The sequence below is a fragment of the Falco cherrug genome, chromosome 7 (genome assembly GCF_023634085.1).
Source record: "Falco cherrug isolate bFalChe1 chromosome 7, bFalChe1.pri, whole genome shotgun sequence".
NCBI lineage: Eukaryota > Metazoa > Chordata > Aves > Falconiformes > Falconidae > Falco > Falco cherrug.
Genome location: NC_073703.1, coordinates 12698802 through 12948132, shown reverse-complemented (window position 1 = coordinate 12948132; position 249331 = coordinate 12698802). Strand labels below are relative to the sequence as shown.

Here is a 249331-nt window from a genome sequence, read left to right as displayed (position 1 = left end):
GGGCTATTCCAGCCCTGAGAATAAGGCCTTCTCATGTGAATACGTGCCCGGAATCCCAAGCTCTGCCAATTCATGCTGGCGTGACTGAAGAGATTCCTGCTTCCAGCTCTCCGCCTAGCGAGATGCTACCGGGCCGGCCGGAGGGGTGGCCACCGAGACAGTGCTCCTGTCCCGAGGAGCCGAGCCTGACGTGGTGCAGCTCCGCAAGCTGCTGTGAAGTTCAGTTTTCACTTCTCTGTGATCGGCAGTGGCTGAGGGCTCTGCTTCACAGCCCTTGACGGATTTTGACTTCAGCAGCTGAAAAGCTGACTATCCCACTACCGCTCCTAACTCCAAAAATTGTAATCAGAGCCTCCGATCTCATCACAGAGCGTTAAACTCTCTTCTTCAAAGCTGAGAGCGGTACGGATCCATCAAAATCACGGCTTACAGGGTCAGTAAAGTCAGCTAGCCGATGTGTATTTATATGCATATACACACATGCTTTTAAAGAGGCTGCTGGCAGATAACTGATCTCCCAGTGAGCGTCTGATTCCTGTATGGGTCTAAAATGAAGTTGGTTTTGTCAGCAGTTTGTCAGATCATATACTGACGGGTTTTCACACCAAGAGGAGTGTAGCAGAGCAGCATTGTGGGAAAAGTGATTTACTGCACACATGTTATAAAGGAAGTTCCTCTGAAGAATATTTATATTTATGGTTTAAATGAGATCAGCTGGGATTTTTTTTCTGAAGAATGGAATAATAAGAAAATTTTGAATGGATGCAGTTCTGTGTTGGTGTGAGCAGTGATCTTGATTTTTTTATGGGAACATATCAAAATAATAAAATATTGGTCTGATTTAGAAAAATAATTTAAGAGCTATTTTGGGAGTATAGTCTCCAAATTCCTGCCCTTTGGGTGTAAAGCAGGCAAATGCCTGGATTTGCAGAATAAAAAATGATGCAAGTAGATAACTGTTTGGAATTATTTTGACTGCAGCCAGCAAATATATCTCATCACTATGGTTGCAAAAACAAACACCCACCAAAGAACTGTATCTGACACAGAGAAAATAATTAAGGGAAATGGAACAATTTGCAGCCTGTATTACATTCTTTGCGTTGCCTCACACAAATCAGTAGTTAAAGGGGTGAACTCGACCTTGTTGTAGATATTCTGTTTGAGTTCTTGCCACTCTGACAGTAGCAAATAAGGTGAACGTTACTTAAAAATAGAAAGGAATTTGAGATGTATCTTCCTACTCAGAGCCATTCCATCCTACATTTTTTTTATGACGGATGAGAGGAGGTTAGAATCACATCTCTGGATCTGAATTCAAGCGTATAGTTTGCTTTTGAATCCAAATTGAAAATAATTTGGTTTTTTACCTCTGGTTTGGATGTAGTTAGAGATAACAGAACTTCCCAGAAGTGCCTTACTCTTAAGAGTTCTGCCAATGTAAGTTTAATGGGATCAATGCATAGTCAAGCAAGTAATGCCGTTCTATACTACTAACACAAATAATTTCCTATGAAATGTATTCGTATGTTTTTAACCCCAAATATTCTTAATGAAAAATAACAATAAAAGTAAGAAAGGAAAAAATTATATATCCAGGGTTAGATATCCATAAAAGAAATATGAAAGTCAGCACAGATTTTGGTACTAGGGGCACAGCTCGTGGTGGAACGGCCGCTGGCCTTCCCTGTTGATGTGTGGTGCAGCTGCTGAACTATCAGCACCGAGAGTCAGACTGAACATGAAACTGATGCTACTTTTCCTGAGCATGGTTAGTTGTAAATACTCATTCGGTATCATCTCTTCCAGGACCTGATGTGACCCTTCTTAGCAGGGCAATCTTGGAGAAAGGAGACGCCAGAGTAAGGAGTATTACAGCTGTCCCAAAATAAAGCACCAGCTTTCATGAATTCAAACTCTAAGATGAAGAGGTGAAGAGGACACCCTTCCCCCCAAAAACCCCAACAAACAAACAAACAAACAAAAAAGCCAGAAACACCAAAAAAACTAGCTCTGTGGATAAGAGGTTGAGGGATTGACATTCTTAATTATAGTTTTCAGCTCAAGACTGAGCTCAGTGAATTGTTGTTCACTTTGCCATGAGTGATTCTATGAAGACAAGCTATACCAGAAATTGTAATGTCCTTTATCCTCCTCCTCTCCCTCTGGAAAGATCCTGTTTCTTTTAATTCTGAAAGATGGTGCACGTCCATGGGATAGGCATGCCGTTCTCTGCTAAGAAGATGCAATGATAAAATAATACATATAAAACTTCAAAATACTGTATACATTTTTCCTTCAGAAAAATGTATGTTCCTTCCTCGCACCCGGTTGTTTATTTGGAGAAACAGAATCAGGAAGGCTGAAAGACATGTGAATCCATATCAGTGGAAGGGTTGACTGTAATAAATTCCTGGTTATATGCTTACTATGCCATCCTATCCCATCCAAAGGAAAACACTGCCTTACTTAAGAGAGCTTACACTGAAACCTGTGGAGTGGCTGGAAGAAAATGGGCATGTTATGAGCAATCCAGGCCAAATAACTCATGTAATAAAAGACCGCGGCTGTAACAAGCTGCAGGTGTTGTGAAGGACATACACAAGGCCAAGGGAGACATAGAAACTGTGTATTCACAGAGAGATAAGAGAGTTGGGCAGAAAGATGAGAAAAAACAGGATGCCTGCATAAGGAGGAGCAGCGTGTGGGCACCACACCAGGACCAATCCTAGTGCCTCGAGGTGGAAGCGTGTGAACAAGTAGTTGTAACATATCACCTTTTACATAACAAAGCCTGCGTAGTGTGTGTATTTTTAGCTGGGAGTATAAATTGCTATGAGTTTATTAATAGCATCTGTAGAGTATAAATTGCGGTGAGTCTAGTGATAAAGTGGCACTAACTTGATCACATTGGTCGTGTAAGTTGTGTCCGAGCCTTCTGCGTCAACAGAAACCAAATGATACGTGCATACCTACAAAGGTACTGTAGAATAAGTAATATGATGATGCACTTCCAAAATCTTTTTAGCATAAGCTTCTTTAAAATTAAAGGTAGAGTTCCATATTTAAATTGCAGTTCATGGATAGCCACAAACTTTACAGCAATTTTTTCATAGCTGGGAAAGGAGGGAGGATGTTGTTCTCCTTTATGTCTTTTAGTGTGTTTTGCACCACAAAATAGGTTGAAATATACCGAGATTAACAATTTTCAAATAGTTCCTGTACTTTGCCTGTGTATTTTAGAAAAGTAAATCACATCAGTGCATTTCCCTGCTGTCAGCAGTAAGAGTGACATCATGTAAAGGGAATGTACACAATGCCGAGAGTGCCCTGCTGGTTTGTATTAGCCTCCCCTGTCAGGCACATCCCGTGTAGCGCTAGTTAAGCTTTACCAGTTGGAAAGCAGACAGACAGGCTGTTTGAACTGGGAGCGAAGGAAGAGTGAGTTCGGGATCGCTGCGGAGAGAAGCCTCCCTGCACACAGCAGGGAGAGAGCAAAGCTGTCAGGAACGTCGCAAAGGTGGATGCACCATCATTCCTTTTCAGACACAAGTTAGTCGGTGCCCTTTTGGTATAAAGTTGACCCCTCCCACCCTCAAAAATAGTAAAACAATAAAGAGTGGAATGAGAGACAAAAGAGATGAAAGTTATTATAAGCAGTCTTTCTAAATTACCCACTTCATCCAGGCAAATGTCGACATGCTTCCCAGAACAGATGGAGAAACTGACTGGGAACTAAGGAGAAAGTGGGTGCTTAGGTAAGGAGAAAATAAATGCTTTTGCATGTTTGGGACAGTGGGCCACGCTGAGGCCTGGTAACAGAGAATTCTCACAAGGTTTGCTTCTGCGGAGCTTTACTAGGGGTTCTCTGCACTGCTCTTACGCTAGTGTGAGCAATAAAAATACCTATTTCTTGGTGATAGTTGGAAAAATGTTCATTTTGTGAGGATGGATTTGAAAGCCTCTGTGCTGAGAAGGGAGCGTGGGTGGCATTTCTGCCCTGGATACAAATTCAGCTTCTGGTATTGTTGGTAACATCTGCATGTGTAAGCGTGGAGTTGCTATATGTGAAATGAAAGGCAACTTCAATACGTTTTCCTTTTCCTTCCTGAAGTCCAGCGGCTATATAATTCCTTCTGAAATATATGTACATTACAATAGTAGCTAACCTACTTTTATTTCCATTTCATGAGGTACTGTTCGATTTAATGCTGGACACAGCCAACAAACGTTCTATTAAGTCCCTTATAGAATCTCTTGTCAAGTCCCTTTGAAAGATTAACCTTTAGAAAACCTAATCTTACCATAAATTTTTAATTCTTTTGGCAAAGGTTTGAGCAACACAGTGTTTGTGTGTCTATGGGTGATGAAGATAACAGCAGTTTAATGGTAACTCATTTAATGTGTGTGCTACTTATATCTCTACAGTAGGCAATTAAAATCGAGCTGATGTCCATTGAACTGGCGATAATAAAAGCAGCAGTATCATTGTAGTTAATCAATGGGTGCTTTGAAAATTGAAGTCCTGAGGAACATTAGAGAACAGGAAAAAACCACAACCTTGTATTTGAACTGTGTATTTACTGAAAGATCTCAGCCCACTAGTAGGAGGTATATTGAGCAGATGAGTTGGCAGAGACACATAGACAGCTGGTTTTGTCTGGCGTACAGGTGTTTAACTTGGCTGCTTGCATATTAGCTACCAGATGCCAGATTTTTTGAGGAGATCGCCTTGTTTAAGAAAAAGTGGTTCTTGTGCTAGGTTAACGGCTGGACTTAACCATCTTAAAGGTCTTTTCCAACCTAAACGGTTCTGTGATTCTATGGCAAGTCCAGGGAATGAGGCAGCGTGGCTATTTTCACTTCCTCCCTTCTCACCTCTGACACAGTCCGAAAAACCCATTCACCTCCTGCCGGAGTTGGATTTAGATGGGAGAGAAAACAGGCTTTGCAGTTACGGTAGCATGGGTTTGCCTTTTCTTGTAGTAGAAACAGAAGATGGAGGAAAAACGTATGTTGGTGATATTCAGTATTCAAGATATTGTATTGTTAATGTTTTGTCATTCTTCAGGGAATTCTTTTTGGTTTGTTTTCGATAGACTGACAAACATTAGCTAAGCTTTGTGTGCCTTTATTTGAAATAATGTTTTCCAGTAGTTCCAAGACAAGCTAGTACTTGATTGGAAGTATATTGGGATTCAGTGCTCCGAAATTTTTGGGGTTTGTCCAAAAGTTAGACTGCAGAAAGAGCTGTATAACATCAGCAAAGCCAGTTTGCTCTTCTCCAATTTGTAGTGAGCCATAAAGTAAATGTACTTTATGCGCTGGTAACAGATGTCATCTGAGAATCTTCAGAAATGGAGTCAGATACACGACTGATGAAATGCTGTCTACCAGAACATCAAATGTCAAATACAGACTTGGTATAAATAGGTTAAATAAATTTGCCCTTAGCATAATATTGTCATTGGTGTACTTTTCTTCTATTGCTAAGTATGACTGCAGCCAGAATGATCTGAGACTGCTGTTGAAGCCAAAGTTCTCCCGTCGTGTTTTTGTCTAGTATTCCAACCTGACTGCCCTGTCAAGAAAAATCACTTGCTTCCTTTTGCAACATCTGACTTTCCTGTATGGAATCAGACCTGTTAAGAGGCTGGGCAACCTCACTTAAATTCAAACATAAATTTCTGACCATTGTAAAAAGACAATAGTCAAATGTTAATCTGACTTCATTATCTTTAATCAAGAAATATGAATATATAGAGAATGTAATATTTTATTCTTGCTCCACAACAAAGGCTGGTTTTGATTAAGTTATAAACATTCAAAATTATATTAAAAAGCTCTTTCTAATACTGGGCTTTATAAACGCAAGTTGTACAGTCAACTTCCTGAACAGTGCATTGAAAATGTAATCCCTACCATCAGGGTGCACTTGGTCTGAAAAGCTTGTTGAAAGCATTTTTTTGTGTTACAGAAACCCATGTGAAGACTGAGCTTGTCAACTTAATTTTTTAGCAATAATTTTTGTTGGCACAAGACTGTAGCAGCAGCTATATTCACATAGCAGGTAGCTCCTAATACATAAATGTGTGTTTGTGCATATATGATTAAATAAGCAAATAAATAAATGAACATTCAGTATATACATAGAAAGTTAATTCTGCCGTAAAGTTGTCAGACATTACAATTTAAAATAAAGCTACCGATCACAGTGACAGCCACCCTTAAGTAATCTATTTCTCTGTGTATGTTTGAGGCGTTTAAAGGAAATTGTTTTCTTTTAGAAAGGACGTGGTGTCAGCTAACTGTAGAAAAACAATATGATTATATTTGAGATAATCAATTTTGTTTTGCTATTTCCAGGTCTGCTTTAATGCAGCGTGTTTTCATTATGTTTCAGAGAGATGACAAAAAAGGGGAGGGGGGAAATCAATGAAAATGCAGGCAGAGCCAAGTAAGAGGGAATAAAAAATGAATCGAGAAGCCTGTGTGTAAAGAAGCAAAGTGGGAAAATGAAAATTTTAATGGAAATAAGTATCTGTGCCAGTCTGCTTTTTAGAGACTGCTCTGTTTCAGTGGAAGTTCAGTTAGTAGAAAACCAGAATTATTAAAAATAAGAAAAGGGAGTCATTCTTTAAAAGTAATATGAATTTAAGTGATGGAAGTAACAGGTCTATGAACTATAGCAAGTTTTAAGAATACTAAATATAGTTTGAGAAGTTTGAACTGCTCTTTTAACTCTTAGGTATCTTCGTTTCTACAGTACACTTGTAAATCATGACAATTCTTCAGTTATGAAATGTGTAAGTTAGTGGATTTCTCCTAAAACTGCAATGCTGATTTTTTTGAAGTGTTCTGAATACTCATATTCCTTCCCATGTGATATGGTTGACTAAAACCTTACTACTTAATGATGTTTCTGAAGAAATGTTGTGGCATCTCTTGACCTATTATACAACAGTCCAGCAGTATTAGCACATTTAGCTATGACATATCTGAGGTATTTCAGCACCTGCCTTTAGAAAAGCTGTAAATCAGATCTGGTGTTTGGGTTGCATCTTAGACATCCACGATGCTTTGTCTGAATTAATCAATCTGTTTGTATGACATGCTTATTTACAGCCACGTTGCTGGTTTTTGTAGGTGTGGTAAGCGTGAAGCTATTGGGTAGTAGCCTACAAATCCAGACCAGCCATTGGAGTGCCATATGGAACCTGGATGGAGTGGTAAAGGCATTACACAAATGTGATGGGTATTTTTGTGTGGCTGTATTGATTTTTGTTTAGTGGGTGGCTGTTAGAAACGAAATTTGGAAAATACTGCTGGGGGTGTGGACAAATGATGTCCCAGCTGAGCAGGGCTGTTAAGACAGCAGTCCACCTCTAGCTTGGATCTGTATGGGTGCCAGCGGTCAGCAAACCAGAGGCTCAAAAGAATCAAAAGCTAATTTTCATTTGAAATGCAAATTATAAAACAACTGGCACCTTCTTTTTATTAGCTGTCACTGGAGATTTATCCCAGCGAAGCCCCTCAGAAGACTGGCATGCTGGAAAATGTACAGCTCCAGGAGAGGGTAAGGAACCAGCTTCTCACTGGTCCAGCACCTTGGAGGACTTTGCAAATCTGTCACTGGAGCCTGTACTCAGCCTGAGGTAAATCATGGAAGTCTGCTCCTGAACAGTCATTCTGCTGAGTGCCTCTAAATCAGTTTTTGCAGGCATGTCCTTTAACAAGTTGACAGTCAGTCAGCTTAACTTAAAACAGGCAGTGCAACCTTCACTGTCCTCAGTCCTGGGAGGCTGTTCTGGAAGGGATGGTGTCCGCTCCACCCTCCCTCCCTGGGGTACTGCAGCTCCCCATGGACCCCTAACTGGTGGCTGAATGCCACGAGTTACACTTCTGAACGTGTCGTTACTGCTGTTTTACTGTAGTGACTGATTTATTAGGCAAGTCTGTGGTATTATGCAAGTACATTTGCACTGTAACCAAAAATTCGTATGGCTTGAGGGAGACAGGATAGGGTAACCAACGTTAGTGTAGGGTGGATTTGGACCCTTAGGTGTTGTGTTGTCACCAAAAATATTTGGCTTCCCTTTAATATGCTACACAGTAGATTGCCTTCTTATTCTAAGCAAAAAATTGATACTGAATTAAAAGACCATGTTGTGTATTAAAGAAACTCAAAAGACTAAAAAACGGGGAACAAAAGGGCAGTCATATAGAATGTGATATCTGAAACAAGAGCCAAGTCAAAAAATTATTATCTGTTTACTGGCCAAAGAAAACAAGTCTCTGTTAAGACCTAACCTGCCTACTCCTCTCCTAAGGCTCATATACACACATGGGAGCTCTAGGGTGGAAATTTACATTTAATTCTGTTTTGTTTTACTTGGCGATTGTATTCTTGCAGCCTTATTGATTTCAGCATTCAATGTTTTAATGCTGCATCTCAATAAAAGATACCTAAGAGCACAGTCAATCAGTTCTACAAAATAATACCAGTATCACTTCCACTTTATGATACAGGGCATTTTTCCCAGTGATTGGCCCAGAAGGAAAGGTTCCTTTGCAATGTACTTGACCCAAGATCTAATTTCATGTCTCCACAATGGACACATGAAAATTGTACCAAATATCAGCCACTAACTGACTGCTGCAATTGTAATCTTAATTCTTGATTTGGAATCCATTTGTTAAGAAACTTATGCTAATACAACATTTTTGTGTAAAGTGACACATGATTTAGTTGTCTTAGAAAATAAGAATGGCCTTACAGTCCATGGGTCCATCCAATCCAATCCAAGATCCTGTCTCCAGAAGTGGAGCACGACAGGCAAATTTGTCACGATTCCTGGATTTGCAAAACTGCGATATCAAAAGCTGGCATAAAATAATTTTGCCATTCAAAGTAGTGAGTCAACGTTAGACACATATGGTACTGAGGAAGAAAGACTGACCTCACCAAGAGAGCAGGGGAGCTGACAGAAGATAAGGAGGAGTATATTTTCACCAGTAGGCAAAAATCCCAGCAATACAGGATCCCCAGTTTGTGCCTCATCAAGAAGAAGGATGGCAAGGAAGGCAGAAACAACAAGATCATGGCTAGTAGGGTAGACAGTAAATTGCATGAAGAGTTGAAGCAACTGGAGAAAATCCAGGAGTGCTGAGAACATTACAACATCAGTGTGTCGCATGTTGGCAACCGAGACCTGCTGAAAAAAAAGTATTAGGGAAGAATAAGAACAGAGCAAGAATACATGATATTTCTGCTGTGGACCCTCCTGTGATTTCAGCTATTTTTCAGTTCAGCGGATTTCTTAAACCTCTGATGGTTTGTCCGTAGAGGAACCCTAAAGTGTTTATTTTCTTTATTTTCCAGATACTTGTTCATAGTCATCACAAACTTACATGTATTTCTTGCATCCATGATATCCTTTAAAAATTAGTTCCACTATTGCCTGTTGCATGAAGAAAATCTACACTTTTGAACCTGGCTCTTTGTATCTTCATTTGTTTATGCCTGCTTCTTGTGTTGAAAGAAACAGCAAACAGTCATTCTTTAACTCCTTTCTGGTACGGATAATTTTGTAGCCTTCTCCTCTTTATCCATCCTGAAGATTCCCAGCCTGCCTAGTAATTTTCTGCATGAAAGCTCTTACAAATCTTTAATAATCCTTGTTATCTTTCGCAGAATATTTGCCAGTTCTAACGTATCTTTCTTAAGATGAGGGGACCAGAACTGCACATAGTATTTAGGGTGTGGAGAAGTCGTGTATTCATATAGTGGCAAAAAAGAGATTTCTTGCTTTGTTCTCTATTCATTCCTGATTCCTCTTTCTTAGGCTTTTCTATGCAAATTTGTTCTAAGAGATGTTATTTGAGTGTTTTGCAAAGAAAAGATGAAGAAAACTGGTGAATATTTCAGGCCTGCTTTGAAAAACTTGGAGCATAATAAGACTTAGATACTCTTTATTATCCTTGTGCTCTTTAGAAACCACATAGCTTTCTTTCTGGAGTATATAATTTACTTGGAATCGTGGGTCCAATTTTCAAACAGGCATCTGTACTTGAATATGCGTATTTCCAAGGTCTATTCATTGATACATACAAATCTTTCAACAAAATGGTCTTCACTTTCAGGTGAATTGGTTTCTCCCTTAAAGAAATGTCATACACGTCTTAAACCTCTAGCATTAAACAGAATTTTAATGTAGGCTGTAGATGTTATGCTTGGGAAATCTATATACTTAATACTGTCTAACGTGTGACATGCGGCTCTTTGAATTCCTTCACGTAATGCCAAAAAAAAAAACCCCAAAAAACAAAAGGTAAAATTTTCTTTTAACATGTTCATTACATTCCACAGGATGTTTGGGAATGGAAAACTATTATTCTAATCAATTCTATAGGTTTTCTTCCATAATCTCTTTGCTGCTACTGGGCCCTCTTGTTAAAATCATGTCTATTAACACTTCCTATGGTTTTTTATGTTCTTTTTTCTTGTCCCTGTTTCTCTCAAACCAACCTAATTTTTATCATGTTATTTGCTTAAATTAGATTGTCTTCACTGCGGTTGTTTCTTCAAAGTGTAAACATTCAAGCTAGGTTTACCCAGTTACCTTATTTAAGAGTAACAGTTTAGAGTAAAGTAAAGTTTAGAGTAAAGAGTAAAGGAGTTTCTCAGGGTCGTTTACTCAATTTCCACGGCAAATCACAGCTTTGACTAGACTTGAGCGACCGCTAGCAAGCTAATATAGAACTGGTTTGGGGTATGTCTACATTATGCTATAAATGTATACTTGGACAGATTTTCTGTAGCTCTTTGCAAGTCTGGCCTCTCTTTTATAGAGTTCATATTTTTTTCAGTTGTAAAAACAGAAGAAAATGATCCAGCATTTACCTTGCTCCTTCACATGCCAAACATCTCAAATTGAAATAATTTCTGTATTGTAGTGACTCATTCAGTCAGAGAAACTTAATGTACTTTACTCACATGAATGTTTTAATTATCATAATACTCTTGTGAGCTAGTTCAGTGTTATTAACCCCATTTTACAGCTGAAAAACAGAGACAAAAAAGACTAGAAATGCCACTTCCAAAAATAACCTTTAAAAAATTTAAGTGCAAAAGTTCAGGAGCCACTTTTTTAATTTGGACGTTAGTCATTTTGCCAGTGTCACCTACAAAATTCAGCAATTTTGGCAATGCATTTTCTGAATCTTGCTATTCCATGTTATTTGCACCTTAAAAATAGTGTTTCAAAATTAAAATAAATATATGCTTTACTTCACTAAGTCAGATCTACCAAGAATAACACAATGCTACCTTCATGGTGCTAGTAAGTGCTACGCTCCAGCCATTTGTTTAGTAGTGATGTTATTTATAGAAAGCTCCTTCATGTGATGCTGTTGCTAGTAACACAGATGTCCCTTGAATGTACTCTATTTTAACTAAAGGTGAAAGGCTAAGGAAAATATAAAAGAACCCACCTTTAATATTTGAATTCAACAATAACAAGCAGGGTGTGGCCACTGTTAAACTGTGGCTTGTCGGATGCTTGGGAGAAGGGAAGGGTGGGAAAGCTCTCTGCTTACCAGTTCCACAGTCTCGTTAGTAAAAACACATCTGACACCAGCGATTGTGGCCTGAGAGATACAGTGAGAATGGGTGGTGCTTTCGGTTATTGCAATGAATAAAGTGTCTTGCTAGTACTTGGAATGTTGCCATGGAATAAGCAGTTTTACAGGCGTTAATGTAGTTGTGAATGAAAACTCCCAAATTGTCACTTGCATGTTTAAAAAGAAAAAAAAAAAAAAAAGTTACCTTCTTTAGACTGCTTTTTTCCCCACAAGGAGACTGGGAGGCTCCTCATGTAAAGCTTATCCTTAAAAGTTTTTTCTTCATGCTCAATTTGCTGTGCTTAAACCTGGACACTCTGATATTTTCAGTATTTAAAAAGAGATACACGGGCTGCTATTACGGAGAATGCTGTCTCTCCTATTTGACCGTGGTTGATAGTAAACGAAATTTTCAGGAATGTGGGTAAATCAGAGACTGAAAAATGCACATTTTACGCATGGATAATCCTCCCTGGAATAACATTTAAGTTTTTATTGTGGTTTTTGTCCCTGTTGCAGTGTTGTTGGTTGGTTTTTTTCGGGGGGGGGGGGGGGGGGGGGGATAGTGTTTGGGCTTTTGGGGTTTTTTTGGGTTTGTTTTTGTTGTTGTTGTTGTTAGAAAGTAACTAGCTGCAGTTTCTGTGAACTGAAACTTTAAGGCTTAAATAATACTTATTTACCTGAAATCACCTTAGTAGAAACTAGAGGCATCCTAGTCCTGGAGAAAAGATCACATACACTTCCACCCAGAATAGATTTCCAGTAACCACAATCACCCAGGACTTGCTCTCCAACATATGAGGTCACCTGGAACGGGCACTTGATTTTTTGAATTCTCCTTTTATTGGGTTTTGTTCATTTAGTTTGGATTCAAGAGGAGTTGGAACCTGAGAAAAAAATATTAGTGATGTATAAAATCACAGCCAGTGTGCTTTGCTGTTCCAGAAGACTTTACCAAATAACTTCCTCTCTGTTTTATGTAGCTATGAAGAATTTTATTCTGAGAAAAGGGAATATTTTTCAGAGTGTGTAGCATGGTTGAGTGTCTGCCATAAAACAGACTGTTCACTCCTCCAAAAATGATACAAACATGTTGTAGTGAGTCTAGTATCTAGACAGATTTTGTCTGCGTTCATTCAGTACATGGAAAAAAACATTTTATCTCGTTTCTTCCCAAGCTGACACCACAAAGGCATTTAATTTATTTCTCATGACGTGTTACTGTGTTGTTCAATACTGCACGTAGTCTCCCCTGACTTTGGAACAAGCTGGTAGGATTAAGCAAAACTCTTTCATTTTCACAGTTATGAGGAAAAATGAGATTATAAAAGAGAAACTAAACTGCCAAATAATGATTGGGCTCCCTGTACAGCAACATCAATCACACCTGGAGTAAATGACTTTGTCAAGACTTGCTAGCCAGACACTCTGCAGCTATTTCTATACCTGGTTTTCTATACCTCGCACAGGTACTGCAAAGAAAAAAAAAGGCCTCCTGCAATAAATTCCCACCTAGTCTTGGGCTGTCAGCTCAAGAAAATTAGCAATGCTGTTAAAGGTACACTACTTCCCCACCCGTGTTGTCTTCTAATCAAAGAATGAAAAGATCAAACCCCTTTCTAGAGCTAAGCAGCACAAGAAATTTGCAGGGAAACAAAATATTACAACTTTTTATTCCTGCAGCTCCCAAAAGAGGGGAAAATATAATCTGCAGCCAGTTTAGAGAAGTTTATAGTGGTTCTGGACTGAACGGTAAACGCAGGGGTATAAAATTGCTCTCTTAGACAGGAGCCAGGCTCTACTTGAACGAGAAGAGACCTGTTTTCAGAGTTCAATATTGTTTGAACTATGAAGATAAGAGAGGAACAAGTTGCATTTCAAAGACATTCAAAAGGTGCTAAAAGCTTGATTTACCACTATTTTTTTGTCTCTGTGATTCTCTTCAATCTGGCACCCATATTAGCAGCTAGGAATCAAGCAAACCCTTTTGTACGCTGATGCAGCAAATGTTTGCTTATCAGTTTGTTCAAATTGCTGCATAAGCAGCACCTGAGAAGAGCAGCGGGGACACATCTGCACAAAAAAGTAAATTAATGATGGAAAAGTTCAGGAAATGCAATGATGGCAGAGAATCCTGATAAAATGAGAGGAGCAAACCTGCTGGCAGAAACAAGTCCATCATAAATGTGGGATCACTGGGGCTCCCCCTTCCAATGGAGTCTACTTTGAAGGTGTCACCAAATAATTTATTTTAAGACTATAGTTTTTATTCTTGTCAAGGACTAACCGCAAAGCGATCACAGTTCCCCTGAATTTACAGTTCCCAAGTCAAAGGTCTTTTCAAATGGATCTTGTGAGAACTGGGACTGCTGCTTGCTTGTGACTGACTCAGATGAGTGACATGGAATTACAGATCTTCCCTTCTGTCTTCTATCACATTTTGTGAACCAAGATGCCTGCAGATGCTTAGGTATCATCTGGGCCTCAAAGTTAATTTCTACAAATGAGAGTGCCAGTAAAATGTGACCACTTCGATTATCCTAGGTTGCTTAATGCAAAGGGGAGAGGAGATGGGTAATCTCTGATAACTGAAAACTAAACTCTCCTCGTCAGCCATGAGTTAGCTGTGAGTCACAGCACGCCAGGGGTGCAGCCATGGGCCTCGGGGATCTGAGTTTAGTTCCCTGCTCTACCACAGGCTTCCTTCTCTGAAGCCGGGCAAGTAATTTAATCACTTTTGGCCGTCTCCAACATGGGGCTGATAATCTCTGACCTCTTGCCTCTGTTGTCTCTCCAGATTAAAGGCTCCCAAAAGGCAGCAGTCTGTCCCTGCAGTGCCTGAGCTTGGTACAGCCTGATTAGACACGGGGCCCCTTGCACACTGTCATCTGGCAAGCACCATAACTCAGCTCATAAATAACGATGTTTTACAATAGCCCTTTTCTTTAGTTCCCAAGGAGAAGACATAGCATATTGTGTTAAAGGAACAGCTCTCATCTGGCAATATTAAAAAAGTTCTGAACTGTTGTCTAGTCACTCCAGAAGTCAGATGAAGTTGTAAAATCCCTTTCAGCAAGTTGGTGTGATTTTAACATGAGTTCAGGTCGGAGCTTGGAAATGCTGCTTCTGAAGAAAGTTCCTTTGAACAACTACAGTGTGAAATGAGCTTCTCGAAATCATCATGGGTCTTTCAGTGTTTCAGGTTTTATTCCAGTATTTATCAGTGCCATTTGGTTTGCTGGAGCCTTTCTAGCTTGAATTCATAATTTAAGAGGGGAGGAAAAATTCGGCTATTGCAAGTACCTTAATGCAAGGTGATTTATTGCATGCGGACTGCAAAATGACAGCAATGACTTTCCAGACTGTCCGAGCACAGAGAGCTGTTTCTGTCAAATACTTACAGTATGACAGGACACATGCTCAAACTGAGATCTTTGTTTAGTAAATATTGAATATTCCCTAGTCCTTTATATCCTGTCGTCATTTCCTCTATACAGCTTGCAGCTGTAGTTTCAAGCCAATGTACAAAAGTCGTTGGTTACGTAGAGTTTCCTAAGGGTGTTTAACTGTGTAACAGAGATCTTTTCTGATGGTTTTTCCTCTCAACAAAGTTCTTGGAGTTCTGTAGCCTGCATCCAAACTAGCCTACACCAACATCTTTTGTCAGTGTAGTCTGTAAGTCATAATCAGTAGATTCCATTCATTATCCATTTGTATGAATATACTGTGATCCACATACAAATTTATAAATATATAGAGATATAGAGATATATAAAACCTTGGCTGCCATGTAGTCAGTTTGTGGGTTTGGAAAACCACAGGCTCTGGGGTGGAGATAGCCATTGTATTACATTAGCTATTTTCTCGCACTTTAAGAAGCAGCAGCTCAAAACACTGTGGTCCAGACAGTAAAATACCCCACAGTAAAGCAGTTCCTCCGGGTAGACCCATGTGTCTCACCAGGCCTCTGGGAAGAGGTGAGTGGAAGAGGATGTTGGCTTGTTCATGAGTGGACACAGGGCCATGTGTGCTGGGCAGGAAATGGGAGAAATCGTGTGGTGGTGGAGCCGTGTGATAAAAAACAGAAACTGAGCAGTGTGAAAGGAGTGCAGGGTAGGAGGAATATTTACCCTGGGTCTTCACAGGACTTGCTCCACAGTAATGTCTCTGGATGTGTTGGTTTTCAGTGCAAAGACAAACCAGCAATATTGCAGGGTGTGCTTGTCAGTTTTGAGTTGCAGGGAAAGCACACAGGTTTTGGATTGAAATCTTCCTTCTTTTCTTTTTTGCTCCCAATTAATATTGAAATGGATTTTTCTTTTTTTTTTCTTCTTCTTCTTTTTTTTTTTTTTGTGTGTGACCTTTTTCTGTTATATTCTCCTCCTCCTATATGGTTCTGCTCTCTGAGTTGAATGTGCAAGTGATTAACACCAAGACAGCATTAATGAATTAAATAGCAAACATCTGTGCTAGGGCTGCTGCCCCTCTCCGTTCTGCCTTTTGAAGCTCTGCCAGGGGGCTTTGGCTGTGCAGGCCTAGACAGGAGAGGAGTTTGGATGTTAGTGTGGCTAAGTTAGGAAATGTATTGAAACTGTAAGCACCACTCAAGTACACCACTGAGCAACTCTTCCAAGGCAGCATGATTCTGCTCAGTGGCCTAGAGGTGGAAAGCAAGCCATTATTTTTACTTTTTCTGCCTTGTAGAATTTGTATGTGCTTCAAAGCCACAGGGTGAAACCTGCAAATTTTGGAAATATTTAAACTCAGCACCTCCTGTGAGTTGTTCTATAAATGATGCCAGAAAGCCCACAGAAAAAATAAAGGAAAAAACCAAACACAAACAACCAAAAACTGAGATGAGGTAGAATTCATGCTCAGTTCTCTGGAAAGATTCCCAGCCTAAGCACAGAAATCCTGAATGGATAGTGTTCAGCAGGCAGCATCCTATTTTCCACCCTTACCAACTCAGATTGTTGTGAACCTTCCAGAGATGGGTGGGTTTTTTGGCATTTAAGATGATAGAGCAGCACAAGCTTTCACAGGTATGGAAGTCAGAGTCTCTGCCTGAAATTGAAATGATTCTTTTGCAGAATAGCAGAAGAAAGATGATAAATAACATTATCACACCAAGGGAAGAAATATATTTGCAGTGTCCAGGGTATCAAACCAATGATTAGCTCATTCAGTTTCAAATTAACCTCATTAAGCTTTGTAAATGTAAAATCTCTTGTGAAAAATTACTTCAGACCTGAACCTCACTCCAGAGAAATGGCTGGAATTTGACCTCTTTCTGATAGCTTTAATTTTCCCCCCTTTTACTTTATTTCATTATGATGTCACCAATAAATAAAATAATCTGTGACATCAGCCAAAATATTTCGTAAGTCGTTATATGTCTTCCTAGGAGAGTGGGGAGGGGAGTTCTGTTTGTTTAAAAATGAAGTGAATTTAAAAAAATAAAGAACAGAACATGTATTTTACAATTAAACAACCTTAGAGGCTATGTTGAGAATTAAAAATTGTTTTATTGGTCTTTCATGCAAATTGGTTCTTGCCAATTCATTGCCACCGCTAATTATCTTGCAGAAATAAAACTGCTTCATGAAGGCTTGGATCCTGGATGACAGCCTGCAGCTTCACAGTCATATCTGCTGGTGGGAATTTTAGCACAATATTCCCCCAGGTGCTACAGTTGGGTCAGCGGCTCTCCTGGGAGCTCGAGCACAGACGTGGCCTGGTGGGAGCTGGACAGTGTTAGCACTGCTCACAGCAGACGCCGTCCAGGGTAGAGGAAAGGAATATCTATTTATTTTCTCCAGGCAGGTGATGGAGGATGAGCAGATCCATATAATGGCTTTTCTGCTCCATGGTTCCCCAAGGCTGTTGCTCAGCTGGAAGCAAGGGTACGTGAGTCAGCGTTCTGTCTCTGTCCTTAGCTGTCAGTATCCTGTACGCTATTTGGGTGACAAAACTGTAAGATTTTTGCATTCAGCTTCATGCTCTGTGGTGGTGAACATACCCCACTGCCGTTTCCAGAATAAAATGTTGTCAGCGTAGCAAGAAGAGCAGCTGTAACAGCACAGGTTTTGAGGAGTAATTTTTTTCTTTCGTTTCTAAAGACACTGTGGATTGAGCTCCTTCTGTGTTATCTGGCTCTCCCACCTGTTCCAGCTGCACTGGCAAGGTTGTATTTAGTTTGCAGGGTTCAAGGTTAGCCTGTGGTTGGCTCAGACCACAGTCAAGAAATGTACACATGTAAAATATATCACATGTGATACGAACCCACTTGGGAAATGCCATATGGTGTTCTTCCTCCTCCCCACTGATATTTTTTGCAGTGAAACCTCTAGGAGACAACAGATAAGCACCTGGACAAAACTGCAGCACAGCAGGGCTCAAGCTCAAATGAGTTTATCCCTCGTCTGAAAGCCCTGATATTAAGCCAAGCTTACGTGGGCCTGGTGTTTGCAGACTTATTGTTTCTGCCTGTCTTTGGTGAATCATGGAAAGAAACATCACCTCAGTTCTCTTAGAGATGCATCCAGGCCGCTTTAACCTGTTCTTAGTGGTTCTTGGGGTATGTCTGCGTTGCATAGTAGAGATACCTGTTCTGGCTACAGGCAAACTTTCTCCCGAGCCAGAAGCAATACAGCTGTGGCAGTGGTGCTTTGCATAAGACTGATTATCATGTGCTGAAACACCTGTGTGGCCATGTTCTGGGCAGTACAGCCCTACTGCCTTGTTCAGGCAAATGGGGATAACTCTCAAACTGTTCTCCCTTGCTGTCCTCGTGCATTCGTAGGATTTCTCTTAATTTCAGTTTCTGCATATCCTTCAGCTAATTGTTGCCTTTTCATTTCAACAGGAGACAAACTCACATCCTTCCCACCAAAGAAATCAGCCCTTACTGTTGCTAGCAGTGCTGAACTATGGTCATGCAGTGGAAGAGTTGGTGATCTCCCAGTACGTCGGTTTCCTATAAAAACTAACACCCTACAGTCAGGTACAGTGCAGTGCTCATGTTCTTGCTCTAGGGGTCCTATTCTGAAAGTCAAAAAAGCCCAGCATCACGCAGGATTGCCCTGGAAGCCCAAGCATTTACTGGGAATGGCTGCTCTCAGTCCTTTTCTCCCCAGACACCCTGCTAACCCAGAACTTTCTCCTTTCCGCCTTATCATTTTCCAGACTGTTTCTGCTCTCCACCAGTAGCATGTTACATGGGCTCTAAAAAAGGGCAAGAGATAAATGTTTCAAATCTAATAGAAGTACAAAATTCACAGGGCTATTTTTTTTGTTCTATCTTCCACTGAATTCAGCCAGAGTTGTATTGCAGTGCCCAATTTGCATAGCTGATTGGCTTATTTAAGGGACTTGCTTCCACAACTGAGTCTCCTATGCAGCATGTGACTGGCTGGCTGGCACCCCATGCATGTGCATTTTCTTTTGAAGAGCTAGGCACCCATCTGTAAATTCTAAAAGTTTAAATTTAGTTTGCTATTTTTTATTTGGTTTCTCTTGCCTGACAGTTCCCATGGTAAAACCAGTGCTTGCTTTTACCTCCTTTCCTGCTTCCTCAAGCGTAGTGGGGACACACAGGCTGTTCACTGCTGCCGGCTTTCCCCAGTCCATTTGTGTTGGACCTCTTGCCACCCTGGTCCATGTGGGTAAGTCACAGAGGTGACCCATAGTTGCCTGAGTCAAGGTTAGAATTTCTGTTTGTGGCCAGACAGTGTCTAAGGTAAAGCTCACCCAGCTTTTTGTCCTTCATTCCTCTCCCCGCTTCTTTTCTTTCTTTTCACACTTTCAGGTACGGCCCTGTGAGAAGCTGGTTTCAGTATTCATGTAGACTCAAACAGGCTGCATTTGGTCTCACTCCCACTCCGCATTTCTTTGTTCCTTTAGCTGTGATCCTACAACTGTGCGTGGGCTTCTGTTAGAACCTGAATCCCTGACACGATACAACAGCTATTCAGGTGGGAATGGGGGAGGGAAGGAAGAGAGCAGAAACTTGTTAAATGGGCTTCACCAAGTTCTTTTGGAGGATATACTTTCCTTCTCTCCATGCATGGCTTTCTCTCTTTCTTTCTCTTTCCTTACCTGAACAGTCCCACCTGTCACTTGTAGATCATGTTTCTTGTAATCAGCATTTCACATCCTGTGTGTAGGTGTATATATATCATGTTAACAGAGCAAAGCCTCTAGCCTTTGTCTTGTACGCTTTTTCACCAATACAGAGAAAAGTGCACTTGCACTACTGGAACATGCAGGGGACAGAAAATGAGCAGCATGTCAGGTTAAACCAATTACAGTTCTGAATTGTAAGGATGATGTGTTAACGGGGCTTTTCAGGCAAGTGACTGCTCATGGGGATTCTGGGTGGTATAATGATAGAATTTTCACATGACCAGAATTTCATTACATCATTTGTTAGTATATGGAATACCACAAGGGAGTTCTACTTTATTTAACATAGTAACAACGAACAGCTGGCTGCATTACAGTCCTCTCTGTCAGCAAGGATACAGTCAAAATATATTAGTCTAGTTTAAAACACTCAAATTACATTTTTGTAGGTTGGCCAGTATGCACTGTGAATGAGCAAAACAAGGAAAAGACAATTCAATAGTGGAAATAAAATGTCAAACAGAATGAGAGCCTGAGCACTATGCAAAAGAAATGTTGGCATGAAAGGTGTTAGATGGATTTAACCTATTTAAGGGGCAGAGATTACAAAAGTATCTGGTTTCCAAGACCACTTGGTTGCCGAACCGGACTTTAAGCCAGGAGTTATATATGATACAATGTTTATATCACTATTCTGATAAAATTATGATTTTACTTGCCTGAAAATTCCGGTGTTGAAAATGTCAGCTATTAGCTCCTTTTGTGCCTCTGTGAGTTTAGTAGGGACATTTGATCATTCCCAGCTACTGGCATTGCCTGATCTATTACGGCTGTTCTGCACCACCTCTCCTCCCTTCCCCTCCAGCCGTATCCGAGACCATCATTGCTGCTGCAGCGAGGGCACTAGGCATCTCTCCTAATTGTATTGTGTATAATATAGAGAAGTCTAGAACCATTTGCACTCCAGCACAGTGCGGTGTGTCACAGAAGCTGGTACGTGCAGTTGCAGCCTCTGTACCAGCTAACAGACTATGCTACATCAGCTGTTCCTTTCTCGTTCATTCCTGTGTGGCCTTCATCAAGTTTCCTAATCTTTCTGAGACTCAACTCACCAACTAGAGAATGAAGTTTAAGCATGATTTACTCATGTGTTTTGACAGATAGACACAGTACGGTGATCTATTCTACAGCAAAATATAAATACTCTGCACAAACTCCCATTCTTGTGGGATTTTTAGTGAAGTTGTCTGAAGCATATACAGAATTATACAAGTTAATAATAGGAAGAAGGGGACTTAATGTCGCTTCTTGCCAGCCTGCAGGATTGCACAGACCTTTCTAAAATGCTATGCAAATGTAGTTTTACAAGCTGAAAAGGACATTGTGTTCCCACAGTTGCTATAAAAGATCTTTCTGTGATATTAAAACATGGGATTGACAGGAAACTTTCTTTGATGATTGGTTTGATTTTTATTTTTTTTTTCTTAAGTATGCTTGTTTATACCTTGGCATTTGTATTTCTCTAATAGCCAACAGAGTTACGCTGTCATTAGCTTTTCTGGCCATTAGGCACAACTAGACATATTCAGCATGTCCAGCTTTACAGCAGCTGATTGTTTTGGGCACCAGTTGTTTGCATTGCTATTCTCAGAACATCCTCCAGCTCACCTCTTTTTCTGCTTCAGACAGGTGGCCAGAAGGAAGTAAGGGTTTCCAGATTTGGCCTTATAAAGCACTGAATGAACAACCAGTTGGGATTTTGTTACACAATGAAATGTAACTTAGTCATTCTCAAATGCCCAGATCAAAGAGGATTCAAAATTGGGAAGGGAAAAAAAAAAAACCAAGATGCAACAATAGCCTTGGGGTATCACCTTCAAAGAAGGTTTTCGACAAGATGTCCCAGCTTAAGGTTGAACAATTAGAAAAAGGACTGAACTATATTCTGCAGATTTTTTTCTTTTTTCTTCAGAAACAAGTTTTCTTATCTGTGAAAGACACTGATGGGGAAATGCTTTCCTCATCCCCAAGTGAAGCGAAACAAAATTAGTTTTTACAGTTCCTCTGAAACAAATATAAAGAGACCGACATTGTCTCACATCTTACAGTCACTGATGGGGCAAGTGAGGACTGAAGGTGGTCAAGGTGGGTGAAATCTGCCTAGAGCAGAGACTTTGCTGCCTGGGTCCATAACTGACAAAGGTACTTCTGGAAAGGGACTGCAAAACATGAAATGCAAAGGTCCTGCTGACCTTCAGCCAGAAAACCACGTTCCTGCCTTTCAAGCAAGAGACGCTGAAGCACAAAGCTGCTATTCTTAAACACAGCTCCTAGTGGAGAGGTGTTAAAATGGTTTATTTAGCTAACACTAGTATGACTAGAAGCCATACGAAGGAAGGTGCCTGCTACCTGTGGCATCCCAGCTGAGCGGGCAGACCGTATGAAATGCATGCGATGCCTGTTAAAGGAGGGAAGAAAACAGTAAGTTGACTCTGCTGGGCCTCTTGATTGGAACGAGTGAATTAGTAGAGATGCAGTATTTCATGTTAGCTCAACCATTTCAAATTAAAAAAATATTATTGCCTTCAGAATAATGGAGAAAGAGATTTACTATGTTTTTTGTGTGACAGCAATTGACATAATTAAGACTGCACTATAATAACAACTGTGATGAGCTGGGTTTAAGATCCTCAAACTCTTTGACAAATTCTCCTTTTAAGCTTTCTTTTTTCCTGCAACAAGTGATAAAAAAAAATCATATTCACAGGCCCTTATTAAACTTGTTATTAACAAAAACCACACAAACTGTAGTAAATTAAATAAAACACATGTCGTGATTCCAGGTTGGATTATTTTACAAAAATAGGTTAACACCACAGTGGGGTCGAATGGAAAAAAAAGTAGCTTGTATGTAGTAATTTCTATGCCTACTTTGTTTGGATAAAGGATAGCTTATTTTTGCCTAAACTAATGCAACCAAAATATCCCTAAATGTTCCAGCACTGAAGAGCTAACGTGTATTGCCTGATAATTCCCTTTTCAACAATTGGGCATTGCCATTATATTGAGGATTTGATGTAGCATTACACTTTAGAAAGTCAGTCACTCTTCAGTATTTGCTTAAGTGAATGTTTTGCTATATAGGGAGGAAGTTAAGCATGTGCTTAATTGATGTGTTGTTGAGTCAGTGCCTGACACAGTTTATCTGCAGTATTCCTGTAAAATCCAGTGCCAGAAGGGACATTTTGTCTGGGGCATTCTGGTGCTCACCAAGAGCTGGTACCAGGAAGGCTGTCCTGTCTGCTGGGAGGATACGCAGCAGTTAAACCTGTAGTGACAAATAGCCTACAACTAAAATATTTAATCAACCAAACTTTAGCCTTCATGTTTTCATTACGGTTACTTTCCAGACACCAAAAGTTTAATTTATTTTTTTGAAAGAGACACCACAAGTATAAACTAAAACATAACTGAATTTATTATTTGTAAATGTTACATGTTTCATTGCTGGAGAGCAATCAAAACTTTACACAGGATATTGAATTTACTGCTGTTAAGGGAAAATGATGCATCTTCCCTATGCAGAAAGCATTACGTCACGAAGGGATGGAAACAAAGAGCTCTGAGGGACTGGGATAGGCAAACTTCCCTCCTTTCGCAGGAAATGGGTGAAGCCTTGCTCGAAATTATTATTCAGACATTTTGTGCTGTGAAGGAAATATCTCCCGATAGCACAAGCTATTGGTTTCCTGTTGTGAACTAACAGGTTTGGCATAACCCAGCGTGGACAGGAAGGGCAAGTGATCAGGGGGCGTTTGAAGAGCTTGTTTCAGTGAAAAGACCAGCCCAAGTAAGCGGGAAGAAATCTGGCCTGAAAAAAAAAATATCTGAAATTAGAAGGGAGGGCCGGGAGCAGGGGGGGAAGGGGGTAAGTTGCTGATTGCTGAAGTATCTTTGTGGCAATAAATAACAACAACAAAATCCCACATCAAACTTTAGCAGGGTTAGCAGAAAGCAGAGGGGACACTGCTGAGCAGGAAGTGTCGCGGGGAAGAAAACCCTTTGCATCCTCCCTAATTAAGAGCCCGATTCGACAAATATATATCCGGCTTCTATACTGAGGAATGCAATTTTTGGAAGTTTTCACAGATGCAGAATTGTTGGGGTTTTTTTCAATCAGGACCTTAGAACAGAGGCACTTTCAAGTGCTGTTTTTCCCCCGTGGTGTATAAATAGCACTGCCAGCAGGTCCCTGGATCTGCCCTAGCACTGGGCTGTCTGACCGCTCATCTTCCATTCGAAGCAAAAGCAAGCAGGGGGAACGGCACACATGACATTTTCCTACCTCAAGCCTCCCTCCCACCCTACTGTGAGAGCAGCGAGGAGGTGGCTTCCCCTCATCTTCTCCTGAGGTCTCGGGGGATCTGTGCCAAGTTCACAGCCTTGCTAATACTGTGGACCACACTCAACGTTTGCATTGTTGCCTTAGTCATTTTGGCGTTTTGAGGGGACTGTACAAAACTGGCCGGTGCCTGACGCCTGGTTACAGCTCCAGAGGCCTTTCAGACCCTTTTTCCCAAAACATGGAACGATGGCTGCGCTGCAGGGGCCTGTGCCCACCTCTGCCACAGCCGGCACCGCTCGCTGGAGCTCGCCGTCCTGCTGCAGTGCAGTGCAGAGTGTCTTACAGGGTTTCATCTTCAGGAGAAAAAAAAGTAAACGTAAAAATCTCTCTTCAGCATTGCAAGTTTCTTTTTAAAATGGCGGCATCGGTCTCATTTTAGGCGTTCAAAATGTTTAAAGGCTATTTCTGAAATAAATGAAGCCCGCCTGGGTTTTTGCATTATGTACTTTCGGCAGCAAACATTTTCATCCTGGCAAAGGTTATTTTGATTGTATGGAAATTCAAGTTGTAGAAGACAGGCACCCAGTTCAGAAAACAAAAACATGAAAGGAGTCACTTTGTGTTTGCTGATTCTTAAAAGGCCTTCCTTAAAGTGTTTTTTATGATGCCAAGCCCACAACAGTTGGTAAAAATGTTCCTGAATTTGTCTTTGGATTTAATTTAAATCGAATTTTTAAAGCCATATACAACAACATTTCTGCTTTCTACTCTTAGAAAAACACAAACTTCAGTCACATTTGAATCATGCTTTTTCTTTTTTAAACTTCTCCTTTTAAATATTTTTGTTTCCATTTAGGACTGCCAGCATTACTATGGAAACTCCCAAAAACAAAGACTTTCCCAGCCTTGTGAGAGCACACCTGCAAGAGCAAGAATTGCCTGTCAGAAGCGACTCTCCTTCATTATTGGTGTCACCTAAGGACATTTTTTGTGGTCAGTATGATTTGTTGTCTCAAAATTTATTGAAAGTATATTCTTAGAATTGATACGATTTGGAATCTTGCCATGGACCAATAACAAATGTCTGTTGCTATCCAATAGCCCTCTATTTAATACACTATCTTAGTTTCAAGAAAAAGAATCAACTCTTTACAGACTGTAGAGTTGAGATTGGAAGCCCTGAAATAACCAGATGAAATAAGCACTCATCTCAGTGAGACACACACATGTAAAATGAAGTCCTAATAAGCGGTCTTAATATAAATCTTTCCACTGGCCTCAGAAGAACTTGGATCAGAATTACAAAGAGAACTGCAGGAATTCATCTGCTGCTTCCTATTAGAGAGGTGGAGCTTATTTACTAGTCAACAACTGGCTACTATAAAAACTGATCTGACTTTTCAACATTTCTAATTTTATACATATATATATAATTTAGTTATGGAATTAAATTTTAAACTGTTTTATCTGAAACTTTATAATTGCAACTTATTCTGTGCAGTTTTCCAATTAAAAAAAATACAACAATTTCAATAAGTACAATGGTTTAACATGTATTTCTTCCAAGCAGAAGGCAGCTAAGGTGGTAGAATTGAATTCAGATAATCTGGCAGTATATATGAATATTTCAAGACAGTGTTCTTAAATTTCTTAAAATATATTTTAAAAAAAACCAAACTGACAAGAGCTTTCCTTTCGTTTTGGTGCCTAGTCTCTGTTCTTAGGTATACGAATTGTATATTCTGCTTGCTAAATTGTTAAATTTACAGTGTATGAAGGCTTTTGATTTGCATATCTTTTTGCAGTGTAGTGGCAATTTGACAGCAAGTCTGCATCACTAATGAGCACCACTGGGAAAATAGAGATTTTTTTGTTTGTTTCTCTTTACTAAGGAGAGACTTTCCATAGATCCCAAACCCAATGAGAAACTGAATTGTTAATAATGTTAGAAATGCACCTTCATGTTATTAACAATAATGCAGGAAAATAGTCTGCTTTGTTGTTGCTGTTATTTATGCATACCAAAAAACTTAATTTAAATGCATTCAAGTCTCACCTAGATTTGCTTTTCACCACAGTTTTAATGAGCAAACTCTGTGGCAGAATTGTTTGTCAGCACAGACAAACTTCAGAAGTGCTAACTGTAGCATCCGCATGGTATGTCTAATACCAAATGATCCTGTCCAAATCAACAGGACATTTTGGGAAATTAGATGCTATTCCACATTAACAGGAATATCAGACATCACCCCTCCGGGAATATTGAAGAACAAAAGAGGAGAACAAATTCAGACCTCAATCCAAGTGTTTTCACAGAGCTGAGTCTAAATTCAGAGCCATTCATTAAGACAGCACGTAGAAACTGTATGTCACAAATTAGTGTCATGACTGTTGCACCACCTCAGACTACGATCTCACCAGAATACATATATTTAGCAGGACTGGAGCTTCCTGGTGTGCACATGAAAAAATTTCACAGAGAAGTAGCCTGGTGTTTATGAGAAGAAATCTTCCCAGAAGCGCACAGGTACCATCAGCCAGAACAATGCTCATTCTCATGTGGCCAGCTCACTCCAGCTGTTAAGAAAATCTCTGTCCTAGTGAATTTACCATCTTTAAGTGTAGTACTATCAAAGTTCTGGATATTTGCAGTCAATAAGGTTTCTATGTCACAAGAGAAATGTTTTCCCAAGATACGCTGATTCAAATGTACGTTCCCATAGGTTCCATTTTTGCTCTAGGCTAAGCAGATGATTGCTCAGTGTTGCCACAAGCTGTCTGTATTACTTACGCTGCTCAGCAGAGGTGGTCCTGTTTCAGCGTTAGGTGGGGAGGATTCCTATGCATGCATTTGTGCTCAAAATCACCGTTACAAAAGTCTTGTTGGATATGTTCACTGATAGCCTTTAGGGTGGATTGGTGTTGCAGGTGGGAGTAAAAGTTGAATTTCCCTGTGAAGGTGGGTAGGAGCCCTAGTGGCAATCAGATTCAGATAGAAAAGGGTTCTAAATGTTTTGAGTTCTTCGGTAGCAAATACTGTGGGAACTGCAGACAGATGAAATGCATGAGGGTTATCATGCAGGGTTAATTTTTTCAGGAATGAAGTGGAGAAATGAAAATAATTGTAGTGGAAGTTGTAAACTGGCATAGATTTGAGCTCAGCCATCATAAAATCATTCCTTTTCCTTTGGCTGGATGCTCTGTGCAAGCTGCAATTCCCCCTCCTAAAGTGTTCAAATGACTTCTTTTCATTTATGCATGCTTTCTGGAACTGATGAGATTAAAACAGCCTAATACCACTTCAACTCAATAGGGAATGATTGCAACTGAAAAGCATTTATTTATTTGGTGTGAATCATTCTGTGGTACATTTCAGTTCCATAGTGAAGGGGAGGTTTGTTTGTCTTTTAAAGGTTTACTTGAACAGGAGAGGAAGCAAGAAGTTAGTCCCTTGCACCTTCACTTTGCTAATGCAGCTGACACACCTCGCTTTATAATGCTGATGTATTGCAGAAGGTCATCTAGGACACTTTCAATTATTCTAGTGTTAACTGTTACCACATCAAGCCTTTGCAGTTGGTTATCTGGACGCTGGTCAGTGTAAACAATAAATAATATTGCAATATTAGTATCACAGAAAAGGTTACAAGCAAAGAATAACAGTGGGTTTTGCTGTAATGTGTCTATTGGTTCTACCTTGCTAGTAGTTTTCTAAATGAACTAGACATTAAATAGCCACAGTTTTGTCTAAAAATAAAGCAGAGGCTTTAGGGAGGAGGTTGTCTTTTTAAGAGGACTGATGAATTGTGGAGAGGGTAACTTAACAGTATAGTAAGCACCTGGATTTGACTTTTAACCGTCTTTAAAAAATGATGTCATATTAATGACAACTTTCAGAAAAAGAACTCAAAAAACTGTAGCTGTTACAAAAGTGAAAAACAAAACCCAAAGCAACATTGTCACTATTCTTTTTCACCTCTGCCTTTTAAGCTTAAACCCTGCCCCTTAACCTCATCCTAAAAGGATACATTGAGAACTAGAAGTGCATTTCCTTTACCTGCTCCTAAATCTGAATTCCCTCCCCCAGATCTGCTTGTATCAGTGTGAACTGGTGATTTTTGTATTATGACTCCAGGACCCCTTTCAATCTCCTCCAGTTCTACCTGGAAAGCGGGCCCAGGTTTGCTTCCACACCACAGGGGTCAGGCTCTGTTCCCAACGCTGGGCTGAGAAGCAAAGCTGGTCACAAAAAGCTGCAAACGCCATTGCAGTTATAGCCATGAACTGACTTAGGAGAGGCTTGTGCTCTGTTTGACAGTGCCTTCAGCCTCCTATCCCTAATGCTTGGTTCCTGGGGAAGGGGGTTTCTTCCCCAGTCAGCTGGCTAAGGGCTCTTATGCCAATGCACAGCAGCTTTGGCTTTGGTGTTTTGTTTTTTTTAACTTTGTTAACAGTTCTGGTCCGATCCCTTTGTTCTGATTTACATCCATGTCAATCATTCCAGGATGGAACTAATTGTACTGCAGCAAGAGAGAAGCAGAGTTTGTAGGAAAAAAATACGCACATGAAATTTTTGTTAGGCCGATTAATATAATCGGAAAGAACAGGCAGGCTTCCGGGCCCAAAGCCTTTTCTCCGGGTCTGAAAAGGGGTGGCAGAATTCAAAGTAGAGACAAGGTTAGGCCCCATTCCTCTTAGTTTAATCTTACTATGTTAGTCAGGCCACTTGAGAGATAAGGGTACTTAGCATGTGCGCAGCAAAGCGCCCTTCCGTATTACAGCAACCATATTCTGCTGGGAAAAGTTATGTCGCGAGGTGAGCTACACAAGCCCGTACGTCCGTTTTCAGAGAGACCTCATGCGGTCCTTAACTGCTGACGTGCCTTTAGCCATCCTGGCAGCGTACGCAGCATTTAAGCCCAGCCACATGGCACACAGGATCTGCAATGTTCGAAAGTAATCTGTGTTAGCATCGCGGTGCGACATTTGCACGTAGGGCACTGCTAAACCTGTGGCTTCGCTGGTGGTTGTCTAACAGCATGCTGAGGCGGCGGAGTTCTTTCCAGGGACCAAGAGGAACTCAGGGCCAGTGATTTTTGGGAGCCTCTTTGGGATTACTCTGAGTCTCTCCCAGCGCTGGTGGGTGGATGAGATCCCAGTCAGGCAAACGGACAGATTACCAATAAGTCTTGTTGTTTGGCTGTATGGATATATTGCTGCCGCCAGGCTCATTCGTCAGCTTGATGACCGTAATGATCTTGGCAAGGGTTGTGGCTGCTCCCATTCATTCTTTTAACAATTTCCATTACCCTGGCCAATTATTTTTGGGGTCCTGGCCTTCTCTTTCATAACTATGTGTTCTTATGTTTCAAGATCTCTGAATAGTGATTTGTACAAGTATGTCCTTTTGTGGCTGCTCCTCATCTTCTTGGAGCAGTTTTACATACAGCATATGCCTTTTGAACTAGCTTATGACACAGTGACTCAGACAAGGCTGCTCTAAATAACCTTCCCACAGACAATGAATAAAAAGGAGACAAGTATCAGCTCTCCATTTTGCTGGACAGGGCATGCACACTAAGCATACAGTCAGACGGAAAAAACCATGGGTTTAGTAGTGTTGTCAGTAGCAAATCCCAGCTGTTACCTCTGATATAACACATATAGGGACTCCCTGTACAGGATTGGTTTCAGCTGCATTTTACTCTATGGTTTTGTTTATCTTCAGTATTTTGTCAGCCCCAACAGGCTGAAACAGGCAACATCTTGTGCATTTTAAGCTGCAAGAAAAGTCAGCAAACAAATACTGAGACAGCCTATACAGGCACCCAGAAACAAAGCTAGCATTATAGGATATGCAATCACTTTTTCTGAAGCGTTGTTAAGCCTTATTCTCTCAGATCCATACACACCATCCAGCTCACATCTTAGCCCATTGAGGGGGGAAGTTCCCCAACGTGCTTGAAATACTAAAACTAGTTCCAGGAGGGAAAACCTAAGCAAACGCTATCTCCCTCCCTGAACACAACCGATCCCTCCCTAATCTAAACAGCCACTGACACTCACCACTTTCTGCCAGCAATTATCTTTTATTGATAGGAAGTAAGGCTTATGCTGCTTGTGTCGGGTTTTGTCACCTCTGTACATCGCATGCCTCAGATACTCAGCCAGTTGTCTGCTGCTGGTTCTCAGAAGGGCTCTCACACATAGAAAGGGATTCTGTATAAAAATGCTGCTGCACTAAGACTAGGTGGTGACTGGTGCCATCTGTTACACAAGGGGCCAAAGAGCAGACACAGATTTTGGCAGAACGGTTTCTGAATTACATGCCTCCTATTATCGACATATACTACTGTGTATATGTATCACAACAGAATAGATGAGACATCTCTAATTATCCTTGCTAACTCGCTGGCCCTACTTTTCTGAGTATCAAGACTCTTGATAGAAGAAGATATATTAAGACTCAAAGCTATACTTAGTGCAAATCGTTACCATCAGAAATAAAAGCATTTCAGATGCCATTTCCTTGAATATACGCTTATAAGTTTCAAATCTTTGAAAGCGTGTACCAGCTCCTCTCCTTCATCACACCACTGCACCGACTCCACAGTCTTTGGATTCAGTTCAAATCTCGTTTTCAGTATGAGGAGAACTTCTGTCAATACCTTAGGAAGTAGGTAAGGATCTGAAGCCTTTCCAGACCATAGCTATAGCCCTGGAGGTTTGCTTAAATTGTACCCGAGATGGCCATTCTTAGAAACAGGTTTTGAGACACAACCCACCTTGTCCTTTCCAGGTGGCCCTTGCAGACAGCCTGAATCCAGGCTGCCTAAAAGTGCAATGTGTCCTCACACCACCCCATGTCAGCCTCTATCAGAAAGGCCACAGGACGCCTTGTCTGCCTAGCCTCAAACATACGGTCTTATCACACGGGCAGATGGGATGCAGGGAGGCGATGGGAACAGGTAACGCTCAGAGCCTGCCAGCACTGCACGATAAGGCTCAGATGCTTGAAGCAAACTCCAAGTTTTCTCCAAATAGGCCAGTTATCTCATTGGTCCCAAATTTGATCCTGGGATCTACTGGGAGTTTAATTCAAAGCAACCATGAAGTTGTTCTTTAGGCTGTACTCATCTCACCAAGCTTCCCTATGTACTGGATCAAGGAAATTCCAAGAAATTACACATCAGGTATGCAGAATCTCATAGCAAATGCAAATCACTTTAAATGTCATATCAATACAGTGGATTGCATTCATAGCATGCTGGCGGCCTATTTAAATATTAGCATTTTCTTTTCTTAAATGCATATGTCACTTGCAATGGCTATCTAGCTTCATGAAGTTCATGCTTCAAGGCTGAAATACCTGTATATACATCACTACCCCAAAGACTAATAGTAAAAGAAAATAGGCAAATTTCCTCCCTATAGAGAAGATTCCTCTAGGCTTTAAGGACATATAACTTGCAATTAAAAGCTTTACAAAATGGCTGATATGTGGAAGTGACTAAGGCTCAATACTACCACAATGTATGTATGTCTGATCAGGTGCCTATGGCACTGCCGTGGCATTACAAACGTTTATTAGTAAATCCACCTCTGAATGCAGTTCATCTGTCTTGGGAATGACATTCATCTTTCACAGTACAACATGGTCTTCTAGACAGAAGGAGAAAGAAAAAAACATTTATCATTCCTGTGCCAGGCAGAGTTCAGCTTGAAAGAAACCGGATGAAATGTGTATCATTCATCTAAGGAACAAATCCACGCTACAGATTTGCCTGAGACACAAATGAATGCAACCCAAAAAAGCGATCCATTTCAGAATGGGAGGTTTGAATTCAGTCCAACCAAAAAATGCATGCTGCGTAGCATCCATTTATTCAGGGTAATAATGGCTTCTTTTAAAAGCACGCTGCCTTGATCATTTGTGTTAAACATAGCATGTATACCAACAAAAAGTCCCATCTTTGTGAATGCACGCTATCTGCCAGCTCCACAAAGGGAATTTTATTTTTTTTTAAATAGCTACTGTACTAGGGCTGTTGCCTGCAGAGCAGGTTTTGTATGTTCACCCTACTGTGATCACCAGGTCTGAGTGCACAGTAAATGGCATTCACAAGCCTTTCCACCTCCTGTGTAAAGCCCTGAACAGACAGTCCCAGAAGTGAAGTAAGGAACAACTTCTCTCTCCGCCCCTTTGGGCAGCTCACAGACATGCTTTTAGCAATACCTAAAATGAAGAAAAACACCTAGGTCCGCTTCACCGGGATTGATGGAAACAGAGCAGAAATGAGAAACTAATTAAGTGGTGAGCCAGCTTCACAGGCAGAGAAGAGAAACTTCCAAATTTCTTTCCTAATGACTTTTTTTAAAGCGCTTCATTTTTGCTGGTAGTCTATTTAAAAAAAAATAAAAAAATAAAAAAAACTTGGCCCGTGAGTTCTCAGTGCCTATACAGATGAAAGCTGTGAGAGGCCTTAAATGACTTCAGCAGGAAACTACTGGGAAGGGGAGTGGTCTGTTTTCTGACAGTCCCATTACACATTTCTAGGAAAAATCTTTTCAAGTTCTGTGTACGAAAATGAAACAGGATTACAGCACTGCCTCTCTCTTGGAGACAATCGCAACAACAGTTTTCCTGCTCCCATGCTGGAGTGGTGCAAAGTAATTCCCTTTTTTTTCCTCTCGTCTCTCTCAGGATCTTGGGCTCAGGAATAGCACTTTAAATCGAAGAAATTTTTTGAATCAATGCATTTAAAGCCTGCTCACACAGGACCCATGTTTATTTCAGGTAACCTTGACGAATACTTTGTTCTACAGTTGCACTCATAAATCCATCTGCCATTACCCAAACCCCTCACAAACTGTTTAGTGAGCTCAGGAGTTTTCCAGTTAGCAGCGATGACAAAGCACTAGACTACTGCAAAACCCATGACGGAGAAGCTGAGCAATAACAGACGCCAGCCAAATAGATCACTGGGGTGGAAGGTCATCCTTGAACAGTATTTCCATTTTTCCCCTCTTGGTAAATTGCTCTGGGAACAATCCTCTTTTCTAGCATAATGTAATCAAGAATTAGAAAGTCACCACCACTTACACAGAGCTACAGTTCCTGGCCTGGCTGGCTGCGTTGGGAATTTTAACTGATGTCTCCACCCAAGCAGCATGTGGAACCAATGTAATGGCTAACACAATTCAGAGCTTAAAATGGAGTGATGTTGCGGTTCCAGCTGTTTTTGTAAGTCAGTACAAAAGACTTTTGGAAGCTTTAGAGGAGAAATAGAAACGGTGAGGTGAGGAATGGCTCCTAGTCTGATGACGTACACTAAGGAATATGTGAGAGACAATGCAAAGAGCAAGACAAAAGTAAAGCATCACCAGCCAGTATTACACAGCACCATGCTCAGCACCAAGAAAGTGATGACTGGTGGGACATACTTCATGGGAAAGAGGTATTTTATTTTTCATGTCTGATTTTAGAAAAGGCACAGCCCTGTACCTATGGAAAGGTGAAGATATGTAACAACCTAGGGGTAGACAATAAAGCTTTCATTCTGATAAAGAAGAAAGATTCACCGTTAAGTAGACTTGGCCCAAGTACCCTTAACAGGTACCATCCTGACTCACAGTGCTCTACAAATCCCTTAATTATCAGAAAGCTGCATCTCCTTACGTACCAGCTTAATCCAAGTTAACTCTGGAAGCGCCTGTTTCTTTCCTGAGAACTGACCTATACTTTTTGACCAAACAAGTTTCAACTTTCTTCCCTAGTCCTAACATGCAGAGACCCCAAAACCACTGGCAAGGCGTGATGACAACAAGCATTTACATTATTACCAAATATATTTCCATGTAGGTCCCTGGTTATAAGCAGTAGTTCTGTTAGCTACTAATCGTGATGCAGTTGTTTAGCAATTTAATAAGTACTTAGTATTTAAGAAGTATTAAATGGTTATACTTTTATATATAATATGGTTATATTATGGTATAATATATAATGTTATGTATTATAACATTACATATTGTAATGGTTAACTGCCCTTCCAGCAGACTCTGTCTTCCCAACAGTACTTACTCTTTGATGGCAAGAAATACACAGTTTTGCAGAGAAGGCTGTGGGCAAGAAAGGTCAAGCCTTAGGAAGGAGGCTCCTTTGTGCATGTGTGTTTCTACCTGTACACTTCATACCTGCATTTACCACAGCTGATCTTTATCTGCATGCAAGAATCCCGACGGCTACACCATTTATTGAGATCAAGGCAAACTTCCTTGTTTTCAGAGTTCATCCATCAGGACTAACAGTACAGGTAGGATGCTAGAGACAATTTATCTAATGAAGGGAATCATGCTATAAACTCTACCCCCACTGAAAACAGCTGATTTTCTACCAGCATCAATGGGTATATGTGCAGAGGGTACTTGCTGTGTATGTGGTAGGGAAAAAAGGAAAAAAAAGGAAGTATCTGAGAAGAACTGAAGAGAGGTGAGATCACCATAAAAAGCTTCGGGGGCTTTCATCCACAAAAACAAATATAAAAGGCTGCTTATAAAAAATAAAAATCTGTGTTGCTTTGAAAAATCCCAGACACCCCAATCTCAGATAACACAGTTCTTAACAAGTATTACAGCAACCCTCCTCACAACGTGCTAAATCTGTACATCCCAGTTTCCCATCTGCAGGTAGGACTCACCCTGCAAACTAGATCTAACTAGGATCATTTTTGCTAAGTATATTCTAAAAGGCTTTAATTTCCAAATAACCTGGGTCTGGGAAAGATAATTCTGTACTCCCTGGAACGGTGATAAAATTAAACAGTTTGAAAATAACATGCTTCAGGCTTGCAAGAGTCCTCAAACACACTACTACAAATGCCAACAGCCTTTAAAATTACTAGGTTGAACTTATCATCAATTTGACTTATGCAAAGTGCTAGCTTTTCCCCTTAGAAATAAATTTAGTATCATTTCACTCTATCATTAACCAGGCTTATTCAGTTCTAAGAAAAAAATGTATATACCGTCAATATGACTGAAGCACATCAACAAGCTGAGCACTTTTCTAAAATAAAACTGTAGGATGTCAATGGAAATCAACATTAAAAAGGTATTTTAGAGTGCAATAAGCAGTGGAACAACTTACTACACAGCACCTACTGAGCAAAAGGGATACTGATTGTTTTGCAGTTCCACTTGTGAAAACCAAAACAGAGGCTTTCACTTTGTTTTTTCCCCATTGATTAAAAAAAAATACTCTATTTTTTTTGATAAAAATACATTTAAACTGTTATTTTTAGGTAGAGAAGACTATGAACAGAAGCAAAACATGAAGGAAGCTTGCACGCATTATGTAGGTTATCAATTTTTTTGGCAGCTGAAATTTTTTAAATACTCTCATTAATTTTAAACTAATATTCTTGAGGAAGAGGGGCTAGTTCAGGCAGAGAGTTGTTGAAAAAAAGAGTTGTCCATCCTAAAGTTTTTTCCTATTGATGTGCTCTTAATATTCTTTATGCTTTACCCTCTTGACAGGAGGCATCTTCCCTGGGCATTAGGGCAGGGAAGCATTCATATGAACTCCAGATCACTGCAGTAAAACGCAATCTTACAAGGGAGCACATGCAACATCTCAACAGATCACAGCCTTGAAAAGGATCCAAGACCAGTCAGCAACTGCATCTTCCCTACGTGAAATCAGTCCATCTTATAAAACCATCTCACAGGGAAGGAAACGTCCAACAGTAACATGAAATGAATGTAACAACAAAACCAGGTAAAACTATAGCTAAAGCAGTACTTTGGGGAAAAGCTTCGGAAAAGTACTTTGACTTTTTTTTTTATCATGTTTCTATCAGACAGATTTACTAGTTTTTAAAAGCCTGTTTTACTCAAGCTTCTGAGCACCGTTGTACATTTGCAAAGCATATTTATCATCCAGGGAAAGTCTTCTACAGCCCACCATTATTTTCAAAGGAAACGAGAAAAATATAGCAATGGCTTCAAAGATGTGAGTGAATTATTTCATCTCCTTACAAGTGCAGCATGTGCTCTCTCTTCTGTAACGACACAGTACAGAAAACAAGATGTAATTGATGCAATTTCTTTGCCAAATGAGTGGGAGCTTATGAAGAATTGGCACGTAATTCTGATTTGAGCTTTCTTGTCTTAAACAAAACCAAACGCAATACAGAACATTATAATGTACTAACAGGGTCCTCCAACAGATTCATCCCCACCCCCATCCCACCCCAATACAAGTGACTGCAAAGTGCTGGGCCTGTAATCCAAAGGATCCTCAGTGTCCCAAGCAGCCATATTGATGCAGCTAGGCATTTTTGACTCCTACAGTACAGACATGTAAGTGAACCAAAGAACATTTGACCTTTTGTTATCTTACGTACCAAGGCAGAAAAGCATGCCTTTTCCTCTGCTCTACCCCAATGAACAGATGTGGTTTTAATCATGTCCAAAACAAAATGCTCACAAGTTTCAAACCATGACTTGGAAATTTAGGAGTCAAACTATTTTTCAAAGAAAGTGATTTTCATCTAATAATCTTGAAACTGTCCATAAAAGGCAGATAGTGGGGAATGCACCAAGTAGGGGTTTTTTGGTTTGTTTGGTTTTTTTTTTTCATTTGGAGAGAAAATTAAGGTAATTTTGATAAACAAATAACCTGTGGTAAGACAAGAAATGTTAAAAGAACCCTCAGGGTTCAATATAGAACATGTATTAGAGATTCATCAATAAATAGATTTTACAGGGCAGTGTAAATCCAGATGCTACCTTTCTGATACTGAACTCAAAGTTGCAGATTAACCAAATACATAATGTTAGCAGAGCAGTATAGTTCGTTAAGAGAGACAGAAAATGCCATACAAAGCCCAAATGCTACTTCGATGGGAAACGGGCACCTAGAGCTGCTACAACTCCAAGCTAGCCACTAACCTACATCTATGGTATCCAGCTCACCCGCCACCCCCTCACCTGAAAAACACCTCATAAATACTTAATTTAAAAAAACTAAAAAAACAAATAAAGTACAGTTTACCTTTTCTTCTGAACAGCATTAGAGCTCTCTGACAAACTGCGTGGGAAACACAGTTCCTGGGAATATGGATTACAGGCAACTCTTCAAGACCTATTTTGAAAGGATGTGTGTGGTATTGAGGCAGCTGGAATTTGCATACAGATAAAACAGGTAGGTTTCTAATGCGATCTGGACTCCAATTAGCATGAACTATCTTTATGTGTATGACCTGTATGAGGATAACATGCACAGAGTACAAAGGGATCTCTGTTCCACACCAGGAGCAGAGGGTAGAGGGAGGAAGGTGAGATCTGTCTTCCGATGTGAAGGTAAGATGCACGATGCTGGCATCTGGCAACCATGAAAGACAAAGGAGGCAGAGCTGGGCCTCTGGCTGCCTGCCAGCCAGGGCATGTCCAGGGATAACAACAGCTTTTAACCCATATGGAAAGGTCAGGATGGTAAGAAGAGAATTATGGCCCATATTCATATTTCAACTGCAAATTTTCTAGCTTTATAGAGTTTCAATAGAACTCTACCGCAACATCCTATAATTAATTTTAAAACCACAGGCATCCAAAGTTCATCACAAATGACCAGGTCAAAACATCTAGACATACAGCTCCACTGAAAATCAATGGGAGTTAAGCCCCTAATTACTCTTACAGTTCTGACCAAGTATTTTATTTTTTTTTCTTTAAAAACTATAAATTCCACCCTCACTTTCAAACAAACCTATCCTGCTCATAGCTTTTTTCAGTGCTGTATTTCACTATAACTCTTCATGACTATTGCAACCTGCAGTGCCCTGGTGCCAGCAGCACGTATCTCTGAAGTTTCCAAGATGCACTCGTGTGTCCCTGGAGCTTGTACCGCTCACTTCAACAACTGCTCTTCAGCCTGTTCGATGCTACCGGCTCCACGAACAGGCTGTTGTGACAAACTCCTCTAATACGACAGTCACAAGTGAAGACAAGGTTACAGATTCTGAATGAGTTCATGTCTAAAGTCAGTATTAAGGAAGTTTCACACACGGTTTTGCTCACAGATTTTCTCACAATGCCTAGGACTGATCTGAGTTTCCAAAAAAGTGAGTTTTTAATTATGAGCAGAGAAACAATAGCTCACTTCAACACTAGAAAGAATAAACCCACTATTTTTCCATGCTCTGTAATACAAACATAGGTTGACCCATTAGCTTTAAAGCTTTCAGAAATATTAAAACTGAAATATACAGGTCAATTTCCTTTTTGGTTTTTAAGCCAGACCCAGAGACTGAAAAGTTTCAGACTAATGGCTACTTTAAGATGATAAAAGGCGATAAAGTTTTTGAACTATGAATCTAACGCTGCCAGAACAGATTGATTCCATAGTAAATTTTTAAACGGAAAGTAAATTTTTAAACATCAACTAAATACGAAGCGTTTAAATCAGACCAGAGCGTTAACTGCACGCTCATTCGGAAGTGCTACAGGGCCTATAATTTATCACACTGCACATATAGATCTACCTGACTTTTCTCACTTTTTTCCATAGTGTGCATGTTCAGAATGCAAACAGGGGCCAAAGTACACCTGAACAGCATGCCTACCCATTCCAGAGACTTCCTATGTTTAATGTGAACCAGACAGAATCAATACAAACTGCAAAAATTGACTAGAAAATGCCTTTTTTATTATTATTATTATTATTTACTCTGTTCATTAGAAACGTAACCCTGGAGGCCAGAACTATGATCTTGACCTTTTGGCAATTGATGACAACAGAATTATGATCAGCGGGATGCTGACTCCCAGTGTTTCCCAAGCACCTTCTGCAGGAACTGGAGGAACATCTTGTATACGTTGAGCATGAAACAGAAGGTCCCTCAGTTCATCAACACCACAGTGCCCAACAGGCACTGCTCTTTTGAGAAACATTAGTCCTAGACTCAGCAGTTTGCCTGAATTTCAACCAAATGAAGCCTCACGACTGCTAAAACCAGATGAAGGGTAACCAGACCTGGCCTGGCACTGCTGCTGACGCCCTTGCGCACTAACGCAGACCCTGTGAACTCGACTGAATGGGCAAAGCATCCCAAAGGTCGGGGAATAAAAGCTGTTTCAGACCACCCCATTAAGAGTCCACCCCGGCATCCGTACAGGCTGCCGGCGCCAATGGTATGATTTGTAAGCAACCTCAGCAATCCTAACAGCCACTGAAGTCTTAAGACCATCTTGGGATTTCCATCTCAATTCTGTTCCAGATCCTGTACTGGATTCAGGGCCGTGTTCTATGCTCTTCAGGATTCTCCATCCCAAGACTGAAGTTCAGGTTCCTGCTGCCCAGCAAAATCTGGAGAAAAACTGTTGGTTTGAAATCACGGTAGGTAAGTCAAACCTCGCCAAAACCCAACTACTCTGAGGTATCTCATACTTGCAGTCACTTCACCTCAAACTAACTTGATTTTTAAACTGAAGTTAAGCAACTTCAGTTTAGTAATCACTTTTCAAGTATTTATTTATTTTGTTGGGGGAGGAGAGAAAAATCAAGCTATTTAGCTTTCCAAGTATTTAACATAAAACCCAAAAGAGCTCCATCTGGCAACCAGCAGGATTTCTAAATAATCTAAATAGTATCTACATAAGAACCAGCCTGTCTATGGAGTAAGACAACTTCAACTTTTACAGCCACAAGAAGCCTTTATTAACATAAAAGGAAATTATAAAAAATTGTTAGAACAGGAACAAGAGTCTGGCAAGCTGACAAAAGACCCCAGGAATCTCTGCATTAATCTTGAAATGCTGCTTTTGACTTTGTTGGAATATAGCATCATTCACTGTGGTTTTAAAAAAACAAAACAAAACAAAAAAAACCCTTAGGTTCAAAGGACTCTAGTACAATAAAACCAGTTCTAGGAAAAGATTCAGATTAATGAAAGTCAATATATAATTCCTTGCTTTGCAACACAAAATAACCCCTACAATTTTAACATAGTTTGTAGAATACATTAGTACTTAATTACACAGACTACACTGAGTCATGGATGAAGCCCTTCATGTCCATAGATATTAGTCTTATTAAGAAAATGTTTTAGAATACTGCTTCTAATTATGTTAATTAAACATACCTTTGAACTACTCATATAGAAAGTTTGATAATTCATAATTCTCAAGTAAATAAATGCCTCTCAGAGTACACAGTGTTTATTTTTCCAAGTTATTCAGATGAAGGATCTGGCCTTGCGCTCCATACCTTGCCTGTGTATTTTTCGGCCCGTTTGTGAATGATCCAAAGCTGGGGGTGTTTTGCTGTCCTGTGTGAAATATTTTACTCCCCCTGATGCTCCTGTCAAGTTGCCTCTGGGATTTTCTGTCAGGCTCTTAGCAAAAAGTCAAAGAGTGAAACCAGTGGACCCAAAACTCCACCGCATCATGGTGATGCTGTGAGGACAGGGCAGCCTCAAAGCGCTGGATTTTCGCTGTCCTTGGGCTGCGGGGAGAGAATTTCTGCCTTTATCATTGCCCATCTGGCACCTTTCACAGGCAGCAAGAACAAAGAAGTAAGTCCCTACCATCTGCTTTTGCTTGTAAAGTCTACAAAGAGCCTGATAGGGAAGGGGGGGGGGGGGGGGGGGGGGGCGGAAGAAAAAAAAAGAAAAAAAAAAAAGACTTCATCTCCCACCAAGCTGTTCTGGCAGGTACACATTTTTGCCTGGACTCCTGACATGTCTCAGGGCAACCCAGAGGCTGCGGGTTCCCTACAGCAAGGCAGCTGCCCGACGCAGAGCATCCCAAACTCACCCAGCCCCACATCTCCACTCACAGGCATCCAACCGCCCGGAAAGAAAGGTTGCATTGTTTGAGATTTGCTTCATTGGATCAGCCTCTGTTTTATCTAGAATAGGAAAATTCCTGTGTGTTTAATAGGAGGTATTACCCTACAGATTTTCTCTGGTTCCACCTCCTTTCCCATCAGCCACATCCCCCTCTTGCTGCAAGGCTGCATACACCATGTGTTGGCTCGACCCCTTCTGTCTCTGACAGAAATTTGGCCAAAAAGAGCAGATTTTCTGCTACTTTGATCATTTCCTGTGGTAAAAAGTAAGGGAATTATCTGACCCATGGTCTTTTTTTCGTAGTTTTGAAAAATAACATGGATTTACATTTGCAAGTTCCCTTAAATAGCGTACTTGCTTTTCAATAGCATTTTGCTGCTAGTTTCCTGGTTGTCTTACAGAACTTATTTTATTTTTTAGAATCAGAAAACACATTGCTCCAACCTCAAATTCAGAGATAGAGCTGCTGTATGAAGTCAAAAACAAACTTTGCTATGATGAAGCTGCAACCAAAAGGTAATACCAAATTCACAGACAACACAAAAGTGACAACTTCTTTCCTGTTAAAAAATTCTTACATTTAAAAAATAAGCTTAATTCTTTTTTGGTGGAGACAGTGTTATTTTTGGCTACAAATATGCATTGCATAGCGTGTTTAGAAGTAAGTTAACCCTTTTATTAAATGCATTATTAGAGTAGGTCTATGATACATGTTATATAAGCACCCAGAAATATTGATTCCTTTCGTCAAAACCGCCAAGCTTCCATGTCAGAAAACACATCTAAGCCTATGTTGAAATAGTGGCACTACCTGTTGACCTAAATGGTGTAAGCATTTGGGCAACAAGGGCCTAAAGTATGATGCCAAGTGATAATCAGTGACCTCGACATGGCCCGTGATGACACCCTGAAAACTAGTTCGCCATGTATTTTTTCTGTCCCAGAGAGTACAAAGTAAGTGAACAACATGAATATACCTACTGAAATAATGTTTTATATCAGAGTTAATATTCTATACGAGTACACTCCAAATAAATTATCACAATATACATTTAAGTCTTTATAAGCGTGGCACTGCAGCATTTTTAGTAGTGGAGCTGCATACTTTCGGCTCAGAAAATGCTACAATGTGCATATGTTTATATAGACTTTTTCCTGTTAATCATTTACTCGGAGTGCACAAAAACAGTTGTACTTGTTAGCATGAAAAGCCTTTTTTTTCTTCCCCTAACTTTGCTGTGCTAATTACATGAATAGCACAGATTTTGACAGATACTCTCTGAAGCTGAGACCAGGGAGCACATGGGTCCCTTTGTGTGAGTTCTACCTTGGAAAGAAATGGTTGAATATTTTGAAGTGTTAAAAATGACAGTTATTTTAAAATGTTACAGTAAGTTACTCGGTGAATTTACTACTTGTGTGTGTATATATATATATATATATATATATATATATTAATCAGCCTGTTAACTAAAATCATGGCCTGGCTACATTTCATGTTTCATTTTATGAAACTGAATCTCCCCAAACCCCACACACCTCAAAATCAAAGGGAGACCTAGAGCAGTCTGTTTTCCTTCACTGAAAAGTAAAATAAAAAGGGGAAAGGAAACACATATTTATTTATATATATATATGCATGTACTTCACTTTAAAATATAATCAAAAAGGGGGAAGAATCTGCAGTATCCTTGCTAAAACAAAAATTGCACTAAACCACTTAAAACAAAATCTTACCACAACAAATCCTGGCACTATCATTATTAGTAATATATTGCCTTTCACATGCACATGTAATAAGGAGGCTGCACTCTGATCCATATAACCTCAATAATGTATAAATGAATCAAAAAGAATCTAATTAGTTCAGCAGCACCAAAAAAGTAGAAACATCAAAAGAGCCAGTGGGATGTTCTTTTTTTTTTTTTTTTTTTTTCCTCCTGTCAGACACTCCACAGAGCTGCCCTTCAGAACCCTCTGGTTTGTATCTGGAAGCAGGCCTCACAAAGGTAGGTCACAGAAACTTAAAGGAACTGGAGCTAAAGGATGCCATCCTGTACCTGTACCCTCTCGGAGCAGCGCTGCCCCACAGCCTGCCCAGCACCATCTCCGCACGTCCCACACGAAGTTCTGCACCATCTAGGATCTATGCGAAGGAAGGGTGGAGCCCGTTCCTCACCTCCTGTCTGCAGCCACAGGAGATAGCACATCCTGAAAGCATTACGTTTGCCACAATCCCCTTTTCCTCCTTCCCCTCGACGCAACTGCGGAAAAGACGGAAGGGTAGATTGGGACGGTATCTTGGCTTCCACAGAGACATGCTACAAGGCAGGGAGATACGAAGGACGGTTGGGCGGACAACCGCAAATGCCACAGAGGCACAGGACCTCCCTGTAGATGGCCTTGGCCTCCTGTCATTCCCTCCGGAGTCCTACAGCTGTTCCTGCCATCCAGATGGGAAAACGTTGTGTGCATGCCGGGCTGAGAGAGCCTCTGAGGAAATACCTGTGGAGGCATCTATGTGAAAGTTAGAACACTGTGTGTATTTATTTATTTATTTATGGAAAAAACAGTGAGAGAACTTTTATAATATGCCATATAGGTGCAGACATCCATGCCTTTGCAGCATATACTGAAAGCTTATATTGCATCAGAAACAGCGTAGCGAGAAAATCATACCCCAAAGGAATGTAGCTTGGACTGATTTTTCACAAAGAAAAGTCCTAACCATGCAATTCACCGAAGGCAGGTAAGTTTCATTTAAAAATGAACAAAACTTAATACTAGGGTCCACTCAACTTAAGTCAAGGAATTATTTTTTCTAACTTTGAAGATATGGATATATAAGCTTAGCTCGTACGTCCTTCAACATGATGTATTTGTCCACTACCCAGTAATGTTTCCCTCCCTTTTGAAATTAAAAGCACCACATGCAAGAGAAACAATAATGCTATAAAAAGGAAGACCTCTCGCTACTCCAGGACTGTTTTGTATCCGAAACCAAAAAGTTTACTTGTTCAGAGGAATAAATAGAAGAGTATTTGTACAGTAAAGGTTTAAAACATGGTAACAACATTTTTAAGGTACATTCTCCAATAGCTTTCAACATTGTTCAATTTGCAGACATAAAAAACCAAACCAACCAACAACATCCAATTATGCAATGGAACTGGGCAGATAAACAAAGCCTCCTTGCCAGAAGATTCACTCTCCTATTTACCTTTCAAGGAACATATAGAAGGCAACAGATTCCACAGGTCCACAAAGACCAGGCTGAAAAAAAAAATCAACACTGCCATCACAGGAGCTACCGCAGCATACCCCAAGGCCCACTCGCAATTCCCAAGCAATTCAACTGGAGGCGGACTGGGCCTCAAAAGTTACTAACTTTTCCTGTTATCTACATCATCAAACTTAAACTACTTTGACAGAAATCTGCACTGAGGAGCTCCAACAGAAACCTCTGAGGAATCCAAGGTCCCACTCCGACAAACCTTGACAATCCTAAGCAGACACACAAACCAGCAGGACTATCCAGCAGGGTAAAGTTTTTTGAGAAATAAATGAATATGGAAACTCACAAATGTAACACAGATGGCCCGCAACATCTGCAGGAGTTAAAATACAAACACTTCTCACAAGGTAACACCAAATACTGACAAAGACAGACAAAGCCAGCCCATGCCCTGCCGCACCAGCCGCCAGCACCAGGCAGAGCCACCCCAATCCACGCAGCACTGCCCAGCCTGCCATAAACACAACCACAGAGCATCTCTGTCAGAGGCGTCCTGAGGAGGAGGGGTAGTACTGGGAAGGGACAGGATTTATGAAAATAAAAGAACTGAATTGAAGCCTGTATGCTGCTGTCTAGAACTAGTTACATTTGTACCACCCATTCCCTGGGGGAAATGACTTACAATGCAAACAGGCCTCGTTGTTCAATTATTCAAGTATTAAGAGATTCACAGAAAGACATCTGAGAAACATAACATTTTAATAGATGAAATAAATACTCCAGTACATGCAAGATAAAAACTGACATTGGAAAAAAAAAATTAAAAATCACTTTTGTTATAGTGTAATTTTTTTGTTTGTTTGTTTAAACACTCACAGTAGCTTTTCCCCCAGTTTGGAAATTAACACATGGAAAACATAATCACAACCTCCAGTCCTTCCACTCCTACACACCAAATGCACTTCTAACCTAACACTTGATGAAAAAAAAAAAAAAAAAGTCATACAAAACAGAAACAAACAAAATAGTAGCTACATCCATCATCTATGTGTTGTTGGTTTTTTTAGTTTTTTTAAATGAGTGAGAACTGAGGTAACCTTTTTCCTGCACAACCGAACAGTAAAATTTAGAAGGGAAATTTCGGAAGACAAGACAAGACAAACTTTAAAAACCGCACCCAGCGCGATTAAAGCTTTTTTTCCCCCACTTTTTTTTTAAGATGCCCCCACCTCCCGACATATAAAAAAAAAAAACCCAAACTTTTAAACAGTTATTACCATTTGTGTGAAGACCTTGTTGAATAAAGGAAAATTTATCTGCAGATACTTGCTTGCCTTTAAAGTAAAATAAAAAGAAGCCCAAACTGGCTACTTTTATTAGTACGTATAGTTTGAATATGTTCTGCTTCTTCACCACATGAAATCAAAGGATTGGGCTCATCCAAGCAAATTCTTTGGTATACCAAAAAGGGGTGAGGAGGTGGGATATTATTTTCCTTTATCAGTGACTGGGATCTAAACAGAACATGTGGGGGTTAATTCACAGAATTGGAGTTCACTGGCGGTAAAGTCCTGGGTGAAGATCTTTCTCTTAGTGCCTGAGATAACAGGTTGCAACCATCCGAGACGGCGCAAGCTGAGTTCCTCAACCTTTCCCTGTAATCGCTCATTTTGGTGCTACTTTCGGGGTGTTGGGCTATATCCCTGAGGCATTGGGTCAGGAGCACACAAGCAGATACCACACTCATGGCTCCTCCTAGGATGGCAGTTTGCACAGCTTTGCCCTCCGGATTGATGGTGGCAGCTTTACCCAAAAACTGGGGCTCAGTGGCAAAGCCCACCAGAGCATAGACAGACTGCACCAAAGGTCCGCTGAACAAGACGCATCGGTTCCTGGTCAGCTCGCTGGGTGAAGTCTTGACCTCCTTGACACACGCCAAGAGGGCAGAGGCGCTGGTGCTCATACATTTGACACTGAGTTTGAACTGCTCCTTAGCAAATTTATCCTTGGATTTCTCACTGGCCAGCACGCAGGCGTCTGTCAGGAATTTCAAGTTCTTGGACATGTTCTGAGAAACCTCCAGCAGGAGCTGAGGGCTCATATCTGCCAAAGGGGTGGTCTTCAAGACCCCGCAGCCGTGCTCCACCTCATGCCTACATCGGGTCACCTTGTAGCGATCCACCAAGCCAGGCATGGCAGGCTGGGCCCCCGGAGTCTCCACTGCAGCCAGGTAGGCAGCGTGGGCAGAGCACTCGGTCAGGGAGACCACCAGCTCCCCCATCTCCATCAGGCTTTCCCCCACCTCCCCGAAGCGTCCCATGTTGAGCTGGCTCTGGACGTCATGGGTCAGGATGGAGAGTCCTTTGGTCCTGGCAATGATCGTGTCCCTGCACTTCTCGAAGGACTCACCGAAGACAGACAGGCTCTCGGTGTTCACCGGCCTGGTCTCGCTCGACAGCAGCAGCAGATCGGCCACCAGTTGCATCTTGATCTTGCAGTGGTCGCAGATAGAGATGAGCTTCTTCCTCTGCAGGGAGCTGCTGCTGGGGATGCCGCCGCCAGACACCTCGCTGCTGGACTTGCCAGAGCCACCGCTAGCCATAGCGCCGGGGGGGCACTCGCATGCCGCTCGCTACCCCGCTGCCACCGTCTCTGCCACCGCCGCCCGAGCAGTCCCGACTGAGCCCGGCAGGATCGCTCTGCCTGTTCCGCAACATCATTCCATCAATGGCCGGGAGGCACGGGAGGGCTCTGGGCGCCGGGGCTGCCGCTGCTGCGGGGAGCGAGCTCCGCCGGGGCGCCCGCCCCGCTCCGGCGCCAGCCCTCGCCCCTACGGCGCTGCCGCGGCGGGCCGGCGCTGGCCGGGAGCCCCCGGGCCCCGTTCCGGCATCGTGGAGCTGAAAACGTTATTTCTTTTTTTTTTTTTTTCTCCTTTTTCCTTTTTTTTTTCTTTTTCCCCCGCACGTTGGCTCCCCTCCCTTCCACCACCTTCTCCGGCTTCCCGGCGGCGGGATCCTGCGCAAAGTTCCCTTTACCGGCCGGAATACCTCAGAGCCGCCCGGCAGTCGCGCGGAGTTGGGGCGCAGCCCTCCGAGTCGCTACTGCGCCCCCGGGCTCCTCCGCTCGGCGGGCGCCGGCCGGGCGCAGCTCGCAGGGGCCGGAGGGGCGGCGGCTGCGCACCATGTGCCGCCCCCGGCCCCGCGCCGCCGGCGGCAGGAAGCGCCGCCGAGGGTGTGGCCGCCCGCCGCCCCGCGCCGCCACAGCCACAGCGAGGGGAGGGCGCACCGCGGGGAGCGCGGGGGGGACGGACGGGGAGCGGGACCGCGGAGGGGGGGGGGCAAGGAGAAAAAGAAAAAGAAAGAGGGAGGGAAAAAAAAAAATCCACCGGATCCGGGCGCTGGGGGCGGGCGGGACCCGTGCCCCTTCCTTTCGCCGCTGCCTCACTCCTTCCTGCCTCGGTCATCGGCGCGGCCGCCGCGCGCTCGCTCCCCGCCGCGCTCCATGCCGCGCGCCCCGCGGGCTCGGCGCCGCCGGCCCCTCCTCGCCCGGCTCCCGCTGTGGCCGCCGCCGCCGCCGCACCGACTTAGGCGCTGCCCGCAGACAAGGGTGGTGGCTCCGGGCTACAGCCGCGGATGCTGCGACCCGCCCGGCCTTGCGCTCCTCCTGCCATCTTTTCTGGCTGAGTCGCCAACTCCCAGGGAAAAAAAAAAAAAAAAAAAAAAAAAAAAGAAAAAAAACCAGGGGGAGAAGGAAATCTTCTTTTAAATTCCCTTTCTCAGGCTTTCAGACAAACTACTGGGAAGCGGCGGCTGCGGCGGATCTGCCAGCCAGACGCTGCACGGCTCCGAGGGAGGCTCCCCCCTCCCCGTTGCCTTTGCTGTAACCTCACTTAAGCCTATCGAAATCTTTTGTGCGGTGTCACCGCCCTGCGTTTAAATCCTGCCCTCCCCCCGCGCCCCGCGCCCCGCCCGCCGCCCCGCGCTCCTCCCAGGCGGCGGGGGGCAGCAGCGCCCTGCAGCGGCCGGCACCGCCCGCGGCCCCCAGGCGCGCTGCCGCCGGCGGGAGGCGAGCCCCGGGCTGCGGGGGGCTGGGTGAATAAATAAGCACCGGGGCGGGGGGCTGGAGGGGGAGGCCGGCGGGCAGCCGGCGAGGAGCAGCGGATGGGCTCGGGCCGGTGCGGCCGTGCCGGTTGGGCGGGAGCGCGCCGCGCAGTCGGGTACCGGAGAGCGAGGAGATGCCGGGGGAGGGGGGGGGCGCTGAGCCACCGCCCTCCGCCCCAGCCCGCCGGGACACCGGCGTCCCGCCGGCCGGGCCCGCTGCGCCGGGCAGCCCGCCAGGTGAGTTCGGCGTTGCGGTCAGACCTGCCGCCGCTCGGCGGGGCTCGGCGGGGCAGCAGCGCCCAGCGCCCTTGGCGGGCGGGCGGGTGGGCTTTGGGGGAAGGGTCCCCCCGCCGCCCCCGGGGGGCTCAGCCTGCGGGGGCTCAGCTGCAGAGCCCAGCCCCTCGCTAGTCATCGTCGGTGCCGTCGGAACGGCTGGGGGGGGTGGTGGTGGTGTTACCGCATCTTTATTGACATGGAAATATTTCCCTCCGCGCTGGGCTTGACCCATTTTTGTAAGCCAATGACGGTGCATTCGGTGTGCTTCCCTCCCGTTTCTGTCGCTGCCATGCAGACTGGTTACCGGGGTTGGGGTTTAGGAGGGGGAAGGCAGCACACCCACTGACCCCGGTGTGCTCGGAACGCCTCGGCAAAGACTCTCCTCCAGCCTGTGCCCAGCCTGCAGCACATCGGGAACTGCGCTCGACAATTCTCGTCACTAAAATGTGATGTGATGCTCAGTACATCTCAGGCATTAACGCCAATGCCATTACACAATAATAAAATTAAAATTACTAATCGGGCTGGAACAAGTTACAAGAAGATGGGTTTAATGCTGCCTGGGATGTTTCCAAAGGGAACGTATAGTTTGGTAAATAACGGCGATGAGGATGTTTATGCCCCACACATCGGATTCTCTCTTGGTATTCATTGTCTCAGTCAACATAATCCTGAATAATCAGAGTTCGTGTTGAAACCACATCTTACATTTGTTATGTATTTTGCCGCAGCTTAAGCTGCAGCCAAGTAATAACATCTTTTTGCTCCTTTCAATGAGACTTTTAAGTTAGCCGCTTCATTCTAGGCGTTTACAATGCATTTAGCAGGCTACAGAAATCCAGGAGTGCATTTAGCCCAATTCACCGTTATGCTCATGTCCTGCTATGGCAGGGCTGTAAGTGACCTTGAAATAAACGAGAATCAGACCAGCTCCTCACTGGCAGGCCAGATCCAAGTGTCCCGGCAGAAACGGCGCCCTTCTCACGGACTGCTTACATTGAAGGAGCTTCAGACGAGTTTATTTGTACACATTCTCACCCGCTAGCTAGAGGAACCCCTGGCCTCCTTGGCGGCCCTGTGGAGCATGACGTGAGCGGGATGAGCACAGATGTGGAAGTGGAGGGTTAACAGGATGTGTGCTTCTGGGGGGTGGGGGGAACCCTGGCCATAGAGCTGGGCTTGAGGAAAGGGGCAGATGCTGGTCTTTGGGTGTGTCGACAATAGGGCACTTCTCCACCCATCCCTCCTCACAGAAACTGCGTGAGGGAAATTCTGTTTACTTGAGTCAGATTATAGCAGTTTAAAGGAAGGTCATGATTTGGGCCTAAACAATTTTGGCTTACCGCCAGCAGCTCATTTTCAAAACTATAAATAGGAATGATTTCAGAGTGGGCTGAAAAATAAAAATCAATGGGCAGGAGAAGCCAGCTGAATTGTGTTTCCAAGTATTTCCAGATATGTCCTCAAATGAGGCACTGGGAGATTATGTAGCACGAGGAATGCCTCTCATAAATACTAACCTACTTTATTTTTAATGAGGATTGGCTAAATTTAATTAGGGTTTGAAAGATTTAATTTTTAAAAACGTAGGTCTCTGCCCTGGCTAGCAGCGGTGTTAAATGACCCAATAATCTTTTCCATTTTTAGATGCTGCCGCCCGCCATGATGTTCCATATGATTTGTGCCATTCCCCAAGGACAAAGTGGAGAGATCTGTGTTTTGGACGGTTCCTGCTGTGGCTCCTCCACCTACCTTCCTCCCAGCTGCCCACACCAGGAACACAGCTAGGCCCTCACCCACGGCAGTTCCTAGCTCCTGACAGGGCCACCAAAGGCATTAGTAACTGCTATAATATAAAGCAAATATTGTTTGAGCTCCTTTAATCTGTCCGTGAGACCAATCCGGTGCTCATCAGCCTCAATATTAGCAAGGGGCAAAGCCAGTAATCATTATCATGTAATAGGTGTTGCTTGTGGACCATCTCCAAGGCAGTCCTACCAGATGTCCTTTTCCTCCAGTGGTAGCCCTGGGTGTCCAGCTCTTCTGCATATGAAATGTATGATGAAGAGTGAGTGACCAGACTTTGGCTGTTTGAAAAAATAATGTTGAAAATAGCACCTCAATTGGTCATTTTCAACACGGGAAGAGGCATTTCTTGGAGCAGCTGCCTGTTAGAGTCTTCCTACAGACCGCATTGTTGCTTCATAAGTACACCTGTCATAGCTGGCTTCAGCATCACTCACAGTCTGTGCTTGCCAGGCTTATTATTTGACCATAAATACATGGTTTTATTGTAAAAGGCAGCCTCAAAGGCAGAGTCTCTTGAATCCGGCAATTTGAGTAGAACTGAGGACCAGCTAAGCTACATGCTTTAAAGTTCCAGTAGATGTATCTATGTGATTTAGGAGGAAGCTTTTACTCAGTGATGTTTGGGGTGGGTGTTTCTTTCATACATCTTTCGCACATCCTCTTTCAAGGAGAACGCGTGCATACCCATTTGTTTCATAGCCGCTGAGTCCAAAGGTGACTCACAGGACTTGGGCAGCTCTGTGAATTGGTGTAAAGACTTAGAAGACATGAAAATCAGGTGGCCGTGCTTGGCTTTGAAAAGATTCCACTGACAAAAGTCTGAATGAAATAACTCTCTGGGGTTCAAAACAGCAGGCATTGTCAGATACAAGGGATTAAAAGGCTTTTTAATGTGGCTTAGTAGTGTACAGAAGATTGGCTTACTTGTATGAGCTCTTCTTTCATCACATTGATCTTTATTTTGCATTGTGCTTAGTACAACAGAAACTGGAAGCTGAAGTCTTCTTTCCTGAATCATCTGACAGGACTTGGCCCTTTTATTGCTTAGTAAAATCTTTTTTTGTGAAGGAAGAATTGATTTTTGCCAGTGTAGCCAGTGTTGAGTAATAGCCGAAGAATACCAAGTTGTAATAATTTTATGAACACCGTATGTGGCCAGGTCGGTGAGGGGAAGTTACTATACAATGGGTTACACTACTTTATATTACTTTCCTGTATAGATGTATCGATCTAACTTAATAGGGAGCTGGCTGATGAAGGAATAAAAGGCAATTCAGTGGTTCCCCTGTGTCAGCCGTATGTGACTAAACCCCTGAGGTGGTAATTACAGGAACGATAGCTCCAGTTCCGAGGGATACAGCTGGTTTGTCCAATGAGAACTGAAAGTCAGAGGAGGATCAAGTCGGCTGACACTGATGGACGAAATAATTTAACACAGGGGTAGGCTTTGCAGAAGAGGCTGGAAGAAGCTGGGCCTTCCCCTCTGCAGCGATGGAATGGTAAGTCATACAGAAGGAAGGGTGAGTGTGTTGACTGGTTTATTGTTTTTAAGATCTATTTTGTCTTAAATAGTTTCGTGCTAAGTAAGTGTTTTGTGGTCTGTACTTCCAGTCTTTACTTCATGAGAGACTAAAACTGCGAGGTCTGAGTCTGTCTCAGGTCTGCAGAGGTAATCATGGTTGATACACTGGGGATGCAACCTGAGAACTGGTCTGTGTGTAGCAAAAAAAGACCGCTAGAGATCTGGAGGAACAGTTAACTGGTCACTTGTGACAGCAGAATGCAAACACAGTTGCAAGTTTTGGTTTTTCTTCTTTGAAAATGATTTTGTGTATAAATAAGTAGCTTTTTAGAATAATAGGTGGGCTTTCACAGATGAGCTTAAGATGAGTGTTTTGATGTGGTGGGTTATTTTTTTTAGTATGGCATAGTCAAAACCATAATATCAAAGGTAAGAAAAAAAGTTATTACATAGATACCAGTAATATAAATATCTCAGTTATGTCTAAAATACTGGTCAGCTCCTGTTGCTCAACTGAAAGATAATAACAGCAAAAGTGCGGGGTTTTTTGTTGTCCTTTTATTCACTATTTATTGTGCTGTTGTTTTCATCACTTACCGTATATAATCAATTGTTTGTTCCCTGCTGTTACCATGGTTATTTAATACATTGACATGGAAAGAAGACACATTTTTATGAAAAAAATGCAGCCACAAAACTCCTCTTGCATGGAATGGAAGGCTGTGTCATATTTTATGTTGATACGGCCAGTAGTGGCTTTCTGGTTCTTGTTCTTATCTACCATCTACATATCCAGATATCCATCCTACACCTCGTGTTTTACAAGGCTAGTGCCTAGGAGAGCATTGGGTGCAGCGTAGCTCCTCGCGCCCGTTCTCCCTCCCTGAAGCAGGCAAGAAGGGCCAGGTGCAGGTTTTTACGTCAGTTGGCTTGAAACTCAGAAGCACTTAATGAAGGAGTGGTAAATGCTAGTGATTAGAATAGTCCAGCATGAACAGGAATCCACGACCCTCCCTTCAGACTCTTAGGTCTGCAGGTTTTTTTGGAGATCAAAGGAGAACACAGTATTTTGAACAAAATGTGCAAGGGCCCACCCTTCCTGAATTGCACTTTTGGTAGTACGTTCTGTCCTGCAGCTGTAATATTCTACAGAAGGGTTTGGGTTTCCCCCCTCTCCCTCCTTTTTAAAATATATATAATGAGAGAAATTTACTAGATGCTTTCACAGGAATCTGTGATCCTACACTTTTCTCATTGTGCCTGTGTGTTCTATAAGGAGAGCGGCTGATCATTACTGGTTTAAGTCTAGCACCTTTAATTCATCAGAAGTTCATGTAATGTATTACTTACATTAGATGTGGGTGCCAAAACTGACCTGTAAACCTAAACTTAAATTGGGACTACAAAATTAATTTCACTTAGATTGTGGAAATTGGACTATAAATGGAATTCCTGTGGGAACTGCGTAAACCTTCTTTGACATTGATTTAATGTAATTCTTTTCTTAATAGGGTAACTTTCAATTGTGTAACCAGTACATAGTTTTAACCAGCACAGATCTGTAGCAAATATTGCAGTAAGATGAGTACTAACAGGAACATTCTGTGGTGTTTCTGAATTTAAGGATTAAAATGTGTAGCTTTATTGCAGCTGACTAGACAGTCAGGCGTCATACCCTCTCCCCAAATATGATCAGAGAGGTAATGACACAAAGCTAACATGTCATTTATCAAACATCTCCATTCAGTCAATCAGTTTTAATCTATAAAATGTGCATGCACAGGATAGCATAAAGTTGGGGTAAAGATTTATTCTGTGGTCAAACCTGAATTCAAGGATCTGAATTTCAGAGTTAGTACCTGAATTGGAATTTCCTGTCCAAATCACAGTAATTAACCCCTAATTTGGGAGAATTTTGAATTATAGATTTAATTTTTCAAACTGGACCCAGGAATTCAAAGTGTGACTAGCTCTGGAACAAAAATCTGCATTCTCTTAATAGATGGCAAGTGAGTGTCCTTGCTTTATGCATGAAATTCATTTGAGGACTGAAATCATTCTGAATCACTCAAATGTTCATGCTCTAGATGACAACATATTTTGCTTACTATGCTGCTAGTAACAGTATTTAGAAATAATTCTAAAATATTTAGAAATATTCTAGAAAAAAGAAAATATTTTCTTCTTGAAATTTAGAAATATTCTGGTTGTTTTTAAAGAGAACATGTTCAGGTCTGCTTTTTCAAGTTTTTCTCTGAATGTGGTGGCATTTGGAGGTCTGAACGAACACATGCACTGTCTTCGCATGAGAGCTCGCATTAGATTGTCTCTGCAGGGGAACATTTAGGGTACTTAAGATAATTTGACCTATGAAAACATTTATTTTCAATGTTTTACTGGAAGTAACTCAGAATATCCTGACATTCTGTAAAATGTACAATAGTGCTTTTAAACAGGGTAAGAATGCTCTGAATGCTAGGTCATCTCAAAACTTGCTTCAGGTTTTCTGCGATCTGTTACTCAGCAAGTCTTCCGTATTGTTTAACACAGTATTGTCCTGGTCCTTTGCTAAGCCAGTAGGTGCAAAAGCAGTTCTAATATCTATCAGGCTGCACAAAGAGCACAGCTGTACCCCAAACCTCCATCATTTTAGACATTCAAAGTAATCACTAAAAGGCTGCCTTTTGCAACACCTCATTCATCTGAGCCACTATTAGACATCCTCTTTTATTAGCAGAGTTAAATTAATTCTTCCAGACACAGCATGTGTCGATAGCAGGTAGCCCTTGCATGTTCATACTCCCTTCTCATGCTTAGGGCTGATCTTCTGATCTTGTTAGTTTAATCTCTTACTCATCTATACGTCCTTCCAAGAAGGCGCTGCCCTTTCCCTGATGAAGTCAAATTCCTTGTTCTTTCCAAGGTTTTATTCCAAGGAATGTCAATGCACAAGCTTTAAGACCCTACAGTACTGTATTTGCAAAGAAAAGCAAAATGTGACTAATGAGAATCCACTTTAAAATAGAAAACTGCACACAAAAATGCACCGCAAGCGAAGACTTGAGGGAGCTTTTGGCAGTTAAAAATATGTGCACATTGTTCTCCTAACTCATAAGAAATAATGGTATGGGAAATATATTTTGCACAAATGTAGTTCAAAAAATACAGGTTATATTAAAAAAAAAAAAAAGAGCATCCCAAACTTAATTAACAGAAATTTAGAACATCCTGAATCCTCTCACTTTACAGCTTGACCCAACCCTACTCAATAATGAAAACGATTTACATCAACAGGGGGAGGTAGATTTGCCTTTCTGTTAAGGTGTAACACTGTAATTTAAAGTACTACTAGTAAAATTTGTGTGTTGCTGAAGTAAAAATGACAGCCACAGCTTGAGACATTCCTGGCCTGACTAGATGGGACTTTAAGCTACTAGATAAAGCCTTAAACACCTTATTTGTGCAATCTACAATGAAAGTAACCATCTATTACTGGATATGTTCTGTATTGTAATCATAATAGTGTTAGCTGCTGGGACTATAAAAACTGTTAAGGAATATGAAAATGCTTAAGCTATAAAAAACATATTTGTGTGATTTTATAGGTGTTCTGAACAAAACACAGTGTGCCTCAGTAAAAATAAAATGCAGTTTAATTTGCCGCTGTCAGTGATCCATGTTTCTAGCTGCATTGCTTTTGTCTCTTGCATGGGAAAGAACAGCAGAGTACAGAGGCTGAATAGGTGTTTGTCCTGCAGCTGACTCCACAAAGCATACTTTGGGCAAGTTCTTCCTGGGCACAGAATTCTGCCTGAACAGAGATAGTTGCGAGGTCAGAGCCAAGCATGAATAAAACATCTCCCTTTCAAATTAAAGCTCTTATATGCATGACAAGGAAACGTGTAGTGTTGTTTGGTGCAGTGCTGGATATACTGAACAACTTGTTCACTTCTAAAGAGAACTGGATTACTTTTGAGATCCACATCTGAATGCAGTGCCAGATATTAAGGAAAGTCAAAGTTGGCTTGGTTTGTTTAATAGGAAAAAACAGAATTGAAGAAAATATTTCCCAGTAGAAATTCAATGAAAACATTTTATGCTGTAAGCCCAGCATTCCAAAATGGACTCTTTAGTCTTTATTTCCCAGTGAATGTACGCACGATCCAGTAATAACAAAAGTTACCAGAAACATATTTTAGTAAAGCCTCATTAATCAGGGCAAGCTGATATAGTATACCTGATGTTCATTATATTTAATAAGAAATCACTGAGCAAATGTGCTCATTAGTGACTTACTGGTCAGCTTTGTGAAAGGTACTTGATTAAAACCCCATTTCAGTTACTGTACATTTAACAAGCTCCACGAATAGCTATGGCCTAACTGCTTCCTGTTTCTCAGGCGTGCTGGCAGCATGTCTGAAATGTTATAAAACGATAACCCTCTGTATGGAGATTGCAGACCAGGCTGGTTGTTTATCAGGGTGCTGAAGTCTTGGATCCCACATCCTCCTCTGCTGTTTCTCATGCTACATGCGCACTTGGCAAGCTGCTGCTCCATGTGGCACGTCTCCCTGGCGTTCACAGGCTGCATAGCCCTTCAGCATCTTGCCACTTCCAAGGGTTATCCAAGCTGCGGAGAGCCTCCCGAACTCACCGCCCTGCCCGCTGCCTGCTTTTGGGTTTTTACATGCTGTGCCCATAGGGCAGTGGGCTCCTGGCTCACTGTAGGACAACATACAGGAACAGAACTGGGGTTGGAGTGGTCACTCTGTGGAATGAGTTTCTCTGCTCTGAACCTGCTGCCCCTTCAGTGCTTCCTCTTGGATGGAGAGGGGCCCTGCTCCATCGCCAGCCCAGCCACAGTTACTAGCTGCCACTAGCAGTTACCATCACGCCTCCTTCAATTCCCAAGTGCAAACTTCTTGGAGTACAAGTCTAAAAGGCCAAAGGGAAGACGGTGCTATTTATAATTAAAACAGCTTCCATGAGGCGAAAAATGAAGACTGCAATAAGGCTATGAAGGCATCGATCTGTATAATTCGTTTTGGATAATGGAAAAGTACAAAGAAAAAGCCATGTCTCTTGATGTTTTGTGTGGTGGTCAGATGTTCTGGAGTTTTTAGTAACAAACAGTTTTATTTTCAAAAGTCTTCTAAAAACAGTATTGCTGAGGTACTAGTTAAAAGTCAGAAGACTCGGTGCCAACGGGCCCAGTGCCTCTCACACGTTACCAAATGCACACGGTTACCATTCTGCTTTAATAAAAAAAATCAGGGAAAAGAAATCCCACGGTTTACAGTCCAGGAGCTGGTCCGTCATACTTTTTATTTAAAAAAAAAAAAAAAAAAAGCCCGACAATGTCCACCTTTCATCCAACAGCCTGGGCCAGGGCCTGCAGGGGCGGTGCCCAGCGCGGCCCCCGACCGCAGCGGGCCGGGCCGGGCCGCGGCCTCCTGAAGCGGCGCATTGTGCCGGGCCAGCGCGTCACACGCCGGGCTGCGACATCGCAGCGGCTGCCCGCCGTGCTGCCCCTGCCCCCGCCCCGGCTGCGACATCGCAGCGGCTGCCCGCCGTGCTGCCCCCGCCCCGGCTCGCTCCCGGCGCTCGGCCACGCTGCGGGCGCGGCCGCCTCCCCTCAAGCCGCAGCAGCCGGGTAATGGCCGCGCCGCTGCCCTCTCGGCCCTTCTCTCCCCCCAGCTCCTCCTCCCGCCCGGCCCCCGCCGCTGCCCCCGCCCCTTAAGGCAGCCGGGGCCGCCTTCCCGCGGCGGCGAGGGCCGGGAGAAGATGGCGGCGGCCGCGGGCTGGGCCCTGCTGGGCCTGGCGCTGTGGCTGTGCGCGGCAGCCGCGGCCGGCGAGCCGGAGGGGAAGCGGCGGGCGGGGCCGGCCAAGAAGAAGGACATTCGGGACTACAACGACGCGGACATGGCCCGGCTGCTGGAGCAGTGGGAGGTGTGGGGAGGGGCCGGGGGCCGTGGCGGGGCTGCGCCTCCCGGAGCCCGCGTAGGGGCCCGGCGGCTGCGGCCGGTGGGGCAGCGAGCTGCGCTGCCGGCCCGTGGAGGCCGCTCTGCGTGGCGTCTCCGCCGGGGGAAGGCGGGAGGAGCGGCGGCCCGGTCGCCCTTCCGCGGGCCTAGCGGGGCCGCTGGCCCAGAGCGGGCGGGAGGGAGCCCCGCACCGTGCGGCTGCGGGATTCCTGCCGCCCGGGCTCCGCGCTCCTGTGCGGGGAGGCCGCAGAGCGGGGCCGAGCGGGCGCGGGGGGGGCAGCCCTCAGGCCGCGCCGAGCCCCGGGCGCCCCGTGCCGGCGGCCCGCTCCGGCTCCGTGGCCGTTTGGGGGTGCCGAGGGGTGCACGTCCCGTGACCGAGTGTGGGTGGCAGGGGAGCCACTCGCTCCACGTTTGCGGAGTAGGCCCCGAGGGCTCTTGGTTTGCGTTTCTTCTTCGCCACTCCTCGTGGTAACAACTGATTCTGACTTCATCCCTCTCTCATCCCCCTTCACACCCACTGCCGTAATTTCCACAGCTCCCCATCGCTCTTCTCCACCTGGGTGGCATGCCACTGTTCAGCTCTTTGAGTTACCTTGGCTTTCATCCTCTTCTCATAAATGCCAGAGTGCTCAGCAGTTCCTCAGAATGTCTTGCCCCAAAACTGGAGGAATGACAGAGTGAAAACTTTTGTCTCTTGTAATGCCACTTACAGCCGTAAATCGAGGTGGAGAGGTAGGTTTTGTATGTTTCATGTAGGTAAAGTAACTGTGCAAAGTAAGGATGTCAGCCTTGGACCTGGTTGGCAGGTTAGGGACTTGTTCACCCCATGGACTGTTGCTGTGTACCTTCCTTTAGGAAGGGAGATTCTTAGAAAAGTGAGTTAAAATTTCAAACAAAATTATGTAAAAAGCTCCAAGTTCACCCTTCTGTTAGTGGTATCAGCTGAGGACCAGGTAGTCCCAGCTGCTTAAAAAATCAGGGCTTAAATGATAATATTGGCCAACTTCAACCAAATTTGGCGTTGTAGGAAAAATCTTAAAAGATGAGCATCTCTGAGTTTGCAAATCAGGTGCCTGGATAAAAAGGAGACTCCAGTTAATGCTGTCGTGACTCTCTGGCTGTGTATTCTGTTCCAGCCATGTGGCAGGCAGAGTCAGGAGGCTGGTCAGGGTTCTTCCTCTTTAGCTGGAGCAGGTCTCTGATCCAGTTTGCCATGTGCTGCGCAAATGCCTGTAGCCATGTTGTGTGCAGATGTGGCTGAGCGGCTGGGATTGCGTTGCCGCTGAGGAAATGCACATATAGCCAGAGCCCGAGGAGAATAAAGTTACTGAAGCAGGGGCTCAACAATTAACAGTTGTTTGCTTTTTGGGATGGTCAGCTGTATGCCACTCTGCGTGATGGTAGTCAGGACGCATATAAAGAACATGAAAGACTTGAGGGGGTGGTAGTTAGAGGATAGAGAAGAAAGGGCATGAGTGGATTTGATGGGGTGGGATGGCAAACAAAGGGGCCATTATGAATTTGGGGAAGAGCAGGAATTACGCTTGGGAGTAAGGGGCACAGGGCACAGATCTGTACAGAATCAAGTGTTGCTACTTTCAGCTGAGTGAGATGACTCCTAATAGCATTGGAGGATGGTGGCTGTAACACCCTGTCATGGTTTAACCCCAGCCAGCAGCTAAGTATCATGCGTATACTTGCTTGCTCACTCCCCTGCCCCCAGTGGGATGGGGAGGAGAATCAGAAACAGGTAAACCCCATGGGTTGATACAAGAACAGTTTAATAATTGAAATAAAGTAAGAATAATAATAATTGTAATGAAGAGGAGAGGGAGAGAGGAATAAAACCCAAGGGGGGGAAAAAAACCCAAGTGACACAATACAGTTGCTCACCACCCACTGCCAGTCCCTGAGCAGTGATTGACAGCTCCCCCCAGTTTGCACACTGAGCACGATGCTCTATGGCACGGAATATCCCTTTGGCTAGTTGGGGTCAGCTGTCCTGGCTCTGCTCCCTCCCAGCTCCTTGTGCACCTCCTCACTGGCACAGCATGGGAAACTGGAAAGTTCTTGACTTGAGCAGGCACTGCTTAGCAACTACTGAAACATCGGTGTGGTATCAGCGTAATTCTCCTACTAAATCCAAAACACAGTGCCGTATCAGCTACTAAGAAGATGATTCTGTCCTGGCTGAAACCAAGGGACATCCTTGGGTTCAGCCAGAAGCCTCGAGGGGCTGAGCGGCCACTTCTCTGTTCATGCTCTTGTGCTGCCCCTTGCACTGTGCTGGTGCAACCATGTGCATGCCTGCCCAGTGAAATGGGAGACTGATCTAGTGGGAAGTGAGCATGGGGAACGGGAAAAAGAGATGGAGGTTGCTTCAGCAGCTCAGCTGCACAGCTGGAGCTTGAAGGAAGCCACCTAGGGATTTCCTGCATGGAAAGGGACTTGCCAGCAATCTCGAGTCCGGAGGAGCTGGAAACAGAACTGAGAATCTGGTCTGGAGGTCTTTCTGTTGCTGAAATGTCATATTCTTTAAATAGTTCATTATTGTTATAAGCTCAGGGTTTCTTAGGCTTGACTCTGAGTTGATTGTTGAATAGACTAAGGAATTAAGTGTCCTATATTGCTAATATTTAAAAAAAAAATAATCTAGGGCATTGATGAGAAATGCATGAGAATGGGAGCAGGGGGGAGGAGGAAGAGAAGTAATATATAGTTATTACTGTGTCTGTGTAATGCTTTCCCTCAAGTCTCATGTTACTGTTTATTTTGATTAATCTGCTAGACATTTCAAAGCAAAAGCTTACACTTTTCTTCCAGCCTTTTACTTTGTAGGTAGCTTTATAAATAGAAAACTGCATGATAGTTTGTACAGGATCGAGAAAAGAAGTGTCGGTAAGGGAGCTTTTGACTGCTGCTTGTAGTATTTCTATTTAAACTGTAATAACAGCTTTATGAGCATTTAGTTGGATAGTTAAGGGGAAAATAGGTAATATAGGTTACTAGATTGTGTTGTCACTAAAGTCAAGTCAATTTCTGTGTTATGTAAAGGAGTATTTGGAAACATTCGTTTCTGCCTTTTCCTTTCAAAACTGTGAAATTGAGCTGGTTTTGTCTGAAATTAGGATTGATTTGCTTTTACTTCTGAAAAATGTTTTTCATTCAGTTATGTAAAATTTTGTATTTTCATTGCATTTTATTGATATGAGCATTTTCCAGCTTCCTCTGAGATAAGTCTTGTTCCCACTTAGTGAGGACAGTGGGACTTTCCATGTGCTCTCTCTGCTCTCAATTCACTTAATGTGGAATTTTCAAAGGCATGTGAGCTACTTGAAAGCATGCTTCAGACTTGCAAAATGGAAAGCGATACATAACTAATAAGGAAAGAAAGGGTAAAATCTAAGGCTTCTACAACTTTTATTCTGTGGTAACTAAATTTTAAACTTTTTGTCAGAAAGACAACAAATGGTACGTAATTGAGATAGGAAAAGAACATAGATCACTTATATGAAACTTTAACTATTACAGAGTATGGGATGCTCCCTGTAGTGGGATGTTGTAAGAGGATGATGTTGAGTTTGTTGAGTTGTATGTGCAGAGATGAGAAGGTAATGTGAACTTAGATCTAAGAATCAAGATCAGCTTCTGACCTTTGAGGCTTTTGAAGGAAGTAACTTTATATACTGCTGTGGTTCATCTTCCTGATGGAGTAATGCATGTTTTCACTAAATGCCTGAAGTCAAAAAACCACCTAAAATATCTGCCTTAATTCCTGCTGATTTATAAGTCCTTGTGTGGATGCCTGTGTAAGACTTCCTGGGTTTTATGTTCTTTTTTACTTTTTCATTCTGTCATAAAAATACTGTTTAAGAAATCAAGTTCTGGCTCAATGTAAGTTGTCACTATGTTCACTCCTCTCTGTTGCAAGCTGTTTTAAGGGGCAGCAGTTTGAATTCTGCCTTTCCGAATATTTAAATGTCGTGTCAACCTCAGCAGAGTCAAGAAGAGGTTTTTTCTTTTTTCCAAGAGTGACTTACTCTTGGTGATTATGTTGTCAGACTATGAGCTGCATCTGTGCATCAGAAATGTCATGAAACCTTTGATAAAAGTTTTCCTGTGGCATTAACATTGAAGCTCTGAATTCTTGTGGTTTTAGTTGTTTAAACAAGGAAAATTAATTTCTCAAGTGATCACGTGATTCCCAGAAGTGAGTTTTGACCTCTGAAAGCAATATGTAGATGAATGCTTTTTAGTTTGTGTGTATGAGGCTTTTTTAGTGCAACTTTGTCAGTTCATCTTGTATATTTAATAAATTCCTGTGAAACAGTAAATGGAAAAAAAAAAAGGTGTTTAGATAGAGCTGTATTGAATTAGTCTTGAGGCTGAAATATTTCTCAGCACATGGTAAAATGAGATTCTGCCTGTCAGTATGAAAATGTGCATTGTTTTGAGGTGAGGGTTGTGCATAGAAAGAACATTCTTGGTGAAGTGTCCTGAAACAAAACTCACTCTTTCTTCTGGTTTGAGAATCTCCATCATTTAACTAAAAAATACTTTATCAAGGCAATCCCAAACAATGGGAAATTCCCAAAAAAGTACATCTTTGTGGAACAGTTGAATTTAAAGCATCCTTTTCTGTTTCAAAACAGAAAGATGATGACATTGAAGAGGGAGATCTTCCTGAACACAAGAGGCCTCCAGCACCAATAGATTTCTCAAAAATTGATCCGGGCAAGCCTGAAAGTATCCTGAAGCTGACGAAAAAGGGGAAGACTTTGATGATGTTTGTCACTGTGTCGGGAAATCCCACAGAAAAGGAGACAGAAGAAATTACTAGCTTGTGGCAGGGCAGTCTCTTCAATGCAAACTATGATGTGCAAAGGTAAAGTGTTGTGTGAAAGGATAAAGTTCTTGCTTTTACAGAACTCTTGTTTCTTTCTTCCTGAAAATCTTTTAAACTGTCCTGTGCCCTTCCCCACCTCTGTTGCCCATCACTATTTCTTCAAATCTGTATCAGTTTATTTGCCAGTTTGATTTAAGTCAAGCTACAAAAATTCTGGTGTGGTGCACAAATCTTTTTAACACTTACACGTGATGCCTGTATAGCCTAGTGCCTAGTTTCTTTTTCTCTCATCACATGTCAGCTATTTATCGGTTTTAGCTGCAGTTGTTTGCCTTTATGTGCTTGATGGAAAGCATCACACTTAGAAGACTTGTCACCACAAAAGGCTTTTTGTTCCTCTGGCTAAAAGATTTGGTTTTTGTCTGTGAGGAAGGATCATTTTGAAACGTGAATGTTGCACTCTTGTATTGAGGCTGTGAAGGGTTGCAGTTAAGTATATAAAGCAAATTTAATGCCCTTTAGTGGGTTTTACATGGTGTCAAATTAGTTCTTAAGTTTTCTTTGTATTCTTACTCCTTCTTTGTCATTTGCAAACTTGGTATGTTTTATTCTTATCTGTGCTAGAAGATTGTTCTCTTGTCCCCATCCCCAGGCAAGAAGGCTAGCTTCTTGCCTTTAAATGTATGCATCTGTCGTGGAGATGCTCTGAATTAAGCAAAACTTAAGCAAAGCTTGAAATGCGCAGAGCTAACTGAAAAAATGTATCTTTCCTCTAGGTTTATTGTTGGCTCAAATCGTGCCATCTTTATGCTACGCGATGGCGGTTACGCCTGGGAGATCAAAGACTTTCTGATAAATCAAGAAAGGTGTGCAGATGTTACTCTGGAAGGTCAGGTTTATCCTGGAAAAGGAGCAGAAGAAAATGAGAAAGGGAAAAACAAAACAAAACCTGAAAAAGCAAAGAAGAAAAAAGATGCAGACAAGAAATCTAATGGCATCAAAGAGGACAACCGAGCAACCAAACAGAGAGAGGATCTATGATGGACGCGTTAACCAGACTGGATACTGCTCTGCTGCTGCTTGAAGGGAAACTAAATTTCTGTACAATTCCTGGGTTTATTGGAGTGGAAGGAAGGATGCAGAGATTACTGAGGTTGAAAGACTTTTATGTTGAAATTCACCAGTTTACTTATTAATGTTGGCCATTTGTTTAGTTACAGGAAGGGTAATGTTTAATGCCAGCAATTGACTACTTTAGTTTGTAACTTTTTATGCTTTTGTTGTTGTTTAAAATTAACATACAAATCTGTGTGTCTAACATCACAAACAATTTTAAGTGGAAAAGAAGAAATACAGTCTCAGAATATGCTGATGTTCATCTGTAGTAGCTGCGTCCGTCTTGGGTGTGCAGGTTGGTCATTGATTCATAGCTGCTGTTAAATAGCAGAGTACAGCGCTGGAAGGTTCTCTCGGAAGCCAGTTTGGTAGAGTCAGTTGGCAAAACTGCCTAAAATTGCAAAGAGTAGCGTTACGGTGGCCAAAGATGCCTGAAATTACAGGGTTTAGGGCATGTCTGGTTAGACTGCCAGTGTCCACAATGAACAAAACCTGTTCTGTTTGTCCCAAGAAATGCACAGGAGTGGTTAGAAGCTTGACAGAAGCTAGGCAGGTACTCAGCTAATGCGGTCCAGGTCAGCGCAGGAAGGAGATTCCGCATCCATCACAAGTGATGCTGGGATGTTTGTGGTGCTACAGCACCCATACAAGCAGTGTCGGTGTGAAAGGAACAGTCAGAATTACGGCATTCGGGTTGCTACCGCTGCCAAAGAACTGTGCCTGTGGAACCAGATGTTATGTATGCCCCATTATCTACACAGTGAGCTAGAAGAAATAGCTTTAACCCTGAAATTAATTTGTTTTACTGGTTTAAGGGTTTGTTTAAATCTTTGAAGAAGTACTAGTTACAGTACAGAGTTAAACTTTCAATTAGACATATCACTTACTAGTGTTTAATAACCGGATTTTCTTCTTTTCATGGGTACAGATTCCTGGCTGATATGGTTGAACATTTGCTTTAAATACTATGAAGTTTGATGTATGGGAGAAAATATGATTTCTCCTTGAAAGAGTTTGTGTAATTGGGAAGGTTTTATTATTATTTAGGTTGTATTCAGTCGAATGCATTGCTTAGAATGGTTTCCTTTCTGCCTTACTGTCTGTTAGGGACTAAATGCACCCAGTATGTATGGTCCACATCATTTTGCAGAGGATGAGCACGGTGTTAACTGTCTTCATTTGATACTACTAAGATGTTACTTTGACTCTTTATTTAAGGTGCTAAAATCCAAGTGTTTTGGATAGCAGGTCCTAATTGAACCATAATGGTTGATCTTGTGGAATACTTCAGTATCAAAAGTGGGAAATTGTGACTTACTGAGTACTTGTTCTAAAATAAAAGATGTCGCTAACATTACTGTTTCACAGAGTAGTAAAACCTTTAAAGTAATTACACGTTTAGTTAGGTATTTGGGAGACAAACTCATCTTTGGTTGCTGTACATAAGGACTAAATGATGTTGATGAAGGTGTCAGGTGACTGGGTTTATTTAATTGTATTTGTGTGAATTTAGGATTAAAGAAATCTTTTCAGCCACACTTCATTAAACAGGTCTGTGCCTGTTTGAGTGGAAGAATGAAAATCATGTGTTTCTTCAGGTTTAACTGTATTACTTTTACATTCTACTATTAATCTAAATGTGTAGCAGAGTTGAGAAGAGTCTGTAAACATTTGGATATTGCATTGCATTGAGAAGAGATATGCAGTCCCTTTCTTGTTTGTAATTAATTTACCATTTTGTCAAATGTTCTAGGTTTGCACTTCCCTTCTTTTAAAAAATATTGCTTCTCATCTCAAGAGACAAACAGAGGTCAGACAAAACTATTATTACAAAATAGTAATGAGGTTCATTCAGGTTTTTTTACAACTTAAATCTATGGTATGGAGATGACAATTCAGAATATGATCAGAAATGTGTGGAAATGCAGTTTCTGTAATTTTCCTGACATTGTGAAACATAAATATGATTTCTTTTTCGATCAAATTGTGTTCTTCCTGAGCTAAATAAATAAGCAATGTGAAACAGTATACAGATAATCCAAAAGAAAATCAGCCAAAGAGGAGAAACAGTACTACGCTATAGCTATCTTTTTCCCTTAATAGTTAGAAAGAGGGGGGCAGCTTTGCTGAAATTCAGCCAGCTGGTTGTCCAGGCTGTTTTGTTGGTTGTTTTGAGTCATTAAGTCGCCTATTCCAAGTGCAGGGATGTTTTGTGCCACCTAGCTTAGTTAGTGTTTGGGGTTTTTTTTTAGGTTTTTAATAGGAGTAATGACATGATGATTGCTTTTTGACCTAAAGCCTTCAAGTAGCTTTCTTTGTCTTCCGGGGTTTTTTTTTCTCCCTTTTTCATCCTTTACACTCAACCAATAATTAAATCTGCTAGTAAGTATAATGTGGCAGTCTTTCCTGAAGATGGAACTTCTTCACCAGCCGTTCTCAGGTTTTGCAATTCATAACTCTACTCCAAAAGAACCAATGTTCCTTTTTCAAACTAGTAGGTCTTTCAGACCCTAGCACTCGTCCTGGTACAGTGTAACATAAGCAGATGTTATTTGCTAATCATTCAAGAGGCCTGAACACAGTATCACATACAGACATGCATATATAAAAATATTCAAACAGTTCCTTAAGGATATTAGTGTTCTCTAAGTGCCCCAGCAGATGCTGGATTGCATGTTCGAGTCTCATCAGACTTCCAATAACAGATTTTTGGTTCTATATACACAACATTTAGTTACCACCTTTAAAACTAATTTCAACAAGTAAGGTGGTAACTTATTCTTTTTTTTATTCAGTGCTGTACAGAGGTACGTGGAAAACCATCTGCTTTCATGGCAGCTGAATGGCTGTTGCCTGTCACTGCTCAGCTTAGTGGTTTCTCTGTTCTAGTGCCATAATTTAAGTTTCTAAGTTAACCAGCTGTCCTCAGAAAAAAAGTTTGTTAATGATACTACACGAGATGTGGTTGCACTTTGTGAAAAATTTCCAATGGACAATCAACTTTTTATGTAATAAAATACTGGAACAAATATCTTGGGTTTGGTTTGGTTTTCTTTTAAAGATAATCCTAATGTATACTGCATGCCTTACCTGTTTTACTGAAAATTAAAAATTAATAAATTTTAAATTCCTACCCAGAAGAGGACAAGTGCATCTCCTTTTCTTGAGGGCTTAATTTCATCAAGCAGGTAGAAAATTTGGCATTTAAATTGCTAGGACCAAGGCCCAGAAGACCCGATAGAAGTACTATGTGCAGTAAGTGAATGAATTCTGGCAGTTGAATTTATAACAAAACATCATCATGCTACTAAAGCTTACTAATTAGGAGATCTGAGCAATGCCCATATGCATTTTAAAAAGATGAGAATTGCAGGTGCCGTCATTATGACGTTGCTAAGGTTGATCTGTGGTGGTGCAGTGATGTTCCCTGTAATCCTGTGCCTACTACCTGTCGTACCGTCTGTGGCCCAGCCTTCCTCTTTGTGCGCACCAGTGCCAGCAGGGAAGGTCACGGGTCCCTTTTGCAGCTTCTCTTAGTTGTCTTTAGCTTTGTTGCTGCCCTCATTCCTAGGTGAGGTACCCTAGGAATTGTTAAAATTCTGTCCTTTAAGTCTGTTAAGACCCACAAACTACAAGAGGATTGCTAACCTTCCCTTGACGGGGGAAAGCATTTCTCTTCTGTGAACGGTCAGGTTAGTCTTGACTTCAAAAAGCCTCCACATGCCTGTCACTGTTTCCAAACTCTTTGCAATTTTCTCGTGAAAAGGAAATGGTCAATTACAAAACCGTTTTGTTAAGATACAGAACAGCCTACTTCTCTCCGATACTTGGCCACTGTTCTTGTGGGGTTTATAGTAAGGCTTGGAAATCATTTCCAGTCTTTATCTGTGCCTCATTTCCTTTTCTATTCAAGGAGTAACAGTGTTTGCCTTTTCCAGTTGGTTGGGTTTTTTGGTTTGTTTTTTTTTTTAACTGCATTGGATGTTTATAGAAATTGAACGAGCCAGTGCCTGAATAACAGGGATGCCTCTATTCACAAATGCCTGTTTCATTGGTACTTTCATGTTGCTCATTCTTAAGGTTGCCATCCTACTAGGTCTGTTGATACACCTTTATAATTCTTATTTTGGGATAAAATGAACTATTTTTGCCTGTTGCTGTTTTCCATCTTTCATACTGTGCCATTTTAATGGGGACAAACCCCACCTAATATAGGTGAATTGCCAGGAAGGTTAGAGCTGCTTGGATTCATGAAGGAAAAACACTTCACCTGGATTTTTTGGTGGTGGTGGTGGTGCGTTTTCTCCTCCAGCAGAAGCAGCAGGTAGTGCGAGGGGGCTGGTCACACCTCCCACCTCGAGCAGAAGAGGGCTGCGCAGTGTCGTTTCTGGTTAGTATTTTAAAAGTCACTGTAATTCAGTATAACTAAGCGCTCTATGGCACACCAGCCTGCATCCAGGGGCAGCTGGTAAATGCTGTTTCTGTCCTGTGTGATGCTGTTTAATGGGCCAGTGTGGTCACTGTCAGTCCTGGTGTCAGCTGGGTGAAGTTATCGGTGGCAGTGTATCGATGGGTTTCTGTAATCTGAAAACCAGATCTGTTAACCATTATTAAATTAACAGTAATAATTGTTTTTTATTTATTATTAAATTAAATTAAATATTATTATTAAATATTTAAAGAAATATTTAAATTGGCAGTAATAGTTGTAATAAAGGATTTTTCAAGAACTTGGGGAGATATATATATATTTAATCATTATTGGTATTTTGAGAGGGAGAAATGGGGCAGATAAAGGAACTTCAGCCTCTTCCCAGTTTTACTAGCAATGGGCAGCAAATAGGTGTTCCTGCAGCACAGGGTTTTGCTCTGCAGTTTCTGCTAAGAAGAGGGTGTCCTCGTGCCAGGGGCCCTCCCGCTCGCCCACTGACCTCTTGCACCTCTCACTGCGTGACGGCAGAGTCCTCCCATCTTGTGAGGCGCTGTAATTCATCCCGTTAGGATGCCTGCTGATGCCCTGGCTCCCAAACCGCAGCACGGAGGTGGCTCTGTCGGGGTTTCTGCTGTTCAGATGGCTCAGTGCCTGCTGAGGCTGTCATAATAATCCTATTGGCAACGTCCTTGGCCTGAATACGGAATAAAATGGGAAAAGAACGTGTTACTTTTTGACACTTCTCTGAAACAGAAACTTTTTTTTTCTTATTCCAGAACTATTGTGCCTCTGCTCTGTTGCAGTTAGACCGGAGAGACCCTATTTTTTTTTTACAGAATGCTAACTAGAATGCTCTAAGTCCATGAGACTTATAACCAAAACCTTTTTTCCCCCTGTTGTAATTTAATGGTACTCCAAAAAAACCAACAACCCGTGGGCTCAGCTTTACTGCCTATAACATCTGCTTTTAGAGATAATTTTCAGTAGTGTCTGAAAATAGGCTGGACTTCTGTGTTGGTGATGTGCCTGCTAATTCTGTGGAAGCCACAGAGCAGAGCACTGAGCACTCATGAAATCATTAATATTTAAATCAGTTCAGGTGCTCTCATTGATGGCAATGTTACACATTGGCAGGCCTCCGTGTGCTTTGGAAAGCAGTGAGCAGCAAGGTGCCTGCAAGGTGCAAGGTCATCAGCAACGAGCAGTAGCTGTTGATTGAGCAGCACCATGAAGTAACCTGCGTCTTGCTGTAACTTCTGTTAAAGGCTTCTTTGTAATGAGGAGGGCTGGGATATACGTGAATAATTGTATTGCAAGGTTGTACTGGGAAAAAAAATCATGGTTGAGCAATTTCTGAGTCAATAAACAAATAAATAAGATAAAGGTGTAATATGTGTATTCATGTGATCATTGCTCGTTATTTCCCAGACCCATGGTTGCAAGCCATCCTGTGTGTTTTGGTTGTTTTGGTTTTTTTTTAACTTGTCCTCAGTGCAGTTTTATTTCATTCAACTTCTTTTGCAAAAAAAATAAGTTGAGTTTTTATACTCCCATCTAAAATGAAATCTCACGACTATCCAAAATAGTGCGTACTTAAATTACACATACTTTCATTCATCCTGCCAATTGTATCCACAGCCATACCCTACAACTTCTCAACCCTTGATAGTCAGCTGTTGTCCTTCTGAGCTGTAAAACATGCTAATAACTGTGTGAACTTTAGGTAACTGCAATTATACGAGGATGGAGTTGCCAGGGACCCTAATGGAAGCATAGGCAGGTGTTTGGGCACTTAACAGCTGATTTTGACAGAAGATTTTTGAAAAACTTAACTTTTCTTTCATTTAAATGTGGGAGCCAGGTATTTTGTTGTGATCTAATGAGCTGTGTAAACTTACCAGGGAAAGGTCACTTTCCATCTTATCGTTGCTCCTACCCAACCCCTGTCCCCACATAACATCACCATTTAAGCCATATTACTCAATTCTGAAATAACCCCAGGAAGGCCTGAAATATATTTCAGCCACGTTATTATTTCTGTCAGCAGTGATAAGCCAGGACAGCCTCACTTTCTGGGATGGGAAAATCAACTTTAGATTTGTAACAGGGGACGCTGTGCTCAGGAGATCCCCAAATGATGCAGCTGAATACTGGAGACAGACTACAGGAAAGCAGGAAAAAAAAGTCAGATCAGCTGCATTAATTTCCTGAGGTGTTGCTATCAACTGACAGACCCTGGGGCTTTAGGTGAGACATCTGTGCTTTAAGAAACATTATCCCGTACTACTCATTCAACACTAACACAATAGAAGATGAGGTTACAGTTATGCTGGGAATTTCATCGTGATCTCCCATTACACACTTTGCCAAAGGAGAAGAGATACTTACTTTGTGAGGGGCTTCCTCACCACAAGCCCCTCACCGTGTCCTGGTACTGCTCCCGACGGCTGAGATATTCCAGCTGAGATGCAAACGCAGAAATTGCAAATTATTCTATTTGCAAAGTGATGGAGCTGTCCCTTGGGTTTTGTTTTGGGGACCATACAGTGGGTGTACAGGCTGCATCCAGCTCCATGGCTGAGGGATCACCGCAGGGAGGAGCTGCCGAAGGTGTTTTGTGAAGAAGCCATGCAAGAGGAAGGAAGGGTGTAGCTGCAGTGGTGGTTTCTACACATGCCTCCCGCATCCTTTGGTCAGGAAGAAGGTGGTGTGACAAAACAGCCTCTGAGCCAGCTGCCAAAATGGCCCTTTGGGGCTGAAAAGCCCTGGACACATCACAGTGGTTTCAGCTGCTGCTGGGGGTGATGGGCAGGCTGGTCGAAGACCTGCGAGGGCAGCGTACAGAGCACTTCATTCGGGGAGCTGGACAGGCAGTGTTCCTTATTGCCCCGCGGAGCTGGGAGAATGGGAGCGCCGTGCAGCAGCGGCGGGAGCATCCCTGCACCTGGGAGCTGTGGGCAGGATCCGTGCCAGCTCAGCCGCTGCTGCCCGCGGGCGGCTAACAGGACTGGTCCTGGCCTGCTGGCATAAGGCGGCAGGTATGTAAGAGTCAAAAAACCCGCTGGGTTTTCCTTCATTTGCGGCCCATACCTTTTGTTTCCATTGTCCAAAGCAGCATCTAAAAGAAAAGAAAAACAAAAAAACCCCACCAAACCCACACACCCCCTCCCGACGGCTCTCACTGCACCCCGCCTTTAAAAGGCAGGCGGTGCAGCCAGAAGGACAATACTAAGTTTTAGAATTTTGCCCGTTAACCCGCAAACTCACGCGTTTGAAATCAGTTTTGCCGGGCAGCCGGTGCGCGGAGAGCTGCGGTGAAAGGTGCGGGAGCTCCGCGGGCCCGCGGCGCTGCGCCGGGCGGCCGCCAGGGGGCGGGCGCGGACAGGCCACGGCAGCTGCTGCGCCCCGAGCGCTGCGCCGGGCCGCGCCGGGTCACTGCGGGGCCGCGGGCGGGCGGGGTCGGAGGGACCCCAAAGCCCGTCTGGTTCCCAGCCCCCGCCACGGGCAGGGACCCCTCCCGCCAGCCCAGGCTGCTCCCAGCCCCGTCCAGCCTGGCCTTGGGCACTGCCAGGGATGGGGCATCCACAGCTGCTCTGGGCAGCCTGGGACAGCACCTCGCCACCCCCACAGTGAAGAATTTCCTCTTAATATCGAACCTAAAGCTGCCTTTTTTCAGCTTAATACCATTCCCCCCGTCCTGTCGCTACAGGCCCTACCAAAAAGCCTGTCCCCATCTTTCTCGAAGTCCCTTATGCTATGTTATGTTATAGTATACCCATTTAATAATTTACATTGTCTTTGTAATATATTATCTATATTACAGATATTAAAATGCTATATTTTTAATAACAAATGTATATAACTTCTTAATATATAATTATTTATATATTTAATATATATATAACTTTTTAATAACAAATCAATTTAATTTACTAACAAATTAATCATATTTTCCTACAGAAGATAATGTAGTTAATGTACAGTGTATTTTATATATTCATGGATAGAATCTATCTGGTCTATATTTAAATACAAACACATAACTAAAAATTAAGTGGTAATTTTAGAACTAATGTAGTTAATTGTATATAGGTTATACAGAATTTGTCGTTGAGTTAGTTCTAACAACTGTATATACATATATATATAGACACCTACACACAGACACACACATATACACACACAAATATATACGCAGACACACACAAATACACTCACGTAAATATCCACACACAGGCACCCCAACCACACACAAATTCACACATATATACACACATACACGTGCACACACACAAACACAAAGTGCACGCACTCCCCTTACACAGGCCACACACAAATGCAGATATCCATATGTAGAGCCCTCATGCACAGACATACGCACGTATATATCCACCCTCCTGCTCCTTACACACACACGCAGAGCGACGCAGTGGTAACGGCTGCCCACATGCTGCGGCACGGCGAGGTGGGGGCACCTCTTCACACCTCCCTTTGACTCCATCAAAAAATCAATAATGTAATAATGTATGGGAGTCTGTGTGTAAGGGTGTGTGTGTAAGATGTGTGTGTGTGTATACATATGAGATATGTGTATGGGTGTGCATACATGTGCCTGTGTATGTATGTGTACGTGTGTATACAGAAGAATGTATACGTCTTTATAAGGTATGTACATATATTTGTGTGTGTGTGCGTGCACATAAGATTGTGTGCACACATATGAAAGCTGTGTCTACACGTGTATGTAAGAGATGTGTCTGTGTATGCACGTGCATGTACGAGCTGTGCATACGAGAGCACGTGCGATGAATCCTGGCTGCCCACCCTGGGGGTCTCCGCAGCTCCTGCCCCATGAGCAGGCTCCCGGCTGCCCCGTGGCTTTCTGGAGGTGCCTGGGGGCTCCCTGTGCCCCCCACCCCCCCATCAATTTGCTGCGGTCAGAGGCTAAAGCCCAGCTCTGCCCCTGCTCCCACAACAGCCCCTGCAGCTCTCAACAGGGAAGGTTTTGATCTTATCGCTCTATTAAATAGATGCTTCATTTTTCCCTGATGCTGGTGTTGTGATGTCAGATTTCTGCCATGACTTTCAGCTTTTTTCTTCCTTTTCCCCATGCAGTTGATCTGCAAAAGCCCACATGTCAGTAACTTCAATCCAACACGAGTAGGCAGGGTGCATTTCTAGTTTCCTGGCCTGGAGCCATTAGGCGGTAGTTCTCTAACGTGCTAACTACTATTTTGATACTTGATTCAAAAATATGTGCTTGGATGCTGGAAACGTTGAGTGCTGCCACCAAAAAATCCCATTCCAGTTTTGGAGCCTCCAAAAAGTTTTACAGTGGAGTCTGCCCAGCTGGCACTGTCCCATGGTGGAAAATTTACAGTCTAAGTCGTACTTGACCTGACAGTGAGATTCTCACAAGCTGTAATAGTCGCCCACTACAAAAACTTTATAGGTTTTATATATTATTTCCATATGTATTTTTACTCCGTGTTCACCCTATTCAATGAAGAAAAAGTTTTGTGAGCAAGGGAACAAGATTTTTGGTTTAATCTGCTAATAGTCCCCCACCTTTGGCTGCCCCAAATACAGCCCTTGCTTGTGTCTGCCCCCTGTGACACCCCCTTTCCCGCTCCCATCTCCTTCCCTTCCCATCTCCCTGCCTCACAGCCTGCAAGGGTGACTGGGCAGGCAGTGAAATGTACTGTGGTCTGCACAGACTGGCCAGCAAACGCACACAGGGGTGGTTTGGCCCCTTGGTCTCTGCCTTTTGAAGTAAGTAGGGAGCTGTGTACCTTTCTCTCAGATGCTGTACTAAGGCTCGTGTGTGTCCCCAGCAAATGCCAGCTCATTGCTACAGACACTGAAGAGACAAGAGACAAAAAAAATAAAATAAGAAATTTGCATTGAATATTTATTTCGATAAACATTGTGTACTCCAAACAACTACATGTTATCTCAGTTGTAAGCCACAATCTGTTGGGACCAATGTCCCAAGAGCTCTTGTCATCATAAACCAGTCGATGCATTACCACGGTCTGCGGACACAGAGAGCTTTCAAGTGCAAAGCAGATTATCTGAAAAGACATATCGCCAGTCTCCTTAACAACCCCAACAACGCTAAACTCCAGTAAAAATGCTTCATATGTCTGCAATTTAGTTGTCTTAGTGCCATTGTAATAAATTAATAGAAAATATATCTTTTTTTTTTTTTCATTGGAAAGTCTATAAGAAAATGTACAAACATCTAACTCCGAAAAAGGACCAGCTGTTTCGGCGACAGGTAAAACAAGCATTCGAACAGAGGCAAAAAAATCCAAACATCCAAACAAACAAACAGACAAACAAAATGCAATCAAAAACCCCCACTCTACCGATGGCAGTTGTATAGGCAAACGTGGAAACATTTGCAGTAATAAAACCTTACGAAGAGGGTAACTGCAGCTTGTGCAGGGACTGTGCAGGATGTACAAAGAACAAGCGGTCAGGTAAGTCACTAGTCAAAATGTGCATGAGGAATTTCTAGAATGGTCAAAGATTAAAAAAGTGATCATATGGCACAAAACTGTTGCTGACTGGTGATGGTACTAGGCTTCATTCTGCCTTCAGAGCAGCACACTGACCATCCCATAAAGGTCAATGGGAGCCCTTTGCATTTCACAGGCTTGGCTGTCCCGTTACGCTGCTGCGATGCTCTGTTATCCCTCAGGCTTACAGACTGCAGTGATCCCGTACTCGGAATTCACAGCGTGAGACCGACCCTCGCTCCAAAACCAGCCCCATGTGACAAGCTTCGCATGATAGAACAACCTACTTCAACATCTTCTTCTCTTAATAAGATGAGAGGTTTTAGGAAAGAAAGAAAAAAGCGTTTCCTAGAGCCAAGTCTTATGATTTCACCCTGAGAATTCCCAAAATAGCAAAATCAGAAGCCACGCTTTCGCACAAAGGCAGCATGCTATAGAAGCTGAACAAACCACTGCAGGTGACAGGCCCAGCCGGCACGGTCCTTCCAGGCTTTTCCAGGAGGAGGGAGTGCGCTGGTGTCCCACTGTCCCACTGGAGCAGCACACTGCAGCGGGCAGCTCCTGCCCCGGCGTCATGCAAAACCACATCCCAAACCTGGTACATCCCGAGCCCAGCTTTCCTGCCCACCATTGGTTAAGTGCTCATGAAAGACCTACTCCTGCTTTGGTCCACTCTCGGAGGCAAGTGCGCCCCGCTGACACGTGCAATGGTATCAGCAGGCTTGCCTCAGGCTGACGAAGAGGTTTAGGTAACCCAGACAAATGTACTCAAGAAATACAGAATGTAGTAGTAGAATGTACTCAAGACTCTTTTTTTAGCCTATTTGCTCGACTCCAGGGATCTGGCTCTGTTTTGGCTATCAGAGAACATCAGATAAATGATGTTTAGATAATCATGGTTGAACCACAAGTGAGACTGACTGTTTCAAGGAATAGTTTCTGAAATCCCCAAACCATCAGAAGACACTGGGGGTAAAAACAACCCACCCCACTTGCCTTTCACAAGTGTTCCCCATTCATTCTGGAAATGGCACAAATGCCTAAAGAGCATTCATTGCCAGACTCTTGTTAAGAAGCGAGGGAGGGAAAGCTCGGCTCTTTTTTTTTTTTCTTTTTTTTTCTTTTTTTTTTAAATACAATACACAGGACATTCAGCAAGTTCAAAACAACTATATAACAAGACTGAAAAGAACATTTCCAGTTTCAAAACCCAGGAGAGGCTTGGGGGGAATGTAACCTACAGTACTATGTAAATTTTGCTCATGGTTGCTTTGACTTTGAGAGCAATTGATCTAAACCAGGCTTATAGACTGCAACACCTGCCCAGCCTTTGGAATGGCACACAAAATCCTTGCCCTTTTGTTCCAGCTACAAGATAGAGCTTTGGATATTCTGGAAAAAAAGCAACTTAATGACATGAACTTTAATTAAAAGAAAGTAAAATGAAGTAACCATCAGCAACTAGAATAATTTCTGTAGTAATGGGGACAGGCAGAGACAAAGTGGGGAAACAAACGCAGACATTATTGGCAAAATTTGCATTCTATGTACTTTGAAGAGCTCGTCATCCTATCATTTACCCCTTCCCCCTGCCCTTAGTGTCCTTAGCATAGCCACAGCCTCCAGAGACACCTTCAGGGCATTTCTGAGCAACAGGCAGAAATATTACTGAGCACTAGCAGTGCTTACGATGTTTTACAATAATGTTTAACTTCCCAGCTTCAAGAGAAGCCCCTGTAGGAGTCCTGGTTGATGCTAAGCTGCCTTCATCACCCAGATATTGCTTTGAAGATGGGGGAAAGGAGGTACAAGGCATCCAAGTAGTTGTATGGGGATTTCCACTATAATTCTTCAGCTACCTGGTATCACCTGTGTCACCTTCTATCCAGACGTCATGTAACTCTTCCAGGAGGACCAAGACACTCATGCCCTTAAGCCTAAGGACAGGATCAGAAAGCAGCACACAGCAGAGCAGTCTGATCCCATTCCCTCTGACCTCCCTGGAAAGGCAAGGACCGCTCACCCTATTTGAGGCTGAATAACGTAAGCCCCCGTATTCCCAGTTAAAAACTGGGAGCCTTGAACAGGATGGCTTTGACTGGCTACCATAAACCCTGCAGACTGACTCTGAACATTATTACATGGTGGGACTGTATGGGAAAGGCTGTATATGTGCTAATCAACATTGCTTTCCTTCTGGCCTACAGCTGCTTGTTGAAGGAAAACTTCTTATCTGAGCAACCACTGTTAAAACCCTTGATCCATAGGAGAAACGCAGTTTTCTCAGCAAGCAGAAAAATGTGGTTTCATCAGTCTCCACTAACACGTTTTAGCCTCTCCTTCTCTCATCTCCTCCCCAACTATGTGCCATGAGTTCGAGTGTACAACACAGATCCCAAAGAGCTTCATCAAACATCAGAGAAACACAGAATAATTTAGGTTGGAAAAAACCTTTAAGATTACCAAGTCCAACCCTAAACCTAACACTGCCAAGTCCACCACTAAACCATGTGCATAAGTGCCACATCTACACGTCTTTTAAATATCTCCAGCGGTGGGAAGCTTTAGGATAAATTCTTATTGTCCAGTTACACTTCCCAGCACCTAGCTAATCATTCAAATATCCTCTTTCTATCTCAGATTTTCAGCTAGTCTTTGAATTGGCATTCCATGTTTAAGCGAGCAGCTCATTACACTATGGAAAAAAAAAAGAAAAAGAAAAAGAAAAAAAAAGGTGTTTGGGCAACTTAGAGGCTCGTAAAAGCAATAGTCCTTGATGGCCTTCAACCCTAGAACTCCCCTTTTGAGAGGCAGCCCTGTCACAGGGGTGCTGATAAAACCAGCAGCTCGTCAAACAGGTCAAACCTTGCTTAGTGACACAAGGGTCAACACGGCATCGGTGGGCAAGTCAGCCGGCGAGGAGCTGGTGATCACAGAACATACACTGATCACAGAGGAAGGCTTTTCTGTCACATGTGGCCACTCTAGCTACTTACAGTGAGATATCTTTGTGAACAGCAACAACAACAACAAAATGCTACACCTCTGGAGCAGGCTGGCGAGGCGCCTGCGGTGAGCAGTCAGTAGTCCGTCCCACGGGGGCAGTGCTGGCAGCCAGGAGGCAAAGCAGTGTGTCCTCATAATTTCATTTTCTTCACCACAGGAATCGGCAGTGCTTGATAGATTTTAGCTGAGTCCTCATTAGTGACCAGCTTCACCCAGACAGGGCGGAAGCTGCCTTTGAAGCCCACAAAAGCCATTTTTTCTGCAAACAAGAGCAGATATATATTAGGAGTGTGTCAGGGCTGCACCAGATACCCACCCATGTGTGTGGCTACACCCAGTGCCTGGATGGATGCAGGTGGACAACAGCACAGGTGCACACAATCTTTGCCCATTATGCATTCCCCAGGTAGTAAAGAAATACTTTTCTAATGAAGCTTAACTAAAATTTCATTTACATGTTGTATGCTTCCATTAATTAATAATGTGTGATACGTATCAGAGGAGAAAGAGAGAAGGAAAACCCCTTCCTAGCAGGCAAGGTTGAAGCTATCATTGTTGGCGTGGTGCTTATGCTCAAAAGCCTTTCCTGCTTGCGAAAGGTGGGGTGATGAGGAGGCACAGGACAACGAAGACCTTTGTTAGTATACATTAGTGTATAACACACACACACAAGAGGAAAGCGTACCAAAAGCTCACAGTTAGAGCTGATCAGAGCACCATGCACACAGAGCAGTATTCTAGCGCAATAAGCGATGCTTTGAAATCACTATGCTTTGTGCCTGCAAGCTGGAATTCTGTTTCAGGAGAAAACCAGCTAAAAATAAGTTCAGACAAGTAAAAAAATCCTCTTTTGGGGCATTTAGTAGGAAAAAGTCCAATATTCCTATTGTTAAAATGCCTTTTTATTTAAAATTAAACCTGGAAAATCAAACCCCCTAAATTCTTCACTTCTAAGAACAACTGCCAGAGCACTTTTTCCATCTACAGGATTAAACTGAGCGCAGTGGATACAACCTTACCGAATAAATAAGTGACTGGTCCCAGGACGTTTGAGCACATGCTGATAGAAACAAGCAAGGCAAAGTTTAGAAGCAGAAAAAAGGTCCCTTTACTGGAACCATGGGAGGGGAATAGAAAAGCTGCTACCTTTTAACCTAAACCCGTCCTCTGCTCCAAGTTTCTCCAGTACTTTAGTCCATGGTCCTCTTGAAATGAATCTTCCTTTAGATGTCACCAGCACTATGGAGCTGGAGGAAACAGAGCCATTTACAGACAGTCAGAACACATTCCTCGCTACTGGTAACTCCTGCCTGAGCGACTCAGCCACCCACAAACAACAGTGGTTTCTCCTTTAATGGCTTTTGTTGATACCTTCCAACAGTTTAGCCATATATTCACTTTTCCAATCATGCACAACCCATGAGAAAACAGACAGGATTCACCTTTTTTTTTTTAAACGCTGTTTTCTAGGATCATTTAAATATTTCCAACCAGCAATTCCATCCTGCTTTGATCAGAAAGGAAGATGCTCTCCCTGAGATGCTCTTAGCAAGTCTCAAGTAATTTCTTGTTCTTTCTTCATTACCAGATTAAACCTGAAGAAACTGACTTCTAGACTTTTGCTGGCCTGATGCTTTCCCTTCATTTTCAGTGTGCTTTTGCTTAAGAATTTGTTTAGTATTATCATTAGTAGTAGTACTACTACTGCCATACTTGCATGTAGTGTGTTTCACTCAAATTTCTTGGGGTACTCTACAAATGCCAAGTGAAAAACAAAAGACATGAGGTAATTGCTTGGGTAACACTCGATAGCTGCCTAGGCTTATTTCTAGATGGGTAGAACAAAAACCCAAGTCAAACATCAAGAGATAATCATGCAGTGAGCCTTTGCTGGGGAGAAGTGCAGGACACTCAGTGAAGTTAAGCTCGTGACGCCCTACAAGATGCACAAACACCCCCCATGGTTATCTCAAAGCCTATGGAGGAAGAGCTACTCTCCAGTGAGTTCCGCGGAAGTTTTGCCATTCAGTTCAACAGGGCTGGGATGCCATCTTTGTTGACCTCCTAATTAAAGCTGCACGACACTAAGTGAGTAAACGCTTGCTTAGAGGAAATTATTTCATTCCACCTTGCAGGGTCTGCATGACGGAAACTTCCTTGACTCAGATGGCATTTGCAGTCTTGCAGAACGAGCGCCTTGCTGTGCCTGCTTTCCAGCATCACAGTGGACACAAGGCACTAAAATTAATTAGGCAACAGCTCCTGCAGAGCTCAAGCCCTGAGCAACTGCATGCAGCAGTTGTATCTTAACACCTCAGCTGGAACTTGAACTGTTCAGGGGAAAATAGCAACGGGTGGTGGCAGAGGAACAAGAGAAGCAGAAGAGTTAAGAGTTGTCAGGACTTTTCCTAGAATAAATCCAAGGTGTTAAAATGCTCTAGTGCTTACAAGAGTGGATTGAGCTGGCAGGCCGGTTTTGACTACTTTGCGGATGCTGAATCACCTCTTTTTTCTTCCTTCAGTTCACTAAAATCATTACTTTCTATTAAGCCTTTCCTGCTATAGAAGTTTAAAATAAATTCACCAGATGTTTTGTTTTCTCATCCCTGGGAAACTCATCAGAAAAATGGATTTATTAAAAAAAAAGGCATCTGGCCTGCAGAGTGTTGCTTAAATGAACAAAGAGGCTTGTCCTTGCTAGAAACACCTCTTTTTGCATCCTTAAATCCATAAACCTAGAAGCTGTTTTAGCAGGCTTCTTCCCCGCCGCCAGCATCGTCCCTCTGCACAGCTCGAGCTCCATATGGTGGCGGAGAGAGGTGACAAGCTGCTGGCTGTATGGTCCCACCAGCCGCACGGTGTCCCCAGCTGAATCTGAACAACAGGTTTGTCCAACAAATGGATCAAAGATCTTCCATGGCTATAGCTGAAGCCCATGCCTGATCAAATTGCAAAGGCCTGCAGGGACTGGGCTGGAAAAACTTCTGGTGAAAGAAGGATGATAATTTGGGGGTTCCATCCTTGCAAAGACACAGCTGAGTGAGACCTGAGAGGTGCTGACCATGCTGGGTTAAGTTCCACTCCTAACCCCAACCCTAACCCTAACCCTAACCTTAATCCTGTTCCAACACTAATCCTGAGAAGACAATGAGGCCCAGAAAGATTTAAATACACCTGAAGTGTAGTTGCCATTCAATCTTCTAAAGTAAGAAAGAATCCAGGAGCCACATTTAGCCAGGATTGAGATTGGATTTTTTGCAGAGGAGGATGGCCTCTCTGAAAAGCTCTCTTATTTTTGTGTGCAAGAAAAGTGAGCAACTACCATGCTTCTCTGCAGTAACTACTCAATGTGGGTTTTGCAACCTTCAGAATTATTTAAGACAGTAGAAACACATCTGCATCCACCTGCGTGACACTGCTGAAACTTCCCCTACATCTCCAGAATAAATGCCAGCACAATATCCTGTTGATCTGCCCACAGCTATTTCAGACGATTCATCAACAAAGCAATCCTATTTGCATTAAATGTTACATATCAGGTTTCAAATCGACACAGATTTAATAACAATGAAATATATGCGTTTCCCAATAGCACTCCACAGACTATACGGGCACAACCCCTTTGATTAAAGGGTTTCTGATTTTGTTCCCATTCTTATGCCAGAGGGCAAAGTCACTGTCATCCTGGATGTAGGAACATGTGTTGGCTACTTACCACCTGCTTGCAGAACTCTGCGTTTCTGGCTGCCCATACTTAAAAAATAAAAGCATCCAGCCCTTAGGTCTGGGCAGGGAACATGTGCAAAGAGGAATGTATTTTATTAGTGGAAATTTCTGCCATTTAAGAGAGTATGCAGACAATAGAAAAATGTAAACCGTGCACATCTGTACCGATAAGTGGTTTGTGAATTTAAGCCTGTGGTTCGTCTACAACCCACAACATAAATGTAGATCTGCAGTTTATTAATCAAATGTAGCTCTGCAGTTTATCTGGGGCTTGATCAGTTCCTAAATCACAGAGTCTGCATCCTGCTGCTGCCTGCACATCCCACTCCCGTTTGGACCCTTTTGAAGCTGGTGGGTACAGAAGCACTTTGTCAGCCCGGTCAGCTGACAGCCCACGTTGGGTGACAAACCCCAGGAAACAGGTGAGTGTTGTACAGCATTCTTGTATGATGCACCTGAGTAACACCAGATTATTTACTCACTGGTCTTTGATGTTGCTGATGTAATTTTCTAACTGTGCTGGGATTCCTTGTAGAATTGAGTTTTTGAATGTTACTCGATCAACGACTTTTCCATGATGTCCATCAATCACAACCAGTTGGATACCCTCATCGGTAAGGAAAAACCTGACGCCGTCAACCTGTGCGGGGGGGGAAAAGTATTCTTGATCTATCATAGTAATACAATTACAGACAGCCACCTGTAAGAAGTACTGATAGTCTTGTGTCACTGGACTGCTCTTTCTATCAAAGGGCAGAATTCCAGATCTCTGAGGCCAAGTTGTCCCACATTTTTACTAGTAAGGGGAAGCTACAGCCATTTGTTTGGGTTTTTTTTTTCCTGCAAAATAGAAAGCAGAAGTGATCTGAGTCTAACTATCCGTGGTAATTCTGTAAGCAAATTTTCCATAAAAATGAAGCAAGTACCTGAGAATTTTGTCCCATCAAGTTCACTGAGAGGACCTGCTCACCTCAATGTATGCAAAATCATCCTTTAGGTGGAAGTACTGTTTCTTATAAGTTTCTATTTTCACTTCTAGTAGGTGGTCCTTAGTCTTCTGTTTACAAAAAACAAACAAAAAAAAAAAAAGGAGAGAAAAAGAGTTATTCTACTGAGGACATCCATTACCTGAATGCTGCATTTTTCAGAAAGCATTTTAAACCTTGAAATTCAATCAACAAGAAAGCTACATAATAAGCACTGACTTGCCAAATTACATCGCTAATGAGACTGGGCACTATGGTATCCTCTCTGCTCATCCTGTCAGCATTTAAATTGTTTCACCTAATGGCAGAGCATAAGTGATTCTCACTTTGCAGAGCTGACACATAATTCTCTGAGGCTTTGCTGTGGATTCCTGCTTCAAGGGTGATGAGTGAAAAAAACCCCACAAAATAAAACACAAAACCCCAGATAAATATCGCCCTCCCTCCTCCAGAACCAGACTAGATTTGATATAGGAGACAGTATTGTGCATTATATGAATGAGAGAGACACTCAGCTATGTGGTCCCCTTTCTGACACTGCTGTTATAGCCTGGAGGAGCTGGAAGCCGGGCAAGGAACTTTGTGACTCTCCAGAACCATTCCCTGGACCAGCCTGTCTTCCAGCTCATCACTTTTCACCCTGTGCTTTTAAGCACAAGACATCACAACAGAGCCCCAAAAGACTTCAGTATCCAACTTCAACCGAAGTCTTGGGTGACTCTGTCCTTCAAGGACCTGCGCCCTCGGTGCATGCAAGAATCTGTTTGGTATTATTCCACACGCCTGAACCACTTCAGAAAACTCAGCACAGGACGTACTGAACCTGGTATAAAACCCTTCTATGCCTGTGGGCACAATATGTGCCAGAACTACAGGTTTACACTGGCAATAATTCTGTAATAAGAAATCAACTACTTTACCAGTTGTGCACTGGAAAGCTTCTTAGGCATGGGCACTTCTACTATCGGTGTCTCAATGTACTTGGGATAGGCCATGGCTTCACAGTCGCTGGCGCCAGCCGTCTTTGGGATCACAGCTTTGATTCTTATTCGTTCACAGCCCTTGACAGAGCAGAAAGCAAACTTCTCCTTTTCATTTTGAGCTTTGAGTTTCAGAAACAGCAGCCTACAGGTAGGAGAGAAAAATGAGCGGCAGCCTTGAGACTTCCACGCAAAAAATGGCTGCCTCTCAGTTTGGGTGAACTCCTTCCTAATGCTGTGCAACAATGTGCATTGAGAGCCTCAGTGCCCACGTCTGCGTTTTATAGTGCTCAGCATACCACGTGCAAATAAAAGGGGACACAGAAATGCTTTGGGGAGTCAAGAAACTTAAGACAGATAAATTAGATGACACCTGAATGCTCTTTCAGATCTATTTTATAATGATACATATATGTAGAAATACATGCTTTGTATTTTAGGTCTTTCTTTCCCATTATTAAAATTCTTTAAAATAAAATAACAGGCTTTATACTCTTAGTTCCTGTGCATCCCTGTTGTGTTGTGTTAAAATGGTTGCCGTTCAAAACAAGAAGGGTTGGGTGTGTCTCCAGTTCAGTTTCATCATCTGCACTTTGCTTTTGTCTTTTTTTTTCTAATTTGTATTCACTTGGCAAAGTGTTTCCTAGAGTAACTGCAGCACAGCAGAGGCTATGAATGACTGGCAGCTGTGGGAGTCCCAGGAAAACCTCACACTGGTCACATTCCCAGAAAGAGTTTCTGGTTTTGTTGTGATCCTCACTAATGGCATTAGCCAAATGGCTCACAATTCCAGCAGCTTTCCCAAAGCGGTGTCCAAATCGGCCAAGGCCTGCTTCCTTACCCAGTGTCCTCATCCCAGTAGTAGTATCCTTTACTAGGGTATCTGTGCTCCAGTTTCTCCATTTGAGAAGTTCTGTAGAAGGTTCCAGTTTTGTACGTTTTCTTCAAGAGACGATTGTGGATGTCTGAGAGAATGGAAAATGTCGTCCCTTTAGGATAGCAAAACCCTACTTGGATCCAGTCGTTCCTAAAAATAGCAAAGACTGACATTATAACGAGTTGATACATGACTATTATTTTCCTGGGCATGCTAGAAGCCAAACTAAATAATTCACTCTGAAATGTAACTTAATTTTTTCCTGGCTAGTTAAAATTTTAATGGTTTGGGATGAATCAATGCAACGTAATTTAGACATAACAACCATGGGTTAGTTAAGCAATGTGGGTCAGATCTGCTCCTGACTTCTACACCTGTGACTTCCATGCACCAGGAATGAATTAGCTCTAGCTTCTAAAAATGAACCGTGTTATCTTGCAGGGCTTCCCACGGGAGGAAACGGGAATCTGAGATGTCAAATGGAATGATGGTGAACTCCGTCGACTTCCTGGAACAAGCATGTTCATTCTGGAAAAGCTCACAAGGTGAAGACCTCACTCATTAAAAATGTGCAGTTAGTTACATTATTGAACTGGAATGTTGGAATTCAGTCGGATCACTCACTTGTTGAAGTTGATGAGCCATATGGCGAGCTCTTCGGGGGCTGTCTTGTCCCAGTGGATGGTGTAGCCTTTCCTCAGAGTTATGACTGGCTGATACTGCTGGTAATGAGTGCTTTTGCTCAAAGCGCCTTCCAAGTAGAGTGGGTGATTGTGGTAGTCATTTTTTATTATTTTCATTTTCAGGTTGGCTGGCTTGTAGGCTTGGATGTATATCTAGATGAGAAAAAGATCACCAAGGGTTTAATGAACTACAGTAGAACATTAAAGGCGCAGCTACTCAATAGACATGAACTGCTGCGAGGCCTGTGACCAGCGGCGACCTGTCCGCCGTACACTTATATTCAATTTCTTAGGCTTCTTTTTCAACAAGAAGAGAAGGAACTTTTTCCTGTTTTCAGCAAAAAAGAAGGATAATTTCCTCATCCACCGAGTTCAAGACCATGTGCTGGTCAAGGCTTCAAACAGGTCTGCAGGGGAGCCGAAGTATTTCACAGCTCAGCAGTGGGACAATATCTACCTCAGGCATCTGACTCCTACTGAACAAGGACCCTTTTGTATGGATTTCAGAAGCATGAAAACCAGCTCAGTGGTTAGAAATTGGCTTTAGTGGCATTACACGGGAAAAAAACCCAACAGTCACAACACCCAAGATAAAACCAGGCGCTACTCATCAGAGGAAAGTGAGGACTCTCTCAAGGAGCAGCGCTCGGAGCTTGTGTGGTAGGAAGAATGGTTTGGTGGTTGCACAACAGGATGAAGGATCGTGAGAGCTGAAGTCTAATTTTGACTGCTCAGTACGTTTCCCATAACACTGTGGGCAACACTTCCCTCCATAAATCAAGGAAAAACAACTAACCGACAGCCCATAGATTTATGAATATTAATCCGTTCATGCCCATGGAGCTCTTAGGTGACTTCAGGCAGAAGCTGTCAGACCTGTGAGCAGTCGAGGTCAAAGTATCTAAAAATGTACCACAGTTTCATCATGTTCAAAACCACCTGTGCAGACACGCAGATAAATAAACCTTGAAGCCCCTGCAGAAAGTGCACTTCTAAAGGTCAAGCTTTACAGTGCCAAGAAAATTAAAACAAAGCGATAACAATAGCACTTGGTAAGCAGCTTTACCTGTGCAAAGTGACCGCTGCAGATGGAACCTCTCCAGTCGGGCACGTCAATGCAGTCAGGGTGCTTGATTAACCAGTTATCTTCTTTTATCAGGTATGAGCCTGGATATTCTGACACAGAACCATCTACATCATGAAAAACTGATGTTTTATCACCATCCATATCCAGACCATTGAACCAGGGGCCAGGTTCTCCAAAGAAGACCCTTGAGGTAATCTAAACAAAACAGTGAAAATATTTACGTCTGCTCAAAGGAATCCATCACTTACAGCACAGAGCAAGGGATGGCTATGGTCACTAGGGTGGCTCAAAGGACACATTTTCTGACTTTATTTGGGATTGGAATGTATCTTGGGCAAGAAATAGGGTTGGGTTTGTGGCTCGATTTGTGCATAATGAAATCTATGTGTGCACTAACATCACCGTTCTTTAAATGGCCACAGACATTGGCTGCTCACCTCAAGACATTGCAAGCTATGTTACGTTCATAACATATATTTAATTATATTTTATTCAATAATTCAATAATATATATTGAATAATTTCGATGGCACTGAGGCCCCACGGCTCCAGATGAAATTTGGGGTTGCAGGTCCTCGGAGACAGCACTTACGTGGGAACAAAACTGAGCTTTTGAAACTGACCATCCAAAGGTGGAAGCACCAAAACTATTTTCAGCTGAGCCGGTCTTGTTAGCTGGCAGGAACGCCGTGCCATTTGGTACAGGCATATGAGGATGGCCTCTGCCTGCACACTGCCTCTTCGGTCAGCCTGGAGTCAGCCTAGAGCTGGGCGACACGCTTCAAAGGTGTGTTTGATTTGCCAGGCAGTGCAGACACAGACTGCCCTGCTGACTGTGGGGGAAAGGCTAAATCAACCAGAATTTCAGCCTCAGCTGTGAGAAGGTGGGTTTTTTTAACTTTCTGGAGGAAGGTTCAGGATATGGGGCAATTTCACAACAGCCACTTCGCTTACTGTCTGCTAATGTATTTTTAAGGTTCCAAAGCCACATAAAGTCACACTGATGCTGGGAATAATCAGTGACCTCCCCTGGGAAATGGCTGCTCAGGCAACTTCTGACTGATATTTTTATCCAGCTTGCCCGTCACCCGCCTGCCTGGTGCAATGTGAGAAAGTAACCAACCAACGTTTTTAGGGGAATTTTGCCTTTCCCATCCCATTTGGCACAAGGATCACGAGTCAGCACTTTTCCCGACACGTGAGCAAGTCTGCTAATTTTTTGAAAGTTAAGCAACCCAAATCGTTTCAGTCTCAACCGCTTTATTTATTTATTTGTTTGTAATGTTTGGCAGTTGGATTTAACAGCTGCTAGAGGTGAACCTCAGCAAACCAGTTAGCACATATTTGGGCAAACAAATTCAAAAATAACTCAAAAGCACAGACCCCAGGACAAGTTCAGGCCAGCACCCAGACGTCCACAGTGTAACTCAAAGTTTGGCAGATCCCTTTTGCCTGGACTCTGCTCTCATTTATGCCTGTAGAACTGGAGTCCGTGGAATTACCCTGCTGTGCGGGGCTGCAGAATTACCCTGCATCGGCTCAGTTTCACTGGCTGTTTCCCAAAATCAGTATTTTCTGCTTCTAGGTGAGTTAGACCTTCCACAACAGATTTCCTTCTGTTGTTGCTTTAATATGAAACTGCTGTTGAAAATAAAGGGGCAGATTCTTCTCCCTATTCCACAGTTCCTAAGACATACAGAAATGGGAATTATTTTCACTTGAATAACACTACTTTTTTCTTGTTTTTTTTTTTTACCTGACGCCCGCTTCTGGTTTGCTGCAAACCTGTCAGAGAATTGGATTTTCTTGTTATTTTACCTGTCCAGTTTCCCCTTTCTCAGCTGCCATTCTCTTTGTTAAACTACTGGCAAAGACATGGGGCAACCTCCTGAAGTTCCCGTGTTTTCTCTTAAAGGCTGCTTTACCCTTTTTGCCTCAAGCCCCTTTCCAAGCCGACTGGAAAAGGCCTTTTTGAGAAGGATAACTCACAGGGACATCTTCAAAATGAATGTCGGTGACATTGTTGTTGGGGCAGCTCTGCCAGGCGTTGTTGAGCCGGAAGGCCAGAGCGCTTGTGTGCCGGCCGACCAGGGCAGCGAACTTGCGGAAGGTGCAGTTCTGGACGTTGATCGGTCCATCGTAGAACTGAATCCCTCGAATGGGAAAATCCCTAAAACACATTGGGAGGAAACAGAGACTTGGTCATGACACATCAGCGTGGGGATGAGAATGTGTTCTAGACACCTACAGTCCCACAGCACTTGTTTCCCAGCTGCTTTCATTTTTCACAGGCCTTAGGATGACTCCTGAGTTCATGTTTTGGAAGAGAAGGGATTTCCCTCCTTTTTAGGTCTGTGAAGTCCTCTCAGCCTTGCAAGTTCAGCTCAAGTTCTCTTGTGTCTGAACAGATCACCTTCATTTGGTCTGTGCTCCTCCAGGGAAGGAGCTTATAGCAATGCCAAAGCATTGACCTAAAAATGAATAAATTCGTGTTTGCGATCAGAAACGAGTTTTGCAGCCGCAAAACCTGAAACTCATCAGCCATGCAGACTCCTTGGGCTGAATAACAGCAGGGCTGAAAGCAGTCCCACCACATCTTTCAAAGGAACTTGGAGAGAAACAGTGCAACAGTGCAACACTCTGCTGCAATAAAAAGAGGAGTTGAAAACAAGGAAAGGTCTTGCAATCTATAGGGTTGAAAAGAAGTGAAGAGGCAGACTAATGAACTTTTACTAACAGCCTTCTCTGATATCATCTGCAAGGTAAAGAGGACACCATTTTTCACACGGATTAAGTGAATGAAATGCTTAAACTCCTTAAGAGGCTAAGATGTTTTAAATGTCATTTATGATAAATAAATCTGATCCCTTCCTCACGTGAATGGCTTTCCTTAGACAGCACTTGCCTGCTTCTGTGCATTTGTTCTGTCTCTCTCAGTTTCTGCACACAACACCCAAGATGAGATACACCCACATATATATATGTAAAGGATGTAAGAAGAAGAGTCATAGCAGACTGGACTTTGATTATTACTATAGTTAATAATAAGCCTCCTGTATTGCTACCAACAAGCAAAGTTGAGGTGTTTAATATGGCAGAAAAAAATCAGCTGAGCTGTTTGTTCACTGTAGGGCTACTGCTAGGATAACTATGTTTTCAGGAATAATATCAAAACATTATTGCACTTGCAAACCAATCTGTAGTCCTAAGGTCTAGGAAGAGGCCACACACAAAGTTCACTGGGCGTTTCAAAACTATTTAACAAAGGCATCAAATTCCTGTAGCACAGCAGCAACAGTAAGAGAAGTTCTGAGGACATCTACAACCACATCTGGGCCAGTTCAAACCCAGCTTCAATGCTTTCAAACAAGCTTCAATGAGCTTTCCCGGCTGCTGATCTGGATGGAGCAGGTCAGCATAGCTCAGCCACTGCTGACCACATACACAGAAGTGCCCAGCTAGCACACACTTGCTGTCTGCTCAACTCCGTTTGCAAAGGGGAGGGGGAAGCAAAGAGGAGTCTGATGCTGTCTTGGCAGCCTGCAAGTATGTACCTGCCAGCAGCAGCTGCACAGTGAAGAATGTTGGGATCGGGAGACGTGAAACCAAATCCATTCAGTGTAACAGTTATTAAACTGAACAGTGCTGAAGAAACCACACTGGGCTGGAGTTTGCACTGAGTGGGAACAGTGAGTGCTTTGATGTGCTCAACTTACGGGCCGATGGGCAGGGTCCTTCCTCTGTGATCCAGACCTCCAGGTCCCCAGATCTCGTTGTCCATCGTCTCAGTGCCCAGGTTTCCACTCTCCCCAACGAACAAGCTGTTCTTGATTTCTTGCTTTGAGCCATCATCATGAGGGAATGTCCCACCACTAGGCAGGAAGGGCTGGAGGTGACGGAGCTGCTCACGCCCGTCCCCCCCAGCTCTGCCCCAGGCTGCAGCACAGCCTGCACCACACTCACCTTGCCAAGGTCAGGCCAATGCCGTTGTCAGCAAACCTGCGGAGAGGAGAGAGATGCTTCAGAAGAGGTTTGGTTTTGCTTGGTTTTATCACACCAAACTAAAATAACCAAACCAATGAGGTGGAGGTCAGCAGGGCTTAGCTACTGAACAGTGCTCCAGGGAAGCTCCGGCTTTTCCAGGCTTGCTCCCTGCCCAGCTCTGGAGGGTCTCTTGGCACCCCTGGCCGTGTGTGCAGATCACATGGAGCAGCAGACATGCACCTGATTGCTCCAAGCTGAGGCTAAGCCTATGATTACTGGGCATAGTTTACTTGTCTGGTAAAGCTTTTTCTGTGTCTAATGACAACGCTCTTTCCTTTTTGTTAGCTAAAAAGATCATGCTTATTTCTTGCTCCAACAAGCTTTTATTATTTAATAGTGCTTTGCCTGACGCACACCTCTGTGCTACTCTGGATTTTTGAATCACGTAATGCTTTATAAAATATCTTTACAATGGGAACTGTTACAAACACAGAGAAACTTGGCTTCTCTTTCACAAACAGGGAAATCCAGATCGAACTTCCTTATTTAAAGAAAAAAAAAACCAAAACAACCAAACCATACACACAACAAAAAAACAAAATGAAAAAAAAAAAACCAAAACAACCCACAAACAAATTAATATGTCTTTCCACTTCACTGAAATTCCAAGCTTTTAGATGAGGTAAATCACAACTGTCGGTCCATGACCCCTGCTTATAGGAAGGCTACAATTAAAGTGGTCGCGATGGCATGGTCACGCCGGTGCCCGCGCCGGCTCTGTCGCCGGCGGCCGGCGCGGGGGGGCTGAGCCGTGCGCGGCTCCGCCCGCAGGTGGCAGCGCTGCACCGGGGCGGCCGCTCCGTGCGGTCCTGCCGGAGCCTTGCAGCTGCTGGGATGGAAATCACTGTGGCTGTAAGGACATGACAGGCTGACGGCCGCTTCCTCGAATTGACATCCACTCATATTTTGCTGTGGGAAAGGGATAAAGCGCTTGGTCCTTTAGCAGCCTCCCACTGCAGTTGCTGTGTAAGCTGTGCAAATGTCTCAGTGACGCGAGTGTTACTGTGAAAGGCAACGCTCGCTGGCCAGGGAGCGGGCTAGGTACTTCTGGTTCAGAAGTTCAGAAGCACCACAAACCGTATTGCTCAATATTGAGTTTCTGACTGTTCTGCCACGATCTCATTCTTGCCCACCTGACCGGTGGCTAAAGCCAGCGCATACCACCAGTTCCTTTAAGAGGTCTGGGTAACTCGAAGGTAAGGCAGCTCTGGCCAGGAATTGGCCACCAAATAATGGTGTGACAGCTATTCCTACTAGGGTTATCACAATATGCCTTGTAAAGTAGCTTTTCCCTTTTTCTCCTCTTTTTTTCATTGAGATTGGTATTAAAGGGGCTGGCTCAGCAAAAAAACCTGTAGCAGATCATCTGTTCTCAAGGGCAAAACAAATATCTGCTCTGACCAGTGCAGGAAACAGCCTTCAAAGAGCACAACACGCACCGGCCCAGTCTTTCTCCCTTGCTGCGGTGATGCATAGTTTTATGTCTGCTCGGTCAGTACCCGCTTATTCAGCGTAACAGCGAACCACATAAAACTGATCTGTGACTAGGCTTAGCCAGGGAAGGTGGTGGATTTTGCTGCTTTCTTTTCAAAGCACCTCATTTTTCATTTAAGAAATTAGGTTTTCTTTTTAGTTCTTTGCATCTGTATGTCTACTTCTGTGACCATTTTTGAATGCTGGTCAGCATCACACAGAGAAACAATGTGAGGGATCTTTGGTTCAGACAAAGCAGGTTTTGTTTGTGTTAAATAATGCCTGTGTTGACTTAACGTTTCGTCTTTAGTTCAATCTTGGCCATACAAAAGGTGCAAAGCAATATAAATAGTCTGAACCACAGCTATGCTCGCCATAAACACCAGACTGAACTCCGAGAGTTGAAATAAGGCAAAACTCACTGGCAGTTGTCCAGCCACACATCTCCACCCCGCAGCCAGGCCCCGTGATCCTGATTCTTGTAGGCAATAAAGCGTTCAATTATTGCAGGTTCCCTGGGCTTCAAAGGGTCAGCATCCTTGTGTGGGCTGTATCTGTAACCAGAAGGAGAGAAGAAAGGTTGGCGAGGGAAGGTAGCCTTGCTTGGCGCACAGCTCTGCTCAGCATCTGGTTTGTGCTAACTCAGGAACAGCTTTGGGACAACAGTCCACCCAGTGTGTCTTGTCATGGAGCGATGGCCAGACCCAGCTGCCAATGGAAGGACAGCCCAGACAAGGCAGTTGTAAAGACCCGCTCCAATTTTCCTTTCACCTTTCCGTTATTGTATTGTTGATATATTGCTGAAAGCATGGAAAGTTTGTTATTGCTCCCAAAAGCCTGAGGTATTTTTTAATCCTTTACTGTTATCCTTTAGCATACTCCTGTTATTTAGATAAATATCCTTTTGTTTTCCCTTTTGAGTATTCTTATCTCCTGGCTTTGGCTATGCTGCGGCACTGAGTATCATGCCAAATTTTCCTTGCTGGAGAAAGGAATTAAAACATCTTGGAGAGGGACTGTGTGTATGTCCTTCACTATTCCCGCTACACATTACCCAGGACACACGTACAAGATTTATTAACTCTGAAGTTCCCAAGTATGATGAAATATTGGCCTGATGCAGAAAAAAAAAGCAGACACAAGTGGAAACTGCAGCAACGTGTGCCCTCAGCTGCTGCCTGTCAGCCACCACTCCGGTCACAGAACCCGAGCAAGGACCTGGCTCGCTATGGTGATGCTGAGCTTGGCTGTCATTTACCCGGTCCTGAGGCACAGCTTTCCCTTTTGCTACTGAAGGAGCATCTTCCATTATGCTACACAGGTTAGAAAACCTGACAGATGAGTATCCAACTCAGTGCCAGCAACGGATGGTCCAGAGATTAAAATTCATGCCTCACCAATGGGTAGCGAGGCCAAGCTGTCAGATCACTAACAGCTATTCAATAGCACTTTGCTTTCCTTAATAAGCCATCATATCAATCTAAAACTGAGCATCAGGCTGATAGGGTTCCAGTAAATGAATATTGCTTTGGCAGCTTCATCACTGTGAATTTGCTTTCAGACAGAGATTTAGTATCAGCCCTTGTGAATTCCCCAGGCATTGTTAAATACGGATATTTGGAGATGGATTCCAGTTTCATTCACATCCATGTATAACCGGAGGAACACTACAGGATACAGAATTTGACTCAGACATTTAATGCTGTAACTGAATGCAGAATAATCTCTCCAACTCTGCAACTGTCCAGCCTGCCCCAAAGTTTGCCCCAGCCAGTCCAACCATAAGCATTTATTTAGTCTTTCTGTCTTGATACATGAAAGGCAGAAAAAGGTATAAATAATCTGAGCTACAGCCTGTGCTGGTGGGTAATCCCTGAGCATAAACATGACTGCATTATGAATTGCTTGGCTTCCAGGGGTCATTCCTGCCCTTGTATGGCAAGGGACAAATTGCCTTTTGTAATCCCTTCCTGCGCCTGTGGCAGCAGGCAGTTTCCCAAGGCATGTGCTCAGCTACATGGAAAAGCAGTATCAGACTCCCAAGAGAATTTGGAGGTACTTGCAGAGCAGGCTTCTCTTAATAACTCATTTTTTAGAAGTTACTTTTATCATTCAATTAATCATTCAATTAATTGAGCATTAAAATAATGTAAATAATATTCACTTTTGAACATCTTTTAACATCAGCTGCTAGGCAGAGCACTGGGGTGGTGTGGATCCCAGGATAACCGATATCTGAGCTGCTGGCTGGGTTCCCCTGTGGAGGAGGACCAATCCCACCCCTGCAGTGCTTGCCCAGCATGTGACTACAGCAATCTGGGTAAGCCATGCCCCACAGATGGAAAGGAGAAAAGAAAGAAATTGTCATTCTCCCCTGCTGCACAGAGGTTTTCAGCAGATTTCTCTTCTCTGCGTGGTTTCTTCTGTCAAGAAACCCAGTCATGGGGGAATGCAGGTTGGGTGCAACAGCAGGCAATTCATCTAATAGGAGAGAAAACTATGAAACTTGAGAATATGCAAGTCATTCTCTCTCCCTGGGGTTGGTAACTAAGTTAAGAGCCAGACTCAATCTCTACCGAGATAAAAGGGTACAAGTGCGGTCCTCAGGCTATTACATTTTGCCTGCAAGAAGCACTCTGCTTACATGAGCCTCCACATGGAGTCCGCTTTGGGGAAAGAGAGGGGGTTCTCAGAAGCTATCAGACCATGGTAGGTCAGCCGATACCATGTGCTTTATAGAGAGGTTTCCAGTATTTCTCAATGACTCTGTTATGCCACACAGAGGCTGTGTGCAGCAGCAGGGATGAAGAGCGGCTTTGTGTATTTCATTGTAATTATTATTGCAGTCAGATCTGGAACTAGACAGAAATTTGAAATCAAAGTGTGAGCTCCATCACGTAAACACTCCCTGTGCAAGCAGGTCCTGAAGGATTGAAGAAAATCAAGAGCATTCCTAGGAAATACTTTGATTTCTTATTCCTGGGAAACTTTTGCAGCAAGTTCTGCCCAGCAGAGCTGTTGACCAGACAACATTTAATTTTCTTGTTTATCTAAAAAATATATATAATCAGTGCAACACCCCAAAGCAGATGTAATATCCATGACAGCCCAGCTCAGAGCTAAAGAGCAAGGACAAAACCAGAAGAATGTGGGTGCTGGGGGTCCCTTAGGCTGGGGAATGGAGAAGATGAAGTTAGAGCGGTAAATCTAAGCAAAGACCTTTCCGTATTAAGAACCACCCCAAAGATATAGCGATGCTTCTTGTCACCTTCCTTGGTGAGTTTCATAGCTTTCATTCAGTGCTACAGAGAAGTCTTTTCCAAACCAAACCACACAAGACACTTTACCTCCCAGAAATCAGTGTCAGGATAGGTCTTTTGTCCTTGGCAGAAGCTGGAGTGGTTTTAACGCCATTATCAATGATCATTCCAGCCTAAAAGGAATGAGAAATGCAATATTACAGTGTATTTATATATTCTACAGTTCTTTCCATATCCAGGCTCTGCCTTCAATGGTTCTAGGCCAAAGTCACTCGCACGATCCTAATAACTGCTTCTGTCAGTAGCACGTGAAACAGAGGGCTAGCAGGACTGTCCAGATTTACACAGACCCCCCAAAAGTGCTGCAAATTTCCAGAAACTGCACCTCTCTTGTAAATGCATGTAACCCCCCACACACACACATAAACACCCTGCTGCAGTCTAAAGCAGTCAGGAACACACAGCCCCACACCAAGGCATGCTAAGGGTAAATAAGAGAAGGCGATTAGACAGCGGCCTGTATTTATCCCTCTAGAAGCTGTTCATTTAATTGCTAGCACTGGCAGTTGAAGTCTATAATTAGACAAGCTGCCAATAGATGCTCCCGGAGGCACTATTTCAGGCGAGCAGAGGAGCAGGCTGAGCAGAGGGAAGAGCATCTCTGAATGCCCAGGAGCCAAGCGAAGCGGGTGCTGGCTGACTGGGAGCTCCCACACCAGCACGCAGGCTGCTCTGTCTGCAGACACAAACAAGTTGCAGTGACTCTCAGTGAAACAGAAAGCACAGGCAGTAATAACTTGCAGACCCAAAGGGCTGGAGTGAGAAGATGATGGTTTTTTTGAGGGCAGCAGTCCCGTTGCGTGCAGACTCACCCGGTAGTTGGAATGTGCGCGGTTGTTGGAGAATTTCCCCATCGGCATGTGCTCCGAGTAGCCAGGGGAATACATGCCCGCTGAGGGCCCTGTCGGCACGTGGTGCAGAACAAACCAAAAGCCTGTTTCCTAAGAAAGAGAATGGACACCTGAGACTTTGCTTGAACTTCTTTGTTGATCCACTTTAGCCCAAGGATTTATCAGTAAAGCCACAAGACATAAGCCAGAATATTTTGGGACAAATCATAGCCGTCAGCTTTGAGTTACATAATTATATGCAGCAAAGAACTTAACACACACATACATTCATATTCACACTCCCGCATCTTCAATGTGCTTTAAGCTAGGTTTTGACATCTACATTGAAGCTATAAGCAAGGCTTTCGAAATCCATCACACACACACATACAGTGATGTCCTCAGATCTTAAAAATCAGATCATTCTTATTTAGTTACCTAAAACTGTATCTAGGACCCCAAATCTAGGTACAAAGATTTGGAAACTTTGGAAAGACCACATCTCTTTGTTTAAGGCTTGCTTTGCTTGTTTATTTCTCTTAGTAGGAAAATAAAGGCTCCTGATGTGACCAAGAATTTCTGTGGAATTAGCATTAGTGCTGATTGAAATTTCAGAGCACCATTACTGTACTGCAACCAACAGAATCATTGCCAAGGACTTCACTGGGACTCCGCAGTCACATTTATTTAATTTATTCAGGCTGCATGCTGTGCAAAGGCTGGGAATTTTTGTTAAAGCCATCCTGCTCTAGAAACAGCAAGTGACAAGAAGTGTGGAGCAAAAGGAAAAGCATAATTTTTTATTGGCAGCACTAGCCACATTAATATATGTCTCGATCGAGCAGTTTCAAAAACGCCTGTGTAACAGAAGCAGGTTTTATTCCAGCAAGAGCCTCAGCCTTGCAGAGCTGCAGTTGTTACCAAATAAGAAACTTCTGCACTCACTTCAGATCCTGCAGCTGCACAGTTTATAAGGTTGTTGTGTGGGTTGGCTATCCAGAAGGTGGATACGGCACTGCGGGTCAGGAAAACAAAGAATAACATGAAAATGACAGTTTGAGCACACACCAGTCACCAGTCAACTCCCCCCAGTACAGGCAGGGCTGATACCTCCCCAGATAAGGGGTCCTGCCTAGGGGGCAAAGGGAACAGTGGGGGTTTTTTTGTTGTTTTTCTTCTCATACCACACGTGTCCTCTGCAGTCTGACAGACAGCACGGCCTTATCTTTCAAAACACCAAGTATTAAACGAGGAATTTCGACTGCAATTCCAAGCCTGCTATGAAGCTGTAGGATGTCAGTCATGGTTTATGATAAGGTAAATATGTTGTTGCACAAGTCACAGAAAAGAACTTTGCCCCCAGATAAGCCCTCAGGTTCATTAGAGACTCATTTAGTCAAGGCACCCAACGAAATGCTTAAGCACTTTCCAAGTGTACCCTGGTACCTGCCTTCTCCAAGAGCTGCATTGATTCAGAAACTTTATTTGCTCCCACCCTCCCATGCATTTCTTTTGGGACAAAAGAACTCCATTTGTTTAACGTGCATAAAAGACTCTTAATTGAAGGATTCTCATCAAGAAGAAAAGATCAATCCATCACTGTCCACCCTGTGACATACAGCGTTCATTAACCAACAGGCACATGAACTCTGGGAGGAAAAAATACAGCACTCACAACCAGCAGACTGGGTCCCCAAAACTGAGGGTGAGATTCACCCTCCTGAAGGGTGAACGTATAGAACACTTATGTCTGTTTAAATCTCACTGTGAAGGACTTCACGGGGGGCCTTTAGGCCAACCGGGTTTGCTGGCCTAAGATGAATTTCTGTTTGTGCCCCTTTATTATGCAAACATAGAAAAATTTTTCTATTTTGGGCATGGGACTGGCCTAGAAAGAAACAATTTGAGATTATTTATAGGCTGTGCTCCAGTGTGTGGGCAAGGGCAAGGGCGTTCTATTTCCACAGTGACCTGTCTTTCATCCCAATCCCGTTCCTCAGAGCCATATGGATTGGGCAGGTTACTGTGTCATTTGGCACAATCCAATTGTCTTAATTTCTGGCAGCAGCTGCCTGCCTGCCTCTTCCAAGCCGACAGAGCCACAGCCGGTGCTCATCCCTCATCCCGGCGCTGGGCGCCTTGGCTGCTGCCCCAGGGGTAGTGTCAGCAAACTCACGCACTTGTAGGCTGGATAAGCCCAGTGCAAACCAAGCTATTTTTCTGATCAGACCTTAAATTCTTTTATAAAGAAAGACATGGTAGATCAAAGCACCATAGGACCTTTTCATCAGACCTCCGCCTATCATTCCTAGCACTTTTTCATATAACAGTCTTCAAAATGACACAGGATATGTCCTTCTGACTATTAAATGGATTATCAGTGGAAAATGAGCACAATGGCTTATTAACTCTTATTTTATGAATGGAGACATTAAGTGTAATTTATAAACAAACACAGATGTGAAAAAGAGCATTGCATGAATTCATCTCTTTCCCCTGCCAAACTAAAAAGCTAAAAATACGTTTCTTTGGACAAAACCCTAGTTTGTTCTGAGGACAGAATGGGTGATACTGATACAGCCTCAGAGTAGTTCCAAATAAAAGAAATCCCCTGAAGAATTTTAGCTGTTAGGCATCAATCAGCCTCTGTCTGTCTCATTTTCAGGGTGGAAGTCTGGCTCAGAGACTTTCCCATTGACTTTTTGTGGGTCAGAAATTTATCTTTCTTTTTTAGTGTAGATTCTGCCCACCCCTCCAAGTACAGCAGAATAAATTCCTGGAGAAAAATCTGGACTACGGGCAGAAGTGTTCCTGTCTTCCAGCAGCTTCAACACAGCACCTATGCCCTGTGCTCTCAAGACAAACCTTCACTGTGGAAGACCTCCCATTCTGTTGCACGGGGGTCCTGTCCTCAAGATGATCCACCATCAGTTTTAAACTCTTAAATGCAAAGTTGACATCCAGCTTTTAATGGAAAACATTCTGTAAATGATGTGGTTCCACAGATCTGCTCCAGACCACTTGCTATGCTCCCTGGACTGCAGCTGGGGATCTGCTTGCCTAGCTGCTAAGAACACAGGTTTTGCTTGAAGAGTTTAGTACTCTCTCAAGAAGAGTTGGGGGGATGGGGAGAGAAAAAGAAAGCTAATCAGCCACCTGCTATGCATCAAAATGAGTAAGTTCCCTGAACAGCAGTAATTAGCAATAAAAACATATTCCTAGGTTGCGCACCTTGATTTTGGGGCAGAAAACCAGCTGGAAAATCATGGAAAGAAGGGCAAGAATGGCCTTCAGGAGCTCAGTGAGTCCACACCCTGCCTTACGACAGGGTCAACTACAACTACGGTATTTGTGACTTGCATTTCCCTAACCTGTGTTTAAAAGCTACTGCTAATGAAGAACCCATTAATTCCTCTAAGAAAATATTCTAATGTTTAACTGTGTGGCCAAGCTGGTTGTGTTTCTTTATACTTCATCTGATTTTTTTCTATAAGGCAACAAAACTGCAAAAAGAACTTGTAAAATCTCTTCTTTTTACAAAGGCTTCTATAATCCTCATCTAAACCTCAGCTGGCAGATCTGCAAGGACACTTGGAGGACAGGATCTTGAAAAAAGGGTGAAAGGCATTTGGCATTTTTCAAGTTTAATACAGTGTTTGTGGCAAACAGAAGTTTTGAGAAGTTCTCATGGAAATGTTTTAATGAGCTTATGTACAGACAGGCTACTAGAGACCCAATGGGTGTATACAGTCTTTGATCTTTTATTGTCAAGTTCCAATTCTGTACTAAACTACATTTATTATATCATTTTGGTTTTACTCCAATTTGGGCAGACTGTGCCAAATGAATGCATAAGGCCAATGCCGTACCATTAAACAGTATCCATTCTTCACAGATAATGACTTTTGAATTAATGGGAGTATTTTCAAAATCAGCTACCATTTGAGATGAGCGTGAATGTCAGAACACAGCCCATTCTGAACTCAGCAACTTTTTGTGGAGGCATTGGTATCAAGACTCCGTAAGACACAAGGCATCACTGTGTACTTTGAAAGAGAGATTTTCAACATCTGAGGTAGGAGCTATGTCGGTAGGCTTTATGCTAAAAATGAAAATTACATTGCAGGTGTGAAGGCATCTGAAAAGCACAAGTATAAAGATCCCAAGGAGACTGCTTTCCCAACCTTTGGGGCATGCAGCCCAGACCTCTACAGATGACTACATGATCATATACATGTAATGCTATCTTTTACAGCTAAATCCTGCAAAGAAAAGAAAGAAGAAAAGGAAAGCTCCCACTCACCTACAGTCCTGCCTGGGTTTCGGGATGTACCCCGGGTAAGCACCCTCTGTGATCAGCTTGCACATCCTGCTGTCTCGGTCTGAGGGGAGCAGAGTGCTGGGTTTAACAAGCAGTCCAAGGCAGTGATCAAATGTGTTACGCTCTTCTGGTCCATCCTCCGTAAAGAAGCAATGTCCCAGTGCATCGTAACCCACAGCATCCTTCACCTACATGTACAAAATGAAGGTCAGTGTTCAGGCGTCATGCATCAGCCACTGCATAATAAGAAGTATACAATGATGCATAGGAACCTCAGTACCCTCTTGAACTCGGGGTGTATAAGCAAAACCAAAAGCAAGATCATTCTTTGCTCTTAAGAGCTCATAGTCTAAGCAATAACTCCAACACTTAAATTTAATTAGAATTTGTCATCATCTAGGAAAAGCTCATTCCATTCTTGTTGGCCTGTGAAATCAAAGACTGTCTTAGCATGAGGCTGGAAAAAACACGGAGTGGGGGATGAATGGAGGATGTTAGATGTTCACATCTGGGCTCATTCATCTTCACATGGAGTTACATGAGCAGCTACATAAAATGCATCTGAAAAATGCAGCTGAGCTGAAAAAATATTTTTTCAGGCTATCAGAGAGGCGGCAAGTTGTTTTCCAGACAGGCTGGCTTGTTTTAGGTTTGACCTGATCTTTTTTCCAAGTTGCTGACAGAAGCTTTACTTGACCCTGGGACAAATCAGCTGGTGTTAATCAGTGCTGTTCTGGTTTTGGTTTGACTGTTGTTAACACTGGGACACGGTTGTGGTGGACAGAACATTACCCATCACCCCACTGACAGATCTGAGGAAACTATTTCATGAGCAGATACGTAAATTCAAAGCCTAAGGCTAGGACTGGCTGGGGAACCACAGCCCCCAGACAGACCAGGTCCAGCAAGTCAGTTGTTGGTGGATATGTCTGGGATATGGAAAATTAATTTCATCTCCATTGGCCAGGTGAAGAGCTGGCTTTCCTGGGCTCTTTCTTTGCGCTTCCCATCAGCCATCACCCATCGACCACCTTGGACTTAGGAAACCTTCCTGGCAAAGGTTAGCCTGACACCAGCGCGTTCCTACAAATGCTTCAGATGAAACAGCAATTGCCAAGGGGCAAAAGACAATATTAAACTGGATAGAAGACCTGTTCTTTATGGTGCTATTGAGACACCTGGACACTCCCGTGCCTGAATTACTTTTGTAAACAGGCCTGAGACTAGTTCTTAAAGCAAGGAGCACCGATTTCAAATAAAATCCCAGGACTAGTGTTGAAATGATTACAAATATGTTTTCACATAAGAACACTTTGCTTGCCAAACCTATTACAAGCTTACATCTGCACACACATCTATTATGCATCATCCATGCTCCAGTGTAAATACTCAAATCTCCGAACACAAGTCACCACAGTAAATTAAACAGAGCCTAAATGACCTGCAAAGGGGTGCATTCCTTTGAGCTACCTTTACTGAAATTTACTGCTACCTTCCCTGATCTAATTAGATGATAGCTTTTGCAAGGTTTAGGCTTCTTTATTTAGGTGTAAAACATATGTCATTAGACTGAACTGTCTCCTCTTGGAAGAGGGGGGCAAATGTTTATGCGATATATTTCAGGAGAGTGAACTATCCTCAGAAGTTTTCCAACATGTGGAAGAAGTCTTTTAAATACAGAGATGTCAGAACTGCACAGAAACTGCCACTGAAACCCATTAACTTTCTTTCACCCAACAGTAATACTTAGAATACACATGAGCAATGGTGCTGTGACATTTAGATGACCAAAACAGTTTCCCTAGAGAAATGCTAGCCACTTGGTAGGGCCATTCATCTTTCCAGCCCGCACAGCACTGCACCAGGACTGAGACATCAACCCCTGTAGTGACCAGACTTCAGCTGGGGCAAAGCCCGCCTCTGTGCACGGGGAGTAACATCGCAGGGGAATGTATCTCCCAGCACGGTGAGAAAGGAGTGAAGCAGAAAGAGCAGTGCGCGCTGGCAGAGGGGTTCAGAGCCAGCAAATGCCCATCGTTCTAATTCATCCCTGAAAGCCCACAGAACAACGTGGAGTTACCAGCCAGGGACCTGGTCCCTAGTGCATTTGTCACCCTTTGCCTGATTAATTACTTTCCCTGTACCGCACCTCTCGGTCAGCTCTGTCTTGGTTTCCTGCACAAGCCCAGTACTGAAATACTTGGATAGCAAACAAGATGCTTGTTCCAAAATCACTTTTCCAATGGGTTTGATTTTTTTATTTGATAAAAACCTTCTCAATAGTTCATAATCTTACTGTAACCATGACTAATCTACGGCCTTCATGGTAAAGCAGTCGCTATGTAGTATATCTGTATTAGTAAAAGCAGATACCGCTGAAGCAGTTAGATAGCACAGCCTCTTACTCCATGAAGCAGAGCTCTCCCCTGGATTCTGCCAGACTGTTTATTGACCTCCATTTAATTTCCCTCCCCAATGGCTGCTTCTATTTTAGCTTGCACACTGGGATCCAGTGGAGAGTGTGGGAATTGGAGCAAAGTTGCATCCCTGGGACTGCAGTGGCGTAACTAGGTGGTTTTATGGCCAATATATTAAAGCAAATATTGGGTAATTATTGCATTTTCAAACAATAATTATGGCGAGAAAAGAATTTCTACGTATTTGTTTCCAGAAGGACCCTCTGTGCCTTGCAGTGAATATGAATTTGCAGACAAGAGCAGAACAGCTCATCAATGGAAATGAGCTAAGGCTGCGATAGTGACTTCCAGCACACTGACAGACCCACAGAAAAAACACTTCTGTCTTCAGGAATGACTGGACATTCTTTCCTCCTAGTGTTTTCAGTATGAGTATCTCTGAAGTGAGATGAAGTGACATGAGAAAAGTGATAGCAAAGCAAGCAAGGAAGCCTGTATGGAAATTACCAGCCTGCTTTAATGACAGTTAAAAATAACTGATATCCCTCTCCCACCTGTTAAAGCATTTGCCCACGTACTCAACCACAGGCATGCAAGAAGTCCCTCTGAAATCAGTGGCTTAACGTTAAGGACATCACTAACTGCTGTGCTATGCTGAGGTTTAATAGCTCCACTAGATTTTTTGTATGACTTTCCGAAGTGTGGTTTGTAACACATCACCAAGGCAAATTCTCCCTCAGCAAAGTATGCTGTGGATCTACCTGATCTCAGAGGGAATGAATGGAGGAAGACGGAGCTCACCTCTGCATGCACAAATGGTGTTCATGCATGTGGAAACAAGTAGTGTTGCCCAAGCAAGAAGATAATAGGAAACTAGGAAACGTATAGAGTAACTATTGCAATCACTGGAAACCATGTGGGTGTCTGTGAATATATCTGGGGCAGAAGTAAGAGGAGAGGAAGGAAATGAAGAGTCAGAAAGCAGATGAGGAGATTGTGGTGAGATCACCCGAGAATCAAGGCATGGACCTGCTGGTTGCAGATGTCTATCACAGAGCAGTGACACAACATTTAAGTGATGCAACCTGCAGAGCACGTTGTCTGTGATGCAACTGAACAAACTTGGTCAGATTGCGTTGTTTCACTGGGACTTTCTTTTCAGCTGTCAGCAACAATTATACAGTTAAAATAAAACAAAGGTAAAAGTGTTATGAGTAGAGTGTAGTATTCACACATTTTGATAAGCTATAATCAACAGGGATTAAATTCGTGACTAACGTTTCAGATTATACATCTTAATTTCTAAGATTTCTCTCCGGTGCCTTATGATGGAGGCAATGCCCGGTCATTTAGGGAATTGCGGCTGTTGAGTAACAGCAAGAGACTCAAACTGCTTTCATCAGCTACATCATACTGTCTTGGCTGGAAAAGCCTGAGCACATGCATCCCTGTGCCATGGATTCCCCACAACACAGTTACCATTTGGGGAAAGCACAAAAGCCAGAACTGTTTCCAAACGCTCTATATGAACCCATCTGTCTGACTGGTAAGAAAAATGCCAGGCTCTGGGTATGTGGTTTGGCAAGTATTAATCAATAGGGAATGAAGATCTCACGTTAGATCCAGAAGCAGAGCTTTAGCTGCTCTGCAGCTCACCCACAGCTGGGCAGCCCCTGTGCAGCCGGAGGATGTGTTTGTGGCACCACTGGTCCCAGCCCACAGTGGTGTGGGCAAATGAATCCTCAGCGCTGCCCTCCCACTCCCCACACCAACCACAGCTGCGATGGGCAGCTTCGAACTGGGAAGATGCCATATGGCCCTGAATGCCTTAAATAATCTAGATAGCAGAACATCTTTTTCCTTCAGAAGCTGCGTTCACTTGGTAGGTTTTTAGGATCATGTTATAAACTTAGATGCATAGAGGTCAACCCCCAAACCTCAGATTCATAAATAGCAGATAAAAGCCGCTCTGCTTCTAGAGCTGCAATTTCAATGCCCTCTCTTCAACTTCTGTGCATTTTAATTATGCCTGTGACCTTCCCTTCCAAGGCTGCCAGTTTTGGGGGTTGTAGCCTGCAGTCTTTGCCCAAAGGAATACTGTAAGACCAAGGCCTCCATGGGCTAAAGTCAGTGAAGGAGGAAGCATTCATCAGCAAGTAAAGGGCAAAAATCATGTCTTAGCTAAGTGCTGAAAACAATTGCTATTCCCCAAAATAGAATTAGGAAAATAGAAATATAGAGGGGAAAAAGTAAAGAAATGTAGAAATACAGAAATAGAAAATAGAAATATACAGGAAAAGAAATCCTTACAGGCTCCTACAATGAGATGGTACAGTAACTTTACAACAGTGGTATGGATATGAACTCCTAACGCGCAGTGACCATCCAGGTTACAACTGCCAATGATATGTCTTCTCTTAAAACTCTGTTATACATGGTAGCAGGGCTCTTGACGGTACAAATGCTCCTCTTCAGGGCTCTGAAACACATCTTTCCTTTTGGAATATGCTGCTGTCTCACTGAACGGGTATGAGTCCTTTGCCTACAGAAATCTTGTCATTTTAAGACTTCATATGTGAGCTGATGCTTGGGGAAAAGTTTGGTCAAACCTTACGTTTATTTCACACCTTTAGCAGCTCTGCTTTTGGGATAGGTTTCTGCCCATTTCCTGAACATGAGTAAGAAGAAGCTATCAAAGGTGGGATAAGAGTGAGGAAAGCCTTTTGGTGCTGTGTGCCAGTCTCCAGGATGCTCAGTAAGGTAGCATTGTTTTCCCTCTGCATCCTTACCCCAAAGAAGAAGGTGGCACCCCTACATCTGGGGAGAATCTGAATGTGTTCTTACCATCTCTGGTGTCTTGTAACTTGTCTGGCAAGCACAGGTCATTCTATAGAATTACCCTAAAAGATTTCTTCTTTCAGAGGGCAACTCCAACAAATGAGAGTTCTGTGAGTGCTTAACGTTGTGAATGGCACTGCAATCACAAACTTTTATTACATTACAGGAAAGATGAAGCACGCTTAAACCTTCTGATTATCCTCTTTAAATAGCAAGCTCTCCGTCTATATAGACCCAACTACTCATTAGAGATGGGCTGGCCCGCAGACGTTGCTGCACACAGACAGAAGCTCTGCCCGCTCTGAGTCAGCACAGCCTGCAGTGCCACACTGGCCTCCTCCGTTTTAACGTGGGTTGAAATACACCTGGAATATATATCCACGTCAGGAAAAGCCAGACGCTAGCTCTAACAATAAAACACATCGTCCTGCAATAATTAAGCTGTATTAATGCTATGAGGAAATTTTTTGACTGGTGCCTTGATTGCTAAGGTAGACTCCAGGGAATCTTACCAGCAAACCGTTGGATCCATGGACTGTGACACAACGGGAGAAGGTATGGTGAATGGAGACATCCTTCACGTACGTTGGAGGGTTGTAGCCTCCTTTCTCATCCACATCTCCAGCCATATGGAAATGAATTGGGTAATGCCCCATTGTCTGCTGGCCCATATATTTCAGTTCTAGACCTTCAATGTGGGTAGCCTTAAAATCAAGACCAATCTGGAGAACAATAAAACATCAGTCAAGAAACACAAAAGACTGTCGAGGGTAAGAAGGAGGGGGGAATACAGGAATAGGAAGGGTTGCACTGTATCTGCTAGGGAGATTTACCACGTGGAAGGGAGTATATGGCTGCAGGGTGAGAGAAAGAGTGTCATGGTGGCTAAGGGGATTATCTTTGATGCCCCCACTGCTGCCATTGCTACATTTAACTTAATTTTAGAAGGAAAACTATTTGCATTTAATGTTTTCTGTGAGTTTCAGTCAGCTGGGCTCAAATCGAACTCCCTGGGCTGAGCACCACTAGAATCTGGGGAAAACTGGGACCAGAATGTGGGGGCAATACCTTGGGTGGGTTAAGAACCAGCCTGGCTGGCTGAGCAATGTCTGCAGGGGCGTGAGGAGCACTTCAAAGGCAAGGGGCAGGCGGCAGCAGCGGGGTGGATCTGCTGTACTGCGGGGAGAGGCTGTTTGCTCAGTGGCTGACGTGAGGGGGTTTTCCCTTGTGCATCCTGGCTCCCTTGGTATGTGAAGGTGTGGCTGGGAGGAGGAAAGTGCAAGGAGAGGGCTCCAGCCCTACCTTGATGTGTCCCCCAAAGGTGTCGAAATCAAAGAAGGAGCATAACTTGCTGCTGTACTCATAGCACTGCCCTTCCATCTCGCCCATCACCACAACGTTGCGGCTCAGCAGCCCCACTTCTGCCCGCATGTCAACGCCGTCAATGACTTCGCCAATGTGGAGGTATGCCGCTTTCCCTAAAAGAGCAAGATCCAGTTTCAGGGTTACTCTGCCAATGCTGCTGGTTTCCCCTTGTGCTTCCTGTGGTGGTGCTGGCATGATAATGGAGTAATTGAATCAGCAAAAACTGTTGGCTGACTCCTCAAAGGAGGGAAGGCTGGAGCACAGGTGTCACCCAAGGTCTTGCTGAGATATTTGCAACAGAGGAAGTGGGATTTTTGGTCTGAAGTTGCTTCATTGAGCCAGGGAGTTAAACCAACAGTCTGTTAGACAAAACATAGTTCCTGCCTTGAAAAGGGACCGTGATCTTTCAAGATCTTTTTACTTTGGATCACAGTCAGTCATGTATGAACATCCAATGTAAAGAAATCTGATGACGCAGCTACTGAACAGTCCAGATCCCCAAGGTTAGGGCAGCACTTCCTACAGTGAGGCACTGGGTGCTGCTTAGATCCCACAGCACTATTCAGGGGCGAGCATCAGCGTGATGCTGCTAACGCTGTGGCTGTTAACCTAAGCAAGGAGAGGGCTGGGCAGAAAGCCTTGCGGCAATTGTGGCTTGGGACAATTGCAACCCCTCATCCAGCTTGTGGGATGCAAACCCTCCTGCTCCCTGCCCTCCCAAACCTCTCAATGTTAGATCCACCTGCATGTCTCCAATTTACTTTCAACACTTCCCTCTGCCCTGGTGTAGTCAGAGTCGATGGGAACTTCCATCTGCCCCAGGCCACATCTCCCTTTGCCAGGCCAAAGTTACTCGTAACATCCTACTCACACACACCTGGCTCCACGGAGGGGTTAAAAGCACAAAAGGCTTTCCCATGCCTGAGCAGAAAGGGGTGAAGTTCAGGCAGTGCGGATGTCTAGAAAGCAAAATCATCTCTTTGCTGTAATCTCATTCAAACATATTCATATTCCCTCCTTCCTTCCGCAGCTTTCTGCAGAGAATGCAGTTGGGAAAAGGTTCATCTTACTGACTACATTCTGTATTATTCCAGTAAAAATAAGTAATAAACTCTTTAAGTAAACACTGAACTTCAAGGAATGCCACACTTGCCTGTATTTAATTTCAATGGAATCGTTCAAATCCATAATTAGAAACAAATGGAAAGCCTGAAAGCCTGGATATCGCTGCGAAGCACTTCATGCTTAAGCAGAGGTGCCAAGTTGAGGGGAGGATTTTGAACATTAAAACAGTCTTGTTTTTAATCAAAACATGATGCTCTGACTTTATAACAAAGATAAGCAAACACCATTCACTCCCTCTTCTCCTGCAGCTGGGAGTAGTGTAGTTTGATGGTGATACTGGGATTTGGGAAGGGTGAGTGCTCCGCCTTGCTCCGAGACAGCTGTGTTTGCGGGATGGGTTCGCACCACCACACGTGCCTTCTGCCCCAGCACCTCCGCCTTCAAAATAACATGATCATGTGAAAAAAAAAAACTCTATGAACTAGAGCAGCAATGATGGCAGAACAGGTGGACACAGCTTTTTGGCTGTGGTGGGAAGATGAGACTCCTCTGAGCTCCGCACTCAGCCCTAGGAACGGGGGGCTGCAAGGGGCCACAGGTTTGCACCTCACCCACTTTTGCAGTTGCCTGCCTAGAAAGTCCTGGTCTTCCCTGTGTTGTTGCTCTGAAGCCAGTGAACCTCATCAGATGTGTGGTCAAAACTAGACCCAGCCCCTCCAAAAAGCAGCTTCGCTTCCCTTAGTCACATACATTTATAAAGCTGCTGCGGTGAGTGTCCTCCACACGAGGGTACTCTGTGCTGGACCCTTGAGAGAGGCTGTTAAGGAGAACAGCCTGTCACACAAAACTGTTTTTAAGCTGTTATTTTTAAGTTTCCCCCAGAGCTGACCTTTCCTTGATTTACTGAAATGCAGGAAGAAGTTCAGATAACCATAAGAACATCCTATATGAAGCCACATCTCCAGGATTTGTGGCAGTGAAATTAGATAGGCAGTTTTGTTATTCATGTGCTGAGCTCTAGAATAATAAATGTCATGCTTGCACGTATTTAATTTAATTTAACACCAGTCCAGACATGCAAAACAGGGTAAGCACTGACAGAAATGTTAAATACAGACTAACCGGTTTCTAAATATAACTTCTTGGGTGCATGTTTTTCACTTTGTGCTTTTGCTGACTTGACTTGTTTGGAGATAAAAGGAGAGATGGAAAACAATTCCCTTCCAACGTAAAAGTGGATTTTGAATAATAGCTCCTTTAACAGAGTTCTGAAAAACAAACCTCTCCTAAGGCAGCTAGAAATTCAGGCTCCCCATGGCAATAGGGCTGTGCTCCTGAAACAGCTTGTGGCAGACAGACCCTGGCACGGGAGCCCTCAGGTGCTGTAAATACCTGCTGGGATCCAGCACTCTGGTACTGGCCACTTGCCATGGGGCTGGGAGCACCACGATGTGCATTTATAGACACACGGCACTTCCAGGGAGCCACTGGGGCATGTTTAGTGACAGACATGAAAAAAACCACAACAAAAGAGGCTGCTCCGTGGCGAGTTTAGGGAGTGCACACAGGGATGGGAGCATCTCACTCTGCAGAGCTACAAATTTGAAGTCAGGCTGCTGTTCACAGCCAGCACATGGAGCCTTCCCAGCGAGCAGCCACGATCCCTGAGACCCTGAGCACTGGCCATGGGCAACCCCCAGCCAGGGGTTTGCAAATTGGCACTGAAGTGGTTTGATACTGAGAAGGCGACACTGCGCTTTGAATGTGGGAGGAATGTGTCTGCTGCTTCAGCATCAAAGCTGATGTCTGCGATTGCCCAACTGCTAGCAAACCCAGGGGTCACTGATTCACCGTTTCCTCCTTTGGGCTTGGTCCTGCCGCAGCCCTCACGGACAGATGTTGTCCTGCCAGCAAGCCAGGCTTGTGCCATGGTATAATCTAAACCAAACAAAGCCTTGCAGTGACACAGATTACATCTCCCCACAACGGGCCTGTGTGACGGGCTAGGAAAAACGCCCCGAGTTTGCTGCTGTATTTGTCATACCAGTGCCTCCAGTTAGCAAAATGTAAATTCACAGGGAACAGCTGTAATGTGTGGGCTTGCCTGGTAGAAGTTTTGATTCAACAAGATATGAGCATATTTCCATGCTTATTACTTGACAGTGATTATTAAAGTTGCCAGTTGTTGGTAAGGACAAGGTAATTATTAAAAGAAAGTATGCCTTAAAATAAACATAGATGATGCACTCATCAAGGGCATGCCTATGTCAACAAAGCAATTCAAAGGAGAGTCTCTCTAAACTGTACAAAGCTCCAGAAAAACCTGCCATACTTGAACCTAGCCATAAAACCTGGGTCTTAGGCCTTATCAGACCTAGGAAGGGTGGAATTTTAAAACTATTTCAGCTGCTACAGATGTGGAAGAGTGCTCAGCTCTGGCGAGTTACACAGATGTCTCTGAAATCCCGCCCAGGTACACTCATGCATTCCTAAAAGTGTTGGCTCTAAATGACACAAAGTGCTAAATCTCGCTTTCAGAAGTGAAACAGGTACTTGAAGGTCTGGGTTTGGTGAAGGTAAAAGTGGAGCTAGGATGCTCCTGGATTTTTTTTTTTTTTTCTCTAAGGAGTCTTTTATTCTCCTTTGGGCTCTCGAAGGCTATGACCTTCTCTCTCATGGTCTTTTAAAGTTTCCTAAACAAGAGTTTTTAAAGGAAACGCTAAACACCAGCTTGTCTGTTCAACCCATGTAACCCAGTGACAGTCAATCCTTCAGGCAGTCTTTAAAATCAGTGCAACTCATTGTAGGTGCCAGCCCAGACCTCCGTCAGATTTAACATTTTTGCCAAATATTTGTCATCACTGGTGGTGATGCCCCTATTGCTTATATTTACTAACCAACAAATGTTCACACCAGCATCCTGTCAAATCCTCATTATTCTGAATTATCTCAATGGGGTTTGCTATTGCATCCCTAAGCCACAAGCCTGTAATGTAACACAGCATGGTTTGGGTGAGCTAACCAGCTTCTCGAGTCATACAGTACAACCTGATGTCTTAACGAATAAATATTCCTCAAATTCATAAGTTTTACGTGGAAAATTAAGTTGCCAGTAGAAAGACATACAGCAGAAGGGATGAAATTCTGTAAGGAGTTCAGAGCTAACTAAGCCTTCTTGGGACAGTTTCCTGCTGGGCAACTCATTCCTATTACAGCCTTTTGTTCCTTTTCTCCTTCAAGATCCTGCATGGTGTCCCACAAAAGTCAGAAATACACCCTCTATTGCAGGAGCATGAAAAGCCTTGAGTTCACGTGGACATTAGTAAGTGTATGCTCAAATTCCCTGTCGGACCAAAGCCCCTGTAGCTCTTTGGTTTCAAGGCTGAAATGAGCGGATTTTACTGCTGCCAACAGAGGTGACAGGAGGATTGATGTGGACCTAGGGCAGCGCATCTGCTCATGCTGGCTTTAACCGGGCACTGAGAGGTCTCTGCGAGGTCTGTTAGTGTTTTATCCCAACGGCAGGGTCCCACCTCATGCTCCCTTTCTGCAGCAGCTACTTGGCAATCTACTGACATACTTCTGCAAATGCCAGGTTTTCCCTCCCTGACCTTCCGGGTTTTTCCTCACCTTATCCTGACATGTAAGTTCTTGCAGCTGGGATGGGAAGATTAGGCAGGTCTGGTGGACAAACAGAGCAAACCGTTACTTAAATCAGGCTCAAGCTCAACCCTTCTGAACCTCTGCGCAAGCCTGAATCTGTTTCTGGCAATTGTGCTTCCAGGCAATGCCCAGAGGCAGAAGAGCAAGCTCCCAAAGGCTGTTAGAACGGGCCATTTCCGAACATTTCCCACCCAGTCCTCAAAGTCCGCAAGCACCAAGGTGGCTGTAAGCTGCAGGGGTGGCTTCTGTGAGAAGCTGCCAGAAGGTTCACCCAATGCCCGATGGAGCCACACCAGCTGGCTCCTCGATGGACCCGCTGCTGGCCACAGCTGAATGGTAATAAATCGCACTGATTTCCCCACACTGAGCCTGTTTTGCCGGTGACGGTAACTGCCGAGCGATCTCCCTGTCCCCACCTCGGCCAGGAGCCCCTCGTCATGTTTTCTCTCCCCTGCCCAGTTGACAAGGAGAGATCGAGCGGCTCCGGTGGGCACTGGGCGTCCAGCCAGGGTCACCCCACCACACTTAAAAAAAGAGCTTCTGGCAAAATCCAGCCAGAATGATGCCAACTTCTAAACAGAACACCACAGATCTCTAAAAGTATCTGTATATTGATAGTGGAGTGACTTCTGCCACCCTTACAGCACAAGATGAATGCTGACACAGGCTGTGAAGTTGTTAGGCAGCTACGTATTTACATTTTTAATTCAAAGTTCTCTGCATGAACAAGATCACAGTAAACTCCATATCTCTCTAGTATTTGCAACCCAATAAGCAGGATTTAAGATATGTGTGCTCGTAACCATAGATGCACCAGTATGTGGGATAACTGCAGTAATTATGCCAGGCACAAATAGTTTTTTCATGCTTTATCAAGAGCATATAGGAGCACAAAAGAGCATTTCATCATTTTTGTTCCATGGTGAAACTTATCAGCATTAGTAGCAACTTCAGACAGAGCAACCAAGATGCAGATAAGACTTGTTTCCCAGGGAAACTAGACAAAATACTTGATCTTTCCTACTATCCAGTTCTATCATAACACCACAACCCTTCCTTCCTTCCTTCCTTCCTCCTCCCTCCCTCTGCCCTGCACCATTGTCCCTCCCCAAACCTTGTGAAGTTGGAAGATCAAACAGTTTTAATCTGTTCCCACAGAGAAAATAATCCAGGCACTAAAATGACAATTGAAAAGAAAAGTTAAACAAAGGAGGCAAGTGGAGAAAAAAAGTTCCATTTGAGTGAGTGACCATTTGACTGGGAGCAGGACCTGCAGAGCTGAGCCTTCATGTGAACCACACTTACTCATGGGAGCCGCAGTTTTGACATTAGTGTAATTATTTCAATAAAGGAGTGCACAAGGTCAGTACCTGGGTTCCCTCCCTTGCCTTCTACACTGAGATCTGCAGTAGTCCACAGTTAAGACGACTAAATCCTACTAAAATCCAATGGGAATTGAGTTTTGATGCTCTTAAGCTGTTTTGAAAAGACCAGCCTCTAATCAATCCATTTCTAGCAAGTAAAGAAATATGAGGTTTCAGCAAGAAGTATCAAATATAAAGAGGACATGAGCTAACTAATGAGTTTGACTTATCTGGCACAACATGCTAAACCATGTTTATTAAAATATTATTAAATTACGAGAGCATCAATTATAATTAAACGTTAGTATGCCAAGCGGCTGCCACACCACAGTGTCTGTCCACAAAGCAGAGGTTTTCTGCCTCTTTTTTAAGCAAAGAGGCTCTTAAGTAGTTCAGACCTGACATCTAGATTTCATTTAAAAGGAAAAAAAAATGGAAAGGAAAAAAGTAAAGACTGAAAGGGAAACAAACCACCATGGGTAGGAATGGTTTTATCATTTGTCTTTCAAAGGGCAGACTTCTGGAGTTCTCAGCTGCTAACTAAACCTCTTAGGAAAATGAAGCCATTCCACTTACTACCAGTGACATCCCTCTGAGACCCTGCATAGAAATGTATCTGTGTGGAAGTGTTTTCTCAGGAGAAAAGCAATCTTGCCTATCTCACGCAGCAAAAGGCAGGCAGACATTTATGATGAATGTCTTCTGCATGCAATTAAGAGCCTAATGTGGCCACAAGCACCGGCTGTGCAGGGGCCGCTCACCTGTGCTAAGGCTGGGGCCAGCCCGCTGCTCGCCAACTATTTTTATGTGCTTGCTCTCTGCTGGCCGTTCTCCCTCCACACAGTGTTTGATGAGCCACTGGGACAAATAAAGCCCTATGTAACAGAAGCCTCACAGGTGAAATTAATTGAATCCCCATAAGTTTCACCAAAGCCAGTGCCTGATCACGGGACGGTGGGTTTGTATGTACGTACCCGCGCACTGGCAGGTTTCAGTGCGGGGCGAGTGCCCACTGTGGTGGTGTTTCCCTCCACCAGCAATGGTCACACCTCGAAGCCCACCGCTGCGGTGCTGCTGCCCCCCTGGCTGGCAGGAGTGTGCAGGCAGGGCTGCAGGCAGCTGCAGGCATGGTGGAGAGGAGGAGGCAGGGAGGGCACCCATCGCCTGGCTCATTAGTGCTCCTTATCCTGGCTAATTGCATGTCATGGCACAGGGCAATGGGTAAAGTTACACCTTGGCCAGGAATAGAGCAGATCAGGGACCACCTGGCTCCTAAAGGCAGGGGACATCTCAGCTATGCCCAGGTTTTATTTCATCTAGATTGAATTTAGAAACAGGCAGACAATTTCATTTTCTAGTGTGAATGTGCTTTCGTTACAAGAAAGTTGGATGTGATTTTTATTACTGGACTAGATTTTGCCTTGATTTATATAATCAGTGAAATCCCATTGACGTCAATGGAGTTGCCTGGATATAAGTAAGGGCAGATTTTGGCCTTGGTGTTCATCTCAATTGTGGTAATAAAAGGAATGTCCTAATTCTCCTAAAGAGTAATGGGAGACCAAGAGCACAATTACTTTAACAAGTGTTTCCACTGCTTCTTTATTTGAAATTTACATTAATGTTTTTTGTTGGTTTTAACTCTTTATTCATTTCCTTAAACTAACTTAGTTGCCACTGTTGTAGAAGATAAATGTAATTACATGAATTTCCCAGACCAATTAGATTATGGGAAACCTAAGAGAAATATTCCTACGTCATCTTTATTTTTACTGACTATCTTCCAAGATCATCTCTATGATGTGACTTGTTTCATACTAGCCTGGTACAGTTTTTTTCCAATAGCTCAAAATTTTCTCAGGAAAAATATTCGCTTGGAAATGTGTCTTCTTTGAAAGTACTACTCATTTCAAGTCATAAGACTATGATACATTCAAACTGTGAATAACATTTTTCTTGGCTTGATGAGCATCTCTCTTTTGAGCCACCCAACAATGAATGGCTAGAGCTCTGTGAGGAAGCAGTTGCCAAAGGAAGAATATTCGTACCTTCCAGAAGATGTTGCATCAGAGATAATGGTGAAGTAGTTCATTTCACAGAACTGAGCTAACTCCCTGGTGTATTGGATGTTCCAAGTACTCTCATGGTTTCTGAGAAAGATCTTACTGTAAATGCAGGCAAAACCTCTGCCTAAAGCAATTGCCAATGTGTAAGGAGAAGATAATGTAACGTGCTTGTTTACCACCAGGCATATGCTGCCTTTGAAACGCAGCCTCAGTTACTACATACTTTTATATTGTAAAATAACTTTGCTTTTGTAAACTATAAAAGTTAAGAAATCCTCATCTATTCACAGAAGAGGCAGTTCATGCAGTATTGCTCTGCTTATCAGTGTGCCAAAATACAGATCTAAAAGGGAAAGATTACTTCACAGACTCAAGTGGAGATGCATATCTCCCACGCTGGATTTCATTTTTATGCTGGTATCAGTAATAATCTGTGCTTCATCACAGCTACGCTACTTAATTGGACTTAGTCTCTGAAGGCCACTTTACTATCATTGGACTGCGACATCTTTTCATCAAAAGCAATTTGGTTTGGATTCGAGCTAGTCATCTTCAAGAGACAAATGCTGTGGCTCTGCAAAGGTTCCTGCTCCTCCTGCTCAGACCAACCCATGCAGCACCCGACCAACCCCCACGCTGTGGCTCAGGACAGCTCACTGGCCACATGACTCCAGAAATGTTTGGCGAACACATCACCTCTACGCAATGCCGTCTAGAGACACAGTAAATGAGAAACAGTAGCTTCAGTGGCACAAAACAGTGCTTCTAAAATGTGAAATTACAGTTCTTATTAAATATAACTTCCTTAGGAAAATAGCCAGCTGGACATTACTTCCTAGCCTTATAGTCTCTCATGGTCTGCTCCTGCCCCAGCTCACTCTTCAGATCAGCTGTGTTCACCTCCTGCTTTCTAGGAGATGATGCATTTCCAAATACAGTTACACAAATTGAACATTTCAAACACACCACCTGTATTTGTCTCTCTTAAATAAACACATCCACTCAGTACTGTGACTCGGGGACTCGGGGACAAAAAAAAAAACGAAAAGGGAAGGCAGAAAGGAACGAGAATCAAGTTAGCTGGCTTTCAAGCACAGAAGGCATACGTTTCCCAAAAACATCTGAAAACTAGCCGTCTGACTCTGGCGTCTTCCAGCTCTGAAATTCTTAATGGAGTCACCTCAGCACAAATGACAGAACTGGTGACCTGCAACACCAGCACAACAAGCTGAAGCACCTTACCTGCCACCTTGACCTGGGTGGGTCTGCAGGCTCTGCACGGCAGTACCTCGAACTCCTCCGCCTGGTACATGGAGTAGTCAGTGCTTGCAACCACCAGCCTGTCTCCAGGTTTCCATGAGCTCACATCATCCACCAGATTCAGAACCGTGCTGTTCACATTGGTGTCAATGGTTACCGTAAGCTTTGGTTTTACTGAAAAGCCAAAATGGAAGGGTGGAGAATTCAGTTAATCTTATCATAAAATGCATGCTATTTTTTAATTTATTTTTTTTTTTGTGCCTGGAACGCCATCAAAAATTATGATTTCCTCATGCAACAAAAAAAACCCCAGTTAACTCTTCCAAGCATGCTTTTTACTGGCTTTGGCTTGGAAAGCGAGCAAACAAGAAAGTGTTTTCCTTTAGTTGCAGGCAGGTGGATTTTCCACTCACCCCAGGACTAAATTTAAACGTAGCTTTTTGTGGCTCATTTTCACCACACCCACTTAGCAGCAGCACTTGTGGGCGCTGGGCACTGGTATTTACAGCAGCTAAGTGGTCTTTAAGGCAAGGATTGTTTGTCTGCCACCTTTTCCCGCTAGCTGAGCACAGAAGAATCCTAATGCCCCGGGTCATGACCAGCTTAGGGACAGCCGTGTTGGAATTAATAACCACAAAATAAAGTATTACTTTCAAAACCTTTTGCCTCTGCACACTCCGATGGTCTAATCCTGTTTCATCGCAAAATGCTTTAGCAAAAGACAAGGTGTTCACAGGAAGGGACTTGGCAAGTATTTGCCATAGCCTTGCTGGGGTTTTGAGGCACCACCCTGCTGCTTCTGTTAGTGCTCAGGAATTTTTTCCCGAGATAAACCTTCAGCCGCTTTATCTGTGTTCACGTCAATAGCCCGGCTCAAGTTTTAGCTTGGGAAATTGCTCAGGTCGTTCTTACGCTGCACAAGAGCCAGTCCACCAGCAGACAGCATTTCTGCCTTTCCCTGCTCTGGTTCTCAAACACGGGGCACATACCGGCTCTGCCGCAGAGGAACCGCACTCTGTAGTTGTGGCAGCCCTCGCCCGTCTGGTCCTTGCCATGGCACAGGAACATGTAATCGTGGCCGCTCTTGTAGAAAACCTCAGTTGTTAAATTAGCTCCATCAAGCGTCATTGCCTGGAATGAGAATAGTAATAAAAAACAGGTGATACCTTGAGGTGAAGGGGTTCCACCAAAACATCGATGCAATCGGAAGAGGCCTTTGCTTCATTTTGGGAGATGCACAACAGTTGTATAACAAAATGTTGTGACTGGTACGTGTGCTGTCCAGCTGGCTCTCCAGCTGGTGCTCAAGCACAGCTATTTTGTCCACAAGATGCACAGATTATTGCTAGGTGGCATGCCTTTCTCCTCTATCTATATTAAGACCATGTGCTTTTTTGGGAGGAGTATTCTGAGCTTCACTAACATCTGCCTCGGTGCCCTAGATTTTCTCTTGCCATTGATTTGAAGGCAGATGAAAACACAGAGCAGAAATGCTTGCGCCCAAATGAACTCATGGTTTCAAGCGTCTTCACTGCACTCATTTCATCGCTTGTGGCTAGGCTGTGTCTGAGCCTCACGGAAGAAAGAGGTAGGAATGCTATTTCTTCTTTGCATGCAGCAGTCCCTCTATAAAAAAAAATGGTGCAACACCCATTGTGCCAAAAGGAACAAGAAGAGGTGGCCTTTTCTCACATAAAAGTACCAGCCTGTAGAGCTGCCTTGAGAAAAAAGGCTGTATCATGCCAAGAAGCAGGGCAATGTGCTCCTGCTGGGGCAATGTCACCCCTCAGGGTCATGTTAAATTTCACAGTCCGGCTCCATAGGTTGCAGTTCTCTTGACCCTTTCACAAAAGTGTGATGCATTGCATTGGGCAATCCAAGTATCACGCTCATTTTAACAAGGCATCAGGAGATAAGCCATCTTTCAATGAAGGGTCTGATCCTGATTCTCTCACTTATGCAGACCCTTCTCATTAATGCGTACACCTCACTGCCATGTATAGGATTAGCACCGTCAGCTGAAGGAATGTGCCTCTGGCTGTGCTGCACTTCTGTTATTATCATCATATCTTCAATTTTCTTGTTTGCAGCCCGGCTGGAGCAGGCCAGCTGCTGTAAATCAGTGTAACTTTATGAAAGCAACCAGCAACGCCAGATTACACTACCTGAGGATTTGCCCTAAGATCTGCAGGATAAACTGAAAAATGTTGCCTTGCTTTTAATATACATGGAAAAAAAGTAACTGTCATTTAACAGAAGAGTAAAAGGTTTGTTTCTTGAAAAGTGTCTTTTTTTTTTTTCCTCTTTTAATATGCATGCTAGAGGGGGCTGTATCATAGCAAACATCTGACCCTTGTTTTGAACTAAATTGTCATTTCTAATACATGTATATGGAAGCAGAAATGAATGTGGATTTGCTAAGACCTGGCAAAAAATTATAGGGCAGTTTTTTCCTTTCTGTTCAAGAGGACATTCTTTATAACCTGTAGCCCTGGAAACTTTCACTCATACTGTCAGCATTGCTGTTTACTTCAATAGCCACATTCTTGTGAATAAAGACAACTCTGCTGGTTCAGAGTATGCATGAACCTTAGGTTCAGCCTCCCGCAGATACGAAGTATTTTATTGCCTTTTGCTAGGCAATGCTTCTCCTATAGTTGTTTTACCAGGTAGACATGAACATATGCAAAAAACAAATCTTAGTTTTTTGCTGGTTTTTTTTGTGTGTGTGTCTTTAAAGAGGCTTTTGCAGTCTCAGGAAGGGTATACAATTTCTTCTCAGCATGCTGGCCTATTGGCATAACTATCATGTTTAGCTCCAAACAGAATTCAAACGTCTTTCCACGGAGAAAAAACTATTGACTCCATGAAATGGCTGCAAGCTCACTGATATTTTTGACAACCTACTACAGCTGGTAGTTTTACCATCTCATTACATTTTGTGATCAATTTTTTAGGTAGGGTCCATTCCAGGACCATTTAAAAACTTTGAAATTTTCATGTGTTTTTTCCTTTTAATCTTCCAGCAGGGAATCACATATTTCATGACGGCATCTGTGCTGTCCGTGGCCCCATCTGTACTCCTTTTCGTGCCAGAAGCCAGAATTCACTGGTAGGAGCTCAATTCTATAAACTTTTGTCTCAGAATGGTGCAAGGTTGGATACCAGAGCTTGCTGGTTATGTATTACAGCAGTGAAATAATAGGTGTCTTTTAGTTAGAAACAGAAATTACTGACAATTACTTTGAGGTTCAGTGTCAGTCCAAAGTGGATGTGCCCCTCTAAAGCAAGCGGTAAGCTAGCCTACCTGGATGTCAATGGGTTGCCTACAGATTTTATCAGGATGAGCAGCTTTGAAGTCAGAAAGCTTCTCCACGTCCTTAGATCTCGCTTTATCAGGCTTCTCAAACCACTCTGTCCATTCTACATCTGGAGACAAGTGCAAACAAGAAAAGTCATTTGACAAAGCTTAACAAATGCAGCAAAAATGCATGAAGCATAATATGATCTCAGATATCATTCACAAATTTCTTCACTGATGACCTGATTCCTGCCTCTTCCTGCCAGCCTGTCAGCCGCTTTTAATGATGCCAGGAAGTGTAACCAGCCAAGGGAGGGCAGAGTTATTAAAAGCTACGTAACTGGAGTATGCACTATGAGCATTATTAATAGGTATGGATTTTGGATCGGTGTCCTCCTTAGCTGCCTTCTCTGATCTTCAGATCAAGTTACGACCAGTTACTGTATGTTGTCTGAAACATGGACATGATGACTATGCAGTCAAAAGAAGTAAGAGGTTGTGTGTGATCTCTTAGATCATAAGAGATGGAATTTCACACCCAGTGCAGTAAAGGAAAAAGGATCCCAGTATTCAGAGAGTCCTGGAGACAATTGGAGAAAGAATCTCTGCGTATTCTTTACTTGGGTGAGTGGTGATGTAAACAGCAGCTAGCAAGCCCCCTCATCCCAAATGGAAAAGTATTTCAGTAAAACCGATGATTCACCTTATGTGTCAGCTATCTACCACCAAGCTAAATGGCACAGAGACCTCTTACCTTGAACCCACTCGCTAGTCAGAGAGACATTAAAGTGTTCCCCATTCTCAGCTTTGAATAGTTTGAATACTTTGGCCGCAGCTGACCCTTTGTGACCTGTAAAAAACCCAAACATTGGTAAAATCACTGAATGCAATCGACAAAAGTCAGAAGTGAAAAGGTAATGGTCCACGTGTGTGTTTGTGTACTTTGGCTACATCATCCAGAATTAGTCCTGCACAGCTTCCAGAAAAATGTACTGATCTTGGAATGAGCCTTCAGGCACTTTTATAACTGCTTGGACAATCAGGAGGACAAATAGTCAAAAATCAAGACAGGATAAAAAAACCCCAACGATTTGTAATATATTGCTATTTTTATTCTATGTTGTATCAAGCCATGTTATTAGCTGCTCTTGAACATGCCATGAAAAGACACAGACTCAGAAGTCTTCAGGTTGCAAGAAAATGGTTTCACAGGAGTATTTGAGGCTATCGATACAGGACACACTGATTACATTTTCGGCTGGTATGAATGGGGTTTGTTCCATAGCTTTGTGTCTACGAGAGGCAGTGTCTGAGCTCAGTGGAGTTACATGTATTTAAACTGGTGCAGGATCTCACCTTTGATCTCAGGGTTTGGATAACCTAGGTTATACCCCACTCAGCTGCCTCACTGCATGAATGGGAGGAAGCAATATATACAAGGAGCATTCAATTAAATGCATCTAACCATCAATTGCTTCAATGTAGTGCAGTGTCAAGTGAAAACATCATTGACTAAATTAATCTCAGCCATAACTCCAGCCACTTCCAGAGATAATGTCAAGCCAGCATTTTGTGCATGAATTACCTTGATATTCAATGTGGTCTTCAACAGAAGAGGAGGGATTTCCTTTAACGGTAATAAAGCTCCATGGGTGCCTGGAAAATGACAATGAGAAATGATCAAGTTATGTCATGTATAAGATGCATATGTTTTATAGCCCAATGTTTTCACATTTCTCAGGGGCATCACACTCAAAACAGTCTGATCAGTGTGATGGGCAGCTTAGTTAAAATAAAAAATATCTTAACACACTGTATTTCTTCGGTAAATATATCAAAAGAGAAGGAATTTTGACGACAAATTCCGGCTTAATACACTCCCATAACAAGTGGTTTCTTTCTTAAATGAGTGTTTAAAGAGGCTTGTGTGTGACAGACCCAAGGGACACTGGCAACTCTTTGGGGAACCTGAAAATCTTTCATGTGTGTGTGTGTGCATACACTAAAGAACATGAAAAGAAGCCACTTCTACTTGTATGTATATATAAATAAACGTAAATGATGCTGAAACCTTGGATATCACAATTGTCTTTGGAATGACGTACGAGAATTTCTAATAGACAGACTGGCTGGTGAAGGAGAATAAAAATTACCTAGATAGCCTTCGCATATCTGCTTTCCTTATTTTGAACATTGAACAGGGACAAAGGTTTATGAGTCTGAATTGTCTGTTCAAATCTGATCCCATGGCAGAGGTAAGTTCATTACCGCCTGATCGTTACTGGTTGAATAGGTTCAATAGCTATCAGCATCGGTGGAGAATGACCACACGGATCAGTAAGCAGTGGAGACAGACCGAAGTGCCTCCCCACCTTGGTGGTGAACCCAATTAGTAGGGGTCAGGAGGGAGTTTCATCTTTGAAATAGAAGTTCAAGCATAGCTGCTTTTAATGACTAACAGAATAAAAAATATACATCTAGGGGTGTAGGGAGACTGTCACTCCTACCCTGCCTTTGGCGAACAGTGCCACAGATTAAATCATGTCTCTATAGGTATAAATACCCAGTGATTTCAATTGCATCAAGATTCCCCCTTGAGTCTTGCAGGTCACCTTCCATTTACCATCTGCTGGTGTAAGTGAAGTTATAAACCACCCCGGGACTTCAGAAGAAAACATACACAGACATTGACAGATAGCCACTAAAACACACACGGATCCCCACTGGCATGAGCTGGCTTTGCTGGGACTCATAGCCCCAGACCCTGGGGGCAGCAGGAGCAGTTCTGGGTGAGCACTGGTGCCCCCGGTGCTGTGCCAAGCTCCCCCGCAGGCACTGGCCACAGCTCCTCCAGGGAAGGCAGTCCCAGCAGCGTGTCCCCAGCCCGAGCACAGGGCAGGCTCAGCAGGAGCTGCCAGCACAACAGCCTCGGGAGCCTGCCTGCCAGCCAGATGCTTCTGCTGGAAAACTCGCCTGTGCACCAACTGCTGACGGCACTGCTGAGCTGTGATCTCCATCCAGGGAGAGAAGGGGGATGAGGGCAGGAAGGATACTTTATCACTGAGCAGGCAAGACAGATTTTATTTTTTTTTGGTCCCCAAATTCAAAACAAATGACGGAAAAGATGATAATCTCAAAAATAATCTAAAGAATATGAAGCTATCTAGTTCTGCAGCTCAAGGTTTGGCCCCATTTCATACGTTAAAATACTTGTTTCTCACAGTTATTTTATCATTAAAAATAGTTTTAAAGTCATTCAACCATGACACATAAGGACACCTGCAATCTATTTGGGCTATATGAAATGAAGGGACCAGTAAATCCAACTAGTGATATTTGGGTGGGATTCCAAAGAGAACAACTATATCATCAAGTGCAGAAAGGCTTTCTTTTAATTTATTAGTAGAAGGGGGTGGGAGCTTACACTTAAAGAGTAAACTGACTTTTCAAAACGACAATAGAGGAGGAATGCAGAATTTTCTTTTGATTCCTTATGTGCTGGACTCAGCAAACAGGCAACTGAATGCGATGCCAGGAGGATAAAAACATTTTTGGATAAATCGGCACTGCTCATCGGCTCTGCTACAGCAAGGGGGAGTTGCACAACTTCACAATCTGATTGAATATGGAGCAACTGGAGATAGACAGGAATTTGTCCACATAACTGCTGCTGCCTCCAGAGTCAGAAAACAACCCAGCCTACAGCTGAACAGCCCGATTCGAGTGGCACCTCACAACACGGGAAACAGAAATTGCCTGAGCCAAATTACTGCCTGGGACTTACACTGTTGTCATGTCAGTGATGCCCATGGTCAGCCCCAGCCACCAGCAGGGAGCTGAGAAGACCTGACCACCAGGATTCAGCAGGACCAGCCAGCAAAGCCCAGGTGCTGGGCAGTGGTGAAGGGTGAGAACGCTTACAAGGGCGTGTTAGAAAGAAAAATCCATCCACTGTCCTCTGTCAGGGCCTTCCTTTGCCATGGATGTTCAAGTATGTACATGTGTGTATAATTTTCCCATCCTGAATATTTTTTTTAAGATACTCCAAAAAATTCCAAAAAGCACCTGTCAGGTATATACACCCTTATTCATAGTTATAGATGTGTCTGAAACATAAAGCAAGATGTCTAAATCTTGTTACATTAAAGTGAAGTGAAAGTTCAATTTGCATAAGGAGAAAAGCTTGGTTACATCTGACAAAGCTGCCTGTCTTCCACTCTGCCATCTAACTGCCTCTGTAAATCTGGTCCCAGCTGCCACCCAGACAATGGGGTTTTTTTTGAAATTGATGAACTTAAATGCTAAGGAGTCTCCTAAAAATACAGTCTTTTAAATAAGGCACCAAGATGCAGGTATGTTTCCACAAACCAGTATGCCAGTGGAAGACAATATTTACCAACTACTGCTGTGTTACGGTACCCACAATGTCCCTAGTATTTGTATAAGGAAATATTGTGGTATTTCAGATAACAGCATGATTACAGATAACAGCTATTAGCTTTTTGACTGCAAAGAATAGCAATGTGGAAAGTCACACTTCCATGGATGAATTGCTATGGTATTCCCATTATAAGCATTTATGGCAAAGAAGTGAGAAACTAGCATTAAAACACCACAGCAGCCTAAAAACATCAAGTGCAATTTACTTTTATAAACATATGCGAAACCCATCAATCTCTTCCTGTTGCACAACTGGAAAAAAAAGTATAATGTTCAAAAATCTTTTCCTGTTTCCCTAATTCTAGTTTTTGAAAAGAAACCCAGCAGACTACTGGGCTTTAAAATAGGGTCTGGGTATTTGAGAGCAAGCATTGCACTGATGGAGGTAGCCTGGTTTTGAAGACTATGTCTAGAGCCTTAGTCGATTCTTTGAAATGAATTATCTGGTGCACAGGAGTCCCTGTAATATTTGACACAACTTCTTCATCAACCACCCCAAATCTTATTCCATCTGCATGTGCCCAGCTGACACTTGTTTGTTCCCACAGGCTGCTGTATTGAACTGCTTCTCCCTACAAGGCAGATTTATTTTTGTGTGTGTTCTACAGTGACCTTCTTAGTGCCTCTTAAAAAAAAAAAAAAGAAAGCCTACATAAATTCAGATAAACATAAAAAATATAATGGCAGTTAGGTAAATAGCAAATATTCTCAACAGTATGTGTGCCAACACAGACGCTGTATTGGCCACAGAAGTATTTACAGTCCACAGGATAAATTCATGCTTGCTAAACTTCTGTGCTGCACAAGTCCCTGAATATGTATTGGACAAGCTGAAGAATATGCTGGATGTATGTCTATATGTATTTAGCCAGGGCTACACAGCTATTATTCTACCCTCCATAATGTTCAGCCCACTGAATCCAATGTGTGCAGATATGCTATTTAAATCTTTGGGTGATGGCTTGAAAATAAATTGGAATAAGTAACTTATGGGAACAATATCTTGGAAAAACATCTTTTTTAATGTGAATCATATGCTCTTCCTCAATCTGCTAATAAAAATACCTAATATAGACACTGAGTGCATCTTGGACTATCTAATTAACTGCTAAAACTTCGCATTGAGAAGTTTCCCTCTTTTTTGGTTGGGTTTGGTTTTTTTTTCCTCCATGTAAAATAACTTTGTGCCTTTGAGAGAGTGGAATTATTTGGACATCTCAGGAGCATAATAAAGCCTCTGTGCTGGAAGAACTGGCAGGACTGGCACATACCTAAACCCAAGGTGGAGGAAATGCTTGCTGCCCAGTTTGGTCATTGCTTTCCTGGCCGAGTCATCCAAGTTTCTAGATCCTTCATCGTTCACTGCAACTGACAGGATCATGCCATTCACAACTCTGCCCAAGTACTGGGAAAGACGTATGCTTTCCTCTTTTGCTCTGTAAGTATCAAACCTAAAGTGATAAAAACACGCAAAACCATTCACTTCAGTGGGCATCACAGCTTTATGTACTGAAAAGCAAGTGTTATAAAGAAATAACTCTTTTGTATTGTTTACAGTGATATTTTATCCCATTGCAAAAGCGCTTGTCTAATGGCATATTAAGGGCTTTTTCTTTAATCCGAATCTAGTTAACAGAACAGCAAGATAGTAACACTACCCACTCTTTGGTTTTGGAGGTTGCTGATTGAGAAAGAATTGTATATATATTCAAAAACACACATTTGAAGAAGATGCTAAAATGCAGGTTTCTGAGCTTGCTGAGATGCTGTCCCCCACCTGTTCCCAAAGATCCTCACATTTAGAAGTTGAGTAGTCACTCACCGATCTGAATGGACAACTGCCCCCGTCTTTGGGTCAATGACATGGACAATGACACCCCGATGGCCCCAGCTCCTTTCAAAGTAGTATCCACCTTCTTCCAGGCCACCGGGATGAAGAGTCTTGTTTAAGAAAGTCCAGGAGAGCTTTTTCTTTCCATGGATCTCAAGAGTGCCACCCTTACTTACTCCAAGATACTTCTGCCCAAAGTAGGGATTTGGCTGGCTGCCGTCATCCGCTCTGCAGCAGGGAGGGAGGAAAGGAACCAGTTTGGGGTTTGTATCTGGCAGCCAAGGAGCCTCTCCCCTTGTTCAGCTGTGGCCCAGGGAGGGAAGTGTCATGACTTGCAATGCATTTCTTTCAACTGCTCTAAGGATCGGCAACTGCCCACATTCTACAGAAAATAAATTATTTGGAATTACACTAGCAGCTATTGAAGACCAGCAGATATCTGGAACGCAAATTATACATGTTATATTCATTATATCCAGGCCAGAGGAGGCCTGAAGCTCGGGCTAAATGACATGTTTGTGGTTTTGAATTCTGGAGGAAGGTGAGATCCTAACCAGGAGCTAGGAGCTCCAGTGGTTGTTAAATATGAGCTTGGCACCTGTGAAATTCTAAAAGATCCTGTAGCAATCTGCAGGACATAAATACATTACCCTTTGGCTCACCACTCTCATGCAGAAAGGATGTTTAGGGAGGAGAATTTTTCAGAATAAAAGAACTCCTCAGGTTTTAACCCTCTCCTGGAAAGTCAGCTTGAGTGGTGGCAAGGTGCATACTTGATTTTCTGGCATGTCCAAATACCCCAGTGCTCATCTCCCAGTAGGATTTGAAAACCAGGACCAAAACTGTGTCTTTTTTTACAGTCCATTTAAATCGGTTAAAAAGCTACTGAACATTCCACAGAGCGCTGATGATAAGGATATCTGAGAAAATGTAATTTTAAGGATGTGTGAAATTTTGTTCCCTGTTGTGGAAGAGAGATCCTAGAAAGCTCTAAGATAATATTTTACCATGCATACATACCGCCCATATAAGATGATAATCACATTGCTTTGGTAAGGGCACATCTCACTGCCAATATGCAACTCTCCATCATTTTCAATGAGTATATGTCTAGTACGCAAAATGATAGGCTGCACATCATCTTTAATGACCAGTTTTCCTAAGTAGAAAAGGTTATGACATTTGCTTTAACACACAGCAGCTCACAGGAGATTGTGATACCATTGCACTAAACCCCAGTGCTGGGCTCTCATCAAAATTTGTGAAAAATTCTGCCCATCCTCCCCAAAACAGTTCTCAAGACAAATCCTAAAGAGATTAGATGGGTTTTATTCTGTCCAATTCATGAAGAATGCAATCAAGATTTGCACGGAAAAGGACACATTCAAAACTGAGACAGAAATTCAGAGTTAAGATGAATAAAACTATTCATATGAACAGGCACCAGCAACACTGTGTCTCTGTCCTTAGAGACAAAGAGGCACATATGTGTCTGCCCTGTCCTGAGACCCTGAGAACACTGCTATCATGGTATGATGTTATAGGGGGAATGATTTAGTAAAAAAATGTTTTTGAAGCAAATCACAGAAATAGAACTAAAGAGTATAATGAGCTACTTTTGTAAATTTTCTAGAAAGGACAGCAAATAAGTTGAACATAATGGCTAAACTGCCGATAGCATCTCAGTTACCACCCACCCCGCCGTACTGAATCGAAGCTGTGTTTGTCCAGCAGCCACCCAGTTCTCAGCAAGAAGCAGGAGGCTCCCCCAGCATGAGGCAGGGTGATTTAACCAGCCCCAGTGGAAAGCACTCTTTGCCCAGCCTCGCCACCAGCACGTTTTACCTCCGTCCGTGATGTGGATAGAGTGGACAGTCGCAGAAGAAGAGAGAAGGAGCTTCCTGCCATTACGGATTTCAACGTGGTTTTCCTCATTGTGACCTGGGTTCCAGTTTTCCAACTCAGGATCGTTATCAGGGCATGTGACAGCTGCTTCTGCTGGGCAGAGGTGGATAGTGAAGACAATTACCTTTTGTTGGATGCAAGGCAGAAAGCTCCATATCTGGGCATCTTTACAGTATCGTTCTCTGAGTACCCCCTTTTGCTGACTCCCTGGAACACAGCGATATCTCAGTGCAGCAGAGTACATGCGGGTCATGACCAAAAGAAAACAAACAGCAGCTTAAGCTGTATGTTTTTCTGTTTTCTGGAAGCATGGAAAAACCCGCTACCTGATGCACAGGAGTCTTGCAAGGGATGCAGTTTCCAGAAAACTACCGAGGAGAGGTCATAGCTGAGCCATTCCTGCCTTCATACCATTCAGACACAAAGCCTTTCACAAGCCCAGGGAAGATGTTGATGAAAGGATAAAACAACCACTACTTTTACAGTGCCCCCAAAACACCTGTGAGGTTTGAAAAGCTTTGTTTAATGTAAAGATGTTAAAATGTTTGCATACTGTGTTTTCACTGCAGGTGGAAAGTAAACGTGCTCAATCTAATGTGAAAACACCAAACACCAAGGAATTACCAGTCCACCCAGTAACAGAGAGCAACAGGAATCTCAGGAGAAACCCTGGGTTTGTGAGCTTTTCCAGGCAGAAGCAATAAGGATTCATTCACTTTGGGTTCACACATCACCAGTCTACACACACAAATTTGATTACGGACTGCCATGACGTGTTAGTCTAAAAGGCTTTTATACAAAAACCAAGTCTCAAGTTGTAAGTATTTACTTAAGATAAAATATTTCCCCCCATACAATCTCACTTGATATGTGAGCCTCACATCTTACTCTAATCAACAAAACTGCAAGTGCGAGAGTCCCATGTATGATGTATATTTTCTAAGAGCAGAAGATTTTCTAATCCTAGGAAGCTGAGGTCAGTGGAAGTTGGAGCAATGAGCCCTTTGCTATCAGAAATGGTTGGGAGCTCTCACCAGCTCTCCAGTTTTTAGCCTTTAAAACAACAACAAAAAAAACCCAACATAGGAAAACCATAGGATCCACAAATCAATGGTAATAGACATGGGATAAACACCTGGATTTCAGCAGGGTTGTGCCTCTGGCAACTAGTAAGTAAAGTTGGGTGGGTTTTACCCCACAGATACTAATGCCTCCCGTTAATGGAAAGGACAATGATGTGAATCCATTCAAGGACACATGTCCCGGTGCAGGTGTAGCTGACAGCGAGCGGGTTGCGCTGCCACTGGGAAGCCTGGGGGTCGCCTGCAATTAATTCCACAGCAACAGAAACAAAACCTGTCCATCTGCATCCAGCCTCCTCTCAGATTCCTCCACAAGTTTCGTGTCTTAAGAAAACCATAGCATTGGACCAGCCACTGCCTTAATGTCTCCGGAGACCCATTAAATACCAGCTTTTCGAGGTGAGAAGGGACATCCCCTGTGGGCAACATATGCCTTAGCTATTTGCAAACCTTTTCCGTATACATGAAGTGATCAAATCAAAGAGGTCTAGTAGGTAGCAAGTCAAATACTGATAAACACCCACGACCTGATTTTGATATCACTTGTGCCAAGTGTATCAGTGATGTCAGAGGCCCTTCTTCTGATCTACAGCAATTGAGGAAAACGGGGAGTTTCTGGGTTCCTACCAGAAGACACACAGGATTAATAAGGCTTGGAAAAGATAAATATATCAGGCAGGAAACGAGGGTCACATTGTAAATAGGTGGTTCAAATATAATTGTAATATACACTGACAACAAATCTAAAAAAATGAGCTGTTATTCCCAGAGGAATAAGGATAATAGAAAAATTTGTTCATGATGAGAAACTAAATAAAACCAAAAGAATCGATTCAAATGCAGAGGTATAATTTATCAACTAGATTAAGTGGACAGGATAAAAGCTTGTTCATTTTACCAATTACTTGGCTATACTACGGTCCAAAAGAGCATCCTGAGTCTTGAAAGATGACTTGTGCCCCCAGAATTCATTATTTAGAAACAGAGAGGTAGAGAGTAAAGCCTAAGGGGAAATCAAGAGGAATTCACACTGGTGTTTGGGATGACATCAGCAAAAGCCGATACAATGCAGAGCAAAGAACCCAAATTCCCAGTTTCATGAACCAATTCATACCAGAGAGCAGAAGCCAGGCACATCACCCACACCCACTGTGCCAAGGACACCGGGGGGCTGAGCACCTTCTGCCAGCTGGTCCAGGTACCTTGCCAGCTTATTACTCTCAGTGTCATTTTGAAAATAAGAGTGCAACTTCTACCCAGCACAAAGAATGAACTGGACATTCTGCTTCTTCACCAAAAGGGCCTGGGGGAGGCAGTGAAATGTGTTGCTTCATGCAGCTGCAGCTTTTGGGGCAAGACATATGGTCTCTTTGTTTTAAACTAATACAACTGGCCAAATTAGCTGTATTTAGAATATGTATATCAATCTTCCCTTTCCCCCTTTCCTTAACTGCTTAGGGAAAGGGCAACTTGGAAGAGACAAAGCCCAAGGGGGCAGGGATGTCCCACCCCAGAGCTTTTTGCTATCCACATCTGGGCTTGGGCAATGCAGCAAAATGCTCGACTTCACAGCCTACAGCCACAGCTACTAGGACCTGAGGTTTCTTTTGTTATTTCTTTGTGGCAGTGTGTCGGGTTTGGGTTTGTTTTAAGAATGTGTGGCAGAGTCTGACGGATTCCTGAGGGTACTTTCACCTGCTCAGAAATTTCAGTCTTTGTCACTCCAGCTGCCTTTGATCAGGAGTATGGGCACATCAGAAAACTGCTTTACTTCTCAGTTTTCTCGCTCTGTCCTTGACTCATATGAAGAAGAGTAAAAAACTGCTCAATTTAAACCAGCAACGTCGTTATTTAAAAACAATGTTACAAACCATGCCCTCCTTTCCCATGGCAGGTAAAACTTACCTGTGCTTACAGAAGAGATTACAAACAGAAGAAAAATGAAATATTCAGCCAGATATTTAGAGGTAAGTAGAGCCATTCTTCAGGATTTTTAATTCTTTGGGTGGATACCTGTGAAGAAAGCGTATTAAGCAAATGTCACTTCTTTTTCCCAGCTCATTGCAAAAACCATTCATTACACAAAAAAGGTTATAGCCAGCTTGTGCCAGACCGCTTCCACTCCCATGCAGCTCTATGGCTGAGAACACCTTCATGCCACTTCGGGACCAGCATGAGCAGAGCAAGAATCCACGGGCAGTTCCTCACCCTTTGTTTGGTTTAGGATAAACCCACTTGGGAATCCAAATAGACACTCAGAAAGCAACCACCAGATGTAACCAAAACCACCTTAGGAACGCTGCATAAACACATCCCGTGTCAAGACTCTCTAGGGCCGCCTATTCACATGTGCAAGAAACTAATGAAACACAACAGAGAAGGTGTTTGCAGAGTGACAAGTTTTCACGAAGTAACCTTGCAATGGCACCTCTCTCCCCCTGTACTACCCACACATTTTTAGCAATGGTGTTTTGTGCATCCCCAAGATAAACCGTACTCACACTTCCAGGCTGAAGCATGCAGTTTCTTAGATTTCAGATCCAAGAAAACATTGTTTATTTAGTGTGCCAGCTCTTATTGCAAAGCCAAAAGCTGCTTTTGAAACCAGCCTACCTAATGTTGGTTTTGTTTCTTCAGCAGCCAACCCCCAGCAAAAACAAACAAGCAGTGTCATGAAAGTCAAAGTTAGAATTAACATATTTCTCTCCAGTCTCCAGTGATTGATTTTGCAGCTTTGCCCCATCCTCATGACAATTTATTGACACATGTATTCACACGGAGGCAAGGACACCCACTTCTTGTGTATTTGTAAGGCACTGTTTAAAATTCACGTGTAGTCCTTGGAGCCATTAGGTCTTACCATGTAAGCCAGTATCTGAGCAATATTGAAGAAATTTATTTGTAGGTGTCATATCACATCACAATGATGAAACGGGATAAGAGTATGCATCGCACAGCTTAGACAGACGCAAAAAAAAGCAATTGGAAAAAACTCCAGGGTGCCCCAATTTCTTTAGGGTAAAAAGCACATGTTATTTTTCATGTCACTTGTTAATACAAACCAAACAAAAAACAGAAGAAAAAGATACGCAAGAAGCCAGGATTTATCCTGGAGCAAATTTCACAATGTATATATGCAAGACACATGCCTGTGCTTTTCATAAAGGTGATATAGCTCAAAGTACAATGATACGTTTGAACTACATGTAATCCAATGATTGTATTAAAAATCTCATTAGAAGCAGTTTTGTCAAGAAATATTCCAGCAGGAAAATGTTTGCTTGTTTTAGTATAGTGTATTTGACAGCCATGAGTTTTGGAAGCAGCATAGACTTAGAGTTTGGTACAGTCTATCAGGTGCTGAAATGCTGTTACAGAGCAGTAGAAGAGAGGAATGCACTTAATAACGCTATAACTTTGAATGATATACATTATCAGAGAGCAATACTGTCGCTGTGGAATTAGTGCCAGAACCAGGCTGCACGTGTCTGACATTTTAATAGCATCAACCACCACTGTTTGATAAGCCAGGGCTCTTTAAAAGGAACATTATTAGAGGTACGCCCAAAGTACAGCAGTCACCATTAAAATGTCAAGATTTATTAGTGATGATTACACAGCCTAATCTGCAAACCCAATCACTAGATTCTGCCTTAACAATAGAGGAAAAACTAAACAAGCGGTAATACCGCAGGATGGTCATTGCAGATAAACAGTGTTTCTTGTAGCGTGGACACAGCTGTATGTTAGTGTCACATAAAACCAGATTCCAATAAGTTATTGGTCATAAAATACATTCAGATGATATCAGAGCTCACAGAAATAAAAGGGAGGAGCTGATTTTTTGGCAGGGCTGGCATGCATTTGCTCTCCTGTTGCTTCATAGGTAGCAAAGAAATTTCTTTGTTCTGGGTGATTAAAAACTCAGAGGATGGTCTCTGCTCGTGATCTTGTTTCTGACAGTAACCTGTAGCAAACTGGTAGGAAATACGTTTAAGAAATGTCACAGACTTTGCTCTCTTTAGTGCCAAGAACTGCACAGTACTTACCATCAGGCTGTGCAAAATGGCTTCTGGTGTTACATCCCCGGTTGCTCACTGGGGACTGCTTCCCTGATTACATCCATCTTCATCAGCAGAGATCACAACAAGCGATCAGACACTGGAAAGCCATGCCATGTGTGGAGGCGTCAGCTGCCTGCCAGGCTTCAGTGTTTTTGTAGTGTCTGATCTGCCACAGTCCAAAGAATATCCTGCTTATTTTGTGGCTTTTTTTTTTTTTTTGAGGTAAGGGGTTTGATTCGGCTCGTGGCAAGCCCGAGCTCCTTGCGGCGTTAGGACTAACTGGCACTTGGGTTGGAAAGGCTGAAAGCCGAGAGGGCCAAGAGGATCCGACTCCTCTGATTCAGCCCTGACTAACACACTCCTGGAAAAACGCTGCTCGGAGGATAATCTCAGGAATTTTCCTTTAAAGCTTTCAGTTAAGCATCTTTCCCAAACATCTGACACAAACGCTGACATGTTTGATTTTACTGTTAAATGTAAGAAGAGGAAAAGGTAGCAACTTTTTTCATCAACATCTGCTGGAGAGGACTCCGCTACCTCCTGCCAGCCAGCTTGGGTCAGCTCAGCGCTCGGAGCTGCGTGGGGGTACAGCAACACACTGCATCTCCCTTGAACAGGCGCCACGTGGCTGCCTTCAGCTCTGACGTAACCGGCAATGTCAACAAATCTCCCTGCCGATCCAGGCACTCCGAGAGCATGATGGCCATACAAGTGTCCTCCTAAGCCTATCATCTCCAGCGTTTCTCAAATACCATCTGTGACTCCTCTCTTGGGTGAGAAAAGCTTTTTCATCTAGCCATTACAAGCTGCCTGGCAATGGCAAGTGGGACTTCTATCTCTGCATCTGGCAAGGCAGGCTTTCTGAAATGATTCCCAGCTGCTGGATCTTTCCAAAAAGTGAACAATAGCAGCAGACAATGCTAAAAGTAGATGCAGGAAACCATTAGTCCTCAGCTGGCTGCTACTGCAGGTGTCAGCAGCAACACAGTGCTAGAAAGTGCACTGCACGGTCAGGGATCCCTGTCCACTGCCCTCCCTGCGATTCTTATGCTGGAGGCAATGCAAAGCAGACAATCCCGAAAGCTAAACAGCAAAGAAGTGCTCTGAGTGCTCCGGGGAAACTAGATGGTCACACGCATCATGCTGGGGTCACATGGACACCCTAAATCCCAGGGGCAGAGCAGAGCTCCCTGGGTGGCACAGCCATTCAGAAACACACACCAGGCTCCAGCCTCAGCTTGCCACCTTGCGTGACTCTGGGCAACCCCCCAAGCCTGGCATCAAAATTTTAAAAACCTAACTCCCAATACTGTCTAGTTTAAAACGCTTTTTAAGACTGGCTTGACAGACCTCAGAGGATGCACCTTCAGCATCTGCTGAAGATGAGGCTCCTTTCTGGTATGTCGAGCAGGGCATAATGGGAGCATTAACCATCCTTCACAAACATGGCAAGGATGGGAGAAAAGCAGCAGCCACCTAGTCCCCCCGAAAAAGATGTCAAACAGGAGCAAGAAACCTGATGGCAACTACTGCTGCTACTGCCCAGCAAGGGAGGCCACAGACCTGCGCAGAAGCAAAGCGGAGATCCGGAGCTGTCCCGAGAGAAGAATAGGAAAAGCTCACATGGAAAAGTGTCAGCCTGATGGGAGCAAATTCTCAGCAGACAATAATCTGCACTGGTCCTTGAGATGACCTTTGAGTGAAATCTGTGTTCCCCAGGGAGCATCTTTGCCAGGCGAGATGCTCCAGGAGAGCCCCCCGGGTCAGTGCCGTGGCCGTGGACACCCTGGGTGGCCAAACCCAGACCCTCCCACTGCCACAGCTGACGCTGAGGTTTTAGCAGTTTGATGGCTGGCTCTGAACCCTTGTGCATGTTTTCTCATTCATATGCACGAAAGCCAACATCAATTTGGAAGCTGATTCTGGAGAGAGAGAGGAGCTGTTTAATTAGCACCTCTGCTACCTTCTTGCTGATGTGGCATGGTGGCGACTCTCCTCACACCCCACTCAGGGAATTTTGCATTTTAGCCCCAGCTAGGAAGATGGATTTGAGGACCACATTTGCCTTTATGACCCGAGGACACGCCAGCTCTTGCCACAGTGGCACTCCTGTGCACACCCAGCCACAAGCACCGCTGAAGCCTTCAGACAGCCTCACAAATAAACAAACACGTTTCTAGAGAACGCTAATGAAAATTTCCCAGTCCCAGCTCATGACAGCAGCGTAGCAGGCTCTGCTCTACATCTTGATCTTGTGCTTGTCACCCACCCTCTAGATGCTCTTTTTCACTAGCAGGTAGAGGAGGATCAAACTCAGGAACAGACTTTACTTCCCATGAAATCAATATTGGAGCCAAAAGCAGCACTCTGATTTTCTTCCCAATGAACCTTGGTTTCTGACGAATTTATCTAATAACTTTCCCTACAAGGAAGAAGGATCTGCTCACGTATTTTGTACATAAACATCACTGCAAATTCCTTCATTCCTGATGTTCATAAAAACAGATTCTGAATGAGGAGCAGGAGTCAGAGGAAATTTTTACAATGAATACATTAAAGGAAACTAAGGTGTTTGTAAATGTGTTGTGATATTGGCAAACTATTTTGAAACAGAAATAAAAGGGGGAAAAAAGTTATTTTAAAGCTATGTTGTTTCTTCAAAATTAACCTTTTTTTTTTTTTTTTTTTAAGAGTCTTAAAGACCTTGAAGAGGAAAGGAAGCATGTTTTGGCTCAGCTAAACAAAATCATTTGCAATTCAATCACTCCACCCATCTGAGGCTGACTGACTCCCAGTTTCACAGGCTTTCGAAGTATTCAGCATTTCACTGAATTAAACCTTCATCCACCGAATGAAGATTTCAAAGCACCAAAGCGGTGGGAAGCTGAGCCCCCTTTGCTGAGCTCCAGGGTGCGCTGGCTTTGCTGTGCCTGCTGGCAGTAACTCAGTGTATAGCCCAGCTAATGCTTTTGGGGGGCGCCAGTCCCACCACTCCGGGGGTAACAGCCCCCAGGACGGCCTTGTATCCTGAATGCATCACACGTACTGAACGTGCCTGGATTAGCTGCAGGTCCATGTGGACACGCACACAGTCCATGCAGGCTCTAGCATGCGGGTGGAGATCCTCCTGCTCAGGAAATCCGCGGGAGGAATATGACAGCTTCCCACAAGCACAACGCCCACGCGACACTTACCCCCACAGCTTCAGTCACACAGGCTTCTGGTGAGTGCCAAGTTAGTGGTGGCCTTTGAAAACATCATCTCGAATGTTCCAAGGGTCCGTGGAGGAACTGTACCCTCTACAGACCGTCCCTAATTTTGAATCCTTTTTTCCCTCCCAAGGTAAGGAAAACGCGTGCAGTGGCTGAAAAGGATCACAGCATCCTGAATCCTCTTCAAACTGCTGCTTTCAGCTACCCAAAGAACTGCATCAGGATGTAAATATTTTTCTTTTTGCTTTTGTGGTACTTCACTGTTTGCATCTGGCTTGCCACGGCTCCACGCCTTCCTCTCCAGGACATTTGCCATTTGCTCTCCTTCTGGGGCGGGAGGGGGAATAGAGATTTTTCAGAGGTTTAGGCACATTCCTCTCCTTCCTTCACCAAGCTCTTCCTTTGCCAATTGTTTAGTCTCAGCCCGGGGTTAGAGCTCTGCAAAGTTTTATTGGGATCCAGGGTCTGGACCTGTCAGAGATTATCAAATAAATCTCCAAAAAGCTAAAAGCTTGCTCTGTAAGTGCTTGTTCCAATGTTGGTCTTACGCTCATAGGCCAAAAACATCTTGCTTCTCTTCCCCTGCACAGCCTCAGAAATCATAACAATTAGGTATTAATAGGAGTTCAAAAGGACTTCAGGGAGCTCCTTAGAGGGTCAGTCCCAGCCGCTTGGCCTCTTGTACCACTTCTCCACCGAAGACGTCAGTCTCCATCGCTTTTTTACTAAGAGGCATCAGGGATTTCTTCACTTTTCTAGCAAACCAGCAGCTCTCCCCTGGCTAAAGCCGACTCGCACCTATCCTACCTGGTGTGGGGATGGAGTCACGGTCTCCTTCTTTGCCTGTAAACCTCTCAGGTGTCCTCTCACCCCACATCCAAGGACCATCAGGCGGTATGTGCCTGATGGTGGCAAGCGTCCCAGCCGAGGAGTTCAGTCCCCACTCAGAGGCACAATATCAGCTGGCCGGTGTGCGGATGCCAGAGCGACTAACTCACTGGGGAGCAAAAGTCTGGCCAACAAAACACTAACCTTTTCCTGGAGCAACTTGTTTGGACATTTCTGAGAATTCCAAAGAAACAACAGGACATTAGTAACAAAACATTCACCTACCTCTTTGAGTAGCCCGTGTGGCAAAGACACGGACAGTCTGAAATTGCCTGCCCCCTCTGTCATGCCGTCACCAAGTAACATTGTGTTCAAACCAAAAAGAGCCTCTCATCATTTCAGGGTAACCTTGTACTTAAACTGCAGTCAGTGAGGTCATCGGTTGTTTCTCAGTTTGCATACAAAGCTCTATTTTTGTCTTTACTTCAAAAAACCAGCAGCATAAACAAAAAATCAAAGAGAATTAGCCACTAATACTGGCAGTATTTCAGTCCTCAATGGGAGCAGAAAGTCAATACAAGCATTGTCTGAAAGAAACGCAAGAATTTACCCTGTGCAACACATACTTTATCCTGGGGTTTATTCCTGTAGGTCTTTAATTAAATGTTCACATCAGTTGGACAAACAGTGTTTCACCAGTCATTAGCTACAGACAGACATGCATTTATAACTCTTTGTTGTTATAACACTGCATATATTCAGTTTGATTAGAAGATAGTGTCGCAAGATTATGGCATGCTTACCAGGCAGGTGTTACTGAGCTCACCTGAGACGCTACAGCAGATGGACACTTAGGTTTTTGAAAAGCAGGCATTAACGAAGGGAAAACAGGACTGAAGGGAGAATTCTCTACCTCTGCTGAAGTACATCTGTTTCACTGGATGTTGCTAAAGTTTCCACGCCAAATTTCATTTCCAGTTCCTGTGATACCAGAGAGCAGGCTCTTGCCTTCAAAACTTACCTTTTGATATCAAATCACAGATACGTAAAAACACTTCTCTCCGGGAAGGGCAGCCCACAGGCTTCTCCTATTCTGCCCTGTGAAGCACCATTTGGAAAATAAAGCTCTACCACAGTGGGTGAGATGAGAATATATTTATTAGTTATAAAATACACAAGTGAACACCATCGGTTTGGTACAATCCCATGAAACAAGAGCAGGTTTTGGTGACGGCGGGGGGCTTTGCCTGGCTGGTGCTGCCCCAGTGATGCTAACCCCCGGGGGCTGCAGCCCCCGCAGGGATGTGCTCCGAGTGGTTCTGAGAAAAAGCGAATGTTAGCAACTCGTTGGCATTAGCTGGGCATTGATACTCTTTCAGCTTCAAGGGAACATAATGTTGTAAAGAAGCAGCTTTCTGATAACCAGCATGATTAAGGACTTTAATCCAGGAGGGTTTGGCTTGTCCTTTATAGCCAAGCATGGCAAAACTCCCTGAAAAACAGACACAAAGAGAGTGACCCTCTGGGTAGCAGCGTGGCACAGACCCCCTCCACACATCATGGAAACTTCTTAGCCCTTCTTTTTCTCCTTGGATTAAAATAATAGAACATCTAGGAGAGAAAAAGAGTGATAAAAAAGGCAATGGGCCTTGCTGAAGCTGTAACCTCACTGCATCGCAGATCTGCAGGTATTTCAGTAAGCTAAGGTAGGTTCCCATACATCAGTTAGCAGGAACATTGTTTCACTCTTTATTTTTGAACGACTGATACTTTTTCATATTTGACTACATGAAAATGGTTAGGCGCTTGAATCCTTCTTTTATTAGTTTACATCAGTTTCTTCCTGTTATGCCTAAATATCCCCCATGTCAGCTCTGCTCTGGCCCTCTGCTGTCACAAAGTACAAAGGCATTATGTATTCTTCCATTTTAATAATAATGTCTTGTGTTTATATTATGCTTTTCATTGCAAAGACTCCCAAAGGCTATTTGCAGCTGGTTGGATCTAGACTATTCCTGTAAACACTTCTAATTTAAATAAAGTTTTGTGAAACCAGGCAACAAGACCCTAAATCCTGATCCTGCTGGGGTCAAAAGGGTCGGGGCTTTTTTGCATTATTCCTGGCGGAAGCAATATGCACTCGGGAGCAAGGTTCCAGCCTGCCCTGAAATGCAGCCCCCCGGCGCGGAGCAGTCCTGCGTGCGATCGCTTTTGGATCTGTGAAGTCAAATAGTGTGCATACTTGAATCAGCGGGAGAAAGCTCATGAAGCAGAACATAATTACCCAGACTGGAAATCAGGGCAGCCACGTGGGTGAGCACCCTTGCGCTTAGGGAAAGGAAAACAGGGGCAGCACATGATCGGCCAGCGGTGGCTTAGTCCCACTGCTGGACGCCAGCATCCCACCGAAGTGGCAGGGCAAGGAGATGGCCACCAACCACCGTGTCACCAGGATGCTAGTGGCCCTGCTTGCTGCGTTGTGTGCCTCAGGAGTAGTTGGGGCTGCAAGGCTGAGCTGAGCTAAAATAACCTGGAAACGCTGCACCCAAACAAGTGGCACAGGTGGTTCAGGGACAAATGTTTGACAAAACAAACAAAAAAGATTGCTTTTTAATCAAAAAATTCCTTTCAAAAGTATTCAGGTTTTGATGAAGGAATGAAGCAATGAAGTTTCAGGACAAAAAAAAAAGAAAACCTCAAAAAAACAGTTTTTCGGGAATCAAACAGGCACCAAAGTGAAATCACTGTGTCTACTGTAAAGACTGTGCTGTCCTCCCCTGGAATGGTCATAGCAATGAGCTTTGAAACTTGAACCAGAAATTGATGTAAACTTTAGTAAAGCAGTAGGGAACAAAAAAAAAATATCCCCAAACGCCCAAGAGAAAAAGGAAGCTGGAAATACAGCCAATTCTCCATCTGATCTCTGCTCGAGAGACTGCATAAGAAATTTGAATCAAGCTGGCTTGTTGCTCTCTTGATTTCCTTATCACTCAAATTATTCCTGCAAACCTGGGCACAATAGCCCCCAGATTTCCAGTAGGAAACCCAGCATGGATTTCCTGGACCAATGAGACCAATGGATTTTTTGCAGCAATCCAAGGTAAAATTGTCATAAGAACTTTCCTAAACTGGTGATTGCTCTTTCCATTTATCCAGAAAATAAATAGCTCTTACTTAACTTCAGACTATTTTCTTTTTCATCAACTTTTCAGTTTATGATTGTTTTTCCTTGCAAAGCAGTTGAATTTTAGAGATGGTATCTTTATCAAATGATTTCTCTTTTTTTTTTGGGGGGGGGGGCAGTTAGAAAAACAAGCTGCCTTTAGAAGGAAAAATTTGCAGTGTGCAGCTTCTCACTGGCAGAGTAGGGTTAAAATCCCTAGGTAGCTCCCGTACTTTTCACCATCCCTAACCCGAGGCTTTCACTAGGTTATACTGGCATATTGTAGTAGGAAACAGATTGATAAGCACTGTATTAGTATGTGTACATTTTTGATACGGAAACACACCGATAACTCTTAAGCAAAAGAAACATGGTAGAATAAATACATTTACCTTCCTTGGGGAAGACAATAGGCTTTGCTGAACCTAACCTGGTAAAAACAGACATTTCAGAGCTCCCCATCACATCTGCGATATCACTAGAGCACACGAGAACAACTGATCTGAAAAGAGAGACAGTAGTTACTGCATGGTTGCAAAATATTACTTCATCAAGAATCTGCAAGACCGTTAAGCTCCTATTCAGAAAAGTACTTAAGAGCTTGTTTAACTTTAAGAATATGCTTAAATGCCTTTGAACTCAATCACACGTCGGCTTTCTGAAGTTTAAGCCTCCGTTTAAACGTTCCTAAATTAAATATGTGCTTCACATGGAACCAAAATGAGCACAAATGACTGCTTGCAAGTGCATCCCTTATGGGAGAGGGACAGAGGCACAGAAGAAATCCAGTTGCTGTGCCATCCTGGGACTCTGAGACCACCTGTATCCTGGGTCTGATTTCCAGTCAAGCTTCAGTCTGGCTTTGGTCCTCACAGCTGTGCTTTCAGCCCCCAGTGAGCTGTACCTGAAATGAATTACAGGCACAACTGGCTGCATTTAGCTGGATGCCTAGACTTGCAAAATATACATCCTACCAGAAAATCAAACTGAATGTACAGACATTGTATGGGTATACGTCACTTTATGCACGCTTGATACATGTACATACTCGTGCATTAATACAGATGCAATAACTCAGGAGTGTTCGAATCTTTGGTCATGAACTGCTCAGAAAAGTCTTGGTCTGAAAGTCTGTTTTCTGATTATTTGACCTCTTCTGCCAGCAGCCAAGAATTTATCTATAAATCTCAGTTGTTCCATGTTTATGTGGCGACACATAAAACCACAAGGAATGTGGGACAGACACAAACAGAGATGATCCAGACCATTGCCAGGACACATGCAAGGTAACAGAGCCTGCGGGCAGGCAGGTCTATTCATTGGCTCACCCAGGAAAAGTCCTATTGGAAAATCTGGCACACCTATGATTTTCATCTGTCACAAGAGGCAAAAACAATCAGTAAGTGTAAACAGAAACCAACCCGTTTCAGAAACGGAAAACTGAATCATCAGCTGCCAGGAAACTGCTGGACACCAGGATAGGTGCGCAGGATTGCAAATGGCATTGCAAGGACCTTCTCTACTCCACGGTGGAAAAGCAATGGTTAGTTTTGAAGGAATTGCTAGTTTTCCAGAAAAAGTGTTTCTGTCTGCTCTAAGCTGTGCAATCCTGGGACAGACACACTGCTTCTCTCTTATTATCTGGGTGATATTTGGGTTTTCTAAATGTTAAATCTGTGCCAGATTTCTCCAGAGCACAGGTTTGGTTACAGAAGTAGGCAATTTTCCTTTCTTTGTCTATCACCCACGGGCTGCTAAATGAACCAGGCTCTCAGCAGTTTGCTTACCTTTCTTTTATAAATGTTTGAACATAATCAGTTATTGCACTGGCAACTTTTTCACCAGTAACCATCCCAAAGTGCCGCCTACTCACGACTGCTCCTGAACATGCATCTAGCACCAGGAAGAATAGCCCACGGCTACTGAACAGGAAAACTGAGTCATTTATCTGCAACAGAAAAGAGAGGTAAGTGTTATGGAGGCAGGCTGGGGAGCTTCCGACTCAGATCATTCTTCTCCATAAGGGAGTTACAAGCAAGGAAAATATCAAGGGTGTACACCCTATAATTTTAAATGCATTATTTGTACAGTTGAAGTGACATCACTGATAGATGGTCAGTGGTAGGAGGAAGCAAAACTCTTAGTTTTCTGTGGGGTACAAAACCATGAGAAATGAGGTCATTGGCATCTTTGGGGGATTAGGAAGATGCATTTGGGAAGCTGAGGACCCTGGGAGTAAAATGCTTAGTTCAGTCTTAATACAGTGTCTTTCCATGGGGGGAAAATTACTGTCACTTGGCAAAGCAGATTTGACCACGGAGCAAGGGAGAGATGCTGAGGCAGCAGATGGGGGAATAGAAGTGACTCATTAACTTTTTTTGCTTTCCCTGGAAATTTAAGTATCAAAACCAAAAGACTTCTTGGTAGGGCTGTCTCAAGTGCTACAAAGAAGCTGTAGCACAAGTGGCTCCTACTCTCCTCCTTTCCTGCAGCAAGGGCTCCTTCCTCACAGGATATGCCACCGTATTTGCTTTTAGAAAGGCAAAAGCTCTCTGAGGTGCCTGGCACTTGTGCATCCCTGGGGACAGCCCAGTCAGGGAGGACACAACCTCCACCAAGGAGATCATACCGAGGTGAGGCTGTCTGTCAGAAAGCTGAGCCCAGGGCACACAACATGCCACTGTAATCCACAGAGTTGTCCAAAGTCAGCAGGCACCATGGAGCTCTGATACATCCCATCAATGAGACCTGTATGTCTCCAGGCAGTGTAGGGCCAGATGGAACAAGGGAGCCAAGTGTTAAAAAGTGCCTTCTGCAAGATGTTGGAGGATGCTGAATGCAACAGTGAGCCAAGGGTAAGGGGAACATCAATGTGCAGGCCATGGGTGGACAGAGGGCAGTGAGGAGGAGCAAAGACAGGCTAAATCTTTTGCCTGGTCCTGGCTGTCTCACACTCCTAAGCTTGGTAAGTGTGTCAAAGTCTGGATGCACACAGAGCAGAGAGCAACCACCACTACAAACTGACCTAAACAAGAGCCATGGTCAAAAGAAACAGGCCTGCTGTGTGTCTCGCCCCTGCCCGCATGCTGAGGACCCGATGAGGAGCCAGCACAAGGGCTCGTGTGGCCCCACGGGGGCTGGAGCAGGACACTACTGCACCTGGTTCCCTCAGTCCTTGGAGAAGCTTGGATTATAAATCAAAAACATTTCTGACTTTTGCTCTTCATTCAGCAAAACAAGAACAGAACATGTGGTTTGGTAATGAGGACTCCTCTGCTTCACTTCTTTACTTCCAGATTTTCTGCATCTTTTAAGATTCAGGGTAAGAATCCTTCTTTAGACATTAATCCTTAACATGTGCCTAGCCTAGCCTTTATTTCAGCTAGGAGTACTTGTGTTGGAAATAAAACTTCCTTTGAAAAACAATACTTTGCATTAAAGCTTTAGAGAAGGCAAGGATGCTTTGAGGATGCTACACCCCTCCTGCAAGTATCTGCACTTCACTGCAGGTGAGGATGCTGCCTCCAGTAACACCTGCTTGCTAGTGGCTTTGAATACATTTTTGATGGTACAGCCAGTGCATGTGGCAAGAAATCTTGGCTGCTCAGACTCCTTAAGGATGCTGTACCGGCTTTGCTTGGCATTTGTTAGCATTAATTATAATTCAGTAGCCCACAGGCACATAAGCCTGGACAGTGTCCTTGCAAGCATGACTTCAGTCACCCTTCACCATCTGGACAGACATATAAGGCATGTGCAGGGACATCCTGACAACTCCAAACCCCTTCAATAGTGAAATACAGTTATTTTTAGCTTTTAGTGCAATGCAAGTAGAGAAAATCAGAAAAACAAACTTGGGGTTTTTCCCACATCCTTTGTAAACAATGGTTTCTGGTGTGCTTCCCCCTACCCTCCTTCCTTTACATTAGTGTGGTGGTGTTAATTCTTCTTCTGAGGTGATAAAAGGCCTTTTTTTTCCCCCCCAAGGGCTCAAATCCTCATCTGAATAGAATACGAACTCCCAGTGACTTTGATGGAGTTAATTGTAAGGGAGAACAATGCACTTGCCTCTTCCAGGGGAACTTCCCATTTCCTTCCAACAAGGCTCAGCAAGATTTTGCAGTAACCTTCCTTGGAGATAAAGTTTCCCCTGTTTCATCACCATTTCAAATGTGGTAAAACACAACATACCTTAATGAATGCAGATGTCAAGTGGTTTTGTACGTCCGCCCTGCCAAGAGACTGGATCTGGATCCTTACATACTTGACGGAGGGCGTGCTAGTGATAGCCAGCTGCAATTACACCAGAGACAGAAACTTAAAAACAAGCTCACTACCTGGCTTTCATCAACAAAATGACACTAGGTACCATTGCTCATATAGATACGATCGCAAAACTTTAAGAATTCTTTTTTCAAACTGTCATCCTGGTTCACAAGTAAGTGCTCGTTATGAAGACACCATTTATCACAGGATTGTGGCAATGCTGGTTGGAAGGACCTCTGATGGTCACTCTGCCACTGAGTTTAAAAGTCAAATATGAATTTCATATATTCTGCCTGGCTATAAACACAAGCGCAGATCTGCATGAGCCTGAAGTAATTCTACAGGATTTAGATTGGAGTGAATTTACAGTAAATGAGAAGAGAACTTGGCTCTGATTTTCCAGTTATTCCTATTAACCAGAATTACTTCCCAGTCTGAAATTCAGCAGCAATGTCATACTTAGGAATTCAAAGTTAATCCAATCCGAGCCCTCTCAAGAGTCCTTTTTTTTCATGTTTAAAGGAAAAAAGTGGGGAAAAAAAGGTGCCATGAATGTGCATTCACATGCTTCCCGTTGGGCAATTTCTTTGAGCCTGCCTTTGAAGCATAGCACAAAACGCTGCCCAAATTCAGACCCAAACCCTTCCCGCTACACAGGTTACATAGCGCTGGGCAGATTCCCCCGTGGGAATTCCTCACGGCTTTTCTTTACACACGCGGTACCTGTGGGGCACCGCACACCCTGCACGGCCCTGCTGGGTGCTGGGACATGGGGTGCTGGGGAGCTGCTGGCCTCTCCGGGAAGGGGTTTGGGGCACAGCTCCAGGACCCCCCTGGGTACATATGCGCCGTGATTTTGATACGTTCGCAGCCTTGCTGAGAGCAGTAACTGTGTCCTTCCCGCGCTTCACGGGCTTGCAGGTGAACGAATAGGTACCTACAAATGAGAGCAGAGGGATCAGAGACGAGCTGAGCAGAGGCGGAATCTGCACTTGCCAAACTGCATCATCCTTCCCATTTCCCGACATCACCAACTGTCTTACAGCGGTGTGACGTCACACATTTATTGCAGAATGGGTCCTGCAAGGATGCAGGTCCAGCTCCCCTCTCATCCAGGCAATCTCATCCCCCTCACCAGGCAAGCAGGGTGTGGGGCAGCCCCTCTCCAGCCCCAGGCACCCCGGCTTCTCCCCAGCGTGGTGGCATCCCACCAGAGAAGGAGCAGCAGCAGTGCTTGGGCTGTTCTGCAGGCTTGCCTGGAAATATCAGCATCTCCCTTTCAGCTCTGTGCCTTGCACGGTCATGGCCCGCAGGCAGAGCTTAGCCCGAGGCATGCCTGACAAAAGCCTGAAGGCAGCCAGGTCTTCTGGCCTTCGGAATTTTTTATTTTTTTTTCTAGCTGTTCTAAGTATGTTTTCAATCGTGTTCGTTCTGCAGTTCAGGCTGAGGAAATTATATAAACAGCTCAGTTCAGCTCCAGGACCAAAAAGATATGTGAGCTTTAAAGGGATTTTTCATTCTATTTCTTTCAATACTAAATACTTGTTTCTATTTGTCTGGAGAAAGAATGAGTAAGCTTGGTTCCTTTCCAAGGATCCAGCATGTGGGGTTAAAAAAAGAAGGGGAAACATCCCACTCATTATGAAACAGTCTAAAAAACAGCAACAGGAAAAGAAAAAAAGCCAGTCCCATAACTTCTGTACTCTAAAAGGCTAAAAAAAAATCACTGCTGAGTTAAACAGAGAACCAAAAGGCTGATAGTGCCAGGATTAAGTTAGGTTACCCCACCAATCTGCACGTACCAGGTCCAGATGGCTGCTGGCAGCCAGTGCCTCTTCCCCCACAGACCCACATGTGAAACCATTTTCCCAGCTATTCAGTGGTAAACAACCTGTTTACAGATTTTGGGTAACTCCCACCCCCCTCAAAAAAAAAAAAAAAAAAAAAAAGGCAGGCAGGATTAATTAGTAAATTGTTATTTCACAATTCCTACAATGAGAGAGATCTGGCCATCAGCAAGGAGCCTGGTTAGCAGGGAAGACATTCTGGGATTTGATTGCTCATGTGTTATGATCAAATGAATAAATATATCCCATTTTATTTCAAATCTGGTGTTTGTGGATTGGTTCCTGAAGTATCTACTTAGTCAGGTGAGGCATCATGGGACCCATGGTTAGACCACAAAACACTTTTTTCCTCCCTAACTATTTTAGCTGACTGAGAAACGCAATTTCGTAATGTGTTTTTTTAACCGAAGGTGTCCTAGAGTCTTATAAAGATATTGCAAGATCTCTAGGACTCTCTTCATGCCTTCAAAATAAGAGATGTACTACGGTGCTCTCCTTTTCCCACAAAATCTGGGTTTTGGAAAGTGATAATTTTAGAAATCTCTCTTCATGGGAATATGAAGAAGTTGAACCCTCCCAAATGATCTCGGCGTTGAAGCTGCAGCAGTCATGAGAGGGCTCCTTCTCATGGCCCTTTGGGGTGCAGTGGGTTTGAACAAACATTTACACCGCACCCACACCTGTGGAAATCTGAGCAGGAGGGATGCCTAAAGGAGCTGGGCCCAGCCAAGAAATCAGCCATTCTCTTAACAGCAATGCAAATCCCTGCTCGGTGATTCAGGCACAGACCTACCCCAGGCACTCCAGCCTGTACATCCACTGTGAAATGCCATCAGTGAAAGGACCACGCAAGATGAATGGGCTTGAGGTTTAACTATGAGGAAGGGAAAGGACGTGCTGGGACTGGTAAGAGAAAGACCCTGAGGGTTTGCTGCCCGTGCAGGGGCAATGCAGGGCTCACCCTGATGCTCTGTCAAAGTAGAAGAGCCGCTCGCCGGTCCCATTGAGAGCGCTGGCACGGGAAGGAGCAGCGAGGTAGTGCTTCACGCTGTGCACCGTCCCTGTCCGTCGCTGGTAGATATCTGCCACCACCTGAAACACGGCTTCTCTGGGATAGCAGAGGGCAACGCACAGCCAGTCTCCTCTGTTGGCAAAAAGAGGAGGCAGGGGGAAAGAGAGAAAATGCATTTAAGGGCTTGAGTGCAAGAGAGATGGTCTGCAGCCAAGAGTACAGTCTTCAGGGGAAAACAAAGAAATGTCCTTTGAGGTTCTCTTCCTCCTTTAAAAAAACATAACAAATCCTCAAAGCCAAAGAAAATCACATTTTTTTGCTTCGTCTGGAAACAATGGCTGCTTATTACGAAGGTCTGATCCAGAGACCCCAGCTGACCTCAGAGGACTTTGAGTCAGGTGCCAGGATGGCTTAAAATGAGAGATTTTCTCTTCCTTGCCCCATAAGGCTGAGATACAACCAGTCACATACCCACTTGTGTCTCCTGAGGCAGCCGGGGCTTGTTTCAGTTCATCCGGAGCTGCTGCGGGAGAGGGAACCGGCATCCAGCAGACATTTCACCGGGGGCACAGATTCAGGAATTAGAAAGTAATCTCCAGCTTGAACCAGAGCCATGGTCTAAAGAGACCTGCTTCCTCCACTTTACAGCAAAGTTTATTATTATGGTTTCCATTAAAATCTCCCTCTCCCCGTCTCCTTCTTCAGCATCAGTTAGAATAACGAAGGGTGAAGTTAAATCATCTTTTAACTCTTGTCTACCACACTTTCGGCACACTCATTTACCAGAAAGATCGTCCCCATGGCTTTCCTTTATCCTGTGATTTGCATTGCTGCCCTCATGGAGAGAAAAACCGGCTCCACACTAGAAACTCCAAACAAGACACAGAGCCAAAAGATGCAGTTTGGATACAGACGGAAAAGCATCCTCCACAAAAGATCCTGACACCCTTCCCTGTCTGTGGGATGCACTTGTACTGTGCAAAACAGAGAGCCACAAGAAGTTTACGCTTCAAAAGAAAACCTGAATGCCAAGATAATTAGCTTAATTTTATTTTTTCCTTTCCACCCTCTGAAGTGGCTCAGCATGCCACACCAAGGTGCCTGAACCAGTACTGTGGTTAGCTTTCCTTTATAATATCAAAACCATCCAGGCTTTAAAAGTATTCTTTTAACTACCTGGCTTCCTGGTTAAAACATGAGAATATAAATTTGGCTCACAGAAAGACAAATACCACCTTCACTGGCTGTCGTTCTGGGTCCTGCAAAGCTCTGGAAGACAAAAGTTTCTCCAAAGGCTCCCCTGAAACGACCCGCCACCCATCCCTGCATTAAATGGGGGGACACTGCTTCGATTTGGAGAAATCTGGGAATCTGGATACCTAGACCTCTACTTTGTATTACACATGGAGAACACAAAAGCAAAGCTATTTCAGCCTTTTTCTGGTTTTCTCATTAAAACCAAACAAAACTATCTACAGGATGGAAGAGGGGACAGGCTGTTCTAGAATAATAAATCAAAGCTGCACAAAGACCCGTCAGCTTAAGCCAGATACTGCCCTCTAGATTTTAACCAACTCCAGCTGTGTCATAACACAGGACAGCTAGAAAACAGATATATTTTCAGATGATTTGGCCTCCGACTAGAGGAAATGAAAGAAATGCACCACAGCCATATTTGTGGAATATTTTTAGGATGGAGTCCCAAGACATTTGGCTGTTTCATAAGGGTGATTTGCATTGCGTTAGCACATTTCACCCCCTGAAGACACTGTCACAAAAAGGGCTTGTCATCTCCCTCGGATGCTGGGAACCAGCTTTGGTGCTGTGCTACACTGACTGCTGCCTCCCTGGGGAATGAAAAAAGCACTAGAAAAGGAAACTGGATGCTGAAAGAAAAAGAAAAAAAATAAAGTGTGAAAAAACCCACAGCTGCGACAGTCTTGAATTGCTGGGGCATTTGGGAATATAAGCGCTAGTGTGCACGTGAGCAGGCTGAGTGCAATGCTGAAATAAACTAAATCAAGATTGAAAAGATCAAATGAAAAGCACCTACTTCGGAGTTTGTGGAGCAAACAATGGAAATAAGTACACTCCCACAACAAAGGGCTTGGGAGGAGGTGGGAGAAGGGGCAGTATTAGAAGTTATCCTTTAGGTACATATAGGAAAGAATAAGGTGGTTATTTTCTCTTTAATTTAGCGGTATTTTAACAGTTTCCTATTTAGTTCTTTACTTCAATTCTGTTTCTTCAGCTTGTACAAGGTCCACCGTAAACCTGTCCAAATACCTGGCTGTGTGGCTGGACTGGGCTCCATCCTCTCCAGGAAAAGCAAAGCAAGAAACATCAGCACTGCTGCGGGATGGTCCGCAGGGCTCTGCCTGGCAGCTGGCCGGCGGAGGGGGGGTAGATGCCTGTTCTCCAGCCATTGCCAAAACCCAGGGAGAAATGCAACCTCAGGCAACAAGCAGTAATGAGGCATGGGACGCCTTGGACACTGCGTTCAAAGTCAAACAGATGTGCGTGTGCCTTTCTCAGCCACGGCGCTGGCCACCAAGGACCTCCCAGCTGGGCCACAAGTGCAGGAAGCCTTCCTCTCTCAGGGTGGTCAATAAGCTGGAGCTTCTGCTTTATGCCTCTGCTTAAACCTCGCCATTCTGTCTTATTTACAAGCTGCTCCTCTGGGGTGAATATTTGTAGGCACAATCGGAAAAATTTGAATCAGCCTAAATATCTTGCAGGGCATTTGGTCCTTGTTCTGCCACTCTGGGTACTGGCATGTCAGCTGGGATCTGCCCAGGTGCGCCGGGGGCTCGGGGACACACACGGCACTAGCAAGAAGGGAAAACACTGAATTCATAATGGATCCCAAATTATGAATTCCGGGTAATTTCAGACCCCAGCCCAAATGCTGTGGGAACATCTGTAGCTTTAGATGCTCCTATGCTTAACTACCAGCACAAACTAAGGGGAGAGAAATCATTTAAAACACAAGGGGTAGAAGCCAGACTATAGATAAACAAAATGCTGTCCAATGTAGCAATACACAGGACATTATTTATTTTTTTTTTAAATTTTTATTCTTAGGAGTTTCTTACAAGAGAAACAAAAATATTCTCAGGTGGAAAGTCTGACTTTAGAATTAGCTGTCAGTTTAAGGGAAAGTCATATTAATATGCGTAGGAAACTAACTTGAGCTATTTAAGATATTTTCACCCCAAAACTAAGTAACTGTTCACAATCTTTTTTAGTGATAAACTATAGTTCATTTTATAAGTAAGGAACATTCTTCTTTCTTTTTTTTTTCATTCTTGCTCTTAATCAGGCCAATATTTTCCTATGTGTTTTTACCAAAAAACCCACCAAAACCTGGCATTTGAAGAAGAAAAGTGAAATATGCGCTAGCAAAAAGTCAGTGGTTAGTGGGTCCTAACAGTTTCAAATGCCACTTGGAAAATTTTTGAGAGTCTGGCAACACCAGCCTGTATAAAACTGACGCTTCTGCCCCTCTGTTACTGTCATTCAACAGTCCCCACAGGGTGTTTCATGCATTTTTATGAATGTATTTAGCCTGCTTATTTCCTTTTGGAAATGGCTGGATGAAACAAACCCGAGAAGCCTTCCTTTTTTCACCAGGATATTGGCATTTGCAGTTCTGGCATTTGCAGTTCTGGCTCTTTCAGGTGAAGCAAAAACATCAGACAAAGTGTTAAAAGAGTATTCTTAGGTTTTGGCAATAAGCAGGCTTCCTGGGATAAGCAAAAACAAAAAAAAGGATGAGGGAAAGGCAAAAAAGCAGGCAAGAGGTTTTCTGTTCTCGGACATGTGGTAGATACAGATCTGCACGTACACACATACATACCTCATTTACAACCCTCAGAACACCCCCCCAGTTCAACCCCAAACTCGCAAAGGCAAAGCCACTCAAGGAAACGTGATCAAGCAGGCAAAGGAGGGGAGATTTTTGCAAGTGGTGGGATGTAAAGTGAGTCATGGAACTTGGAGATGAGATTTGGCTGGAGTAAACATAGAAGGAGTGCATATCTGGGGCTCCCACCTCCTGCGAGGGGACAAATAACACTTGTTCAACCCTGTGAACATGCCCCTTAACTACATCAGATGGAGCATCATTCCTGGGCAAATGAGTATGATCTGGCCGTGATTGCTGGTTATGCTGGATGTCAGTCCTGGCTGTATTTTAGCAAAGGGAACCTCTAAGCTGGTGATTATTCTAGCAAACAGCCCCACCATGTTTATTGACATGGTGTGTCACATAGCTGATGACCATGGAAGTACACGGTCCAAATCCTGATCTCACTGATGAAAATCTGGGGTAAACTGATGAGGGAATGCCATGGAATACAACTAAAAATTACTTACTTTTTCCTTGGGCTCAAAAAAAAAAAAAGAGTTCCATCCAGTGAGTCAGTCTCCCCCAACTGTCATTTCTCCTATTTAAAAACAACCCCTCCAACATTTTGGTCAACATCTACATGAGCTGAACCTCCAAAGGAAGTAAGACAACTGGGAATTTCAGACTTTCCCATGGCAGATATCCCCACATGCTGCTTCGGTAAGTTTCTCTCTCACAGGCTGAATTTTGAACTTCAAAAGACAAAAAAAAGCAAAGCCAGCATTCAGCCTCCAACCCATCCCACACACAAATCACAAGAGGTTGATGCTCCTCGCTGTCAGTCAGCATGAAGCTGGTTTTTTTCTCCCAAAGTGTCTCCTGACCTCACAACAACCTGCCCAGCACCAGGTTCAGTCTCCTCTGGCACAAAACCTGCTGTCAGGACAAGCCAGCTCCTCTCCAGCTAGCATCACTGGTGGGGAGAACAGTGTGAGAAATACCCACACATCTCACAAGTGCTGAGAAGAGTGGAGGAAGGGCTGCAACGAACCTGGCTCACGTCCTTACCTCTTTCTCCCAGTTCAAGCTCCTTTCCTTGAACCCATGTTTCCCATCAGCTCCCTGCAGCTGTTGCTTGCTCCTTCTCTTTTTCTAGATTTCTTTTTCATTTTTCTGCCTTCAACTCCAGTCTATTAAACACATCCAAACCCCCTGCGATGACAAACACAGCTACTGGGCAAACATCCTGCAATTTTTTTCAGGACCTTGTTATTAAGGATAGACTCCTCTGGAAGACCACTTTCTGTGGGAATACTAACAAGTCAGGTCTGTGTTTACCTAAGCAGAGTTGTGCGTATTGGGATTTAAATGCCTTTCCTAAATGTTGTCATTTAGGAAAAGCCGTTAAAAATTCAAAGGCATAGGCCATCTCTTAATATAAATTATATTTTCTAGTTTTACCCACGTGCCTCCTTAGGCAAAAAGAATGTGACTTTTGCTTTTGAGAAGCTCAACCCATTATAGAAGGGATCCTGCCCTGAGGTACACTTGTGTCGATATTCATGAAACCAGGACATGACGCAGCCAGCATTTGGCTCAGAGACAACTGTATTCCAGCAAAAATAAGAACTTCCTGCATTTAAATACAGTACACCATCTTATCATCTTTTTTCCCACCCTATATGTTTTCGTGGAGGAATCACATTCCAATTTTTTAATGTATCCCCAAGTACCCTGTCGCTGACTATTGTGAATTTGGTGTATTCCTGCTGCTGTGCCGCAGAAGCACGTCAGGTCAGGAGAAGCTGGTGGCCCGGAGGAGACCCAGTGGACCAGGAGAAGGGTGAAAGCAAGGAAAAACCTTCAGTTTCATGTGGCAGACTTCTAAGTGATGAGCAGCTTTGTTTGCCATGGCCACCTGGGGATTGTTTTATGCTCAGATGGCTCTAATTCATGCTGTAAAAGGATCATCTCAGGAAGGACAAGCCTCCTCAGAGTCACCTTGTTAATCCCAGCTGCTGCCACTGGGCCAGCTGCAAACACAAGCCACAGAAGACAGAGAGCAGCAAGGGATGCAGGGGGATAAGCAAAGATGGGGTTTTAGCATCACCTGAACACAGCCATGTCACCACCCGCTTCGGCCCAGCTGTACTAAAACGGTGCAATCTGCAATCTGGTGTTCTGGCAAACGGTTTTGTTTCTTTCCAATTTTTTCAAAAATATCTTGTGGCTTTCATCTATGGGTTGACCTGCGGGTAATTTAGGGGATTTAAATAGACAGAAGGGAATTGAAATATATCTGCTGACTTCTGTGTTGTGTGGACGATTAACTCTGAATCACAGATGTTATCAGGAGGGGCAGGCTATGAAACCCAAGTAGCACTTTACTTATTATTATTATTGGAAATAGCAGTGGTGTTACTTGTGTTACATCCAGGTCTGGGGGATCGAGGTCAGAACACATGTATGTACAAGAACAAGAAAGCAGTCACAGCCTTGAACTGTTAGCTCCACTTTGAAATACTAATTTTGCCTTCCTGTGCCTTTATCAGTCTGGGAAGCAAGAGGAAAAGCTCACGTAGAACTAATCTGATAAAGAAACAATTTTGGAAATATCCATAAACTGGGCAAGTCTGCAACAAGTACATTCTAGCCTTGTCTTGTTATCTTTGTTTTCCTCCAGACCTTATCACCACTAAGGAATTTTATTGCAGAAATGACAAGTAGCTGGAAGTATGAATCAGGCTGGCATTGAATAAGAAGCTGTAGGAAAAACACCTGCCTACACAACACTGACAAATACAAATATAATGAGTCCCTCAGAGTCTCAGTACAGATACGGGCTGCAGAAGTTTGCTTGCACTGAAATCTCCACCTTTGGAGGGGTTGTAGCACCCTGGAGGCTTTAGATCACTTGGCATCCAAAGGCTCCGCTATTTTTAATGAACAATTTAGACACAAGCTCATTCCAGGGTCTTGAATTTTCAGACAATTAAGATTATTCACTGGTGAATATGATAACAAGCCCTAGTGCAGAGCTCCAGCCTAGCAAACACAGGAGTATTTGCCACCGAGTACCTGTGCCCATCCCTGCACAAACACCGCAGCAGGGGAAAGACTGGACATGAGCCCAAGCACACACACGGACATCTGCCCTTGTGCTTGCTGTTGACAAGAAATTTGGCCCTGCCCTGCCATTATTTTTTTTTTTTAAAGTTCTCAGAAAGATCTGGCTCCTGCAAGAAGGCACCAAAGAACACCAGTATTATGAGCCTCACTGTACCCCTCCAGGTGAGGGTAAGAGGGTGGCTGTGCAGAGAGCCTGGGGAAGGCTGCCCTGCACTGTCCTTGGAGCCAGCATCTCTCAGGAGAGGTGCAGTACTAGGAAACACCTCTGCTTGCAGGACTGTGACAATCTATCTACAAAAAAATACCCTCTGTATACCACTAGCTGCTTAAGTTTCCCCGAATTCTCTGTCAAACCACAACAGAGAGCCCTAATAAGGGAAATCCCTTCCCTCTGAGCCTTGACAGACCGTGTACAGAGATATTTGCCTGCGCTCATTAAAAACAAGGCATGTTTAATCTAATTGCCACTGCTTTTCAGGCTGCTTCAACAACACAACTTATTACACTATGCTTCAGATATGTGCTTTAAGGAGATTTAATTCTTATCCTTAGATGAGCTGATAGCCCAAAGAAGCCTGGCTGACTTACTGAACGGCACTGTGCCTGTGGTAACAGTATTTGCCTTAGCTGCTTCTGCGATTAGAAAATTTGCACAGGCACAAAGCCTAGGTCATTAAACCGAAGGACTTAATTTATGACTGCTTACTGTATGAAGTGCCAATCTTTGTACTGTTTTCCAGCACCTGAAAAGAGGCACTTACTTGCAACCAAATAATGTTTTCCAGCCTCTCCTGGCTTACCAGCCTCTCCCCACTCTTGTAACAAGCTCGATGCTCTCTGCAGGCCATCGTACTTCAGGATAGTGATTTTGTGGAAAGCCATTAACTCAGTCTTACAAATAATTCTCATACTTCTGTGAAGCAGAAAAAAAAAAAAAAAGCAGCCAAGAAAACACACAAACAGCTCTTAGGGAGCAGAAACTGCTCCAACAAAGAGATGAAGCTCATGGAGAGGGCGTCTGAGATCTCCGTTTATGAAGATTTCACACAGGCTTTATGCCTGATGAGAGCAACCCTCAGCAGAATCTGGACTGGTTCTGGTGCACGCTTCATCCCTGGTCATTAAAATTCCAGCCAGCACTCTCCTTCTGTTCTCTTGCCAGAACATTCAGAAGTTATTTGTCCTGCATTACCTCTTTCCAGAAGCATCAATACCCAGCTGCCTTCTCATCCTCACAGGGAAACTCCCACCCATTATACAGACAACCCTATCTATAGCTACAAAAGGCATTTCTGCCGAGACAGCTATGTTCCCCAGCAGCCTGAAAACACAGCCTGTGGGTCTCCACATGGCTTTATATTTGCCCATCAGTCAGCTAGTGACACAGCTACCCTGTTGAATGCAAACATGTACGTTGCTCACTGGAAGGGGAGCTGGTGGGCGTTAAACCGCTCGTTGGTACCACGTGGCTGGAGACGGCAGCATGTGGAGGCACAGCAATTGTGTTTGGTTTAGCTACATATTTTGATGGAAGTGAAGAAGCTGTAGAATTACTCTAATTGGTGCAAGGGAGGTACAAGTACCGCAGCAACCCTCCTGGTGCCCACTGCAGAAAGAAAAAGGTCTGCTCAGTGACTATGCTCTAACTGATGTCCTCCTCTGCTGAGTAAATCCACCTGAGCAGTGCCTCTGAACTCACTGGGCAAGATCTGCAGCTCACAGCACTGCCAGTTTCAGCTGAGCCATGTGAATTCATCCCGACCAGCCCCTGCCCACGCCAGGAATCTGGATGTTCCAGTCTTTTAATAGATGTCTGAACTGGCATGACTTCTACTGGGTCTTTCTACAGTGTTTCAGAGGCAGGGAAAGCGTTAATCATGCAACTACTCAACATCAGCGCTATGCCTGACCTCCACAGAAATCCAAATCCTGGTACACATCTGCCTGTCAAATTCCTTATTTCCCCTCTGACCTTCCTTTAGCCAGCATAGAGCAAATCACTCCAGAAGCGTGAGGGCTGTCTAGCTGCAAAGGCAGCATCCTGGATACAGCTATCCATCATTTTACAATGACAACACTAAAAATAGTTTAATTGTTCACTCAGGTTTTGTCTGAAATTACTAATCCTAAAATACCGACATGAAAGTTCATCAAACATTTTTTTGGTTTGCCAAAACATATTCACATATTCTGCACAGATGTTAATAGCTTATTTTTGGCAGATTGTTCAGTATTTTGGATTAAAAAAGAATAAACAAAACATAAAGCCACTTGAGACAGGTGAAAGTTTTCCCCAGTTTTCTAACTGATTACTCTGGGCTCCACAATCTGAGATTTCTTCCATTCCAGAAAGGACTGGAATACAATGTTTAAAAAACATTATACATGGAACTGCTTAGGCAGGCACTTGTTTTCTTCCAGCCTCCTAAATCCTCTTTTTCACCTCAGTTCCTTAACCCTTCCACAGAATTCTCATTTCTCCATGTTTCTGCATGCAGTCTGGACATTTCACTATTGCCACTGCACCAGCCTTACGTCTCGTGGTAGTTTGCATCCAGCATACTTGAGGTGTACACAGAGCAGCCACATATTTAATTCCCAATTACTCCTTAGCAAGATGCTCTAAATGAAATGAAGTAAAATTGTGGTTTTCCTTCATTACAGTATATTTCTTGTTTACAGTTCTTCAAAACACATACCTCGCCAACTGTTCCTGCATCAGAAAAATTTACAAACCTTTGCCCTGTTTAACACAAGACCAAGAGAACCACAACCACATTGTGGTTTTCAATAGTAAAACGTAGTGAAGTTGCTGCTTGAACAAGAGCTAAACTTCAAGCTGAGTTTTACCAAAGACCCAGAGTGCTGCCTTCAGATTTGAATCACTGTGCTTGAAAGACCATGGGCCAAAGCTTTGGCAAGTATTAATTGGCACAGTGACAGAGTAACCACCAGTTACCCAGCAGAAGACTTGGCTCTGCAACCGCAAGGAAATAACTAATCATTTTAAGACAGATAATAATTGAAAAGCTCGGCTTCCCTGAGAGTGACTAATGGGTTTTCCTCTTCCTTAAAGTGCACCAAGATCTATTAACACAGAAAAGCAGCGATTTAATTCCAATAATTCCTCTGTGACAGGAGTGTCCAAACACTGATCCTCCAGCAACTCGGTCACAGCCCCACAGCTACTACATCTTTAAATCAAGAGGACCAGGTATTTGTCACTCCCCACAACGGGCACTGCAGAAAGAGAAAACGCTGCCCTTCCCAGCTACATTCCCATGGGAATTCATAATGGGAACTAAGGACAGTATTTTTCCCCAAACTTCTTCAGGTCCAAAGTTCAGGGGAACCAAACACAGCTCAAGCTTTTGCCAAAACTGTCCTAAGCTAAAACCACCGCAGCGACGCTCTGCTGGAGGAGCAGCGCATGAGTGTGGGGTTTGGTGGATAATACTGGAGGGACTTAGGAACCCGCCAGATTTACCAGCAGTATGTGCTGCTTCACATCCTCGGTGCCTCTGACTTCTTTCACATCAAACTGTCTAAAATCTGCTTTGCAAGCCTGTGCCTGTGTCTGGCTGGGTTGTATGTACCCATGGAAGATTTCATTTGCATACCTCTGTCCTTTTATTGTATTGTGTTTTTATCAATAACCAAAGGAGTCACATAAATTGCAGGACCCAAGGGGATGGCTAGGTTTTTTTGTGGTGCTCATCTCCTGCAGCGTCTCCTCTGCACCAAGCACGGCGATGTCTGTCACTGCTAAGCTGGTAGGATTGCAGGACTCTCCTAACCAGTGCAAAGCACAAGTCATTTCACTAAAGTAAGAGGAATGGTACTAAAACCCATAAATTAACTTATGCAAAATGAAATAGACTGCAAGGGAAAAAAAGCAGCATCTACAATGGATATACCCTGCTTTTATATAACTCTAGAAGAAAACATGGGATATAAATACAGCATAGCCTACAATTTTGCTGTACTGAGTCCTAATGTTTTTAAACTTCATGTAAAAAGAAACAGTGATTACAGTGCTGTTTGGATTACCAAAGATGCAAAGCTCTGTGCACATTCTGATGTATTTCTGCACTTTATATATATAGGAGATAAATTATGTGTGCAGCAACTAGTACAAACAAATGAACAAGAGCCAGAGCTCTTCTGGAGACATTTCAGGGACAGCAGGCCAGGACTAACTTGGATTCTGTTTCAAAACTTTCTGGAAAGAGAAATGTCTCTGCACATCAAAAAAGCTGAAATAAAGTGAAAGCAGAGGCATCATCTCTTTGCATCCGTAAGTGCCAGCCATTAACACCTTGCTTCCACGCCCTCAGAAATTGCTGAGACATTTGAAAGGTCATTTGCGAATATCCTGAGAAATTGTTAAAGCACCAGACAGTTTGAAAAGAGAGCATTTTCTAGCAAAATAGGGCAGTACCTGTTGAAGTTGATCGGGTACAGGATAATATCCTCAGGTGCTCTGCCATCCCACTGGATGATATAAGTCTGTTCCAGCATGACGACAGGCTGGTACTGCTGGTATGGAGCTCCTCTGTTCACGCCTTGCAGCCGCAAGGGATGGGAATGGTATGCTGCTCTGGCAATGAGTAAGGTCAGATTCTCAGGGCGTCTGGCCTGAATATAAAGCTGAGGGTGAAAGGAAAATGACAAACATATCCATTAAACCAGCCAGGCGCAGCCATAACATGTGCATTTGATCACTTTTGCCTGCAAACGGTTTTTGCCAATGAAGAGCTCAGAACATTTGGAAAGTTGCTGAAACATTTCCAGTTCAAATAAAAAGGTAAAACAGAAATAGCATCTGCTGCCATTCGTGGGGACACCGTGAAGTGAGATATGAATTGTACAGCACCATAAAAATGTTCACTATTCAGAATCTTAAGGGAGAAGGGTAATCAAGGAAATATTGCAAAGTAACTCTTTTTTATGAATTCAAATAACTGCACTTTAAAAACAGGCTTATTCCATTGAAAATACAGAAAACTTGAGTTATTTCAATGGGCTTTGGATTAGGTCCAGGTATCTAATGGAATCCACATCTTTTCTCTCAAGTAGCAGACTAGGCTGGAATTTGGGGGGCTAAAACTTGATGGCTTGACTGTATGACCTTACAGACTAAATACTGTGTTCCATAGGTTTCAGCGGAGAGCTCTTCTGTGCAGGGACCAACAGATGCCCTTGGCCTGTAGTTCAAAACAAACTACACCCCAGCTGTATGCTTTTTCTGTCCTGCCATCACTCAAATGAAGGCAAATTCATGTGGCAAATGTTAGTTTTAAGGCTGAACACATGATGTTTACCTGCGTCTGCCGGGGTGAAATTCCATTGCAAAAGGAGGATGCACAACCCGTCATATAATCTGTCTCGGCATGCAGGGTTGTGGCAGACAGCTTGTCATATACCTTGAAGGGTTTCAAAAGCAGCAAGGACAGGTGAGGACACCTATACTTCTGCTTCCTTCACTCTCCCGCACAGTGCTCTTTACATCACAAACTTAAACTATCCAACATAAAAATCCACATTAGCTCAGAAATGTCTGAGCTTCTGAGCATCCATCCAGCACAATTGTTTTTAAACAGTTTCTGCCTTTGAGGTAGAGACTCCATCTATCAGGATATCTGCCTTCTAATGCAGGGCTATGAGACCTCGGCCCCTCATACCTCCATGCCTGTCTCTCCCCTTCTTGTCTACACAGACAGAAAGCTCTGCAAAACCAGACTCTCTCTCACTGGTTTATATATGGGCTTATTTTAGTTGAGGTTTCTAGCTAGTTCAGCCCCTAGTTCCAGTTTCACGCTCAGAAGGACTCTGTGCTTGCATCTGCTCCTGCTGCTGAGCTTGTGCTCCTCAGGACCTCCAAAAGACAGCCCACCTCCGCCTACCCCCCACCTCACCCCAAATTCATCAGCCTCATGCTGAATGCTCAAGTTAAAAATTTGGGTCTCTTGCCAAAGAAATAATCCCAAAACGGTTGTAAATATTTCTTGGATATTCAGCCCACTCCTCCTTTTACACCATTGCACTTTAATGATGAAAACCTGTCCTGAGTGGTATCTGCAGACCCTTGAAGTGTATCGCAGAATTGCATTAAACAGGATTTTTTCCTGATGGCTGAAACTATTGATCAAGTAATTCACTCCAGCCTCTGAGCAGCAGCACATTTGCTCGTTCATGATGGATCAAGGAAGAATAACTGTTTTTACAGTCTGATAAAAGACCTCTTGTATCTACGAAACCAAGGAGGAAAACCTATTTTCCCTTCACATTCAGACCATGATTAGAAAGTCAGTAGCAGGGAATGTAACAAACCACATTTCAATCTCATTTGTCCCCACCCAGATGGGGAAGTGCTGAGGTTGGATCAGGTAATCAGTAAGGTACCTTCAGACCTGAAATCCCATCGATGTATTAATTGTTCTCAATCAAAACAGCATTTTGTGACAAAAAACGGTTGGAATGAACTCTGATACTGCAAAATAATACCCCACTTGTGTCTTTCTGAGTAAGAGGCAAGAGTTTCTGTTCCACCACCAGAAACTTTCACATTATTTCCTTCTGTGTCCTTCAAGCACAGAATGTTACGATGGTAGCTGCTGTGCATTTACCACAAAATTAAATGCACCAATAATAAAATAAATGAAGAAGGGAAGGAAATGCATTCAATGAGCTCCAAAAGTTCCTAAATTACAGACTACCAAGAACAAACGTTTCTTATAGACCTTGAGGTACTTGGGTAAAAAGAAAAAAAGAGAGAGCGAGAGTGCTATGCATGGCCTAAGCTGCTCTCTACAACGGTTGTTAATGAATTCAAGAAAGTGCTGGAAGAGTTTGCAGAGTGCTTCAGTAAGATGATGAGGAAAGCGTGTCAGAGATTTGCTGGAAGCGTTTTCCTCCAAGTGCCGAGGGAACAAGTCACAGGTCTGACACTCAGGATAACGGTGACAGCTGTTTTGAGAACAGTGATTACTAGAACAAGGGAAAATGCCACGTCTGTGTTGACAGAAATATCTGTGGACTGGCTTTGTCTCCAGCAATGACCAACAGTGGCCACTGAGAGAATGCCTTAGAACTGCAAGCCACCAAAGATGTGATTTTCAGTCCCACAGAAATACACATGTGTATCCAGTGGATCTTACAAAACATCTACCCCTAAAGGAGGCCACATGTAGCTGATCAAGCAATGTAAACCCTACACGAAGAGGCTCTTGCCCAGGTGGAGCATCGCTAGTCAACAGGGCTCTGACTGGGAGCAGGGAGGGACTAGCTGAGATGTTTCCTGCAGCAACTGGGCTCAGCTCTGGAATCAGTCCTGGTGGCCTGGTCCTTCTTGAACACACCAAGCTGCACAGAAAGCAGCACCCCACATTTTCCCATTCGTCCCTTTCTCTGGGCCTCTCCCCTCAGGGAAGAAGGGACAAGAGGGGAATCCAATCCCTGTTCATGAAATCCCTGACCTCCCTTCTGTGATGCTGACTCACGTCAGTCCTAGTACTTGCGTTTTGTTACCCCTTTAGGACTGCAGTCAAGATGAATAGATTACTCAAGAAAAATCCCAGGAGATCCATCCACCAAAGGCTGCTTTTAATTCCTAAAGAGATGAACAAAGTAAAAAGAACCTTTTGAGCTCCACTGGCCCCAGGTCGGTGAAACATCAGCCACTGTCCCAGCATAGTGCTCTCAGGATGTCACCGCGTGGCCGCTTTCTTCCTAAGCCTTTACTCCGTGACACCTTTACTGGTTCAAAATGAACTTGGAAACCTTTATCACTTTTCTTCCGTGTATCTACCTTTGCAGGGCCAAAATGCTTGTGAGTAGGAGCAAAAAGGAGAGCAGCAAGATAATTTTTTCTGGAATGAAAAATCCATCTTCCTTAGCAACACCTCCACAATTTTTGGTTAGCTCTATCAAAATATATACAAGAAGAAAGTGGGTCATAAAGATACTTCAAAATATGAGAAGTGGTGATAGCTTAATGTAGTAGGAGAAGAAAAGCTAGTTAACATGTTATAAAACGCAAGCCTTCTACTTGCCTGGAAGGTTTAATGGACATAGTTGTCATTTTAGCTGCTTAACACTTCACGCTAAAAGGATGTGTCAGATTTCCCTGTGCTTACATGGCAATTCTCCCAAGTAGGTTGTGAAACTGAGAAGATAAGTTCTTTTACAATTCATGGGGGATCTGCTATTCAACTGGATAGCGAGTATGGAGATAAGCAATACACAAAGTACTGGAACAGTGAGAAAAGGTCTGCTTGCCTTCTGGTTTCTTTAACATTGCTTTTGTCCTGCTGTGCTGTCAGCTGTCAAGCTGGGGCAAAATACCTTAAAAATGAGATGCTCAAAACATACCTTCTCCCCATCAAAAAGGATATTTTCCCAGGGCAAAACATTTTCTGTACGAAACACCCAAGTGAAGACTTTAAAGCTCTTCTGAAAAGAAAAAGAAATGTATCTTTCTTTCTCTAAGACATGCTAGGACATGCTAAGGTGTCATTGATATCAGCAAGATAACTTTGGCTTTTCATCGGTATACATCAGAGATCAAAATTGGACCTCTTTGTTCAAATACGGACACCATCAGCTGAAGAATATCTTGCAGGCTTTTCCTTCTTCCCAGTCTGTGAGGTGCTGACAGTCCTCAAGAACTGCAGATACCTGGGTTTGAACGGTTAGGCCTGGGGTTAGAAAAGCACCGTTCGCTACATGCCGCCTCTCTTGCTTGCTTTACATTGAGAAGCATCAGTACCAAACCCAGCTACAGGTACTGAGGACACAATACCAGCTGGAGGTATGTAACCTGGGGATGCAGGACCGGTGCACTTGCAAACATTCGCTGCAGAAACAGAGCTAACAGGAGTGGAATAATTTCTGTTTTAGCTGCCTGTAGAAAGGTAGTGACTAAGCGAACTGGTGAAAAGTCAACAGCATTTTCTAAAGTATTTTATAATAGCAAGGCATTAATTTTTTGTTAATTTGAAACTGACACTAATCTAGTTACATGGCAGTTTCTTAGAAGAGCCACACCTTGTTAAGCTTATAAAAGGAAATAGCACATACTGCCAAAATCTCTGCTTGTTTTAACAAAGACTAATACCAAAAAGGAGAAATTTCACAGCATCTCCTGATGAGTTGCTGTAAAGTCTGCAAGAAAGCAGTAAGTGCACGGCTTCAGCTACCCGGTGGGAGCCAAGGCACTTGCCTTACAATTTATATAAAATTCAGAAATGGTTTAGGAATCTCATTTATATTTTAACCAGTAATGCAGGTGTTGAGGAGTCTCTGGCTCCGTGCTTTGGAAATCTCACCCAGCTATATGGAGAGAACTATGGGATGAGCCTCTCCCTACATTTTTCTTTTATTACTGGCTCTTGCACCAGCTGCTGGGACACCAAGGACCTCAGTGCCCTGCTGGCAGAGTCTGAGTGACTCACAGAGATTACCAGATGTGGTGCTGCCAACTCTTGTGATTTCCCTGTGAGTCTCCCCCTATTTAGTGTTCTTCCTTAAAGCCTCACTTTATGTACATTACAACATGAGAGTTTCAGCTGTCGCTAAAAAGCATAGGGGCTGGTCTTGTTTGGACTACAACAACCCTACAAGCTCCAGAATCAACAGACCCGATAGTTCTTGCTTGGGTAAATTTCACTATTTTAAACTGGTCCCAGAACCCTTCTTTGGTAGCAAAAGGCAACACTGCAAGCAAAGCACAAGGCATTTCTTAGTGCTCTCTGCTGAAGGAAGGTCTTAGACACCATGTGGGAAAGGTGGCATGATGCTTCTTGGAGGTGGTGGAGAGTAGGGACCACAAACCAAGCACAGGAAGGTGGGATGTCAACCTGAGCTGCTGGATTAAAACACCCTCAGGACCATCTGTCCCCAGGATTTTGTGGAGCTAGAAACACTGCCACAGGAACTGGTTTTCCCCAGTCATTTTCTTTCCTTGGCAAATTACATCCAGGTGAGGAAAAGCATGAGAAGTGAATGAGAGAAACCAAGCAAAAAGAAATTAATCGAACTCTAGGTGCTTTGCTCAGAAAGAATCTGCCTGCAACGTTAGCTGAAGGACCTGGATCTCATTTCTCCATGCCAAGTAGCCCATCCCCAGGCTGACTATCTTGGGCTCAGTTCAGCAGTACTGTAGGAGTCATTATTTCCTTGAACTGAGAGGACATTTTCACCTGCTTGCACTAGGGAAGGATGAAAGATGTTGCCTACCAGAGCTACATGAAAAGGAAAAGAAAAACAGATTTTGTAATAGAGTTGCTAAGATCAAAGCAAACCATCTTTCTCCATAACTAGATTCACTCTTTCAGGCTTTTGAGCTGAAGTATGACGCTCAGAGTGTAGCACGCACATGAATCACCAGTAGTCAACGTGCTGAGAATCAGGGTTAAGCTGAAATACTCCAACAATTATACCCTCCAAATTAAACCAAACCCTGCTGCACGGGACCAATTTCTCCTACCCTGCACATACATATATTTCCCTACCCAAAACCCATGAAGTGAAGCATTTAATATGAACTTTACTCATCCTTCTGGATGCTGATTAGTTGAAAAACACTGGTAAGGAACAGATCCCAGAGAAGCAAATGTTTATGCTTGCCTAAACCTAGCCAAGGAAATTTTCTATGGTGGAAAAACTGCCTCACCGTGTAGAGTGCCATAACCGGGAGGATATTAATAGAAATAAAAATATAAATGCCTACTTGTTTACAATTCTCAATTTAACTGTTAGGTTGCCAGAGCAGAGAGGATCATTTCTCTAGAGACACAGAGCAAAACCAAGTGCCAAGGACAAAGCCCTAATTCAATGGGAGTGGTTCATAGGAGCCCAATCCTGTTCCATGCCTAGTCAATAGCAAACCAGGGGTCATAAACCCAGTGTCTAGACACTTAAATAGCTAGTCCTGCTCTCTGCTGTGCAGCTAAAGCAAATGCATATACATTTTTTTAGCTTAGAGACATGCATAATCTGGAATTGGCTGTGCACTTATTACGTATAGAGGTCTCAAAGATAATTGCACTCCCAAAAGTGTCACGCAAAAAGTTCCTTGGGGAAAGGGGAGTAGAGCGCTGTGCCTGACTACCTGGAGTTCAGGCTCACACATTACTACACACCAGAGAAGCCACAGAGAAAGCACCTTCAGAAATCTCCCAATGTGGAAAGACCATGAGTCTAGGTTTGAAACCTATCCTGAGGTGCATCTGTAGGAAATCAGGCTCTGCTAATCCCCATGCTCACTAATCTGCATGCCAACAAGGGAAACCTGACAGCCTGCTCCTCTCCAGGCAATTTTAGCTCTGCCCGCTCTTCACTGACTTCAGGTAGACTTTCATCCTGTGCCACACCTGCTGATGTCTGGGCAACGTCTGCTGACTCCCAATGAGACAAGAGTTTGCAGCATGCTCTCAATTGCACAGAAGATTCTTAATAATTAAATAAACAAACACACACCTGCTGTATCTCATGTATCTCAAGAACACTGATCTTATTTTAAGATCACTTCATAATCCACCCTTGCCTTTCATATCCAGCAGTGCGCCCCGCTGTAGTCTTTATTTGACAGCGCAGGGCTGTTCTCAGGGATCAAAAGAACATAATGGTCCTTCCAAAAGCCAGATCTGGTGTGAGGGTTCCCAGTACCCACACTCCAACCTCAAGCCACATGGCACTGTGCACACCCACCACAGTCTTAATCTTTGGCTTGTTCAGCACAAGGAGAGAGGACACCTCGCAACATGTCCGAGTAACTGGAATTTAACAGGCCTAGATACCTTTTTGGTACATACATTATTATCCTTTAGAAGCAAAGGAGCAAGGAGAGCCATCTGCAGTCTCTTACGGGTGACTGTGAAAGCTGTGGTGAGTCATGTATTTATAGTATGCTCCATCCACAACAAAGGTCTTGGTGAAATTTGAGCAACATACAATGAACCAGGATCTGATTCTGAGGTCACATTTTCCCTCCATTTACAAATTCCTCTTCCTTTCTTTCCCTACTGAAAGGTTACTGGGGATTTGCAGCCCTTTCGACCAAGGTGTCAACATCTCAGTTAAAGTCTCTAACTCCAGCGGGCTGAAGAAAACTGCTGTGAAGGTTTAAGACCACCCTGGCCTAAGGCTGAACATCCCTCAGACAGTGATTTCTGGATGGGAAATCAGAGGTAAGTGTGAGTTTGTCTCTCAGCCACCCGTTTCACCATCCTGAATGCAGTGGGATGTATCAGAGAAGTAACACCTTCCATTACTGAAACCTGATTTACAAGACTTATGCACTAGAGCCCCACGATAGAGGGGACAAATGTCTGGAAACAGGAACTAGAAAACAGCAAACTCTCTCCCAGCTCAGTTTCAACTTGCAGCTGGTTGTGGACAATGGGAAGAGACAGGGCTCCTTGCAGCCATGGATGAACAGGAGCTTTACCGAGTCCTTGGAATTAGGCAGATAACACAGAGAGGAGTAAAATTATACGCAATTTATTATTCACCTGCTATCTTATGGAGTGTTGAGTAGGCTTCACTCCATGGCCCCTCAGCAGAGTACCTGAGGACACCCACCCCACCTGCCCAGCGACACTGCTGCCACCACCCCCGTTACCTGTGCGAACTTCCCAGTACACACCATCCCGTTCCAGCGTGGGACAGTCAAGCAGCCGGGGTGACGCAGCAAGTAGTTGTCTGCTCTACCTATGAAAGTGTCCGGATACCCTGTCACTGAACCATCCAGATCATGGAAGACAGATGTTTTGTCACCGTCATTATCGTTGTTTCCAAACCACTGGCCTGATCTGCCAAAAAACACTTTCAGTCCAACCTAGCAGGAGAAAATAAGAAGGAAAATTACTGGTTAGCTCTAAGGATGGACTTGGGTTTGCAGTGTTTTAACAGCCAAAACAGCGATACAGTTAGAACTAGAAAGCTCTATTGTATGAGTAAAAAGTTTTGTTTTGCCTCCCCAAAGTTAGAAAGATTTCCAACTGTATTGGTTTTCCCCCTCATTTCTTAATCCCGGGAGATATTTTCACAAAAATGAGACTTTTTGAAATGCACCCACACAACCATGTATTCCTTGAAATCACACAGCAATAAACTGTGCGGTGACAAAAGGAAGAGGATGACTCAAAGGGCAGGGAAGTATTGGAAGATTATGAAATTTATTGAGGAATATCACAGCTGTGATCAAAGAAACAAAAATTATTAGACAGTGAATTTTCTCGTATATTTTCAATGGCTGCTCTAAACGGTTCTGAGTGCCATTTTTTTTCAAATTGTTCCTCCTAAAATCTTAGAAACCCTGTAAAAGTGACAGCAATTCTGAGAACTGGCTCTTGTGCACATACAGACTCATAGAATCATTTAGGTTGGAAAAGACCTTTAAGTATGGCCCCTGAAGAATTTTTCTAGGAAAGAAAAATATCAGGAAGCAGCATTATCCTCGTTATGCGTAGGCCTGTTTTCAAGATTTTTTGGTAGCTAAGTAAAAGAATTTGTCCTGATATGAAAGTCCAACAAAACAAGGAAACTGCAGATGTTCAGCTAAAAAGCATAGACTATTTTAATATCTGCAGAGAAAATTAATACAGTGTGTGATGATTAAGTTCTGAAGCAATCAAGAAAATAATTACTCCAGGTCAAGCACTCTGAATGAATCCTGCAGCAATGTGTATAAAAGCAGGCGGCATAAATAGCAACTGGATCACGCTGACCCAAAGAACTGTAATTTGTTTTATTTAGCCCAACTAATTTTAATTGGACTGTGCACATGAGTAAGAATTAGGGTCAGCACGCTTGGGCTGCAAGTTTACTAAGCGCTTTAAAGGCTTTATTTTAACAATAATAAACAGAACAGATTTGGAGAATAGGAAGGTTATTGTGATTCTGAGTTAGGTGGAAAGTCCCATTGGCTTAAAAAGAATGAACCACTGCAGCATGAGCTACTTGCAGAATAAAAGCCTTTATTCCTTTAAAATTAAATTAGAGCCTAGAACCATTTTTCTGCCACCTTCTTGTCTGAGTCTTATAAACAAACACCGGAAGCAGTCTTATTTAAAGAAGGCTCAAAGACATGGAAATTTAAAGTGTATATAAAGTATATATAGATATGTAAAGTGTAAATAAATTTTTTTAGTGTTTCAAACCTTTTCTTACAGCAGAAAATTTTTGCCCAAAGGGGTACTTGGCAAAATAGGAGGAACCCAAAACTTGGGGGTTTTCCTTCATTTTAATTTATAAAAGAGGAGATATTAAAAAAACATAAACACTGTGCTCAAAGCTGCATCATTAGTACTTGGTGACAGTGCACTTGCGGAGATGAATCTTAAAACGGGCACTTCACTGGGGAGGAAAACAAAGTCTGTACTTCAAAACAAACCAAGGCACAGCCAGCACAGCTTACATTTGGTTAACACTCTCAGTGTTTCCATCCAGCAGCAGACAGTTTTGGTGCTAACGCTAATCTGATCTCTTAACATTCTCCTCCCGAAAGTCTGAAAGTCAGAAACAAAGTGGAAATGCCAACAAGTCATGTCACTTATTTTGTAAGTCTCAAGGTGACCTTACTTCTGTACAGTGCAGGACAGGGGCGCACTGAGTTTACAGCTACAGCTATGGCAACATGTATTTTTTTCTAAGTGAACACACATGAGCCAAGACTCAGCTCCTCAGGTATGTCCATATGGAGCCAGGAATGAGCTAGAAGAGGGGGCAGAGACAGGTCGTGTCTAGCTACCACACCACTATTCAGACTCCCAGTTTCCATTAGGTGTGGACTACCTGTGACTGATACGGTATAAAGGTTACTTGAATTACCTGTCTGAAGCCTGACAGGGAGATCTAACAGGTGATGGTTATGTGAGTACGTAACCTCTTAGGAATATGCTAACTCAACCTGTCCAAAGGCAGCACACCTAACACACCTGCAGAGAAGTCCTGAAGACTGCATCGCAAAGCACTTGCTATATTAAATATTAATAATGTACTGGAAAACATCCTAATAACGTGTAACTTCTCCTAAAATTCAAGTGTTGGCACAAGCTGCCAACAAAAGCTGTATTGCTGTTATCACTGTTACCATTTTAAGGAAACTACTTTCAACTAGCGTTGCAAACCTTCCTCTATACCACCCAAAGCCTCTGCTCCCGTCAGCATGGCTTTTATTCTGCTGGAGTGATGCAAGCTCTTCCCCTGCCAAGTTCCCTTTGGTCAGGAGTCTCTTTAGGGTTGGGTGCGGCTTTTTCTGCCCACTTTTTCAGGGGATAACAGGCTTGCACTTTAACTCAGTGTTTGCTTTTCTTTTTCCCATCACAAACTGTTTGCAAGCTTCTGCTTTGACACAGAAACCCAGCACTGAGACAACACAAGCTAAACATAGCAAAGGCAACATTAGGAAGCGCCCATCTATCTTAGCTAAGCAGGACTGCAATCCCATGGGAGTCGCTAAACCACAGCCAGGAGCCACTGCTGACCCCTCTGAGCTCTTCTGGGGGCCACAGATCCACCCAACACAGACCACTGGGATTTCTTTGTCACAGGGAGTTTCAGAGATGCCATAGTGTGGCACAGTGAGGAGTAGAATAGGCTTGAATCCTTCCTAAGCTCCTGGCTGCAGGGAAAAATAACCAGAGGGGCTACTAGCAACGGACGTGAACTGGAACAGTTTATGAGTCTTTTGCACCTGCTGGAGGTGGCCTTGTTCATGGGAGTCCAAAAGGTCACATGCAACCTCTTGTTCCTCACCTCACTCTACCAGAGCTGTGCAACAAAAGGACAGAGGGATGAATGCACTGCTATTTTATGACTAAAAAGAGATACACCAGGTTTTCATAAGAAATTATGCACAAGTGTCCTGTTTGGGCATGGCTCTGTTCTGGACTGGGGCCATCTCCTTTGAGTGCTCAAAGTCCTACTGACTCACAGTAACTAGATTGACAGGAGACCACTATCATCAGTCATGCCCTCAGGTGGGTTAAGACCAACTACTGCTTCCACTGCTTTGAAATCACTTTTAAAAGGCACCCTTTCTAAAACAAACAAACAAGCCTAGCAAGAATGTTGCTATTGATAAATGCACAGTATCCTAATACGTGAGATTTGAGTTTGTCGGTGGAAAAGCACCTAGAATACTTTTTGTGGAGTGTACTATTTAGGTCTTCTGTTCTACTTGACTGTTATTTCATGCCAGAATTAAACAAGACCTGACTGGCTGTATTATTTTGTTGTCTAACCAATCTGCTGATTGGTCTGATTAATTATACAATTATTCCTTCAGCATGACTAATAGTTTTGTCATTACTATACAACTTGCAGTAATGTTTAATTTCTTCTCAAAAAACAACGGTAAAATGATTGTCCTTTAGGGAATTAGTACTTAGCTACCCTTTAAAAAGTAATAAAATGAAGCCTGGAGATGGAAAATTAATTAAAACTGTCTACAGGCTCTATCTTAACTAGTCAAAGACATATTGTCCCATATTAGCAATTAGCGACAAAACAATAAACTAACCGTGGTCCTTCAAGTCTGAAATCAGATTTAGCACATCTGGGTTCAATCCAGATATAACAGAAAAGTGCTGGGATGCAGGTGGTTACAAACATAAATGGTTTTTAAGTTGGCAAAATACCAACTACAGAAATGGTATTTCTTGGAAATGGACATATAATAATTATTGGGATAATGTCATTAGGTTTTCTCTAATAGGCTGCCACTGACGCTGTACTATTTTCATTTGCTTTGCAGAAGTATTCAGCAAGTCTTCTGACCATTTTTACCTTGAAAGCCTCAGATCTTAAAGGCCCTGCAGTACTAAACTGCCTCTCAGTCAAAAAATGCTGGGATATTTAACAGGCTTATTGGCCTCAAATGGTGCAACTGTATTAAAAAGCTGCACTTTCAGCCAGTCAAGATGCAATCATCCCCTTGCTAATGTGTACAGATATCATCTGCCTGAAACCATTCTGTTGGACTGAGTCCTACAGCCATTACTGGAGGAAAGTTTCCACTCTTCCATCCCACCAATTGAACTTTTCATCATACATTTTTCTCTAAGCCCCCCTCCTTGGTTCCAGGTTGATTTTGTCATTCCTGTTCCCCTTGACCACCTTATAACCATTTCCCCAAGGGAGGACATAAAGAAGGTATTATTAGGTAAATTAGCCCTTCTTCTTGTTCCAAAGGTCCCTGAAGCATCTCAGGTAACTAAGACCTCTTTACTAAAATACACAGGAACTGTGTTTTCCTTAGAGGAGCTGTGACAGCAATCAACGTCAACCTTTCATGAAATACCCTCCTGTTGTTGGTCTGAAGTGTACCAGAGAGGGGACAGACAAACTAACTGCTTGCCAGAGGCAGTGGTATTAGTCAATCCCAGAGCAATGGAAATTTTCCTCAAGATAAAGCCAAACCTCAAGCCAAAGTTACTACAGTTCATGGACATCCTAACAAGCATGGACCTTGTTTGAAAAATGCTAAGGAGAGGTTATGATCCCTGGGAGCATGCCAGGTGGAATCTATCATTTCCTAAGCCAAGCGTGCAGGGCCATGATCCCTGCAGGAATCCAGAACAAGGACTGGAATTGCTCAGCATCCTACGGTTCCTGCCAAGGCAGAGATAGAGAGCCCCATTCTGCTGTCACCGCTCAAGGGAGGCTCCTGTGGTGCTCAACAGGAATTTCAGTGCTGACCCAGGAAGCTGGGTCATGGCTTTGCTTCTAAGTACGTTTGCTATTTCTGCACAGGAGTTGTATTGCAGCTTACTGTCCCCTGACACTTCCTCCGTGTCCCTCAGAACCTCCAAGGCCAGGTCCTCACCAGGTCCTCAGTATATACAAGCTGGTAATGCCACACCAGCTAAAAGTAGTGTTCTGGGTCTCCTGGTTACAAGGTGAAACTTTCCTCTAATGCAGATTTTTTAATGTATGTCTGCCTAGGCATAAGATACTGTCACATTTTACTGGCTTATAAGTAACTTTAATTTTAAAAAAAGAAAAAAATTAAATCAATGGTATGTACCAACACAACATGTACCACTGCCTGGAAATTCCTGCTCTAGGGTAGATCCTTCACCACTTCTAAAAACTTCAAAAACTTGCACATCTAACAGCACACATTTCTGCTTTTCTTACTTACACTTTTCTCCATCAGGATCTGTGACAAATTATTCTGGGGGCTTATCTGCCAGGAGTTTTTCATGAAGAACCCGATGGCACTTGAGTGTCTATCAACAGTTGGGGTGAACTTCTTGAAAGTGCATTTTGCCATCCTGACAGGCCCATCATAAATCTGGAATCCACGAATAGGGAAGGTTCTGTGGGATTTAAAACAAAACACAGTCCTGTGTTAAAAGCCTGGGCAAACTCTGAGTCTGCTCTGGAAGGCACAGAAAAGTATTAACGAGTAGCTAAACCACCCTTCCCTTCCCAAAACTGAGATCTGGACACTCATCACACAGTTGACAAAAGATGAAACTCTGTTGAACATCCTTTACAGGATAAGGCTCAAGAGCCAAAAAAAAAAAAAAAAAAAAAAAAAAAAAAAGACTCATCAGCTTGCCTAAGGCTTGTATGCTGGGGTAAAGCAGTTCAAAACCCTTGTCCTCAACCACCCAGGAGTTCATCGCCACAGGGAAGACCCAGAGGGCTGTGTGGCAGCATTGACATTAGGTTCCTTGTTCCAGGGCAGACGGGTTTCTCAGGAAAACATCAGTATGATTGAAAAAAAGGTATCAGTCACACTCCCTGGAGGCAAGTGCCTCCTTGGAAGCAAGTAGCAAGTGGCACAGCACAGTTTCACCTCTCCCTACAAGCCATGTCACACAAGATCCCTAACACCTAGCTCACAGCATTTCATACAGAAAAGCAGTTTCTGCAGTATCAGTCCATGGACAGGTTGTCAAGACATCAGCATTGAAGGAGACACCACTGGAGAAGAAATAATTCTTCTCCAATTTCCAGACCTGTTGTTTTAGTAGTTGGGTCTGGTACAACCCCTACATCCTGTTTTGCACTATGGGACAATGAAAGGACAGATATCAGACGTTTTGGCATATTCCTTTCCAAGAGTAAATTGCTTAAAAATATGATTAGAGCTTGTCTGAACTGCAAAGGAACTTTTTTGCAACTGCAATTATAATAACAACATGGATAATAACTGAGGATAGCTCTGGTTATTCTTGCTGTCCTACACAGATCCCATTCCTGGGTTACTTATGGCTGAGACATACATAGTCAGAACTGTGTGCGTGGCATGTCTGCTGAGTACTGCTTAATACTTAATTTTATACTCCTCATAGGGGGTTTAATAATTGGTGAGCATCACCAAAAACATACATTAGGGTAGAATTTAGGCTTGGGGAAGCACATCTTGCCATGGGGATGTGGGCAGGTACTGTGGTTGCTAGACAGGAGGCTGTGCTGCTATCAAAATAGAAAATAGCATACAGCTATTGAGAGAGAAAGAAGATGCAATAATGAAAAATGGTTTATTCTTTGTCAAACCGGCCACGTTTGCCCAGCAATGCTGGCAGGAAGGACAGTGGCATGGGGTATGGGAGCTGTGCCGGCAGCTTGATGCTGGGCTACCGAAGCACTACACAACAGCCATTTGGTATCTTTCCGATTCTCTAACCCATTCTCCAGTGACTAATAAATTAAGCAGAAAATTAAATCAAACACATCCAGTCGAGAATGCTCTCAAGCTGTTGGCCTGAAGAGTGAGTTTATTCGGATGCTTATTATTTCTGGCCTGTATAATAATTTAAACACCTGGTATAGATTACTCGTCAGTAGTCACATTCATTCCTGAGGCTTTTCCTCTAGCTTACACTAACACCAAGAAGAAATGGCAGAAGAATAACTCACTTGTTTCGGGGCAGTGTTCTGTATTCTCCGTTTGCCCCTTTTCCCCAGTAGCTGTTTTGGCCTCCCTGGGAGCCAGTGTTGCTGCTTTCTCCAACAAAAATGGAGCGCGTAACCTCCAGGCTGGAGCCTTCGTCTGTCGGGAAAGTCCCATCACTACAAGCAAAGAAACACCAGGTAACAACTATACAGCATGGCGCAACTGATTAATTAACACTTCTAATTTTATCACAGACACAGTAGAATTCCTTTCTTAATTTTGAAAAAAGTGCGTGCACTGTTATAACAGTCTGCTTTAAAATTTCTATAGGAACCAGCAAGTTAGGGCCGAGGTAGCTCAGTGCTCAGGCATCAGTAATACAGAGAACTCAGTCTGGGTAAAACTAGCTCTACCTTATATATATATATATACACATTTAATTGTGCTATACCGAGTAGCTTTATAAATTTTTAGCTACATTTCTGAAGCAGGAGCTAAATATCACTGATTCTCATTGACTGCAGTGGGCTTTGGATACAGCTTATTTTTGCAGGTCTTTGGCCAGAGGGGTTGAGATGAGAGCAGTAAGAGCACAGTAGACACCAGCAGAGGAGGCAGGAGACCTGCCGTGCCACCACCTGGGACCATCCCAGCCCCCCCACCCTGGCAGCACACGAGTTACAGGCAATGCTGCTCCACCAGGCTACAGCAGAAGAAAAGTCTCCCCAAATTCAGAGCCAGATGTTTCCAGATGTTTAGTCTACTGGTTCAGGACCTACCATCCAAAAGGAAATATTCGGCAGTTAGATGTATTCCCCAGATGTGCTGAGGCAAAAAGAATGAAAGGCTAAATTGCCCCTTGTGTTAACGGCAGCCCAGGGAAGACTTGATGTGGTCTGGGAGGGAAATGTGAGGTTTTCTTGTGTCTTACAGTAATTACTAGGGGAGTGTCTCAGCTTCCATTCTTGAGCCTGTTACACTGGGGGAAAAAAGTGGGAAGAAGGTCCATTTTAAGAAATTACCTTGCCAGAGTGAGTCCAATTCCATTGTCTGAAAACCTGGGACAGAAGAAACACAATGGTGTAAATGATGAGGAATGTCTGCAGTGAGTTTGGCCTACAGGCCTATTCATGCCTGCTGTGAGGGGAATGATATAACACATAATTACAGTAACCTACCCCGAGTTGCGGAAAATAATGTCGCCGCCCCTGGCCCAAGCCCCATGGTCATTATTTTTAAAAGCAATAAGACCATCAATCACAGCAGGAACTCGCGGCTTTTCAGGATCAGCATCTTGATGTGGGTGAAACCTGAAGCAAGGAGCTCAGTTAATGTGGCACAGGAGACATAGGAACCGACCTCAGACAGAGGAGGTCGTGCCTGGCAGACCTCGTTTGGTTTCCAAGTATCGGCGTGATGGGCCTGGGAGGCGATACGCCCCGGATCAGTGTCAGGCCATTAGCTTGATTTCCTTTCTGTGCTTTGGTACAAAGCAGAGAACAAGAAACACTCATAAGGGTGAAATTCTGCTCCCAGCAAAATCAACAGGCGATTTCTCACTAGACTTCAATGGATCCACAGCTACTCCTTAATTTGATTCCGTGTGATTTAGAGGCATAGAGAATGTTTTTCCCAAGTCACTTGGGTCCTTTTGCAGTTGTCCTTACAAGGCCAATTGAGAATCCCTGGGCTGATCCTAGAAAATCAATTAGGCTCTTTCAAGAATCTCATTCAGCAAAGACAACAGGGTAATTGGAGCTGCTTTCCTCGCATGTACAGACCAGACCTCCATATGCTTCTGTGTCTGCTGAAAGACAAGCTATCATATAAAAGGATTTGCCCTGGGAACTGGACACTTCTTAACTTCTTGCAAGCTATTTCTTGCCACGCTGGGTCTTAATAGTATATTTGTGCCATGTTTGGAAAAGAATCACCATTGCTTTGTCTGAGTCTACCCTCACCTTCTACTTTTTCCAGCTGATGTACTAAGGGATGTGCCTTCTCAGTGCCCAAGGGCGTGATCCTGGCAGGGAAATCTCACAAAGGGACACAAAGTCACCCTTTCAGTCATATGGGAGCATAATAACATGGCATCGATAGGGTATGATGGAGAAGGAAAAAAGCCCAGGCTTTACCAGGAGCGGTGGCTGATTTCTGCCACAGCCTCCTCACCCAGACCCATGGGGCTGCAGTGAGTGAGAAAATGGCCTTAATTCACCAGCTTCCACCCTGAGAAAGGGGACTCGGAGATCTTAAAGCAGTTACAAAAAGCTTTGAGGCCACGTCATTGTCCTCATTAATGCTAGACCAGTCTCAGCAGCCTCTTACATCATCTGTAAGTTGATATAAGATGTATGTTATTAAGTAATTAATAAGAATTGTTGGAGTTTACAAATGTGCCAATGGAGTAATGGGATCTGGATCCCCTTTCACGTGCTTCACTGCTTAGTCCTCATAACCCCAAGTGCACGCCTATCATTTTTGGTCAGCAATAACAGAAACGATTCAGTGCATAACTATGAAGTATTTGCCTCTGCACATCAGAGATAGCTTGTGTGGGTTTTTTTCAGATACTCCAGCCATAATGAGGCATTAATGATCTGCTAAATACAATCCAGAAGCCAAGAAGCAATACAATTATCCAAAAGACTGAGCCATACAGCATATGCTTACCTGGCATTATCGACAGTGAGATACTCTCTGGGATCTTCAGCATTGGCTCTTGTTGTCTTTACTCCTTTTCCAATAAACAAACCCGCCTGAAAACGCACGTGACTTCTATTATTTTAACAGACCACCCAACAGCGACCAGAGAGCCCAGATTTTTATCAATGAACGTGGGCAGCCAGTGCCTGCAGGCTGGGCTTTCACTTCCCTTTCGGTGTCACTTGGCACCACTCAGCATGACATTAGCACAGGATATAGCACACCGAAGTCAGGACAGAGCCTGCCCTGCCATATGTTATGCATCAGCATCTTGGGCTGTCTTCTGACCCAAAGCAAGGCACTGAACTCCCACTCTCTCTCTCTCCCTCACAGAAAGCAATAAAGGACTTTGCCAAGCTCTTGATAACTTTTTGGAAAAAGAGTGTTGTTAAGCAGTAAGGCTTTAAATAAAGAGTGACGAGTCCCCCGACAGTCAAAAGAGAACATGAGCTGCTGTAGCCAACTGAAAGGCTTTGGGCTAAAGCAGCAGCTGTCATGGACCAAAATGTAAAATATACAAGGCACAGAGAACAGCACTGATTTCAACCTAGAATCCTGAGAAATAAGTTAAAAATGCTTTTTATAGCTTACATTTTCTTGTCAACACTGTATTTGCGGGGGAAGTGTTTTTCTTGGAATTACCCTTCAATTTTTGGTCTTATTTTTGAAAGGTGATGAGCAAGCCCTGGCACAAACAACTTTTGTTCATCCCTATATGTCCTTGCACCACTGTGGCCAACAGAAATGCCCAGTATCCTGCCTGTCATTCCTTAAATCTCACTTAGTAGCAGGTGTACCTATGGGCTGGACATACCCCGTCTAACACAGGTAGCCCAGTGAAGTGCCTGAAATGGGACCCCTATTCTGCTTGGCTCCCTCTTCAATAATTAGAAAGAGCATCACCCCCAAAAGTCGATTGTGTTTCAATATAGTGTTAAAAGACATTTATCCAAGTGTAAGATGCCCATAATCATCTGATTTCAGAGCACCACACAGGGTCAGCCCTATGCCGTACTGTTATATTGACAGAAACGTATGAAAATCATCCACATGCCTTGAAGTTGGAGTGGACTCTGTTGTTGTAAAATACTCCCAGCGGGGTATGTTCAGCCTGTCCCTCTGGATATTGCCCCTCAGACTGTCCAGTAGGAACCCGGTGGAAGATGTACCATATCCCAACATCCTAAAAGACAAAGGAAGGTCCAAGAAATGGGACACTACAATTAACAATACAGGTAATTCTGGGGACTTAGGGTTTCCCACTGCGCTGGCCAGATTTCTAACCTGAGCCTGCCAAACCTGCCAGTCCCGGGGGACACACACCAGCCCGTACTCTTACACCTCCCAACGTATCCTTTGCCACGTACAGTGGGTCCCTGGGGCGCACACACATGGGTTTTAAAAATGCATACAAAGTGGGTGAAATTCAGGCGGATTGTAAGAAAACACAGGCTTTGCTATGCAGGCACATTAAACACAAATACGATTTGGGTAAACATCAGAGATAATAACAAGGAGAGAGTATATATTTATATATACACCTATAAAATTTTATTTAGCTATTAACTACTAATAAAAATCAACATCTGCTAAGAGACATCACACACTATTTCCAGCCACAGTTGTGAGAGAAATCACACAAACTGTAGGCAAATACTCGTTCTTAACAGGGACAAAGTTGCAGAAATACATATCCAAATTTTATGATGGCTTACTAAAAATTCATTGCCCTGACAGTTAATGACATCAATAAGAGCAGAATATATGGGAACTGGAGGCAAAGCATAGCTCTTGCCATTAAATGATTTTACCTGAGCACCAGCTGCTGCATTCTCTATTAGGTTGTTGTTTGGATTTGCAATCCAGAATGTGCTGACAGCCCTGAAAAATCAAAATCAAAATGATCCTAAGCAGTTACCAAACAGGAAGGGATACATTTTCATAGCGTTGCACTGGACTTGAGCCACAACTCTCCTATTGACTTTAAAACTCCACACAACCTTTTAATGATACTCTTTAAGGAAAAGAAACTATCTAGTAATGTCAGACATGGTCATTTATGGAGCCACATGCTGAACCTATTGTAAATTATATGAGACTTAACACAAAATCCATGCTCTGTTAAATGCAGCTTAAGGAAACCCAATGTCTTTTTTTTTCTTTTTTTTTTTTTAAGCTAAGCAGCTTGGAGAGTGTCTGAAAAGTGAACTGGAACTTCAGGGGCAATGGCAGGAGGTAGGGGATTCACTATGGATTTACGAAGTTTCTAGGTGGAAAACAAAACAAATGTCCTTGCAGATTGCAAATGGCTTGTTCAGCAGGAGATTAAGGAGGTATCACTTTGAAGGTTGTTCAAATAAGGAGTTTTTGCTTCAGTGGGAAGATCAATAGTGGCACAAACAGAAGCCGGGTATAGCTATGAAAACATTGTCATCTGTTGTCTTACTTCATTTGGTAACATCTTTTGCAGAAATAAAGACCACAGGTAAAAAAAAACCCACTGTAAACCTTTTCTTATGACCATACCAATGAATCTGATCATTTTAAGTAGACTCAATCATTTTTTTTATTCACCTTAACTACTACATAATCAAGAATCCACACTTGTTTGGATTAAGAGAACCACATTAATCTCCATTAACCATATAAGCAACCTTAGTATTTTGCAACAATAATTGCAATTAATTCATTTAGATTATTTACACAAATCATAATAAGTAGAGTTTGGCCATTGCATCCTTTTCCAGAAAATATGAAAATACAAATTTCCTTGGTTTAGCCGTGTTCGCAAACACCAGTCAGACCAGCACCTGTGTCCCTGAGTGGCCACATTACAGCTCATCAATCTCCAAAACAGAAGTTAACTTTGGTCAGCTATATCAGGATATTGTTTATTGTTAAATGATGCTCACTGTAGTTTATGCTAATCTCTGCATTCTCACTAAACCTCCTGATGTACTGTAGGTATTCATATACTTGTGTACTATTGACCAATTCCCTCTAGATGCTCCAGCCCCAGTTCTGCCCTGGTGAAAAAAGGCAAAACCTCCCTTTGCAGTGAGTGGTATCTTTGCCCGCCTATGCCAGGGCTAAGGAACTTGCATTTATCGGACAGATTCCATGGAGCCTTCAACATCTTACTAAAAAGACTTTTGAAAGGGGTTCAGAAACGAGCAAAGTGCTCTAACACATTTATGATGCTCAGGAAACACCGACAGGAATAACCAGCAGCAAATACTCCTTGCTTGGGACTCAGGCAGGTGTTAACAGATGTCTTCACAAGCAAAAGATGGTCAATCAGCTAAATTCTTTTAAAATGAGAAATGGTAGGAAAAGCTACAAATTTTCATTTAATATCAAATAGCACCTTTCAAAAGTTTCACCACAGCATTCTTTGGGACCCAGCTATAAAGCCCAAGGTAGGTGCAAATCCTGAGTACAGCTCCTGGAGCACTTACATGCAGTTGGTGCTGGGCACCGGAATGTAATTCCCATAGACATGGCTGCGGATGGCAAGGCACATCGCCTCATTGCGATCTGAAGGCAAGATGGTCCCCGACCTCGTGAGGAGACCCAAGTTGTGATAAAATGTATTGCGCTGCTCCGTCCCGTCTTCAAGGAAGAAACAGTGCCCCAGAGTGTCATAGCCAATGGTGTCTTTTACCTGGAAAAAAGCATACAGGCCATAGATCGCGACGCTAACAGCAGTAGGAACTATAACTGGTGTGCTTTGCTCATCAATAAATTCCCAAAGTATGTACGGAGTGGGTTGGCCACCCCTCTGCACAGCGAGCAGTGCCTCCACAGGCATCAGTCCTGGAGCTAACTTGAACTACACGCAGTTTGCATAACTGTGGACTGATCTTCTTATACAGTGAAACTGCTATTAAAATTACTCTGAGGAAGATCACAGGCATAATTAAAGGCAAATTGCAAGATACTGGATTTAAAACCACCCTCAGCTCTAAGAGAGAATATTTGATTCAGTGTCATGGACTAAATAGCTGTGCAAAGATAAATGTGTCTCGTGTTAAACCAACAAGTTGGAATGGTTAATTTAGAAATTTTCATGACTGCAACACTTCCCAAATAAAATAAGAAATTCTTTAAAATGCACCATGTGAAGTAATTTATATTAACGAGGTTTCTGTTCTTTCTCCTCCGCTCCCAGAAGGTGCAGGGCCACTTCATTCCTGTAATGATCAGCTTGGGCAGAGATAGTGTTTTACTCTTTTAGTCTATTTAATATTAATTGACATGCACAGGGATATTGCATTAAACCCTAATTTGACCAAGAGGACTTAGCACAAGCCTCCTTTGATGTACAGTCTTATGAAGATAAATTCACAAATCCTTCTTTTAAATGTAAATACTAAATCAGGCTAGCTAAAATACCAGCTATTTGTTACTAAACCTTACTGAAACCTTAACTTTGTACTCAAATGATCCCTGTCAGCATATTTATTCACTCTTCAGGCATACAAAATTCCTGTTGACGTCAGAGGTATGTCTCTGTAAGGCTGCAAGATTAACTAATATTAACCTACGTGGTTATTTTTGTATACAGAGGGATACTTGAACTAAATCCATTTCAGATTCATATCCTGTGATTTCCCCTTAATGGGCTGCAACTGTACATAACATCTGGAGTCACAAGCAGTATAGTCCCCATAGGTATATCTCTACTGGATTTCATTGTTTTCCTGGCAGTCAAACTTGTCATCTGCTGCTCTTGTCGCTGCCTCAATGAGGTGTTCAGGAAAGAGCCAGAAATCAGGCACAACACAACCAGGCACCCAGCTCCTGACTGATAGGGGTTTGGAAATCCACCGAGAGCCTGCGCGCAGGTACAGGAGCTGGGACTGAGCTGCCAGGAGGGCAACAGAGCGCCCACATGCATGCAGTGGTGCTGAACGCGTCCCTACCAGCTGAGTCTCAGAAATACAGATAGGAAATGGATTTAGACAAAAAATGCAAGTGTCCTCGCCAGCCTGCTAAGAACAGTAAGCCTGGCTACTTCTGCCCTTCCAAATGATGGGCAGAAGCTGTGCTAAGCAGGCCACGGAAGGCTATTTTTGGAAGGAAACTGTAACGACAGGCTGCTCGCTGGTTTAAACAGCATCACAATTGCAGAGTTTCGTTCTTCTCAATTTAGCTGAAGTTTGGCTAATCTGTGCTTCAGACAGCTGCATTAAAAACCAGCCTGGTATCTGAAACCAGATTTTAGTTTTAATTAATTCAATTAGTCACAGCTTCAAAGTCACATGGCAGCCCTGAAAACTTACATACACAAAACTATATTGATCACTCTCCTAGCCAGAAATAACATAATTTAAAGATCACTTACATTTGAGATAAGGGTCTGTGCCATTAGATTGAAACCCCAATATCTGATCAATCCTGGCATATCACGGCTTGGAAACAAGTCCACCTGCAGCACTGTGACAGTAGCATGTGCCAGCAGGAAACGCTGCCCACAACACAGGCTACAGCCCCGCCGGTGTGCCCAACACCAGCTGATTAATACGGCTCTAGACACTGAATTATATATATATAGCTCAGCAACACAATATAAGTGACCTTTACGCACTGCAACACTAGACATGAAAGACTACAGTAGCCTGCGTACACCTGATGCGTGCCAGGGCAGCCAGAGGCATGTCGCAGCCTGCTGCCCAGCCGCCCCCAGTAACCCAACCGGGGGCACCGCTGCCGCGGGCTGGCGTAGTCACACAGCCCTGGCACACGGGAGCGGCAGGTGGGAGAAGGGGCTGGCAGACGGTGCTGCATGACCTATACACGGCATACAAACCACAGCGCTCCGTGAACGTACTTCTAAAATTACATCCTCTAAACGCTCAAGACAGGAGGGGGGAAAACCCACCTATCTGGTTTACTCTGCCTCAAGGGGTGAAGTTTCATAGTCTGATGCTGAAACAGGTACCCGTCTACGTTATTTAACTGCTTTGCTCTGATACATGTGCTCTTCTCTGGAACTGCAAATTATTTTAATTTATTTTAAAGCCAGGCTTTTTATTCAATTTTAATTACTCTTTATCTTAATGACTGAAACTATTGAAACCACACGATTCTTCCACAGAATCGCATATTTAACCTACTAATCTATTCACTGATTTCTGGACTCAAAGCCCTCAGCAGTCACATGCGATGGAAATGGATCTCACGCTTGGATTCTTGATTTCACAACCATCGCATCCCAAACATCCAGATAAACCCCTGACAACCTTGCTTCTGATAAAGAGCAAGACTATACACCATTCTTTACAGGGCCAATATTAGTATAAGGCTTATTTTTTCATCCCAGGCAGGTTCCTCCAATTCCAGAGGTTTAATACCAACAGGAGGAGAAAGTGAGTTAAACTACATCCACACATTGGGCAAGTCTCCTGCCACCTAAGGGCTCTGTACACAAAAGCAGGCTCTACAGCCAGAGTAAATCACGTACATGAGAAGGGTATCAATAATTTTGAGTGATCTGGACAATACAAATCCAGTTTAGGATACATGAAAAGTGCTCCCAGTTGTACAAGTCCAGCATTGCATTTCCATGAATACATTCCCTTGGGGGGACTCTTTCACACAAGGGTCCCACCAGAGTGCATCTATGTTATGTCTTACACAGCTTTATGTCCAGGGTTGAGAAAAAGTTGTCAGGAAGAACACGGGAGGTTGTAGATAGTTCAGGGAGTGTCTCTGCCTGAGTACACACCAGGTGAATGAGGAAATGCCCACAGACACCAAAACACCATTCCAGGTCCTGCAGAGCACACAGCAACTGCGCGTGTCAGGACTGGAGCGGGAATCTGTCTTTTCCAGCTGGGACACGTATGTCTTTTTTGTGGTTGTTTTATTTTTCTTTTTTTTTTTTAAGTTCCTCTGCACAATGCCCTTGTGAGGATCCAGGTCAAAGACAAGTTCCTGAGGGCTTTCCTGGCACTGACAAGCCGTTGGGATCTGTCCCTCTCATATTTCATTCTCTTTGTCATGCGAATATTGTTTGATATACTTCACAGTGCCACAGTGCCCTGACTCAAACAATCCCTGTCTTTTTTACCTCCTTTGCAAATGAGAAGTCCGTTGCTTCACTCAGGTCCACTTAAAGTCCATCATTTTGATTTTGAATGAAAGTTCTTACTACCACAAACTGCCCAGAATAACCATGGCAAAGATTGCACTATATCTGATCACACCTTTAATAATACTAAGCAGGCAGTACTAAGAACCTGAAATTTATTGCAAAGAGCAACAGCCCTAACCTGAACACCGCTCAAGTGAAGCTGACAAGTTGGGATGTTTCTCGGGGAAAAGATACCTCATTTCAATATTCTGATTTCTCTTTGCAACACACTTGGCTTTTACTGTTTAGCAGTGCCTAAGCAAAGAAATGAACTTTGTACTAATAAAATATGTCTCCTACCAGAAGGCCATGAGTTCCATGTATGGCAACACACCTAGAGAAGCAGTGGTGGATAGCCAGGTTATCAAGGTACGTTGGGCGTTCATACCCTCCTCTCTCATCCACATCCTCGGCCAAGTGGAAATGCACAGGGTAACTGCCCAGGATTTGCTGCCCCATATTTTTTAATTCCACTCCTGACATGTGAACAGAGCTAAAATTCCTTAGGATCTGTTGAGACAAACGTAGATCCAAGTAAGGCATTAAAATATAAACACACGCAAAAGGAAAACCACTTCTTTTTTTACCCCCTTCTCTCTCATTAGGCAATATGTTTGCAGAACAAACCTGAGCCTGATCCCCGAAGGAGATGTCAGCTCCCTGCTCTGACTCAGAGCAGCACAGCACCTGCAGAGCAGTGTGCCAGCAGCTGCGCACCTCTGGGCATGGGGCTGCCAAGGAACAGCTGCCAGGCAGCATGGATGGTGTTTAGCAACAGTAGTGTGTGACACAGCTACAGACAAGGTACAGACAGGGGTAGCATTTACCACCAGGGTCTATTTCCTGGTAACTATTCTCTGTCAAGTGATTTTAGGTCAGACCTGCACAGCTTCTCGGATTCCACCAACAGGTAGAGGAGTAATTTCACACAAAGCCCCTGCAACAGAAAGACTTTGCACCTCCACCAGCAACACATGGGACAACCAAGAGGAGGCAAAGCACAACAGGGCGAGATTCAGAGCTTCCCTGAGTCATGAAGGGAGCAGGTTTGCTCTGCGGGAAGCACAAGTTCTTCAGCGACACCTCGTGTACCATGCAACTTCCCATTGTTCCCACTGACAGCGATGCCGCTGAAGAATCCCCTCTAGCCCGAGGAAGGGTATGCTTTTGCATACACAGTGAAGAAAATGGGACAGACTTGTTGCAAATCTAGTTTTGCAAAACAGGCCAGTGAACTTTTCCCTCCTTCATAGACAAGTATACTTCACACACACACACACACACACACACGCTCACACCCCACCCAGGACACAACGGTAGTTTCATGCATTATATTTGCTTGTTTACAGACCAGGAGAGGAACTCTCTGAAACAACCTGCTCTGAGCCACCTGCAGGCACATGCATTAAAACCAACTTACTTTAATATGTCCTCCAAATGTATCGAAGGAGAAAAACTGGCATTGATTTTGTCCATAACAGGAGTCTTCCATTTCTCCTTGAATAAGTATATTTCTAGTCAGAAGACCAACCTCTGCCCTCATATCGACACCATCTATGACTTCTCCAATGTGAAGATAAAGTGGGCTGCCTGTGAAAATCAGAGACCTTTTTAGTCAGGGTGAGCACAGCATCTTCATTATCACATTTTTCTAAGCAAGCGCACACCTTTCATTTAAGGCATCACCAAGCCTGGGGCCATGCCCAGTTGTTAGCATCTGGTCCCAGAGGAGACCAGCGCTTCCTCTGTCTTCTAAAAACAATTGCTGCCACTGCTGCCTCTGGTCAAACTTTCAAGTCCCAATATAATATTGGGGCTTTCAGCTCTCGTATGTGCCCATGTGTTTATGGGACAAAAACTAGCTAAAAAGACAAGTAGACGTAGAATGTAAAAGACAAGTCAATGTAAATATTTACCACAAAGGAGTAGCTCGATAAAAATATCTCATACCATCAATTTTCACTTGATTGCTTTTACATTCAGGGCAAGGAAGGAGATTAAACTCTTCAGCCTGGTGCATAGAGTAATCTGTGCTGGCAACGACGATCCGGTCGCCAGGTAACCAACTTGTAACCTCATCCACCAAATGAAGAATTATTCCTTTGGACACTTCCACTTTAAATCCATTATGAGGCACCCCTGGAAAATGAAGCAATCAACTATTTTGATAATTGTATGATATCTGTAAAAGAGCATACCAATTTAATTTTTATCTAGATGGCTCGGCGTGTGATAGAAGTGCTCTAGCTGTTAAATACGTCAGTGTCATCTCTTCATAGGCTACTAAAACGTGACTTTGTGGGAGCGTTGCTGTTAGCTGGGCCACCATCCACATGAGCAAGAGGCTGTGGCGTTATTACCGTTGTTGGGATTCACGGCAGCCAGAGAAGAGCAAAGCAACAGAAGAGAAGTGATTGTCAGGGAAGACTAAACCTTTTATCCATCCACTGAAGGCGGTCACAGTAAAGCGGGTGCCATCGTAGGTGAGGAAATCCCGCTGGGCTACGGCTAAGCCCGTCGTCCCGCTCCCGCGGTACTCCCGTCTGTCCTCCGCGGTGGCGAGCTGGTCCCCGCCCAGGATGCCCACCAGCGCCCAGGGCTGCCTGCAGGAGAGCGGGACGGAGCAGGCGAGTGACCCCGCGGACCCGCCATCCCCCGGAGCTGGGGCGGGCAGGGAGCCCGGGGTTCCCCCCCCCACCCCCGCAGCCGCGGTCGCGCCCCTCGGGCGGGCCCAGCCGCGGGCAGCGGCGGCGCGGAGCTGTCCATGGTGGCCGGGCCGCCCCCCCGCCCGCCGCCCGCCTCACCTGTGGCCCAGGCGGGCGATGTGCCGGCTGCCCAGGCGGTCCCGCAGCAGCAGCCGCGTCGCCGGCGTGAGGCTGCGGGCGGCCGAGTCCCCCACGGCGGCCGCCACCACGCTGCCGGGGGCCTGCAGGGCCAGGAAGGCGCGCAGCCGCCGGCACTCGCCGGGCCGCAGGTGGGTGTCGAAGCGCCCCGCCGCCAGCACCCGCGCCGTGCCGCCGTCCAGGACGCGGAGGTTGAGCCCGCGGCTGCCCCACCGCTTCTCGGAGGAGTAGGGGCCGTGGCGGAGCCCGCCGGGGTGCAGCGTTCTGTCCAGCAGGGTCCAGGAGCGGGGCCGCCGGCCGTGCAGCTCCAGGACGCCGCCGCGACCCACGCCCACGAACTTCTGCCCGAAGCCCTCCACGGCCGCCCCCTCGGCGGCTCGCCCGTACAGTGAGATGGTGGCCCGCGAGCCGTAGGGGCAGCGCTCCGAGCCGATGTGCAGCTCCCCGCCGTCGTGGATGAGGATGTAGCGGGCCCGCAGCGTGATGGGCGGCCCGTGGGGGCGGTCGGCGAACACCAGCCTCCCTGGTGGGCAAGGGGAGAGGAGCGGGGCTGGGGGCGCGCTCCGCCGGGGGCGGGAGGTGCCACCCGCCGGCAGGTCCAGCGCCCCCCCACTCCCCCCACCCCGGCCCCGCAGCGCCCGGGCTCCGGCAGCAGCCGGCAGGCCCGAGGGGGCGGGCAGCCCCGCTTACCTCCGTCGCGAATGACTAGAGAGTGGAAGGCGGCGGAGCTCTCGAGGCGCAGGGCCGCCCCCCGGCCCACCACGGCGGTGCGGCTGGTGTCGGAGCCGGGTCGCCACGGGGCGAGGTGCGGGTCGGCCTCCGGGCAGGGCCCTGCAAGAGACGGGCGGCGGCAGCGGCGGCGGCGGCGGCGGGGGGGCGGGAGGGGCGGGAGGGGGCGCGGTACTGACCTGATGCGCTGCCGCCGCTCGCTGCTCCCCGACGCGTCCCGCGGAGGCACCGGGACCGGCGCCGGGTCCGGCGCGAAGGGCAGCAGGAGCTGTGGCCCCCCGGGGGCTCCCCGCGGCCGGCGCTCCCGCAGCCGGTACCTGCCGCCCGCAACACGTGCGCGGAGCCGGCTCCTTCGCCGCGGCTTTGCACGGAGCCGGCGCACAGGCACATTTTCCTTTAGATGTGTTTCGGCGCTTCTTTTCCTTCTTATTTCCCCACCCCCCCCCCTTCACTTAACGTAGTCAGCCCGAAAACAGAAATTCCTCCCCCCTTCCCAGCTCCATACAAGCCCGGACACGGCGAGGCAACCACAAACAACAGCAGTACGAACAGAGCCGGCGAGCCGAAAACCCCAGCGGCAGATGGACGAGAAGCACCGGCGGGTTCCCAACGCCGGCTGCAGACACCGCTTACTTACCCCGGCCGCGCCGAGCCGCAAACTTTGCGCACCGCCTCTCGGGACTGCCGGCCCGGGCTGCTGGGCACCCCGGCTGGGGCGGCAGGGCAGGGGCAGGCAGGCGCAGGCAGCTCCCGCTCCTCCGCTCCGGCTGCCTCCCCTCTGCCTCCCTATTTATATCCATCTCCCAACCGCTGGCGGTGCCCGCACTGTTTACAGCAGCGGAGCTGCTGGCTCCTCCCAGCCGGGGACGATCCCTCCAGCCTGGACGTATATCTGCGACGGCGCCCAGATGCCCGGGGCCGGGGCAGCCCCGCTACCCGCACGCAAAGCTCCGAGCGCCTGGGGGCTGCGGGCGCCCCGCAGGGCTCCCCGGGGAGCGGGGTGTCAGCCCGGGGGGGCTCTGTGCTGGCCCATCTGGGCTCCGAAGCCCCATGCAAAGCCTGCGGCTGGGGCACCAGCAGCCTCGCCCGGGAAGGGCAGGGGGGTGACCCGATGTGGTCACCGGGGCTTGGCTTGCCTTGGCCCTTCGTGGGAGGCAGCTGAGCCCTCGGGCACTTTCCCGTGGGGGTGTTTTGCCCCGTGCTTTCCCGCATCTGGCAGGTCTATGGAGAACACTGCAACCCGGCGGCTGCAAAAGTTCCCCTGACAGTGGGCCAGCGGAGAGATATCGGCCACTCTGCCTCCCATGACCAAATCAACCTGCAGTCAGAGCCTGCAGTGAAAGAGGAAAAGCCTTAGAAGGTGCTCTGACACGATACAGCCTCAAAAGAAGCCACGTACTTTTAGCCGTGTGGCCTGGGACTGTGTTCCCAGCTTTCACAGGTTCCTGTCTGGACTCCTGTCTCAGTGCATGCAGCACTGCCTAGGGAAGCACCATCACACACTGGCTTGTTTTCCATGAACCAGAACACCGTGTTATAGGCTCTAAAATGCAGCACAACTGAGCTTCATTTACACATACAGGCAGGTAACTGCTTACTGCGGCCACCACCTTCTCCCTCTCAGAGTCTACACATAATCCATTATCCCCTCTGCAGCACCCAACATCCAGAGAGGACAAGCCAAAAGCGGGCAGGCAACAGTGCCAACCACCGCTCCTGCCCAGGGCCAAAGCCAAAGAGGTGCAAAGCCACAGGTGCTGCCGATCTCAGAGACATTTGTGTACCATCATCTGGTCAAACTGTTCCAATCTGTCACCTCTGAAATTTATTCCAGTGCAGGATTTCTTCTGACGGAGGACACAAAGAGGCTATAGTCATGTTAATAAGGAGCAAGTGCTGTCAGACAAAATATGGGAACAGACTGGAAGCAGGGGGGTGGGTGAGGGGCACGGCCATGCCCCATGCTCCAGACAACAGCTCTGGAGAGGGAACCAGGCTCGCTTGTGTGAAACAAAACCCATCCGCTCTCTTACACCCCGTCCTGGGACCCAGAGAATTGCTGTATCTGAAGATAAACATCCAGCCTAGAGAAACAAATCCCAATATCATTCCTTCATTTCAATGCTCCATAAATACAGCGAAACATTAGAGCTGCCACCTTTGATACCAGCTGTTCATCTATCATTTAGTGCTGGCACTTCTATTCCTGTCTCAAATAGCTTTTGTCATTTTCCTTCCAAAAAAGCAGCATTAGTCAGCATTGTGCCTCCTTCTTATCTGAATATGACATATATGAATGCAGGTCATGGGAAAGCAGAGCTATTATCAAAGGTACAGGAAACTATGCTCAAATATTTTTTGGAGAAAGATTTATCTGCCGGTGGAAGTTTCAGGCAAGACAAGACAAATATGAGTATTTTGTCTTAAAACACACCCAATTCTCTGAATTCAGTGACTCCAGAAGTGCAGAATTTCAGGTAGAAGAGGACTCCAACCTTAATTCTAAACCTGCTGGGGCCCTAGAAATCTCATACATAATTTTTCAAAATATTTGCTTGGTGCAAAAGATTTTGTGGACCTACAATCTAAATAAAAGGTAACAACGATTAATCTAACATAGTAATAGTGGAAACGAATATAAAACAGGCTTTGGTTAGCGCTAAGCTTTGTGCAGGCCTCATGAAATGACCAGCAAAGCCAAAGCCACTCCAGTTTAGGTAGGGGTTTTCCTGAACAAGAACCCCAAATTTTTACAGCACAAACGCTGTTTAAATCCTTCAAAGCCATTTTCCCTCTGTAGCTTCAAAATCCACAGAAATAAACCAGCCCGATTCTTTTTCTGAAGGAATTACTTTCTGGTAAATGATTTCAGCACCATTTCCCCCTGCATTAAGTTTTTAGTGGCCTGAGGAAGAAAAGTTCAGTGTAAATGAGACTAGACACAGCATCCTGGCTTTCTAAAGATTCCTCTCTTTTTTAAGGAAAACACAGATGCGCCTATTGCTGCCTGCAGTTTGGTGCTCGGGAGCTAAACTGTTTTCCTTTCACTCTTTCCTAATTTCAAGACAATTTTGGTTTTGCAGCAGCAGCGGTGCAAAGCGCACACCCAGCGCTGTCACAGCACACAGCCCCGGGACCTTCCCCAGTGCCTTTATGCCTGCAAGCGGGCAATCACGAGGAACACTCCCTGCCTCAAGCATGCGGCCAGTGTAACTCCTCCTTGCAAAAACAAGCAACCCAAACCCTCCTCGGAGTGCTGCTGGTGGTTATAAAGGAAGTTTACCATTCTGACGAACAAAACCAGGCCATTTTCTGTAACGGGCTGCCAGGTATGGGGCAACCTCGACCACATGGTGCCTCGGCGTGTTGCCCCAACCGTGACGTTTTGCCTACAAATGCGACCATCACATTCAGTAACAAGTATCGATGGCTGGCGAGGTTCCGTTATAAGGCGATGGTGGAAAATAAAGCTGCGCTGGGTGAGTCAGCGGTGGGCGAGCTGCCTGGTAGGGCGCACCCCCCTTCTCACGGATACAGATCTCGCACACCAGCCAGAGAGGATGGCTTCTGCTGGGTAAGCACCTTTCCCGGGCATACTCCCTCACTGGGCGGTTTCCCGTTTCCTTCTTACTACTTCGGGAGAGGAAGGAGAAGCGGAGTCAGCATCCCCTGAGTGACACCCCATTCCCACGGGGCCGGGAACCGGAGGCACCGCTGGAAAACCGGGGCCAGCTCAGCCCGGGCTGCCCCCGAAGCCCCGCGTCCGCTCCGCCGCTCCTCGACGGGGGAAACGGGCAGCGCCCGGCGGGGCCCGCCCTGCCCCTGCGGCACCGCGGCCGGCCGGGCGGCGTCGCCCTTGCACAGCCGCTGCCTGCCCTGCCCGCCCTCCGCTGCCTGCCCTGCGCTGCCTGCCCCGCCTGCCTGCCCTGCGCTGCCCGCCCCGCCTGCCTGCCCTGCCCGCCCCGCCTGCCCGCCCTGCGCTGCCCGCCCTGCGCTGCCTGCCCCGCCTGCCCTGCCCTGCCCCGCCTGCCCTGCCCTGCCCACCCCGCCTGCCCGCTGCCCGCTCCGCGGCGTCTGCCCCGCCTGCCCAGCCCGCCCACTGCCCTGCCTGCCCGCTCGCTGCCAGCCCCGCGCTGCCCTGCCTGCCCTGCCTGCCCGCGCCATCCGCCCCCTCTCCCCGATCTGGGCAAACCTGTCTGCACCTCCCAGAAACAGGGACCGCGAGCCATTAGCTCCTACATTATACTAATTAATAAATAAATTTTTTATACACCTATTTTTTTTCCTCTTCCCAGCCGCAGATCTTGTATGATTTTTTGTTTGATTGATTTTTTTTGTTGTTGTTTTTCTTTAAAATTATTTTTTTCTTTTTCAGTACAGCGTAGCTCTGTTTCCACAGGCAACCCGCAGCTGGAAGCACGGGAGCAGGGCACAGCAGCTCCTGGTGGGACCTGGAAGCGCTGGCACGGCCAGGCCCTGGGGAGCTCGCATTAGAGCTGCGCTCAGGGGCTGCTGTGGACCCCGCAGCCCCACCGAGCCATGCACCACACTACCACAACGCTGCTTTTAGTGCCTGTATTGACCCCTACAGCCTGCCTCCTCACAGTGGCCCATGTGCAGCTGCTGCCCTCCGCACACCATACCAGCCTTTGTCTAGCATCTCCTCTTCTGCAGACAGCGACCGTGTTCCACCTGCCTCATCACAGACCCCCTGCTTAGGGCTAAGCACCCTGAGCCCCGGCTCTAGCTCAGCCTGAACGCTGAGTGCTGGCTCCTGGGGCGACACAGGGCCACCATGTACCGGATTGCACCCAGAGATGGCCGCCCCTAGCCTTGGCAGCACGGAACCTGGCCCCACAGCTCCACTCAGCCAGCACCACAAAGCATTTGAGATACCAACACCACATACTTACCACTTAGTTCCTCTTCGGGCTTTAACAGTGTTGTCCTTGGTTTAAGTATTTGCTTCTTGAGCAGAGAGAAGGCCTTGGACTGCTGAACTTCAGACAAGACTCCCATATTCCTGAGAAGCCGAAGCACCCTGTGTAGCAAGAATGGCTTCACCTTGTGCTGGGCCACCTTGAGAGGACTGAGAGGAATTTTGGGCAGGTTGACTTCTTGATCACAGTTATAAAACCGAAAGAGGTTCCAGGCCAAGCTAGGTCCAAAGGTATCCACTAAAATATATCTGGAAAGTGTAAGGAGCATGTCGCAGGACAGCTGCTTTTCTTGTGGTTTCTGGCTCAGGTTCTGACTTAGCAAACTTCTCCTTCCCTGGTGACCCAGGAGAGAGCTGCTCCTGAACAGGCTGGAGGGTTTGTAAGAGCCCATGGTCCCGGAAAGGCTCTTCTTACTGTGCAACAACAGTCTTTCATAATCCGCATCCCACAAAGAACTGTTGGGATTCAGGCTATGTTCTGAAATAATCGTAAATACAGTAAAACCTATTAAACGGCAAAGAACCCCAGTGGGAACGTTTCTTTAAAACAACCGTAAATATATCTCTACATTTATCAGTGTTATAGCCCTGGATACAGTGCAGATTGCTACACCACTCTGACAAACAATGTTTTGACAGGCCAAATCAATAGATGTGCCATAGATAGGGTTTTAGGTACTATAACATAATAACTGTTATTTATAATTTTTTTATTTAAACTAATGTTACTGTAATGCTTATGAAAACTATCTTTGTCATTGGTACATATGCTCCGGAGTACACAGATTCCTAAAAAAAGACCCCAATCACCAAAAGAGTATGTACTATTCCATATAAATTTTCTGAAAAATGGTAAGAAAAATAACAATTCCTATTAAAGACTATAAAAGCCTTTTTCATACATGACCAGGAAAGGAAACTTATATACTTCTGCTGGGCCATTTGCATTTTGGGTACAGTCTCAGGCCCTAGTAGGTTTCCAGTAGATATAGGTTGGGTTTAAATGAAAGGCTCAGTTTCACTTTCTAGGTGATCTTCCTGGTCTCTGCCTGTTGATTAAAGCCATTAGCCTGGTGTAACAGGGTTTAGCTTCATCCTGCACACAAGCTAGTACCAGTATGGAAGAACTGGGACTCTCTGGTGCTTAAATTGGCTTCTCAGGTAGTGCCCCTACCCAGCTCTCCTTCACCTAGGCTGAGCCCAAAGGTTCAATTTACACTGAGAACTGATCAATAAAACAATTAAAATGCAACATAAGTAGGCTGGGACTTGATGATAAGTAGGGCCGCAAACACACAATAAAGCTCTAATAATTAAAAGGGACAAAGAACCCAAAACTTAATTGCATCTTGCCAAAAGTGTTTAACATAGTGTTTTAACATAACGGCACCCTGCTAAAGGCTGGAGGTCACGTCCTGGGAGCCCTGGGATGTGCCTGCAGCCTTCCCTTTCATTTCTAAGCAGAGAACAAGATTTTTAAGAACGTTCTTCTGTTTCCTAGAGGTGGATCCCAGCCCAGCATGTTTGAGAAGCCTCAGCTATTTTTTTTTTTCATTTGATTCAAGATTAAGGTTATCAACTTCAAGTACTTGTGACTTACAGTCCAGGGGATTGCTTGTATATTGTAATCCTATTAGTTTTCTATTATTATGTTGGAATTTTGCATACAAAGCCACACATGTACTGTAATTCATCCCTGAAATATAACATCGTATTACTCAAAACTGCAAAACTAGATGGCAGCGGGTAACTCGGGAACACGTTGTAGTGAAGGCAGTGTTTTGCATCTTTACTGTGTCTTTCATTCAGAGCAATCAATAGCCACTGCAAGAACCGTGTTCACAAGGCCCCTGAGAGATCCATGAGCCAGTGCACCCCCTTAGGGAGGGGCTGATGCAGAGGGGAGCAAATGGCTTGTGTGGCGTCCCTGGGGGGGAGAGGGACAGGGACCAGACTCCAGGAGTACCCCAGCAACACGCAGAGGAGGGCTGCACACCCTGCTGCTGCTGGCCTGGGCCAGGGGGAAGGGGCTCAGGGCAGAGCATCCCTCCATGCCCCTTATGGCACCTAGTGGCGCTGCTGTGGAGTGAGCGCAAATGGAAGCAATGCTACATCTAGGTCTGCAAGCTTTCTAGAATAAACCGTTGCGTAAAACGTCATTTAGAATAAGCAAAATGTTGGATCAATACCTTGTCTTCAAAGGCAGCCCATAAAAACTAAAAAAGGCCTGAGGAACTAAAGGATAAATTAAGAGCCGCTGCTTGCAGCCACCTCGGAAGCCACAGCAAAACCATCCCATCTGCTGCGCCTTGCAGCCAGACTGGAAGCCAGAGGCGCGTTCCCTTCGCTCCCTTCGCTGTTCCTGCAGACACAGTCGGGGGTGGCTGGAGCCACCTTCCTCCTCCTCCTCCTCCTCCTGCCCCGGGACGCCGCAGCCCGGCCCCCCACCTCGCCGAGGTACAAGTAGCAGCGGCCGGGGCTGAGGTTGGCCCCCGGCCCGGCACCGCCTTCCCCTCCCCCCCGCCGCCCCCCACTCGCGGGACACCGTCACCCTGTCGCCACTGACTGTAGTCGCTCGTCGCCGGCAGCCCGGGCCGGGCGCCCACCAGCACCAGCAGCAGCGGGAGCAGCCGGGCGGCGCTGGGGCTCCTCGGGGCGCCACCTGCAACACAGACGGGGGGTTTGCCCGGCTGAGCCCCCTCCCCGCCCCCCGCCCCCCCGCGCAGCGGCTCCTTACCCGGCTGCACCCGGCGAGGCGGCATCGCTCCCCCGGCCCCCGGCGCGGGCAGCCCCGGCCCCGCCAGCCCCGCTCCCCGGCCGCGCACAAGGGCCGGTTACGGGAGGCGCTGCCCCGCGGCACGGCGGGGTGCCCCGGGCCCGCCAGGCGGGCAGGGCGGAGCGGCACGGCCGGGGCCCAGCGCCCCCGGGGGCCGCAGGCGGGGGGAGCCGGGGCTGGGCCTTGGGGAGCACCGCGGGGGCCTGGAGCCCACAGCGCGCCTGGGTACCTGCTCGGGAGCCAGAAGCCAACTCACAACTAACGCGCTGAAGGCATAGGGGTCTGCGTGGTTGGTTTGTTTGTTTTGGGTTCTTTCGTTGGGTTTGGTTTTTGTTTGGTTTTCTTTTTTTTGTTTGGTTGGGTTTTTTGGTTTTTTTTTTTTGGTAAGTACAGCAGGTATATCAAACTAACGTTTTTCCGCAAAATTACTTCGGTTACCGCAGGCACAAAGCTCTAAACCCTGTGTCAAAGCAGCACTGCTCCCTCTCCTGCTGTTAAGGACGCCTCTTGCAATTTTAACTATTGCAGCAAAGCTGTAAGACTCAAATATTGTACAGCTGAAACACCACCTCCCGCTTCAAATTTCACACGCCCATCTGGTCCAAGAATTACTGCCGGACTTTGAAAGTGATAAACACTACGCAGGTGGCTTCCGTGCTTGACCTCACTGCCAACAGCGGAGTGCCCACCACCAGAGCCACCCTACCCTCCGCCAGTGCTGGCAGAACAGAGCAACCACATCTGCATCACAAGACATTTCAGAGCTAAAATGGCCAACGAATTCCACAAAGAAGGATCTAGAAAATTAAGTTGAATGGACTTAAACCACATCATTAATTGACATCACAAGGTTAGACCTAGGGAAGAAAACATTTTCCAAATGAGAACAATTTCAGGTTTACCGCTGAACAAAGAACCAGAGGAAGAAGGTACATTGTTTCTCTACTTCTGTGTTTGGCATCACTTAGAAAAAGCAAGATGCAGATCTTATAAAAGAGGTGCACAATATGAAATGTAAACACAGGAAAGCTAAAGGGTCACCACCCACAGAAAAGCTCCCACAATTTACAAGAATTACATGGAAGAATGAGGAAGAAAATGTGGTAGAGGTGACACAGGTAACAGGCCTCCGTGTGAATACAAGTTAAATTTATAACAGTTACATAAATTTAAAATGGCTGCATAAACTCCTTCGAAAATGCTACCTTTTGAAGCTGTAACAAATACTTTCTTCTGGCTTTTTCAAAGCCCAAATACTAGACAGCTACTGACAAAAACAGATATGCCACATTGTAACCCTCCTGAATAAAGTCATATATGGCTGCCCTATACTAACAAAGTCAGTCATCCAGAAAAAACGGACAGAGCACCCACATCAAGAAAAAAACATTAGTGATCACTTACACCCTTGGAAGACCCATTGCAACATTTCTCCAGACACAGGCACCATCTTCACAGTGACACCTTGGTAGCTCTAAAATATGCATAACAAGTTCTTGTACAGGCCCACGTTACATGTTTAAATGAGAGAACATTAGCAGTTTGCTGGAGCAGACTGGTTTTCAGCCCAAAGTTTCTCCTTCATTACCTCACATCATCACCTTTCCCATCATTTAAAAATTCTGTTCTAACCTTTTCTCTTTAAAGAAATGGGGACCTGAAATCTACTATCTTTAATATAGTTTCGCGACTTGGCCACAGGCTTTTTCAGCTAGTAATTCTAACACTGACCAGCAGTAGCATTTTGAAATGCCTGAAATAGTGACGCAGGCAGGAATTTAGACAAATAAAAGATAGTAAGTTGAAATTCACATTCAGCAAGGATACTATGAACTTGGGCTGCATGTGCAGAGACCATGGGACACGTACAACAACACTGAATTCAAATTTGGGGCTTGCATTAACAGAGGAATACTGACAAAAAGCAAAGCAAACAGAAAGACAAGTCACGAGATGACTGCAGGAGTTAGAAAAGTAGCAATTGAAAAAAAAAAATCAATTTATAGGGAAAAGGGTTAAAAGTACCAGTAGAAGGGTAGCTACAAGATGTCACAAGGAAAAAACCAAAACCCAGCATTCTAGGCTGAAGTTTTCAGAGCAACACAAAGTTCAATGTGGGTATCAAAAAACAATGCCTAATTAAGTAAAAATTCCTCAAATCACTAAAAGGACAGGCTGACACTTTCAAACGTTATCTCAACAACCTATACCATAGACATCAGCTTTGTTTCCACAGACCTAGTCTCAGGAAGAACACATACAGGCAATAGAAGAAAATCCACTGTGGACTTATGAAGGTGCAAAATAAATTTAAAAAGACACTTATCTGAACATTTATTTAAAATACAGGAAGGAAATGGCAAGCTTGAGATGAGTGGGCAAAACCTGCCAGTTCTGGCTGAAAAAGTTACCAAGAGAACAGCTGGGGCCCTGCTGTTTGGGACATTTAAAACTCACAACTGTATAACAGATGCACAGATCCAGATTCTAAGGATCCAGACAACATGGAACAGGATGGGTGTCCTCATTTCCCCCCACTCCAAGTGAAAACACCAGTTTTTCTCCTTTTACAGTAATGAGGCATAGTCAATAACCAAAAACAATAGACACTTGCAGTGCTGAAAACTGCAGGCCTGTTACAAGGACTCATGACAACTAAGTTCAAACATTTCTTCTAGGCAATGAATCATGATTTTACATTACTCAGAACCAGCTGAACACTATGTAAAAATAATCTCTTTACATTTGATTTACATACCAAGCTTCATGGAAATGTGGCTTTGTACTTTAGGACATTTTCCTTGAAGGGAAGGATTTAAATAATGAAATTCAAGTTACTCTATACAGCAATCTGTACTTTACACTTCCCTTGTATATGAAAATCATGCACCAAATAAGATTCAAAAATTCAGCAAGCTCTAATCCATGCATCCTTTATTCCATTACAATCACTGTGTTGCATTCTAGCAACAGGACACAAACTGCAATCAATCGCAATCAATTTATACAACAATCTGAGGCTTACAGTACATTTAAGGCCTTTAAATTTGGAAAAATTAGACCTATGCTAGTAGTGTAACAATTTTTAAGTGTCTTGCATTTCTGATGCATAATCTGTGCGATTCCAGTGTCAAAGAATCAAATTACTTCTAAACTAAAAAGATCAGCTCAATGAAAATTTAGTTACATAAATTCATCAAAACATAAATGTGTAAATTTTCTTTTTGTCCTGGAAACTTTATAAAACTTTAATAGCAAAATAATATAGGGATAAAAACATATTTTAACAAAATGTATTCAATCATATACAAACCAGAATTTTGCAGTTTATTGTAACTAGACTTAAATTAAAACTACCAATTAACAATCTATGCACAATGTAAATTCAAATATGTACAGTACTTTTAAAAAGTCTACAGGAATGCTTTACAGAAGGAAATGTCTGTTATGGCTATTATTCAGACCATCTGAATATTAAAATGAGTTTTCTAGTAGTAAATTTACACATTTATTTTTAAACAAAGCAATTTTGTCCCTAGTTCCTTTAAGAATATTCCAGTTATGTTTGTACAGGTAATGGAGAGGTCATTACAGAGTTTAGCCCCATATAGTAGTTTATTTTCAGGAAAAAGTATATTTAAATAATTTACTCGGGAAGATCAGTAAGTTAACAAAAGAACACTAGAAGGGAGGAGAGGGGGAACTTCATCACAATAACTTTCCAGTTACAATACCACAGCTAGAAACTTTACAGAGTAAGCACTCCCTTAGATTGAACCCATGACTGATAGTTCAGAACAAGCTGTAGCTCATAACAGACGTGTTCTCCACACTGAGAACACTGGGGGAAAAAAACAAACCAGTCTTCGTACGACAGAATCATAAACAATCTGAAGTGAGACAGAGAAAACTGATCTTCGATTATTATAGCACTAGGTAAAAAGTGTCCCCGTAAGCAGCTAGTATTCCCACTTCCTTCAGGGCAACAAAGCTAAAAATTGTCGGTATTACAGTAGTTGACCGTATTTGTGTGCATTAGTAGAGTAATTTCCAGATATAAAAGACAAATTTCATCAGATGTTTGATTAGAACACCCTAAAGACAGGGTATTTCTTCATAGTATAAAGCTATTACAGCTATCCAGTTAAAGCATGTGCAAAACCAGGTAATTTCTTCCGTTCACAGTAACTGAGGTAAAATCAGGTAGGCTTCTTCAGGAGTTGGGAAGTTCATGAGATATGAACTGTTTTAGTCTCTCTAAGTACTGTGCATAAAGCTCTATGTCATTATGCCCAGCCCCTTCCACCCAGAGGGGCTCTACCGCTCGTGGACATCGCTCGTACATGGCCAGGCCGTGAGAGAAATCAATTACCTCATCTTCGGTACCATGGATTACCAACACGGGAGAGGTTACTTTAGATATCTTGTCAATGCTGGGGGATGAAAAAGAAAAACATAGCTCAGTTTGGGGCTTTAATTTTCATACCATTAAAGAAAACAAGCTTAATTATCGACACACAGTCCAGTTACCACCGCATCTTTTTAAATAGCTGCGAAACATTGGAATTGTGCCCAGTAATACGGAACAAGGCTCACTCCCAAAACACACGTGTAAACAGGAGCCTGCACTGCCACTACCATCATCCCACCAGTTCTGACGACAAGAAGATTGAATAGGCAGCATCCAAATAAAGTTTGGCAAAAAGAAAACAAAAATCCCCAAACAACAAGTCTATCACAAAACCCACTGAGAAGCAATTAAGATTCTACGGGACATGCTGCCAGTGCAGACTCCTCACATCACACATTATCACCTTCCAATTTAATAGATTAGGAGCTAATTAGCTACATTCTAGTCATAAGACTTCATTAAAAAAGCTTCAGCTTATGAGGTTTGAACCTGTCTTTGAACCCCCAAATTAGGCAGATTCAGCTAAAGAAAAACAATCTGTTCTTTGTCCTGATTGTTTTAGTTCAAATGAGGAAAGAGAAAACTGGGGGGAGAAGAACGTAACACAAGGATATTTAACTGCACATCAAAAGAAACTCACACAGGATTTTACTTCACATAATCAACTTCTTCGCCAGCTCTGACTGCAGAGGGGCCTTAAATAAACTTTTTTTCCTTTTGTTCCAACTACACTCAGCAGACCAATGTAGCTGGTGACTGCCTCTCACGGGAAAATGGGTTCAGAGGAATGGGAAGAGTGACATGGCACCTTCACACCTGAGAGTTCAGCCCTGAAAACCCTAGTTACGAAGTAGACTGGTAGCACATGAACTTCAAAGTGATAACCAGCAGTTTTCTCTGCCTGCCCTCATGCAGGCACCAGCTTCTACTTCCAGCCATTTCATGTTGGCAGTCGCCAATAATTCCAGATCAGTATATAGACACCAAGTGCTAATGAACTCTCAGCTTCCTACCAGCTCCACTTACATCAAGAAATGGAGGAATTGGCTCAGGACATTGTGCAGAGTATGGGATGAAGTGGGTGGAAACATGAGTATCAGTAATATTTCATTCAACAGAAGGACAAGACTATTTCTTTATGCTACCTAATAAAAGGTGTTTGGATTTTCCTGCTCCTGAAGAACATGAAAGCATGCAATTTTGGTAAGACTAGAGATTTTACAAAGTGATCGAGACTTCTTAAAATGATTAAAAAATACAGATGCCAAGATACACTGACTTAACAGGTTTAAAGCTGCTTTATGAAAATATAAAGTTAATTAAAATTTAAGATGCAGACTGAAACACTAAACTTCATGCATATAAATCTCAGCATTTAGTATTCTGCAGTCATTGGTATTCCAGTAAACAGCTAAGTCTAAACACATTTCAGTCTCAATACCTCCCCCAAAAAACAAGCTTCATGTAATTTAAAGAGGAAAAGTATTATTTAAAATTAAAATGCAGCCCATTTCACTTTTCCTGTCTGGAATGAGCTGTGTGCAACTATACCGAATACAGAAAAATATCTCAAGTTGAAAGACATCAGAATAACGCACATTTTTTTCTGTAATTTCCACACCCAAATTAATATCATAGCCAAATGTAAATACTTTATAATCAACATGCTACATAAACTGAAGTCTTAAGCCCATGAAGGGTCTGTCCCTGAGTTCCACAATGTAACAGACATGTCAGCTACGTACAGCTGCGGAGATGTTTATACATAATTTTAGCGGCTAGTTACTAAACTCCCATTTAGCGTAGGAAACCCCTTTCACTTCAGTCCTCAGATAATGAAACTTTTTTCCACGTATATTCACAGACCATTAAGCTAGATAATGTTTGTATTTTGCAGAAAATTGGAAAGTGTCCCACTGCCAACTCAGCGACTCATAAGGCAGTATTTGAACTGCACATTAGACTTAGTATTCTTAGCCATACCGCTCTGAGCTAGAAAAATCTACAGAGACCAAATTCTCATGGAGTCCCAACATAAAATGCACATAATAGTAATTCACTGTAGGTGCACACAGAACTATTTTGTTTCCCACTGTGAAGACAGACAGTTGAGCTGCACACATTCGTAACAGTGCACTGCTGTTTATTTTCACTGCTTACAGTACAAGTGAAGTCAGGCTGACAGCAATGAACAGCTCAGTAGGGTAAGAACAAAATACTCATGTGCTACAGTACATCTGTTGTCACTGTTCCCCCCTCCCACTTTTTCTTTTTAAAACTGTTATTTGATACGACTTATATCAGCTAATCACTGTTACTTTTGTAATCAGAGCTATTCTTAAGGCTCTGTTTTTTCCCCTCTTGCAGAAGCATTTGTAAATAATGGTTTTCAAGTTTGAGGGTGATGAGTCTGAGTACGACTGTTTCAAATTCTGACTGCACTTTCAACAATTTAATTAATTAATAATGTGTTTGGAAGAATTCTAAACATGGGGACTGGACACAGATACTGTGAAAGTCACTGTAACTCAGTCACTATTACTTTTAGCTTTTTGGCATACAGATTTATATCTAGAGCCTCCCCCACCTTCTAATTTTAATCTGTTGTAACCAAAATAAAATCAACATAACAAATGCTATGAAAATTCCCAACCACACTTATGGCAAACGTGACCTTCTGAAGCCAAGCCAAGCTTTGCACAGGAATTCAGTGAATCTGTTCTGTCTTCTCCCTTCCACAGACCACTTAGCTTCTTATCTGTGCCTCCCCTCACCATCCCTCAGGTCTATATACACTGCCCTATGGAGACTGGCTTCCCCTCTTCTCATACTCTCCCATAATTTAAACTGGGTCAAATGAGAAGTTTTAAAAGACTCCTAAAACATCTGCTATTCCCAGGACCCCTACTACTCCCAAATATCTGGATACTCTCACCTAGGTCTGTTGCAATTGCTTGCCAAATGAAGCACTAGGCTATAAAGGCAACTGTTTTACCTTGAAACCAGTTGCATATAGCTTTCTGTATGTAAAATATTCTACAGTTTCTTAAAGCAAGCTCAAAGTCTTCCAAATGAGGGACAGTAACTTACATTGTTTTGTTCACAGACATTAGGATCTTACCAAGATTTTTATTTGTTCTTCCCTAATGGAGAACATGTATCTTTAGTGGTTTTATATGGACACCATACCAAAGATGTAGTGTTTTTACTTACAAGGACCAAAGGCAAAGAAAAATGAAATGCGTTTCCTTGAGATTATACGTGAAATTCAGAACCAAGCTGAGAAGTGAACCACGGCAGTCTAACACTGTAGCCTCTGACCCTCTCTTGTCTTCTCACTTTAAAAGCAGCACCTATACCTTTTTCTCTGCTGATCTGGTAAAATTACAGTGATATTTTAATAAGCAGCTTGAAATCAGCACATCCATTTCATGATACCACATTGCCTCCTAAATCAAAGGTTGACTGAAATGTTAAAAGCGTATAATTACTGTTTTGTTAGTCACTAGTCTGAAGGACTTATATAGCGTATTATCAGCTGTTAAGCTACTACACCAAACTTGACAGCATAAGAATTCTGATATTAACAACCCATAACACAAAACTCAGAAAAAATTAGTTGTGGACACTTAGACTTATGTTCATTGAGCTGACTATCGTGTCAGTTTGAGACTGACAGCCTGTTTCTTATACGGGATTCTCTGCTTGGATTCAGAAGGTGTGCTATCTGAGCTTTAAAATGCAGGTGAGAATTCAACAAAGTTCCCCGAAAAGTTAAGAGAACTAGTCCCTTTTAAACACATAAATAGCATGTTGAGTATGTAACAACCCTCTTTGCAGCGTTTTTACATACCTTGGAAAAGCATCAAAGCAATAGGTTTTCCTAGTGTCAGGAAAAGCTACCCGTAATCCAGACATCAAGGGAGAATGAAGGATTACTGCTGCACACTCGTACCGAGACGCCAGGTCTACTGTAGGGACAGTACCGATACTCTGACCATACAGAATAATGTTCTCAGGACTAACACCATACCTGTAGAGAAAAGAAACATCCCTTTAATAAAACCAACCAAACAAAACCACAACCCAACACATTTCACACCACAAAAGCAAAAAAACAAACAAACTAAAGGAGAGGGAAATAAAACCAAAAGCATCCCTCCTACCCATTGGAGGCATCTATTTACTATCTATTTATAATTTACAAGTCTAAACTTTAAAGCAGACCAGTAAAGTAAATAATCAAAATATTACCCAGCCTGAAGAGAGCTATCCTCAAAGACGCAACCTCAGTTTGTTAATCTTCACCATCTTCACGAACACCTCTTATCTTTCACTCCACAGCACAGCAAGTCATAAATTAGACTCCTCGCCTCTCTAGAGTCACTCTCAGGAATTTCAATTAGATACTCCGGAGGCTAACAATCTGTCCACTACTAAACAAGACAGGTACTCCTCTGCCCACCTTTAATCCCACGTAACTTGAACAGAAAGACCAAACTGCCTTATTAGCATAGCTAAAGACAACAAAGAGGATAAATATTTGACAGGATAGTTCTGTCCATTTTTCCATTTCTGATCAGTATAAATTATTCCTCATTTTTCTTTTCCAGTTTAAAATATTTCAAGCTTAATTTTTAACCATAAAGACACATCATTCCATAAAACTCAGGGTTTGTTGGAAGTCCTGACTGCTCTCCAGTATGCCCATCCATAAGACTGTCCTAGCTTGTGTGCTGTTTCACAGCTGCAAAAAAAGTTGAAGATGACGCTAATTAATTTTTCACTTAAAGTATGGAAAAATATAAAGGGATTTGGAAGAAGCACGGGAGGAGGCGACAGTGGCTAGGAAGAAGTGAAAAGCGCAATAGTATTTGGTCACCACAACTTGTTAGGAAAGCTGAAATCAAAGCTGTTACATAGTAATTTTCTGGGTAAATATTTTATAATTGAGTATAACTCCACTTCCTATAGTAAGCTGTATAAAGAATAATCAAGTGCACAAGAGAAGACATTTCTAGTAGAAAATTTGTGCAGAACATGTCTTTTTGCCAGTCTACACTGTCTACAGTCCTGCTGTCACTGCTATGACAATGAAAATCAAAACCTACAGTTTAGGCTATATTCAATGTACACCCAGGCGGTTTCACCTTCCTTGCCAAGCTGATAGCAAGGCGTATGGCAGGCCTGGACAGTACTTGACGATCAAGCAGCTAAATGATTGGGTTTGTGCCAAAGAGAGAAAACTACAATGGAAGAATCATCAATTAATAATTAAAATTACAATGTAAGAATAATCCAGTACTAATCACCCAACTACAGGCTGTCAGGATTGCCAGTTCTTACAATGAAATAACATCAGACTGGACTGTAGCTTCTGAGAAGCTGAAGTCTTCTTAATATTTCTCTGCTGCTGAGCATAAGGGTGCTTTTGGCATCTACTGTAATATGAATAAGCAACTGTATAAAAATATCTCCCTGGAGTAAAATTTTATCCTCCTGGTAACCAAGCAGCAGCTCACATTGGTGGTCTATCACCACAGCCATGGCCTCATGTTTTTAAAGAGATGTTGTGAAGCTTTTGGGGATTTTTTTTCTCCCTTACTGTTAGAAATAGTCCAGCACACAGCAGAGCCTAGTTGATTTTGGTATGCGTGTTAACGAGATCTGGGAGCAATGTCTTGTCCTCACAGACTTCATTTCAGCTGCTGGGTGGGGAGGGCTGGAATATGTACCTTTGAAGGCGGAACATGCATCCAACCTGCTGATCTACCAGCTGTTGCACCGTATTAAAGATGGGCAGAAATGCATGACCACCAGGGAATACAAGGAAATGGGACTGGAACAAGATCCTCTAAGTGGCACTTAAACAGGAATGGAAGGATATTAATGCTGGTAGGTTTTGCAATACCATCCTGAACTCCAGTATCAAGATAAATATCAAGTCCCCTTTCCAAAAGGTTTACTATCTAAAGAGAATATGAAAACAGATGTTTGAATGAGAATCACAGGATTACAAGGCAGCATGGGATAGCAAGATAATTCCTTCAACACAGACAATTGCCTTAGAATGGCAATTTTCTTCAACATTGATCTGCTTTGGATTCATATCTCTTGATGTTGTTTCTGAAAACAGCTCACGTTGTAAGCTCACATTGCTGCTGCACAGCAAGAAAAAAATCTGGAAACAAAACATCTCAATTTCATAGCATGCCAGTTAAAGTCAGATAGAATCTGTAGCATCATTAAAAAAAACAGAGATCTCTAAATTTTAAGTAGTCCTTCACCACTAAATAAATGCTACAAGTATTCAGTACCTAACTCCACAGAAAGGCAACGTGACAATTTTGACAAAAAAGAAATCACAGAAGGGTATTAGGAACCTGACTTAGTGCACTTGTAGCCTGCCATGAGGTCAAATGTCTTTTCTACTTCGTATTCCTGCTGACTGACAACTAAAAGAATCTCTGGGACTGTTTTAGTTAGGGACAGTCCAACTTTCCAAGATGTAAATCTGTTACAGTAACTCTTCTCCTTTGAAGCCCTTTACCATAAGGCCATCAATCAGACAGTGAGACATCAAGCTTACCGCAAACATCAGCAGAAACAGCTATGTGTAAAATGTATTTATTGCAAGGCCAAAGGACATATGACAACTCATAAGCAAGGGCCATGAATAATTGACATGCACAAGCTTCTTGGAGCTGAAGGCCAGAGACTGGCTCTGTGATACTCTGCGTCTTTGCAAATGCTGGTGACTCAGCAAGCACTGTTCAACTGAGGTACAAAATGACCTGGGGATTTTATTTTTAAAATACAGTATCCTTTATGCAAAGGGACTGGGTCCCTTCCCCACTCTGCAAAATCCCTTGTGGTATCTGATTCTTGTGCAACAGGAACAGAGATACAGAAAGTGAAATGGGAAAAGAGCAGGTACGGATAGGTGGCAATGAAAGAGAAACTAAGGGACATATTATAAAGGAAAGAAGGTGATAGAAAAAGGCAAAAGAGATTGTGAGCAAAGAGGAATACTGTTACAATCTGCTCTCCCTATTAAGGAAGAAAGTCATTCCACCAGCTAAACAGCAGCTCCTAAAAATATCTTCCTTGAAACACACAAGCTTTGGTCTCTGTGGCAACAGAGCTCCATCCGACAGAGCGGAGACCCAAGTGAAATTTCTGGGTGTGCTCCTGCACTTCTCCTATGGAGTCTATCACAGAGTTCAAAACTAGCAAGGCAACACTGCAGCGGGGAAACCAGCCTTCACCAAAAGCAAAGTAGGAGGCAATTCGAACAGTTACCGTGGGCATATGTGAAATGCTGATTTGACAAGGGGTGGGGGGGAGGGGGAGAATTAGGGGGAAAAAGGCAGGTATGCTTCCCCCCCCCCCCCCCCCAAGGGAAGTCAATTATTGAGAAGTGCAAAGCTACTGCCGTTTAAAATGATGCAAGAATTTCTGCTCCCCCTTACCCACAAACGCTTACCAGGTGGCAAAAGCCTCCAGTCTAGTCAATAACCCACGGGTAGATGATGTGGATTACATTTCTTAGGGGTGCCGAAAAAACCAGCTATCCTCACAAGCACTATGGCTATCTGCACCTACAACTTCTCAGTTCAGGCCAGGCCTAGCTAAGGCACCCCCACGCTCCAGTTAATAGTAACACAGGATTTCCCCCCGCCACCCCCTGTGTTACTGCCTCAAGTTATACAAACCAGGCTTACCAGCAATTCTGGTCTCCTCGCGCTAGCATGAACTATGTGCACAGAAGCTGGCTATTAAGAATCCACACCCCAGACTCTTCTACTTACTCCTGCACGGAGTAATGAGAGAACTCAGTGGGACAGAGCAGTTTATGGATATTGCTGACACCGAGTACAGCAGGGGAGGATGGGACACAATTACTTCAGTTCTGTCTGCTTAGCTGTATGGTTGTGGCTTGGGCCACGTCCCTCCTCAGTTGCCCCATACAACACAGAAGATGGTATCAATCACCTTCGTAAAGCACTTAAAGCTTTCTGGTTGACAGCACTATGTACAAACTATGTATTATCATGAAGCATCTTTAATTATGAGCATAAGATACAGATTCCCTCCCCCTCCCCTCCAGGGCTTCAGCTTTGAGTGATACAGACAGAAAGTTTACCATTCTATTTTTACTCTCTCCTTACTCAGTTGAAAGCACTAGTGGAATGTTGCTTCAGGGACTACAGACGTGTCACACAGCTGAAGCCCTGCAATGTTCATGGCCAAAGTTACAGCATCTGTGCCAATCCTCAAAGGTGCTAAATACATATTCATTAATGAGGCCAGTTCTTTTTTCAGGCTTACTTAATCAGTGAAGTTAACCACACCTAGTATTTTCAGGTTTGAAGTTTTCTCATATTTGCTGTCCCAATATACCTTACCTAAACTGGAATGCATATAGAACAGCATGGATATAGCAGCAGCAACAAATAAAGTTTTCAAAACCTGTCACAGTAACTATCTAGGCAGAGCATTTGGACTATTCTTAATGCCTTTGAGACCTACTGGTTTAACTGGTACTAAACTAAGGCAGCTACTGGTGGTCAAGTTCTTCCTTACAGCACACTACATAAAGGTAAGAGGCCAGGAAAACAACATAACTAGCTTGTGCATTCTTGCAGGGAAAGAGTTTGAAACTAGGCACTCTCCCCTAAAGGGAAACAACAATGAAGTAATTCATTTTCAAGACAAAGAAAATCCAGCATACATCAGGAACAACACACACCATGCCACATCTGGAGGAAATACTGATTTTTAGGGTATTCTTACTAGAACATACATGTCCTCAAGTTATAATAAGAACTTCATAGGCTATCATTCAAGTCTGTTTCTTCCTGTTTATACAAATCCATTTGTCACATTCCCTTTCCAAAATTATCTCTAAACGTTGTAATCCAGAGAAATTTAGGTTGCTTGTTGAGAAACATAGATAGGCTTTTTTTCTATAGCATCATTATATACTTCCACAACATATGCATCAACATTTTCAGAAATAAATGGCTATTTAATCTAATATGAATCTAAAAATCTGATTTTGGGGGTAGAAAACCAAAAATCCTCAATTTGGTAAAAATCCCAGATGCAGATTGTGTACCTTGAACAAGAGCTTATGTTGTAAGACGTTTATGTTAGAAAACCTTAACAAGAAAAGTTCAGTCAATACAAATTATTACAAGTAATTTACAGTATCAGAAGAAAACACTGAACCTAATGTTGTGCTTCAGCAAGTACCACTCCAGCATGTCGGCCAAAATACCACAGAAATTACAGCAGATTTTCAGCCTAAATGCCAACACTAAATTGAGAGCAAGGCATTAGATTAAGGATTTTTGGTGTTAACCATAACAACAACTGTCAAATGAGAAAAATCAGAATTACTTCAAGATTCACAGGAAACCCTGGCACACAGCAAGAGCGTGTGTGCCAGTTTCTCACCCCAGTTTCCTTGAATTCACACAAATACAGGTCTAAAATTCTTCACTGTTTTACTGAGCAAAATAGACACTTGATTCTTTAAATCATGTGATGTCTCCTTCCCATCCAAGCCTACAAGTAGTATGTGATTCAAGTTCAGGTAGAGCAGACTCCCTTTGACTTCACATTTGCATTGTAGCAAGAACCAAACAGTTTGCATAGTATTTTGGCTTATGAAGCCACAAAAAAGATAATTTTTTTGGCATATATCCCAGCACACTGTCACAGGAGCAGACAAGTAATTCCACAAATGTGTTCGCACTCAAAATAACTTCAATGGCTGCCAGAGAAATTTAATCAAGGAATCCGCCACAGTTTCACATCTCTATTATTTTACTGCCACACCAGGCAGTCATTTTGTTACGGTATGGAGAAATCCCAGTGCTAATCAATACAGGGTAACTAACACTGGAGTTACAGAACCGAAGGCTCTTGAAAATGTCCTCTTAAAGGCTGTTTTGGAAGTTCATCATTTGCAAATATTACACTACTAAAGGCTTTCTGGACTACGTGACTGTAGTGCTAATCCAGCGATATACCAGCTCTTTTCATATAAATAAACGGATTACGTGGAAGCAACTTCTAGGCACTTCTTAGGATGACGATTTGCACTGCAGTAACTTAATTATACCAAAGCACGAATCACTACAACCGCTCCCTGATTACTGCCTTGTGATAATCAGCGATCTGTTATCAAATATTGATAACTGTGCTCAAAGTTCAACCAAGTCCTAACAAGGGTATTAACTATCACCGGTGAGCTCAAACAACCATGACAAAGGCGGGCGATCTACCCACTGCTGTGTAGTGAAGCCGCTGCAAGTTTCCCTGAACCACCAGGGTAGGTAAAGGAAGGCTATTCCATAGCATTCGCTGGTACAAATTGTAATGTGATTACATTTTAAATTCACTGAATTATACTAATCTACACGAGTAGTTTTGGGGTGAAGGTTGGGTGGTTTGTTTTCCGGGGTTTTTTTTGGTTTGTTTGGGGGTTTTTTTGGTTAATAAAATCTAAATAATACTAGTTCCTCTAAGATATTGCTCCTTTTTCAAATACAACCTTAAGTTACCTTGTGTTCATCTGCCTTGAACATAGGCTCCTGAAGATGTCATATTTCAAAATGAGAAACACCTTCCTGAACCAAAGTAAATCTGCTCGGCAAAACCAAGCACTCAAACAGTGAACCTATTCCGCCTGTTTTTCCCCCCCCCCAGCTTGACCACCACAAGCAGGTTCCTTCTCCCCCCTTCAACTCCCACTTTGTCGGAGTGAAATTCGTGCCACACCACGGCAGCAATTCCACTTGCTTGCCTTGCACCACATATTTTTTAGCCAACTTAGCACCACGCTACCGCCAGCCCAGCTGTGCCACTGTTAAGTAACCAGGCAGGCAGCGGGTCCAGCCTGCGGTCCGTCTTCTGTTACTCATAAATCAGGCTCTGTCCTCACAACCGTTTATATTAATGACCTCACAGCAGAGACAGTTTGACAACTGCAATCAGACTGTGTCCATCCATTCTGATTTTTCAAGCATTTTCCAGAAATAAGAGTCAAAAGAGAAGTGAAAGAAAGAGCATTAAAAAAAAAAAAAAAAAAAAAAAGGTAGTATGCATCATCAGTCAGGAAAGAAAACTTCTGCAAACTTGCACTCTGGAAGAAATCTCTTCCAAGCTAGCTGAAGAGTGGCAAAATGCTGAGATACAAAAGCCAGAATGGGCAGAAAATATGCAATCTGTGCTTGTAGAGCAGATTTATTTTTTTTTTTAATTTAAGGAGCTACAAAGTAAACATTCCTTTGTTTTCTCTTGTACTGAGAACTCAACTGTATTTATAACGTGACTTTTCACCACCACAATAACCCAGAATACTCAATTTTGGTGTTCGGTTTATGTTAGGTTGCTCATTTGTCTACCACATGAACTAGCAGTTGTATGTATAAACAACAAACAGATTTGGAACAGTTGCTTCTGCCTGACTGAGGGTTTTGTTTTTTTCCCTGGATAGCAGGGAATGAGCAAACAGTTTTCATTAAATGTGCATCGAAATTTAAGCAGGAATTTGTGCCATGGGCATGCTGATAGAAGACAACAACATAACTCTGCCTCTACAATCATTAACTCTTTCGTATTGAGCGCAAGTTAGCAAGAAGGCCACTAACAAGCAAAACAAAACCAGTACTGGTGGCTGAGAATTCTGTTTGAACTCCAAACTTTTATCATTCCGCTATTTTATGGCAACAGGTGAATAACACTCCAATACTCAAGTCTGCATTCAGGCAACGAGAGGGAGCACTTTCCTAAATGAATGCTTAAATAAACCCCCCTAGATGTTGGGGGTTTTATCTTATTTCCCTGATCACAGGAGCAAGTGCAATCAGAAACCACTGTAAATTGAAATACAAGAGGCTAGTAACAGTGGAAATAGGACTTAGACATATGAATATATTAAAGTGTAATTCCCACCCACCCCGAGCTCTCTTTGCTTCAGCAGCCTCAGAAATCAACTGGAGTTCTGAATCTCTGTCACAAGGTTATGGTTTTGAAGATACACACATCACCTCTACTCTTCAGTTTCCTGCATCTCCCAGAGTGCCTTCCTAGAGCAATCTTGATTTACACCATTTAGTCCCAAGGCACAATGGGTACATGGTATACTAAAATGATCTCTCACTCCAGCTATTTTAAAACTAGAGCACTGGAGTTAACTTTAACAAGGTATTTTGCATTTAATTAAGAAGCTCTGTAGCAAATAAACATGGGATACAGAAGTCTTAAGCTTTATTTATCAAAGACAGGAAACCTTTACTGTCCACTAAGAACTATCTTCATGACCACAGCATCAATAATTCACAAAAACTCAGTCAGCTACATTCTATTATATACTCTTTACCGTAACCAGTGTACAAAATCTATATGGCCAGTCTCTGAGCTACATTCAAATAACCTGAGACAGCAGAGAAAATTCTGCTACTTTCACAGAGCAGCTCAGTCTATAGTATCTTCTGGAGCGAGAAATTCATTATCTTCACTCCCAGCTTCTATCTCATCTCTGTCCTGCTGTGGTATTTTTCTTTCAGTTGCACACATCATACTCTGTGTTTTATAACACAGCAGAGCTAAGACAGATGAGCATGCTCCTCACAACATGCAACAACATGGTATTAAAACTCCAACAATCCTTTTACTGTTGCAAAAAGCCTGCGTTTTCCACTTTGGATATCCTACACTCAAAAGCTGAAAAAGTGAGGTAAACTGCTCCCTAAAACTGTACTCCTATGAGGGTTTTTATGAAGAAAGATTTGATGATATCCATGTACCTAAACAGTATCTTTTAATATAAAGACTTCAGTTAAAACAAGTATGTGTCAACTAACACAGAAACCGATTCCTGAGGAAACGTTAAAAAAAAATTGAGTGCAAATATTAACACTGGTTATGGTTCTCCACAAGTTTTGTGCTTTCATAGCCGTTTCTTAGATTTCAGTTACTGCCCAGCTGGAGAGCCTTGCCTTATTCCCAAGACCGAAAACTCTGAGAGCCAATGCATTCTGGCTCAGCTCCTAAGCCCATCACGTAACCCCCCTCACCAGCCTTGGCTCAGCACTGGGAGGCTGAGGCTTCACCAGCCTGGAGGAAACAATCTTGCTGCCCTCCAGCAGTTCTCAAAGCATTTTTGTTCGGGAGCACTGTGTTACTCTTTTAGTACTCCAATCTGTTTGATGTGTCAGAGGTGCTCTGATCATCTTGAGCACAGCTCTTACCCTGACTCCTTTCCAAAAAACCCCACCAGCTTTCTGATATATTTTCCTTACCTCTACATACCTATAGCACCATGTGATAGTTGAAGGCCATCCTGCCACAACACTAATTGCCATGAGCTGCACCTATGCAAGACTTAAACCTCTGACTCACGACTTGGGGATTAGTTATCTGAGAAAGTGCAGTGGCTTTTCCTGGAGCTGCTGCCGGCTCCACCCGTCTCCAGCATTTCTGCCCTTCCACCAGGCACAGCTCAGCTGCTCACAAAGCAGGGAACAACTGCTGAGGTGTACAAAACGGAACAGTCAAGGCAAAAAGAAATGGAACCAGTTAAAAAACGAGTTCTTTACATGTATCAGGTTGTAGTTTCTGAAAATACAGTTATTACTGTATAAGCACATAATGAAACAAGATTAAACCCTAAACTGTAATCAAACTGCAAAGCTCACCTAAAATCTCATACTTCTTTTTTTTCAACACCTGGTTATACGCACTATAACTTAACAAAAAGGCATTCCGAGCCCAAGGATATTAAAATGAAAACAGACGTAAATTCTGCTGAAGGCAATTTTTCTAGAGCATTTAAACAATTAAGTGATTTGCTAAACTGGAATTAATCCTTTGGAGAATAATATTAGGAAGGCCAGATGAAAAAAACAAATCCAAAGCAGACCACTCAAATGTGGATACCTATAGCACTTGACCCTAGACCTACTCAGGTAACTAGTCCCACCACTGCTTTAATTCAACTAATTAGCTTTTTCTTTTGGAGGTATGGTTTCTGTTTTGTGATTTGTTTGGTTCTGCTGGTGTTTGGGTTTTTTTCCTATTCTTGCATTCTCTTCTGCCTATTTTATGTAATTTCATTTACATTTCAGTCTCTAAGTAAAAGCTATTTCATCTACAGGTTTTACAAAGAACCTCACATTTTCAAAGATTAACAGCATTAAATGACTAGTTTTGGTACGATTCTTTGATATATCTTACAACCCATTATATGTGAAATATGTGGCATTGATACAGCACCTTCCTTATGTCACTTACAGAGAATTTTAACTACATCCAGAAAATAGGCTGATAAAACAAAAAAAGATTCAAGTATTATCCCCATAATGCTAGCAGAGGAGAACAAAGAAAAAGTTGAACCTTCTCAACAAACAGCAGGTGCTTGTATCTGAAATCCTATTACAGCAGACCAAGTTAAAGCCATTTTCACACTGTTTTTCAAAGATCCCTGGAAATCTGAATGCAGTCTCTCCCACAGAGCACCAGAGCCAGAGTCCAAGATGGGAGCTGGAATGGAAAAGGCCTTGCAAGTACACAAGCAAACTAGGTGCGGCATTTTACCCATCCAGAAGCATTACTATAGCTCTGGCAGCGACTTGAGAGTCTCTGATAGGAAAGGGATGAGAGGACAGAAAGGCAGAATGCAGTACAAGAATGACAGAAAGGTCCTGATACAAAAGGGATTAGTACCAATGAACCGGACTAATATTCCTAAAAAGAACGGACTGCAGATGAATGCATCTGTCCCCAGTATATGAATATTTTATCAGCCAGCATTATATCAAGATGACTCAGCTGGCAGTAGGATTTCTCTTTCCTTTATAAACTTACATTAATATGCTCAAGCACTGTAGAAGAACAAAGTTATTTAATAAGAATGGGCTTCTCTCAAGGATATGCACCATCTCATAAACACTGAAGAGCTTATGCAGAAGTCAACTGAAGAAGCGTCATGGCCTGTGTTATCCAGGAGACCACACACCCTGCTTGGATAGTCCTTTTAATTCTCTGGAAGTATTTCACATATCTTCACATTACTCTAACCATTTCCACAGATTCAAAGAAAGGCAGTATCTCCTTTGGATTTAAAAATCAAAATAATAGGCATTTCCTCTGCACTGACTTGTCTTGTGAGCCATAAATAGGAGTAAATCCTGCTTGGTTAAGTGACACGTAACCTCTATTCTTCCCCCTCACCCCCTCAGATAAGTGGAGAAAACACATACCAATTTTGTAACTGCTCCAAACACTGCGCTTTATGCACTTAAGCATCTGCTGTCAAAGAACTGGCAAATTCACAGCCTCACAGAGAAACACTACTCTCCCGATGAGTCTCTCCTGCCTTCACTCAATTATCCATTTTCAGCTAGATTTGCTAAATATTCCAACAAATACCAAGTGACAACTGTCAAACAGAAGACACTCGTTTCATGAAAGCAATCTATTACTAGAAAAGATTCTTCCAGCATCTTTGCAGAAAACAAGACAAGCTGAGTGTTCTTTCTCTGTGTCATTTTTATACTGGCACTGACTTTTAAATCCGACTCATCAGTTCCTTTCTTCCTAAGCATCCTCAAGTTCTTCCATTCCTGTTGCTCAAATATGGGCTGACTTGACTCTACTAGGATTAAACATCTGTGGCTCCACAAAATCTGTATGTTATCAAGCCAATATTTAAACCTGCACTGTTTTACACTTTGTTTTCCTCTTGCACATGCTCCTTTAATGAACTTTTAGCACAATGAGTGTTCAGGCCCCAGTAACAGTCAATACAAAGCTAAGATGATTAAAAAATATATAGCAATCACCAGGATTAACAGCACCAGATGTTCTAAACCAGCAAACCACAGACAACTAGTTCAGAGCTTAAAAATCAGATTTCCTAGCCAGAGCCTTGATCATCACGAACCCAGGGTCAAAATCCTTCCTCCCTTCTCCCAGTAAATACTACTTAGAATTGTGAACAATAAACTTCAGCACAGAATCAAAGTTTCTCTCGTTTGGTGGATGTGCTCATGAAGCATGCCTTGTGCTCTCCAGGAACTTGAAAAGACCGCACCCAAAATAAATCATTACAGAAACAGTATCTGCATTTAATTTTATGTGAAACCATTAAGTATCAGTAAGTTTTATCTATTCTAAAGTAACAAATGTTAATCTAAGAAATGGGAACAGTACATCTGTACATTTAGAAAAGTACCAACTTTCTTGACTTTCTTAAACTCACATCAGAAAATTCAGTCCTGAAACCAGGTCATATATACTTGCTCAGCTTATTCAGCTATCTTATCTGGGATCATCCGAGCTTCTATGGAGTATAAGACATTTTGCCCAGATTGCACAAATAAAGAGGTTTTAATGATGGTCAAACAGCATACTTGCATGCTTTGTTTTCCGTCAACGTACCTAGTTAGCAAGGCAAATTGCTTTTGTAGGTTTTTTGGTGGTTAACTTTTTTTCCCCTCAAAAATTATGCTTACCAATTAACAGCCACAAGAAGCAGAAGTACCTAGCAGTGCATTGAGGACAACTGTTAATGCAATCACTTAAGTGCATTATTTCAGCTGATGCTAAAGGTAGAAACTGACCTGCAGATGCATCTTAGAAAATTAATAAATAAGTTAAGAGAAGCAGCCTCCTGATGTTACTCAGCATCCTATTTGCCTCCAACTGTGATACAGTCCTCGTAAAGCAAGCAGGCTCCCTACTTGATTGCGGTATCACCAGGGAACAACTGGTTATGCAGGAAAAAAACCTTAGTAATTCCAGTACATGCCACACTGGCACTTAACTGCCTACCAATAAACCAGCATAGCATAAAGAAGTCTTGTACTGTTGGAGTTTCTATTTTTGCAATAACAGATAACAGTGTAGTACTTGGAAAAGTAGGTGTATTAACATCCACATTATGGCCAAATGCCAATTTGTAGTAACATTTTGGTTATGTAGATTTTCTCCATTCACCATTTCACAACACACGCACTTTTAGTTATTAGCAGTTCTCACGCAACACACATTTTTCATATTTAGCTCTGCACACAGTTTCATTTTACAAATTAATAGAGTTTTCTTTTCTCTTAGTACCACAAAGCTTCCAGGACAGAGGCAAAACAGAACTATCTAATGAGAATTAAAAACAAAAAAAAACCCAACACATTCCCCCCCCAAAAAACAAACAAACAAACAAACAAACTTGAAGAGGAAGTCTGATCAGTTTTACAGTGAAGAGCAGGAAAGAACATAGTTCACATCAGACTGTCACCCTGAAGCACGGGGAATAGTGGAAGGAAGAAAAGCAGAGTAACAAATGATAAAGAACGTCTGCTAAACCAAGTTCCTGCTCTCCCCTCAACATCTCAATAATAAAATTAGCCAAGTTTAAGCTACATCGCTTCCTTTATTTCAAATCAACATTCACTTCATAATAATAAAAAAACCCCCAACAAAACAGAAAATTGCAGCCAATGTCCAACCAAAGAGACTAACAATCTTTAGTTCAGTTTCTCCTGCTGCTGAAATACAACAAGTTTAGAACTGTATCCAGCTAAGAATCATCCAAGATCCTCAGGTTTAATGTTCCTCATCATGTGCATTAATTACTAAAGTGGATTTTGGAGTGGAAAGAGTAATTTCCTGAAATAACTGGAAGGTGCCAGATCTTATTTATCTCAATAGTGTCTGTCCAGTGCTCTAAGCAAAACAGTCTACAGATCTCAGATCAGCTCTGACAGAGGGGCATCCAGTTTGGAAGGGTGGTGTATTTGGCACCAGTTTGCTTAGTCTCAGGACAGAAAAGAACTCAGTAAACTAAGGGAACCTTACAACCCTCTACAAAACAGAGTGAACACTGAGGATTTATGACAATCTTACCTTTCGCATCAAGAATTCAGATCCAAGTTACATTCAAGTACATTCCAACATCTTTGTTAGTTGTTAACGCAAATACAAATCAAAATAATTATTTTTTAAAAAGACAACTATATTTGTGCCTGTGTATCTTTGCAGATAGTACCTGCATTATCAGAATGATTTTTTGGTATAAATTTCAAAAACAGGATAAAGAACTAGTACTGGTTTTATGCACAGGGGGCTTTAGAAGCGAACATCACACTACAGGAATAATTAGCAAGAGCTCAAGGGAGAAGGCAGAGGGTTTTGTATCCAAGAAAGAGAAGTTTGGAAGCTGGCAGAGGTTCAGCAAAAGCCAAAACCTTCTAGGCATACTGGTCAGACTTAAGGTTAAACCACCACTTAGTATCTTAAACTACAGTACTGGCTCCTCTGAAAGGGTACTTCTTGCATCAGAAAGAGATGCCTGCAATATATGCTAACTCACAGTGTACTTATTAATCAATCTGAGGCAAAGGTTACATGTTCACGAAATAGTATGCATATAAATAGCAAAACTGTAGCTGAAACTGCCCCACCTCTTTCTACAACACTGGTACTTGGTTAAACTTGCCAAGATGCCAGTACTCAGACTGGAACACAAACTTTTTCTGTAGTATTTTTAAGACACATTAAAACCCATGCTTTACTAGAAAAATAGACAAGGTTTTCACAGTAGAGAACAACAAGAAATACTATGAAGAAAATGTGTAGTACAACTTAATATGCAAGGTGAGGTACATTCCAGTCTTGGGGGAAGGCGGAGATAGGCTGGCTCTTGACCAGCTCCCTCAATGTAAGAATTCTCCAGGGAACACCTCCTAAATAAATATGATACCAAATCAGCTACTTCACTAAAAAAAAAAAAAAAAACACAAAAAAAAACCCCACAAACAAAAAAACCAACAAAACCAACACAACACACCAAAATATACACACACTTTTGTGAGAAATTAAGCTATAAAAAACAAATAGCACTTTGGAGAAGAGTTTTGTAAATTTGTCCTGGAGAACATGCTTCAAAAACAAGGCCATTTTCTTGAAAGATGCCACTTTCCCCAAGCTGTCATACAGCCAACATCCTACTCTAAATAAATTAATCAGATGTTGGGGAAGACTATACAGAAGTGGGACAAAGACCAAGATCTGTACAAACCAACCAGTCCAGTGCTTAAAGCAGCAAATTAACTACTCAAAATTTCCTTTAAAGTGTAGATGGTTCCGTACACCATTTTGGTTGCAAAAAGCTTAACAGAAGCCTACCCCCATATTACAGCTGGGTTCTCTTATTTTGCATATAATTAAGGCTTGCAATTTATTGAATAGTGTATTAGTTAAATCGAAGTGGCTTGTTTAATTTATATAAATAGCCATTAACATTCATGGAATAATGATAAAATAATCTGAACTTTATCCCAGTTTATCTGCACACTGGAAAAAAACATATAGCTGGTTTCACTTCTTTGCTGATCTTAAACACTGTTTTTCAAGTTCTATGAGAACATCCTAAGCAAAGCTAACTAAATGTCAGCAAAGACAAGGAACGTCCAGAAAGATCCCATGATCTGAGCAAAACCCTTTCTAAACAATCTTATTAATAAGGGAAACATTTCAAGCCGTATTATTTAAAGGGTGCTTTCCTGAGAAACATGCTGAAGCTGCTCTCAGTTTTCAGGCTTGTTGGATCCCATTAACCATTACTCCATAGCTGTTCATTTGCTGCACACAAAAAGAAACGGCCATGCCACTTCACAAAGTTAAAATTTCACTGGTTTAACATACTGGGATCTTAAGAAACTTGGCAGTGTCCTGTAGAAAAAATATTTTTTAAAAATCTTTGAGCTCCTAGCCGACACTGCATGCCTTGAGGAGGGTTATTTGCCAGCCCCCAATGTATGCAGCTTGTTTCAGCAGCATGGCTTGGCTGATAAACAAGGCTCACAAGAGTCTTAAAGTAACTTTTCTATATGTAAGCGGGATTTTTTAATCAGGCATGGTAACACAGCTCTTCCTAAATGCTTACCCCAAACTGTCTAAACCAACAATTCATTTCAAATTAACAGTTAAAAAAAGCATTTTCACCTTGAAAGGTGTATCTAGAAAGAATTTCAAGAGACTGTACCAACAAATATTACAGTCAGGAAAGCATACATGAAGTTTTTCTAATAAATCTGCAATACAAAAACCCCAGAGGTAATGCTTTGAGATTATCTCTAATTTAAACTTTTCCTTCTGAACTTTGAGGCAAGTATACTAACTTAAAAGCTCATCTTCCACATCAACATCACTCTTCATTTGTGAACCCACATGGAATTCCCCTTTTTGAAAGACGAGACATGGCAGGTTTGTTTCACAACTGTAGGGATTTTTCCAAAAACGTGCATGTGCTCAACAGGAGACATGAAACCAAGGGTGGGAAGGTGGGTGGGCAATGAGCCAGATCCTACTGTTCAGCACAATTTTGTGCCTTTGTGTTATTAGGTCTCAGTCAGCAAATCCAACCACAATGTGTAATGCCAATAGGAGAAGCTTTGTTCTATAAAGGTAACATAGTGGTTAAAAAATACAAAGATATGGATATAAATAATGCCAGTATAACACTGCCATTATACAACTGGCCTAAGTTTGCACCTTTCTGTGATTGTTTGCAGGCAGCATAGCTTAATGTGCAAACATGCCACAATAACCCATTTTTCTCAAATTGGCCTTCGGAATAAAGAATGCAATGATGTTCCTTATACACCATGCACTATTCACCCCATTCTACATTCTTAGCCTCTATTAAAAGCACCTTTGTTCCTCTGTGTTCATACAGAGTTTCCTGGGTTTACAATCACACACCTCCATTGCTCACAGAACCTGACACATTAAAAGCCCCACACCAACAAAACACTCAGTTTGAGAAGCAAGAATGAAAATCAGCTTCCTCATCAGATGTCAGGCTGAGTATACAAGACCAGTGTAAGTCATTCATCTAAAAAAATGGAAAGCAGGACAGTCAAGATGGAGCAGTAGCGAACGGGTCACTGAAACCCCTTATATTCAATTCACAAGTACTAGTCTCTAAGCAACATCAGTTATCTGCAGTTATCTGCTACCCACTGACTCTAGGGAACACAAGCAGTTTGTCCACCTATTTTATTTTAGGCCATACAAACTCAGGATTTCAGAGTTAGGCAAAAAACAATACTTGTTTCAGATCAAGAGAAACAGTCAATGTATACTACAATTAACACGAAGTGACACTTAAGAGCCACCAGCATTCAAAAATTGTAAAGGTGTGCCTTTCCTAGATTCAAGAAAACACAAGGAATCCCTCATCTTGCACACAGATAAGTGCCTTCAATTACTCTCAAGTGCAGAGGCAACTAAAACTATCTCCTAATGGTAGAAAGATTTTCTGCTGGTTTTAAGGTCTAACTGGCAAAAGCAAGCCTGTATGTGTACAAGCATGTCAGGTACAACACATTCATAGCTTATTTCACCAATTATTTCAACTGCTTCCAATGCAGCCTTGTAATTGATTTGTAATTGGGAGGGATGGCAAAAGGAAATGTCAGTTATTAATTAAATTTATTACTGGCTTTAGGAAAAGAAAAAGAGCTGTTATTTGTTCATTTAATTTATTAGTGCTACATAATTTTAAAACTGTTGGCTTTAAAGCCAACAAAAAAATGCAACTGAGGAACTAATTTCTCAATATTTTGCTTAAAAGTGGTTTTGGGGCAAGGTTTAGAAGTTGCTATAATCCCATTGCCCTCTCCACCAGGCAAATGTCATATTAAAACAAACCATGAAATGCATTCGGGCTCCAAACAGCTACTTGCTTGGCATTGCCTTTGTATTTGTCTATCTCCACATGAGGAAGCATCACAGGACCAAAAAAACCCTAGAAAACCAAAAAGAACCCGTTTTCTTCATTCAATATGGAAATACAAATATCCATTTCCTCCAGAAGCATCCATTTTCCCCACAAAACCAGTCGCTGGCAGACTTGCACAGCTTGAAATGTTCTCCACCTGTTATACACACAGGTATCTACAGTCCTGGACAGCATTGCTAACTGTGCTTTGGGTTTTTTATTTATTCTTTGTTCATTTTACTGATGTTCACAAGGAACAAGCTAGTGTAAACTTAGCCCAGCACTTAGAAACACTCCAAAATAGCAGAGTAACAGAGGATAAAACCTGAATTTTGGACAGATTTTTAGTTTTGAGGTTGCAATGGACTGGAGATTGACCCTGGCTTCAGAGTAAAACCACTGAGGTTTACACAGTCCAGGTTATACCCCAGTTTAAGAGTTAAGAACAACCTGAACAAATCCACAGGTCAAACAGCCACTGTGTAACAACCATCAGCTCAGTCTCAAAAGGTGACACGCTTTGCTATCCTGAATGGGAGAAAGGCAAGCTTTTCCCCTTCCTTTCTTGCGCACTTCACGCAGTTTAGCGCTAAAAAGCAGACAGAAGCCTTCAGTTACTTCAGCATGTAGGATTTAACAGTGTGCTCCTCTAGAAACCTCGTTCAATGCTCTGACAATGTTGAGACCCAGGTCCTACAACCTTTGTACGGCAGCATAAGCGAACACCTCCAGTTCAGGCAGCTGAATTTCAGGACTGTCTACACTCAGGATAACAAATATAGTTAGCCAAAGGCTCTTTGGCAGCTTATATTTATTCCCAAATAACACTAGTTGCAAAATATTCTTGACAGTGAAAAAAAAGATTTTTTTAAAGAAGCTTTGATCTTGAAGTCCTGACAGAAATAGGAAAATACTTAACAAAACTACTTTTACTTTGGTGACTAAACTATGTAATATGATGCCAAAGCTCAGTAAACATTTTGCATAACTTTGAACATCAGAGCACCTGTTTTGAACAGTTGTTGGTATTTGTCCCTGCGATGCTCATCATCTGAATTAGTCTCTGCTCACTGCACAGACAAGAATGGGAGACTGTTCGGTGTGATTCTATTTCTGAACAAAGTTGTATGCGTTTTTTTGTGAAGTACTGACCATGGCAGGTAGAATAAGTTAAGTTTTAGAGAATAGTCTCTTTAAATAATGCTTTGCACACATCATACCGATATTATGCAAAAACTGGAAGCGGAAAAAACCCTATTAAAGTCAATGACAGAATAATCTACTACGTGACGCACCATGAACAAGGGAATCTCTATTACTCCAGGACTAGTTATCATGACTCCACCAAGCACTGCCTTTGGCCATGTCAGGAATTTAGTTGGTAACCTTTTATCAAAACCTCTAAGTATTCAATCTAAAGAACTCAGGTTAGATCACGCACAGAAACACAGTGCTAGTGAAAGAAGATTCTGCTGCAAAGAAAATTAAAGTTTAAATTAACTCTTTTGATAAATCAAGGTAAAAAACCCTGAAGCTATTATTCACCTAGAAAGCTGTAACCACTTCAGCAAATCCAAATGGAGACAAACTAAACTGACACAACCTCCGAAGATTAGCTATCGCTCCAGGCTAATCCAATTAGGTGAGTTTCCTAATTTTATGCAAATGAAAAGTAACACTTTTCCACCAACTCCTGCAAAGGAAACAGCAATAAGGGGAGACTGACCATCAGCACTACAAATAACAAAATTCCCATATAATAAAAGGTTTTGGGGGATTTCTCTAAATTACATTGGGGGAAAAAGCTTTAAAAAAACCACTTTAAACTATCTGCTATGCACTGATCAAAAGCCCTTGCATTTTACTATACCATTTCACAATTCAATTCCTTCCATCATCCCATATTGACCAAGAAGCATAATGAAAAATGGAAGTGAACCGGCGCTCTCCTATGAACTGAAAGACAAGCTCAACTGTGCATGTGCTGAGAATGAAGGATTTAAACATTACAGTAACATCTGTCATTTAGCAAAAGCTTAAATAGAAACAAAGGACGCTAGTTTATACTGTGCACCATAAAAAAATGTCAAGATGTATTTTGTTAAGTGCAACAAGAACAGCTTTTCTAAACTATTTATTAACTACTCCTTCTTCACCTCCTTTCAATATTTAAGAGATACACTAACAGGTTCTCCTCTTTAATTACTACAGCAGCAGAGAAAGGGGGAAAAAGTACCTTCTTTTATTGGACTGAGGTTTTAAAACATTTCACAAATCTCCAAATTTTTAAAGAACATACAAATTGATTTTAATATAAATAGCAAGCAATCAACAAAGCAGTCATGGTTTTGTGCTTAAGCACTGTACCCAAACCCTAAGCGTGTATCCTGTTTTTAAGCACTGTACATTGTCTTAATGTAGAAGTGTTAGAAAGTTTAACCTTCCCATGTGGAATTCAGGAAAGGGGGGGAGGAAGATGACAATCAAGTCCTTCTGTGCAGATGTTGTACTTAAGTCACTCAGATATTAGGCTAAGAGTTAAGCACATCTGAATAAAAAGCAGTAACTTGAAACTGTACGGACCACGAGAGAGGAGTCAGATAAGGCTTCTCTTCCATATGGTTCTGGAACAAACGGAACAGAAACAGACCAACTTGCCTACAATAAAACACTCAGAAAAAACGTCACCTGAAGCAATAAACAGAAGATTCTTTTTGAGAAATATTTAGATGCCAGATGGAAATACGTTAATCAAGTGGAAACAGACACACGTGAAAGGCCAAATTAATTACTGATTAATACTCAACATTGGACCTAGAGCAACCAATGCTACAGTCAGACCTCTGAAGGAACATCTATAAGAACTCATTTCAAGGGAATGAAGTCAACACCTTTACCTGGGCTGAAAGACAGTTAGCATTCAAACTTACTAATTACTAAAATTATCACTTAAGAGTATATTTTATTCATGAGAAGATAGGCTCATTTAATTAGAGTTAAGGAAGATAAGTTAACCTTTATAAAGACTAAAAGAACAAAGAATAGTTGACACTGATTTTCCAAAGACAGGCTGATAATTGAAACCGAACAAAAAAATTGATGACTCTTTCATCCACTGTTTACAAGATAGTTTTACAATTAAGTTATGTAAAGTTTGATACCTAAATATGCATGTAATAACAAGATCCACTTGCAGTACCTTGAAAAAATATACAGTCAGACTTCGCAGCCATGTTTGCAACCACATCCAGCTCACCATCATTTCTAAAATTTGGCAGAAATCTGTTTCATCCAAGTGTAGGGTTAATTCTTTTAACTTTCAAAATACACAGAAAAACTTCTTTTCGCCAGGTATCAGTGGTACTTCAAAGGCACAATTTAAAGAAAAAGAGAAAAGAAAGAATCGGACTTCCAGCATTTTGATGATTCCCTTCTGCTGCCAGGTGGAACGCCTGCTAGATTCAGAAGAGCAGCAGCTTCCCACAGAACTTAGCACAGATGACTAAATGCTTTCGATGGCATAGAGAACCTCTTATTTTAAGGCTTCACTTTTAACTTTGCATTACAGTTCACTGCCATATGACTACAGGCCAAACGTCAGGAATTTGCATTAAGAATGAAAGCATACACAAACTCTTGAAAGCTACCAATGAACTGCTGCAGCAGAAATGGTATGATATGACACTTTCCCTCAAGGGGCAGACTTGTATTTTTACAGCAGAATATTTCACTTAATTGTGAGCCACTTGGACTTATTAAAAGGGGCTAAGAAATGATCAGTCTCCTAAAGTTCACACTACCGCTTCGAGAATCCATCAGCAGAAAGATTATTGCTTTGCCTCATATCTGACAGTCACCTGTCAATAGACAGAATCTTATTTTTTTTAAGCTTACACTTTTTTTTACTGGGCACCGAAAATACTGCAGTATTTCCTGTGGCTCCCAAAAAAATCTAACGAATGATAACACAACTACTCTAACAGTACTCTCAAGGTAGCACTAAGATGTGGGATTTTCAAACATGGCAAAGTAAGAGCTGGCAAATTTCAACCCCTCAATTTAAGGGGGAAAGCAGAACCTAGATCTTACATAAACCACAGAAAGGACTCTAATGGAAAACTATATACTTCTCCATTCACAGTTTATATAAAAGCACCCAATCCTCTCAGAGCAAGGTAGAGATATGTTGGCATCATCTACTTGGTCAGGCTTCTCAAAGACTGAAGTGTAGAACCCCTTGTTTCTCTATCTACGTAGATCTTAAACATGTACTAAATGCCTGTCAAGACAGGAGCACTTCCAGGCAGATGTGAAGCATCTTTTCAGAGCTCTAGAAGGCTTTCATGAAAAAATATCATCAACTAAGCATTTAGTGAAACAGAAAACACAGCAACTGAAGGACAAGCATTAACTAGGCTTGGCTTAGACATAGCACTTTTCATCCCTTAAACATTATTTACGCCATCCATATGCAAAATAGTGGTATTTAATAATTTATTCTGCATACAGCATACCAAAATTATTTATGTATATAAACCCATACTCTTTCTAGTCAAGTAAAACTTCTAGATTTTAGTTTTGGGAGGGGTGGTAGGGGGTGGTGTTTGTTTTGTTTTGGGGTTTTTTTGAAGGGTTGTTTTTGGGGGGTGGGGGTTTTTTTGTTTGTTTGGTTGGTTGGATTTTTTGAGAGAGAGTCCTGGAAAATGAACCCAGAATCTTGGTTTGTTCACTTAATAGACAGAACACATGCCACAAAAGGGTAACTTCCCCCTACACCTTTCTCTCCCACGTTCTTAGCTTGACTTGGGCAGACCAATGTCAAAAGCCATTTGGACTCCACGACTGACCAATCCCCAGATCCTTGAAAAGCCAATTATCTAAATTAGTAACAACTCCTGTCACTATTTTTGAAGCTGGCACGTATCCCTAAGACACTAAATACTCATTTCACGTAAGCCAAGTTCATCTACACAATCCCTGGGCCAAGAAAAGAAAGTGTTCACCGTTCTTTTCTCTTGCCCTACTGCAAAATTTTAAGCTTTTTAAAGCTCTCTCTTTCAGGGTATGTTCTGCAAGGCCCTACTTTAAGAACTGCTTATGCAACAGCAAAAGCGGCTCACGGTTTCTGTAGACAGAAGAAGCAACAGAGGCCCAGGGATGCCAATCAACTGTGGGAAGCAGCCAGAAGCAACAGCCCTGCCCAGGATTTCCTAGAAGCCAAGGGCTCCCTATTCCTACTGGCCACGCCACCTTGCCAGTGCCTTCTCACTGCTGTTCCATCCTTTCGGATGCCACTTACTTCGGCATCTCCTCCTGGCAGGATCCCCAGCTCTACTTCCACCTGTCAACACTTCTTCCTTCCACCCCACTACCCTAACCCATTGGGTAACAGTTGTTCAGTTGCCGAAAGAGAAAAGAGAAGTCTCTGTCGCACGAGCTTGTGCGAAATCCCAGACACACCACAGAACACCAGCGGTCTCTTGGTAAGCACCAGCCCAGGCTACTGCCAAATCCAGCCAAGGCTTTGGCTCACCTGGGTTACCCCTAAGCAGCAGCAGACAGCGGTGGGCAAGTCGCAAACAAAAGGGAGTTTGCACCTTGCAAGCTCAAACTGCAACCAGTGCAGTATCTCTTGCTCAAGATGAAGACTTTCAATGGTGAAGTGATGGCTAACACGTAATACAGCTGAATAAACCCCTAAATCTAGAAAAAACCCAAGGATGAAGGTGTGCACACTCTTAACAAATTAAGCCATCCAGAAAAATCACATTGTGCTGTTGATGGAACATCTGGTGATGCCATCAAAATAACTCAAGCCATCACAAACCCTTCCCCTCCACCTCTCAGCAGGCTAACCGCGCAGACGCTGGACTTATTCGGATTAAACTGAGATACAGAAACACCTTGTCCCCAATACCCATTTACCTTGTCCTGAGGGCCTGCCAGGCTGCATCAATGTCTGCGTACAGGTTTTTCTCGGAGGGCTTGCCGGTGCTCACCCCGTAGCCAGAGTAGTCATAAGAGAAGACGTTGCAGTTGATGCGGGAGCCAAGGCCAATGTAGAAGCTGCACATCTGGCCCAGGTCCACGGCATTACCATGCGAGAAGAGCAGCGTGTACCGGCCAGTGGGGGCACAACGTACGAACATGCAGCCCAGCCTGTTATCTCGAGCAGTGCGGGAGAAGAACACTTCCACGGCATCCAGTTCCCGCTGCGAATACTGCCAGTCCGCCCGCTCGCTCAGGTGCAGGCTGCAGGTGCCCGATCCCGTGGGGGTCCCTGCCCCGGCCGCCGCCCCCGCCTCCTGCTGCTGCTCAGGCTGCAGCACCGTGTAGGTGGGCTCGGGGGGCAGGAAGGCCAGCTTGGCGGCGATGCGGCTGGGGCAAGGCGGGCAGCAGAACAGCCAGCACAGCTCGCCCAGAGAGAAACCGTTCATTCTGGGGCCTTGTTCTGGCATCAGAGACACTGGAGAAAAACTGACCTACGCTTGGAAAGAAGTCACAGAGCCAAGCAGCCCGCAGCCCTGCTCCAAGGCAACCCCTTCCCGCAAGGCTGCCAGCTGCCCTCCCAGCACGCAACGGCGACAACCTTGGAGGAACCGCAGCTCAGCAAGAACGGTGCAGCTCTCCTAAGCCTGCAAACGCGCTTGGAAAAAATCAAATTAAATTAAAAACAAACAAGAACAACAAAAAAAAAAGCCAAGAAAACCCACAAGCCCAGAAACGTAAACGGAGTACAACCAGCCTTTAAACCCCCCCCAACTAACGCTACGGTACCGGCAGCTACCCGAAGCACCAGCCGAGACCCCCCAGCGGGAACAAGTCACACATCGACAAACCGCCCCCCAGCCCCACGGCCCGGCGCCGCACAGGGAGGCGGCCGCCCCCCGCCGAGCCGCCCCCGCAGGGAGCGCGCACCGCGCCGGCGAGGGCCCTTCCCCGCCGCGCCGCCCCCGGCCCCGCCGCCCCGGCCCCCGCAAGCAGCGACAGGCTCCCGGCGGCGCCCCGCGGAGGAGGGGGAGGGGAGGGAAGGGGAAGGCAAGGTCGAGGCTCAGCCGCGCGTGGCGGCGGGCAGGGCCATGCCGGCTGCGGCGCGCAGGCAGGAGCAGGCAGCGGCCATGTCCCGGCGCTCTCCCCCCGGCGCAGCCGCACCGCTTCCGGGTTACGGGCGCGGAGCGGGGCCGCCCGCCGCAGGTGCCGGCGGGGCGAGGCGGGGGCCCGGCACTGCCCACAGCGCCCGCCGCGGCTCGCGGGTGCCCCCTAGGCCCCGCGCGGGGCGCCCAGCAGGTGCGCGGGAGGGGCGGGAGGGGCGGGAGGGGCGGGAGGGGTGGGGTGGGGCGGGGCGGGGCGGGGCGGGGAGCGGCGGCCCCGCCGAGCCCAGCCGGGACGCGGCCTCCCGCGCGAGGAGCGCGCCGCTGGCCCTTTAAGGGAGCCCCCCGCCGCTGCCGCGGTCACGTGCGGCAGGCGCGCTCGCGCCCCCTCCCCCGCCGCAGCCGCCCACCTCCCGCGCATGCGCGGCGGGGCCGGGGGCCGCGGCTGAGGGGCGGGCTGGGGCGGCCCCCTCCGACCTGCCGCGGCCGCGGGGCTCCCCCCGCGCTGCTGCCGAGCCGCGAGCTGCGGCGCGCCCGGTCGCCCTGAGGGGAGGGCTGTGGGCTCGGCCCTCCCGGCGCGGCGGGCCCGGGGCGCCGGTCAGGGGCGGCTGTCCCGGTCACGCCAGGCCGGCAGGCCGCGCCTCGGGCAGCCGGGTTGGGGGGCGCCCGCTGGCCTTGGGCCTTGCGCACAGAGGGCGGCCGATGGCATCGCCAGGAGTGCCGAGGGCTGCTCCTCGGCCGGCAGCTTCCAGCGCGCCGCTCGCCAGGTGCCGAGCATGCGGCGTGTCCCTGGCTCGAAGGCAGTAGAGACCCCTGTACCTCCAAGCCGTGGCTGAAACGGGTCAGTTTACCACAGAAAACTTAAAGAGAAAACGGTGCGAATGCAGAAGCCTCATTTCCTCAGAAAATCAGGCTAATAACCAAAATACCCAAAATAATTCATTGAATAAATCAGCAAATCATTTAAGGCGTGTGGCAGAACCCATGAATCAGAGGCTGTGGTACGGTGCCTTGCGACACATTCATCAACCCAGAGAGCAGAAAGCAAGACTGTGGGCAAAAGACAACTGGAGGTAACCTTGTTACTAACACGAGTTGTAACTATACCCTTAAGTTAACCAGCCCTGCCTGCTTGCTGAAAAAAACCTCACTGTAACATAGCCCAAATGAAAACAAGGAAAATTATACCTGTGCAGCTGTGCTTGTCATGCAGTTCATGTACATCCAGCCAGTGCCCCGACTTCAGGCATGGCATGGATGTTCACTCCTTTCTGGTGCTCTTCTAATGTGTGTCCATTACCCAGCTTGCTACCTATGAGTAAAAAAACTCTCAAGAACATTGAGCTGAAGTCATTTCGTTAGTGACAAGACTGAGACCAACTCTTTCAGTCCTAATATTTGCCAGCTCTAAGGAAGTTAGTTCAAAACCTGTGTACAAAAGAGTCAGTCATGTGTGATACTCCTTTGTCTTTGCAATGTCAAAAGTAAGACCAGACCCCATCCGCGTACATCTTTAGTTTTGCTAACAGTGGGAATTTTAGAAATGCTAAATTCTACCAGCAATATTTGTGTCCACGCTAACTGTTAAGGGAGAAAATTAAGGCTGTGTATCTCCCACCACCTTGAAAATGTGGCTCTTTCTGCATACCCCATTTATTACCTGTGTCCCAGGCATGTCCCGCTATCAGGGTGGCAGGGGATCAGGCAGGGCAACGAAGCATGTCCCACCTATGGATGCCGGGTTCCTTCAGGTGGCAGAGACAACCAATATGCCCCGCATACAGGCTGTTCGGATGTCAGATGAAATGATGGAAAGGACTCCTACTCCATAGAACATGACAGAAAAATCTGGATAAACAAAATACAGAATGGTTAAATGAAGAACCCTTTGAAATTCCTTGGGGATCACTAACAACCTTAAGCTCCACCTATGCTGTTACACTGATATTCTGTGGGAAGACTGATACAACCCTGAGAAGCGATTTGGCTGATGAGATGTGAGAAAAGCCTGTCTGGTGCTGCCGCTACGCGTTCCTCTCACTGCACACATACTGAAACAAAGATAAGAGCTGGAATTTGGTCATTTAGCACCAACTGAAACTAACATTTCTCAGAACCCTTTCAAAGGCTGTATGACTCGCCTGGAGCCAGACAGCAGAGGCTGTTATATCATGAGTAGATTGCTACTCCAAAGAATGGACAATTTAAAGGACAATATTTCCCATGCTCCACCCTGCTCCTTCCTTAGGTCATGTTTATAGTAGTGAGATTAAAGTCTCCTCTTTGAATCCAAGGGGAAGTGTCATGAAATTTGCTCCTTGAGTGAACTGGGCTGTACAAACCTTATTAGTTGCTAGAGTTTCTCATTGTTCTCATCATATGCTCTCTGTAGCTGACATTAATCTCAGTCCATCTCTCATACAATAAAATAGTTCCTGCACAGTGGGTGCCTCCTCAAGAAAGATAACATTTGCTAAGGCTTGGAGAACGGGACAAAGAAAGGAGCAAGAGAGAGTGACTGAAATGGAAATTGTGCTAGATGAGAAGGACAGAGAAGTAAGAAAGAGGAGTTCCTGAATACCACTGCCATGGTGGCAAGCTGAAAACACAGTGTCCTTGAGTTTGTAGCTCAAGAAAGTAAAGCAATCAGGACATACAACTGACACTCATTTGGTATGTGTCCTGTATCTCAAGTTGTCAAAAGAGACATGTAATGCACAAGTGCTTAAGAGAGTGAAAATTCAGAGAATTTTTATCCCTCCATTTGTGTGCTGCATAAGTGGCAGCAACATCTCTAACCTTTCAGGATCCATAGTAGTCCTGGGGTGGGGAGTAGGGGCCGGGGTGAGGGGTGTTGCAGCTTGCTGGGCTGAAGGGGTGGCTGTGGAAATCTGGGCACAGCCAGCTTCATGCCTCTCACATGCACCCTGTCCCTGGCACTGCCCAGAGCTTGGTTTGTTCTTCCTAATGTTTTAGACAAGTCTCAGGGCTGTCCTAACTACAGTAGCCTGCCAAACAACCATGCTGGCTACTTCCACCACCATAGCTAGCTTTGGTACCTCATAGCTTGCTCCCTCCTTCCTTCAGCCACCTCTTTTACTGAAGATCTCACAGGTTCCCTGGGATGAGGATGTTTCCAGGATGTGCAAATCTTCTGGCATCATTATGTGCAGGTATTCGGCTATGGTGGTCTTGGAAAGACAACAGATAGCGAGTGTGCTGGTATTTCTCATGCTCAGCATCTGAAATTGACTTGAAGAATGGCTGTTTTGGATCTTTCCTCTGTGGGTTCCCCTCAATTCTACTGCTTCAGTCCACCAGTCCCTCTTGTCTCAAATCTCCTCTCTTCCAACTCCATACTTCCCTCTGCTCTTTCTTTGCCTTTTCATTTCGCAGCCAGCAGGCATCTGCATAGTTTTCACTTGACCAAATACTGTGAAAAAGCTCAAGAAAAACAAGTATTTTTGCTCATTCTGTTACCACAGAACTCATGTTTTTAATGATCTGTAAATAAACATGTCCCTACTGCTGTGCCTTGTAACTAACGTGACACTGAGACTCAGTGTCATACCCTGCTTCTTCACTAAATGTTAATATATGGCCTACAAGGGTAAAATATGCAAGCATTTAATAATAAACAAGTTGTCAAGCCCGCTAAGAGATGGGAAGTAACCCCCAGGAAAACATGTTATCTAAGAGACTTGTTACTATCAGCCTTTAGTTAACTGTTGATGGACCTAGAAAGGTGCCTCAGGTGAGCAGGGAAAATCTTCAAATAACTACCAAAAAGGTAAATACAATAAATAGAGCACACAGTAGTTGGCTGTCTTGATTATTTCCACCATGTCCTGCCATCTCACCATGCCTGTTACAAGGGTAGAGCACTTTGCACTCCGCTTCCTTTTCCTGAACACTAGGTAGACAAAAGCACGGGCAAGAAGACAGTGAGACTGAAGCCAAAGATGACACCTGGCAGCAGCCCTGTGAAGATTATGTATCTTAAATATTAACCATGCCTGACTTCCTGCTGCTGCTTGCCAACTGTGACTGTTACAGCTGGATAAACAGTCCACATCTAGTAGCTGCGCACATGCAGCCATCATCTGATTGCAGGACTGGTTACAAATGCCAAATTCAGACTAGGAAGTTCCTCAATGCATTTGTGCTTATTTCCTGAACAAATAGTGCACAAAGACTGCAAGTATTATGCTTACCGCTCATGTAAGTTAGTATCTGTGTATCCCAGGCCTGTTCTAGAATGTTAAAGCAGTATGGACGTTGAAAGGCAATGTCTCTTATCAACTGAAGCACAAGGCAAGAGATCATACCAGTCTACCAAACCGAGGTGCAGGGAAAATAATGAAGCACTATATTAATCAGGTTAATTGGGTGTGTTCTCATCAGCCAAGTCCAAGTCATCAAGTTTTTTTGCAGTTTCTGGGCAAAGGTGTGCTTGAAGGAAGGATTTGAAAGGGAAAAATTAATTTCCTCTGGGGATGAAAGAGGACCCTCCCAAACACAAGAGAAGCAGATGTAGTGGGAAGTGGTGTGTCTGGAAAAGACAATGGACAGACAACAGATGGTGGCACCAAGAACTCACTGGAGGCATACATCACTCTGGTGCTAGTGAGAAGATGAAAGGTTGTATGAAGACGCACAGTGAAAACCTTGTCAATGAAGTCAAGAAGGCTATATATGGGATATGCTACCAGCCCAGCATTAGCCAGTGGAGTTAATAAAAGAGGAATCGTATGATGGGGATGTGTTAGAGGGACCTCAAGAAAGAATCTGTGATGCGGCCAAAGCTGGCAGGGAATCTGAATTTGAAAGGGATACCTACATTATGCACTTTGATCAGAAGTGACTCATTGTTTCCATGTATTCTTCCATTTGCTTGTCCTTAGTTGTACATTTTAGCGTTTGATGTGTTTCTTCTTAGCTTCACAGCTAAAACTCTAGGCACTAATAAGGAGTAATAAAAAGGTATCAATAAATTTAAGTTTTTAAAGTGAACAACTCTTTAGAAACATAGAGCCAGTTTCAGCTTTCTCAGATAGGTATGTAAAATTAACTATTGCTGCCCCCAGCAAACCCATGCCAGGCCAATGCTAAACCACTGCTGCAGAGGGAGCATAGAGTGGAAGGAAGGGATGGAACAAGGAGAGCCAGGCACCGAGCCCCTGAGGGCTGGCCTTGCTGCTCCTTCTGCTGCCAGGAGGAAGGGAGAGTCAGGGCAGTACCTGCTACTCCTGGGACATGACAGGTCCTCCGCCCCACGGAGACCAGCTTCCCAGTTGGCAGCAGCACACTGTGTTCCTTTCCTAGATGCTGCCATAAACAAAGCAGGCACCGGGGCCAGGGCTCGCCATCCACCCTTGGCAGTCCAGCACAGCAGCCTCCTTTGCAGATAGCTTAAGCTGGTCCTCTTGCTTGAGAAGGGTCGTGGATGGTTCCGATCACACAAGCTGCCAGAGTGCCAGACCATGGTCTCCGTATAGTCAAGACTTGTAGATGTAACACTTAAATTAGTCACCCAGGGTAAGCAAGCTAAATATAGCCTTCGGTAGATGGCCCATACTTATGTTTTTTCTGTTGGGTGTATCCTTCCCTGCATTGTACCGGTGGAAAGAACTTTCATTTCTTATTTCTCTTCCTGCAGCCGAGCAAGATCGTAGCAATTTCCTGCCATGTAAACCCATGTAGTATTAAACTTACAGGTCTCTATGGACAAAAGTGCCTCAATTACTTTGCTGGAATGAATAAAAAAAGGGAAAATAGTAGAGAAAACCCACAGAGCTTGAACGATCGATTTTTTCAGATGCATGAGTCTAAGATAAATGACACTATTCAGGGTTTAAAAAAGCTTTCTCTAAGGTTTGCAGGAGTTTAATCAAGACCCAGCTATCCTCAGATTTGCTGTGAATACAGTATGAGAAGAATGTGGAAAGGAAAACAAAGATGTACAAACATCAAAACTTAGGGGAGGGATAGTGGCGGTGGTGGTGGGAAGTGGCAGCTATGTGATATACAATGAGGGTTTAGAGTCTTGATTTGCAATGACTGCATTTTATGCCTGTCACTGGCAAATTGACATTTTAAAGATATCTTCTTGACTGCTTTTTCATGTCAGTATCTTTGTTCAGGCTATATCTGGGTTGATGAAAGGAATTTCAATTAAGGATGAAATCCTTTCCTTACTGTATTGAAATGCACGGGGTGGGAGCAGCGGGAGAATGAGGCCATGAAAGCTCTATAGAGAGTTCTTAAGGCATCTTGCTGACACAGGACAAGATAGTTTGGGAATGCCTGGGGCAGTGCACTCTGTAGCAGGGTTTACTGTGTCTTTACAAAGAAGCAGTGTGCATTCACCTTAGTGCCTACTGCCTGAGGCCATATATCATTCAAACACAGGGGAGCTAAGGGTTTAATAAATCCCAATCTAGTTTAGTCCTCAGGGGAATAGCAGTCTAGAGTCATTCAGGAGTGGCAGGAGGATGGCTGCATAACCTGGCAAGAAAAGGCTGATTTTTTGTTCTGTGAATGTAAGCAGTGTCATGGGAAATGAAAGGAGTTGTAAATCTGCTCAGCTATATTGGGAAGAGCTAGGATGAAGCATACTGAAAGCCTTAGGGAAAAGAAGTGTGAAGAATAGTAAGACATGGATATGAAGACAGTGCATGAGAGAGAGAAAAAACAGAGAAAACCAATAGAAAACCCATGGGGGGTAGGGGTGGGGGGTGAGGGTGAGGAATACTGATTGTAGAAAACCACATCAAAACCACTTTATCTATCTACCTTGCAATCACCTACTATTTGGCGTGAAAGGCAAATTAGTTCCCGCTGAGCATATTCACGTAGATGTATTTCTCTTTGCATGCATGTCTTTGTCCACCATCATTCCATCCTATCCTTTGGCAAAATTTTTTATTTATTCTGCTGATACATCCTGGATGCTCACTAGGAGCCCTGGCTTCCAGCTGAGCTCCCAGCAGCAGTGGTGACCTTCAGAGAGTAGCTGATCCACACTCCACTCCCATCCATGCATTCAGCGTGGGTGTAACAAGCGCACTGCAAAGACTCTTTAGGACCTCTATAAACCTTTGTTCAGGTTTGAAACTGGAGAAAGCACTAAGGCATTGCTACCAGACAAAATCTGGACAGAGCCAGAGCTCCATGTTGCTGTGGCTAGACCAAAAATCAAGCTGTCAATTAAAAGCTAGTTTGTATATGTCTACACTATTACCAAGTCATTAATGTGATCGAGGTGTAGACATAAATTTCATTCATTACAATAATTCATCTATTAAGATGATCTGATTTCTCAGCAAGAGCCAGAATTACTGTTCATGTGGTTTACAGTCATGCAGACATTCGGGGAGAGGCTGTCATGTATGAAATCCTGATCTGAGTGTCTGCATACAACTGCCAAATCCCATGTATGTCACAGGAATTAAGTGGAGAACTTCCAAATTCTCCTGCAATAACATGGAAGCTCTGACGCTGTATCACATTGTTTTCTGAAAAAAAAATCAAAACTAGAACAAGTGGTATTTTTCTGATTTTCCAGAAATCACAAGAAAACATATGCTTCATTTCATCATAAACCTGCAGGGGATTTTCAAGGTCAGTGGAGATAAAGCTCGGGCTCCCATTCATGAGTACTGGTCATGTAATTAAAATAGAAAACTACATTTAGGCTTATGCATGTAACTGTCTGTCAGAAATCAGCAATGCTTTTATTGAAGCATGGGTTCCCTTCCAACTGTCTGTCAAATGAAGACAATCTTCACATCCAAACTGAACCACATTCTCCAGCTGGAGTAAAGCTATTACAAGGAGCTTGAATTCCATTTTTTAAAAGTACAAGCACAGAAAAGCCAAGAGTTTGGTTTTTTTTATTTCTTATGAGAGGTGTATCAATTTTCTGTTCTCAACATCACTCAAACTTGGTTTTCTGAAATTATCCAAACAAAAAAATAATGCCATTTGTCTGAGACCATCCCTGGACTCACTGAAAGAGAAGTAAATCCGAAAAGCAGGTTACGTGTTTTCATCTGCAGCATGCACTTGAGGCTGGAAATCAGATAGCCCAGCTCTCATGCATCACCTACTCCTCCCTTCCTTCTCTTTAAGCCATTATCTCCCGTATTCTCCCTAGAAAACCGGGCTAAAACCTGTTGTTCTGGTAACATGCTTTCATCCATGCATAAGGAAGCAGTGAACTGAACAGTGCAACTCTTCTCTGGCAGTGCTGCTGGGGGTTACTTTACCTGTTACTAAATGCTGGTGACACTCTTGCTTCCTGTGGCAACAACAGCAACACGTGAAGAACTGCTGCCTGTCCTGACCCCACTCGTCATTTTTGTGATACTCATTTTGAATTCTCCACTCTGATGTTCTGGCAGCAAATAGGGGAAAACTTGGAGCGAACAGACAGCCTGGCAAAATGAATCTGGAGGGAAGAGGTGAAGCTACCCTTCTGCTGCGGTAAACCCAAGTATGCTCTGTATGCAGCACTTGGCTGACTGGATTGGGCAGGGGGGACCAACGGAAAAGGCAACTGTTTAGGGTAGAAGCAGATGAGCAAAGAGGCTCCTTTCTATGAGAAGAGCAATAGGAGGCAGCAGAAATTACACATTCTGGATTTGTTCTTCACCAACTCCCTATGACTGTTGCCATTACTTAAAACCAAATATTGCACCTTTTAGCTCAAGGACAAATTCTGAGAGAAGGATAGGGGTGCTGAGCTGAGAGCATCCCCTGCGCTGTCTCAGTCATTTTGCTGGCAAATGAAATTCCCACACATTGCCTTTTAGTCATTGTGGTTTCTGAAAGATCAAACCCTGCTGTTCATAGTCTAGGGGAAGTTTCCTAGAAAAGTTTTCTACACTTGGTCCCTAATGTCAAAAAAAGCAATACAATTACATCCAAGCACAGAAGCATAAACAATAGAATCAAGCGACCTTTTAGGAGGTCTCCCAGTCCTGCTTAGAGGCAAACCCATGCCATGCCTAAGTAACAGGTTTTAGCCTGTTGTTAAATACTTCTAATGAAGCAACCTTGGGCTTCACTTCTATTCTACCATGTCTCCATTCTTCCCATTGGCAAATTTTTTTCTTAATTTCCAAGCTATGTGTTTCTATGATTTAAGTCCACCACTACCTTTCCTACAATCAACATTAAAGAACAGTCTCCTTTCCTATTCACAGCAGCTATTTACATATTTATCATTACCTCTATTCAGCCATTTCTTCAGATTAATGCAGTTCCTGCAACTTTTCTTTGTAACTTCTGTTTCTGAGTTATTCCTGTTCTTTCATACTCAGTCAGACCCTCAAGTGCCTAGCCAGCCCCAGGCTGGATATGGTACCCAGCTGTGGCCTTACTCATGCCGAGTAGAATAGTAGGATGATCTCACAGCTTATAGACTGCACTTTCACTGATTTATCCCAGTAGGATGTTTGCATTTTTTAATTATTTTTATTTTTTTTTTTTTTTTTTTTTTACTAAGAGCTGCATGACACTGCTGGCTCCCATTGAGCCTGCAGTCCCGTCTAACCCCCATACCTTTTCAGCCAACAGTGGCTCAACTCTGTTGGCTCTTTGCCCCATTTCTTTGCAATTGGTTGTTCCTACTGACATGCAGAACATCACAGTTGTCCTTATCAGGTTGCATTTATCCACTTCTAATACAATCGACACACTCGGCACCTGCAGGGTTGCAAACAAATACAGTGCTGAGTACAGGGGGGCTGTGCTCAGGTCAGCCCTGCCTTTTGAGGAAGCACTTAATATTCTTATTTTCAGACCCCTTCTTGTCTATAGATGACATGCACTGCCACAGCTGTTGGCCAGCCAGGATGACTGAGAGGGTCTCTCTGAGAGTCCCTTATGCTGCCATAGGTGGGCAAGTGCACTGCTGCGTGGCAAAATGCCAACCCTACCCCAACTCATGGCCCACGAGTCAGCCCTCTACACCTGAACATTGAAAAATGACCAGTAGAAGCAAAATCTCACATTTCTCTAAAAAGAAGAGATGTTTATCTTCTTTTTGACTCGCATTGCCAGAAAAAAAAAGAAAATTATTTACCATCCTATGAAAAAAATGACTGTTTTCCCCTTATTTTGCTGAACCTGCTGTGCAACATCTGCTGTTATATATGAGGTACTTTAGGGGAAATGTGCTTACTCAAAAGATAGGCTTTTTTTCTGAAGTATATAAAGCTTTTCACAGATTTGCCCCCAGTCTTCCAAAATCTCATACTGTTTTATATATAATTACCAGACTCTACACATACGAACTGTCTGGCAACACGGAACTGAATGCAGCTACCCTAGTCATTCTTCATACCTTTGTCTGACAGGGGTGTTTAAGGAGACGTGCTGCTAATCACTTTGACTGCAGGAGTCTGCGTATATAAGTAAAAAGATGCTCATTATTTTCTACTGAGGTAGCAGTAATGAAACTCGGTGACAGTGACGTGGAAGCTAAACCCAGAAACAAAATAATCCAAGTTACTGTGATAGTAGATTATTGTTAAGTATGCAATTAGTTAAAGCAAAATGAATGAAAAAGGAAACAGATGTAAACCAGCTTAATAGTTATTTTGTATCTTCTTGCCAAACCTATCTTATTAAGGGTCTGCTATTGCTGCTTTTAAATCTCTGCTAACCAAAATCCATCAGATACAGAGAGAAATGACATTTTCCTTCAGGGGTTACAACCCTGAGGTTCTGCCAAGCTAAGCTCATTGTGATAACAAGCCAGGATGCTAAATAGTTAATGAGGTAACAACAACTACATTTATAAGAAAGAAAAACAGTAAATGGCCAGTTCTTTTTGGTTGAAGTCTTGAGGCTTTAAACATTAATGCCAAGGTACTGATAAACTACATGGTAATTTCCTGAGGGAAGATTAGAGGCTTGTGCAGAAGATAAAACCCAAAGCATATGTTTGCCTGCCTTGGCTTTCACATTAATTGTATATATAATGATGGTGTAATTGGAATTTTCTGTGATGGTCACAATTTGCTGAGCATCATCCTACAGCTGAGCACGCATTCCTTATTCTCCCATGACCACAAGATTTTGAATATCTCACTGTTTTCACTTTGTTCAATAACAAAAGGGAGTTTGGTGCTTACGTCTGTCAGCAGGCAATAAAGGCTGGATTCTACAGATCCCATAGGAGGTGATGCCTCACAGTCCTTCAGAGTGCTAACCAGCCGGACAGATCCTTGTGCACTGGTTATCAAGACACCCCGTCCCACCAGCTGTCAGGCTGATTCACACCGGCAAGCCTTTCAGTGACGATGTTAAATGCCAGAGCTGCATTCTGGACCAGGAGCTGGCTAGCTTCATATTGATGGTGAAGTTATTATATTCTGTAGTGAAGACGCTGCTGAATAGCTGGGCCAAGAATGGTACGTAGCTCTGTGAATCTGCTGGACCACTTAGCCATCCCTTTTCAGTCTAACCACAGACATTGCCAGCTTGCAGGGCAAGTATTGCAGATTTGGAAAGCAGAGGAAGAAGCTCTGACAAGTTCAGGAAGATGCTAGAAAACTTCCCATGTGAAACACATCGTATTCCTCTTCCTGCACATCAGTCACACAGGGGGAACAGAGGAAAAAAACCTTTTGGGCTGAGTCGGTCACACTATAGTAAGAAAACCACTTGCAACTGTACTCTAGGGAGCTGCGTTACACTAGAATATGGGAGTACCAGGGTGAAGTTGGGCTCCTTTGTTTTACAGCAAACGTCACTACCTGAATTCTGTTGTTCATTTCCAAGCATCATTGTGATTCAACCTGGGAGGTGTCTGTTTTCACAATTTGCTATTACTGTCTGTATTTCAAAAAGGAAACTGGTACAACACATTTTTTTTAGTTGTACTGAAATGGGATGTTTTTCTTATTACAGAAATTGGATGAGTTTTGGCTCTGAACTGATTAAGTACTTAATCTGGTGCTTAACTTGAAAGAGTCCAGTACTTCCACTGAAATGAATAAAATTGTCCACATCCACTAAGTTACTTTCTTGTTTTTCTGGACTGCGCCTTTTTAGAGCTGATCATTTAGCTTAATAGGTATGACTCTAAGCATAATTTTAGCCTGTTCTAAAAAAGAAAATGGGTTTAAAGGGTAGATCCTGTAGCTTCTGTTGATTCTATTTTTTAAAAAAAAACAGAAAGCTTTCTGCTTCCCACTTTGGGCCAAAATGCAGTTTTCTGAGGGATGGAAATTCCACTCTGTCACAGTTCAGATTTCAACAGTGATGGCAGCATTTGCAGTTTTGTTTGCAGTAATTTTTAACAGAAGGTTTATTTCTCCTTTTTGGCTACATTTGTTTCTTGTAAGAGCTCGATGCGATGCATCCATTTGGCAATAACCCCCTGGCTGGGGAGTTACAATCTGCTGGTTTTGTTTTCTGTCTAAAGCTTCCCAGAGTTAAGTCCCGAGTTAAATTTATCCGAATCAACGTACACATGGCTTGCACAGATGTTAAGTCACAGACCCTCCTTTTCCTCACACCACTTCCCAAGCATTCTTCCTACGGAAGCCAGGCATAGTCTGGTGAAATAGAGGTGAAAACGCAGCTTCACATGTCAGCAAAAAGACTCCTCAGTTAAGAGAGAGTCAAGGCAAGTTCTCCGCGAAGCTTTGGTGTACATGATGCATGGTGACCCACTTCTCCAGCTTGGGAAGCTTGGCCGGTCTTCACAGAAATCAGTGAAACCAGGTCAAGCAACCACAGTGACAGATCTGGCCAAAGGAACAAACAGGATGGAAAATGGGTGTAAGTGATAATGGAGCTAAACACGGCTCGAACTGAAGTGTTCACAGGGACCATAATTTGTATGGCAAGAGGATAAAGGTGAAGTTCAATGACAAAGTTCCCCTGGAGCCTCTTTTTCCTGTTACGTGCACTATTTAGTGTGACCCAGTTCCTCTTTTGGCTGTTGGCATTGGGGAAAAGCACGGTCCATTCTGATCCTGATTATATTTCTAACTCTGCTGGAGTGAAAGGAGGCTCCCAACTACAAAGAAACTTGGCCCTTGGGGTTAGATGGTGGCTTCACACCCCCTTCCCCTTCCCAGCAGTAGACAGCTCAGCAGGAAAATGTTAAAGCAAATGGCTGGGATGGCAGATGTTCAGTCTGACTTCAGATGATGAATGAAATCCTGATCTGCTAATGTTGTTAATTTTCTGATTAAAAACCGTCCATTGACATATAGACAGATAGATAGCGAAAACATTTATATTTTTCTATTAAAAAATGGGGATCACAGCACACCCTTGATGCACGCTCAAAACCGGTCACCAGCTTTGATATACATTTCCTTCCCCAGCATCTCACTAAACGTGCAGAGTGGAGATCCAGCCTGTTCTCCACCATAAGGAAGTTCTCAGGATCTCATTACAGCCTCTCAGTTTGGAGGCACGGGGCATTGCCTGTCATGTCTTACTGCTTCAGCTCTATGACAAGAATTGCATTGCTGAAATACAAAGATGATTGAAATGTTAATTGCTTCTAGGAGCATGTCAGCAGCAGCACTTGCTCGGCTGAAATAAAACCCCCAGGGCATTTACCTGAAGGTGGATAAGGATCCTCCTTATGCCAGGGTCAAAGCAGAGCAACTCCATTGATTTCAGCCCAGCTTGTGCTTTTTTCCCCCTGGAAGAGAGAGCTGCGAATCTGTTCTCTATTCATTAGTACAGCCTGACATGGAGAAACTAACTTAGCAAGATGGGAATTCAGCCATGAAATAAACTGTTAATATAAGTAAGCAAGCAATGACAGACATCAGAATTGCTGCTGCCATGCTTGTGTTTTGGGAGATGACAGAACTCCAGCAGATCATTAGCAGGGGGCAAATGCAGAAGTCCTTAGGCTAAATCTTGCCATTGCTCCCAGTAATTGCCTTTTAAGCAACTGGGAGTTTTTAGGTGAAAGGTCTTGTACAATCAGAATGAGCATTTTGTGACAGTAAATTTTTCTGACTGTAAGTCAGAAGCATTGAGACCCTAAATATGCACGGCTTTGCTGATGCTAACAGAGCAACACAGTCTTCTAGAGGCTGCTTTCCTTAATTTTGTTGTAGCTCACGCAACCAATAAACAGATCGTGCTAGCTTATTGCAAAGATATATTTTCTTTACACACAGATGGTATTAGAAAACATCTCTGTATATAAAATCTGTAAATATGCAATGAATTAGTTATCTGATACACAGTGAGTAACTTTTCTGTGCAATAGCCCCAACAGGAAGCGAAGCATGTGTAGGGACTAAAACCAATATTATTACTTGCTCAAATAGAGCAATGCATCCTGTTGTTGTGAAGGGTAAGCTTTGACTGGAAAGGGCTGTTATTGCAGCTTCAAATCATTCAAAACACTTTTATAAATTTTTTTTTTTAAAAAAAAAAAGTTGTATTCATTTTTAAGCAACAACTGTTGGCATATATCCTTACAGAAGACACTGTTGTGTCCGGCTATTACTCAACCACTAACATTAGAGACATTAAAGTTGCAGGAAACACAGTTCATCTTTTGCGTAGTTAGAAAGGAGTTGGCTTCCCAATTACCCTGGAAACTGGACTTGCTGTTGGGCAGAAAACCACAATCCACAGTGGAAAATAATAGTTGATATATGAATATCTACCTAAAGACTAATCAGTAAAACAAACAACATCCAAGGAAGATGACCCCCATGACGTTGTTTGGAGGAAATTAGTCACCAGTATCCTCTTGCTTCCTTTTGCTTTATAATGTTAAACACTGCCCCTCGCCAATTTAGTTGAGAACGGGTTAATACGATCTGTTGTGAATAAGGAACCAAGCTGTTTTCAACAGACAGGCTGCATTTTACAAGAGTCTGATGTTGACCGTGTGCCTGTTGACTTCCAAGGGTTAGTGCTTCAGGCTAGCCCTTAATTCCAGGTGTCATGCAGCGCTAAGGGTCCAAGCCACCATCAGTACCATGAAAGAAAAGCATGAGAAGCTGAAGGTAGCCGCAGGATCAAATTTGCTTTGTGCATGGCCCCAACATACCTTATGTGGTTTCCTGCCACACTCACTAGGTTGATAAGCACACCTTTAAAAGTTTTCCTTTCTCCCGCTACTGGCTTCATGGCATGCTGTTTAGGGAGGATAACCAGATAAATATTGCAGTGAGATAAGCCTCTCTGGATCTGAGGTAACTGCACTAACTCTGACTTCCAGCTTGGTTATGCCAATGTTCAACTAAGAGCAATGGTCCCTCTCATACCAATGGCGTGACGTATAAGCAAGAACTTTGAAAGTGTATGTTTTCTTCCTTCTCCATTGAGAAACTATGTGTAAAACATTCCGGACACCAAGTACTACAGGACGTGTGTAACAAACAAACATAAAAGGCCACAAGATGAATCCAGGACCCACTGATGTCAATGGAGGTTTTTGCTGTTTGTTCCACCATGGCTGGTGGTTCTCCTGTGCCCAGTCCACAGGAAAGACAGAATAGAGTGAAGTTAGTGCTTGGGAGCTTGTGCGTGGTGTGACTTCTCCTCCAAGGTGGTTAACTGCTGTTTATATTCAAAAATCCATCTCTTAGTTGTCAATGCGTGCTGCTCTGTGCGGGTGCTTAGCTCGGAGGCTGGCAGCCCCTTTCCTCCTTTGGATTTAATTAAACTCTAATCTCTAGCAAATTAGCTTGATTGCGGATGTCCACTTTTATTAATCAAACATCTAAACAACACATTGTACTTACAGTTTTCTGGCAAAAGAAAATCCAGACTCACCACTGTTTCACACTAGGCTTCCCCACACCGACAGCATTTACTAACACATAAGCTTTGGGGGCTATAGCCAGCTTTGCCCTATGCTCACTACAGTGCAAAGGCATGTGGCTTACTGAACTGGAAACCACTGCCAAAACAGCCCGTTTTCATGTGTAAACCAGAAGAAAGGTCAGCATGCTGCGGAGCAGACAGGCACCAACACCAGTGACGTGTGTAGGAGCTGGAAAAAGCATCAACCTCTGCGGGTGAATCTGATGACAAGGCAGTCTGGTGCTTGGCTGCTTTGGCAGATCTCATCCCTCACCCTGTTCACTGCTCTGGGCTACCCATTATGCACACCCATTCCTGTGAGCAAAGAGCAACTCTGGCAGAAGTTTAGGGGCTGTCAACCTCTGGATTTTGTTTTCATGCTTTTTTTTCAATGTAGCTGTTTCACTGAAAGAAAGGAAAGAAACAAAGAAAGAATCCTCAACCCAAACCCTAAAACACTGTTTTGAAGCTTTGAGAAAAATGTTATTTTCTTCCCACCCCCCAGGAAATGACTCAGTACTACAGAAACAACAAAATAAATAAATAGATCATCTTAATTGTCTGTTAGTATAAAAATCAATTAAAAAAAAAAACCCAGACACACCATGAGATGTGCAGCTGGCTTGGCTGACTGAATCTCCTAGAAGTGGTCTTCCCTCTTCTTGCCTCTTTCTCCTTTGGCCTCCTACCCCACAGCTGTGTCTGCTCTGTTCCCTCTCCTTCCAACTGCTACTTCTTCAAACAAATCAGTGCTACTAAGAGTCGTGAAAAGGCCAAGCTCCAGCTCTTTCACCTCATCTCCTGGTGTCAGGAGCTCCTGCAGAACCACCCCTCCAAGCCTGCCTCCTCTTTCTTCAGCCATAGCCCCTGGGATCGGAGCCGCAGCCATCGCGGTCCTGCAGGAGTTCAGGACAGAGGCAGGGCTGCTGCCAGCAGACCTGCAGGGAACAGGATCTTCTCCCCTCTTTGCCCTGGGGCCACGATTTGGTTGTCCCAGCAGCAGGCTGCTTTAAGCAGCTACTTACTGGTTGTACTCAGTGGATACATCCTTTAAACCCCATGACTTTTCATGTCCTGATAAACAATGCAAATATTTTCTGTGATTGCTACCCACCCAACATTTTCAGCCTTGGCTGTCCATCACCCACCTTGCAAGCCCAGGAAGGACCATACCGGTCCCTACAAATCACCATGCTTCGGCACTGCGCTATGGCTGGCCGTGCAGGGACATTTCTGTATTACTCATTTAGCCACCACTGCTCCGCATGGAGCCCTGGGGAAAGGGCTGCCTTGTGCCTGAAACGGAGCTTCGGGAACTGGCCGGATCCTTGCCAAGTCTGGCAGCTCCCCCAGCAGCTGTAGCTGCAGATCGGGGCAGTGCATGGTCAGGGGGCAATGAGCTCCTAGAAAAGCGTGAATGTGCATCTGGTGTGGATCACAGGGCTGACCTGATTTCCTTCCTCCTGGCTCCCTTGTCACACTCTGCCCAGCCATTTCACCCAAGCCTGGCTGTTATCCAGGCGGTACCTAGTTTCATCAGGGCAGGGCCACAGATCGCACTGGCTTCCCAAGGTGCGGGGTAGCTAGTAATCACTCCAATGAGCCTTCGTGGGCATATTTTCTTTCCCAGGAGCCCCGGTCTCCCCAGTAGCATCTGGAGAACATCCAGAGCTGATGGATCAGTGAACAGGCACTTCCCTGTTATACCTGCCTGAACTGAAGACCGCAACCAGTAAATCAGAGAGGAAGATTTCCATTCCCTTGGCCCACAAGGCTGTCTTAAAAGCTGGAGACAGGAAACATTATCTGTTAGGGACCGATCAGTATTTGTGCTGCAGCAGCTCTGGAGGCTCCCACTGACATCCTGCTCCTGTTATTCTGGGCACAGCCACCGGATTGAAAACAGTCTTGGCCTTAGACTTTGCAATTGAAACTTTGCAATTGAACCCACCTACATGAATAAATAGGGCCTGTCCCACCAACAGACCTACGGCTAAGGGGCTTGGCCCTTCCCATTTAGCCAGGGCCACCGGGGATCACTGTATCTGTGCAACCTGCCCAGCCCAGTCCAAGTCCAACATACCCATCCCCAACCATGGAGGATGCTGCTGAGTCAGTACCTGGAAGGACAGCAACAAAGCTGGAGGAAACCCAGCCACCTTCAGCCCTCCTTTCCTTCCTCAATAACTCTTCATTTGATTTATGATTTTAATGCTTAACCTCGCCATCTTTAGTAATTCCCACAGATAAGAAAGCTAGACAAACACCAGGACTGGGCGAGAGAGAAAAAGGACCTTAACTCAAGGTCACATGGTGCAGGTCCACAGCACAGCCAAAGGCTGAACCCAGGTCATCAGAAACTCAATCCTGACTCCAGTCCGCTGAGCAACACCACTTCTCACGCTCTACCAGCCTGCAAGTTCCCTTAATGATTTATTTAGAAAAGGGTTCACTCAATTTTTCAATAAATACCTGTTGCTGGTAGTGATAGCATTGCAGTTATTTGACTGTAGCTGTGCTCCTAGCAGCTTCCTCAAACAAAGGCTTAGAAAACCCGTCACATTAAATCCAGGCACCTGCTCCAGTGGCTCTCCTGGTAAGATACAAGGCAAAGAGAAGAGTTTTGATATAGGTTCTGCCAGATCTTCTCCCTCTTACTCATATCTTTTATACCTTCAAACCTGTACAAGGGTACAGAAGCCAGCGCTTGTCTTCCAGGAGAGGTTCAGTTGCATTTCATCTCTCTGTCTAAAGCAGTACCTTAAGGTGGTACTTCATTTATGACAAAAATGGCAAAAAAACTAGATATACAGAGAAGCTTTGTCAGATAGCCATTGGTAGCCATTGATACCATCAATAAACCAATCCAACTTTTATTTAATTTCAAAGTCATCGGTACATGCTTAGCTGAGATGATACCAGGCTTGTGTTATATTTAGGAGGGACAAGGGGGAATAAACTAACCAGTTACGGTATATTCCTGAAGTCTTTTCTTTTTCTTTGTGTTTAAATGGCAGGAAGAATATTCTTTCATAGTAAATTTCTGGGGTTTCAAAATTGGAATAAGAAGCTCCCAAACTCTGCAAACCTATCTGTCTGTGAAAGTGGTGCTTGTTGCTGTATGGGAAAGACTGAGTTAATTACCAGGCAGTGGAAACTGTGCTATAATATCTTGGCGAAAGTGTATATGGTGAAGAGCTTCTTGCTTGCTGGACTTGCAATACCAATAACATACATGTGTCTACCGGCCTAGATGCCATTTAGAAGTCAGCTGTAACTGGAGGACCTGCGTGGTGATGGAGTGGATCAATCATTCACGAAAATCTGGCAGCTGAGCCCAGGATGGTGCAGTGAGGAGTCAGCTAGGACAGGCAGAGGAATATGCAGAGGCTCTCCCCACGCCAAGTGCTGCCTGTGCTGATCCACCCCTGCAGGCAGCGTTAGTATGAGCCAGACCCAGAGCACGCAGAGACTTGTGGCTGCCTGGATCTGGCATCCTCCTCTGGCCTGAACCAGGACACCAGGGCAGAAATATCTGACCTTGGGATCAGTCAAGCACACGCATTAAGTGGCTGTAACAGCGCTTATCAGGCTCTCATTACTAAAGACTATTCTCTGATGTCTGCACCACTTGCAAAGGCTGGAACTGGCTGGGTTTGTTCCTCTCTTGTTCCTTCCAGAAGGTATATGCACAGTCAGCACTATTTATCCATTCCCAGGAAGAGATGAGCTTTCCTGAGAGGAAATCAGTGTTTCATCTCCACCCAGAAAAATCAGCAGGACTGGCTGAAATCTGCAGTCTGAGGTCTGTACGTAAGCCCAGGGGCACGGCTGGTAAGCATGGCTTGTGTGAGCTCTTTCTGTCCAGATGAAAGTTCATGAAGAAAGACTTAAGCCCCTGAGTTTCCATATTTTCAGTGTGAAACAGAGGACACCCAGCCTGGTTTGGCTCCCCTGATCCTTTTCTTTCCCTTTGGCTTCCTGCCATTGTCTCTGGCAGGGCTGGGGTGACAGCGGGAGCCCAGGGAATAGGGGCACTTGCTTCTCTTGCCCACCATACCAATTACTGGTAGCCCTTTCAGGTATTTTCCAGCCTGTATATGGTTTGCTTGAGTGTCTATATACACATAGACACGTGTATACATTTACACACGCACACACACCTACTTCAAATACATATTCCTGCATATACACACACTTGCCTGGTGACCTTGGTCCTTCAGCAAGTGCGTCAGACTCATCCTGTGTGCTCATATATTTCCATCAACAAATATACAACTCCCACTTTTCCTGCAGAATGATGCAGAAGGGCAGGATGAACATATAGCCTGGTGCTGCCTTACACACCAGCACCACAACACGAAAGTGGGGGGCAAAGCATGGCCAGACTGGGCTTGTCTTTGACGATTGTGTAACAGCTCATCACAGCTCAGCTCCCAATTGCTGTCTCCATCCAGGAAGGAACCTAAACACCTACACAGCTTTTGCAACAATGAGCCTTCAGGCCTGGCTCGCAGGCTTCTTGGGGCTTTGTTTAGTGCATCGGAGCCCTGGGCACCCTGAAGCACCTTTCAGCATCTGCCCTCCCCTCCGAGCAAATCCTGGAAGCGGTCTAGCCCCTAGGGGGAAGCTCCTTGTTTGTGTCAGCAGTACCTGTCCCCTCCACTGCCTGCACACGCTGTATTTCAGTGTCGCAAACACATGCCCTTCCCGGATTCCTCTGTTGCTTGGGAGACCCCGGGTCCAGGAACAGTTCCTGTAACTGTAGATTTTCAGGCTGCTGAGGTTGGCTTTTCTTCCCTTTCCTGTTCCTGGGACAGGCCAAGGCATCTGGCTTTCATTAGTTTTTGGTGCTCTACTCTAGGAAGCATGTTCTAGTTTGAGAAGGACTTTTTGCTTTTCCACATCTTGCTTTGAAGAAACTACCGTTTAAAAAAAATAATGTTTTCTCATCCAATGTCATCACTGGTAATGCTGAAAGGCTGCTTTCAGCCTGCCGGAGCCTGGCCTCAGGGAGACCTCAACACCTGCTAGAATCCTGCCCTGAGCCGGGGCCTCTACAAAAACCTTCCACTGCAGTCCCCGTCAGCAAGATTCAGAGCCAGTCCATCACCGCGGACAGCTTGCGAGGCAGCTGAGTGCTCT

At 43.7% G+C, this 249331-nt stretch overlaps 6 protein-coding genes and 1 long non-coding RNA gene across 9 annotated transcripts; 2 read left to right on the top strand and 5 right to left on the bottom strand.

Annotated features, from left to right (window-relative positions):
• Window positions 1-18459: 18459 nt before the first annotated feature.
• LOC114015239 (uncharacterized) lies at window positions 18460-41849 on the top strand. Its single transcript, XR_003559046.2, has 8 exons — window positions 18460-18625; window positions 24948-25084; window positions 32796-34404; window positions 35627-35867; window positions 37162-37295; window positions 38832-39283; window positions 39370-39492; window positions 41362-41849. It is a non-coding gene; the product is annotated as an uncharacterized LOC114015239 (long non-coding RNA).
• A 3067-nt stretch (window positions 41850-44916) lies between these two features.
• Window positions 44917-46845, bottom strand: TLNRD1 (talin rod domain containing 1). The gene has a single exon (XM_005436596.3). It carries the CDS (start codon window positions 46776-46778, stop codon window positions 45711-45713), a length of 1068 nt encoding a protein of 355 aa, XP_005436653.1. The 5' UTR covers window positions 46779-46845; the 3' UTR covers window positions 44917-45710.
• Window positions 46846-57624: 10779 nt separating this feature from the next.
• MESD (mesoderm development LRP chaperone) lies at window positions 57625-66857 on the top strand. The gene is made up of 3 exons (XM_055715717.1): window positions 57625-57832; window positions 62517-62749; window positions 63487-66857. The coding sequence occupies exons 1-3, from the start codon at window positions 57668-57670 to the stop codon at window positions 63749-63751; spliced, it is 663 nt and encodes a 220-aa protein (XP_055571692.1). The 5' UTR covers window positions 57625-57667; the 3' UTR covers window positions 63752-66857.
• A 148-nt stretch (window positions 66858-67005) lies between these two features.
• LOC129736461 (uncharacterized) lies at window positions 67006-74662 on the bottom strand. The gene is made up of 2 exons (XM_055715716.1): window positions 70681-74662; window positions 67006-68952 (listed from the first exon to the last, which is right to left on the bottom strand). The coding sequence occupies exon 1, from the start codon at window positions 74660-74662 to the stop codon at window positions 73739-73741; it is 924 nt and encodes a 307-aa protein (XP_055571691.1). The 3' UTR covers window positions 67006-68952; window positions 70681-73738.
• CEMIP (cell migration inducing hyaluronidase 1) lies at window positions 74144-188222 on the bottom strand. Of its 3 annotated transcripts, none has more exons than XM_027801612.2 (29): window positions 187995-188222; window positions 130618-130725; window positions 127571-127723; window positions 126746-126884; window positions 125717-125953; window positions 125166-125345; window positions 121040-121110; window positions 120209-120304; window positions 119461-119582; window positions 117143-117284; window positions 116136-116327; window positions 106673-106848; window positions 105883-106092; window positions 100098-100303; window positions 96740-96809; window positions 95777-95905; window positions 94992-95077; window positions 92067-92198; window positions 90091-90126; window positions 89844-89999; window positions 88117-88297; window positions 86107-86322; window positions 84982-85193; window positions 84322-84507; window positions 83421-83625; window positions 82485-82568; window positions 81997-82154; window positions 78935-79035; window positions 74144-78047 (listed from the first exon to the last, which is right to left on the bottom strand). In XM_027801612.2, exons 2-29 carry the CDS (start codon window positions 130691-130693, stop codon window positions 77920-77922), a joined length of 4080 nt encoding a protein of 1359 aa, XP_027657413.1. In that variant the 5' UTR covers window positions 130694-130725; window positions 187995-188222; the 3' UTR covers window positions 74144-77919. The 3 variants fall into 3 exon arrangements, with proteins under 3 accessions (XP_027657413.1, XP_027657411.1, XP_027657412.1); XM_027801610.2 differs by having other exon boundaries at window positions 82485-82571; window positions 187995-188220; XM_027801611.2 differs by having other exon boundaries at window positions 82485-82571; window positions 127571-127720; window positions 187995-188220.
• On the bottom strand, window positions 137957-188663 carry LOC102047789 (cell surface hyaluronidase-like). The gene is made up of 23 exons (XM_055715878.1): window positions 188494-188663; window positions 187319-187803; window positions 186590-187151; window positions 186219-186388; window positions 185736-185924; window positions 185206-185375; window positions 184086-184295; window positions 180106-180311; window positions 178459-178528; window positions 177702-177830; window positions 176615-176700; window positions 175120-175251; window positions 174964-174999; window positions 173965-174117; window positions 172235-172412; window positions 166709-166924; window positions 158525-158733; window positions 147054-147236; window positions 144969-145182; window positions 144171-144272; window positions 141767-141927; window positions 140372-140481; window positions 137957-138308 (listed from the first exon to the last, which is right to left on the bottom strand). The coding sequence occupies exons 1-23, from the start codon at window positions 188661-188663 to the stop codon at window positions 138088-138090; spliced, it is 4362 nt and encodes a 1453-aa protein (XP_055571853.1). The 3' UTR covers window positions 137957-138087.
• A 9326-nt stretch (window positions 188664-197989) lies between these two features.
• ABHD17C (abhydrolase domain containing 17C, depalmitoylase) lies at window positions 197990-228520 on the bottom strand. The gene is made up of 3 exons (XM_005436599.3): window positions 227208-228520; window positions 203337-203516; window positions 197990-199505 (listed from the first exon to the last, which is right to left on the bottom strand). The coding sequence occupies exons 1-3, from the start codon at window positions 227738-227740 to the stop codon at window positions 199286-199288; spliced, it is 933 nt and encodes a 310-aa protein (XP_005436656.1). The 5' UTR covers window positions 227741-228520; the 3' UTR covers window positions 197990-199285.
• Window positions 228521-249331: the final 20811 nt, after the last annotated feature.

What these genes read in the sequence shown, in the direction of transcription:
- TLNRD1 (XM_005436596.3), bottom strand. Translation starts at nt 46,778, where the DNA reads ATGGCTAGCGGTGGCTCTGGCAAGTCCAGCAGCGAGGTGTCTGGCGGC.
- LOC102047789 (XM_055715878.1), bottom strand. Translation starts at nt 188,663, where the DNA reads ATGGGAGGCAGAGTGGCCGATATCTCTCCGCTGGCCCACTGTCAGGGG. An exon ending in GCCTCCCACGAAGGGCCAAG is followed by an intron (nt 187,804 to 188,493) that starts GCAAGCCAAGCC and finishes CGTTAAGTGAAG; the next exon opens with GGGGGGGGGTGGGGAAATAA. An exon ending in CAATCAAGTGAAAATTGATG is followed by an intron (nt 185,376 to 185,735) that starts GTATGAGATATT and finishes TGATTTTCACAG; the next exon opens with GCAGCCCACTTTATCTTCAC.
- ABHD17C (XM_005436599.3), bottom strand. Translation starts at nt 227,740, where the DNA reads ATGCCAGAACAAGGCCCCAGAATGAACGGTTTCTCTCTGGGCGAGCTG. An exon ending in TGGCAGGCCCTCAGGACAAG is followed by an intron (nt 203,517 to 227,207) that starts GTAAATGGGTAT and finishes TTTTCTCTACAG; the next exon opens with GTATGGTGTTAGTCCTGAGA. An exon ending in TGCTTTGATGCTTTTCCAAG is followed by an intron (nt 199,506 to 203,336) that starts GTATGTAAAAAC and finishes TTCATCCCCCAG; the next exon opens with CATTGACAAGATATCTAAAG.
- LOC129736461 (XM_055715716.1), bottom strand. Translation starts at nt 74,662, where the DNA reads ATGTTTCCACGTTTGCCTATACAACTGCCATCGGTAGAGTGGGGGTTT.
- CEMIP (XM_027801610.2), bottom strand. Translation starts at nt 130,693, where the DNA reads ATGGCTCTACTTACCTCTAAATATCTGGCTGAATATTTCATTTTTCTT. An exon ending in ATTATCATCTTATATGGGCG is followed by an intron (nt 125,954 to 126,745) that starts GTATGTATGCAT and finishes TCCCTGCTGCAG; the next exon opens with AGCGGATGACGGCAGCCAGC. An exon ending in GGACGGGTTTAGGTTAAAAG is followed by an intron (nt 78,048 to 78,934) that starts GTAGCAGCTTTT and finishes TCTTGTTTGCAG; the next exon opens with AAAAAATGGCTTTTGTGGGC.
- MESD (XM_055715717.1), top strand. Translation starts at nt 57,668, where the DNA reads ATGGCGGCGGCCGCGGGCTGGGCCCTGCTGGGCCTGGCGCTGTGGCTG. An exon ending in GGCTGCTGGAGCAGTGGGAG is followed by an intron (nt 57,833 to 62,516) that starts GTGTGGGGAGGG and finishes GTTTCAAAACAG; the next exon opens with AAAGATGATGACATTGAAGA. An exon ending in GCAAACTATGATGTGCAAAG is followed by an intron (nt 62,750 to 63,486) that starts GTAAAGTGTTGT and finishes TCTTTCCTCTAG; the next exon opens with GTTTATTGTTGGCTCAAATC.